The 288,358-nt window shown below is 43.3% G+C and overlaps 1 protein-coding gene and 1 long non-coding RNA gene across 8 annotated transcripts; one reads left to right on the top strand and one right to left on the bottom strand.

Moving 5' to 3' along the window:
- Window positions 1-102,786: 102,786 nt before the first annotated feature.
- Window positions 102,787-138,721, bottom strand: LOC132367947 (uncharacterized). Its single transcript, XR_009503882.1, has 3 exons — window positions 138,640-138,721; window positions 126,132-126,278; window positions 102,787-102,838 (listed from the first exon to the last, which is right to left on the bottom strand). It is a non-coding gene; the product is annotated as an uncharacterized LOC132367947 (long non-coding RNA).
- A 6,827-nt stretch (window positions 138,722-145,548) lies between these two features.
- On the top strand, window positions 145,549-237,486 carry TNC (tenascin C). Of its 7 annotated transcripts, XM_059925456.1 has the most exons (28): window positions 145,549-145,719; window positions 172,088-172,681; window positions 175,313-176,722; window positions 178,014-178,277; window positions 179,373-179,488; window positions 180,245-180,401; window positions 184,133-184,402; window positions 185,148-185,333; window positions 185,577-185,666; window positions 187,153-187,416; window positions 195,287-195,559; window positions 196,125-196,397; window positions 197,007-197,279; window positions 200,087-200,359; window positions 202,671-202,943; window positions 210,763-211,035; window positions 212,583-212,855; window positions 218,267-218,389; window positions 219,361-219,504; window positions 221,329-221,448; window positions 223,275-223,418; window positions 224,184-224,314; window positions 227,589-227,721; window positions 229,348-229,499; window positions 230,266-230,362; window positions 231,242-231,403; window positions 234,007-234,170; window positions 236,766-237,486. In XM_059925456.1, exons 2-28 carry the CDS (start codon window positions 172,225-172,227, stop codon window positions 236,874-236,876), a joined length of 6,606 nt encoding a protein of 2,201 aa, XP_059781439.1. In that variant the 5' UTR covers window positions 145,549-145,719; window positions 172,088-172,224; the 3' UTR covers window positions 236,877-237,486. The 7 variants fall into 7 exon arrangements, with proteins under 7 accessions (XP_059781439.1, XP_059781441.1, XP_059781440.1 ...); XM_059925458.1 differs by lacking the exon at window positions 196,125-196,397; XM_059925457.1 differs by lacking the exon at window positions 210,763-211,035.
- Window positions 237,487-288,358: the final 50,872 nt, after the last annotated feature.

Genomic DNA, 288,358 nt, shown 5'->3' with positions numbered 1-288,358 from the left:
AGTCCACCATTATACTGTCTCATCTTTCAGGGTCCGAGGAAAGGGAATGTTAGATCTACAAAGCTAACTTAAAACAAAGCGTTATCTAGGATGTAGAAAGTGGAGGAGCATTTTCATGAGTTAGGATTTCATATGTGACAACCATGAGGCCACTTTCTTTTAACAGTGAAAAAGAAGGACCTGGAGCCCTTATATAACTACTGCCATCCGCATGCATTAGAGTTTATAGGACTTCAGCAAGGAAGGTGCTACTTATTCCTGAGCATATCCATGCATGGAGGCACCAGGACCTGAAACCTTCATCCTTAGAACCGTCTCTTGAAAAGTTCTTTGAGAGAAAAAATAGGGAGGGCATGGGGCCGTTAGTGGAAAAGTGAAGAGCTTGGGCTTTTGTTTTTTTTGTTTTGTTTTTAAGTATTTTTATTTTTTAAGATTATTTTTATTTTTAAATTTTGGCCACACCGCACGGCATGTGGGATCTTAGTTCCCCGACCAGGGCTCAAACCTGTGCCCTCTGCAGTGGGTGCATGGAGTCTTACCCACTGGACCACCATGGAAGTCCCGAGCTTGGGCTTTTGAATTAAACAATTCTAAGCTGTGTACCCCGGCTATGGCACATATTAGTTCTCTGGCTGTGGGCAAGTGGCTTAATCTTTTAGAATCTTGATTTTCCCTTCTGTAAAATGGGTCTAAGAAGTATTTACCTTGTAGGGCTACATATTAAAACAGTGGCTAAACAGAGTGATCATTGCAAAGCAACTCCTGTGATTACTGGTGTGTTTTGCGGTTGTTGATGTTTTTCTCATTATTGTTATTTTTATTATTTCTATCCCAGGAAAGATGAGCACATAAGCATGGATTGATTTATTAGACTAACTTATAACTAATGACATAATTTTGAGCTATAGCAATAATCAAAACAATGACACATAATATTGGCTGGGTGAGCACTATGTGACAGGCATCCTTCTAGGTTCTTTCACGTGTCTTACATTGTGTCATTCCCACTGCAACCCAGTTTTTAGTAAACAAAATGTTATTCACTTAGGAGCTGAAGAAACTGAGGCACAGGGAAGTTAAGTAATGTCTTCCAAAGTCACAGAGATAGTGAAAGTTTGAGCTTGGAAGAGCCGGGATTCAAACCCAGAAAGTCTGACTCAGGCAAGTTTCCCATGGGCACTTACAAGTGGGAATTGTCTATATCATTTATTTGCAAACTAGGTTCTGCGAAACTCTAGAAGCTGTCAAAGTGTGGTGAGAAATAGTCTACGAGAGATGGGCTGCAGGGTCTTCAAATCCATTTCAGCAGAGTTGTTCTTATTAATTTTATATTTAGAATTTTCATAAAAGGTCTCATTTAAATAAAGGATTTTGTCACTGACAAGTGTTAAATCACTTGGTCTGGAAAGAGTGTGCTTCACGGAGTAGAAGTTCATGAGGTGCTGGCATGGTTGGGGCAGAGTCAGAACCCCAGAGTGATGGGGAATGACCACACTTAATACAGTGTTGGCTTTCACATAATTTGTACAAGGTCTGGCTCTGTTCCTGTTGGTACTCATGGGTGAGTCTTCTCAATTGGGAAAGAGTACAGGGTAACTCAGGTATGACAGCCTCCACCCCCTCAACTGGGCACTAAATAGCCCTAGAGTTTCAGCACTCTTTTCATGAACAGCAGCCCTGCAACTAAGTTCCTGGAGGCCTATGTCTAACCAAGGAAAAGATAGTTTGGGCTCCAGAGATGCTTGGTTGGCAGACTTTGCTTGTGTAGCCAGTTGATATGAGTTAGAATAAATCATTATTATAGTCATAAATATTTATTATTCTCTTAACACACACATAATTTAAAAGTACTTTCAGATACTTTTATACTTCTTCAAATTTCCCCCCAAAACACCCATTATTAAAAAAAAAGAGGATAAGGGTGAATTCTGAGGCAGGAATGGCTTTAAAAGAATGGAAGCATATCCCTAAAGTAGTAATTTCAAAAGTTCTTTGCTATCTCATGTTATACCTTAAAAAATCAAAATGACAATATACACATATGACTGAGATTCAGATTTTGAGAAATCCATTCTTTTTTCCTTTCATATCTAATAGTTTCCAAGTAGGCTTTAAAGATTATTGATTTTATTCTATTTGTTATTGCATGATGGATTTTTTTAGTGTTGTTGTTGTTTAATTGTTACTAATTTTATCAGTATAAAATATATGAGCAAAACACAGTAAGTCTCAAATGACCAAATGACTAAGAAGACCCCCAAAGAGCTCATCAAGGCTAGAAGCTATGCCATTTCCAACTTATTGTTCTTTTTCAAGTAGTTTTGTCAGCAAAGCTTTTCCATTGATGTCCCACATATGAATGAATTAATGAAGAGCAATTTGACTCCATGTGACATTATCTCCTGAGCACCATTAGTGAATTCAGTGCTCAGTGCTTCTTCAAGGGATGAAGTGAGGCTTTAGGCAACACACCTTGATTAGTTTATTCAGAGAAGGAAGAACTGAATTCCTTTCTCCATGGGCCCTGGGGACAAAGGATACTCTGCCTGGATGATTCTCCCTATGGGGGGGGGGGGGCCCAAGAGGAGGCAGAGGCCTGGGATCTTCTCTAAATTGTCAGTGACTTCCCCAACCACAGACCCTCTCGTATTATAGAACAAAGGGCCTCAGGTGCTGGTCATTACACATTAAATGGATGAATCATTATCACCCTAAGTCGGCTTCTTCCACTGTGTGTGCTTTCTCAATAAGTGGCCCCATTCTGATCCTCAGCTAGACGAATAAAAAATCTGTAGTAGGTGGAGCCTCCTCAATGTCTTCTCCCTTACCATCCAGATCCAACTGGTCACCTAGTCCATCCTCTTTCCCTGGCCTGTCCTAGATCACCCCTTGACTGGGTGATTGTTGCACTATCAAGGTTGTTTTCTTTGCCTATAGACTTGCTCTTCCTACTCATTCTCCAGGCTGCAGCGACTCTCCATTACCCAATAGAGTGTTTTGCAAACATTTTACACTATGGAATTTCTTCTTTGAGTGAAAGTTACAATACAGAATGTGAAAGAGATAAAATTAGAACTGCTCTGGCTTAAGAAGAGAAGCAAAGTACTAAAGTATCCCTGCAACACACACACACACACACACACACACACACACACACACACACACACCTCAGGCCTCATCCAGAAATAGCTCCTAGAATCCCTAAGGAATTAGAGGAGTTCAGTTTAAAAAACCACTGTCCTGTGGATAATATCTGAGCTCTCAACGCTCTTAAGACAACACACATGATGTAGCCGACTCCCCTAACACCCGCCTTACCCTCTCAACTCACCTGCAATCAGACCCCTCACCTTGGTAGAGCATTCCCCCTCACCTGATACTGCTAAGGCCCCTCCCTCATCAACTGCTAAAATATGTCTCTCTAAACATTGCCCAAGAGCTTTCTTTGACTCACTACAGGCTAGCTCATGGTGCAGGCAGGCCCAGCCCAGAAGTGCCTCTGGAGTTACTGCCTCTGGGACCAGCTCTCAGCTGATGAGGAAGGGAGCTCCTGGATGCGTGCTGCAGGCACCTGTCTTTCAGGTGAACATTAGGAAGGGAAGTCTGCATGCATCTCAGAGGCCCTGATGAAATGGAACCCCGTTGCTTCATGATTCCCCCTCACGTTGGCTTTTTCCCTTGTCTGTCTCCCTTCCCTAGACAAGAGTCTCACCTTTAAAACTGAAAGTCCTGCATCCCAGGAAACCCTTCAGCTGTAGACCAACCAGAATAGTTGGTCACCCTATGAATCCCTTCCAAATATTCTCACCCAAGTCTTTGTCCTTGGCTACATTTTCAGGGAAATCTTAACTAGGATATATAAGTAATGTTGAAGAGAAAGTCCTGTTGTTAAGACCACTGGAACTTGAATCAATTGAAATCTTAGGCACTTGATAGCTGTGTCCCTATAGGCAAGCTACCTTGATTCTCTAAACCTTAATTTCCTTATCTGGAAATACATCTCGTAGATATAGCAATCCATTCTTCCTTTTTCTACATTATTAGCTGAGTACATGGCTACCCAGGATAAATACCATATTTCCTAGCATCCTCTGCAGTTAGGTGTAGCCACAGGACTAACTTCTGGACCAAAAGATTGCAAGGAAAAATATTGTGAGGTAGCTTCTAGAAAGCTTTCTCAGAACACCTCCAGTATATTCTCATGACCCTATTTTCTTTCAACCCTTCCTCCTTGCTACTGACAAGAATACAGAAAAAATACCTAGAGTTAGAGTAGCCAGATTTAGGCTATGACATGGCCTGGGGCATGCAGATAGAGAAACAACAAAATAGGTGAAGCCCAAGTACCTGAGACCCTCTTGGATCACAGCCACCATTATATCCTTGAACTCCAGACTGTACATGAGAGAAAAACAAATTTGTATCTTGCTTATGTCACTGTTATCCAAGGGTGGGGATGTGCAAATATTATTCTCAGACAAATTTATCCTAGTTGAAACACAAATTCTTTCCATTTTTGTGAGGACTGAAAGATATTTAATGTGTAGACCAGTTAGCATGATGCATAGCACATTGTTGGTATTCATTACTGACACTTTTCATTTATGGTGGTGAGAGTGATTGGGTAGGTAGTGAAACACATTGAAACTACTCAACTGAAAGCAGTTTTCCATTTTCTTCCCTTCCCCAAATTTGCCCCCAACCACTCTTTCCAGTCTATTCTGACACTCCTCCGATACACTAGACTACTCACATCTCATCATTCCTCAAATATACTACAAACACTTATTCTCCCAGGTCTTTGCAATTCTCTTCTCTCTGCCCAGACAATCCTTTCTCACCTATTCCACTTGGTGACTCTGATTCAGCTTTCAGGACTCTGCCAGCCTCACTTCCCCAGCTCCCTGAGAAGCACGAACACACTGCACACCACCTACACTGAATTCCCATTAGCTGTGGGCATCCCCTGCCTGGAAGCAACTCCTTTCAACACAGGCTTCTTCGCTTCCTGGACGTCACCCCAACTTCTGTCTCTTGTCTCTGCTCTATCAGAATTCAAGTTCTGAGTATGATATGCATCTTGCAATGGTATACTTAGTCCAAACTTGACTCATACTGGAAAACGGAATGTGCCATGATCACATCGTGCTAGTTCTCTGAAAAATGTGACCTCCAAAACTTAATGAGCGATACAGTGAGATGTTTGCAAAGAACCACAGTTCTGGAAATGCCACCGTGTTCAAATGATTTGCATTTAGAATGAAACCTAATGGATGAAGATAAGTGGCTCTGAACTGATTTTTACTCACAACCTGTCTGACACCAAATGCGTAGTGTCTTTTCCAGTATGACTTCTCCAACTCTCCAACACCAGCTGGGTGTCCTACAATTCAATTCAATTCTGACACTGTCTTCCTGGACTTAGCATCAGATCCCATAACTTTAGGACTCAGGGCCACAAGGCCCTATTTAGATGCCAGTTGCAAGTCCCGGGTTGTCACCAGTACCCAGACCAACCAACTATACATTTAGGGGGTTCCCACAACAAACTCCCTACTCAGGTTTGATAATTTGCTAGAACAGTCATAGAACTCAGGAAAGTGCTTTACTTACTATTGATATTACTGGTTTACTATAAAGGATACAACTCAGGAATAGCCAAATGGAAGAGTTGGGCAAAGAATGAGGATGGGGATGCTGTTCAAGGAATGTCCGTGCCCTCTCCAGGTGAACTAACCCCCCACCCCTGCTCCTTGATGTGCTCACCAACCCCAAAACTTTTGAGGTTTTTATGGAGGTTCCATGATACAGGAATGATTGACTAGATTATTGGCCATTGGCGATTAACACGATTTCCATCCCCTCTCTCCTCCCCAGAGACAGGGAGTGGGGCTGAAAGTTCCAATCCACTAATCATATTTTGGTCTTTCTAGAGACCAGCCCCCATACTGAAGCTATTTAGGGGTCCCCAAATGCCAGTCATCTCATTAGCATACAAAGAACAGTCTTATCACTCCAGAAATTCCAACAGTTTTAGGAGCTGTTTGCCAGGAATCAGGGACAAAGACAAAATATATACTTCTTATTTCTTATTTACAGGGGCTTACGTCTCCATCTTGGTCAACTATTATACATTACTTCAGAATAGTGAAGACTGCTCAAGGACAAACAGGTAGTAAAATTCTGAGCCAAATTTATAGCCAGTGCTTTCTTCTTTTTTTTTTTTAATAGATCTTTATTAGAGTATAATTGCTTCACAATACTGTGTTAGTTTCTGTTGTACATCAAAGTGAATCAGGCATATGCATACATATGTCCCCATATCCCCTCCCTCTTGAGCCTCCCTCCTGTCCTCCCTATCCCACCCCTCTAGGTCATTGCAAAGCACAGAGCTGATCTCCTTGGGCTATGCTGCTGTTTCCCACTAGCTATCTTACATTCTGTAGTGTATATATGTCGATGCTACTCTCACTTTGCCCCAGCTTCCCCCTCCCACCCCATGTCCTCAAGTCCATACTCTATGTCAATGTCTTTATTCCTGCCCTGCCACTAGGTTCATCAGTACCTTTTTTTTTTTTTTTTTAGATTCCATATATATGCATTAGCATACAGTATTTGTTTTTCTCTTTCTGACTTACTTCACTCTGTATGACAAACTCTAGGTCCATCCACCTCACTACAAATAACTCAATTTTGTTTCTTTTCATGACTGAGTAATATTCCATTGTATATTTGTGCCACATCTTCTTTATCCATTCACCTGTCAATGGACATTTAGGTTGCTTCCGTGTCCTGGCTATTGTAAATAGTGCTGCAGTGAACATTATGGTGCATGTCGCTTTTTGAATTATGGTTTTCTCAGAGTATATGCCCAGTAGTGGGATTGCTGGGTCATATGGTAGTTCTATTTTTAGTTTTTTAAGGAACCTCCATACTGTTTTCCATAGAGGTTGTATCAATTTACATTCCCACCAACAGTGCAGGAGGGTCCCCTTTTCACCACACCCTTTCCAAAGCAATCTTGAGAAAGAAAAATGGAGCTAGAGGAATCAGGCTCCCCGACTTCAAACTATACCACAAAGCTACAGTAATCAAGACAGTATGGTACTGGCACAAAAACAGAAATATAGATCAATGGTACAGGATAGAATGCCCAGAGATAAACCCACGCACATATGGTTACCTAATTTACAACAAAGGAGGCAAGAACATACAATGGAGAAAAGACAGCCTCTTCAGTAAGTGGTACTGGGAAAACTGGACAGCTACATGTAAAAGAATGAAATTAGAACACTACCTAACACCATACACAAAAATAAACTCCAAACTGATTAAAGATCTAAATGTAAGACTAGTCAGTGCTTTCTGATGTCAATGATAATACCACATCACAAGTCTGCCTGAAAGGCAACTCACATCATCATCACATAGTAATCATAATAATATGAATGACGACCAGAGCTAATATTTATTGCCCTAACATTAGACTCCAGAAAGGACGCTAAGCACTTCATAATTATTTCATTTTGTTCTCACTTTATATAAATATATATGACATGAACTCTTTCTGCCCCCATTTTATAGATAAAGAAACAGATCTGGAACATTTAGTGACTTGCCTAAAGTCACAAAATGAGTAAGTAGTAAAGTGAGAACTTGAGCACAGATTCATCAGGCAGCCAAGCAAAAGCTCTCACCACTCTGCCAGAATGCATTTCCCTGAATGTAATGTCCAGCTCAAATGTAGCTTTCATTTTCAACCTCCTCCAGGGAGAATTAACTGCCCCTTCCTCTGTGCTCTCACAGTACTGGGTACACCCTGCTTTTGGACCACTCACCATGTTGTATCAGAGATCTTAGCATAAATATCTGTCTCCTCTACTTGTCTGAGTGCCTATTCAATCACATTGTGCATTATTTATCTTTGTATGTCCAGGGCCTGGTGGAATGGCTTATACACTACAGTCATTCATTCAATTTAACAAACAACAATGAGTACATAATAAATACTTCATGAGTTGGAATGAGGTTTGGTCTCTTCACCTGTAAAATGGGGGCTATTCTCTCCTGGCAATAGAGACAGTTCTCATTCTTTGATGCCAGGAAATGCTCAAGACTTCATGAGCCAATACATGTGTGCAACTGGCAAGAAACATCTTGGGAAAATGCTACCTTATTATTACAAGGCACTATTGAAAGGGGGCCAAAAAAAAATTTCTACTGTCCTAACATGATCCAGCTGCAAGAGACAAGTTGTGATTACACCAGTGGAAAGTTATTGCCTCTAGACTCGAAACTAGCAAATTGGCCTGAAGGCACGGGGCACAATCTTTGTTGTATATCACATAAACTCTAGTCACACTTTGCAAATACACGCTATCGCTGCATGGGGGAAGCTGTCATTGTATCTCACCGCCAGGTATGCGATCAGCGTCTGGTGGGCAGATTGCCAAGCCAGCCATCTGTGTTGTGCTTGGTTGCTAGGGCACAGGCAGGGAGCTATGTAGTGTCTTGCTTTCACCAGAGCCACAAAGGCCTGGAGTGATGACAAAGGCTGCTCGAAGTGCTGGAGATCTGAGCAAATGTACATATTTGGCTTAATTCATGAAGCTTCTATTGAAGACCTGCTCAGAAGACTGGGATTTTTGTCAAGGCTCTGCTGCGGTGAGACTCCTGGTTGGACATGTACTTCTCTGAGCAAGTAAAGTCCTCACTTGTAAATAAGGACCCAAAGCTCAGTGTTTCCCATAGAGGCTCTGTGTACCACTGGTGGTATGTGGAATGTTTGCAGGTACGACTTGGACAAACTTGTAAACATTTTAGCAGCTGTGAATTATTGTAATGTGCACTAGGAAATAATTATCATAGCAAATACTTGACATCACATAAGTAATTGATTAGATGAATGCAAAGTACATAGCTCAGTTTTTAAAAAGAATCAACATTAGACATTATGAATATGGGTAGAGGGGGTATGTGGATGTGAAAGAAACACGGAAAGTGGATCACAAATCACTGGTGTTAGATGAGTTGGCCAGGCAGGATCTGTCATTCTAGGGTTTGGCTCTGCAATTCTACAGCCAATGGCTAACTGGGAAAACCTTCTGGACAATACAGACCAAGTCTTTTGAAAATGACTCCATTTATATATTCCACGTCTATCTAAATAAACATTTTCTAACACCTCCAGGACATCAGACACTAGTCTAGGCATTGTGGATGTGAAGATGAAGAAGACAGGGTCTAACCAAGGACACACTTGGGGAAATAAATATCTTTAATTTAGCATGATATTTTTAATAGTGAGAAGTAACCTGGGAGCCAGAGAGGAAGAAACAACTCTTCCCAGGGGAGAAGAACAAACAAAGACGTCTTCCCAGGGGAGGTGAACACTGAGTTAAGCCTTGAAGCCTACGTAAACATTATCTGAGCATATGGGTAGGAGAAGACATTCCAAGCAGAAGGAAAAACATAGGGAAAAAATGCTAAATGCCAAATCAAATAGGTAAATTACATTTTCTTACTTTATTTTTATATGTAAGCAAAAGCAGCCATGTAACTATTTTGTGTACTTTATAAGTGAGAGAACCTAGTGTTGAATGGAGCTACATACAATTCCAAACACATGTTCTTTCCACTATATCATATTATATTTGCCATTCATATCTGAAACCTCACAATGTATCGCTATTAATTCTTATTTATTATCAATCCACCAAATGTGAAATACTAATCAACAGAAGAAGGAATAATGAGATCTGCTTCTTAAGGGTAAGTATCCTGAATTGCAGGCAATTTCTGGGCTTCACATTACTTTTCCTTTTTAAAAAAAATTCTCCATAAAATAACTCCCCAAGACACTCTGCGTTAGTTATTTTAGGCTAAAGCCAAAAAGTTTCAAAAGACTCTCCTGTGTTTTCCTTCCTTCCAGTTTATACACAGACACATTTCTCAAGAGCAAGGATAATGGAAAGATCCCATTCCTGCAGAAACTGTCATTAGAGACAAGGCAGGAAAGATGTTGAGCTATGGCATTGATTAATAAGGCCCTGACATTTGGGGAATCACAGTTAAGGAATGCTCCATGAGAATGTCAGTCCAGTGAGGACACTTAATCCAATCAAGTTAGAGACACACAGAACCTCCACCATCCCTTCTCCTCCTCTTTCAAGTTTTAATTTGTACAACCAAGACAAAATGCCACAAATTCTCTACATTCAACTTTTAAAACAAAAGGGCCGATTTGAAAAGAATATGGCTACAGTTGTGTTTTCACTATTTACAAACCAGCAGATATTCTAAGTCAAACCAGATATCAGCTACTGACTTTAAGTAGGTGCATTTTACCTGTGGAAATGGGAGGGAAATTGCAACAAAAGCCAAATATAAAAAATATTGACCTACATGTATGGAAAAGCCAAGGAGGGAAATAGTAGTAGTAGTCTTCCCATAAAAAGGAACATCATCAGCTTAAAGAGAGAATTCTACAACAGAGAACTCAACCTAATGTCATGTTCTGGTGAAAACAGTGACACAACTATAAATCTGGGAGTCAAACAGAGAAACAGAGAGGAATTTTAATTCCACTGTGCCACTTACCAACCGTATGACCTTGGAGCTTTCTCCTGTCTCAATTTGCTCATATGCAAAAGAGGGCTTATAGTGTGTATTATAAAGATTGCTGTGAGGATCATGGCACAAGTTGCAAGAGTACTTGGCAACAAGAGGAGACATAGCATTTGCTAAATAAATGGGGGGTCTCCACACTCAATTCCATTCAATTGATAGCGATATTTGGTTGTCTGATGGACATTCTGGATCTCTCCATCAAGGGTTAATGTTTTGGTTATTTTATTTAATGTACATCATTAAATTTTCTATCTCCTGGATGCAGATACATAAAAGATTATTAGCTTTTAGTATATTTATCCTGTATCTGGCCAAATTTCTAAACTGTCTAAAAACATGTTATTTTTTTCAAATTATCTTTGATTCTCCAGATATAAAATCCCATACTCGAAAATAATTATTATTTTGTCTTTTATCCAACACTTATCTCTTTATTTTCCATTACATCATTGTCTTTTGTTGGATTTTAATTAATTCAAGTAACACAAGGTAAATTTTCTTTGGAATGAGGCAACCAACATAGTGACTTGATTGGTGTTCAGGTTTCCAGGGTGATAGCTAATGAGGAGACCTTTCTATTGTCTTTTCCCAAAAGGTGTATCTATCAAGAGCATCATATCAAAACTGCACCAGATCTGGGCAATTGGGTGGAGACCAATTCTGGAGCAGTAGAAGGAAGCCACCAAAGAGAGATGCTGCTAGTTCAGAGCAAGGCTGAGTTTGCCCCAGGGGATTTGTTTCATAATCTCATTGAAGGAGGAGACACCTTCAAGATGGCGGAAGAGTAAGACGTGGAGATACCTTCCTCCCCACAAATACATCAGAAATACATCTACATGTGGAACAACGCCTACAGAACACCTACTGAATGCTGGCAGAAGACCTCAGACTTCCCAAAAGGCAAGAAACTCCCCATGTACCTGGGTAGGGCAAAAGAAAAAAGAAAAAACAGAGACAAAAGAATAGCAAAGGGATCGGCACCACTGGGAGGGAGCTGTGAAGGAGGAAAGGTTTCCACACACTAGGAAGGCCCTTTGCGGGTGGAGACTGCGGGTGGCGGAGGGGGGAAGCTTCAGAGCCGCGGAGGAGAGCGCAGCCACAGGGGTGTGGAGGGCAAAGTGGAGAGATTCCCGCACAGAGGATCGGTGCTGACCAGCACTCACCAGCCCGAGAGGCTTGTCTGCTCACCCACCAGGGCGGGCGGGGGCTGTGAGCTGAGGCTCGGGCTTCGGAGGTCAGACCCCAGGGAGAGGACTGGGATTGGCTGCGTGAACACAGCCTGAAGGGGGCTAGTGTGCCACGGCTAGCCGGGAGGGAGTCCGGGAAAACGTCTGGAACTGCCTAAGAGGCAAGAGACCATTGTTTCCGAGTGCGCAAAGAGAGAGGATTCAGAGTGCCACCTAAATGAGCTCCAGAGACGGGCGCCAGCTGCAGCGATCAGCGTGGACCCCAGAGACGGGCATGAGACGCTAAGGCTGCTGCTGCCACCAAGAAGCCTGTGTGCGAGCACAGGTCACTCTCCACACCTCCCCTCCCGGGAGCCTGAGCAGCCCACCACTGCCAGGGTCCCGTGATCCAGGGACAACTTCCACGGGAGAACACACAGAGCACCTCAGGCTGGTGCAACGTCATGCTGGCCTCTGCTGCCACAGGTTCACCCCGCAATCCATACCCCTCCCTTGCCCCAGCCTGAGTGAGCCAGAGCCCCCGAATCAGCTGCTCCTTTAACCCCGTCCTGTCTGAGCGAAGAACAGACACCCTCAGGCGAACTACACACAGAGGCGAAGCTAAATCCAAAGCTGAACCCCAGGAGCTGTGGGAACAAAGAAGAGAAAGGGAAATGTCTCCCAGCAGCCTCAGGAGCAGCGGATTAAATCTCCACAGTCAACTTGATGTACCCTGCATCTGTGGAACACCTAAATGGACAACGAATCACCCCAAAATTGAAGCAGTGGACTTTGGGAGCAACAATATATGTATATTTTTCCTTTTTCTCTTTTTGTGAGTGTGTATATGTATGCTTCTTTGTGTGAATTTTTCTGTATAGCTTTGTTTTTACCATTTGTCCTATGGTTCTGTCTGTCCAGTTTCTGTTTTTTTTTTTTTTTTCAGTATAGTTGTTAGCGCTTGTTATCATTGGTGGATTTGATTTTTTGGTTTGGTTGCTCTTTTCTTTCTTTTTTTCTTACTTTTTAATTTTTTTATTTTCAATAATTATTTTTTATTTTAATGACTTTCTTTTCTTTTCTTTCTTTCTTTCTTTTTTTCTCCCTTTTCTTCTGAGCCGTGTGGATGACAGCATCTTGGTGCTCTGGCCGGGTGTCAGGCCTGTGCTTCTGAGGTGGGAGAGCCGAGTTCAGGACATTGGTCCACCAGAGACCTCCCAGCTCCACATAAAATCAAATGGCAAAAGCTCTCCCAGAGATCTCCATCTCAGTGTTAAGACCCAGCTCCACTCAACGACCAGCAAGCTACAGTGCTGGACACCCTATGCCAAACAACTAGCAAGACAGGAACACAACCACACCCATTTGCAGACAGGCTGCCTAAAATTATAATAAGGTCACACACACCCCAAAATACACCACCAGATGCAGTCCTGCCCACCAGAAAGACAAGATCCAGCCTCATCCACCAGAACACAGGCACCAGTCCCCTCCACCAGGAAGCCTACACAACCCACTTAACCAAGCTTAGTCACTGAAAGCAGACACCAAAAACAATGGGAACTATGAACCTGCAGCCTGCAAAAAGGAGACCCCCAAACAGAGTAAGTTAAAGTAAAATGAGAAGACAGAGAAACACACAGCAGATGAAGGAGCAAGGTAAAAATCCACCAGACCAAATAGTTGAAGAGGAAATAAGCAGTCTACCTGAAAAAGAATTCAGAGTAATGACAGTAAAGATGATCTAAAATCTTGGAAATAGAATGGAGAAAATACAAGAAACGTTTAACAAGGACCTAGAAAAACTAAAGAGCAAACAAACAGTGATGAACAACACAATAAATGAAATTAAAAATTATCTAGAAGGAATCAGTAGCAGAATAAATGACACAGAAGAACGGATAAGTGACCTAGAAGTTAAAATAATGGAAGCAACTACTGCAGAGCAGAATAAAGAAAAAAGAATGAAAAGACTTGAGGACAGTCTCAGAGACCTCTAGGACAACATTAAACGCATCAACATTCAAATTATAGGGGTCCGAAAAGAAGAAGAGAAAAAGAAAGGGACTGAAAAAATATTTGAAGAGATTATAGTTGAAAACTTCCCTAATACAGGAAAGGAAATAATTAAGTCCAGAAGCACAGAGAGTCCCATACAGGATAAATCCAAGGAGAAACACACCAAGACACATATTAATCAAACTATCAAAAATTAAATACAAAGAAAAAATATTAAAAGCAGCAAGGGAAAAACAACAAATAACACACAAGGGAATCCCCATAAGGTTAACAGCTGATCTTTCAGCAGAAACTCTGCAAGCCAGAAGGGAGTGGCAGGATATACTTAAAGTGATGAAGGAGAAAAACCTACAACCAAGATTAATCTACCCAGCAAGGATCTCATTCAGATTCGATGGAGAAATTAAAACCTTTACAGACAAGCAAAAGCTGAGAGAGTTCAGCACCACCAAACCAGCTTTACAACAAATGCTAAAGGAACTTCTCTAGGCAAGAAACACAAGAGAAGGAAAACACCTACAATAACAAACCCAAAACATTTAAGAAAATGGGAATAGGAACATACATATCGATAATTACCTTAAATGTAAATGGATTAAATGCTCCAACCGAAAGACATAGACTGGCTGAATGGATATAAAAACAAGACCCATGTATATGCTGTCTACAAGAGACCCACTTCAGACCTAAGGACACATAAGGACTGAAAGTGAGGGGATGGAAAAAGATATTCCATGCAAATGGAAATCCAAAGAAAGCTGGAGTAGCAATACTCATATCAGACCAAATAGACTTTAAAATAAAGACTATTACAAGAGACAAAGAAGGACACTACATAATGATCAAGGGATCATTCCAAGAAGAAGATATAACAATTGTAAATATTTATGCACCCAACATAGGAGCACCTCAATACATAAGGCAAATCCTAACAGCCATAAAAGGGGAAATTGACAGTAACACAATCATAGTAGATGACTTTAACACCCCCCTTTCACTAAAGGACAGATCATCCAAAATGAAAATAAATAAGGAAACACAAGCTTTAAATGATACATTAAACAAGATGGACTTAATTGATATTTATAGGACATTCCACCCAAAAATAACAGAATACACTTTCTTCTCAAGTGCTCATGGAACATTCTCCAGGGTAGATTATATCTTGGGTCACAAGTCAAGCCTTGGTAAATTCAAGAAAATTGAAATCATATCAGGTATCTTTTCTGACTACAACGCTATGAGACTAGATATCAATTACAGGAAAAAATCTGTAAAATATACAAACACATGGAGGCTAAACAATACACTACTTAATAAACAAGAGATCACTGAACAAATCAAAGAGGAAATCAAAAAATACCTAGAAACAAATGACAATGAAAACACGACCACCCAAAACCTATAGGATGCAGCAAAAGCAGTTCTAAGAGGGAAGTTTATAGCAATACAATCCTACCTCAAGAAACAAGAAACATCTCAAATAAAAAACCTAACCTTACACCTAAAGCAATTAGAGAAAGAAGAACAAAAAACCCCAAAGTTAGCAGAAGGAAAGAAATCATAAAGATCAGATCAGAAATAAATGAAAAAGAAATGAAGGAAACAATAGCAAATATCAATAAAATTAAAAACTGGTTCTTTGAGAAGATAAACAAAATTGATAAACCATTAGCCATACTCATCAAGAAAAAAAGGGAGAAGACTCAAATCAATAGAATTAGCAATGAAAAAGGAGAAGTAACAACTGACACTGCAGAAACACAAAGGATCATGAGAGATTACTACAAGCAACTCTATGCCAATAAACTGGACAACCTGGAAGAAATGGACCAATTCTTAGAAAAGCACAACCTTCGGAGACTGAACCAGGAAGAAATAGAAAATATAAACAGACCAATCACAAGCACTGAAATTGAGGCTGTGATTAGAAATCTTCCAACAAACAAAATCCCAGGACCAATGGCTTCACTGGTGAATTCTATCAAACATTTAGAGAAGAGCTAACACCTATCTTTCTCAAACTCTTCCAAAATATAGCAGAGAGAGGAACACTCCCAAACTCATTCGACAAGACCACCATCATCCTGATACCAAAACCAGACAAAGATGTCACAAAGAAAGAAAATATACAGGCCAATATCACTGATGAACATAGACACAAAAATCCTCAACAGAATACTAGCAAACAGAATCCAACAGCACATTAAAAGGATCATACACCATGTTCAAGTGGGGTTTTTCCCAGGAATGCCAGGATTCTTAAATATATGCAAATCAATCAATGTGATACACCATATTAACAAATTGAAGGAGAAAAACCGTATGATCATCTCAATAGATGCAGAAAAAGTTTTCGACAAAATTCAACACCGAATTATGATAAAAACCATCCAGAAAGTAGGCATAGAGGGAATTTACCTCAACATAATAAAGGCCATATATAACAAACCCACAGCCAACAGCGTTCTCAGTGGTGAAAAACTGAAACTATTTCCACGAAGATCAGGAACAAGATAAGGTTGCCCACTCTCACTGCTATTATTCAACATAGTTTTGGAAGTGTTAGCCACAGCAATCAGAGAAGAAAAAGAAATAAAAGGAATCCAAATTGGAAAAGAAGAAGTAAAGCTGTCACTGTTTGTAGATGACATGATACTATACATAGAGAATCCTAAAGGCTCTACCAGAAAACTACTAGAGCTAATCAATGAATTTGGTAAAGTAGCAGGATACAAAGTTAATGCACAGAAATCTCTTGCATTCCTATACATTAATGATGAAAAATCTGAAAGAGAAATTAAGGAAACACTCCCATTTACCATTGCAATAAAAAGAATAAAATACCTAGGAATAAACCTACCTAAGGAGACAAAAGACCTTTATGCAGAAAACTATAAGACACTGATGAAAGAAATTAAAGATGATACAAACAGTTGGAGAGATATGCCATGTTCTTGGATTGGAAGAATCAACATTGTGAAAATGACTATACTACCCAAAGCAATCTACAGATTTAATGCAATCCCTATCAAACTACCAATGGCATTTTTCACAGAGCTAGGACAAAAAAATTCACAATTTGTATGGAAACACAAAAGACCCTGAATAGCCAAAGCAACCTTGAGAAAGAAAAACAGAGCTGGAGGAATCAGGCTCCCTGACTTTAGACTATACTACAAAGCTACAGTAATCAAGACAGTATGGTACTGGTACAAAAACAGAAATATAGATCAATGGAACAGGACAGAAAGCCCCGAGATAAACCCACACACATATGGTCATCTTATTTTTGATAAAGGAGGCAAGAACATACAATGGAGAAAAGACAGCCTATTCAATAAATGGTGCTGCACAAACTGGACAGCTGCATGTAAAAGAATGAAATTAGAACACTCCCTAACACCATACACAAAAATCCACTTAACATGGATTAAAGACCTAAATGTAAGGCCAGACACTATCAAACTCTTAGAGGAAAACATAGGCAGAACACTCTATGACATAAATCACAGCAAGATCCTTTTTGGCCCACCTCCTAGAGAAATGGAAATAAAAACAAAAATAAACAAATGGGACCTAATTAAACTCAAAAGCTTTTGCACAGCAAAGGAAACCATAAACAAAACAAAAAGACAACCCTCAGAAGGGGAGAAAATATTTACAAATGAAGCAACTGACAAAGGATTAATCTCCAAAATTTACAAGCAGCTCATGCAGTTCAATATCAACAAAACAAACAACCCAATCCAAAAATGGGCAGAAGACCTAAATAGACATTTCTCCAAAGAAGATATACAGATTGCCAACAAACGGATGAAAGAATGCTCAACATCACTAATCATTAGAGAAATACAAATCAAAATTACAATGAGGTATCACCTCACACCAGTCAGAATGGCCATCATAAAAAATCTACAAACAATAAAAAGAAGGGTGTGGAGAAAAGGGAACCTTCTTGCACTGTTGGTGGGAATGTAAATTGATACAACCACTATGGAGAACAGTATGGAGATTCCTTAAAAAACTAAAAATAGAACTACCATATGACCCAGCAATCCCACTACTGGGCATATACCCTGAGAAAACCATAATCCAAAAAGAGTCATGTACCACAATGTTCATTGCAGCTCTATTTACAATAGCCAGGACATGGAAGCAACCTAAGTGTCCATCGACAGATGAATGGATAGAGATGATTTGGCACATATACACAATGGAATATTACTCAGCCATCTAAAGAAACGAAATTGAGTTATTTGTAGTGAGGTGGATGGACCTAGAGTCTGTCGTACAGAGTGAAGTAAGTCAGAAAGAGAAAAACAAATACCATATGCTAACACATATATATGGAATCTGAAAAAAAAAATCATTCTGAAGAGCCTAGGGGCAGGACAGGAATAAAGACTCAGACGTAGAGAGTGGACTTGAGGACACGGGGAGGGGGAAGGGTAAGCTGGGACGAAGTGAGAGAGTGGCATGAACTTATATATACTGCCAAATGTAAAATAGATAGCTAGTGGGAAGCAACCACATAGCACAGGGAGATCAGCTCGGTGCTTTGTGACCACCTAGAGGGGTGGGATAGGGAGAGGGGAAGGGAGATGCAAGAGGGAGGGGATATGGGGATATATGTGTATGTATAGCTGATTCACTTTGTTATAAAGCAGAAACTAACTAATGTTAATGCTTTACAGCATTGTAAAGCAATTATACTCCAATAAAGATGTTTAAAAAAATAATAATCTCATTGAAGAAAATTTACATGTAGGTATATCCACCATCTTGGATTAGAGAACAGCCTCAGGTCTTGAGATGGGCAGCTTCCTGGCCTCTACTTTCAGGTCCATGAAACACAGGGTTGTCAGTAAAATTAAGAAAATTCAAGTCCTTGGATCCAGCTCAGTATACCCTTGAAAGAAGTAGGGTCCACCCCACAATATATTCTCACAAGAAGAAGCATTTCAGAGCAGTGAATTTATAACTTAGGAGTTCCTTCTGTCCTGGGAACATTTAACCTTTCATCTTTAGTTGCCCAAAACTTCTGCACATGTTTATTCCCTTTAGTCACCAGAGATACCTTTATAGCACCCATATGCTACCAACATATGTTTCTTCATTAAGTCAACAATGGCTCAAAATTTTCATTCTAATATTAGCACTCCTATCCCCAACCTCCCACCAGCATTTAGTGTTTCAAGCCTTTGTACTAAGTATTCTGTCTATGATAGTCTTTATTCCCTATGTGTCTTCTATGCACTGTAAAATCCTGGTTAGTTAAGGCAAACTTTCATCCAGACTTCCTCTGAGTGAGCTCTTATTGTGTCCTACATCTTCCTTATCATTGATGGCACATATTGATACAGTAATATGTAGTTTGATCTCATTGAAAGTAGACTTATTGTGACTTCCCTGGTGGTCCAGGGGTTAAGACTCCACGCTTCGAAGGCAGAGGATTGCCTTCGATTCCTGGTAGGGAAATTAAGATCCCACATGCCGCACGGTGTGGCCAAAAAAACAAAAGAAGAAAGTAGACTTATTTCTCTCTGTATTCTTACTGCCAAGAACTGACCCTGATATATATTATTGTTATCTGCATTTATCAGTTAGGTTGCTTTTAATAGCAAGTAACAGAAAATCCAGTTCAAATTGGTTTAGTTAATAGGAAAACATACCAATTCAAATAATTAAGGGTCAAAAGGTGGCCCTAGAGGCAGACTCTAGTTTGGATTTCCTGCTGCAGTTTTGGATTGGGTTCCTCTCCAAGTATCTCTTTCATTTCAGGCATGTAGCTAGACGGCCACAGCAATCATGAGCCTTATACTCACGCGTAGTAACTTACAGAGGAAGAGAGACTGATTGTTCCCATGGCCAAATTCACCTCTCACATCACTTACAGAATTGGCCCACATGCCCATCCCTAAGTCAATTACTGGAAAGTGAAATGAGAGGACCCTGAGATCAATCAGATCTATCCCCAGAGCTAGGGGGGGCCTTCCCATGCAGGACACAGACACTGTCCAAGTTGAGGTCAAGCTGAGAATATATTCAGCTAAAAGTAACTACTAGACCTGCAGTGGTTAAATTAATAGGGGTTTATTTTTTCACATAACTAGAGTGAGGTGCCTGCCAGAATTAATTCAGTCACCTAAATTTATTGGAGCTGGCACCTGTGTGATTCTCTTGGTCTTTCCCTCATGCATGTTTCAGTGCGTTATAAATAGGAGGGATTGAAAATATAAGTAAGTACACTGAAAATGCTACAGGTTTGGTTTTTCACTGATGGAGAAGGTATTAACAAAAATGGAGAGGGGTAAGACTAGAGTAAATCTCATGGTGTGTGGTAGATTGAAATGGAAAGTGATGAGGTAAACGTGTGGTTTTTGACTTACATACATACACAAATATAGATAGATACAGATTTTGTGTATGTGTGTCTGTCTGTTCTATCTCTGCCCATTAAAAGGACCTAGAAACAGCGGCACATCTTTCACAGTGAGTATGCCTAGTTCTTGGTTTCTATGTACTATTCTGCAGTAAAGAAACTAGAGCCCCTAAGAGTAATGGCTTATCCAGAGCTGAAGAAGGGAAAATTCAAGATAGGTCAAAAACATTTTGTTGTACCATAAAGCAAGGAATTGCTGAAAGAATGATGGGGACAGGTCAATACACTACTGAAGCTAGTTTGAGGGACTCCACTGGCCAGATCTACAACATTTGTGCATCAAAATGAATAACATTATTGACAGGTTGTAATCCTTTAAGTGAAATAGATATCTATTTGTTTATACTGATTTAAATAAATGGGGGGAGAAGGAAAAGCTCCAGTTTACAGTAGAAGACTTGAAGTTTCAATGCCCAAAATATATTTTATTAATCATGAATTGATTAATATTCAATACAAAATACTTATTAACTAACCTCACAGTAGAGAAACCTTATAGACACTTTTAGCCAAGTGATAAAAGTTAGCATCACCAGTAATGGGACAAATTGGCATTTGGTGCCTAATGATATAATCCTGTGAGAAGAATATTTGGCAGATATTACTGCTAAAGAGCTCAGAAATCATGAGGAAGCATCATACAAATTCCAACTGAGGACTGTTCTACAAAGCAACTGGCCTGGCCTGTTCAAAAATGTCAGTCATGAAAGATAAAGAACTACTAGGTATAAAATAAATAATTTATAAGGATGTAATGTACAACACAGGGAATATAGTCAATATTTTATAATAATCTTGTTTGGAGTCTAATCTATAAAAATATCAAATTACTATGTTGTACACCTGAAACTAATATAATATTGTAAGTCAACTATAATTTAAATTTTAAAAAACGACTGAGGAATTGTTTCAGATTGAACGAAATTAAAAACATATGACAACTCGTACAGAGTGAAGTAAGTCAGAAAGAGAAAAACAAACATTGTATATTAACGCATGTATGTGGAACCTAGAAAAATGGTACAGATGAACCGGTTTGCAGGGCAGAAGTTGAGACACAGATGTAGAGAACAAACGTATGGACCCCAAGGGGGGAAACCGCGGTGGGGTGGGGATGGTGGTGTGCTGAATTGGGCGATTGGGATTGACATGTATACACTGATGTGTATAAAATTGATGACTGATTAAAAAAAAAAATACATGACAACTAAGTGAACTTACATTACTGCATTTGAACCAGAATATAAACAGGACATTATTCAGACATCAGGGAAATTTCAGGTGCGTATATGTATTAGAAAGCAATATTGGGTCAATGCTAACGTTCTTATTTTGATAGTTGTACTGTCATTATATGGGAGATTATCCTTGTTTTGAAGAAATACAAACTTGCAAATGGTTCAGAAACAATGATATATATATGGATGTGTGTGCTGCGTGTGTGGGTGTGTATGTAATAGAGAAAGAATGCTAAGACAAATGAAGAAAAATGTTAATAATCAAGGAATCTGGGTGGTGGAGATATGTACTATTTTGCAACTTTTCTGAAGATTTTACATTATTTCAAAATAGAATGTTTAAAAAAAAAAGAGGAAGAATGGGAATATGCACGTTGCTTGGCAACCAAGTGTGCTTATGATAACACACATCTCAGACCTCACAAGCCAGACCCTACCAAAAAATGCTGCGCTTCCTTGTAATTCCAAATTATAGTGGCATTATCCCTCAAGCTACTCAGATATAGAAAATTCATTCTTTTACCATACTCCACCAAGTATCTCTGGGAAAGTTTCACAAATCTGTCCTAATTGTCACTTTTTGTATAAACCAGTCATTTGTCCCCAGACCACCATCTGCTCTTCTTTGGGTCACTCTTTTCTCTACTGAGATGATTTCACCCAAGTTGCAGTCGCTTCACTTCTTCATCTCCCTGGTGTGGCATCCTCACCTGCCCATGAGATCACTGATATCCTAGCTTGGCTGGGCCCAGCTCTCCTTCACTGAGATGCAATGGTCCCAGCAGTCTAAAAATCTCTTCCTTTGGCTGCCGCCTCCAAACATAGAAAGGACTTCTTTTGAAAGCCCAAACTCAGGGACAGTTCTCACCACCAAGAATCTTCAGAGATCCTTGCAACTCTCAGTGCAACTCCAACTGACTTCCAAGGGGGTGAGGGAGAAAACTTAAATTTCCCAAGAGCAGTGGATAGGTGCTTGTTTTACATCTGTAGCAGGAGTTGACAGATAATGCCCCATGGGCCAAATCAAGCCTGCTGCCCATTACATATGGCCCACAAGCCAAGAATGGTTTCTGCATTTGTAAATGGTTGAAAAAAAGTCAAAAGAAGAAGAATATTTTACGACCCATGAGAATAATATAAAATTCAAATTTTAGGATCCATACATAAAGTTTCATTGGAATGCAGTCATGCTTCTTCATTTATATATTGTCTAGGGCAACTTTCATGCTAAAATGGCAGCACTGACTTCCCGAAAATTCTAATATATTTGCTACCTGGTGCTTTACAAATAAAGTATGTCAACCCCTGACCTATATGATTGAAAGAGCCTTCTGATGTGGTCCCTCTTCAAAAAAGTACAAAAGACACAATCCCCTCGTAAAGCAAGTCCACATCTTTACCCCAGGAAAGTAGAAACGATTTATAACTACTTAAATGACAACTTTTTCATCTTCAAAATGACCTTAAGTTTCAGCTGCTGGAACTGTGATACATTCAACTCCAAGTTAACATGTATTGAGCTGAGCTGAACCTTTAGGAGTTCGCTCCCAGCTGAGTTTCCAGTGTTTCGGTAGGAGAGAAGGGTACTGAGGGGGTAGGGGTGGGGGAGTAAACGAAGTGGTACCAATCGAAGATCTGGGAATTTCTCACTGAGCTCAAGCAACACTCCTGCTGTCGGTGCAACTCGTGGACCACATACTAGAGAAAAAAAAGTCAGGTCACTATAATTCTGCTTTGATCATTATTTCCACAGGATAAATTTCTGGCATTCTTATTATTTGGGTTGAGTTCAATACTCAAGTATTCACTTCAAAATTGATGCCCATATGATTTTTTAGTGAATTTTAGTACTTTACACTTAAGGAAAATTATTTGTATTGTTTTCATTAAAATGGAAATGGAAATGAATCCAGAGAGAAGATATTTAAACCTATGCACCACCACCAAAATGTTGGCCTTAGCCATATAGCCATATGGAAATGAATTCTGCAAATAACCTGAATGAGCTTGGAAATGAATTCTTCTCCAGTCACGTGTCCAGATGTAAATACAGCTCAGTCATCACTTTGATTGTAATTTTCTGGGACCCAGTTAAGCCATGCCTGGACTCCTGGTCTACAAAAACTGTGAGATAATGTCCAAGTGCTATTTCTTAGCTGATAAGTTTGTGATGACTTGTCATACAATAGAAAACTGATACACTGGGCAACACCCCTATGATCATTTTCCCCTTCTCTAAGATGGTAATATTCTGCTGCTATGACCAAGGCTGTGCCTTCAAGAGCCAGCTGTGTAAGAAAGAGCTCAGGAACTCTTCTAGACTGACGTACAGAGATTTTTTACAGCAGCGAGGCTTAGAGGTGGCTGGAGCAGCTGGTGCCTGAGGGGGGTCAAGAATGGAGACTGCATGGCCCTCCCCCAATCCCTGCCCACCACCTATCCCTGCACAAACACTGGAGAGCAGTGGGAGATCACCCTATGGGTATGGGGGGCCAGTATGATCGGAACACATGACTTCATGTGTGTGTAAAATCTGAAAAAATTTCTGTTTGCAGGAAACATGCCACCGATATGGTAGAGAAATAAAAGTGCGGTGTTTGGTGTCTGAACATTTGGGTATTTCAAGACTTCGTTCTGCCATTTACTGTGTGATTAAGGCCTTGCTGTAGGAGGTTTCTGACTCTTCTTCTCACCTGTAAAATGTGTAGCATAATAACATCTGAAACTATGTTGCCACAATTATCTATTGCACATTATCAGTGTATACTAGACATTATGCTGGAAGCCAGGAATATAGAAATAAATGAAACGTGGCACACGCCCGCAAGACTTGAGAAAGATTGCTATGTAAAAAAATTAACTGCAGGAGGGAAATCAGAATCGTCCTTTTTTCACCTTCGTAGTCATCAGGGCCTAGGACACTACGCAGTGATATCCGCTGCGTGTCTACTGAGTGAATGTGTAGAACAGGGGGCCCCAATCCCTGCGCCGCGGACCGGTACCGGCCGGCGGCCTGTTAGGAACCGGGCCGTACAGCAGGAGGTGAGCGGCGGGCGAGTGAGCGAAGCTTCATCTGCCGTTCCCCATCGCTCCCATTACCGCCTGAACCATTCCCCCCCCAGCCCCGCCCCATCTGTGGAAAAATCGTCTTCCATGAAACCGGTCCCTGGTGCCAAAAAGACTGGGGACCACTGGTATAGAAGGTTGTGAGGTTAAGAACTGGTGATGAAATTGTATTTGAGGGAGAAGACAGCTTTTAAGTAGCAAAATCTCTTATAGGTTATTTTGTTATTAAATAGTAGCACTGGTCAGGACTAGAATAAAATAGTTAAACTGTTCTACCCAGAAAATAAACCAGAACATTGGAGGGGGAGTTTTAAGGTACTAGAAAGGGGGAGGGTTCAAGAGGAATGATAAGACCAGAGCCTGGGCTAAAACGACATCCATCCCGAGCTGCAAAGTTACACACTTACACACACGCTCACACTTAGGGTGGGTTCTCTGTAAAAGTCTGCTATCCACAGCTCCCATGTGGGAGTTTGGGAGAGATAACTTAAAAGTAGCTGTTTTCCAAGCAGTGATGAATGGCAGAGGGTGGGAATGGCTTGTGGGGAGAAGCAAAAGGATGGACAATGGGAGAGACATGAAAACCAGGGCCAGAGGGCACCGGCCTGAGTCCCCAGAGGTCACACAGGACAGTTGGGATCCCACCATCGTGGAACGGGGCTTCGAGCCAAAGTTCACCTTCATCATAACCAACAAGGTGACCCCTGCAAGCTGAAGAGCTAGGCGACATGTGGGGGGCTGACGCTGAGGAAATGAGAAAACCAACGAACAAGATGTCAGGAGCATGAGGGGAAGGGAGACGCACCCCTGTCTTGGGGAAAGGAAAGAATTTAGTTATACCTGCTGTCAGTGGTGAATTACTACAGAATAGAAAGAAAAGCTGACGAAGAGCATCTCAGTGTCATTTCTTCCCCCAGAGAACAGGCAGGCAGATACTTGGAGAAGGAGAGCCATTAGGGGAAAATGATGGGGTTAGAATTTCTGGGATCAGGTCAACAGACAGGAAGAACTCAATGGGCTCTGCATCCATGGCTCCCAGACCAGAAACAGCCTGAGGAGTGAGAGGGAGTGGGTCTGAGAGTGCCCCTCCTTCCAAACAGACCTGCCTTCTCCCCAGAGGGATGTTTGCTTCACTTCCCTATCTTGTTTCTCTTCTATTTTTACCTGATGCCTGAGACCTGACCCTTCTACTAATTCTTTTCACTGAAAGATCAGGGAAATTTTTAAAAGAGGAAAGAAAGACAGGAAAAAAGAAAAGACAAGCAGAACATTATATGAACGTGACCATGTTTGCAGGAGCGCAGACTCTGCCTGGAAAATGATTCCTTGGAAGAGGCCTTTGGCATCAAATAGTTGAGCTGCTGTAAAATGATTCCTTGGAAGAGGCATTTGGCGTCAAATAGTTGAGCTGCTGCCAGTCTTTTATGACTCCTTTATCATTTCCCCTCCAATGAGGCAGATCAAGACAAACCTGCATTCCTTCCCCTCTGTCTGGGGCCTGCTCCTAACCTTTGTCAGCTGCTGCTTTGCTGAGGCTCTTGGGTTTGAGAAAACCCACCTGGCAGCTTCAAGTCTATTTGTAGCAGCGCTTGTGGAGATGGGGTGTCATCTGGGAACCATGGCAGCAGAGACACAACAAACAAAAGCAATCACGGGCTTCCATGGTTGAAGTCCTCCTTAGCTCCCCAGCGCTGTTTATGGAGTAGCTGAGTGGTCATATATCCCTGGTCCCCCACAGCCAGATAGGGGGGAGCTGTTGGAAATTCTTCCTGAAGAGCTTATATGCTTAGACACAAAATAATTCAGTCTGGGAGTGACCATGGGACCGTGTACATCTCCTGCTGCCATTTGGTCGTGACTGTCCCACTCTCCTTATTCATCCATTTCATAATTACTTCCTCCCTCCCTCCCTTCCTTCCTTCCTTCTTCCCTTTCTTTCTCTCTCTCTCTCTCTTTCTTTCTCTCTTTCATTAGTTGAGCAACTGATAGATGCCAGATCCTAGGATTAGAACTGAGAACAAAGACATGGTCTCCATCCTCATGGAGCTCAGAGCTGAGTTGGAGAAACAGGCAGACACGTGACCTGTTGGTATATATACAACATACATAGTGTGTTTAGTGTGGTAAGTATACAACAGGGACTGTGGGAAACAGAAGAGTGACTTCCTAATCAAGTAAGGGCCTTCAGAAAAGGCCTCTAGGAGGTATTAAGGTCTGAGCTAGGCTTTGAAATACAAGTTAATTGAATGGAGAAGTGATGGACAGACATCCTCCTGGAAAATGGTACAGCCTGTGTAGGCAGGAAGGATGGAGAAATCACAAGGGTGTTGGAGGAGCCCCATGGCAGCTCAAGTATAGGGCACGTGTGGTTGAGTGTGAGAGATGGGGCTCAGGCAAGAGCAAGACCATAAAATGGTATATAAGCAAGCAGAGGACAGACGATCCAATGTGCATTTCAGAAAGAACTCACAGCCAGAAGCCTGGAAAAAGATGGAATGAAGGAGAGGAGGGCTGAAAAGAGAAAAGCCATGCACTCAGACTTCTATTAAATCACCAGCAGTAATAGGGCAATGGGATAGTTATGAGTGTTTAGCAGTGAAGGCAATAATAGCTCTTCAGCTAACTAGCACACAAATAGGGAGGGTCAGCTCCCTTCCCGGTTAAATTCTGACCCATTTTCTTATATATGAAGAGAATCCATAATGCCTGCTTCATTCAATCTTTCAGTATTGCTCAACTTAATTTAATTCCCATTTACTCATTACCCAATTTAGGCCAAGCGCAGGGATATCAAGATAAAATGGGCCATACTTTGTACTTTCATTACCTAACAATGAACAGCTATTTGCAGCATTAAAATACGGTGATCGATAACTTAGCCCATTCACTGATTGCCCCCATTTTATAATTTGTTTTTATTTGCAACCTCAGATTACAGGGAAATAAAAGAAAATTAAGAAGTTCACTGAATGCTTTGCAGATTAAGTTAGCAGTGGAAATACACATGGTTTCTGTGGAGTCCAAAGTAGCTGAGAGGGCAGTTAATGAGGACCAGGCTGAGTGCTTGGGGAGAAAGGTCGTGTGCTGGGTCTCTACGCGCTGGTGTCCTGCAGTCTGGTTTGGACAGAGTTCTGAACTGCGGGCAGATGGTGTTGCCGGCTCAGCCTGCTGCCACGTAGAGGCAGGAGAGGGGCAGCTCTACAGTAGCCCTGGAACGCCCAGGTAGGCCCCCAAAATAACTCGTAAAAAGTGGCCCCAGTGAATTTTGTTGGGATCATATATCTGAGTTTGCCTTTCAAGCTCACAGGCTCTGAGCTTTAGAGAATGTTCCATTCTAAATATGTCTCCTCTGTCTGATGAACACATGTTCATTTTCTATCCCGTTCTCTCTAGGACCTCCCCTGAAGCCAAGAAGAAAACTATACTAAAGCGTTCAGTACATTTTCCTTGTAGTATGCCATGTGGCACATATCATAGTGTGAAATGCGATGCAAAAATATATAACAAAGCAATATGTACTCTATGTATTATATTATACTGTATATATTATATATGATATAATGCCATTTACTATGATGGGCTGTAATTCTTTGTTTCCTTGACTATGTTGGCCATGAGACTGTGATCTACTTGACGGCAGGGCAGTAACTTATGCGCCATTATGTCTGTAGATCTAGCAGCATCTGACAATTAGCAGGAGTTCAGGGTGTGTTTTTGATAAAGGAAGGACAGGAATGGAAAGGAAAGGATGAAAAGGAGGAAGGAAACAAAGGAAATAATTATCTTGCCAAGAAGCAAACTCTAATCTTCTTTTAAAAATGGCTTCAGTATCTCACTAACTCAGGCTGTTTCCCTCTAAGGGTTCTGGCACTTTTTTAGTCAAATATCAAGAAAAAAAAAAGTGAGAATGCAGGTTCCCTGTCTTCATACCACCTGAAAGAAAGTCTAGATTCCCTTGTTTGTTTCCACACCCTCTAGAGGAGTGAGATAAGGAAGACAGTCATACATAAAGATAAATGTCGTTATCCAAGTGTGTACAAGGTAGGAAGTGAGAGAAAGGAATAGTTAATTTGGCCCAGGAAGATCGGGGCAGGAGGAATGTTTGAGATGAATTTTCAAGGCCAAGGAAGAGATACAGCCTGGGAGAGAAGAGTAGCTGGGGAAGATGAGGCTCACCAGAGTGACTTCTAAAGCTTCCCAGCATCTGAGTCCTGTTCCACCAGTACAGTAGTGGTGGGAAGAGTTCGAATATTTTCCGCAGTCGTGATACTTGCAAAGGTGGCATCAGTTCTTTAAAAACTGTGTCCTTGAGGATTGATGTTGTTGAAAGGTATGATTCATCGACTGAGAGCTCAAGACCAATGTGCTCATTTCACAGGTGAAAAATCTGAGAAACAAGGGGTAAACAGACTTGACAAAATGTATTCAACATAAATAGAGACGGGGCCAGAAATGAAGAATTGAATCAAGATCCTCTTAAATCATGAGGGTACCAATTGGGTCCAATAGAATAACCTAGAGGGAACCCCCTCCCCATCAACCTAGTGTGTCAGTACCTATGTCCTCTATAGATGACACTCCCTATTCTGCATGTCCTCATCCTAAAATAAATTTATTAACAACAAAAGTGACTGTAACTAAACTCTTCGAAGGAAGATCCAGAGTTGAGGAAGAACATAAACTCACTAAAAATTACTCAAGTCTGTGCACCCTGCCTCTGACACTTTCTAACTCAGCATCCTTTTCCAAACTCACTGCTGTTTCTTCACCTCCTCATCTGTAAAATGAATATTCACTCATAGCTCAAAGACCTGTGAGAAGTCTGAGCGATATTATACCCATGTAGAAAAGTTAGCACAGTTCCGGGACTTCCCTGGTGGCGCAGTGGTTAAGAATCCGCCTGCCAATGCAGGGGACATGGGTTCGGTCCGGGAAGATCCCACAGGCCGCGGAGCAGCTAAGCCCATGCGCCACAACTACTGAGCCTGCGCTCTAGAGCCTGCGAGCCATAACTACTGAGCCTGTGTGCCACAACTACTGAAGCCTGCGTGCCTAGAGCCCGTGCTCCACAACAAGAGAAGCCACCCGCAGTGAGAAGCCCACGCACTGCAACGAAGAGTAGCCCCTGCTCGCCGCAACTAGAGAAAGCCCGCACCCAGCAACGAAGACCCAATGCAGCCAAAAATAAATAAATAAACAAATAAATTTATTTTTAAAAGTTAGCACAGTTCCTAGGTGTAGTGGGCTAAATGATGGTGCCCTCAAAATACATGTGCATGTCCAAATACCTAGACCCTGTGAATGTAACCTTATTTGGAAAAAGAGTCTTTGCAGATGTAATCAAGTTAAGGATGTCGAGATAAGGAGATCATGCAGGGTTACCCAGGTGGGCCTGAAATCCAGTGACAGGTGACAGATGAGAGACACACAGAGAAGAGGAGGAAAAAGATGACCAGAGAGGTAGAGATTGGAATGATACAGCCACAAGCCGGGGAACACCTGGAACCACCAGAAGCTGGAAGAGACTACAAACATAGTCTCCCCTAGAGCCTCGGGAGAGGGTGTGACCCTGCCGACACCTTGATTTCACACTTCTGTCCTCCAGAACTGTGAGAGAATACATTTCTGTTGTTTTAAGCCACCAAGTTTGTGATAATGTGTTATGACAGCCACAGGAAACTAACATAGGAACTAGAAACTTGACTGTTCAAAAACTGTATATAACTTCTTGGGCTTCCCTGGTGGCACAGTGGTTGAGAATCTGCCTGCCAATGCAGGGGACACGGGTTCGAGCCCTGGTCTGGGAAGATCCCACATGCCTCGGAGCAACTAGGCCCGTGAGCCACAATTACTGAGCCTGCGCGTCTGGAGCCCGTGCTCCGCAATAAGAGAGGCCGCGACAGTGAGAGGCCCACGCACCACGATGAAGAGTGGCCCCCGCTTGCCACAACTAGAGAAAGCCCTCGCACAGAAACGAAGACCCAACACAGCCAAAAATAAATAAATAAATTTATAAAAAAAAACCGAAACAAACAACTGTTTATAACTTCTCATCTCTATCTGCCAGAGAGGTCATTATGAAAACACAACTGATGCCTTTATTTCCTTTTCTTTTGCTTTTTCTTCAGCTGGGCAGGGAGGGGACTGGGGCTATGAGACATTTGCTCCATGAGCTCTGTTCTGGGCCCTAGTATAAGCTCTGCTATGCCTCTAGATAGGAACAAGTGGCAAGAATAAGACTGAAATCTTTATGAAAAACCCACCCAAGAGTGCGGAGGCAGAGGAGAGGAAGACGGAAAAACCAGCATCAACTTGACTTTCTTTTCTGAACTCTAATATTAGGTGGGAAGAGGAAAGGGTGTTTCTACACTTGTTTCCCATAAGGCCTTGTCCCAGGGAGTTAACATGGTAGAAACATCACTGGGCTGGATGTTGCGAGCCCTAGAAGTGTGTCTAAACCCTGCCAATAATTCATAGTATGTCCACTGCTCATAATTCTTCCTTTATGAGCATCAGTTTTCTCATCAATAAAGTCAATATTCAGTGCCCTATAATTTTGACAAGAAAAATAAAGAGGCAACAACTATTGTCTACTCCAAATTTCATCTGGCTAAGTTCACTCTCCCATATATCTAAATTTCAAACATAAAGATGAGAAATAATTCACCCAGTTATAGAGATATGTGTTTTATTATGCATTCCACTACCTCCCACTCTGGTAATGTACCCGTTACTCTGGCGCCTAAATTTGCACAATCTCCCAATCGTTTAGCCACACTGAATGATTTTCCACTTGACACTGTTTTCCTACGCACAGATGGAATCTTGAGTGACACCCCAAAACAAAACATCAAGTAGCAGCAGAAATCCAGATGTAGGTCAGTCCTCACTTTTGCCCAGGCTCCTTATTCAAGTAACCCAATGCAATCTTCACTTCCAAGAAGCAAAAGAGATGCGTATGGGAAATTTAGGATCTTAGTCACAAAGTACTCAGTCAGTGAATTCTGTATGGTGATTTCCCATTTCATAGTTTAAATCTCATCAATTTGTATCAAACAATTTTAGGGTAACATGAAGAATTACAGGACATCTTCTCGTTTTGTCAATATGGAAAACCAAGGCCAGGATAGAAAAGAGATGCCCAGCCATACACAAGTCAGTGACAGAGGAGGGACTAGACCCCCAAATATCTTGAGTTGTATACCCTGCAGTTTTTTCTCAACAGTATGCTTGTTCAGTGCCCCAGTGGTGGGGAGCTTCAGTGTAATGGGGTGTGCGTAGAAGGGATGGCAGGGGGAGTTATAAAGTTGTAAAACCAACCCAGCATGGCAGCATTCCCTCCATCACTTGGGACTAAGGGTGAAGAATAGAGAGGTATGACTTACTACTTAGCCGGGAGCTATTAGTATAATTCTTCTCAGCCAGAGATGGGAGGAGATTTTGTTCCCCAGGGAACATTTGACAATGCCTGGAGACATTTTTGATTGTCGCAAGGTGGATGGTGCAGGGGGTTGGGTGCTACTGGCATCTGGTGGGTAGAGGTCAGGAATGCTGTAAACATCTTACACGGCACAGGACAACACCCTTCAACAAAGAATTTTCCAGCACAGATGTCAATATATGCAAGGTTGAGAACCTTGTACTAGTAGGATTTCTCCTCTACCAAGACAGTTTCTAATGGGATCAGTATCCTGGTAACCTATCTCTGCCAGGAGTTGAGAAATACTCAAGGGTTTGGGGTATAATTAATCTAGGCTTATTGTAATCATCTCTATAGAAGTCAAAGAAACTACTATTAGTAATGATAATCTATGATAGTATTGTTTTTAAAAATCTGCTCAATACCTTTTTTCCTCTTTTTTTCCTTCTTCTGGTAACATATTTATGATGGTTAATTTTATGAGTCAAATTGTCTGGGCTACAGGATGTCCAGATATTTGGTCAAATACTACCCTGGGTGTTTCTGTGAGGGCATTTTTGGATGAGATTAACATTTAGATCAGCTGAATGGGTAAAGCAAATTGCTCTCCCTATTCTGGGTGGGCCTCATCCAACCAGTTGGAGGCCTGAATAAAACAAATAAGCTGACTCTCCCCCAAATAAGGGAATTTTTGATGCCTGACTTCCTTTGAACTGGGATATTTGCTTATTTTCTGTCTTCAGACTTGAACTGAAACATTGGCTATCCTTGGTTTTGACCCTGTTGACCTTTGGATTAGAACTATGCCATCAGCTCTCCTGATTCTCAGGGTTTCAGAATTGGACTGGAATTATACTATCCACTCTCTTGGGTCTCCAGCTTGTTGACTCACTAAAGATCTTGGGACTTGCCAACTTCCATAATTGGCCATTTACTTATAATAAATCTCTCTATATATAGATGTATATCTCTTATTGGTTCTGTTTCTCTGGAGAACTCTAATACACTATCCCTCTGTCCCGTGTTAAGTGGAAAGGGCTGTGACCAAGCCTAAACAATCTTAGTTATCCACTCCCTTATATCCAATGACTGGCCCAAGGTTAGACAGGAGATTAAATCAGAGTCAATTAGAATTCTTCCTTGAAGTGAATATACAGGAGATGATTGGGAGATTTCCTCTTTTTGCTGGCTTGGAATACTGGAACAATATGAAGTTGGTCTCCTGGTTTCATCTTCCTCATCATATTAAAAAAAGTCTGTGTAGAGAGGGAGAGAATGCAGCCATCAGAGACGACATACAGATGTAAATTACATGTTCATGTTATAATGAGTATCAGTTTGGGTTCCCAAAGTTCTTCCTTTGGGACTGAAAGCTACTCTAGAATCCAGTTGCAAGAAACAATAAATCCTCTTTTCTGGCATACATCAATTTGAGTTGGGTTTTTGTCATTTGTAGTGGAAAGGGTTCCAACTAATAAACTCACATTTATGGAGCACTTGAGAGTTAGCTAAGTGTTTTCACATTTGATCTTATTTGAGCCTCACTAAAACCTATGCTATATACAGAGAGAGAAGGGATGGGGAACATTATCTCATTGGCATGTGTGGAAACTGAAACCCAAAGTGGCCAAGGTTGAATGACTGACCATCCTAACACCACCCTCAAGATGTTGAATGCTTTGGAACCTCTCTCCCTAGGGAAAAAAAGTACATTCTCAGAGTTCCAACAGCACAGTAAGAGGTAGTGTAATAAAAATAATAGAATAATAGCTAACACATACAAAGTGCTTACCATGTGCCAAGCTCTACTCAAAGTGCTTTGCATATATTAAATCGTAAATCCTCATAGCAAACTCATAACAATAGATACAATTATTTTTTTATACTTTGCAAATGAGAAAATCAAGGCATTTGACTGAACTACCAAAGTCCTCTAGATAATAAGAGACAGAACCGGATTCAAACCCAGAATCCTCAAGCTCAACCACTGCAGCCTACTGAGTTATAGAGAGGTTATGAAATTTGACCCCAATCCTCCCCACACATGGCCAGGTAGGCATGGAACCAGGACCCAAATCCTGATCTAACCAACTTAAAGGACTTTATTCTAAAGAACCCAAGACTCCCTGTCATTGTAGATAGTGGCCTACAATGCCAGGATTTAAACCTAGATCTTCATATTCTCAGGCTAGTGCTAATGCCTTCTTATATACTCATTTAATACGTATTTAATGCACGCTTACTATATGTCAAACCCTTTAGAAATTGTTTTGGGATGAGGAATGGAAATAATGCACAGCGTGACTTATTGAATTACCAGTCTATTCTTATCCTTGATGAAGATGAGATTCATACTCAAACACAGCTTTGTGGATTTAGGAGCTTGCAAAGGAGAGCCATCTGCATTTTTATTAGAGGACAAGAAAGCTTCCTTCATCAACCTCAGAAGTCAAGTTTAAAATATGCTAGTTCACAGTTCATAGCAAAAATTGGACCCATCACACCCAAATCCTTTTTGTTGTAGGAGCACATGAGGTGGGGATGGTGAGACTTGTTTATTTTATGGGTTACTAGGAGTAAATGTGGGCCGAGGGGTTTGGGTCTGTCCCTTTTTCTATCCTGCCACTAAAACATACACACACACACACACACACCATCTTTCGGTTCAAAAATGATGGCTTTTATAGAGACGAAAAATTTATGTATCATTATTTTTACAGAAAAAGACAATATTTAAGGATGAAATGAATTTCAAAATCTTTAGAAATATGATAGGAGAGAAATAAATATAAAATAAAGATTATTTCAAAGTTTTCACACACCTCAAAATTCTTTCTGGATCACCTTTACTTCTCAAGGCTTCTGAATTTTTCGATGTGGATTCTCAGCAGGAGTGTCTCCACCTCTGGGACCTTCACATTGTAATCTGTCACTTTGATATTAAGACGAAGCAGAAAGAACATCCCACATGACACACATGAAACCCAAGGGCCAGTCCTACAGGTGGGGGATTTCCCGAGGCTTAAGACGACCAACAGAAGCAGAACCTTGGCTCAGAAAGGAACATTTGTCAGCTTTCAGGATAGAAGTTTGTTCGTTTGTTTCCCTGTAGTTACTGTGAAGAAGGTACAAATGGAAAGAGTTTGATAAAAGCAACACCTTGAGTTCCTTGAGCAAATTTATCTTTCCCCGAAAACTACTCATTATTTTCCCATCCTCAAGTGAGATAGATGAGGAAGTTGAGGCTCAGGAGATTAAATCATTTACCCAAGGTCAAAGAGCTGGTAATTGATACAGCTGGGAGGATGAGTTTTCAGCCTCCTCAAGGCACGTCAAGTTCATTGCTTCTAAAGCTACGCATACCGTCTTCCTCCGAAGTGGCCACCCCTCATGTGCCCCCTGTTTTGTGGTTGGCAACCACACCTATCAGTCATGGTGGTTAAACACCTGGGATGGCTCATCTCCCCGTGTCAGTCAAGCACCAACCCCTCCCAGATCCCATTTCCATACTCGCCTTGGCACCCCCAAGAGCCCCATTCCTCCTAAGAGCCTACCTAGAATATTGCTAATACCTCCCATCTGGTCTCATCTTGTTCCCTCCTTCATGCAGTCGTGAGAGCAGATGAAATGTTAAATCTCCAGTGTCATTACCTGCTCAGAGCCCCTCCCCATCCTCACATCAGAGACTACAGGATAATTTGCAAGCTTCTTGGCCAAGCACATAAGACCCTATTCCTTCCGGCCCCACCTCACCTGCTCAGCTCCTCTCTCCCGACTCCTCTCTGCCTCGTTGGCCTCCAGGATCACAAATTGCTTGTGGTCTCCCCTCGTGAATGATGGTGTTTCTCATCTCTGCCCAGGTTGTTCCTCTACCTGGACTGCACTCCTCCAGGCTCTTCCTCCACGTGGTTGACTCCTTCTCATCCTTTAAGGCTCAGCTTAGCTATTTCTTTCCAATGTTGTGTGTGTGTTTCCGGAAAGTTCTCCTTGAAGCCCTACAAGCTCCATCTTGAGGATCCAATACTAGCCAGTACTCCTCATTACATTTACCTTATTGATTATTCTGATCTCTTTTTGCATCTGTCTTCTCAACCAGAATGTTAACTCCTTAGAGGCAGCAATGATCCAAATGCTTCTAACAGAATAAACTCATCATGAGATACTGAGAATTGCAGTTTGTCCACTGCTGAAATCTTTCCTGTGTTTGAAGCAGTGGCAAGTCATGTTCTATGTGAATGGGAAAAAGAAAAGATAAAGCAACAAGGACACCTCAGCCTCTAGCACTTACTTTAAGTATATCTTTCCTAAAGTCATTTAAGGGAAAAAAAAAAAAAGAATTGCCAAGAGAGATCTTTCTGGATTTTGCATTTTTCTGAATCTCTTTGCCTGTCATTCCTTAAGTAAGAGCTTTTGTAAATAAAATGTCAAATCCATTTTATAAGGTTCTCTGTTTTTTATTCTCTCTGGTTTTAACTTTCTATTGCCTAAGAAATAAAATGCAAAACTCCTTAGCAGGTCATTCAGGGATTGGCAGAGTGTGACTCAAAGCTTCCTTTCTAGTCCTATAATCTGCCATTCTTTCCCTAGGAATACCTCATATTGTCCCAGCCCTGTGCTTTTGCTTCCAGCCTCCTTATTCCCTGCTCTTATGCATATACAAATAACAGAGTTGTACAAATAACAAGACACCTTCCAGAAGCCAGGTAAACTCGGGGGAGGGAAGTCAGTCCACAGTCAGAACTCATCTGATGATAGTATCACTCTCATCTTCCTGTAGGAATAGATAAATAATTCTCCTCCACATAGCATTGCCCAGATTTTAAACCTTAAGTCCTTTCTTATTATAATATCTATTATATGGCTCAGGCTAGGCTTATATAATGCTTTGTCCTCCTTTCCCCATAAATGTATAAGAAAAACACCACTCTTACATGGGGAAGGAGAACCGAGATTTACCCTGTCCTACTATGTGTGGATGCAGCAAGTACCTTGTGTCATTTAATATTCCTAGCAATCTTTGGAAGTAGTTATTAGTTCTCTTAAAATAGAGGAAAGTCAGGCTCAGGGGAATTAAGTAGCTAAATTTTTTCAAGTTAAATTACAGTTAGGATTTAGATATGATTACTTGAATCCAAAAACCTGTTCTCCTCCTAACAGTGTGTCAAAGAGGTTGTAGATGAAAAATAATTGTGGCTGTATGAAATTTCACTGTCACTATTATAACAGGGTGCTCTTTACACAGTAGGATCCTAGGAGAAGAGCATAAAAGTTAGAAAGAGATTCAGGGACCTCCATCCTGCATCAGAATGAAGGGATGAGCAAAAGCAATGGAAAATGAAGAAGGAAAAAACTGAGTCCGGAGATGGGACGTGTCGAGTCATGGCGTTCTCTTCCCAAGGAAGGGGGTGATGACACGTGGGGCAGTGACACATGGAGAGAGGCAAGTCTGCAGGAACAGGGTGCGGCTGCACAGCAAGGGGTTTGGCAGGGTGGTCTGAGGAGCAGCAGACTTTGTAGTAAATGGCTATATTTCCAAGTATCTGAGCCATGGGATCATCTGTCCCAGAAGATGTTCTTGGAAGCAGGGACTGCAGAAAGAGGCAAAATAAGGAAAAGCTAGAATAAATCATGGGCTCCGTGTGTACCGGCTTGCAGGAATGCTTTGACTTTGGAGCCACTTTTCACATTGGCATCAGAATTTTCCACCGAAGTCCCATCCCAAGCTGCAATTTCTTACTCAAGAGTTATTGGGAATCAGGCTGGAAATGGGTTACAAAATAGGAAGACTGTGTTTTGCCACATTACCTTGGAGGCCAACTCTGCTTAGTCTCTCCTTACTGGAAGAGTCTATGTCAGTTATTTACCCAGTGTCTCTCAGCCTCAAGGCTCCCCACCCTCCTCTACACTCTGTGTTGCTGGAGCTGGGAACTGCTCCTGCAAACTACATTTCCCAGACTCCTTGATGGCTCACTTCCCATGAGGGTTCCTCAGCAGGAGGACTTCACAGGAGACTACAAGGTGGCAGGATGAAAGAAGACTCTTCCTGTTTCCAGATCCAGTCAGACACCTTCCAGAAGCAAGACAGCTGAGGTTCCAGCCTCAGCCTACTCCAGCACTCCCGGTACCCACCATGAGATGCCTCATTAGAGGTACCAGCGCTGAATGGCCCATCAGGTCTGAGCTCAAGCGCTGAGTTCACACTCCCAGAGTCCTGGCACTGGCCACAGTGTACCCCCCACTGAAATCTGAGTACCAGCCTGTGGGGCACCTCCCCAGACGTCTAAGCATTGACTGCAGGGTGCCCCTTCCCCAGAGGTTGAAGCACAGTTTTAAGACACTCCCCCCCCCCACCCACCCCCCCAGAAGTATGAGAATCAGCCATGCAGGTTTCCATCTCCTCCTTCCTAAGTTCTTCTAATACTGTCTTTCCATTTTTGTTCTCCCTGCCCGAGGGGTAGTAGTTACTTCCTGCAGTTACAAATGTCTGGATTATCTCATGTCCTCTGTTTGCTAGTTTGGTTTTCAAACACATGTGTAGTCAATTTCCTATATTAAATCCCTCTCTTTGAAATTCCTGATATGCTTTCCGTTTTCCTGGCTGGAACCTGATGGATACAAAGGGCATCCATAGCTTTAAATGTAGTGTTGTCAAATCTCTTACAAGGACAATTCTATAAAAAACAAAATGTTAACTGCTTGAAAAGGAAACTAGTCTGTCAAGTGGTCATCTCTGTCAATAAGAAGAATGTACTTGCCCTGTAGGTACAAGGGTTCTAATTCTTCATTCACCCTTGAACAAACTTGATCTGCATCCCAGCAGTAAACCAGATAAAGTATCCTAGGCTCTAGGGACCCACCTTTGAATGAGCTCTGATCTCTACCCCCTGGAACCCCCTCAGGGGAGGAGAGATCAGTTACAGTGCCATAGAAGAGGAATCCGCTAGAGCAACCAGAGGCCAAGGAAGGACAAAGGAGGAAGCCTGTGAACTTTGCAGGGAAGGTTACTGCTTATCTGAGTCTCCAAAGGTGTATCAACCTTGTTATTGCTGTTGCTTTTCCATTGCGAGAAGCAGAAACCCATTATGGATGAGAGTCTCAAAAAGCATATGTCAGGAGTGTAAGAGTAGACTCTGAGGTCAGGGGAGAAGGCTAAAGAAAGAGACTGGAATAGATGGAGACTGAAATCGGGACCTGGAACAGCTGCTGGAATGAGAGAATCCATACATTTCATGCATTCCCCTGGAGAGAGAGTCCAGTTGGCCTAGCGTAAGTCAATGCCCATTCCATGACTGTACCAAGTAGGTGAGATGAAGGACCCAGCAGGGCATTCCTGCCTGCAATAGGGGAGATATAATTCCCCAAAGGGAAATCAAGGTGCTCTGGGAAGAGGAAATAGAGGAAAACTAAACAAAAAAAGGGTGGGGGGAATAAGACAGAAAGAGGTCCATTACAAAGAAGAGTAGGAATTTTCTACTTGGACAAGACAAAGATGGTCACCCAGGCAGGAAGAGCAGCATGAATTAAGGTCTGATGGTGAGAAAGACACACTAAGGGAACAGAGAATCCTGAGACAGCAAAGTGGGGGTAAGACTGACAGCATAAACAGACACCAGCGAATGAAAGGTCAGGTGCATGGCACTCAAGAGCCACCTTACAGTCTGCAGGATCCAGGAGGCAACATCAGATGGACATCAGCAGCCCATTCTACCACTTGATGCTGTTGAAAATGTGCATTTTTGCCCTTCTCTTGTGGAACGAAAGACCTACAGCATTGTAACCTTGACCAGAGAATTTTCAGTGGAACGGAGGGGACAGAGCCTGGCTGAAGTGAGCTAAGGAGAGAATGGGTGGTGAGGAGGCGGAAATGGAGGAAGAAGATGCTGTATGGTTTAGTACTAAATTATTGGCACAAACGCGGGGCTGGGTAGGAGTTCAGGAATGGTGAGTCCAGTGCGAGCACTAAGGAGAGGATGTCTCACTGAAGAGAACATGAACAATACACACTTCGTCATGAGAAAAGGAGCTCCAGTGCCTTTTCCATGTATCAGATACGGAGGCAAGCCAGCCTCAATGCAGAGTAATTACTTTGTGAAAAGCTTTTAAAAATAAATCATAAGTCCTCATAAACTCCCTAGACTTCAGACCCTGCAGGACAATGATCCCGTTTTCTTTATTTCTGTATCCCAAATGTCTGATATCAAGTAGGCCCGTGCAGCCTTTGGAATGAATCGATTATTTAGTGGAACGATCAACTTACAAAAGATTACTTATAATAAGTTGTTATTTTAACTTACCAAAACAACACATGCAATGCGGACATATGTATTTAAACAAATGTGGGATACTTTGATGACAGTTTTCCATCCAAACAGTCTTCTTCTACTTAATATCTGTTGGGCACCATCCTCTGTCAGTTCAGAGTGGCTTTAAAATCACACAATTAAAAAGCCAGAGGGGGCTCTTGAGATAAGATTACACTGCATAGCACTACATAGCTGAACCATTCAGTTAATGGCTCGGTAAGCTGTTGCTCAAGGAGGTGAAATGACTTTCCCAAGGTCATGCAGCAAGTTTATAGCAAGACCGGGTCCTCCAGCTGGGTGTCCGACTTCCACTGAGGGCCTCTGATATATGTCCCATCAAGGCTGGGAAAGGAAGGGCAACTGCTTGTAACCATCCAAGGGTCAACTCTGTGGAAGATTAGGAAGGCCCTTCTAAATGGTGTGTGGAAGAGGGCTCACTAAGGCAGAGGTATCTACTCTGAGCTTTCCAGAGGAGACTGAGGAGAGACAGAGCAGCTCTTTCATGAACAGAAGTCCAGCTTGTGGAGCTTTCATTTGCCCAAATAGTTTTGGCTGTGGTTTTCCCCTAAATCCACTGCAGTGAGCTCTGAGGACGCTAAGACAGGGTAGTAAGTGACTCTGCAAAACCATAACTGCTGAGACGGGAGGTGACGGCATATGGAGATCAGTCAGCAGCCCCACCAGCTGCCTAAGTGCCAGGGTGGAAAGAACCTGGCACCAGTGCACCCAGGATTTAATCCAGTACCTTTTTATTTTTCCCCCAAAACAAATCATCACCAGCCAGTCATGGATGTCCCTCCATTTCCTTTCTTATCTAACTATCGGCAGCATCGAATTGTGTTGCCAGGAAACACTGCTCAGATCAGACATGGGTGATCTCAGGAAAGGGAGCAGATCAACATTGAGGCTTAGCCAGGTAATAACACTGGCTTCCGCCATCCGCTTCCCCAGACGATACCTGGAACCAGAGCCTCAGGGTCTCTTCCTCTTCTGCGGCTTGACTTCTGATTGTGGCCTCCTTTCTGGGAGGTCAGAAGGGAAGCTGTTAATTTGAAGATGGCCAATAAAATTCTCAGGGGATGCCAGCTGCGTGTCCTGCACCGTTGCTGTGGACAGGTGTTGAAAAGAGGAGAAAGTGTAGAGTGAGTACAGAAAACTGCTTCTGTCTTCTCAACTTGACCAAGTCACTGCTCTCTCTGAGCCTCAATTCCCACACCCAGAGAGCGGAGTCAGCACTGACTCCTATTGAGGGCTTTCTGAGAATAAGAGGAGAAAATGTAAGCAAAATATCAGCACTTAGCAGGCACTCAGCTAGTGCTTCCCATGATGTAATTTATAAGATGAAATTTATATTTGGTCTCCATCTTCACTTCTGGCACAGAGCTTCTAAAGCCTTTGGAATTTCCTAAGTGATGAGAGCATAAAGGTGTCTTTTGTTGCGTGACTGAGGTAATTATTGGAAAGCATCTAAGGTTGGAGGATGGTTGCCAGGAGGACCAACCATGGGATTAGAGTTTTAGAAGGCAGTTTCACCTCCCTGACCTCCAGGGAAGGGAGAGGAGCTGGAGATTGATCTCAATCGCCAATGGCCAATGATTCACTCAATCATGCCTACATAGTGAGGCCTCCATAAAAAACCTGAAAAGGGTGGCATCCAGTAAGCTTCCAGGTTGGTGGAGATTTGGGGAGAGTGGCGTGCTTAGAGAAGGCATAGAAGCTCTGTGCCCCTTCCCCATGCTTTGCCTGATACATCTCTTCCATCTGGCTGGTCCTGAGTTATATCTTTTTCTAACAAACTGATAATCTAGTAAGTAAAATGTTTCTCTGAGTTCTGAGATCTGCTCTAGCAAATTAATCAGACCTGAGGAGGAGGCTGTGGGAACCTCTGATTTATAGCCAGTTAGTCAGAAAAACAGGTAACAACCTGGACTTGTGACTGGTTTCTGAAATGGGGCGGGGAGCCGTCTTACAGGACTGAACTCTTAGCCTGTGGAATCTGACGCTATCTCTGGGTAGATAGTATCAGAATTGAGTTGAATTCTTGGACACCAGCAGGGTCCAAAAATTGCTTGCTATTCTGTTGGAAGCCCCCAACACATACATGTTGGAATTGGGTCCAGCAACCCCAAATAGTTCCTCATTCTCGTCCTTGAGTGAATTAACCCAGAGGACAGCAGGGCGACTACCTAGGAAGCACCACACTGTTTTAGCAAAAGAATACACAGTTTATTCTGTGTTTTTAAAGCCACTGAACTATTCACAAGTAAACTAGGTATGGCACGTGGCAATGTACAGGTTAGAGGTTTTGCCCATAAGTACATAGTCAAGGGAAGAATGACAGGTTAAGAGGCAATGAGACTTCAGCATCATACATCCTCTGTTTCTCAAAGTAGCAACTGCTAAGGGAACACAGATGAGGGCCACCTAGCTCATTTTCCAGGGTCACAGAACTCTTCCTGGAGGAAATGATGTCTAAGTGAAGTTAGACACATGAAAGAAGGGAACAGATGATGAGAGATGTTCAGGCATTCATTCATTCATTCGTTCATTCAACAAACAAGTCGTGAGTGCCTAATATATTCTGGGAACTATTCTAAAAATTAAGGGTACAGTACTGAACGTGACAGACAAGGTCTTTAATCTTATAGAGTCAACCTTTCAGCTGGTCGATCAACAATAAATAATTAACAAAACATCAGGAAGTGATCCATGACATGAAGACTGCAATGGAAAGGAGCTATTTCAGACTTGATCGACGTAGAAGACCACTCCAAGGAAGTTCCATTTCAATTGAAACCTGAGAGAGGAGAAGAGTCCAGTCATGTGACCGTGCGGACAACTAAAGTATAAACAGAGAGAAGCACTAGCACCAAGGTCTTAAATTCAGAGCAAGCCTGGCATGTTCTGGGCACATAAAGAAGGTGATCATGGCTGCCTTAGGGAGTAAAAAGAAGACAGGAAACATAAGAAAGAGGACAGGGCCAGATCTTGTAGAACCATGTAGGGAACGGTAAGCTGTTTGAATTACATTCTAAGTGTGATGGGAAGCCATTGGAGGTTTTAAGAGGGGAGGGTTGTGATCAGATTTACATATGTAAAGATCACTCTAGTTCTTGTAAAAGCAATACAGTTGACCCTTGAACAATGTGGGGTTTGGGGCTCCAGCCCTACACGCAGTCAGACATGTACTTACTGCTCTGTCTGCCTCAAAAACAAAGGAAGTGATAAAGGACTCACCCAAGGGCAGAAAGCTAAAACAGTCTGGATAGAATCCGGACTAAAACCCTAAGTTCTTTCAATTCAAATATTGTGATCTAACCAATCCACACTTACTTAATTCAAAGATCTGTAAAATGAAAATTCAGCTACTGTATCATGGAAAAAAATCTGTGTGTAAGTGGACCCGCACAGTTCAACCCCATGTTGTTCAAGGGTCAACTGTATACGCACAAGTTCCAGATGAGAGAGGACATGGTCTATAGAAGAAAAAAAGAAAAAAGGGAAAGAAAATCACCTAGTCCAGCTGAGGGACGGAGTAGCCAGGGATGATCCTGGAGAGGTTGTCTGGAACCCACGCTCCGGGGTCTTGGGGGCTGCGACAAAGATTCGGACTTTAACCCAGTGCAATGGATGTTATGGAAGGATTCACAGAGGGACGTCAGATTTCTGTTTCAGAAACACATCAGTGACAGTGATGGCTCCAGACACCGGAGTATGGCTAAAAGCCCTCCTCCCTCAGGCTCAGCATCTCGGTTGTGTAGGTAACACGTGTACTGTAGGAGAGCATGAGTGAGCAGAGGAGAAGCTCAGCATGTAGAAAGAGGGGGAAGCTGAGTGCACACAGCAGCAGGAAAAAAGTCAGAGACCCCCCAGCAGGAACCCCATGGCAGCCCTGTGGCCCTCTCCAGGCTCCCCTAGGCCCTGGGGGCCCTGGGATCCCACACCCCCCTCTGTAGGGTTTCTCAGAGAAACCACCGGGCAGAGCTGGGAAGGAGAAGAGTGATTATTATCTCATCCAGGCCTATCATTTTACAGATGAAATGAGCCTCCACATTCCCATCAGCCATATGGCTCTGAGGTTATTTTCTCCAGGGCTCAGCCACAAAGACTGGCTAGACATTTTTTTTTAAGTCTGGAGATACTGGCTAAAATGACTGTCTCTATTCCCACCACGAATAATCTGCTTTTGTCCCTCCGTCTGTGAAAGGCTACAGGCTCTATATTTGATTTCCCATGACATGACTTTCCCCTGCAGCAAACCCAGATCCTGGAAGGCTGAGTCTCTGAAAGGCCTTACCCTTGTGCAGTGGGGGGCAGGCGGAGGCAGTCTGCCTGCACGAGGTCATACGTTTTTCCAAGAAGTTAGGCTGGGAAACAGGTCTGCAAGGCACAGTTTCCTTGGATGCATCTACTCCAATTCACTGTTGCTCATATTTTTGGGGGTGAAATTTATGGAGCATTGAGTTCGCATGTTGACGCAGAGCCTAGAGATCAGTTTTGACACCTTTTTATATCAAATACTGTCTATGTAGTGATCTGCAAAACAATAATGAAGCACATTCTAAGTGCCAACCCCTCTGCTTGTCACTGAAGACACGATGATAAAGATACAGCCCTGCCTTAGGAAACCTGAGATTCAGCAATTTTTATTGAAACTGAGAAAACATGAAACAAACACTAAAATCCTAAAATACATGAGCCTCAACCTCAACCTTTCCTCAGATATCCATAAACTTTTTATAACTAATTGTATATCCAGGAGAACAAGTGTAGTTTCTTTTAATTTCAAAAGAAATGAAATTTTACTTGATACAAAGAAATGAAATTTTACTTGATACAAAGAAATTCTTGAGCAGTGAGTCCTTTACTCTTGGTTACTGCTACATTTATTAAATGCCCAGTGATTGTCTATTGTTGCAATATGTACGGCAGGCCTGACAAAGGAAGGTTGCAATGGGGAATTAAGTTTACATATAGGAATAATGATCACATCCCTGATTTCATTTTAACCATCACTATTAGCCCTGTTTTATTAACAAAGGAACTGAAATCCAGAGAGAGTCAGAAACCTAACCAAGCTCAATTAAGCAGTAATTTCCATCATCCTCAATACTGTCATCTCCATCATAATTAATGTAATAGTCAATTATTGCATATTATTATAGTATAGTAGTACTACACTATATTATAGTATGGAAGTAGTAGTCATTCATTTACTAATTGACCAAACATTCACCTAATACCCATTACGTATAAAACATCGAATAAGACACAGTTCCTGCCATCAGGGAACTCCCAGCTCCATAAATTTAAAAATCCATTCATTAATTGCACAACACTGGGTTGTTTCACCTTTTGGTTATTATGAGTAATGCTGTGCTATGAACATTTGCACACAGGTTTTTGCGTGGACTTGTTTTCATACAGTGGAAGGTCACTGAGCTATGAAAAAGTACTGAAGTACTGCTACATTCTACAACATGGAAAAACCTTGAAAATGTCATGGTAAGCTAAAGAAGCCAGACACAAAAGGGCATATATCATATGGTTCCATTTGTTTAAAACATCCACAATAGGCAAAATCTATAGAGATAGAAAACAGATTACTGGATTGTCAAGGGCTAGAAGACGACTAATGGGAGTGACCACTAGTGGGTACAGAATTCCTTTTGTGCTAATGTAAATGTTCTAGAACTGGATAGTAATAATGGTTTCACAACTTTGTGAATATATTAAAAACCACTGAATTGTGCACTTAAAAAGGAAGAATTTTATGGTCTGTTACTTGTATCTCAATGAAACATGTACATACACTTTACAAAATAAGTGTGCTATTGAGTTGAGCTCTTTACATGTTTTGGATACTAAGCGCTTGTATCAAAGACATGGTTTGTAAATATTTTCTCTCATTTCACAGGTTGTCTCTTCACTCTGTTGATTGTTTTCTTTACTGAGCAGAAGGGTTTTAGTTTGATTCAATCTTACTTGTCTATTTTTGCTTTTGTTGACAATGTGCTTTTGGGGTCATAACCAAAAAATTCATTGCCCAGACCAACGTCAAAAAGGTTTTTCCCTGTTTTCTTCTAGTAGTCTTATAGCTTTAGGTCTTACATTTAAGGTTTTAATCCATTGTGAGTTGATTTTTGTATATGGTGTGAGATAAGGATTCAATTTCACTCTTCAGCAATATGGGTACCTAGTTTTCCCAATACCATTTATTGAAGAGATTATCCTTTTCTCATTGTTTGCTCTTGGCATCCTTGTCAAAGATCAGTTGACCATAGACGTATGGATTTTTTTTTGGGCTCTCTATGCTGTTCCATTGGTTAATATGTCTATTGTTATTCCAGTATCATACTGTTTTGATGACTATAGCTTTGTAGTGTATTTTGAAATTAGGCAGTGTGATGCCTCTGGTTTTGCTCTTCTTGCCCAAGATTGTTTTTACTATTCTGGGTCTTTTGTAGTTCCATACGAATTTTAGGACAGCTTTTTCTATTTCTGTAAAGATCATCACTGAGATTTTGATAGAGATTTTATTAAATCTGAAGTACGGACATTTTAACAATGTCCATACTTGTTAACAATGTCCATACTTGTCCATAATTCTTCCAATGCATGAATGTGGGATGGCTTTTAATTTATCTGTATCTTCTTTTGTTTCTTTCATTAATGTATTAGAGTTTTCAGTGTACAAATCTCTCACCTCTTTGGTTAAGTTTGTTCCTAAACATTTTATTCTTGTTATTGCTATTGTAATTGGGAATGTTTTCATCATTTCCTTTTCAGAGCATCCATTATTTGTGCACAGAGTTACCACTGATTTTTGTATGTTGATTTTGGATCCTGCATCTTTACTGAATGTGTTTATTAGTTCCAACAGTTTTTTGTTGAATGTTTAGGGTTTTCTACATAAATAATTATGTCATCTCCAAACAGGGACACTTTTACTTCTTCCTTTCCAGTTTGGATGCCTTTTATCTCTTTTATTTTCTAATTGCTCTTTCAGTCCAATGGTGAATAGAGGCTAGCCAGAAATTATTAAATCTATTTTTATAGGTAAAGAAAATGAGATGTTCAGATGTTTAGTAAGCTCAAACATTTAGTGTAGGTTGAGACTAGAATTTACACTAGTCTCTGTCTCAAACTCCAGGGCTCGTCAAACTTAATCCACCTTCCACTTCAATCCCATTAATAGATGAGACTGCAACCCAAGCTCCAACCTGGACTGGCTTCCCAGTCTACCCACTGAGAGGATCTATTCCTGCTCTCTTCCTCCTCAAGAACATTGGGCAGTCCCCCTCTGTTGCCATGGCAAACCCCATGCGGCCCCACTAACAAAGGGCTGCTGTGCCCTCTGACTAAATCCTGCACACAAGGTCTGATTACCACATGCAAACCCAGCTTGGAAAACCTCCCTCAAAACGCAGCTGGCGGTCTTCTTTTTAGCCTTCTAATTTAACATTTTTTTCTATTACCAAAAAAAAAAGGCAGAGGGCATATTTCCATATTCTGGTTCTCATTGAAATTCTCTTAGAGAATATGCTTCCCTCAGCTCTGTTCTCACTTCCCACAATCTGCTTTCCTGGCCATGTGGTACCAGCCCCTGTCATCCTCCCTAGCCCTTTTCTGTGGCTTAGGAAAGATATAAAGATGGCATACTTAGGGAGACAGGAAAGTGACAGGAGGTTGTGAGAAATGGTCAGTGCAGGATGTAGTTTGCTGGTACAGCGGCCAGGGCCTGTTGATGGAGTGGATGTGGGTGAGGAAAGTGAGCAACCAGGCAGAAAGAGATGCCAAGTCCTGATAAAGGAAAGCTTGGGAGAAGAGCAAGTTTGGGGCTGGTAGGAATCAAGAGATCTGTTCTGTGCAGGTTAATTATGGCCTACTTATTAGACATCCAAGAAGAAACGTAGAATAGACACTCCAGGTCTATGCAGCTCAGAGTATCGTGTGAATTAAAGAACATCATCATGAAACACATGCAACTTTGAAGGATTATAAATATTTTGGTATGCCAAAAATGTAAGGTGATATATGGAATCTAAGGAAAAAAAAAAAAAAAAGTCAGGAAGAACCTAGTGGCAAGACGGGAATAAAGACACAGACCTACTAGAGAATGGACTTGAGGATATGGGGAGGGAGAGGGGTAAGATGTGACAGGGTGAGAGAGTGTCATGGACATATATACACTACCAAATGTAAAATAGATAGCTAGTGGGAAGCAGCCACATAGCACAGGGAGATCAGCTCGGTGCTCTGTGACCACCTAGAGGGGTGGGATAGGGAGGGTGGAAGGGAGGGAGACGCAAGAGGGAAGAGATATGGGAACATATGTATATGTATAACTGATTCACTTTGTTATAAAGCAGAAACTAACACACCATTGTAAAGCAATTATACTCCAATAAAGATCTTAAAAAAAAAATGTAAGGTGTATTATAGGAACCAGGGAGAGACAAGGCAGAGACCAGGTTACAAATAGTCCTCTGTGTTCAATGGAAATCTACTGAAGGTTACTTTTGAGTCAATTTGTAATTACATCTGCAATTCACAATTACATTTTCTTTGAAATGGTCTAAAACATCTCTTCTTTGTCTCCCTAGAGCAGCAGGGCTTCTCAGCCTTGGTACTATTGACATTTGGGGCTGGGCAATGCTTTGCTAGAGGCACCTGTCCTGGGCACTGGGTGATGTTTAGCAGCATCCTGACCTCCGCCTGCTACGTGCTAGTACCTTCACTTATCTCCTAAATCAGAACACACAAAACTGTCACCAGACATAGCCACATGTCCCCTAAGGGTAAGACCACTCCCAGTTGAGAACCATGGACCTAGCAGGAACCAGTGTTATCTATTTGCTGTAGAAGTTCCTGGACCTATTTCCATAGACTGACCTGTACCTATATTTACCAATAGTACATGTTCTTTTTATCTTTTTCACATACATTCTTTTATGTTATATGCATCGACTTTTAACTTATTTCACATGCCTTAGTATTTGGGATAAGCTAACTATGCTGGTACATAGGAAACTGCCAGGTTTTTTTTTTTTAATATGACATAGTATTCTGTAGTGTATGTATATATATATATATATATATATATATATATATATATATATATATATCACAGTATATCTGTATCTATGTTAGCTAACCTTGAACTTGTTTTGTATTTCAAACAAATTTGCAATAAATGTCCTGACATATATTTCCTTATGCATGTGTGTAAATTGTCTCTCAATCTCTCAATTGTAGACAAACGTGGAATTGTTGGCTCTCAGAGTATATGCATTTTTAATTTTAATAAAACTGCCTCCAATAGATTGCTTGTAAAAATAGCGGCAAAAATTCCCTCCCTGTATCCAGGCTCCTTTGCAACATGAAATCTGTGGCTCCTCCCCTTGTAAGGCAGTGTCCTTTTCTCCAGCTCTTGAGTTTGGGCAGGCTCCGTGACTCACTGATCAGTGGAATGCAGCACAGTACGTAGAGATGAGAACATGCGGCTGCCTTAGATCCAGTCTTGCCCTCAAGGTATTGGAGTCTTGACCCAAGGGATGGTCCAGAACATAGCAGAGGAAGCAGTAGAGGTTCTAAGGTACACAGGGAGACTTATTATAGAGGGGAGAGGGTAGGAGGTGCTAGGGTTTGGGAGGTATCAAGGAAGTGAGTCAGGAGGGCAAGGGGGTTAAACTATTTCCCAGGGGAAGCCAGGTCTTGAAGGATGGGAGGGAGATCACTGACCAGGCATGTCGAGGGCACATGCAGAATGGGAATCTTCAGCTTCAGCTTCTCCCAAGACAGAGCGGATTAATCCCAAAGGCTCTGGCCCTCTACCCTTCGGAGAAATTACAGGGAAGGCTATCAGATACTGAACACCCACTCATGCGGTGAGGTGAACAAGGGCAAGGCTATGAACTAACCCCCCTTGGAGGAGTCCAGCCCAGTGCCAACCTATCAGCCCCCGAAGAAAGGGGTCTATTAAAAGCACATGATATTTTTTCAGAATATAAAACATATCTCAGATAATTGGCTTAAGCAGGAATTAAAGGGACACATTTCTTTGGGATAAGGAATATGAGAGGCCTGTTGGTTTTGGCTGTGGGTCAAATCAGAGGCTGAGAGGCAAAGTCTTGTGAAGCTTTGGGAAAAATCTGGAAGCATCATCTTTCTTCCTCCCTCCTGCTGCACCAGGATGTCTCCTTTGACATTTGAAATACCCTGTCGTGCTATTCATCTTCTCACCAAAAAAAACTTTTTTTCTGAACTAATGCTCAGTTCTAATCACTGGAGTAGCCGGGAAACCCTTCTTTGTTTTCTTCGCCCTTACTCTCTCCTCCACCCTTCTCTTCTTTGCCCCCCTTTTTCTTTTCCCTTTAGGGCTGTTTCCAATAGAAAAGAATCATTTCCCTAAGAAGCACAGAGACTCTAGTTAATGGTTTAGTCATTTTGGAGATGAATAACAGCAAGTCTGCCTTGTCTTCCTGGTACAGACTTCTGTGTACATGAGGTAATATATTAGGACATTCATTGCCAAATTGTTTGAAATACAAAAAAGAAAAAAGAAAGAAAGAATAACAAACTAAAGATCCAATAACATAGATACAGATAAATAAACTGTGCTATAGCCTTACTACAGAATATTATGCTATAAAAAAAAAACCTGATAGCTTGCTATGTACCAGCATATACCTAGGTATCAAAAAACACAAAGATGTATGAAATAAGCAAGTTAAAAATTGATGCATATCACATAATAGCATTTGTGAAAAAGAAAAACAGAACACGTACTAACAAAATACTACATACGTGAAAAAGAAAAACACAACAGAACCAGAAAATGAACAGAACATGGTAAATATGTGTATAGGTGAATGTATAGAAATAAGCTTTGTATAGAAATACAGCAAACGGAGGATGCTGGTTACTTCTAGGTCATTGGTTCTCAACTGGGGGCGACTTTTTTGCCCCCAGGGCACATTTGGCAATGTCTCAAGAACACTGGTGGTGTTGGGAGGAGGGATGGTGCTACTGGCATGTAGTGGATGGCGTCCAGGGTGCACAGGACAGTCACCCCCAGCAAGGAAATTATCCAGCTCAAAATGTCAGTAGTAACAGGGTTGAGAAGCCCTAGATAAACAAAGAGGGCCTAAGGATTACACAGATGTCAAAGAAGTTTATCTTTAATGTTTAGACCTTTCGAATACAATGCAATTGTACATTGCTTATGTAATTATAAATTAATTGAAAATTAACTTTCAGTAGATTTCCATTGACAATGGAGGACCCTTTGTTACCTGATCCCTGCCTCTCTCTCCCAGCTCCCTCTCATGCATCTGACATTTTTGGCATGCCAAAATGTTTATAGTCTTTTAAAGTTTCATGTGCTTCGTAATTGCCTTTTTTTCCCCCACATGATGATCCTTCAGCTCAGAAAGCCTCTCTCCTCCTCCTTTGCCTAGTGACATCCTAGTCGTTCTCCAGAACCCAGCTCAAGTACTATTTTCTCTGCTCTTCCCAGGTGAAGCTGCTCGCCTCCTCTTCTCTGACATCTCTGCAGCACCTAGACATCTGGGATTATCATTAGATCTCAGCACCCTGACATGGGGAGGCTGGCTCTGTAAAGCCCTAACCCAGCCAGTCATGAGGGACATTCTGGCTTCCTACACACACCATCGAAACACACAAAAGAACAGGTCACATGTCACACGAACTGTATCATGTGACCCCTACAGAGAATGAGGCACACACCTCATGTTAGCAGGGGTCACACACTCAAACATCCACTGGGGTGTTAGATACTGTGAATGTGTGAGTGGGCATGGAGGGAGCTGGAAAACCAGAAAGAACAGCCCCAGCTAGAGGGGCAAATTTGGCTACCTCCTACTGATTATTTCCATGTAGGCCCCATGTTGCCAGATTTTCCAAGATAAGTTGGAAATTTGGAATTTTATTGCACAGTTTCTCAATGCTCAAAGTTTAATATCCAATTCAAAACTCCATGATTATTCTACAAGTGAAACAATAATGCATCAAAGGATTAGATCTGTCGTAATGGCTACTGATTTTTCAACTCTGAATGATAACGATTCATAAATGAAGTTACTGAACTGAATAAAAAAAGACATGGAAATTATAGTCTAGTACAGAGGACAGGCACCAAGACACATGAGAACCTAAGATAGCTCACCTATCACACAATCGTTAACATACAGACCCACTCGACAGAGAAACATCAACCCTTGCCAACACCAAAGTGACACCTTCTCCTGTGAGGTTGAGTAAGTGAAGGGGCTGGAAAGAAGAACCAATTCTTTCTCCCTGAAACTTCTCAGATGACAGAGGGTCCTATTCTGTGAACTGAGGTGGGTGGGGACAAGAGAATAAGAGAGAGAATGTTTCTCCTACAATAGTGGTAATAAACTAGATTCCCCTTGAATATGATTCGATGATCCCATGAACTGTTTGCAAACACCCAACTCTCAGGTTTTTCGAATGACTAGTAGACAGACATCACAGAGGACAATTATTCCAGGCTCATGCAAGGAGTTCTCTTTGTTACCAGCTGCCTCATGAACTGCACTCCTTGGAGCAGAATCACGATGGACAATGTCCAGATGATCTTTTCATCTCGTGGCCCTCAAAACCCAGCCAAGGCTGGGAGCCAAGTGAGAGCAGGAAAGGGGCCTGGGCCTCAATTTCTGATCTGCCACAACCTTGCCAAGTGTCTTTGGAGCCGACTCCATTCTCCTATGTCTCCAGTGGGATCCATGTTTTAGGATCTTGGACATTGGCCTCAGGCATTTGTCTCTGCATATCACATGGAAAGAGAGACTGGCTCCTGGTGGAGCCCATTCAGACAAGTAGGAAGGAAGGGACACGTGATCAGACTTCCCCGACAAGGGGAGACTATAAGGTACAGCCCCTCCACATGCAACACACCGAAACATGCACCTGTTGCCATAGAAACCCCATAATGCAGGGTGAGTAAATGCAGACTGAATAGATCCCATCCAAAATGCTTGCTGAAGCCGCTGCATTCAGCCCCTTTCATCACCAGAGCCGGAGTCCAGCTGGAGCCAGAATTAGTGATGGGTAAAGAGCTCAAAAGGCTGCTGGTCCCCTTCCAGGGAATCTCCGATTTATGTAAAGTCTCTTGGGTTTGGAAGACTTGAGTGGCCCAGCAGTCCCGTGAGAGTTGTGGTTCCCTCCTTTCTCTCATCCGGGGCCACAAACTAGCATCTCACTCTGTGCTGGGGGAGTGGTGAGGAAGCTAATCAAAGCAGCTTTTAAAAGGCTTTCAGAGTTTGCAAAGAAAGGATGTTTTGAGTAGAGACCAGAGCACAGTTTTGCCCCCAGCCTGTTTCCCCTTCTTTCTTAAACACACACAGATTGAGTTAGACTCTACAGCAATGAGGTCGGAACAAGCAAAAACTTTTAACAAAGCTATTAAACATGATTTTCTTTCCACACAATGCAGCAGCAGCTATGGGTCATATGTAAATCCTGAATGCCCAAAGTTCTATTCTGAAGAGTTCACATTAATTAGAGTAAATAAAAATATGCCCCACCCCTCTTTTCTACAGATGCGTCCAATCAAGTTACATGAAGACTTTAATAGCTAGCCAGAGCCCACCTATATAGCTGAACTATATTTCTAGGCTCCTAGGGTAAAATAAATAAATATAGAAGTGGCAGAGGCCATTTAACAGGAAATATCTCGGGAGATTTTATGGACCACGTGGAATGATCCATCCCATGGGGACAGCTAATGTGTCAGATCAACTGGATTCAGAGAAAAGTGAGTTTGTAAAAACTTTACGTCTTCAAAGCTGTAATGGTTTCCCACATCCCCTCCTTTAAATATCACTATGCTCCTCACCCAGCTTTCACTGCTCTGGCCCATCCGGATGAGGACAAACAGGGGTAACATTATCAGAAAGTCAACAATCATTTCCTTTCTCCTGAGATGTCTTACAAATCTTAAATTTATATAACAGAGAAGAGAAAGGAAAAATTCTTTGCTTTTCCCATTTAGAGTCTTAGGGAAGAGGGTATTGTTAAATTCTGGAGGGGTATTTTCTTAATGAGGCTTTCCAACTCAATTAGCTGGGAATAAAATGAGGGGAAATTCATAATAAAGCCAATACGTAGTTGTATGATTTCCCATAGGATTCTGCCTTGACAAGGGCTGTCAAGCCATTCTGGGATCATGTTGCTGGGATGCCAGAATGAGGCACAGAGGGACAGGGAGAAAATCCAGCTCGGGGCACTGGTGAAGTAGGCTAGGCTCATAAGCAGTATTTTCTGCTCTCCCTTCAAGGATAACGCTCAGCTCCTAAAGATGCTCCACCACTGTCTTTGCTGCCGGGAACAAAAAGCTCAGGGGATTCACCAAGCCCACCTACACAGCTCCTCAGCTCCTCCTACCTGGCCTGAGTCTCTCTCCTGGTCCAGACCCTGGCAGACAGGAGATGCCCAATAGATTCCAGCTTTCTTTTTCCTTTGCATAAATCGCTTATTCATATCTGGTTCAAAGTACTTTCACAGCCATTTTATTGAGAGACTTTCCCCCTAATATTTTTTTTTTTTAATTTTTTTTTTTTTTACTTAATTAATTTATTTATTTTTGGCTGTGTTGGGTCTTCGTTTCTGTGCAAGGGCTTTCTCTAGTTGCAGCAAGCGGGGGCCACTCTTCATCGCGGTGCGCGGGCCTCTCACCATCGCGGCCTCTCTTGTTGCGGAGCACAGGCTCCAGACGCGCAGGCTCAGCAGTTGTGGCTCACGGGCCTAGTCGCTCCGTGGCATGTGGGATCTTCCCAGACCAGGGCTCGAACCCGTGTTCCCTGCATCGGCAGGCAGATTCTCAACCACTGCGCCACCAGGGAAGCCCTCACCCTAATATTTTTGCCTAAGCTAGGCAGGGATTAGAATTCCCATTTTAAAAGTGGTGATATCAGTTTTTCAATGTCCCCTCAAAACTTCCAGGATAATGTTCATCTTGTTAGGATGACCTACTTATTAGCCACTTCCTGGTCTGGCCTCTGCCTCCCTCTCCAGCTTCTCTTTCCTTAACTCTATCCCCTGTGATGCATTAAAGTTATGCTGAACTACTTGTACTTCCTTGACCTATGGTATGGTTTCACACCATACCTTGACTCTTGCTTTTCCTGACCCCTTGAATGCCTCAGCCCAACCCTCTGGTCAGCAGAGGCATCCTGTCAACTTCTAGGCATGTTTCAAGATTCAGACCAGGTTTCCTGCAGGGAAGCCTTCCCTGATGCTTTTTCCTCTCCCAGGCTGATCAAAAGTCTCTGGTATTTACCTGCATCATATCAACCACTTTGTAGAGTGTTTGCCTATTCCCATGTCAACTTTTCCCCACCTGACTATGAGTTTCTAAAAATCCAGGAATATCTTGTTGCAAACGATAGTAAACACGAATCAACGTGACCTTACTTTTTTCAAAATAGGAGAGGGAACGTATTGGCCCAGTAACTCAGTGTAGTACTTAGGGCACAGCTGGACTCTGCAGCTCAAGTGATATCCCCGGAATTCTACCTCCCCTGGTATTCAAGCTCTACTTTCTTTCTTTTTTTTCTATATGGACTTTATTCTCAAGAAACATTTCCCTCCACACAGCACCTCCTAGAATAGAATAAGCAAGTGTGAAAAGGGCACAAATAAGTCTGGAGGGAAAGCCAAGGGCTAGATCAAGTAGAGCGTAGTGGTCATGTTAAGGACTTTGGGTTTTATAAATGCATCAGAAAGCCTTGGGGGATTTAAACATGAGAAATAGATATACACTAAGACAGCCACTTTTGTTTCCACTGGAGAAAATGAATGGGAGAGGCAGAGCGTGGGACAGGGTCAGCAGCTATGAGGAAATATCTCAGGAGATTTTATGGACCACGAACTAAGATGCTGTGGTTCGGACTAAGATGCTGGCAATAAAGACGGAGAAGAGTGGACAGAGCCAGGATATACTTTGGAAATGAAAATTGGAAGATTTGATCATGGATTGGATGGAGAAAGTGGTTATGGAAAGGGAGAAAGCAAGGATGACTTCTTTGTTTTGTTTTGTTTTGTTTTTTGTGGTTCAAATGAATTTTTTTTAATTAATTAATAATTTACTTTTGGCTGCGTTGGGTCTTCGTTGCTGCATGCGGGCTTTCTCTAGTTGCAGCGAACGGGGGCTACTCTTTGTTGCAGGGCGCAGGCTTCTCACTGCAGTGGCTTCTCTTGTTGCGGAGCATGGGCTCTAGGTGCACAGGTTTCTGCTCAGATGTCTGCCAGGTGACTCCAGAGACAGCAAGCAAAGCCAATCAGCAGTCTGTCTCCTAACCACTGCGCCATCTGCCTTAGTTGTTGGAATCCTTTTCGTTTTTTGAAACACAACATGCCAGGTGCTGTGCTAGATCCATTAAATGAACCAGAGCAACGGCTCTCTGAGGTAGATGTTAACCCCATCGCACAGATGATAAAACAGAGGCGCCCGGTTTGACTGACTCAAATCACACCACCAGTAACGGGCCAGACTTCCACGGTCTGCATTCCCGCATTAAGCCCTCAGCAACAGACAGCCCTCCTCCAGGAAGCCTGCCCAGCAAGGGTCCTGAAGGTTCCTCAGAGGTGCGCAGGCAAGGATGACTTCTTTACTTAGGACTTGAGCAATTGGTGACACCAGTGTCTGGATAAAGAGACACTGGTGGGAGGAGAACAGCAAAGAGAGGAGGGGCAAGTTTGGAGGGCAGAGTCGACAGTTCCATTTGGATATGTTCACTGTTCGTGGGACATTTAGGTGGACTTCAGTTTGGTTTGTGCACAGATTGTCTGCCCATACCTGCCCCAGACCTGGGTCTAAAATATGGTATCTAGCAGCTGACCAGGGAAGGAAAAATGTAGAAAAATTTAGGGAATACAGACACCGTGATTGACAAATAGAGATCACCTTTTAATTCTTGAAATTTTCACTGGAGAAATTTGCACTTACGGTAACCAGATAACCAGATCTGGGTTCTATTACCAGCTCTGTTACACTCTGGCTGTGTGATCTTGGTCAATTCACCATCCCTCTCTGAACCTTAGCTTCCTCAACTATAAATGGGGATAATTCTACATCCCTCAATTTCAGAGCTTTTTTGAAGATCTGCATGTTAAAAGGTATTGCATACAGTACGATTCCATGCAGATGTGGAATATAAAAAACAAACAACAAACAAAATGAACAAACCAAACCAAACAAAAACAAACATGTAGTTACAGAAAACAGAGTAGTGGTTACCAGAGGGGAAGGGGCAGGGGGAGGGCGAAATGAGTAAAGGGGATCAACTGTATGGTGATGGATGGAAACTAAATTTTGGGTGGTGAGCAACCTGCAGTGTATACAGAAGTCAAAATAGTAATGTTGTACACATGAAACTTACATAATGTTATAAACCAATGTTACCCCAATTAAAAAAAAATAAAACTCATGGTAACAAAAATTTGTTTGACTTAGGTTATATCTACAATGAACTATATTAAAATGTTTTTGACTAAAAAAAGGTATTGCAAACTGTAGAACAATAAATATCTATAAATCAGAATTATGATCATTTTAATATGTACACAGACATCAAAACCAAAGGACTTTTTATATGAAAGTGAGCCGTGTAAGAAAAATTGGGTACATTCTTTCTTCAGGCCCTAAACCTTTGAAACAATACCAAGAACAATCTCAGGCTTCTGGAGTCAATGAAACACTTTGCTTACTCTGTGTTTTAAACTCTCCCATCACCCCCAGTTAGTTACTCACAGCTTGTCCCCTGTGGCTGATGCTGAAATGTATTTCGCCCCCTGTATGTCCCAGTTTCTCAGGCTAAATCCATTCCATTTGGCTGAAGGAAGAGGCCAGGCAAGATCCCACATGACTTCCCTTCCCCTGGCCGCCAGAGAGCTGTGAGATGAGCTCCAGGATTTTGCCAACAAAGGACTGCGGCTGAAACAACCACCTGTGAACTGAACTTTGCAGGTTTTATTTCTTTCTTTTTGAACAGAAAAGCCTGGGAATGCCCAGGAAGGGGATGAGATCATCTGTCTGGTCTGTCTTAGGTCTTCTCATTCCACATTACATCATGCTGGAAAGAGAGAGCGTCTGGATATTCCTTACGCAATCTGCAGGGGTGTGAAGCCAAGGAGATGCTGCTTGCTGTGTCGTGATTCCCCAGCTCTGCTCACACAAGAGCACGCACTCCCGTTGCTAACTCTGCCAACAGTTACAGAATGCCCACCATGTGCCTGAGATTTTCAACGTAAAGATAATCTTGCACATTCATTAACTTAATGAACGTTTATTTTGAGTGTTTACTACGTGACAGGTACTATTATAGGTGCTGGGGATAGAGAGGTGAACAAAACACACACAAAATCCCTGCCTTCATGTGGCAGGCATTTTACTGCAAGAGATGGCCAACTAACAAATCAACATCTGACTATATAATACATGGTCAGAGAAGTGCTCCGAAGTAAAAATGAAGCAGGATGAGAAAGTAGAGCGTATAGGATGGCTATTTTGGATAAGATAATCAAGGTAAGTCCCTCTAACAAGGTGACGTTTGTGCAGAGGCCAGAATGAATTGAAGCATGTACCGACAAACGTCTCTGGAGGAAAGCAAGAGATCTCCAAGCAGAGAGAACAGCAAGGGCAAAGGTTCTGAGACTACAGAGTGTTTTAGTTAGAGAGGCTACTGTTTCTCACATCCATTATCTTGGAGCATCTCTATAATCCCATAGCTCCATGCAAACCCCAGGAGAGATTCGTCCCATCATCATACAGTCATACAGGTGATAAAACTGTATATCCAAGATGGTGTCATACACCTTCTCTGTAAACAAGTCTATATATATATATATATCTTATATATCGCAGATTCAGCCCTCACTCAGTTCTGCTCTTATTTAATTCTCACATGTGCTTTCTGTTAGACGTTCTTTCTATAGAAGGAAAATTAAAGTAAGAGTTTTGTGATTGAGATTAATAGCAAAGAAAAGCAAGAGGAAAGAATTCTCCCACTTCCTCTCTGGTTTGCATATGAATGTTGAAGGTCTTGCTACTTTTGAAGAAAAAGTTCTAGACAGTCTATCTAGCTACGTCTTTGGTCATGTGTAATGCACCAGCCAGTTGAGAGTTATTCCATTCCATTCCATTCCATCCTCGTGCCCAGGATAACAGAAAACCACCATTCTTTCCGTGGACCGAACGGACAGGCTCGCTGTTGCTATGGGCACTCGCATTCAGTGCAAAGAGTTGCTCCAGACCAACTTGTGTCAACCTTTTGCCTTAGCCCTTCACAATCATGAACAGGTATTATTACTCAAACTGTCACTGAAACCACTTTCAAAAGGTTCTTTTAGAGATAAACACCGGGGAAGCCTTCAAACTCATCCATTTTGCTAATAATGAGGACCCAGTTTCAAGATGTTTAGTGTGTGGAGGCTCTGATTGGGTCTATTTTTTTTAAAAAAAGGAAGAAATGGTAACAGAAAGCAAAGGAGAGTTAAGAATGAAGGAAATGGGGAAATGAATTAACATTAATTATGTACCAGGCACATTTAGTACTCATCAACCATATAAGGTAGATATCTTTATTCCTGTATAACGACAATGTGAAGTTCATGAAGATTCCAGAAAGAGCTAAAGATCAAATAGCTGGTGAATGCCTCAGTTGAGATTCAAACCCAGGTTTAGCTTCTCTCTACTAATCTATCTGCTAAGGCCTTCGTTTTCTCTCTGAAAAGTCAGAGATAGTCAAAAAGTCCATGATTTCTGGTGTCTACAGCTCTATTAAAATTGTTGATCGTTAAAAAGTCCAAGAGACTGAAATTTTTGCCTGGTACACCCAAATATCTAGCAGTTCCATCTTTAAACAGAGGATAATATCCCTTTAAAATTAGCATTCCAAAAAGTTCTGGCCCCCAGCTCCTGGCTCCCATTTGAGGATATTCAGTGGGGCTCCCGTAATAGACATAAATAGCACTGGGTAATCCTCAAGGCTCCTCGCCGAGTGACCACTGATGCAGTTTGAGGTTTGGATGACACTGTCACAGGAAGTACTGGAAGCAACTAGTATTGTGACGCTTAGAATGATGGCTTCTTTACAGAGGAAGCAGAACTATTCCCACTAAAATGATTTCACAAGTCACTTTGATTCATCACGTAACTTGTCAGGTGGTGATTATTTGTGTACATGGCTGACTTTCCATTGGGGATGCTGGCTGACCCTGGAGAATGGGTACCATGCCTTAGTCATGTCTATGTCCCCGTAGCATGCCACAGGGTTGGCACTCCATCAGGTTTTAGTAAATGGATGTCAGTTATCTGCTGCTGCAAAACAAACCACTCCAAAACGTGGGGCTTAAAGCAAAAACCATTTCTTTAGCTCACAATTCTGTGGGTCAGCAATTTAGGCAGGTATAGCTGGTGGCTCTTCTGCCGCCCGGCTCCCTCCTGAGAATGAGGTTAGCTGTGTACAGTGAGGCAGTTCAGTTTCTGATCGTGGCTGCGCGCACGTGCCCCTCCCCCTCCTGCACTCTGGCCCAATTCTGTTCCCACGGCATGACAGGGATGGCAAGAGCAAGCGAGAGAAACAGAAGCACGCCGAAACAGAACTTCTCACAGCCTGGACTCAGACTGGCACATTATAACTTCTGTCACATTCTATTAGGTGAATCAAGATACAAGGGCAGCCAGATTCAAAGCCTGGGGAAATAGACTACCCTTTGATGAACGGGCGGCAACGTCACATGGCAACGGATGTGGGATGAGCAGAGAATCAGGGCCCTTTTTCCAACCGACCACAAAATATTTGTCATGAATGAAAGGCACAGCATATCAAATTATAATATGAGATCTGTTTTCTCACCACAATCAATGCCCCCCTCATAAATAGTTTACTTTCTAACCCAGAAGAAGGACATAGAGGTCTCCAATCGCAAACGTGAGATAGCCCATATTCCACACGCAGCAAAGACCAGGACACGAGACACGAAAGGTTTGATGTTCCAGATTAGAAGACTGGAGTTCATGGTTTCTGTTTTGGTTTGGTTTTTCCCTTGGGAGAACAAGAGTCTCCTGACCTAATTGTCTGCATGGATTTAAGTTAATAGTGCCAATTCTCTGTTTTACCCCGAGAGGCAGTGTTGGATGAGTTGGTGAAAGAACATGCTTTGAAGTCAGGCAGACTGAGTTTCAAATTCTGGCTCCTGCATGGTCTAGTCACATGACCTGGTGTAATTTACCAGTGACCTGGTAAACTCACTCTTCCGGGTTGGTTTCTTTATAAGATGGGGATGAATAATAACCATTATGCATGTCTATTAGGATTATTAAATGAGATGGTATATGCACAGCACCTAATACGGTGCCAGACACAACATAGGTCACAAATAAATATTAGTCCCCTTCAAACCTTTCTTCCCTGAGCCTCTCTGCACTGCTGGAGGGTACCTTCCCATAAATCCAGGATAGGAAGAAGCTTCTTGACACATCGTTCTGGGAATACTCAAATCCAATAGTAAACATTGGGCATCATTTTCACTGAAAATTAGGGTAAGTTAAGTAACTTAACTGAACAGCAATTTAAACAAGTATTTCATATAAAACACATACGTGTGAATTCGTACCTGGCCAGTATTTAATTAATAAAACATGTGGCTTCAAAGAAATTTCCAATGGGCAGGAGTCCACTTTAGGCTATACTATATGCATGTCCCTATAGTTGAGCAGATTTTGGAGGTCAAAGTTTAAGAATCAAATGTAGGGTAATACCCACCCAGAGCCCATCTTGCCATTAGGGATTCTTAGAGATATTGATTTCTCTACTTCCATGCCTGCAACTGAAAAAAATCCCCTCTGCTTTTTCTTCCATTGTCGGTCCTTCATTCCTGAAAAGAAAACTGGCTGACATAAGTTTCCCCTTTGCTCTAGTTCATGTTCCATCTTCCAGCTGAACCTCCCCCCACCTCTCCACTCACACCCAATACTTACTTTTCCCCCTTTTCCCACATTCCAGAAGATTCCAGTGTGATTTGTTCAGCCTTTAGATAAGCTTTGACTACCTGAACACTGCTCATAAAAGAGCCTGGTGGGAGGGGAATCAGCCACAGTCTGTGATGACTTTTCCTGCCTAGCTCCAGCTTTCCGAAAGAGCGATATATTTCTTGCGGGTCACCTTCGTGTGTCATGGACATTCAGTCCAAACTCCCAGACATCAGTGCAGATCCATCTCAGTAACTACGATCGCCACCGACGTGGCATGCATCACGTCCGGTCCTTTCGACACAATGAGGTCACCAGAGACTAAAAGAACTGGATGAGTTATGTAGTTTTAAATGCATTCACATAGACACCTGTCCAGAGCAAAGAGGTTCTGAAATCAGACAATCGGGCAGCAGGGGGTTGGTTCCAAGCTCTGAGTCAGGAAGCAGAGCTGAACTAACTGATTCACAGTCAAGCCCCCATGCACCACTGACTGTGCGGCTTTGAGAAGTGAGTTCATTTCTCTTTGCCTCAGTTTCCTCACTTGTGCAATGCAGATGATAATGCAACTTACTTTACAAGGTTGTCGTGGGACTTGAATGAGTTAACTGGGTGTTGGCATACACAAACGTTTGATTTCTGAGATTGACATATACACACTACTATTTATACATAAAACAGATAACTAATAAGAACCTGCTGTATAGCACAGGGAACTCTACTCAATACTCTGTAATGACCTATATGGGAAAAGAATCTAAAAAAGAGTGGATATATGTGTATGTATAACTGATTCACTTTGCTGTACAGCAGAAACTAACACAACACTGTAAATCAACTGTACTGCAATAAAAATTAATTTAAAAAATATCTGCAGTTCCAATTAATTGATTGCTGTGTGACCTTGGGCAGGTTAACAAACCTTTTTGCATCTCAGTTTACAAATAGAGATAACAACATTTGCCTCCAAAGATTATTGTAAGAATTCAAGGTATGGTATGTGATTAGCAATACACTCAGAGACTAGTAGCCGATATTTTTAGTGATAGCGAGAATCACCATCACCATGAAGTCAATGAGCAGGATAATGATTGCCTGAGGCAAAAGAGGAGTTATTTTAAATATCAAATCACACTTGAAAATTAAGTCTTAGGAATATATTATGTAGAGAGACAAACATGAGAAGTGAGGGCATTGGAATTGACCAACTGGATTTGAGTTACTGAATCCACCACTTAGCAGGAGCAAAACATGTTATTTGACCTCTCTTTGTTTCTTTTTCCTCATCAGAAAGACTGGAAAAATACCACCTACCTTGCAAGACTATTGTAGGATTAAATGGGATCCTAAGTAAAGCACTTGGCAGGTTGTTAGAGCTCAATAAATGGTGTTTATTCTAAATCAAAGGTCTCAGACAGAAAAAACGACCTGTAATTTTTATTAATATGAAGTGAATTTAAAAAAAAAAAACATGATTTATCCTTGTGAACTTGGCTCAGGCTAAGTTAATGAAGACAGAAGAGAGAAGAGAAATGGGGGGTTAGAAGGACTAAGTATACAGAGCAGAGAGGGAGTTTCGCTGAGGTTAGCTATAAGGAATTTGTGGTTTGATTCAAAAGACTTTGGCTTTATGAGGTTTGAAGGCCCTTTTCAAAAGGAAAACCAGATGTATTAATGGAAAATTTATGCAAACAGTGCGATCTTCAGCAAATGCTGCTTTGAGTCTAATTCCGTTATACTGGGTAGGCGGTGCAGTGGAGAGGGATCCTGGGGTATTTTTAAAAACTCATTTGATCCTGTCTTGCAGACCTTTGGTGATGTCCTCAAACAGGGCAGGTCATGAGACCAGTACTTTGTAAGCAAAAAGTCCCAGAACCACGAACAGATGAATGATTACACTATAGCCAGAAAGCTGTAGGGTTTCCCAGCTCAGACTCCTGCTTTAAATTGTTGAAGAAAGCCAGGCTTTTCTCCCCAGGAGTCCTGCATGTTCAGGCCCAAGGCTCTCCCAGCACAGTCAACAGGGATGAGTTGCTTTTCAAAGCGCCCCTGTCACTTGCCCCTAAGCCCCAGAGGTAAAGGGGAATCATGAGATAATTAATAGTACTTAAGTTACATTTCTTCGGCACCTAAACTGCAAAGACAATAAATTTTCTACTGAGTTTCTGAGAATTAACTGGCAGGCCTCATGAAAAGGCTTGGAATGCTTGAAAATATACAAGGAAAAAATCATCTCAAGATAACGAGACAAATGTATATAGTGTGGGTGCTTACTATAAGGTGTGGTGAGTAAACTGGAGAGGCCAGGACCCTGGAAGGGAGGGGGCATAAGGACATTAGCAGAAAAAGTGAGATACAAAGTGAGTGCAGGTAGCTTGGGGATGACGAGTACTGGCTGAGCCAACATTGGGCATATGCAGGGCTCTTCCTTTTACGGGTCCCTAGACATACTTGCTGGGACAGGAGTTGATTTTTAAAGGGGCTGCATGGAGGTAGGTAGCCAGAGGAGTGCAGTCAGGAACCAACGTTAAACTCTTGGATCTTTAAGTCCATCCTGCCACCACCTTCTAGGGATACTCATCAAGGCTGCCGAGACTGTTTCTCTCACCTTACTGGAAGGAAGTTCAGGGAAGGGGCAAAAGTAAACAAAATGCCAGAGAGGAGGCAATACAGTATGGTGATTAACAAGACTGACTCCGAAATTAGACAGCCTGAGACACTGACCACAGCAGAGTTTTGAATTTATAGTTTTTTGCTTCTAAAGTACATGCTCCTAACTAATTAACTCTGTGAACATCCATAGATAAAATGTACTAACTCTGCTAACCTGAATAATATGTACAGAGACTTCCTCTTCCCTATCCTGGCTCTATAAACGATCAGAATAAGGAATCTGATATATCCATTTGAGGTCAGAAGTACAGCGAGCAGTGTTTCAAGTCAATGAAGGATGCGGTCTAAACCAGGTTCATATTATGGTCCATTCTGTGTATCCAAACAGGTTTGCCCAACCTTGAGTATGACTCATTTGCTGAAGCAGACGTATATCACCTCTGACTCAACAGTGGGGAAATAAAGGTAAGAGCAATCTCCTTAAATGGGCAAAGCCTAAGTAATTGGGAGTGGGGAGGGGAGAGCATCTCCCAATCCCACTGATGCCCACTGCCTTAGTCCCAAATCTTCGGTCATGTCCCTGTGTCTTTGTCCATCTACTACAAGGATATTGAAGTGATCTCTAAATTTCAGACCTATTTGTGGCATAGATCGGTAAAATTTCTAAATATCCATTCTCCAGTTCTAGTAGAGAAACACAAAACCTGGTTTTTATGTGGGCCCAATGGTTGTCCATGTAAAGATTACATTTTTCGATCTTCTTTGTAGCTGGATATGAACCTGTGGCTAATTTCTGATGGATGAATAAAGTCGAAATGTGCTGTGCAAGCTTCTGAGACTCTTCTTTAAGAGACTGTTGAAGACTTCCTGCTACGGTCTGAATGTTTGTGCCCACCCAAAAATCATATGTTGAAATCTTAATGCCCAATTTTATGATATTAGGAGGTGATTAGGTAATGAGAGTGGAGCCCTCATGAATGAGATCAGTCTTCTTATAAAACAGACTCCACAGAGTTCCCTAGCCCTTCCACCATGTGAGGGCACAGCGAGAGGTCGGCAGTCTGCAACCTGGAAGAGGACTTTCCCCAGAAGCCCATCATCCTGGCACCTTGATTTTGGACTTCCAGCCACCAGAACTGTTTACAAGCCACCCAGTCTCTGACATTTTGTTATAGCAGACTGGATGAACTAAGACACTTCCCATAGTTCTATTCTTATTTATCACCGTTCCCCGCTTGCCACCTGGACTAAGAATTTGGAATATGAATCTAAAGGTCAAATACAGGGATGGTTGGAAAGATTTAGGTTTCCTTAGAAGAGCCACTATAGCAGTCTTGGACCACTTAACTCCAGACTTTTGCATGAAAAACAGACTTCTGCTGCCTTAAAACCAGTATTGATTTGGAATTTTCCATTACTAGCAATCAAACCTAATCCATAAATAATAGGTCAATCACGTCACCTATCGATGGTTCCCAACTGATCTCAGAGAAAATTCCAACCCCCTTAGCAAAGCATTCAAGGTCCTAACAAACTGTATATTTTTTAAGCTACATATTTTAAGCTTCCCATTTATGTTTTAACAAAGCAGCAATACCTAATGATTTGCATGTCCCTAAGTATTCAGCTTGTCCTGTGAATGTCTCTACACATATTGTCAACTTCTGCTTTGAATGTCGTCTTCACTCGTTTGACAGAAAAGTGCCACTTTCTCTGACAAACCATCTCTTACCCCTTGGGCAAACATGTATGCTCCTTCTACCCTATTCCAGTTGTACCTAAGCAGTCATCCCTTTAACCATCACTTCAACACAAACTAAGAGGTTGTTTTTACATCTGACTCCACCACTGACTGCTTTCCCAGAGGGATGGAATGGTGTCATATGTATCTCTGAAGCCACTTACGCTGCCAGGCACAAATAGATGCTCAAAAAATTCCTTTTAACTGTGTAAATGTTGATTACCCAGCCATCTGCCAGGGCTGATCAACTGAATGCCTCAATATGACTTTATTGATTCCTTTAAAGGAAGCCTTTGGAGTCCATCTTGATGTGAATTTAGGCTGTACCACCTACAAAAGCTCTGTGACTTTGAGCAACTTTCTGTTTCTGAGTATCAGTTTCCTCTCCTTTTAAACAGGAGAGGGACAACATTCATTGCAGCTCTATTTACAATAGCCAAGACATGGAAGCAACCTAGGTGTCCATTGTCAGATGAATGGATAAAGAAGATGTGGCACATATATACAATGGGATATTACTCAGCCATAAAAAGAAATGAAATTGAGTTATTTGTAGTGAGGTGGATGGACCTAGAGCCTGTCACACAGAGTGAAGTAAGTCAGAAAGAGAAAAACAAATACTGTATGCTAACACATATATATGGAATCTAAAAAAAAAAAAAAAAAAAGGAAATGGTCATGAAGAACCTAGGGGCAAGACGGGAATAAAGATGCAGACCTACTAGAGAATGGACTTGAGGATACGGGGAGGGGGAAGGGTAAGCTGAGACAAAGTGGCATGGACATATATACACTACCAAACGTAAAATAGATAGCTAGTGGGAAGCAGCCGCATAGCACAGGGAGATCAGCTTGGTGCTTTGTGACTACCTAGAGAGGTGGCATAGGGAGGGTGGGAGGGAGGGAGACGCAAGAGGGAAGAGATATGGGGATATATGTATATGTGTAACTGATTCACTTTGTTATAAAGCAGAAATTAATACACCATTGTAAAGCAATTATACTCCAATAAAGATGTTAAAAAAAAAAAAACAACCAGGAGAGGGAAAAGCCTACTTCATGGTATTTGAGCATTTTTATGTATAACACACTACATAGAACATCTAGCCTAAAGTAATATTAACCCTCATTAAATGGCATTAATTATCATCATTCTTTAGAAAAGTTTACTCAGCTAGGAAAAGTCACCTCAAAAGCCAACGGGATTCAAAACAAAAGAGACTGCACGTGGAGGAGCCCACCACAAAGCCAATGGCACAGGCAGCCTTACATAATGAAATGAGTACTGGACTGAATATTTTGATTTTTGATCAAAAATAGATAGAGCCTTGTCTGAACCACTAGATTGCTATGAGATCATAGGAAGTCACCTCCACACCCCAAACCTTAGTTACCCCTTGAGTACAGTGTTGAAAGTGTTCAGATGGTATCACAGGACAAGTTTTTGAGTATCTATCATAACTTTGAGCAGCACTTCCTTTGGCCCGATTTCACCATTCTTATGCCTTTGACCCATACAAATTTGACTCTTAGATGGATTGCTCTGACCCCTCTCCCCATACCCCACACGCCCTACTCACCCACTGTTTTATGGGAAGCAGGATGAGTTGGGTGCATCTTCAGACTTTGGCCTGATGATGCATGTTTGTGCAGAGTGGGTGATTGGTTTCATATGGTTGCACGATCTGGCAGCTGGAGACATCTGCTTACACTTAGACACAGGCAAACTTTCCATAGTCAGGAGTCAGCGTGCTCCTGGACGAGCAGGGGTTGGCTCCTTTGGGCTGTATAAGTACGGGACTTAGACTTGTGTCCTGGATTCACGTGTCAGAAAGGATAACCTAGACATGAAATGATTGGGGTGAGAATCCGCACTCTGGCATAAACTGCCTATGGCAATGGGGCAGTTGGCCAGGGAGCAACCTATTACACTGATGAGCATGATTAAGGGAGACCCTGAAGGATGCTTTGTTCCCAGAGGGAGGTGCAGGCCTTGGGGATATTGAGCCACAAAGAAAGGGGTGATTGTCTCAGAAATAGCCTCAGCATGTGGCCCATGCTCCTTGTGGGAAGGGACGACCCCACCTTTAAGATACTTCCCCACAGACCTGGATTTTCATTCCATTGCATAGACAACACGCAGAGAGGAAGGACCACTGATCTTGGAATTATTTGATCCAGGTCTGTCTTCTGAGTCTTCCATTCACTCTGTGTATCCTTGGGCAAGTCATGCTGCTTCTCTGAGCAGCAGCTACTTCATCTCCAAAAGGAGGTCACTTGGGATCAAATAAGAAGCTCCATGTAAGTGTTATGACTAATGTGAAATATTATCCAGATGTCAGGAACTGCTGTTACTATCCGAAAAATAACTCAAGACTGCAAATATGGAAGTAAATATCTTTTATTCTACCCGCCAGAGTAGAAATTATTCTACAGATTCCCTGAGAGATGGCTGTCTACCTCTCACATCAGTGTCTCATCTCCAGGGACAGGTGGCCACAGCCTTGCAGAAAAGTCAGTTCTGTTCTCTGGGAGCCGTGGTGGTCACAAAGTCCTGCCAAAGCCCTTCACCTTCCCAGCAAGGGAGCCCCCTGATCTGCTTTCTCTCCTCTGGGGCCAGGGGTACAAATGTGCTTCCTCTTTCACAAGAAACAGCAATAGGAGAGAAAAGGCATGGACTTTGCTGCCAAGTAGACCTGGGTTCATATCCTGCCTTTCTATTCTTCATCTGTGTGACCTTGAGAGTGAACTCAGTCAACCTCAGTGTTCCCCTCTGTGAAGGGGGATAGTAATACTGAGCAGTGAGGGGAAGGGAAGGTTGTCAGATGATGTCTAGAGAGCCTGACACTGTGCCATAGTTTAGACTAGGTCCCCAGTAAGTGGTAACTATTCAGCTGTTGCTCTAGTGCTGTTAGTGACCTACTTTTGCTGTTATCACTGGTATTCCACATATTTAACACACACGGAATTCACTAAATACTCAAATGGGTCCCTCACTGCTTGGTTTGGGTCATTAGCAAACTAACGTTTTGCATATTTAACTGGGCATCTTCTCTGTCCCAGTCACTGCGCCAGGCACTGCTGAGGATTCAAAACAGAAGTGTTCCAAACAGAACAAGAAACCACATCAGACCATGGCCATGTTTCCAGGGTAACACATAGCATGGAAGTATAATAGAGAACTTTCCATTTTTGAAGGTTTTTTTCCTTTCCTTTTAAAATTATCTGCAAGATTTTAGGTTGGGATTATTTACTTGATCTAGAAAAGGTCTATGAAAGGGCTACTCACACCGTTAGGACCAACAGACAAAGAATTAAGTGGTTTCCTCACCCTCCATAACCTGTAACCATTTACTCTAGGCCTCACTCCACTGAGATAATCCTTGCAAAAAATTGCCCACATAGTAACAATTATTCCATAAGAGGCCAATGCAACCTCTAAAATGTTGGCCAGATACTTTCAATTTAAAATATGGTCATGGTTCCTTATACCTACCAGCATCAAATCCAAGTTCACTCTAGTGGTCCCCAGACTTCTCATGACCTTGTCCCTGAATGTTTCTGAGCCTCAGAGCTGACCCCTCTTCCCCCAGCCATTCCCTCCTCTCAGCACCTGACCACATATGCAGACTAGAATCCAGCTATGCCAGCTTCCTATGGTTCCCTGGGGAAGTCTTGTTCTTCTACCCCTCTGTGCCTGTACACAGGCTCACAGAATTTCCTCCCCTTGGAGAACTTCTCGCCTCCCCTGCCTGAACGATTCCCACACATTCTTCTTCAAGGATGAGCCTCATCATTGATGTTTATGAGAAACTGTCCCCACGCACCCTCATCCTGTGTAAGAGCCTTTCCCCCACTGCCAAAGCATCTGATCCCTGCCACCATCTTGCATTTCTCCACTTTTGGGGGGTAATATCCTTTTTTGCTTTTTGGTCACCAGCCTGGGAGCTTTTTGGAACAGAGGTCATGACTTATTGATCTCTGTGTCATTCATGATATTGCATAAATACCTTCTGGATGGATGGACAGAAGCGTGGATAGACGTACAGGCAATTTCCAGAACAGGTCAAAGGCACATCATTCTTCTCTGAATAATAACTGCAAAAGATCCAATAAATCACCTAGCACTCTCTGAAATATCTTGGCCATAGCCATAAAGAAACCCAAGATGGTTGGAATTGATCTGTGAATTGTCAGATTTAATCCTGAATAGATTATTCCACTTGACAACCATAAAAAAAAAAAAAAAGAATTATGCCTTTTAATTTTTCATTCACGTCTAGACAGTCCAAAAAATCAACATGACAAATGGTCCTTTGCCACTCACCTTATACTATAACAGCTAATCCTAATCATGTTCAGAATTCTGCTCTGTATTACATTTTCCAAGCAACAGTAATTCCATTTGGAAAAAGAAAAAAAAATAGAGAATACAATGGCTAGAGCGGAATATGGCTTAATCTTCAATCTTTTATGGGGATATAGTGTACTTGTCAGACCCAATGGTAATTAAACGCCAACATTAGGTCTTCCCATGGATTCTTATTGGCTGTTGATGGGCTCATTAATCCCCCTCACTCTTTTATGGAAGTCTGCTCTTGAATGAGCCAAAGGAATGTTCTACTGAAAATGCCATAATTGTCTCTCCAGGTGTAACTGATTCCCGATGTGTGGACACCAAAGGCTGCATTTCCTTATGGCCCAAACACACGTGAACTTCCATCTGGCTACGTCTTGTCTTTTTGTGAACACTGCCTCCATGATTCTCTACACCTAGCAAAATTTTATTAACATGAAGCCTCCAAATCCTCCTTGTTTATACAACCTAGGCTGACCTTTTCTTGCTGGCTCTGGTCTAGGAAAAAGTTTGACCAACACACACACACACACACACACACACACACACACACGTCATAGTGTGTGTCAAACGACTTCATGAGGACAACCATGTTTTTCTCCACTTTGAAAATGCTCATTACAAAGCTCTCTTAGCTGCAGAGTTGATGGCTGCTTCCTCATGAGTTCATGCCTCTGCTCAGAGGTATCCTTTGTGTAAGGCACCTTATCTAAAAGAGCCCCCCCTTCAGTCTACATCCATTTTCCCTGCTTTAGTTTGCATCATTGAAGTTACTGGAAAAAAGAGTCATGAGAATAGGAACTCAATCACATATCTTGAGCCTAGAATTCCTGGCACATACTTGCTGATGGAGAGAGACAGAGATAGAGAGAGAGAAAGAAGAAGAAGAAGGGGAAGTAAAAGAAGAAGGAGGAGGAGGAGGAAAAGGAGGCGAAGGAGACAGACTGATGAATATTTATATACTGATGAGAGAGAGAAAAAAATCCCCATTTGGCTCTTCTGTGCTTTAGTTCTTATAAGCTATGTGGCCAAGGAAAAGAGACTTAAGGCCTCCATGACTCAGTTCCCTCATCTCAATTTCCCCCAGAACCCACAGGATTCTATACTGGGTGCCAGGAGGAGAGGAAGGACTCAGAGAGGAGATGTGAATGTCCCTGGTCAATCTGGCCCCTCCTGACCTCATCAGCCTCACTTCTTATCACTTCCTCCACCATCACCAATCACATGGACCCTCTTTCAGCTTCCAGAACATGCCAACATCTTGCCCCCTTCAGAGTTTGGTCTGGGACTGTCTGTAAATTCACCATACAGAAAGATGCCTTCCCTCTGTATCCTATCTGAAGACTCCCATGCCCTCATTACTCTCTTTCTCATCAATTTGTAACAGAATCATTTTGTGGTTAATGTTTTCTCTCCACAAGACTGTAAGCACCACGACAGGGGGGCATATATGTATTATCTAACTTTTTTGGATCCCAAGGGCCTAGAACCACCCCTGGAACATAATAAACACTCAACAAATATCTGTTGATAATAAATGTTTCTGAAGATGATCACAACTACTTCATAAAATTGTCTGAAAGTTTAGACAAAATAGTTTAGAGTTGCAGGAACCATGGAGGCCATGACCAAGCAAAGTAAATTTCTCAGCAGTGTGGCTGGAACATAGTACAGGGTGTGCTGAATAAATGCCAGCTGTTATAAATGTATTATTTTTGTTATTATTACCACCTCTTCATAAATGTCTCTGGTTACATTTAGTTATTCAGCTCAGATATTCATATCTGAAATTGAAAATATTGCATTAAAAATGGTACTCTCAGAATTTTTGCTATTTTTGACTTGGATTGTTACTGACGAAAGCCATTTTTCCTGATATAGACTGTCTAATGGAGTAGTTGAAGAAGACCCGTACTTTAGGATTTGGCCTGAATTTAATGACTCAACTCTTTCCTCTGATCTATGTGGAGATAAGTTTGTGTCAGGCAAAATGTTATGGTCTGAACCAGCTTTTCTATTGTAAATTGTAAAAAAAAAAAAAAAAATTTCAAGGAATAGTCCCACTCTCATACCCTCCCTCTAAACCATTAACTGATTAAGCATCAGATCGAACCAGAAAGCAGAAGCAGCCTGTAAAAGATGTCCCTGGGTCTTTGTCACTGCTTTGGGTTCTGGGAAACGTGTGTTCATTTGAATTCCACATCGCAGCATGTCTGTGGTTCTCCTTGCTCACGACCATCCCTGGCTGCAGGTACGGAAGCCCTGCCCCTGCTCTCGTTCAGCCACTGCGTTTTGCTGACTCACTGGGTCTGACGCTTGACAGAGCAGACCCATGTGCTGACCCCAGAAAGTAATGAGGAGACTGATTGATAGGTTGCCAGGAATGACCTGTGCCTTTGGGTGCCAGGAGGAAAGGACGGGCTCAGAGAGATCTGCATGTCCCTCTAATTGCACCAGTTAGCATTTGACAGCATCAGCCTTTCCATCATCAGGCCAACCTGCAGAGCTATACAAGCAAGTTGTAAAAGGGATTCAAGTCTGAAGCCTGTAGCAAGTCCTTTATCACCAGATCTCTGCCTCCCTGGAATATCATTGCTTTCCATACTTGAAGGGGGGTGCAGTGGTGGGGGGAAGCCATTTAGCAGTTTAAAACTAATTTTTTAAAAAAGAGAAAGATATCAAAATGTGCTTTCTTTATAACAATGTGACTTCATTTATAAAATCAACTAGTCCCCCTTCTGCTAATGGCTCACTCACTAAGGTGCCTTGTGCCGTGCCTTCGTCCCCTCTGTGCCTTGGTCTCCCCTCTGGTAGGATGAGAAGACCAGCACCTTCCAGTGTTGCAATCCTGTGTTCCAGGACCTGTAAAATGTCTTAGGAAAATACAGTTAATTAGAAGTTCTGACAGTCAGTGTCTAAATAGGACAAAGAACACAACTGAAAAAACAGGAATATTTTTAGATCTAGAATTCGCCACCAAACTATTTCATCAAAATACTTTAAGATGTTTGCTTTCTATCTGGTTTGAATGTCTTGTCACCCCATACTCATAAAAATTCTACTCTACTGGGTAGAGAGTCACAAGACTCCAAGCACTCCTGCACATTAAAATAAACCTTTCTCTCTTTAGGACTGGACAAATCCAAGATGTACAAAGACTCAGAAGTGTTTTTTTAACAGGAATTGAATTCAAACAGCCAAGCTAGGGGGCTGGGGAGTTAGCCAAGGAGTTGAAGAGACTGGGTGTTCATTTGAGCATCTCGTGGGATCCGGAGCATTGTCTGGGGTGCATCTGATACCACGTGGGTATTAGAATGTGTGTGTGTGCCACTCTTTCTTTAGGCCCTGATGTGTTACAGCTGCTCAGGGATCCAGCTGGGGTGCAAACCACACCTGTGAAGAGGCTGGGGAAGTGAATCTGTGTGGGCAGCATAAGGTAGTACAGGGAACACAGGAGTCAGGAGACCCAGGTTCTAACCCAGCTCTGCTAACTCCTAGTTGAGTGATTAGGGATGCACTATGTCCCTTCTCTGAGCTTCCTGAACCGTCACTTTAGAGATGATAATCCTTGGACAGGTCTACTCTCTTGGTTGCTACAAGAGCCCAGTGACTGCCGCAGGGATATATAAATGGTACATCTCTCAATAATCAAAAGGTATTACATTAGTAGTAACGCTTAAATGCTGAGGAAGCCCTACAAGATGGTTTGGGGACATAAAGAGAGAGGGCATTTTGACATCAAATCTCATTGTGAGAAAGTTATTCTCTGCTTAGTTTCCTTTCAACTCTTTTGTTTACTTCCAGGAGAAAGTCTCAGTTTGAAGCCAACTTGCCTTCAACATCCCTTAAACACTTGTTCATCTCCCTTATTAACAAAGAAACAAGATGCCCTAGGGTTAAAGCTTTCTTCAGGCAATGTTATCTGGACAGGAGTTAGATGGCCTCCCCAGCCTCCAACAGGTTGCTGATGCTGCAGCCAATTACCAGCATCTCAGAATCCCCATCTGGGGCTGAATCAATGCATGTTTCCTGATTTTGAAGACAGATTGTGAATCTAGGGTCAAAGATCATTTGCCCCCGAGGTTGCAAACTGACTGTCCACACACTGTGTCCAGCCCATAGATATGTCTGTTTGACCTAAACAGGGCATTGCTAGTTTGTTCTATTTTTTTAATGAGTCGCTGATTAGATGTGAAATTAGGATATTTCACATAAAAATCTAGATCCAGGGCTTCCCTTGAAATAATCAGAAATGCTGATAATGCCTGGTCTATTTTTCTGCATGGTAACCATGTACCGAGGTTACATTGTGGTTACACATGATTCCTTGTCTGCCAGGGTTCCTGCCTCCCCTCTGCTTGCTTAAATTCCCTTCTTATTTTCCACAAGCCATTTAACTGACTACCCTTGATTTAACCCAACTTTCCCATTTATAGGTAGGCAAGCTGGGGTCTTGACAGTTGGTGGGCTGACATCTATTCAATGACTTGCCCGAGGCCAATTGACTGGTAAGTGGTAGGGCAAAGACACTGGTGGGTTACTTTCCTGTCTCAGTTGACACTCTTCCCAAAACACTCCTCAGCTTCTTTCACGAATAGGCTTCAAAATAACCTCAGGGCATTCGCTTGTTCAGCTCTTGTCTCTCCTCCCCTCAACTGCACTTTTAGCCTGAACAGCTGTCTCATGTCCCAAATCAGAACAGGGGATTTCAGGAAAGAGGAACTGGGTAGTTCAATTCCAACCCATTACCATAGTATGAAGAAGGAAATTTTAAAAATTTACACCTACCTCCATTCTAAAAGAAAGATAGCACACGAAGGGTAGCAGATAGAGAAAGTCGAAGACAAAACCGCTCAAGTCCTGGGAAAAGACTGGAAACAATCCCCCAACATCACAGATTTCAACCCATCCAAATACCAGGCTGCTCATCTTAAATCTTTCAACTTACCATTTATTATTTCTATAAATAATTTACTTTAAAGCTTTCAAGGAATTTTTTTTCTTCCCCAGTTCCTGACCGTTGTGAAGTCACCATCTTGGCCTATACATGAAAGGCGAGTGCTTTAACTAAGATTGCATATAAAAATGGTGGAGGAAAGGGGGTGAGAGAGATTTTGGCACTCTAAAGCCTCCCTGTGAGGGAGGGCCTTGAAAGCCAGGCTCAACAGCTGCTCTGACGATTAATACCAGAACTCAGATTCCCCAGCACCACCTGGTTTCAGCCAAGGTCACAAGATTGTGTCCAAATGCACAGAACCACGTCTGCTTCAGAGTGGAAAGACCTTGCTTCCCCAGGGCCCCTGAGTTCAGACCAGCTTTCACTTGTGAATCTGCAAGGATCAGCAGGTTCAAGAGGTGGGATACACCCTAATAACTACCACAGAGCCACAAGCCACAGCAGTCCTGGAAAGTCTGTGCGTCCCTCCCCAGCAACATGAAGCAGTGGTGAAAGGATGTCTTTGTCATAGAGCACTGGACATTCTGACTCACCTCCTCTGGACCCTCCCAGTTCCACATCGGAATCCCACCTCTTCCCCCTCCATCACTTCAAAAAGTTCCAGATTTCCTTGACGGAATTCAAGGCTGAATTGTCAGACAGCTGAACTTGTCAGACAGCTGGTGATGTAGATGGAATGATTCACTCCTCCACATCGCACGCAAGTCAGGTTTCCCTCTGGACAGCAAGGAAGAAATGAGGTGCATGAAAGAATTGTGCTTCCTTTCATTTATCTGTTTTCCTAACATTTACTGGGTGTCTCTGTCATGCTAGGTGCAGTGGTTTAGGACTGAATGAGAAAGACTCACAAGGAGCTTCAGTCTGGGAGGAGAGACTGATGAAACAGTAGTTACAGGAAGGAGACAGGTGTTATCATAGGGAGGTGGGGGCAGGAGAATGGAAGTATGTGGAATGAGGAATAGTGGAAGAAGTGACATTAGGGGGAGATGAGAAAGATCGGGGGGATTAAATACAAACAAGACAGAGGGTCGAATGTGTATCCGATGGAAAAACAGCCTGAGTTAAAGCCTGGTGTAAGAGGAAGCAAGGTGTATTCAGGGAATTAAAAGCAGCTCCATATAAATAGCAGGCAGAGGCCAGGTGAATAAAGATCTAAAAATGTCTGGTAATGCTTTTTCACTTATTCTACATTTGATGGGGACACAAAGAAACATTATAAACAGGGGGATGACGTGCAGAGAGTTTAGGGAATACAATTTGTCCTGCCAGCTAGGAAACAAAGGGAGAAATCCAGGCAAGATGGCATTGCTCCAAAGACACAATAATGACAAATAACAGTCGCAAAGAGAACATTCAAAACACATAGCTGGCCTCAAGCCCACCATAAACATCTCTGTGGATGAGAAACAGAATTAAAACAAGGTAAGGAATGGGGTGAAGCTACAGGCCCCTGGGCTCCCTGTCCAAAGCAGGCAGAGGCATTCAGGATTTCTGCTCCTGGGAAGAACAGGGAATAAAATTCAATTCGCTTCACATGAAACAAGGTTGAAGATTCCAGTCAGTCTCCCTGCTGAGAGTCAAGATGGAGATTGAGATCCCCTGTTAATAAGAAGAGACGGAAAATTAAATGCTGCTGTGACCACTGTTTGGGGCTACAGCCACCTGACAAAAGAGACCAGTGTATGCAGACCCATTCTTGTAGCTAGGAATCAAGCTAAACCAAGCCATATGCTCCCTGAAGTAACAGCATCAAAATATTCCCACTGTGCCCATGGAGCAGGAATCTCAAATGGTTGACATAAAACATAGTTCTGGATGGCAGACCCAGAGTCCATTGGAGGAAAATATAAATTTTCTAGAGAAGGGGGGAAATATATCAGAACAAAACAAAAGTCCTTCTATGTAAGATTATCCTGCAAAACAAAATGACAAAACACATGAAGAAGCTAATGTTAAAAAAGAAAGCCCACCATCCAAACAAACTGCAAAACCAGAACCAAAAAAAAATAACATCAAACCATATAAAAATCAGGAATCAAAACAATGATCATGAGATAAATTAACTACAAGCAGAGGAGAATTTTCTAATCTAATAAAAGTAGCAAGTAAGGTTGTAATTCTTAAGGAGATAATAAAGAACAAGAAATTGTGAGCCAGAAGTAGACAAAATGGCAGCAGGAATACTGAAGAGGAAACAGAATCTCAGAGAAAATGTGTGACTAAAAACTATAATTAAAATAATTTTTAAAAACTCAAAGGATAAATCAATATATTAGAAGAGTACAAAAAAGAAAGGAAGAGAGAAAAAAGTTATTATAAATAATGTCTTATCTAATTATCTTATCTAATACTAATTGTAGTATTTCTATACATTAACAACAAAAGATCAAAAAGAGAAATTAAAGAAACAATCCCATTTACCATCACATCAAAAAGAATAAAATACCTAGGAATAAACCTATCTAAGGAGGCAAAAGACTATACTGTACTCCAAAAACTATAAGATGCTGATGAAAGAAATTGAAGATGACACAGACAGATGGAAAGACATACCGTGTTCTTGGATTAGAAGAATCAATATTATTAAAATGACTATACTACCCACGGCAATCTACAGATTCAATGCAATCCCTATCATATTACCACTGGCATTTTTCACTGAACTAGAATGAAAAATTTTTTAATTTGTATGGAAACACAAAAGACCCCAAATAACTAAAGCAATCTCGAGAAAGAAAAACGGACCTGGGGGAATCAGGCTCCCTGACTTCAGACTATACTACAAAGCTATAGTAATCAAATCAGTGTGGTACTGGCACAAAAACAGACATATAGATCCATGGAACAGGATGGAAAGCCCAGAAATAAACCCATGCACCTATGGTCAATTAATCTATGACAAAGGAGGCAAGAATATACAATGGAGAAAAGACAGTCTCTTCAAGAAGTAGTGCTGGGGAAACTGGACAGCTACATGTTAAAGAATGAAATTAGAACCTTCTCTAATACCATATACAAAAATAAACTCAAAATGGATTAAATACCTAAATGGAAGACCAGATACTATAACACTTCTAGAGGAAAACATAGGCAGAAACCTCTTTGACATAAGTCATAGCAATATATTTTTAAATCCATCTCCTAGAGTAATGGAAATAAAAACAACACAACAAAAACCCACAAATGGGACCTAATTAAACTTAAAAGCTTTTGCACAGCAAAGGAAACCATAAACAAAACAAAAAGACAACCTACAGATTGGGAGAAAATAGTTGAAAACAATGTGACTGACAAGGGATCAATTTCCAAAATATACAAACAGCTCATACAGCTCAATATCAAAACAAACAAACAACCCAATCAAAAAATGGGCAGAAGACCTAAATAGACATTTCTTCAAAGAAGACATACAGACGAACAACAGGTACATGAAAAAATGCTCAACATTGCTAATTATTAGAGAAATGCAAATCAAAACTACAATGAGGTATCATCTCACTCTGGTCAGAATGGCCATCATCAAAAAGTCTAGAATAATAAATGCTGGAGAGGGTGTGGAGAAAAGGGAACCCTCCTACACTGTTTGCGGGAATGTAAATTGGTACAGCTACTATGGAGAACAGTATGGAAGTTCCTATATCCCAAGTCACACAGCTTTTTAGTGATAGAGTCTAACCTCAAACCCACTTGATCCCAGAGCTTACATTTTTAACCACTATGCTGCATGGCCCCTCTACAATGGAACACTAGAAATATTTCTTTGAAAAAAATCTGGAGGAAGTGAAGGAGGCCTTGTCTTATTCAATATTGTCAAAGAGCCCTGGTTAATGCAATAAGAAAAATAAGCATGTGATTTTAAAAATAGATAAAAAGAGATTAAATGGTCTCCACTTGCAGACGTCATTAGAAAATCCAAGAAAATTACAGATAAAATATTAGAAAAGATAAGAGAATTCTGCAAGTAACAAGATCAATTCACAAATCCATTAGTGCTCCCAGAAAATTGCTCCATCAATTATAAAATGTAGTGAACATTAAAGATAATTTCATAATAGCAAGAAAAACTTCAGGACTCCTAAAAATACTTCTTATAAAAGTGGAAATAAACTTTTAGGGAAAAAGTTTAAGAAATTTTTAAAGGACATAAAAGATAGCCTGAATAAATATTTATGGAAGAGAAGATTCAGTTTTAAAGCAGCCTCTGTTCTTCCACAGAGATGATCTATACATTTGTTGCACTTACAATTAAAATCTCAATAAGTTTTTCATTGAAATTCACCCGCCAGAGCACATACTTTTCATATAGAAGGATAAAGAAATAAGAAAAGTTTGAAGAAGAGTAACAAAGATTACCAAAACCAGATATCAAGGTTTATTCTAACAGAATATTCAAGACAATGTGTTATTGATAGAAGAACAAAAAAGTCAATGTAATAGAACAAAGCACCTTGAAACATACCCATGGAAACTTGGTATAATCAGATATGCCATTACAAATAAACAGAAAAAGGATGGACTATTCAATAAATGGTACAGGGACAACTGACTTTCCATATGGAAACAAAACAAAATAGAACACTACAGTAAAATAAATTTCAGGTACATTGAACATCACAATATGAGAAGTAAAGCCTTTTTAAGAAAATGATTGAAAATTAACTCTTTGATCACAGAATCAAGAATTCATTGAACCAGGTAGAAAAGCTCAAATCATAAAAAGCAAAAAGTTTGATAAATTTGACTACAGTAAGACAAAAAACTTTCTACATGATAAAGATACCATAAAAAATATAAACAATATGCCACAGACTTGAAGTTCTTAACTGACAAAGTATTAGTATGCAGAGGACACAGGGTAAACATTTCTAAAAAACAATAAAATAAACACTAAAAATGCAAGACAGAAAATAGTAAAGACATGATAGAGAAAAATACCAGGAGCCAATAAGTACATAAAGAGATAATTATTCTCACTAATAAATGCAAATTAAAATGTAATAGTGGAAAAATATTCTCACTAACAAATGCAAATTTAGGAATGAGACACTTTGTCAAATCCATCAGATTGTCGAATATCTGACAATATCAATTACTAGTAAGGGTGTAGGGAAATGGAAACTCTCCATTCTCCATAAAATGCTGTTGAGAGGGTAAATTGACACAAGAATTTTGGAGAGTGATTTGTTTGATATAACCTAGTAAATATAAATATGTGCATATTATGTGAACTGGAAATTCCATATGTAGGTATTCACTCCACAGGGACTTATGCAAATATGCACAAGGAGATGTGTGTAAGAATACCTACTGCAGTGTTGTTTGTAATTAGGTACAATTGAAACCAACTAAATTCACACAAATAGGACAGTGGAAAAAATTAAATTGTGAGATATTCCCACATGCGTGCTCCATAGAGCAATTCAAAATGAATAAATTTTATCTAACAACATGACTAATTCTCAAAACACAATGTTGCATTGAAAAAAAGCAACTTACTAAAGGATATGTGTAGTGTGATACAATTTATGCCAAGTGTAAATGCATGGAAAGCAATACCTTAGATTGCTTTTATGGATGCATATATGTAATTTTAGAAGTTGCTAATTCTAAGTGAATTATAATATAATTCATTATATTACTCAATACTTTTTCATATGTTTGTATTATTTTATAATACAAAAACCTTTTTATATCTGAAATGAATTAGAGGAAGCAAAGCTCTAGGCAGGGAGAACAATCAAGTCATTCAACATTTAGGCGAAGCACAGTGGTAGTTTGGACCATGATGGATGGATGGTGGATGGTGGGAGTGTGGGGGAGGGTGCCACATCTCAGGGGACATTGAAAGCAAAGACCAAGGGCAGAAAACCCCATCCCCAAACTTTGGGCTTGAGATCACACTGGTAGCAACAGTCAACGTCAATCAAAGTCAGATGGAAACATTTCTGTTCCTCCCTCCATCAAAACCAGGGAAAAAAATGCTCAACAAACATTACTATCAATTTAAAACCACGTCCTGGGCCTCGCCGGTACTGAGTTTTGTAAGAATTTGGTCAAAGAGGAAATTTACTCTCTAGTCAAGAGCAGGCAGACAAGTAACTTCTGACTTGGTAAAATCGATGCTATGCTTTTGAGGCGAGGCAGTGGTTACAAGGGATCCAGACTAGGAATGTAAGAGCACCTTATTTGGAAGGACTCATGAAGATGTATAACATGTCCAATTCAGAAAGAGGTAGGGAGCCTTAAACTACCAAAATCTTGGCTTTCCAAAAGATCATTTGATCCACTGCTCAGCCTTTAAGCAAGCAGATCAGTGGCTGAATCATTCATATTAGTTGTTATAAGTTCCCTTTAACAGTTTCACAAAAGTAGTCCAGCATCAAATAGACCTGTATTCAAATTCTGGATTGCATTTATGAGCTATATGGCTCTGAGAAAGTTATGGAAACTTCCTGAGCCTCAGTTTCCTCATCTGTAAAATGGGAATAATATAAAGCCATCCAGTAAATTACAATTGCTCAATAAATGTCAGTTGCCATAATTACCACTGCCTCTGTTCCAGCCAGGAAAGAGCTAAATCCAAAGAGGATCTATTTTCTGCCCTTGGCAGTTCTCTGTCCAGTATATTCTTACTGCCCCAAGCTTTCTGAATTTTTGGTTGCATCTGGAAGAGCCAAAAGTTAAGTCTACTGCTATTTGATTCTACTCTCAAGGTCAGTCTGAGCCAGAAACCAGGGCACAAGACTCACCTCTGCAGTCCCTTTTTCTGATATTCCACATAGAAGAAGTGGCTCCACAATTTTTTAGTGGGTCTGAAGCCAGAAGTCATGCCTTTATCATTTAATACCATATGTCTAAGTCCTTAATAGATCTTTTGAAGATTATAGCAGCTTGTTGGGTTCATCCTTTTAGCTTTTTAAATTAAATGTTTAACATGCATTTGGGTAGCCAACTATAAACCTCCTCTTTGCACTAATTATTTGCAGACATTGAGGCTATGAGATAGGGGGCAGAAGGCACTAGAAAAATCTGTGCCACTTGTTCTGCATCAGGACATAGTTTAATACACATATTTACAAGTGTGTGAGCTCAATATAAAACCTTGACTTTACCCAAAATATTAAAATGCTTCCTGACAACTTTGAAAATGGAATTAAATTCAAAGCATCCTAGAAATGCTAAAGAAATCCATCACACGAGAATGACACCCAAAGGGAGCAAACACTTTCCATATGCCAGACACTCTGTTAGGAACTTTACATGTATTATCCTATTAATTCTCATCCCCTGATTAAGAAGTTGCTATTATCAGGAGATTGCTTCAAGATGGCGGAGTAGAAGGACGTGCACTCACTCCCTCTTGTGAGAGCACCAGAATCACAACTAACTGCTGAACAATCATCAACAGGAAGATAGTGGAACTCATCAAAAAATACACCCCACATCCAAAGACAAAGGAGAAGCTGCAGCGAGACAGTAGGAGGGGCGCAATCACAATAAAATCAAATCCCATAACCACTGGGTGGATGACTCACAAACTGGAGAACACTTATACCACAGAAGTCCACCCACTGGAGTGAAGGTTCTGAGCCCCATGTCAGGCTTCCCAACCTGGGGGTCTGGCAATGGGAGGAGGAATTCCCAGAGAATCAGACTTTGAAGGCTAGTGGGATTTGATTGCAGGACATAGACAGGACTGGGGGAAACAGAGACTCCACTCTTGGAGGGCACACATAAAATAGTGCGCACATCAGGACCCGGGGGAAGGAGCAGTGACCCCATAGGAGACTGAACCAGACGTACCTACCAGTGTTGGAAGGTCTCCTGCAGAGGTGGAGGGTGGTTGTGTCTCACCGTGAGGACAAGGACACTGGCAGCAGAAGTTCTGGGAAGTACTCCTTGGCATGAGCTCCCCCGGAGCCTGCCATTAGCCCCACCAAAGAGCCTGTCAGCTCCAGGGCTGGGTTGCCTCAGGCCAAACAACCAACAGGGAGGGAACTCAGCCCCACCCATCAGCAGACATGCAGATTAAAGGTTTACTGAGTTCTGCCCACCAGAGCAACACCCAGCTCTACCCACCACCGGTCCTTCCCATCAGGAAGCTTGCACAAGCCTCTTACATAGCCTCATCCGCCAGAGGGCAGACCGCAGAAGCAAGAAGAACTACAATCCCGCAGCCTGTGGAACAAAAACCACATTCACAGACAGAGAGGCAAAATGAAAAGGCAGAGGACTATGTACCAGATGAAAGAACAAGATAAAACCCCAGAAAAACAACTAAATGAAATAGAGATAGGAAACCTTCCAGAAAAAGAATTCAGAATAATGATAGTGAAGATGATCCAGGACCTTGGAAAAAGAATGGAGGCAAAGATCGAGACGATGCAAGAAATGTTTAACAAAGACCTAGAAGAACTAAAGAACAAACAATCAGAGATGAACAATACAATAACGGAAATGAAAACTACACTAGAAGGAATCAATTGCAGAATAACTGAGGCAGAAGAACGGGTAAGTGACCTGGAAGACAGAATGGTGGAATTCATTGCTGTGGAAGAGACTAAAGAAAAAAGAATGAAAAGAAATGAAGAAAGCCTAAGAGACATCTAGGACAACATTAAACCCACCAACATTCACATTATAGGGGTCCCAGAGGAGAAGAGAGAGAGAAAGGACCTGAGAAAATATTTGAAGAGATTATAGTCGAAAACTTCCCTAACATGGGAAAGGAAATAGCCACCCAAGTCCAGGAAGTGCAGAGAGTCCCATACAGGATAAACCCAAGGAGAAACACGCCGAGACACATAGTAATCAAATGGGCAAAAATTAAAGACAAAGAAAAATTATTGAAAGCAGCAAGGGAAAAACGACAAATAACATACAAGGGAACTCCCATAAGGTTAACAGCTGATTTCTCAGCAGAAACTCCACAAGCCAGAAGGGAGTGGCATGATATACTTAAAGTGATGAAAGGGAAGAACCTATAACCAAGAATACTCTACCTGGAAAGGATCTCATTCAGATTTGACAGAGAAATCAAAAGCTTTACAGACAAGCAAAAGCTAAGAGAATTCAGCACCACCAAACCAGCTTTACAACAAATGCTAAAGGAACTTCTCCATCTGGGAAACACAAGAGAAGAAAATGACCTCCAAAAACAAACCCCCCAAAATTAAGAAAATGGTAATAGTAACAAACATATCAATAATTACCTTAAATGTGAATGGATTAAATGCTCCAACCAAAAGACACAGGCTCACTGAATGGATACAAAAACAAGACCCATATATATGCTGTCTACAAGAGACCCATTTCAGACCTAGGGACACATACAGACTGAAAGTGAGGGGATGGAAAAAGATATTCCATGCAAATGGAAATCAAAAGAAAGCTGGAGTAGCAATATTCATATCAGATAAAATAGACTTTAAAATAAAGAATGTTACAAGAGACAAGGAAGGACACTGCATAATGATCAAGGGATCAATCCAAGAAGAAGATATAAAAATTATAAATATATATGCACCAAACATAGGAGCACCTCAATACATAAGGCAAATGATAACAGCTATGAAAGAGGAAATTGACGGTAACACAATAATAGTGGGGGACTTTAACACCTCACTTACACCAATGGACAGATCATCCAGACAGAAAATTAATAAGGAAACACAAGCTTTAAATGACACAATAGACCAGATAGAGTTAATTGATATGGACATTCCATTCGAAAACAGCAGATTACACTTTCTTCTCAAGTGCACACAGCACATTCTCCAGGATAGATCACATCTTGGGTCACAAGTCAAGCCTCAGTAAACTTAAGAAAATTGAAATCATATCAAGCATCTTTTCCGACCACAACGCTATGAGATTAGAAATCAATTGCAGGGAAAAAACTGTAAAAAACACAAACACATGGAGGCTAAACAATATGTTACTAAATAACCAAGAGATCACTGAAGAAATCAAAGAGGAAATCAAAAAATACCTAGAGACAAATGACAACAAAAATACGATGATCCAAAACCTATGGGATGCAGCAAAAGCAGTTCTAAGAAGGAAGTTTATACCAATAGAATCCTACCTCAAGAAACAAGAAAAATCTAACTTTACACCTAAAGGAACTAGAGAAAAGAACAAACAAAACCCAAAGTTAGTAGAAGGAAAGAAATCATAAAGATCAGAGCAGGAATAAATGAAACAGAAACAAAGAAAACAGTAGCAAAGATCAGTAAAACAAAAAGGTGGTTCTTTGGGAAGATAAACAAAATTGATAAACCTTCAGCCAGACTCATCAAGAAAAAGAGGAAGAGGACTCAAATCAATAAAATTAGAAATGAAAAAGGAGAAGTTACAACAGACACCGCAGAAATACAAAGCATCCTAAGAGACGACTACAAGCAACTCTATGCCAACAAAATGGACAACCTGGAAGAAATGGACAACTTCTTAGAAAGGTATTACCTTCCAAGACTGAACCAGGAAGAAATAGAAAATATGAACAGACCAATCAAAAGTAAAGAAATTGAAACTGTGATTAAAAATCTTCCAACAAACAAAAGTCCAGGACCAGATGGCTTCATAGGTGAATTCTATCAAACATTTAGAGAAGAGATAACACCCATCCTTCTCAAATTCTTCAAAAATATTGCAGAGGTAGGAACACTCCCAAACTCATGCTATGAGGCAGCCATCACCCTGATACCAAAACCAGACAAAGATACTAAAAGACAATTACAGAGCAGTATCACTGATGAATAATAGATGCAAAAATCCTCAACAAAATACTAGCAAACAGAATCCAACAACACATTAAGAGGATCATACACCATGAACAAGAGGGATTTATCCCAGGGATGCACAGATTCTTCAGTATATGCAAATCAATCAATGTGATACACCATATTAACAAACTGAAGAATAAAAACCATATGATCATCTCAATAGATGCAGAAAAATCTTTTGACAAAATTCAACACCCATTTATGATAAAAACTCTCCAGAAAGTGGGCATAGAGGGAACCTCCTCAACTTAATAAAGGCCATATACAACAAACCCACAGCAAACATCATTCTCAATGGTGAAAGAAACTGAAAGCATTTCCTCTAAAATCAGGAACAAAACAAGGATGTCCACTCTCACCATTATTATTCAACATAGTTTTGAATGTCCTAGCCACGGCAATCAGAGAAGAAAAAGAAATAAAAGGATTACAAGTTGGAAAAGAAGAAATAAAACTGTCACTGTTTGCAGACGACATGATGCTATACATAGATAATCCTAAAGATGCCACCAGAAAACTACTAGAGCTTATCAGTGAATCTGGTAAAGTTGCAGGATACAAAATTAATTCACAGAAATCACTTACATTCTTATACACTAACAATGAAAGATCAGAAAGAGAAATTAAGGAAACAATCTCATTCACCAGTGCAACAAAAAGAATAAAATACCTAGGAATAAGCCTACCTAAGGAGGTAAAAGACCTGTACTCAGAAAACTATAAGACACTGATGAAAGAAATCAAAGATGACATAAACAGATGGAGAGATATACCATGTTCCTGGATTGGAAGAATCAATATTGTGAAAATGACTATACTACCCAAAGCAATCTACAGATTCAATGCAATCCCTATCAAACTACCAATGGCATTTTTTACAGAATTAGAACAAAAATTTTAAAATTTGTATGGAGACACAAAAGACCCCAAACAGCCAAAGGAATCTTGAGGGAAAAAAGCGAAGCTGGAGGAATCAGACTCCCTGACTTCAGACTATACTACAAAGCTACAGTAATCAAGACAATATGGTACTGGCACAAAAACAGAAATATAAATCAATGGAACAGGATAGAAAGCCCAGACATAAACCCATGCACCTATGGTCAACTATGACAAAGGAGGGAAGGATATACAATGGAGAAAAGACAGTCTCTTCGATAAGTGATGATGGGAAAACATGTAAATCAATAAAATTAGAACATTCTCTAACACCATAAACAAAAATAAACTCAAAATGGATTAAAGACCTAAATGTAAGACCAGATACTATAAAACTCCTAGAGGAAAACATAGGCAGAACACTCTCTGACATAAATCACAGCAATACCTTTTTTGACCCACCTCCTAGAGTAATGGAAATAAAAACAAAAATAAACAATTGGGACCTAATGAAACTTCAAAGCTTTTGCACAGCAAAGGAAACCATAAACAAGACGAAAAGACAACCCTCAGAATGGGAAAAAATAATTGCAAATGAATCAGTGGACAAAGGATTAATCTCCAAAATATATAAACAGCTCATGCAGCTCAATATTAAAGAAACAAACAACCCAATCAAAAATGGGCAGAAGACCTAAATAGACATTTCTCCAAAGAAGACATACAGATGGTCAAGAGGCACATGAAAAGCTGCTCAACATCACTAATTATTAGAGAAATGCAAATCAAAACTACAATGAGGTATCACCTCACACCAGTTAGAATGGGCATCATCAGAAAATCTACAAACCACAAATGTTGGAGAGAGTGTGGAGAAAAGGGAACCCTCTTGCACTGTCAGTAGGAATGTAAATTCATACAGCCACTATGGAGAACAGTATGGAGGTTCCTTAAAAAACTAAAAATAGAATTACCATATGGTCCAGCAATGCCACTCCTGGGCATATACCCAGAGAAAACCATAACTCAAAAAGACACATGCACCCCAATGTTCACTGTAGCACTATTTACAATAGCCAGGTCATGGAAGCAACCTAAGTGCCCCTCAACAGACAAATGGATAAAGAAGATGTAGTACATATATACAATGGAATATTACTCAGCCATAAAAAGTAATGAAATTGGGTCATTTGTAGAGACGTGGATGGACCTAGAGACTGTCATACAGAGTGAAGTAAGTCAGAAAGAGAAAGACAAATATCATATATTAAAGCATATATGTGGAACCTAAAAAAAAATGGTACAGATGAACAGGTTTGCAAGGCAGAAATAGAGACACAGATGTAGAGAACAAACATGTGGACACCAAGGGGTGAAAGTGAATTGGGAGATTGGGATTGATATATATGCACTAATATGTATAAAACAGATAACTAATAAGAACCTGCTGTGTAAAAAAATAAATAAAATTAAAATTTTTTAAAAAGTTGCTATTATCATTATCCTCAGTTTATAGATGAAAAGTCCCGAGGATCAGAGGGTTGAATTGAGTGGTCTACTGTCATGCAGCTGATGGCCAACAGAACTTAATAGAAAAGCCAAGTGGTTCTGACTCTAGAGCTGAAGTTCCTTTCTCTACTAGAGCTTCAATATGAGTGACAGGGAGGCATGAGATGAGCATTTGCTCAGAACTAAAGAGTTACCAGTGCTTTTCTAGCTGTTGTGCAATCCCCATAACAACCCTAGAAGGAGGGCAGTATGATTATCATCATCTCCATTTTATAAGTGAAGAAAGTGAGATTTGCCCACCATAAACCCAACCAGTAGGGGCAGAGCCGGAATTCTAATGCAGAGTCCAGGCTCTTAGGCACTCTATACTTGTTGAGAAAGAGTGCAGCACGTGGCAAAGTTATCTCCATATGCATGGTATCTTTCTGATATTGTCTGTTCCATTGAGAATGGTACCCTTTGGCTAAGCAGTGGTACTCTAAATTGCCAGGGAAGAGAAGGCTGCAGACATTTAGTCTAGGGAGGACCCAAGACTCAGAGAATGGATCAGTCAAAGGACAGGTCAGTGGTAATGCTGACACAAGATTCCAGGTGTCTGGGCTCCAGTCTGGGGCTTTTTCCAGTGCCCTGTTCACACTGCTTCTAACTCAGTCAGATGCCTGAGGCTCTATAGTCATGGGGAGGAGGATCAAAGGACGACATTGCTGTTCTCGGCAGAAATACTGTAATGGAAACTATTTCACAGGCTGGGGGAGCGGAATCCTTCCCTCCTCATCACATTTTAGCTCTGGGCAGAGTCTGTGACTCATCTGGGGCATATGGGTGTGTCTCTTCCACAAAGCCAGGGTATCCTGAGCAGAGTCTCAGAAGAAAGACAGAAGGAATCAGAGATCTCCCCTACTCCAAGGACAGAGAAAGTGGCTATCAAGATGTACCGAAAGGCCCCTTGAGTATTCCTCTGTAGCCACCAGGAGAGAATGGACATGACATTTCTCGGCATTTTTTATCTAATCATTTCAATCATGAGAAGGTAACACCTTTAGAGATGGAGTATTTGAAGTTGTAGGGAAAGAGCGACTTTTTTTTTTTTTGGCTGCGTTGGGTCTTTGTTGCTGCGCGCGGGTTTTCTCTAGTTGCGGTGAGCAAGGGCTACTCTTCGTTGCAGTGAGCGGGTTTCTCATTGCAGTGGCTTCTCTTGTTGCAGAGCACGGGCTCTAGGCGCGCGGGCTTCAGTAGTTGTGGCGCGCGGGCTCAGGAGTTGTGGCTTGAGGGCTCTAGAGTGCAGGCTCAGTAGTTGTGGCGCACGGGCTTAGTTGATCCACGGCATGTGGGATCTTCCCAGACCAGGGCTCGAACCCGTGTCCACTGCATTGGCAGGCAGATTCTCAACCACTGTGCCACCAGGGAAGTCCCAAGAGTGACTTTTTAAGCCAGACCAATTTGCACTCAAATCCTATCTCCATCTCTTACAGAAGGAACAGGTAATTTAACATATGCCACCCTCATGTCCTCATTTATAGAACGGACATAATAAATACCTCTCTTACAGTCACAGTGGGGATTCACTTTAAAAAGTATGAAAAGTTTCTAGCAGAGAAAAGGTATACAGCAGGTGCTTAATGAAGGTTGGATTTGTGTCCTCTTGATAAGGTTGAACCAAAGCCAATGAAAACTCTTTGGAGGATATAGTACGCTGAATATGTGGCAAAAGGGAGTTTGCATGCGGGATTAAGCTAAGGATCTTGAGAGGAGGATATTTTCACAAGGTCCTTATGAAAGGGTGCAGGAGTGTCAGAGTCAGGGGAAAGAGATTGAAGGATGCTACACTGCTAGCTCTGATGATGAATGAAAGGCCATGAGCCAAGGAATGTTGGTGATTGCCAGAATGTAGAAAATACAAAAAAAAAAAAAAAAAAAGAGCTTTCCTCTGGAGGCCTCAGAAGAAACATAGCCAGCCGACACCTTGATTTTAGCTCTGTAAGACTGATTTTGGACGTCTGACCTCCAGAAATAAAAGATAATAAATGTGTGTGTTTTTTAAGCCACTAAGTTTGTGCTAATTTGTTACATCAGCAATAAGAAACTAATACAGAAGGGTATATCACAAGCAAAACATTCACCCCGAAATTGAGGGCTTACCTGTAGGCGTGCCCCAATGTCTCAGGGTCCAACATCCTGGGAATATATATGAGGTCATACATTCATCAATGGATAAATGATAATGATTTTTAACTGCTCCCCAACACCACCATCAATTCTTAATAACTTAGTCTTTATCGTTTTGTTTTCTCCTGTACTTCAAATAGCCTCAGGAACAAGCTCACCGAGTCTCTCTTTGAAATCCCCTATGAGCAAACAGTTTTAGGAGGAAACTCATGAGTGCCACAGACACGTGGCACCCTTGGTGAGAGCCCTGCTTCTCTCTCTGACCCTCCTCTTGTCAACTTCGTGGTCCACAAGCCTTGCCAAATACTGTCACTGAGTTCTGGAACCAGCGGGAGGAGAAATCTTTTGAGCAAATTGTCAAATTTGGTGCCTATTCCCAAAGCTGCACTGCTTCTTCCCTGAGTCTTACAATTTTTCATAAACAGGACTCCTGCTTTAGATATCACCCCTCCACATCCCCACACACACACACTCTCTCATGCAGCCAGGCTGAGTAGAAACAAATCATGACATCTCCCCTCTCACCTTTGCCTCACCTTTCTCTCTCCACCCACCAACGCCCCCCCTACCTCCCATCTGATGCGTCCCTTTTCCTCCGGTTAAGAACTGAGGCACCCTCCAGGTATAATAGCAGATGCAAATAGATGCTGTCGGTAGGGAGAGGTGTCACTGACTCCACTTGTCAAAAACGTATGAATCCCAGGCCTGGCCTCTGCAAGGCACCCTATTAAGTAAGAATAGACGTGTTCTGCTTTTGAGCACATCCCTTCACAAGGACCCTCTGGATGCCATGTGTACTGGCCAAAATCGGTGTGAATAGTCAGGTTTCAGGATTTTTCCAGAGGGTCTGCTTTGAATGAAAAAGGACAGTGTTCACTACAGATGTCCCCCCGTGGCCATTTCCTACAGTGCTCTGATTTCTGATTGTAAACAAACCACGCTGGCCCAGGGTGAACAGAGAGTCCTTTGTAGAAGATGATCCTGGGGCAGGAAGCAACATGTTAGATACTGTGTTTCAGAATATCAGTCTTTCTTTCCCCCCTGGAGTAGTTCTTTAAGTGAGCCAATATTGACAATAGCAACACTGGAACCTCTCTTCTTGTTCCCGTGTTCCCGGGAATAAACACATCATTTCTGGAGCCTGATATTTCTGCAAACTCAGGTATTGAGGCACTAGAAGAGTCTCAAAAAATTACACCCTCTTCCTCATCCAAACTAGAAACCAACTAAGAAATAGGACAGAGGAATAACGAGCAGGAAGACCAAAACATCACCTTTGTTACATGTACACCTGATATCGGAGAATGTGGCTTCTACCAATGAATAAACGGGACTTCAGGATTAGACAGACCTACCTATCAAATCATAGAAACTCTGGACCGGAGAGTCTCTCCCCCGATTCCTGAAAGGGCAAGGTAGAAAACACACGCTCCTTATGGGCAATTCATGCCCAATAAGAAAGGTTGGGGCAGATGCCAAGCTCTGTGGGTCCAGTTCCTGGCTCCAAACCCACCAAGTGGATGAGCCCCCCTGGCACCACCCCAGGGTCAGAGTGAGTGTGGGTGCACAGAGACCCAGAGCGTCACCCCAGTAACGCTGGGGTATTACCACACATTGGAGCATTACCCCACTGTAGCAGATTATGTTGTCAAAATACCCACTGTCCCTCTCTACTGGGCCCATCCCTATGAGAGTATTATCTTTCCTGCGGCTGTAACACTTGCTTTGGTCAACAAGATGTGAGTTGAAATGATATGAGCCATTTCTCCCCAGAGCCATTGCGTGCCTCCGCCATCTTTCCTTTTCTTCTGTCGTAGACTGTCATGTCCCAGTGACTGACATCAGTCTTGGTCCCAGAATGAAGAGAGAATAAAGCAGAATTGTGATTGCCCCCCAGTGGACATGAGTTTGAATGAGAAACAAATATTTGTTGTTTAGAATCAATGAGATTTGGGAATCAATTGCTATCTCAACCTAACTTACCTTACACTTAGAGATACATGCAGGACCCTCCCTGCCACACACACCTACAATAGCCAGGAACTTCCCTTTCTACCTGGGTCTCTGTCCTGTCATCTATCCATCCATTTCCTGAGTGCTGACTGAGCACCAAGCCCTGGGAGAGGCATTGGAGCTGCAATAATAAATAAGACATGCCTAGTGGGGGAGCCGGTCATGTCAAGAAATAACTCAAATGGAAAGTGGTGCTATGCTAGAGGGATGTGCAAAGTGCCAAGAGGGCCCAGAGGAGGAGGGATGATTCAGACCAGCTGAAGGGATCAGGAAAATCCACAAGCAATCTCTGCAGGAGCCCTTCACTCCAGGGGCCTCCCCGAAAGTATGGTTGACATAATGGGCCTGTCTCCTTATTGTCCCTATTCTCTGGAACACAGACCCAGCTGAAAATGCAACCAGGACACTGGGTGAACTGCCTAACATGTCAAGATATATGCCAAATTCCAAGAAACACACATAGGAATTCAGAGGAGGGAGGGAGTCTTTTCACCCTGCACAGGAGATCTTTGGGGAGGAGGCTGGGTTTCAGCTGGTCAGTGAAAGGTGGGTTGAATTCTTCCCAGGGAGGGTTGGGGGCAGGTCACTTCAGCAGAAGGAAGAGAATGTGTGAAGAACCAAAGGCAGGAGAATAAGCTCTATTCCAGAGACAGCGTGTGGAGCAGGGTTCACGAGGGGAGCAGAGGAAAAAGAGACTTGAAGGGGACCTCAGAATCAGATCCTGAATGCGAGACCAAGGCCTACAGCCCTGAGGTGACAGGAGTCACTGAAGTTTTCTGCCTATGGACATGGCACGATAGAAAAGGCATTTTAGAATAGCAGGAAAATGACCCTGGCATTATGGAGGGGGAAATGGAAGGGCCAACTGGAGATGGGACAACTAATTAGGAGGCTGCTAAATGTCCCAGGCAAGAAGTGAGGGGTCCTGAGCTGGGGTGAAGGGAATCAGACGGAGGAGGATGGAATTAAAGGGAAAGGGTCACAAAGGAAGGACCCATAATTAATGGTGTAGGGGTGCTGAGAAGTCATGGAAGATGGCCCCAAGGAGGCCAACAAAACTCCGATAAGCTGAAGGGAAGAAGGAGGGCAGTATGAGGAAGTACAGCGCTTCAAGGTGACCAGACACATTTGATACATGGAGGTTTTCTATAGAGGTACCACTGAAGATGAGGTCAGCAAGCTGAAAACAATAGTTCTATTTAACATATACGGCTCCTTTGCCTTCCTTCTTTTCATCTTTTTAGTGCAGAGTTCTGCACTATTAACCCATTTTGCAGATGAGAAAATGGAGGCTCAGAAAGATTGTGTGCAGAATGGCTACATAATTTGTGGGGCCTGGTGCAAAATGAAAACATGGGGCTTCTTCTTCAAAAATTACTAAGAATTTCAAAACAGCAGAGCAGTGAGCCGAGCACAAGGCCCCCATGTGCACCGGGTCCTGTGTGACTGCACAGGTCACACACCCAGAAACCAACCCTCGTGCTGTGACTGTCCCAGGTTCATGGCTGGAAGTCAAACCGCTCTCGAAGCAGTGGGGGAAGGGGGTTGACAAGGAGGCTCTGGCAGCCTGTGTCCCTGAGTCACTACAGTGCATAGTGCCCCAGATGTAGATGAGAGGAAAATATCTTTTTGTATTAAGACCTCCAAGAACCCATGGTCTTTCCTCCGCATGTATATATTCCAACTGCAGGTCACGACCTCTTGGGGGTCATGAAACCGATGTATTGGTTCACAAGCTGATTTTTACAAATGAAGTAACTTAAATATAATAGAAACTGTCCTTGGGTATTACACATTGCAGTGGCATTTTCCATGAAAGCTTTTTCAGTACTTTTGTATGTTTGGAGTCACCATCTAAAATTTACCTCTTGCTATGGATCACTGTCAAAAACTATTAAAAGCCGCTGCTCTACATCATGCTTTTCAGCACAGGAAAGGAAAATAAGTCTTCGCATGTCACCCCAACGACTTGGAGACTCATCATTCCTTTTAAAATTAGCTCAATGGGAGGAAACTTGGGTCCTATTGCCAACATGGTTAATGCTTTGGATTTTACAGTCTCCCAGATAAGAAACATTCTAGATTTTATCCAGTATGAAACTCAAACTTTGTAATGTGTCCCTTTAACTCCACCAATCCCCCACCTCCTCCATCCTAACTGTTATTCTGCCTTAAAAGAACCATGAAGTCATCATGTCAGATACAGGCAACAAACCTTCATTGTCTTTTGACACAAGCCGACAAATTCCGGGCACAGATGTGCCCGCTGGGGCAAGTACGAAAAGGCGGGCATAGAAGCCAGGATGTCACCAGCACTGGGCCTGGCGCCAGGCCTCTTCCTTTCTTCAAACCCCTAACGGGGCTTGAGCCCCTCAGAAGTGAGTCATCAAGAAGTGCCAGCATCTTCCCTCAGAGAAAGGCCCACTTACTCAGGGAAAAAAAATCTGCCTGCAGTACTTGCACTTCGCTGTGCCAGAAGCTGTCAAGCTGGCTTCTCACTGCTGCAACTGTAGGACCAAACTCCCACTTAGGACCAAAAAATCATAAGAAAAGAACCAAAAATAGCTTATTTTTAATTGCTTACTGAAAACTCCCAGATATGAGCTACAATGGCTGTGTGGGGTACACATCTGGGTTTTGAGTGTAGATATTCTCCCTAGACATCTCCTGTTGTCCAGCAAACTGAGGCAGGAAGGACATTATTAATCATTGACTAATCTTTACAGGAACAAGGACAATATTTTTTCACCCTCTGCAGCCGTGTCTTAGCACAGTGCCTGGTACATAGTATCTAGTAAATAAGTAATTGTTGAATAAATGCTAAAGCTTCTTGAAAAGAATTCTCTGATACCTAAAGGCTTGCAAAAGATTTCTTTGGCCCAGGAACTGTTATTTTCCTCAGAACAAATGACTAAATCTATCTCCCTTGGAGAGATAGATATTTCTTGGGTGCTGAGAAATCCAAAGCCCCCAGTGAAGCTCAAGCATTCCAATCCTGGGGATACATGGGGTTTGCTATTTGTATTTTCTCTTCCCTTGGTCTTGATTTCCTACTTTTTTAAAACCATTTTTAAAGCCGAAGTATAGTTAGTTCACAATATTGTGTTAGTTTCAGTTGTACAGCAAAGTGATTCAGTTATACACACACACACACACACATATATCTATCTTCTTTTTCAAATTCTTTTCCATTATAGGTTATTACAAGTTATTGAATATAGTTCCCTGTGCTATACAGTAGGTCCTTGTTGTTTATCTACTGGGTTGGCCTTGTTGATTATCTATTGGGTTGGCCAAAAATTTCATTCGTAACATCTTACAGAAAAGCCCGAATGACTTTTTGGCCAACCCAATGTTTAATATATAGTAGTTTGTATATGTTCATCTCAAACTCCTAATATATCTCTCCCTCCCACCCTCTGCTATCTCCTTTGGTAACCATAAATTTGTCTGAGTCTATTTCTGCTTTGCAAATAAGATCATTTGTATTATATTTTAGATTCCACATATAAGTGATAGCATATGATATTTGTCTTTCTCTGTCTGACTTACTTCACTTAATATGATAATTTCTAGGTCCATCCATGTTGCTTCAAACGGCCTTATTTCATTCTTCTTTTATGGCTGAATAGTATTCCATTGTATATGTTGTATATACCACATCTTCTTTATCCATTCCTCTGTAGATGGACATTTAGGTTGCTTCCATGTCTTGGCTATTGTAAATAGTGCTGCTGTGAACACTGGGGTGCATGTATCTTTTTGAATTAGAGTTTTCACCTTTTCTGGAAATATGCCCAGGAATGAGATTGCTAGATCATATGGTAGTTCTATTTTTAGTTTTTTAAGGAACCTCCATACAGTTCTCCATAGTGGCTGCACCAGTTTACAATCCCACCAACAGTGTAGGAGGGTTCCCTTTTCTCCACAACCCCTCCAGAATGTATTATTTGTAGACTTTTTAATGATGGCCATTCTGACTGGTGTGAGGTGATACCTCATTGTAGTTTTGATTTGCGTTTCTCTAATAATTAGTGATACCGAGCATCTTTTCATGTGCTTGTTGGTCATCTGTATGTCTTCTTTGAAAAATGTCTATTTAGGTCTTCTGACCATTTTTTGCTTGGGTTGTTTGGGTTTTTGTTGATATTAAGCTGTATGAGCTGTTTGTATATTTTGGAAATGAATTCCTTGTCAGTAGCCTCATTTGCAAATATTTTCTCCCAGTCCATAGTTTGTCTCTTCGTTTTGTTTATTGATATCCTAATTTTAATTACATTTTCTCAGGGTGGGTTTTTGCCATCTTATTTCATGGTAAAGAATACCATATGCTACTACTATGGAATATCATTGTAAACCTTCTTGGTAAAATTCAAGACAATAAGGTGCATTGAATTCTTTGAGGAAAGAAATGGAGGCAAATATCTATCTCGTAGGTGTCTGAAGACCTTTCAGCTTCAAGGCATGAAAAGGGAATAGGCCAGCTGCCATAGAAGTCAGAAGGCCAGGGGCATAAGACCTTGCTGCCGGACTTGGGTAGGTCACTCCTTAAACCCTAGAGTCCTCATTAACAAATGAGAGGAACGCTATTGTTAATACACAAAGCTGCTGAAACACTGTGTGACAGCACTTTGTAGTCTGAAAAGCACACACACACACGCACACACACACGCATGCATTCACACACACACACATGAATATATGGCTATGATCAACACGGAAAGCTTTGATGAGATCATATTTGATTTCAGGACTGGCGCACGGACAAATTTTCAAGTGAGTCAAGTTTTTCATTGCTACATTCCTTCTCTCCAGCCTCTCCTCCTGTGTCTTACTCAGGAAGTTGTCTAATGCTATCAGGTTCAGAGACCCCCACTGGGGCACATTTCCTTTCTACTTTCTACTGCCCTCCATTAAAAGCTGTCAGTCCTGTGAAAGGTTTCTCTTAAGTCTCCGAAGTCCTATAGATGATAAACTCATCTGATAAACTAATTAAAGCTAAAGATGACTGACAATACAGAAAGATAATTGAACAATTAATCTGTAGCATGATGACGGCTAAGACGAGAAAGGCCCAAAGAGGGGATACCTGAGGGTACAAAGGCTTCCCAGTGGAAGATGTATGCTGAGCTCAAAAGGGCAGTAGGAGTTATCAAAGGAGAAGAGGAGAAGGAAAAAGAGTCTGTGAGCAAAAGAAAACAGTATATCCTGAAAACTGAAGGACAGAAGTTAACTTTGGCTTATATTTCTACCTGGTAGTTCTGAACCACACTGAAGTCCGTATCTCTGATAGCCCTAGAGAGGCTGCAGGATGCGAATATCACAAGGAGCTGTCTGGTTGCACAGGAAAACATCACGTAAGAAGCATGGCAAGGTGGGGACAATGCTCATGGTATATCCCAAGACCCGTGGCTGCAGGAGCAGGAGAAACTCACCACTACACAGAGCTGGTGGGAAAGCTCAGGACTTGTCCAATGCCTCTTTCCTCTGAGACCCAGAGCTTGTTATCCCTCTGCCAGAAAGCTGACAGGGAAACAGCTCCCAACATCACCAGACTGGATCAGGGCAATCCAGCCAGCAAAGCAGATGTTCATTCCTCACTACAAGTCTGTGGGAATAAGATTCTTGCATTTGCTATGTACCAGACAGTGTGCTATGGAGAGAGCATGGCAAAGAAGAAAGATCCAGCCTGGCTCTCAAGGAGCTCACAGCTAGCAAAGCAGCAGTCACGTAAAGTTCCAATGACAAAGCAGTGAGTGCAGAAAGGAGGGATGCAGGAAGCATGGACATGGGCATCAGGGAAGACCTCTCACAGAAGGGCCACCTGAGCTGACTCCTGGGGTTTATAGCAGCTCCGCACTACCAAGAATGGGCGACCTTCCTTCCCCTACGGCAGCTCCTGTGACTCTGCCAGAATCTCCAACAAGCTCCTCAGCCCTTCTTGGAAGCTATTTTGACCACGTGACCCAGGAATCACTGTCTGTTATGTTTGTGTCCCCCTCAAAATTCATAGGTTAAAATCTTAACCTTCGATGTGATGGTATTGGGAGGTGGGGCCTATGGGAGGTGATTAGGTCATGAGGGTGGAGCCCTCATGAATGAGATTAGTGTCTTTATAAAAGAGACCCCAGAGAGTTCCCTTGCCCCTTCCACTATGTGAGGACACAGAGAGAAGGTGGCCATCTATGAACCGGGAAGTGGGTTTTCACCAAACATGAAATCTGCCAGCTCTTCCATCTTGGGCTTTCCAGGCTCCAGAGCTGTGAGAAATAAAAGTTTGTTGTTTAAACCACACAGTCTATGGAATTCTTGTTATAGCAGCCCAAACTTTTAAGACACTGTCTGTGATCCTAGGATCCCCTGGGGTCCAGAGCACTCATGCTGTATTTTATACTCCCATCAATCTTCCTGTCTTTCATCCTCAAATAAACAATAAACTGCGACCAAGGATCAGGACATCTACTTTTCTTCATCTCTTACACCACTAGGCACATTACTAGGTCTTCTAAAAATATTTGTTTTGTCTGAAATGAATTCGTTCCATTTGATTAGTCATTCACTGTCTGTGTTTGTCAGGAAAAGTCAAGTGTCATCTGGTCAATATCTTTCTATCAGTAGAAAGATCATCATAGGCGCTGGCATCAAAGAGGCCTCAGTTTAAATTCCAGCTCTGTCACTTACCCCCGGTGACTCTAGGTGAGTTACTTGAACCCTCTAAGCCTCATTTTTCTCACATTCAACATTACGGTAATATCCCATTTGCAGAGCTGTTGTGAGGGTTGAATGTGATAATCATGCAGAGGATACTGAACATGGTAGGTTCTCAGTGAGTAACTGTTACTAATAGTAATGGAAGCAGAAGTGAACTGATTCCTTAGTATGTACCAGGCAGTCGGCTGAAGCATTTACATACATTATCTCATTTAATCCTCCCATTAAAGACTGGGATGCCCATTTAATAGGAAGGAAAACTGAGGTTCAGAGAGATCAAGTAATGCTCCTGATGTCACACACTGGTCTGTGTAGAGCTGCACTCTAAGCCTGATTCTGTCCCCTGTCAGAACCTGAGCTCTAATCATGACCTTGAGCTGCCTCATATATGGTCTCCACCCCTCCCCACAGCGGGGAACATCAAGATCATGCAGAGTTATAGACTTACGCAAGGTTGCACCGCAGGTCACTGGTCACCGTGCCACGTTGAGAAACGCATTCTGGTAAAAGGGTGTTCTGAACACTGTGGTTAGGCAACAGGGTCCAACACCTCCACTCTTTTTTTGTAACTGGAAATGATGTGTAATTGGAATTCATGGTAAGTCTTAACAATGCTGACACCATGATTTTTCTATTGCCGGTGATTTAGCTTTTCCGTTAAGACCCACAAGAGAGGGAGAACAACAAAATCCCCACATGTCCTAGCACCCGGCACAGAAAGCCCATACCCAGGAAGGTTCAGAGGTGTCAGAAAACACATTTGGGCTCTGCAGTTGGCTTGAGAATAAAGAGATGCGTGGTCTGGTTCTTGTCTCACCACATTCTGTCAGAGTATAGAATTTTCAGGTCATGCCCAGGAGGGCATCTGGACTCTGTCACTGCCCCTAAGATCTATGCCAGTCTGGGCCAGCTGTCAGAGTTAAAGAATCTCAGAGTTAAAGTGCAGCTTAGCTGTCCAAACTGATGGAATGAAGGTGGGTAATATAATATTATCGTCACCAAAAGTGACTAAGCCTTCCCTATGTGACAGCGCCTCGGGGAAGGACCTTGCATTCACTCTCTCATTTAGTAATCGTAACACCCTCATAGAAATCAAAATATCTCAATTTTATACATGCAAGCAATGAGGCTTAATAATTTGCCCAACAATTCTGAGAGTAATATGACATTTTTCCTGAGCCAGTGGTTCCAACTCCCCACCTTCTCAGTAGATAATATCCATTAACTTTTATTTTTAATCCCCCTTCTGTCTCTTTAGAGTCTTCCCCTGGCAGGGTGGGTGTTGGGTGAAGAACACAGGCACATTTTGGGAGAGTCCATTCTTTTTTTTAATAAATTTATTTATTTATTTTTTGGCTGCGTTAGGTCTTTGTTGCCGCGCGCGGGCTTTTATCTAGTTGCGGGGAGCAGGGGCTACTCTTCGTTGCGGTGCATGGGCTTTTCACTGCCGTGGCTTCTCTTTGTTGCGAAGCACGGGCTTTAGGCATGCGGGCTTCAGTAGTTGTGGCGCACGGCCTTAGTTGCTCCGCGGCATGTGGGATCTTCCTGGACCGGGGATCGAACACGTGTCCCCTGCATTGGCAGGCGGATTCTTAACCACTGTGCCACCAGGGCAGTCCCAGGAGAAGCCATTCTTTACCAAGCACTGTGTCAGGTACTTATTATACATCTTTCAAATTATTCCTCACAGGACCACATATTAGCATTTCCTTTTTATAGATAAGGACAATGATTCTCAATGAGGGTAAATGAATGTCCAGAGGACACATCCATAAGCAGGAGCACCCGAGCCCCTTGGACTCTATGCCCATGCTTTTTCCACTACACAGGAGAACAAGCTAACAAGACCATAAAACAAAATAACAAGCTAGATTAAGATTAAGGGCCTGGATGATTCACCAATTAGATGATATATCCTAGAAAAATGCGGCAGTCTATTTCTGTCTGTCAAAGGCTGAAACCAGAAAAAGAGTAACAATATGAAAAAAAAGTAAAGGTCAGAAAAACTGTTGATCTTCCTGAACCTCCACATGGCTTTAGATGGGAGAAAGGGTTGAGCCTGTTTGAACCGAACCTTTGATTAATTGGTGGGTTCATTCCATCACTCATATTTATTGCTTGCTTGCTTTGTGTCTGGCACCATATTAGGCTTAAAGATGTGAGTATCTTCAGAACACAGTGTCTGACCCAAAGTAGGAACTCGTGCACTACTTAAGGAAGGCAAGAAGTGAGGAAAAGAGAAAATAAATGAGATATCGTCCCTGTCTTCAAAGAGCTCAAAGTCAATATCAACCTGAAAAGGAAACACAATGCATAACAGTGAGTCCAATCATTAGATGTCAGTTGTGAGGCAACCTATGAAGGAAGAAGGAAAAGACAAATGTCATGCAAGGCTCCCCAGAGGAAGTTGACTTTCTTTTTTTTTGTTTAATTTATTTATTTATTTATTTATTTTTGGCTGCCTTGGGTCTTCGTTGTTGTGTGTGGGCTTTCCCTAGTTGAGGTGAGTGGGGACTACTCTTCGTTGTGGGGCGTGGGCTTCTCATTGCTGTGGCTTCTCTTGTTGCGGAGCACAGGCTCTAGGTGCGCGTGCTTCAGTAGTTGTGGTGCACGGGCTCAGGAGTTGTGGCTCACGGGCTCTAGAGCGCAGGCTCAGTAGTTGTGGCGCACAGGCTTAGTTGCTCCGCGGCATGTGGGATCTTCCCGGACCAGGGCTCGAACCCATGTCCCCTGCCTTGGCAGGCGGATTCTTAACCACTGCACCACCAGGGAAGCCCGGAAGTTGACTTTCAAGTTGAGATCTGGAAGACACATTTTAGCTGAACCTAAGTCATAATTTATGAGAAGAAAGATGGTGCAAAGGCTCAAGGTGCTGGGACCTCTTTCAAGGGTTTGAGTATCTCAGAGAAGCTGCACGCACGGTCGTGGGTCTATGTGTGGGAAGGCACAGGACAGCACTGCTGGGGCAGGAACAGGTGTGTCAAGAGGTGACCCTGCAGAGACGGACAGAGGCTAGGTTTGTAAAAATATGGAAAGAGAATCTAAGAATGTGGACGTCTTAGAAGAGATGAAAACCATGAGAATGTTCTCAGCAGGAGTGAAATGTCTTTAGATTTGTCTGCTGTACATAGAAAGGATTGGAGCAGTTGGGAGCAGAGAGACAAGAGGCTACTGTCATAAGCCAAGTGGGAAATGTTGACGACCTAAGTTAAGGCAGTTTCTGTGCCAGAAGGTTCATGTTCCAAATTGGACAACTGGAGATTGTTCAGAATATTCTGAAGGCTTAAGTAGAGATTCTGATGCCAGAATTAATGGTGTGTCTTCCATAATTATGTACCTTTTGTGGGTACAACTACAATTTTCTCAAATACAGTAAGTACAATAAAAATTCCTTACACTTACATAAATATTATAAATGACAATGTGTTCCCACTTAAACCCGGATAAGTCTGCTATCCAGTAGGTATCCAACACATGCAGGCTTTCGCTAGATTCCCCAAATAGTTCTTTGAGGTAAGCAGGAGAGCTGTAATCAGCATCTTTCTTTTACAGATGGGAAAACTGAGGCTTGGAGAAGTTAATGAGCACTTGACGGTCCAAGAAAATTCCAGAGCTAGGAATGAAACTAAATTTCATGTGGTCTTAGCTACGTATTTTATGTACCTCCATGCTGGAGCCCAAGGTCACAATTCTTGGCACCTACGGGCAGGACTCTGAGTTTGTGAGTGTCCTAATAACAATTGATCTTAAAATGTATTGTCTAGACACGTTTTTAAAGGAGGATTTGAACGCAAGGTACACAAATGCAGCTGAGAGGCAGAGGGAAGGCAAGGGAGCTTGAAACACCTTAAGGAGGCAAAAAGCCTAAGACAGTCTCTCCTCCAAAGCTGAATCTTAACCTGGCTCTTTGTGTGCTGAATCCATATTTGTGCATGTTTATCCCCACTGACAACAAGTAAGGGTCTGGTCACTGCCCCCATGCCTGGCTCGCTTCCCCTGGCCTCTGCAGACACCAAGCCCCACGCAGGCCATCAGACCATCCTCATGACTGGCACTTGCTGAGCCGGTGGAGGCAGCCAACAAAAATTCCTCAGGAGTCTGGACCACCAGCTTCTATATCCTGGGAGAACTCCCCTCCAAACAGCGACGGGAAAGACAGAGATGCTGAAATCTATCTTTCTACCTCCTGAAAAGCCACATCCTGCCAGGATCTTCTTGGCTCTGGATATAGGCTTTTTCTCTCAGTCTCCCTTTCTGGACCAGGAAGAGATGAAGTCAGCCTCCTGGCTCCCTCAGCTCATTCCTGACCACTCAGCTCAGCCCACACTCTCCCCACTAAGCAAGCTTGACGACTAGCCGCGAGGAAGAGGAGAAGTTGGGAGAGGTAGACCAGAAGGCGCAGAAGGCACATGGTGAGGCCCTGCCCTGGCCCCCTGTGGTTGACAACATTACCGTGCATCTGCCTTGTTCTTCTCAACGGAGGATCATACAACCTTACACTGTTAATTCTGGCAGAGACACGTGACTTGCTTTTGCATGAGCAGAAGTGACATGTGTCATTTCTGAGAAGAAGCTTCTAAGAGCCAATGGGGGGTTGCCCCGTTCTCTGTTCCTGCTGTTAATGCTCCAGATAGAGGCTGCTCACTTGGTTTGGGTCCCGGGCTGCAGCTGAGGTGGATCAAAAACCACAGTTGAGAATGGCGGCCATCTAGCATAATGGAGAAATAAACTCTGTGGTTGCACGCTGAGATTTACGGGGTCATCTGTTACCTGAGCATAACCTAAACTATCCTATCTCTGACTCCCTTTTTGCCTTTCTTCTCCAACTCACTAACATGGGCCAGGTGCTTCCTCTCCGGGTTCCCTGAAACAGCCCCCTATATGTTCCTATATCCTCACATGTGCGTATCTGTCCACCGGTCCCCAGGTTCTAAGTCTTGATCTGTACCTATAGAATTCCTAACATATGGACCCCACTTAATAAATGCTTATTGAAATAAACTGAATTTATTTATCCCTGCAATTGATGTTTTGGTTAACCCTTCTTTGGGTACAACACTGTGCTGTACACTTGGGAAAAATCATGTAAATACCAATGTTGCCTTCATAAAGCTCCCAGGAGAGCAGGGATGGTGCGGCAAATATTGTCAGTTAGCTAAACTAACATGCATTCCTGGTGGCATTCTCCCTTACTCATCTCCTCTGTAGTAGCTGGAAAAGCTACCAAGAATGGTCATGTAACTTGGTTCTAGGCAATGAAGTATAAGAGGAAATATTCTGGGTAGTCTAGGAAAACTTTTGCTTTTCTGATAAAAGGATTGAGTGTAGATAATGCCACCCATCTCTCTTCTTGCTGATCTGAAGGTGAATGAGACGCCTGGAGCTGTGACTGCCAACATGGTTATGGGAAAACAAACAAACAAACAAACAAAATTTAAAAAGTAGACACCAGCCTTGACATTGTTAAGGTCGGACTTCCTGATAGGCGAAAAAATAAATAAATTCCGAGTTGTTTTTCCCATTGTTAGGTTTTCTGTCACTAGCAACCAAATACACCCTAACTGATACAGGAAATGGGTTGTTTATTTTTGGAACACCTACCTTTGCCATTTGCCTTCATTGTTTAACTCCTACTGACCTTTCAAGACTCGGCTTGGTCATATAGTCCTTCTAAAGTCTAGTTTGTAGAGCAAAGCACAAACCCTAATCTATTCTGCCTGGATCAGTCAAACAAGCTCATTTCTAAGTGGATACATTTGCCACATGAATTTTCTATGAAGGAGAGCTAGTTGTATTATACCTACACTTCTTCCTAATGATAATTCTGCTCAGATCTTTGATACCTGCTAGGTGTCCCCAACTAATCCTTTCTCTCTGGATTGCACATTTTAGCTGGATATATTCAGACCTAAAGATGTCCGTGAGGATGGGTCTTAGTTGTGGTACACTACTGGTGAATTCTTGAATATTTCCCCAAGAATCATCTAATTCCAGTTCTTCTTGGCATGGGACTTGGACTAAATGTGCCCCCTGTTTGACTTCTGCAAAGGCTGTCAATTACACTGCTCTCTAGCCCAGCAAACCCTCCCCCGACTGGGTCATCCCAGAAAACCATCACATCTCATGGTGTGAAATTGTCTTGGAAACTCAAGCCCTAGGCTCAAACCCCTACCAAAGCAGAACAAAGAAAAGAGTGACACCTCAAAAAGGGGGGTTGGAGTGTAAAGACATCTTCCAGATCCTTGTGCACGGAGATCATGGTATAATCAGGGCTAAAGCACAACCTGTGGACTTGGATAACCAGGGCTCAAATGTTGGGTCCACCACTTAATAGCTGTGTGACCTTGAAAAAGTATAATAACCTCACTGTAGCTTAGTTTCTCGTCTAAAAAGTGGGCATTATAACACCACCTACCTCACAGATTGCAGTGAGGGTCAATTAAACTAACACATAGAAAATGTTTAGCACGTTGTCTGGCACATAGTAATTGCTCAGTAAATTTTAGCTGGCACACTATCAAGCTACAAAGGTAGAGGTAAACTAAATTGGTTGGTCTCCAGCACCAAAGCCAGGAGCTTCTGTGAACCTTTTGAACATGAAAATTGCATGAGAGTAGACAACCAAGGAAAGGAATCAGAGAAGTGAAAAGTATAATATCAATAAAAATTAGACTGGCCAAAACACAATTCTGAAAGCCAGATTTGTTAACTCATAGGAAATGTCTCTGGCAGGGGACCGAGTAACCCAGTTTGGAGAAATAATTAGACTGCAGACTGGACACGACAATGACTAAAAGGAAAAGAGTGTGGCAGAGTGTCGTAGCTGAGAGCACTTCCTCACCGCACTGCAGTTTTCCCGGGAATGAGCTCAGTTTAGGATTAAGAATTTGGTCCCCTCCATGGAGATGCTGAACAGCTGCAATTCATTTTCAATTCCTGTCAAGACACTTGGATGCAAGAAGCTGGGGCAGGAATGCAAGGACGTGACATCCAGAGAGGCTACGTTCACCAGGGGACCATGGAAATGAGGTAGATACAGACGCATCCATGATTCCCATGCTGAAATGTAAATTAGGAAATCTTCAACGTGGTGAGATGAACTTCTCCAGATATGAATTTCTTCTGTTTCAACTTGGAACTGGTTAAGGTGCCTCGTGGTTGTGTTGGCTTCGATGTGTGGGTCTGAGCCCTGGGCTGGGAGCCTGCCACCTCCAGCTAACTTACTAAGTGACCTTGGGTAAATGCCTTTCCCTCTCTGGGCTTCATTTACTTTAAGTGTAAAGTGAGTGAGCTGGACCACTCCAAATCTCCTTCAGCTTTAGATGGACATGACATGTGGCCATAAAGAAACATAAATAACTGACTCTTGTTGTGGTTTCAAGGGGTCCAATAAATGACACCCCATTCCTCTCCCCAAATTCAGAACCAACTGCACAATTGAATTAGAGTCATATTTAAACAAGGGAATCCAAAAGTCAGATTCATCAGATAAAAGTTTGGTCTGAGGACATAGTTTAGGTCTGTGAAATCATGGGCTTCCTAACGCTGCACCTGAAAGTCACATATGGGCGCTCCCAGTCAAGGGCAGCTCTGCATGACTACGTATCCTCCCCAGCCCCATGTGGCCAATTTTTTTTCATCACATGGCAGAAAGCAGACCAGAACATTGCCCCCCTGCAGGCAGAGAGATCCAAAAAGGGAAAGGAGAAATCAGCTAACCAGTGGCTCTCAAACTTAAGTGGGCATCACAACCACCTAGTGGGCTTAACACACAGAAGGGTGGGCCCATCCCAGGAGTTTCTGATTCAGTAGCCTGGGCTGTGGCCTGAGAATCTGCACGTCTAACATCTTCCCTAATGATATCGATGTCGCTGGTCCTGGGACCTCATTGAGAACCACTAACCTAAGCTAAGTATCCTCAACAAATTCTCTCAAACTCAGCAAGCTGATCAAGTCACTGTTCCCCTGCTGGCGGGCCGCAGGGAGCGGGGAGGACATCCAGAGGCACCAGGGACCCCATGCAGACAGCTCTCCACATGGAGGGAGGGATGAGTGCCCCCAACACCAACTATTACATCTTTAGCGATTCTTATTCACGGAGTGCTTATTGATTTACTGACAAAAAGAAAGAAAAGCAATGCTACTATAATTGGGCTTTATTACATTAACTATAAGAATTGATCATTCGTAAGAATACCAGTATAATGCTTAAGAATAGTTACATTACTCTTCTGATTAAAAATAGTTTCAGGGGCTTCCCTGGTGGCGCAGTGGTTGAGAGTCTGCCTGCCAATGCAGGGGACACAGGTTCGAGCCCTGGTCTGGGAAGATCCCCCATGCCGCGGAGCGACTGGGCCCGTGAGCCACAATTACTGAGCCTGCACGTCTGGAGCCTGTGCTCCGCAACGGGAGAGGCCGCGATGGTGGGAGCCCCGCGCATCACGATGAAGAGTGGTCCCCACTTGCCGCAACTGGAGAGAGCCCTCGTACAGAAACGAAGACTCAACACAGTCATGAATAAATAAATAAATTAATTTAAAAAAAAGAACGTGAATTTCTTTAAAAAAAATAAAAATAAAAATAAAGTTTCATAATTTTCAGTGTGTTGGCCTAAAATGAAACAGTATAACAGATGGAGCAGGAGGAGAATTCTTATAATTCTTTTCTTTGAAATTATACGCAATGTTGAATTAGATATTGCCCTAGACTTTACACTTGTGCTACTGATATAAACAGTTGGCAATCTTCATTAAGGAAACATCGAGGAGCTTAGTATCTCCTGCTACACTGCGTGCTGGCAAAAGTCGATGTACTAGGAGTTCCAAGATCAGGATTATGGTGAACCTTGGCTGTTTTTTCAGTTGGGTGACCTTCAGTGTGTCACATCCCCTTTCTGACCCTCTTTCCTCATCTGTGAAAGACAATGAAAAGGTTTGTACCCTCTTACCTTTCTCTGTTCAGCTTTGAGTACTTTCTATTTTTGCATGATACAAGTTCATCTGGTGCTTGTTGATTGAGAGCCCTTAAAATCAAGTAACTCATCTCATTCAGTAAAGCAGAAAAAAATCATGGATACTTAGAGAAGTAGAAGGCTGGTGAAATGCTGGCTGTCAACTTGGCCTTCTTTTCAGCCTGAATTGATTTGATTAAAGGAGAAGATAAGAGTCACTCTCACCTCCAGGTCTAGAGAAGAGCTCTTTATGCTAAACAGGCAGCTGGAAGGAGTTTAAACATTCCTCCAGCTTTAGAATTTCTCCCAAGGTTGAAAAAGCTAAATCAAATCAAAATGTGTCATCATCAAACATTCGAGAGGAATAATTTTCATCATGCAATTACTAGGAGAGCGTGGTCTCTGCCTTCTTAGGAAATATCTGCTAGGAGGATTTGGATACAGGTAAAGAGGAACAAGTAGATGGGTCTACTTTTATCTGATGAAGCTGACATCTGGATTCTCTTGTTTAAATATGGCTCTAATTTCAGTTATACTGTTGGTCCTGAATTTGGGGAGAAGGAAGGGGTTTCATTTATTGGGCCCCCCTTAAAACCACAATAGTTATTTATGTTTCTTTATGGCCACATATCATGCCCATCTAAAGCTGAAGGAGATTTGGAGGGGTCCAACTCACTCACTCTACACTTAAGGCAACTGAAGCCCAGAGAGGGGAACGCATTTACTCAGCTTCACTCAGCAAGCTAACTGAAGGTGGAAGGCTCTTAGCCCTGGAATAGAAATATGAAGGTACATCAGGGGTTACTTTAAAACCCATTCATCAGCTGAGAATGTGGGTTGGCTGAGATTTAGCATTCCAAGCCCACAGATGGGAGCCAGCTATTAAGTCTGGGCAGGGCACAGAGGGTTGGAAGCTATTAGAGCTGAAACCCAGGCATGGTTGAGAGTTAGAGAAAGAAGATGGCGAAGACACAACCCACGGGAAGCCAAAGATTTAAGAGACAGAGAAGGAACAGTCAGAGTTGCCCAAGCAAAAGAGTGGTGCAAACAGATGTCGAAAGAGATGTGAGCCTCAGCAAGGACCAATTAACACTATCCATGTCGGTGATGAGTTCTAGTAAAATAAGAACTAGAAAGGTGGCCACTGGGTTTAGTAATATGAAGACTGGCTTGACCTCAGTGGGAACAGACTCAGGGAAGTGGGGGCACAGGGAAAAGCCTGAACAAAATGAACTGGCAAATGACTCTGAGAAGAGGGGAGGTAGTGAATACAGACTCTGTAAGGACACGTTTAACAGACCCGGACATACAGGATATGACCAGAAACATGGGAAAAGAGAAGAAAGTGATGAAGGTAAAACAGAGGAATGTATATTCCAGGATGAGAAGAAAATGCCACGCAGGGCGCAGCAGAAGGATGAGAAGCTAAGGTTTCTGCGGAACTCTTTTAGGTAAATTGATGCTTATGTATTATTCAAAGACACGTATCCATGAATTAAATTACAAGCCTGAAGAGACAACAAAGAGGAAGGTCTCTTCTCCTCTGGACAGATTCTTTGCATCTTTGGCACATCTTCTATTCAGTCTAAATATTTATGGAGAGAGCTTTACTTGGAATTGCACCATATCCTTCAAGGGATGTTAGCAACATGACAAAGAGCCAGAGAGAGATGATGAATGCAAGATGCATGGTGAGGTGGGTGGGAGTGCCCGAGGCAGTGGTTCTGACTGCTACATTTTCCAGAGAGATGTTTTGATGGAATTTGGCCTTATGGGCAGGAATGCATTAATCATAATCTGTAGGAACATCTCAAGATGGGCAATCAGAATGATTCACTTGCTGTTAGCTCTTATCTTTCTTTGTGTTGATAGTGTGATATTGTCAGTGACGCCTCCCAGGAAGGAAAAGATGGAAAAGCCCTTCTCCGTCTGACTGCCATCCACTTATCTATGACCTACACAGCCCATGACCTGGTCCTTGCCTGCACCTTTATCCCCATCACTTCCAGCAGTAACCCTCACCAATGCCACTCCACTCACACTCGCTTTCACTGTTATTCAAATACACCCAACTGGGCCTGCCTCAAGACATCGGTCCTGTTTTTGCCTCTGTCTGGAAAGCACTTATCGAACATATTTTCAAGGTTCTTCTCCATTTCTTCTCTGATCAAAAGACATCCCCCTGAAAAGGCCTTCCCGAGCCACTCTTTTTAAAATAAATCCCAAACCCATATCATTTTCTAGACCTTTGCCTTGTTATATTCTCCCACATTACTTCTACTTTGAATACTTATTTATGTGTTCCATCTCTTCCACTAGACAGAGGAATATTTTGCCTTTCTTAGTGCTGTATCCCCTAATATCTGGAAGAGTGCCTGGCACAGAAGAAGTGCCCAATAATTATTTGGTGTATGGGTGAAATCGTGAATCAGTTTAATTCATTAATTCTCCAGTAAGGCCCTTCTGGGAGCAGGGTCGGGTAGGTGCCCTTCATCTCTGCTTCTACACCTTCCAGATGTCTGTCTAATATGATTATATAATGTATTAGAATAAGAAGTTCTCGTGTCTGGCTCTCCCAGATGTTGGTAAGTTCCCGAAGTTCCTGAGGCATGGCTGATTTATCTTTGTCTCTGGTGTCTCACACAACATCGTTGTTCACTGGACTGAAGGCGAAAGGTTTTACACACTAAATACCAATAACCAAGCAGTGGGACAAAAGGTGGACTCTTGGGATTTAGCAATGACTCGTCTAGAAGAAGGAGAGATGGTGTTGCCATAAATTACATTTAGATCAATCAACAAAATATATTAAGTAACCATTCAGAGTGACGCACCTGGTCAGCAGGCATTTTTTAAAACTTTTAATTTTATATTGGAGCATAGCCGATCAACAATGTTGTGATAGTTTCGGGTGCACAGCAAAGGGACTCAGCCATACATATACATGTATCCATTCTCCCCCCAAACTCCCCTCCCATCCAGGCTTCCACATAATATTGAGCAGAGTTCCCTGTGTAGGTTATCCATTTTAAATATAGCAGTGTATACATGTGGATCCCAAACTCCCCGACTATTCCTTCCCCCTATCGTTCCCCCCTGATAACAATAAGCTCATTCTCTAAGTCTGTGAGTCTGTTTCTGTTTTGAAAATAAGTTCATTTGTATCATTTCTTTTTAGATGCCCCATATAAGGGATAACATACGATATTTCTCTTTCTCTGTCTGACTTACATCACTCAGTATGAGAATCTCTAGGGCAGGCAGCATTTTGAACTGAGGAGCAGCCAACCTCTATTCCAGCCATGGCCTTTATGTGAGTCTGAACAAGGTCCTTCCCGCTCTGGGCCATTCCCATCTGTACAGTGAGAAGATTAGGCCACGGGATGGCTAAAGGTGCCCATGGTATTCCAGGATTCGACACACCCAGGATAGTGAATACTGCAAATGGAGTAAGAAAAATATGTAGAATGCATACCCTGCTCTCAAAAAAGGCAACCACGCAGGATTTAGAGTCAAACCCAACTGGGTTTGAACCCAGACGCTGGAACTTACAAACTCCGTGAATTTAGGAAAAATGCATTCATCGGTCTAAGCATCCATAAAACGGAAATAGTAATTCCTAGCTCAATAAACAGTACCTTGCTTTGCCCTTCTTCATATATCCCATGACTAGCCTTTTAAGTAGAGCTGACTTAAGAACCAGATGATTCTTTTATAAACACCACCCGGCAGTTTGGATATCTCAAGCGCTGTTGCAGCTTCAGCCGACCCCGACACGGGAGGAGATGGCCTCTCTCACAAGGCTAAGGTTTTCCAGGACTCCCCTTTGAGGCCTCTGGGCAGACTCCATTTGTATTACCCAGGAAGGTTCTGGAGCCGATTCTTTTGCTAGAATTCCATGGTAAACATTCTTACACGTGACTTACTGCCTGTCATATCTCTGCAGCTCCCTTTCCAGAAGGGATTCCTACCGAATGAGGTCAGTCACTCACTTTCCGTAACTCCCATTTTTTTTTCACCCCTTTTGGTCTTGGCATTAAGATGCTGAGCAACTGTCTCTGGCTACATCAAGGGGCTGCTTCCAACAGCTGTGGGAGCAAAATGTTCCAGCAGCCTAAGACAGAGCCAAGGAGATCCAGGGAGGTAAAGCCCAGACTCCAAATCCATTTGGGGAAATTCCAAGTTAGTAGATCTAGTAGTCTTGAAGTACAGTTAATGAGAAGTTCTTATATATGCTTCTAGAGGATTTGGAAATGGATAAAATGTGAAAGTACTTGTCCTCTCATAGACATCTTCATCCATCAATGGCCCCCTGATGCCACGAATGATGTTTCTTCTCACTATGCTTCCAAAATGTTGGGGACCCTTAAAAAAACAGAGTTAAGCACACTGTAGAGTGCATGTAACTCCTTACTTGACAGACTGGCAGCAGCTCCCTCCCCACAGGCATGGGGGCCTTCAGGTGACCATCCCCACTGCTCTCTTCAAGAGGACCATGAACGTCTCAGGGGACCTCAGGCATATACTCACCCTCATGATCTCATATTGCTGAATTAAGAATAAGTTTGATAAATCACTTTATCTTTCATCTCATAGAGCTAATGCTTGATGCATGATGAATGCAGAGGTAAGAGCTGAATAGATTAAAATAAAGACTCTTGGCCCACCTGACTTGGGAAACGGCTCCTATTTCTCTCTCTAGTAGATCCTAATTCGTCTGTGGCTTCTTATTAAAATAACACTTCAGAAACAGCAATAGAAGAACTCAATTTGATTCAGACCATGAATCTTCCATCAGTCACTCACCAGGCCTTCGCGGAACCCCTGGAGAAGCAAGGCTCGGAAGCCATGTTACCTGAATTTCAGTCCCAGCCTCCTGAGCAAGTTTTCTAATATCTCTGAGCCTCAGTTTTCTAAATCATAAAATGGCAATAATAAGAGAACCTATCTCCTAGGCTTGTTGGGAGGATTAAGGGTCAACACGTGTAAAGTAGTGTTCAACATTGAGTAGGATCTCAATAGGTGTCAGCCGTTATTGCTGGGAGTAGCAATAGTAGCATAGAGATAGCAGTTGGACAGCAGTACTGATAGTACTAGTAGTTAGAACTGTACGGTAATAGAGGAACATAATAGCACTAGTAGTATAGTAGTCATAGTAGCATGACAGTAATATTAGTAGTAGTCACGTTGTAGTAATGGTGCAGTAGTATATTAATAGCAATAGTTAACAGTATAGTGGTGATAGTAGTAGAATGGTAGGTATAGTTATATAGTATTAATGGTAGTAGTAGTATCATACAAGTAAAACACTAGAAATAGTGTTATAGTAGTACTAGTAGAAGTAATAGTATTGAAGGAAAGCAGTAATAGTAGTAGTATTTGCTAGGCACCAGACATGGGCCCTTGCACTCAAGGAGCTCCTACTCCCCCAGATTCCTTGACTGTCCAAGATGAAAGTGGGCTTTGGGGGTCATCTAGTGCCCAGCCCACATTATAGAGGTGAGAACACTAAGGTCAGGAAAAGTGAAGTGACCCACATGAGATCACTTGGAGTTAATGTCAGAGTTTGGGCTCAAATTCTAGTCCCCTCACTCTCCCCCCAGTACTCTTTCCAATGGACCATAGGGCCACTTGTAGGTCATTTACAATCTCCTCTTACCAACTACCCACTCACACCCACCCAAATCCACTTTCCTCCAACCCATGAGAAAGCTGAAGTCCCCCAAACAAGTCATGCTCTCCGCTACCTTTGTGCTTTTACACGTGCTGTTCCCTCTACCTTAGAGACACTACCTCTCTGCTCATCTCAGTAACTCCTATTCATCTTTGGCACCTATCTTCTCTTTAAAATGTTTCCTAAGAGCTCCTTCCATCCTGGTTCCCAGGCTGCATTAGAGCAGCCTTTTTTTTTCTTCTATAATTCCTTACAACAAGGTCTATCCTAGCATTTATTATACAGAGTTTGAATCCATTTTTTAGATACCAGCATTATTATAAGTAGTTTACAAATATTACTTCTTTTAATTTTCATAAGAACTCCTATGAAGTTCTTTAAATGTATTTGTCTTATCTGTTTTCCAGTCCACTTGCTCGTTCCATAAATAATTATGGAGCGCCCACTATGTCCATGCGTTAGGCCATAACGCATGCTATTGTTCATAGTATCTGTGAACAAGATATCATTGCTTCTGTTCTCAAGGAGCTAACAGTCTAATGGGAGAGGCAGGCAAGGAAGCAGCTAATTACAATACAATATACTAAGTCTTATAATAGGGGGGGCCCTGAGAGCATATGGAAGGGGAGCAGACCCAAGTTGGGAGGGGGTGTAGGAGAAGGCTTCCTGGGAGATGTGACATCTAGGTTTGGACTTGAAGAATGGGTTATTTGGATGGAGAAAAGTTGTAAAACTGTTCTAGGGTGGAAAGAGGTGCATGATGGAAAGACAGAAGGGAACATAGGTAGGAAAAGTTGGGGAGTGGGACGGGGAGTAGTACCAGGAGAGAAGGGCCGCCAAAGATGAACTGGACAGGTGGGGCGGTCAGCAGGGCAGGGCCAGTGTCAGAGCCCAGGAGCTCCTGAGGAAGCGATGCTAGCTCATTTACTACCAAGTTCGTCATACCCAGCACAACATCTAACACAGAGTAAGTACTTAATAAGTATTTGTCAAATGATTGCTTGAATGAACAAGCTATGGATAAAAAACAGAATGCTCTTAGGAATTTGGAGAAACTCCTTTTGTTCCTTTTTTTAAGGATTTCTACTATTTGAGACAGACAATTTCATCCCCAGATACTCTGAATACAGCCTGTTTGGTCACACTGTGTCCAAAGCACAATTCATAACACTTTTTCTAGAGTTCCCCAAAGATTTCCAGTTTCATGGAGCCAGACTGGGGACATGTGTTTGGTGTTTTATAGATGGAAGAACAAAAGGGCAGATTCCAGAGAAGCATCAAGCTGAGCCCAAGTGATAAGAGAAATGACTAGAGAAGAAACAATAGTAAAAGAAACTTTTTGAAAATACAAGTACGTAAATCATCCTATAGCTATGCTGTCCTGATTAGAAACCCAAAATAGAAAAGAATTATTTTCTTCTGTGCTAATATTTCATCATAACTGGTAGTTCAACACCCCCGGGAGCCTGGAGTTTGTAGTTCTTTGAGCTGGCAGCTGGAAGGACTGACCTCAGAGCACTACCTTGTAGCCAGATCTCGGGAAAAAACACAGCATTGAGTGTGGGCTTCCGGAATCCTACGGAAACCTCTTGTTCCAGCACAGGGTTTCAAGAAGGAGACAAGGCTCCCTTAGGGGGTTGGCTGACAGAAGAAAGAAACTATTAAAGCATAAAGTCATACCAAGCATGGTGCCAGACCCCAAGTAGCCCTGGGGGTCACTGGCTAAGGACCAGGAAGTCAGGGGTCTGCCAATCAGTCATTTACACAGCACCCTCTGTGCCTGTGACTGTACTTAGTCAGCTGAGACCGCAGTCCCTGTTCAACACTCAATGGCATGGTGGGTAGAAAGACAAGAGGCCCTACAGACATGATGATGTACCTCAAATGCTGGTCCTACAATTACGCATTGCTTACCCAAGGTAAATCTTCCAATCTTGTCTGGAAATTAAAAAAAAAAGAAAGAAAGGATGGAAGGAAGGAAGAAAGGGAGGGAGGGAGGGAGGGAAGCAGGAAGAGAGGGAAGGAGGAAGGAAAGTGAGGGAGGGAGGGAGGAAGGAGAAAGAGAAAGGAAAGAAAGAAGAAAGAAAAAGAAAGAAAGAAAGAAAAAAGAAAGAAAGAAAGAGAGAAAGAAAGAAAGAAAGAAAAAGAAAGAAAGAAAGAAAGAAAGAAAAAAGAAAGAAAGAAAAAGAAAGGAAGGAAGGAAGGAAGAAGGGAGGGAGGGAGGGAGGGAGGGAGAGAGGGAAGAAGGAAGAAAAAGAAAGGAAAGAAAGAAGGAAGAAAGGAAGGAAGGTAGAAGGGAAGGAAGAAAGGGAGAAAGAGAGAAAACAGAAAAATGCTGTTGTAAGAACTAAATGAAATCACCTATTTAAGGCACAATTCCTCGCACGCAACACGACTTTATTAAATATTAGTGCCCTTCCTTATATTTGCTCACTGTCAACATAAGGGCTTTTTAAAATCCCCTTGTTACTCAGTTCGGAGGTTCCAAAATTTGTACAAATGCACATAAATTAGCTCTACTCTTGTCCCAAATGAATAAGGATCTAATAAACAGAGCATTCAGGGACTTGCCCATGTTGGGAGGGCAAGGAGGAACATATGCTCCTGGTGGACGCACACGCTCACCTGGAAGGGTCTTAATGGCTGCACCTCGCATTGCGTGCAAAACCATTAATATTTTTCAGTTTAAACTTTGAAAAATCAGAATCAGGTCTAGAAGATAGGACTGGGGTCAGTCATGCCTAAATGAAAATCTCAGTTACCATTGTGTGGTTCTGAAAGTGTTATTTAATCTCTGAAACCCCATTTCCTTTGTCATAAATGAAGATAATATCTATACCTCATAAGGTTTAAATATTAGAACGTATCATATATATGAAATTGTCTAATACAGGAGGTGCTCAACAACTTCCTTCATTCATTCACTCATTCATGTGACAAATATGCATCAAGCACCCCCAACGTGCCCGGAGGTACCCTAGGGATCTGTGATGCAGTGGTGAGCTAAATAATACCTCTGCCCTCATGAAGACTTTACTCCAGTAGAGAAGACGGGCAATAAAAAGATAAGCAAATAGATTTCTCTCAGCCATAAAGTGTGCTATGAAGGAAAGGAGGTAGAGCAATAGGATGAACAGTGGTAAGAGTGATGGTGCTAGAAATAAGCACAAGATTTTTTTCCCCTTTGCTCACACAGTTCTTCTCCTTTTGAATTCCAAACTCTCCCACCCTCCAATCCTGGCCTCCAGGAAGCATGAATAAGAGGTTATAGTCTGTTGAACTGAGTCATCTGACATCTTTTAAATAAAGTAGTAGACACCAATAGAAGAGGGCATGGTCAACAGGATGGACAGTTTGGGTGTCTCTTTGGAGACCCTTGGAGACTCACAGCTATGCGGTCTCCAGGCTTGTCATAGCTGACTTGACAGAGGCAACTCTGGGGGAATGAGACATCCCTCCAAAGGAGGCTGTCCTCAATAATGCCATCTTTGTTGCCACAGAACATCGGTGACCTTGTTCTGAGCTGGGTCCAAGTCTGGAAAGAAGGGAACGGCCAGCTGTGAAAAGATCAATTTGTTTCCAATCCACTTTTTCTTACCGTCAGAGAGGCTGGCTCCCCACATTGACTGGGTCTGTCAGGGACAGATGCCAAGTAGGGCACAGACTGAAGAAACACCCCGTGTTCCCACTGAAGCAGGAGCATTCAGCCTTCTGAGCAGAGTCTGTGGCATTACCCACCACCCAGTTGTATTGGCTTGGGGAGACAAGGATTGGAGTAGTCAAGAGAGATGCCTCATTTCTAATTCAAAACTGTAACTATTCAAATCCTCCCCTTCTTCACGTTTGAAAATACCCAGTGTTAGCTGGAGGTGGGAGAGCCAGTGCTCCCGTATACCATGATTAGGAGTAACCTCTAAATTGAGGTAACCTCTTTAGAGACCCATTTGGCAGTATTTATGGAAACTGCAAGTTTGTTATAGCGGTCCATTTCCAGGAATTCATCCTTTAGATAAAGTCTCAGAAGTGCACCAAGATGAATGCAGGAGGATGTTTATTGCAGCACTGTTTGAACTAATAAACATCTGGAATCAACTGAATATTATGTTGTAGTTAAAAAGAACGGGGTACGTGTAGATTTGTGTGGAGAGAGGTCCAAAAGAAAAAGGAGTAAAGCAAAATGTAATTTTCTATGTATGTACAGTAAAATCCATTTGTTATCTATAAAGTTAACCCCTCTATCAATGTATACATCCTGCTGTACTTCTGCTTATACTTCTGTCTAGTCCCACCCCACTCCCAAGATGTGATGATCTCACATGGCAAAAGGACTCATGCCATAGGTGGACGGAAGAATAAGAGGTCTTGCAAACCTCTATTAATTTTACTCTGTAGGTCTGTTTTCCTGGGCCAGGGTGAAGTAGACTCAATAGCCAGATAGGTGGTAATTTGGGTTTATGATTTTTTCTGAGCTCTGTCTGAATGGGCAACTAAAATCATACTGTCAGTATTTTCAGGTTTTCAGTCTCTTCATAATGGATGACCCATTTCCTTCTTTCAACAAACAGCACAGAGAACAAATGTAAAGGAACCTAAAAACTCCCTAAACGAAAACAACAGTTCATATTGGCACAACCAGAATTTGCTCCCTTTTAGCTCTAAAACATCCAAAAGTTTTTCTAGTTGCAAATGTTACCGAGTTTATGGTGAGCACCAAATATTGAAGAAAAAATAAGTAATTCTGCCCATCCTACCCCTGGTGAGCTGTGGAATTTTGATCAAGCTTCAGCTGGGCTTCAGCTTCTCCCCGGGCTTCAGCTGTCCCTGTGGTACCTATGACAGGGACTATGTATACTCAGATCAACTCAAGGACGGCAAATACAGAGCACCAGTATCACTTCTCTCCTTGCCTCCTCCAACAGGCATGATTAATCACTCACACCATTCTTTCCTACAGATCCTCTGAATCCTTCTTGATACAGAAGGGCTATATAAGCAGTTACTCACAATTAATCCAAGTTGATACAAAAGATAAGGCTTAATCACCTTCTCCAGACTACATGGTCTCTGAAGTTTATTCCAGATTTGACATTCTGTTTCCATAATTCAAGGATTCATTTGAATCCTAGCTCATTCATGAAGTCAAGCTAGATTGCTAAAACACAAGTTAGTTTTTCCCACTTCTGAGTTATAGAATCTGGTTCATATAATTCAATATGGACTTGACTTCTGGCTGCTCTGCATTCCTGCCTTATTGTTGATACCTGTACAACTATGCTGCCTCTCTGGGGAGACTGAATATAATTACTATAATTAGAGAAAAGATATCTCATATAGCAATTTTCAAACTGCTATGCACTGTACAGCCAGAGGTACCCAAGGATTTTGCAAGGGCTCCAGTTGGCAGATAGCTTTAGGGAAATTTTCAGATTCTCAGCTTCCATTTTCACTATTTCTCAAGAATCTGAGGATTAGGAGGCTCCTTTTATAAATGCCTTTCTCCCACTTTACAAAAGGAAGCCAGGAGTCTCACTCATCCTGAGTTGCCTTAGGGTATAAGAATCTCCAGGGCACCAAATAAAGGTACAATTCACAATTCTGTTTTAACTGTTGAGAAAGAGAGTGACTAATGATCCAGTAATAAATCATTTTGCAAATCAGATGACTTCCAGTGTTTTGGTTACAACAAAACTGGAGGGGAATCTAATTAAAGCATCAGTTGAGAAATCATTTAAAAATGCTTTTTTGATGATTATCCCTACGTAATTTTGGCATACAACCTGGTAGGTGGTTATAACTCTGCTCTAACAAAAATCCTCCTTTCTCATTTATTTATTTCTGTGAATAGGTTTCTCAGTGATTACAACCAAAAAATGAAAACAAGGAGTAGAATTTATATAATACCATCTCATGTTAGCAATAATAAATATTTCTTAACAGATATATGATCTAATTGAAACAAATTCATCTCATTCAGAGAAACATTTCCAATAAAGCTTTGTGTTTCATGTCATAAGTATTTATCAAAATTTCAATAAATATATAGCGAATTGATCCGTTGAGTACTTCTAACAATTGTTATGACAATTCGATCCAGAGGAAATCATTTTGTGCTAGAACCTTATACTTACAGAACATTAAAGAAATTTTAATATCAATTTATATACATGTTTTGTTTCAGAGGAATATAATAACATGATCACTGAAAGACTTTCAAGTACAAAACACATACTAGATTAGGATAAACTCCTGTGGAGGAAACGTAATGGAAATACACATTTAAGGAGAAAAAGGAACTACATAAATTTTCAATTGTTAAGGAAGATCTTATTCATATATTTTTAATGGGTAGATGATAGTATCAAATCACCATGCAATTTAGATTTCATTAAATCTATTTAAAACAGTGATACGACAGTTTTATTTTTAAATGACTGTATTTTTAATATACTTGAAGTTATATCGTTTGCAACTATTTAAATGTACAATAAAAACATTTGTCGACTTTAAAAGGTACATAGTTTTCCAAGATTATCTTAGAGGGTACAAAAGCAAACTCTTAAAGACTACTGTATTTTACCACAGTGAATTCTCTTCAATAATTATAATAGGGCAGGTCAAATCATCAAAATGACTTGCTAATGAACTAGTCTGTGTAAAGAAGGTGAGGATGACACGTTTTCTAAGTATAAATGTTACCTGTCAAGCAGGGCTGAGATTGGACTAGATCTGAGCCTATTTTTCCATCCCAGTCCACTGTTTCCACCCATGGACCCATGCTACCCTTTGTTAACTGGGTGCCCTCACTTGCATTAGGAAAATGAAAGATTTTTAAGTCCTGGGTCTTTGTTGAGAGGTTAAAAAAAATCTCTTTAGTTACAGTAAATAATGTTGGTATCTTGGAATCAACACCTCATCTGGGGAACACAGGTAAAGCAGTAAATATTTGTATCATATCTTAGGATGTCCTTTCCTTCTGAGGTCAGTTTCAGATGCTCTTCTTCCTGGGCAGATTGCTGAGTTGGGGTGAAGGCAAGGTAAGATAGTGGGAGGAGGGGAAAAAAGCATCCTGTCTACCTATCGTTGCTTCCGTTTTTAAGCGGGGTTTATTTATCCATTGACTCACGTTCAGTAAGCCTAACCCCGACACCCACTCTGTACCAAGTTCTAGGTTAGGATCTGGGGCTTCAAGGCCAAGAAGACATAGGTTCTTCCCTTGAAGAGTTTACAGTTTACTAAGCGGAAGACAAACTCATGAACAAACTATTAAGAAACTCTGTAGTACGCATTGTATTGGAAGAATTGTCAAAATGCTAGGGATCAGAGAAGATGGGGTGATCAATTCAACAAGAGGAGGTGATATCTGAGCAGGGTCTTAATTAAAAAGTAAGAAGTAAGGGCAGTCCCAGCTGAAGGCACAGCACACACTTTGACACAGAAGCATATACGGTCATGTCATTTGAAGAGTGGAAAGTACATCGTGGCTAAAGTAGAGGGTAGAATCAGCATCCAGGGGGCAGGAGTAGGAGGTGAAGTGCAAGAAACAAGTTGAGGATAGGTCATGGCGGGCGTTGAAAGCCCTGCTGAGGCATTTGGAGTTTGAACTTGAACTTTTGAACAAGGGGAAGGAGCATGACTAGCTCAGAATTGGTGGGTGATATATAATTCTGGGTGGCCCTGGGTTAGAACATGTGAAAAACACCTAGCCCGGCACTGCATACAAACAGATTCTCCAAAAAAACCCTTAGTTGATCCCTCAACTCCTTTCCCTTTCTCAAAGAAAGCAGAGCTCTGAATCCATGAAATACAGTGCATCCAGTATAAAATAAAATAAAAATCCATGTTTTATACTGAGAAGAAGCGGAAATGAGCCAAGAATAAGGTCAGAACGATTCCTTTGTTTTATCGATATTTATCAGGTACCTACTCCTTTACATGTGGTTCTACACATTTTTTTCTCTACTACAAATCTGCCAAGTAGGAACTATGATCCCCACATTACAAATGTGGACACGGGGTTACAGATGGGTTAAGTAACTTGCCCGAGGTCACATAGCTATTCACAGGCCCAAGCAATCTGGCTTACATGCCCTTAACCACTGTACTGTCTCTCTGAGACTATCAGGATGACTGTTCTGCACTGTGAGAAGGAAAACACAGCAAACCAGTGGGGAGAGTGGGTGTCTCTAGGGATACATCTGGCCTATCCTTGGCTCCACGTCAAGTGAAGGGGTCCTACGTACACGTGCACACAGGCCTCGTCTGGAGAGGAATGGAGCGTGGGCACTGTGTCCTGCTGAGGCCAAGCTCACCAAGCAGCCCTTGTGCCACCCACTGCCTCTATTCCTGACCTGGAACTACCAGGTCCACCCAGAGGCCATCCTCACTCCTTCCCTGATCCCATTTCAGTGGATGGCATCACCACCCATGGGGCCCCCAATCCAGGACGCTGCTTCTCTCTACTTCATGCCCCACATCTGCTCAATCACCAAGCCCTGGCAAGCTTGGCTTTAACATCAATAAAATCCTCCCAGTTCCCTCCATCCCCACAGCTCCCACCCTGGTCCACACAACCATCACCTCCTGCTTACATGATTATGACGGCACTTCACTGGTCTCCCTGACTCTGATTTGCCTGCTTCATGCTGCAGCCAGGATGATATTTGTAAAGCCTGACTCTACCCTTGTCCCTGTCTTGTGGACACTCTGGAATGGTCTCTCATCATCCACCTAGAGGAGAAGAGTTCAAAATCCTTCACATGGCTCTCAAGGGCCCTGCATGAGAACCTGCCAACTGGCCTCTCTCACCAGCCCTCCCCCCAGCACTCCCTCTCTCCCCCACCTTCACTCCTCAAAGATTCCTAGAACACGTATGCTGTTTCTCAGCTCCACACCTGGTAGGGCAGATCCCTCTGCCTGTCTCTGCCTCCCTCTCTTCTTCCCCTCTCCTCCGTAACTCTAAATCATATTCAAGATTCTGTTCAGATGTAACTCTCTCTAGCAAGGTTTCCCCCGCTTGCATCTGGATCCTCTACTTGTCCTCTCATGGCCCCTGTACATGGGATTCCAACTGTTACTTATTTATCTCCTCTTCTGGGCTATATGCCTCTTAAGGCCAAGCCCCCTCATTCATCTGAATTCTTCCCTGCCTAGAACAATGCTAAACACACAGCAAGTGATCAGCAAATATGCATTAAGTAAATGGATAAATATCTTCATCGTCAAGTTCACCTCATAATGGATGCTACATGTTCTCACAGTAGATGCTATATGTTTGCATTGTTAGACATTTATTAACTCATTAGGGCCACCCCAGCTTCCCTCTCGCAGGGATGGTAAAGATGGCTTCATCACCTCTATGGGACCACGTTCCCTTCGCAGGGGAACCCCTCATCCAACTAATTGAAAACAGGGGCTGAAAAACTCCCCCTCTGCAGTTTTAAAGGTCTGAATAGGCCTTCTGACCATGGATGAGAACATGATGGATTTTTCACATCCACTTTTCCAAAAACAGAAAGGAATCTACTCCAAGCTCTGAAAAAGAAGAGCTCTTGTAACATTTCTTTTTGGGGGGGAAGTTTTCCCATGAAGTGGGCCCCAGACTACCGCGTGGAAATCATGTCCTCACTCTCCCCTCCTTTTCCCTAACACACACACACACACACACACACACACACACACACACACTTAGAAGCAGATGTTTGAGGATTTTCCAAAATCAGGGACAGGTTTTGTTTCATGAGCTGTTTCATTGAGGGAAAGACACATTGAGCTTGCTAAAGGTCGAGAAAGGAGATGATCAGGGGCAGAGCGTAAGATAGTTCAGATGTCCAAGCCCCACCCACGTTTTGACACAGAGCTGTTGGGAGAAGTTTTGCAAATCTGATTCTAAAATCTATCATGACGTCACTGAACATTCTTTCTATCATGATGAAACACAGAACAATACATGTCCTATGGGAAATGCCCTGGCAGAAGCCCAAGGTATTGAATGCTCTGACTCCTTGGTTACACCACTGTTGAGCTTTCCTTGTACCTTTCTCTAAATATAAAATGAGCCTGGATGGACCTTGTAATACTTGGGTAGGAAAAAGAATTCCAAGGGTTTCAGTAAAACATATTTTGTTCCCACCATTTTGAGGGCCTGTTATACCCAGGCTGTGGTGCCCGCAGAGCTAGACGAAGACATACATTTTTAAGCCTTTGAGGAGCTTAACATCTAGGAACTTCCATTTACTCATTTTTAATATGGATCTGGTAACATCTACCCACAGTCAATTTGAGAAGTATTCCATGAAACAGAATGTGTAAAACAATTATCCCAGTGCCTGACACATGTGGGCTCGTAATAAATGTTACCTTATTTTGTAATCTCATGAGAGAGACACATCTGGAAGCAATTACTTAAGATCCAGGCAAGGTGGGTCATCACGGAATAGAGATACAAGTAAAACAGAGAGATTCTGAGCCGAATTTTGAGGAATAGTTTACAGAGCAGGTGGCATTTGGCTTGAGCATAAGAAGATGAAATGGCATTTTAGATAAGATGAGAGAGCCGTTTTCCCAGAAGTCTGTGTAACTGAAGCCCATCACTTGAGTGTGGAAAGAAACATTTCCTGGCTCAGCTAGTTACTATTGTGTCATTTATTAACATTATCAAATCTTTTCCATGTGGCTCTGCTTCCTATCCAAAAATAGATTACAAGCGAGAAACTGATTCTAGTTCCCAGAGCATCGTCATAATCTGTCTCTCCCGTGAATGCTGATGGCTAGACGGTGTTAAGTCTCTGTAGGGGAAGGTACTCTACAGTGATTCAATCGCCTTCTCTTAAAAGTGGGAACAGCTGTCGGTTCTCCGGGGATGGAGGGAGGAAGGACATCATTTATCGGAGAGCCCGTGGGAAAACAGAGAGTCCTCCGCACGTGGGTAGAGATCAGTGCTCTCTCTGGCTCACATCGTTGCTATGAGGGTAGCAGACTGGGTAGCAGAGACTGTATGTGGACTGCAGCCAGGAGGGCACGTGATTAGGGGGTCCCTAGCCTAGTGACACACACACGGGGGTGCTGGCAGGTGCTCAAATCACCGTGGATAAGCAGCATGTTCTCATCCAGGCCAGGCACGGGCCGTTCCGTGATGTGCCGTGAAACTCCCTATTCCCAGGCGGACACGGTCGTTTTTGGAAGGTCAGAAAATCTGAATAAATGCACACTCCATAGGCGAGCACACAGTACTCCCTGTGATCCAGTCAGCCCTATCTCCCCCTCGCAGATCCCGTGCCCATCCCTCCTGAGCTACTCGCCGCAACTGAATGCTCTTTCATGCCTCCTGGCCTTTGCACACGCTGTGTCTTCTACCAGAACATTCTGCCCCAGCTGCTTTGCACTGAGGACGTTTCAAAATTCAGCGTAGAGATAAATCAGCTAATCCTCCCTCCAGCCTAGGTGAGATGACCCTCATCCCGCAGGCACCTACCTCAGTCATAGGCTTCATGTCACTGGATGGTAACAGTCCTGTTTCTCCTCTTCTTTTTTCACACTTGTCTGTAAGCTCCTCAAGAGCAGAGACTGGAAGTTTAGGTCCCAGCTGCACACACTGTACCTCGTACACTCAAATGGATGTCTGTGGAATAAACAAATCAACGAAGCAATTACAATATGGGCAGATTCACATGGAACAGAGATAAAAGGGCCCCATGGATCCTTCTTCCCAAAGAGTTCTATTTTCACCCAAATTCGTTGACCTAGTCCAGTGTCAGGAAGGAAGAAAATTTCCTCTACCCTTCTAGGTTCTTCTGGCTGGTCTAAGAATGAAATTGACATAAGACAGATTAACAGGAGAAAAACAAACAAAAGTTTAACATGTATACATGGGAGAGACCCAAGAAAACTGAGCAACTCGCCAAAATAGCTGACACCCTCACCTTAAATACCATCTTCAGCTAAATACAAAAGATGACGTTGGGGGTAGTGGTTTGGGACAGCAAAGGGGAGGAAGGCAGTTCACAGCGATGGAAAAACAAATGCCTGGTAAATGAATGTTTGCTGAGCCATGCAGAGACAATGGGACACGGAGCGGACCCTGATTTCTAGGCCTCCACCACGGTTAGCCTGTGTTCTTCGCAGATATCTCTGGTGATAGCCCTATTCTGGGAACAGGCCTTCTATGTAAATTCTTTTAGGCAGTTAGGGGGAAGGTCAGAGTTTCCCCCTGAGTCCTCTGGGCCTTGATTTTTTTCAGCTCGAAATAATCCACATGTCAAAGACACATTTCAGAATGGCACGTTTTGCTCCCTTACACCAGCCCCCAGGGGAGTTTTTCCCACCACCTTGTCCCTAGCCCATCACTGTCACCAGGACGGAAGATTATATGTAAAAAGAATTAGTCATCCATTGAAAAGTGAGATCTGAGGTGCACAGCCAAATCTGTTACCTAAATTTGGGATTACCCCAAATCCCTGACCATCCCCCAAATGCCTGATCAAATGAAACTCATTTCCTCACTTTCCTAAGACAACTACCCTGGCAGTCCAGTGGTCAGGGCTCTGCACTTCCACTGCAGGGGGCATGGGTTCGATCCCTGGTCAGGGAACTAAAATCCTGCATGCCACGTAGCATGGCCAAAAAAAACAAAACAAAACAACAACAACAACAAAAAAAAAAAACCATGAAAACCTAAGATAACCAGATAAACTATATTTCCCAGCTTTCTTTGTGGTTAAATTTGGCCGTGTGATTGGATTCTGACCAACGGAATGTCACTACTGTGTCTGGTCCATAATCCCACCTGTGAAATCTCCTTGCTCTTTCTGCTTCTGCTGGCTTACTGCAGGAAAGCACAGTCTCTGTGGAAGCCAAGCGGGTAGACCCATAAGATAGGAAGATTCTAGTAATGCTGCTTCAAAGAAAGCCAACCCCCTGTAGGGCTTTATATGAGCAAGATATAAACTTCCATCTTGTTAAGCCACTGAAAACACTTTTTCTGTGACAGCAAGTGTTCTTACCCCAATCAATATACTCTCTAACTGTACACATGTCACCCTTGAGCCCACGACACTATGAATCGGATACCCACACAAGCAAGGATTCTGAGAGGATGGGCCCCAGTGATGGCAGGTAACATCCAGAGCTTGAGACAGAAGGTGAGAGCAACACAGCCTGGGGACAAGTGCAGGCCCAGGTGAGAGATGGGAGGCCCTAGGAACTAACTTTGCCTGTTTGCTAAAGAGCAATGCCAAGAGGGGTCCTAGATCCTTCCACCACTCCACCGTGGCAGGGAGGTCTTGGGTTAGCTGTGCTCTCCGCCAAAGATTAGCTCTCTTCTCACTAGTGAGAGGCATCTAGCTAAATGGTTAAGACCCAGGTCTCGAAGGAAGTGAGGTTGGAATCTGGGCTTTGCCCCTTAGTAGCTCTTGCCCTTTGGATGAACCAGCTTTGCTCACCCTCTATTATATCAGCTCTCAGGTGGGGATGCTAATCCACACACACATCACTGTCTTAGAATGACAGGAGATGATACTTGTTAAACACATAACACAATTCGTGGAATATTATAAACGCTCAATTTTTAGTACCCATTCTTACTCTTTCATATGAAATACAAAACCTTCAAGATTTCTATCATTTATATACTTCTTTTAAAAAAGTTACTGAGTACTTACCACCTGTCATGACAAACACAAAAAAATACACAGACAGAAATATCCAGTCCCTCAAAAGAGGATACCGATATCTTTTGGCTTTTTCTATTGCTCAGCTTTCTTCCTTTTAACAGACAGAATTGCAAATGAACTCCTCTCTCCTCGCCTGTCTTGCAATAAGTTTGGGTCTTGGAAGGTGAAAGGCCAGCCCACAGAGCACCAGGCAACTGTGGGTCTCCGAGCCAGAGCTGCTGCTGATGTAATCGGATCTAGCCACAGAGACTGTGACTAAGTGAAACTCCATCCGCTGTGAGGTTTCCCTCTGGTCCCAGGAGGGACCAGAGCAGGATATGAGGCGGCAGCGCCAGCGAGGTGCGTGGTCTGCGCGGAAATGGTGAGATGCCCCCACCTGTACTGTGTCTCACCACAGGCCCGTGTGGGTCTCCCCAGCATGACATCATGCTGGAGCTCCCAGGCAGGAGGTGTGGGTGTGTGTGAGCGGTCACATGGTGGGGGGTGTGGGGGGGAGGGGCGGGGCATGGAGGGCATAAATCAGGGTTTCTCAGTCTCGCCACTGTTGACATATTTGTGTGGGATAATTCTTTGCTGTGGGGGCGGCAGCGCTGTCTGTACATTGTAAGATATTCAACAGCATCCCTGGCCTCTACCCACTAATTTCCAGTAGCACTTCCCCCCAAGTTGTGGTAGCCAAAACGTCTCCAGTCATTTACAAATGCCCCGCGGGGGGCTAAATCACCCTCTGTTGAAAAACCACTGGCACAGACCAAAGAATGAAACAAATCAGGCCTCTTCTTATTAAAGGCAGGGGTAAGAATTCAGGGGAAACATAAAATACAGTAACTCTCCAACTCCTTATCTAGTTTTAGAAGTGAAGTAAAAAGCTGGCGTTAGCTTTGTTTGATCGTTCAGATGATATTTGTTCAATAAAGAGGCAAATGTATTGATAGAAGTAATAATAATTACCAACTATTTAGCAGTTCTATAAGCTTAGCTCTTCTAAGCACTGTATCTCACTGACTCTGAATGACAGACCTGAGTGTAGGTGTTCTTATCTCCATTTTACAAATGAAGACATTGAGGCCCCGGGAGGTGAACAGTCTTGCCCAGGAGCCTACAGCTCAGGAGCAACTGAGCAACTGAGCTGGGATCTGAACCCAGGTCTGCGTGATTTAAGGTCCAAACTCAGAGCCATTGCATTGTCTTAGCCCATTATTGTGGAGTCTGTATGCAACGTTATAAAAATTCCAAAGCCGGTGATTTAAACCAATGAGTATCTAATGAGAACGTCTACCTTCAACATCAGCCTAGACAAACGGTGGGTGGATTTGAGTGAAAGAATCAGACCTCCATGCTCTTACTTAAACAAGACTAACTAAACCACATTTATAAATCAACATGAGATAGTACATAATTAACCCTTTAATTGGTGGCACACGTTAAAGGTGTATAACCAGAATGCTAAAGAGAAAGAACATGGTTTAATGCCTGTGTCCCTGAATGGGGTGGCCCATATACCGTGAGGCTCCTCAGTGAGGACTTGGAGCTGAAAGCATGTACTTGGCATTGGACGGTCCTGGGTTCTAACCCCCACTCTGACACTTACCAGCTATGTGACTTTGGGCAGAACACTTTACAACTGGGAGCCTAGCTAACTCCTCAGTAGGATGGAGATTAAAATACTGACCTCTCAGAACTGAACTGAGACCAGGTAGTGGGAACCAACGTACAGTGTCCTGGGCTTCCCTGGTGGCACAGTGGTTAAGAATCTGCCTGCCAAGGCAGGGGACACGGGTTCGAGCCCTGGTCCGGGAAGATCCCACATGCCGCGGAGCAACTAAGCCCGTGCGCCACAACTACTGAGCCCGCACACCTAGAACCCGAGCTCCGTAACAACCGCAACAAAGAGTAACCCCCCGCTCGCCGCAACTAGAGAGAGCCCGCGCGCAGCAACGAAGACCCAACGCAGCCAAAAATAAGTAAATAAATAAATAAATTTATTTTAAAAAAAAACAAACATACAGTGTCCTACAGCCACGTGGCTTTTCTTTCATCACACCCATCACTTTTGTAATTATATGCTTATTTGTATATTTACATGTTTAATGGATCTCTCACCCAGGATTTTGAAAGTTCTATAAGAGCGGGGACTGTCTCTCTTTTATTCATTGCCTCTCTAGCACCTGACATAGTACTTGGTACCTAGTAGATAGTCATTTTTAAAATGTTGAGTGAATAGTAAATGTTAATGCATTCTTTCTCCCTGAATTTTCTTCTAAGATAATGAGTTTCCTGACACTGGAAGTATTCAAGCAATGGAACAATTAGATTCTCTCTTCCTCTGTGTCCCTATCATCATCTCTTATGGGGCCTTTCACCACAGCACACATCACACTGTTTTGCAATTACCCGTTTCTGTGCCTGTCTTCCCCATGAGTCTATAAACTCCTTCAGAGCTGAATGGATCACCTTTTAATCCCTGTGCCATGGTTCCAAGTCTAATCAATAAAATTTGCAAAGTAAAGGCATTGATACCTTAGAGGGCATCCATCGACCAAATTAGAACTCAGACAAAGTTACCACTCTATTTTCTTCCAAGTCACCAATTCTAAGCCTCAGCAACTCTAACTGCTGCCAGCTCTGCTCACACAACATCCAACAATCAGGAACAAAAGATTGGGGTGTTATTTCTATTGTTTCAGACAAGCATAGACAATCAATAACTCTGTATTATATTAAATTGGCCTCTTTTACAAAGAAAAATTGTGAGCCAGATTTTCCATATCTAACTCTGCACTTCAAAGATGATTAAATTCAAGCATTCATAAAACAAATATCTATAGAGTGCCAGCCACTGTTCAAGGCTCTGGTTAAATCCTGTTGGGTCATTCAAGATGGAGAGAATGATTTTGACATTGGGCATTCTTCTCATTTCCCCAAAGGAAACCAGATGTTCCTATTGGATTGTTCGGGTTAGACAGCAAAAAAGGAGCTCAGAAATCTTGGAGATAAACTCTTCATCCTCCAGTCTCAGCACCTTTGGAGAAGGGAACATCTGATGCTCAAAGGAAATAGTTAATTAAGCCACAAATACTTCCTAGCCAGAGGGAAGTCTCCTCCAAAGCAGAATGCTTCGGCATTGGAAAGGCTGGCATACCTGTAGATCTCATCTCTCTAATCACCATGCAACTTCCCTGAAAACAGGAATAGCTATTACTTCATCTGTGATTGTTCTCCAGGGGAAGAAAGAAGAAAATAGCATTTTTGGTGTCTGGGGACATAAGCTGATAGCTTTATGTATATAACGCAGTAGCAGGTACAATACTCTACAATACTGGAGGATAAGAAACATTTCATTTCTTTCTCTTCATTTCTCTCAACCATGCCATGCTGCGCTAAGTCCCCACCAAAGGAACTGGTAAAATAAAATAAAATAAAACCCAAATAACTGGTAAAATGTAATCTCAGCTGTGTTGGAAATTGTTTCTCTTACAAACTGGCTTATTCAAGAGTCCAGGGGTCTTACGTGGGCCCAGAACATCTGGGAACCAGTTACATGCCTCGTTCCTCTCTGGCCACGGCAGTTATCCTCACTGTGCAAGCCTGCACCCCTAGAAGTGGGTGGCTTTGCTCTTTCCATACCCCACCATGGTGCTGGGATCTTAGTAAGGCCTAAGCTCATTAGTTGAACTAATATGTAAGTGCCATTTTTGTAGATCAAATGTAGTCAAATACCAGCAATTTTATATAAATCACCTATTGACTAAGTGTGCAAACAAGACTGCAACTTGCTAAAGAGCCAAAGCACTTCTACTTCTTTGGAAAACAACCATGTGCTACTAATTTCTGCTCATTAAACAGAAATTTAATCTTCTGGGATCTTCTCCCAGAAGATCCCACGTTGGCAATACTATACTAGCTTAGAAGAACTACTGGCAGAATATACTTCAAAGTTAGCACCCCTCAGCTGGTCTCCTACAATGCAGCTGTCTCACTGATTCATCCTGGCCCCCGCCCCCTCCTGTCTATGGGGATTATCAAGTCTTCACTGTAATTTCCTTATAAAGTATTTCCATGGAGGAAATCGTCTATCATCTGCCTTAAGGAATGAGTCATGTATCTATACTCTCAGAAGAGTACTCTCCCCATATCCCATTCATCTGCAAGCCGAATCCAAGCCTGGCCTGGGCAGGTGTTCCAAAGCATTTAGAAAGCCTTTGAACTTCCCCTACAGAGGCCGCTGTCTGAGACAATGTCTGAAAGACTTGCTTGACATATCACTAAGGGGATCTTTTGGTCCCCACACACCATAACTCCCTCGGATGACATCACTGAGCCAAATGGAAACCAGAGGGAAGCAGAAGAGAGAGACAGGGTTTGTAGATCGTGCACAGAAGCACAGACGGAGTGGGGAGCCTGGCATGTGTCTACTTGCCCTTCTCAGTCACCTTTTTTGTCTTTTCTAAGTAGAAAAAGCTCGATCTATGTGAAGGATTTTTTTAACCTATAAACTCCTCTGGTGTTTGTGGGTCTTACAGAAATCTCGACAAGTTGCTTCCTCCATGTGAAACATTACAGAATGAGAAGATCTGGATTTTAGCCTCAGCTAACTATGATTCATAGTGTGTGGGCAAAGCAGGCAATGCTCCGGGCCTCCTTTTCTTATCGCACATTTGAGCACGATGACCTCTTAGCTCTTTTCAACTTGACAAAGTGTGCTGTGGACGAACCCTCAGAGTTATAGATGAGCAGCTACTCAGATAAGCTTGACACTTATTAGGGTCAGGCTGACTCTGGAATGATAAGGATGCAGTGTTTTAAGTCCAGTTTCACTCCTCTCCCTGGGCTAAATCACTCAACACTACAGAGCTCCCACATCAAGAGGCCACTTCGAAACTGTCAGGCTAATGGTGGAGGTTGCAGCTCCCTCTGACTTCCCTTTCCCGGCCTGTCTTCCAGCCAACACCTAAAAAGTCATATTAAAGGAGATGGAACAAGAAGGTATTTGAGGTATCTTTGTCTGGTTTAGGTATCAGAGTGATGGTGGCCTCATAGAATGAGTCTGGGGATGTTCCTTCCTCTGCAATTTTTTGGAACAGTTTGAGAAGGATAGGTATTAACTCCTCTCTAAATGTTTGATAGAATTCACCTGTGAAGCCATCTGGTCCAGGACTTTTGTTTGTTGAAAGTTTTTAAATCACAGTTTCAATTTCATTACTTGTGTTTGGTCTGTTCATATTTTCTATTTCTTCCTGGTTCAGACTTGAACGATTGTACCTTTCTAAGAATTTGTCCATTTCTTCTAGGTTGTCCATTTTATTGGCATATAGTTGCTTGTAATAGTCTCTTCTGATCTTTTGTATTTCTGTGATGTCAGTTATAACTTCTTTTTCATTTCTCATTTTATTGATTTGAGCCTGCTCCCTTTTTTTCTTGGTGAATCTGGCTAAAGGTTCATCGATTTTGCTTATCATTTCGAAGAACCAGATTTTAGTTTCATTGATCTTTTCTATTGTTTTCTTTGTGTCTATTTCATTTATTTCTGCTCTGATGTTTATGAATTCTTTCCTTCTACTAGATTTACATTTTGTTTGTTCTTCTTTCTCTAGTTGCTTTAGGTGTAAGGTTAGGTTATTTATTTGAGATTTTTCTTGTTTCCTGAGGTAAGATCATATTGCTATAAAACTTAAAACTGCTTTTGCTGTGTCCCATAGGTTTTGGATCATTGTGTTTTCATTTTCATTTGTCTCTAGGTATTTTGTTTTATTTCCTCTTTGATTTTTTCAGTGATCTATTGGTGGTTTAGTAACATATTGTTTAGCCTCCACGTGTTTGTGTTTTTTTACAGTTTTTTTTTCTTGTACTAACAAGAAATTACAGGCCAATATCACTGATGAACATTCACACACTAGTGTCAGTATCACTGATGAACATAGACGCAAAATCCTCAACAAAATATTAGCAAACTGAATCCAACAATACGTTAAAAGGATCATACACCATGATCAAGTGGGATTTATCCCAGGGATGCAAGGATTTTTCAATATCCACAAGTCAATCAGTATGATACACCACATCAACAAATTGAACAATAAAAACCATATGATCATCTCAATAGATGCAGAAAAAGTTTTTGCCAAAATTCAACACTCACTTATGGTAAAAACTCTCCAGAAAGTGGGCATAGAGGGAAACTACCTCAACATAATTAAGCCCATAAAAGACAAACACACAGCAAACATCATTCTCAATGGTGAAAAACTGAAAGCATTTCGTCTTAGATCAGGAACAAGACAAGGATGTTCACTCTTGCCACTTTTATTCACAGTTTTGGAAGTCCTAGCTATGGCAATCAGAGAAGAAAAAGAAATAAAAGGAATCCAAATTGGAAAAGAAGTTAAACTGCCGCTGTTAAGCTGTTTGTAGATGACATGATACTATACATAGAAAATCCTAAAGATGCTACCAGAAAACTTCTAGAGGTCATCAGTGAATTTGGTAAAGTTGCAGGTTACAAAATTAATACACAGAAATCTGTTGCATTTCCATACAGTAACAACGAAACATCAGAAAGAGAAATTCAAGAAACAACTCCATTTACCATCACATCAGAAAGAATAAAATACCTAGGAGTAAACCTACCTAAGGAGACAAAAGACCTGTACTCCAAAAAATATAAGATGCTGATGAAAGAAATCGAAGGTGACATAAACAGATGGAAAGATATACCATGTTCTTGGATTGGAAGAATCAATACTGTCAAAATGACTATACTACCCAAGGCAATCTACAGATTCAATGCAATCCCTATCAAATTACCAATGGCACTTTCCGTAGAACTAGAACAAAAAACCTTAAAATTTGTATGGAGACACAAAAGATCCTGAATAGCCAAAGCAATCTTGAGAAAGAAAAACGGAGCTGGAGGAATCAAGCTCCTTGACTTCAGACTATACTACAAAGCTACAGTAATCAAAACAGTATGGTACTGGCACAAAAACAGACATATAGATCAATGGAACAGGATAGAAAGCCCAGAAATAAACCCACACCCGTATGGTCAATTAATCTACAACAAAGGAGGCCAGACTATACAATGGTGGAAAGACAGTCTCTTCAACAAATGGTGCTGGGAAAACTGGACAGTTACATGTAAAAAAATGAAATTAGAATACTCTTTAACACCATACACAAAAATAAGCTCAAAATGGATTAAAGACCTAAATGTGAGACCGGACACTATAAAACTCTTAGAGGATTACTGAGCCTGCACATCTGGAGCCTGTGCTCCGCAACAAGAGAGGCCGTGATAGTGAGAGGCCCGCGCACCGTGATGAAGAGTGGCCCCCGCTTGCCACAACTAGAGAAAGCCCTCGCACAGAAACGAAGACCCAACACAGCCATAAAATAAAAAATTAATTAATTAATTAATTTAAAAAAAAAAAAAAAAACTCTTAGAGGAAAACATAGGCCGAAAACTCTCTGACATAAATCACAGCAATATTTTTTTCAATCCATCTCCCAGAGTAATGGAAATAAAAACAAAAATAAACAAATGGGACCTAATTAAACTCAAAAGCTTTTGCACAGCAAAGGAAACCATAAACAAAATGAAAAGACAACCCACCGATTGGGAGAAAATATTTACAAATGATGTGACCGACAAGGGATTAGTCTCCAAAATTTACAAACGGCTCATGCAGCTTAATATCATTAAAACAAACAACCCAATCAAAAAATGGGCAGAAGACCTAAATAGGCATTCCACCAAAGAAGACATATAGATGGCCAAGAGGCACATGAAAAAATGTTCAACATTGCTAATTATTAGAGAAATACAAATCAAAACTACAATGAGCTATCACCTCACACCAGTCAAAATGGCTATCATCAAAAAATCCACAAACAATAAATGCTGGAGAGGGTGTGGAGAGAAGGGAACCCTCCCACACTATTTGTGGGAGTGTAAATTGGTATAGCCCCTATGGAGAACAGTATGGAGGTTCCTTAAAAAACTAAAAATAGAGCTACCATATGATCCTGCAATCCCACTCCTGGGCATATATCCAGAGAAAAACATGGTCTGAAATGACACATGCACCCCAACGTTCATTGCAGCACTGTTTACAATAGCCAAGACATGGAAGCAACCTAAATGTCCTTTGACAGAGGAATGGATAAAGAAGATGTGGCACATATATACAATGGAATATTACTCAGCCATTAAAAAGAATGAAATAATGCCATTTGCAGCAACATGGATGGACCTAGAGATTATCATACTGAGTGAAGTCAGTCAAACAGAGAAAGAGAAATATTGTATGATATCGCTTATAAGCAGAAGCTAAAAAGAAATGATACAAAAATGAACTTACTTACAAAACAGAAACAGACTCACAGACTTAGAGGACAAACTTATGATTACAGGGGGTGGGGGGAAGGGTGGGAGGAAGGGATAGTTAGGGAGTTTGGGATTGACATGTACACACTGCTATGTTTGAAATGGATAACCAACAAGGACCTACTGTATAGTACAGGGAACTCTGCTCAATATTATGTAACAACCTAAATGGGAAAAGAATTTGAAAAAGAAATGTATATGTATGAAAGAATCACTTTGCCATAGACCTGAAACTATCACAACATTGTTAATCAGCTATATGCCAATATAAAAGAAAAATTAAATTAGAAAAAAAGAAAGTATTCTAGAATCTAGTGAGATGGAGTTACTATTTTTAAGCCCCTGTTATGCACAAGGCAGGCCCATTTAGCCCTTGTTATCAGTTTCCTACGGCTGCTTTAACAAATCACCATAAACTTAGTGGCTTAAAAGAACCAAAGTTTTTTCTCTTACAGTTCTGGAAGGAAGAGTCTGAAATGAGTTTTACTCAGCTAAAATCAAGTTGTCCACAGGGCTGGGTCTTTCTGGAGGCTCCAGGGAAGAATCTGTTCCTTGCCTCTTTTAACGTCTGGTAATGGCCAGCATTCCTTGGCTTGTGGCCACATCACTTCAATTTCTGTTCCCTGGTCACTTTGCCTTTTCCTCTCCTGTAAGCAAATCTCCCTCTGTCTACTCTTATAAGGTCGCTTGTGATTGCATCCAGGATAATCTCCTCGTGTCATAATCCTTAAATGATATTTGAAAAGTCCCTTTTGCCGTATAAGGTAACATTCACTGGTTCTGGGAAATTAGGGTATGGCTATCTCGGGGGAGCCATTATTCAACCTACTACAGTCCTGTCAGCTCTATGAAGGGAGTACCCTCACTCCCATTTTACAGACAAAGACACAGATGGGGCTCATAGAAGTGAAGGAATTTGAAACATTTCACACACTAGTAAATGGCAGAGTGGGGATTAAACCTAAGTCTGTCTATTTTCCAGTCACGGGTTTCTTATTTTATACCATTGTACTGAAAATACAGTCAGGGAGGAAGAATTTTTCTCTCCCTTTCTAGGTCCTTCTGGCTGATCTAAGAATTAAATTGACATGAGGCAGATTAACAAGAGAAAATCAAACAAAAGTTTAATAACATGTATACATGGCAGAGACCCAGAGAAACTGAGTAACTCTCCAAATGGCTGACACCCTCACCTTAAATACCATCTTCCTCTAAAGACAAAAGAGCATGTTGGAGTAGCTGGGACTTGAAAGGGGAGAAAGGAAATTCATATGGAAATGGAAAAGCAAATGTTTGGTAAACAAATGTTTGCTGGGCCTCAGCAGACAATGGGACAGAGAGTAGACTCTGATCTCTAGGCCCTGCTCAAGTTTCCTTCACCACCATGCCCAACCTGTATTCTTTGCAGATACGTCTCCTGATAGCTCTATTCTAGGACAGGCCTTTTACCTAAATTCTTTAGGCAGCTAAGGCGTAGGTAAAATGAAAGAATTCTTGAGTCTTTTGGGCCTCGATTGTTTTCAGCTCAAAATAATCTCTATGACAAAGTTTGGGGATGGCAAACTTTGCTCCCCTACAAGACTGATAACACAAGACCCTTTATAAATGGTTTCCACGGTGGAAATCAAAGAGCCCAGTATTTTGCACATGGAGACTTCTGCCAAACCATGCATTGGCTCTGTGACTTTAAGCAAGTCCCTTGACCTCTTCTCACCTGTAGTATGGGGGAAGCTTAGGTGTGAGGATTGAAATAATGTCACTACTTTGTAACTGTTACTAGAAATATAAGTGAGTATATGAGTATATTTGCCATCAATCATGCCATTGGAAGGCTGTGGGGTAGGGAAGGAGTACAGGTGAGACTGCTCCGTCAGGACCAAGACCAGCCCAGGGGAACTCCCCAGGCAGGAAAGTGATTCCCATACCTCTGTGATAGCTGTACATCAACCTCTAGGCCCTGCTGGGGGAGCTTCTAGCTCTGAGGCAAGCGATACCATCCGGCCAACTCTGACTAGGGGAGGATTTTCCATCACCACCTGAAGACACAGAATGTATAAAGACTTGGAAAACGACAGGAGAACAGGACCCTTAAAGCCTGCTGTTGATTGCATGTGCACAGCAGGATGGAGGGGGACCTATGAAGGATGTTTAAGTAAACAGAGTAACCAGTACACTCAGTTTGGTCAACCTGGGAATCCCAAGGCCTGTAACAAAAGGTGCTATGTATTTTTTTACATGCTTACACATTTTTTTTTCCTTTAACCCTTTTTATTTTAGTGAGCTCATTTTTGGAACATAGCTTGAGGTTATCTTTTCCATCATTTAAAAATGAGAAAATAGGGCTTCCCTGGTGGCGCAGTGGTTGAGAGTCTGCCTGCCAATGCAGGGGACACGGGTTCGAGCCCTGGTCTGGGAAGATCCCACATGCCGCGGAGCAACTAGGCCCGTGCGCCACAATTACTGAGCCTGCGCGTCTGGATCCTGTGCTCCGCAACAAGAGAGGCCCCGATAGTGAGAGGTCCGCGCACCGCGATGAAGAGTGGCCCTCGCTTGCCGCAACTAGAGAAAGCCCTCGCACAGAAATGAAGACCCAACACAGCCATAAATAAATAAATAAATAAATAAATAAATAAATAAATAAATAAATAAAAATTAAAAAAAAAAAATGAGAAAATAAAGGCCCAGAATAGAAAAGTGACTTACCTAGAATAGCCAATAGGCATCATTTTGAGATTATTTGAGTGTAGCAAGCATAAACATTTGATTAAGTGTATTTCCTTTAACCTTGAGAATAACTCTAAGAAGTACCAGTTATTAATGTCCCCATTTTACAAATGAGGGACTGATAACAAAGAAGTAAAATAATTTGTCCAAGGCCCCACTTCTTTTCCTAACTAGTTAGTGGTTGAATTAGGACGGGAACCAAATCCACGCCAGTACTTTCACAACTCCAGCATTAGCACTGACAGACATGGACTTCTCATGGCCTCTTGCTGCCACAGTACCTGAAGAAACACAAGCAAAGCCCCTCTTGCCTCATTAGACTGTTATGCACAAACTCCATAATCACTCAGGGTGGTCCATCCGAGTCCAAGAATGTCATTTTTGCCTTTGGGTACCTGTTAAATTAAGTACATGAGGAATCACACCCAATCACAGGAGGTTGGGGATAGAGCCCACAGCCTGGGTTTGGATCTTCTTGCTGTCATTTATTACTCACGTGACTCGGACAATTTACTTAAGCTCTCTGTTCCTCACCGCTCCCATCTGCAAAATGGGAATAATGATAGTATCAACCCAATCGGCTCACTGTACAGATCGCTGAACTTCATATATGCAAACCACTTAAAAAGTGCCTAACAGGAACAACTCAGTCAATGTGAGCCACTCTTATCCATCTTTGTCCACAAAAGAAATCTAAGAAAAACCAAGAAGAGAAATAAAGAAAAGGGACAAATTAAACATCCTCACAAGTATCTAACTCAGTTGTGACAAATCAGTCAAAAAAAATTCAATCTGCCTTGGCTTCAAAGCTGTGTATTCCCTCTGCGACCTGCGTTACGTCCTGAGATCCTCTGACTACTCATATTCATCACAGCAGCCTGTGCGCACACCAGTAAACATGACCAAAACCATCCCCTCAGCTCTTCTACAACTCCAGACCTTCCAACTCAGCACTGGTCGATGCTCATCGTTTGAATCCTTCCCTCTTCCCCTTTGGCTCCAGCTAAGAGGTCATCCTTAGAAAGTGTTAGCAAACAAGACAGCACCTGGTGGTTTCAACTCCCTTCTCTCCCCTGCTAACCCCTGCAGAGCCCAGAAATACTTTAGGTGGAAGCTGGGATCATGCACAACACAGCCGTGCCAAGTGTGAGCTTTCGACTGCGATTTGGGGCAGAGGGGATCATTCATCATCAAAAAAATCTGCATAAGGCATCACAGTTTACTGAGCACTTTCTCTTCCACTCTCTTACTTGGTCTTCACACCAACTCTGGGAGGTACTCGAGGTAGGGATGTTTTATCTGTCTCACTAATGAGGAATCTGAGTTTCAGAGAAGAGATATGATTTTCTCAAGATAATTCACCTTGTAAATGGTCAAGATGATTGGAACCCAAAACTGCTTGTGCCAATCTTATGCCTTTTCCATCTTCTCCATCATTCGGCCAATCAATCACTCATTTCATGGGAACATTAATTGGCTTCCCGGTGCTTTGAGAAGGAAGGCACAGTTCTTGGCCCCAGGGGACTCTCACAGTCCCTTTGGGGAATTGGGTGAGTAAATCAGTGATAACAGTAAACACTCTAATCATCTAATAAATCATTGCAAGGAAGTTTTATGGTTTACCTAAATTCTGCCACAGATCACATGCCATTCTAAAAACCATGATATGCAGGAATGATATTAAAAATAATTAACTAGTGGCATGGCATAGGCGCCAACAATAAACAGACACTGGTTCTAAACAGATCTGTTAGTAAGCACGTGAAAAGTGACAGTGCCTACCCTCAAAGTGTTCATGGCCTAATGAGCTAAAAAGGCAATTATACAGTGTGCTAAAAATAAAAAATGGAAGTCTGGGTGAGCATGGATGAGGTGCCCTTCTCTCTGAATGTAAGGTTATGGAAACTGTCTTAGAAGTAAATCTTGAAAATAATATAGGTACTTGCCATGAGGATAAAGTCCAGGGAGGGTTATTCTAGGGCCTGGGAATGTACAAAGGCTTGGAGGCCTCTAAATTATTCTTTTGATTTTTTTACTTAGCATTTTTAAGTTGCTAAGATCCTTAGGAATCGCCCATTTTGTAACCAGTACACCAAGAGCCAGAGAAGAGAAGAGATTTGCCCAAAGTCACACAGTAAGTTATGCATCCTCAGGACTCAAACCTACTGTAAACCAAAGTTCTTTCCACTTTTCCACGCTGACCAGAGAGCCTACTTATTGGTTGATTCACCCTATTCCAGCCAGCAGGGAAGCTCTCCTCTGTCTTGCCACTCATTCAATGACCAATGACGTCTTTGAGCTTTTTCGTCCTTTGTTGTCTAAGGAGAAGGGAGAAGAAGAGCACTGAACAAAGCCTTGCAGACAGCAAGTCGGGGAAACTTGACCCTAAACAAATGCATCTAATTGAATGACTAGCCCACTGTGTTGGACCCGAGCTCCTTCATTGCTTTGGGAGAGATTTCTGGCAAATATAGAGTCACATGGGACTTTTGGACGGGAGTTAGCACACTGGATGAATCCCAAGAAGAGGAAGAGGTTGGGAGCAGTGGGTAAGTAAGGGGGGGGGGGCTAGAAATCAAGGGGTCCCGTGGGAAGTAAATGCTAGACTTCTCAAAGAAATGGACGCTCAGCTTCCTCAGAGAGTGCCCAGTCCTGGCCGATATTCTACTCCCTGGCTGATCTATCTCGGGAAAGAAAAAAAAGTATTGCATCTAACAGACCTTCAAGGTAATGAGAGTGATCTCACCTGAGGTGAACCTCCACACCCCCTCGGGCCTCCAAACCACGTCGTCCTCTGGCATCCTGTGAATGAGGATAGCAAATGAGCAACGACAAAATCAGGCTTTGGCCGAGAACTCCGTGCAGAGGTGGAGTTCACAAGCGTTCACTCTGCCCTCTCACCTTCCTGCTAAGTTGGAAGGTCTGGAGCTGTGGAAGGGCTGAGGGGCTGGTTTTGGTCATGTTTGCTGGTGTGCGCGCAGGCTGCCGTGATGAATGCAAGTGAGTCAAAGGATCTCAGGACTTAACGCAGGTTACAGAGGGAATACACAGCTTTGGGAAAAAGTGTTTACCGTTCTGAGCAGAGGGCCACCATAAGACACCGGATGCCAAGAGGTGCAGCCTCTGCCAGACAGGAGGATGAACGTGTATTGATTCCATAAGCATCCTCCTCTGTAATGTCTAATGTGGTTTGGTTGCTCAGTTCTGACCTTGACGACCATCTTCATGGAAAGCAGCCGAGGTGGCCTTGGGTAAGTCATTTCTCTTCTCTGGGCCCCCTCTCCTCACCTGTGAAATGGATGTGTTGGGGAATCTAGTTTCCCTCTTATGTTCTAAGGGTGAAAAAAGAAGAATTTAATTATAAAGCACAGCATGTCAAACATTCACTTGTTCCTCCATTACTTCTCTCATTCAATAAACATTTACTGAGCTCCTACAATACGCAAGGCTCTGTGCTAGGCAAGGAAAAGCAGGTGTGATCACTGCCCTCTGGAGGCCTAGCATGTAGGAAGAAAAACAAGACATACGTATAATTATACCATGTAGAGTCAATGAATGTCCTAACAGAGTTACAACATGCATGGAAGCATTTCTTATGGAAGACATCTAGGAAGCAACATGGTGAAGTTAGATCAGAACTGGATGCCAAGTGGATGTGAGAAGGTGGACGTGAGGATTCCAGGTAGAGTACGGTGTTAGCAAAGGTTCAGGTATTGGAGAGCACAAGGTGTATGCAGACCTATTTGCCTGGAAGGGAGGCTGAAAAAAGTCCAGAGATAGATGAAAACAAGTGCCTTATCTGGGCTCCTCTTACTTAAAAGCCAAGGTATGGCTTAAGATGCCACATAGGTTTTGGAGAAAACTCCTTTTACAAGTAGCCTCTGCTAAAAATATACAAATAAAGCTAATCATCTCTGGAATATACTTCTATGATAGTTAACTTAATGCTTAATAATATTCTTGTTTGTTTGTTCCACTGGCCTGTTTCCTGCCTTGAGGGCCAGCCTGGTCATATTTGGCTTTGTTTTCCCTGTGATTGGCTAAGCCACTTGTAGTAGGAATACTACAAGGATGGGGGGCTGGGTTTGGGAAGTTCCCAGAAGAAGCCATATGTTATCACCCAGCTTTCTAGCACGTGCTCTTATTCCATTTAAATATACATACGACTGCAAATATGTATTGATTATGCATTATATGTAAATGTAGTCTATATGCCATATGACATGTATAATATACTATTCTAATATTTCTATTCCCTAACCCAGGAGATAAACTCAGTAGATTTTGAGAAGCCAAGAGAAATGGAAGCACTCACTACTGGTAAAAAGACACGGCCTCATGCTACTACAATACGCTTTAGCTAAAACACAGAGTTAAAAACTTCCAAAACAACCAACATTTGAATCAGCCAAAATAATTCGTAAGTTCAAATGAGTTGTCTTGTGACATGACTATTTATGGGCTTTCTTGTTGTCTGGGAGGGTCACTTAAGCAGAGAATCCTAGGATACTGGAGCCAGAGAGACCACAGGGATGACCTAATCTTGTCCCACTTTTTTCAGATTGGGAAACTGAGGCCCACAGCAATAATAATAAGTATGGGGGTGATACCATTCAGTACTGAAAATAGGCAGATAGTTGAAACCTCTGTTATTCATACTTGATTTTTTTAAAAATCAAGGATCTCTGAATTAGCTCTATGGAACAAAGAAACATATCTTCCATATACAAATATGGCAGTGATTTTTATACAAGCAGTGTTACAATCTAATAGGGCATAAAACATTGTTTAAATATCATCTTACAATGTTCCTGGGCAGTAACGTGTAATAGAAAGAACTGTGAAGCCCAGTGTTGTCATTTAAATGCTCCCCAGGTGTATTCCCTCAGTGAGGTTCATTACTTCTCCGAACTTCAGTTTCTTCGTCTGTAAAAAGGGGACAGCACATGTGTCTATCTCACTTTCTGGTTCTGAGGATGTAATGAAATAACGTCTATAAAGTACCTTGGGCGGCACCTAATATAGAATTAATAAAGGAGGGTCTAGCGGTAGCTACAGGTTACATGATGCCTCATTTCCCTCCAGGATCCCAAAAAGTACTAAGTGCTGTGACAAGCTCAAGCGTGGGTGCCCTGGCCTGGCCTTTTCCCCCCCTCCCTCCCATGCCTGTGTGTGCCCTGAGGATACCCAATGCATGCTAACCACCAAACTCACCGATGACTCAGAGCTTGGAAAGAATCCACAGCAGGCTGGAGAGCAAAGGCGCAGCTTATGTTTCAAAGATTAACTTGTTACTTTTTTTTCTTATGGTGGGCACCTTTCAGCATTGAGAAGAAACCTCGGAGACCTTTGTTTAGGAGACGCAGCTTAGAAGACAGGACCAGGCACAGGGCATGTTCAGTGTCAAAAAGCTGCTCCCCTGTAGTGCACCGGGGCTGGGACAATACCGCCTCCAGGCAGCTGGACGGGACTGTGGCTGTCTCCCCAAAAGGGACTCCAGACTGATCTGTGTTCCCAGTGCTTTCCCCAGCTGCTGAGAACTAATCCCGCATCTCTCTGCTGGCCCTGAGAAACCCCAAACACTCCCAGGCTTTCGAAAGGCTTTATCTCCTCTTTCCAGGAATTCGGCTCAGCCCCTCTGCTCTCTCCGAGGTGCCACTGAGCAGCTGCTGCCCAGCGCCCGGGCGGGCTAGCCCCCGGTCTCCTTTCCATGTTTCCAGCCTGCCTGGTGAGAGAGCCAGAGCTGCTGAGTCTTCTCCCTCTCGCTCCCTGGGCTTCTGTCTCACAGTTAGAAAAACCGTCTGCGGAGCAAAGCAAAAACCACTCTTTACTAACAGCTGCTCCCAGTCAGGGGCAGGAGGCGAGGGGAGAGGGAATTCCTACTTTTGCAATAAATTGTATGCAAATAGGTTCTCTTCCTGGCAGAGAGCAGGGAGTGAGTGCGTCTTTCATGAGCTAACCCCGTTCCGCTGGGAGGGCTGTTCCTTTAATTCACCAACTGAAAAAGTGGGAAAGGATGTCTGGAGGCGAGGCATCCCATTACAGAGGAAGGAGCTCGCTATATAAGCCAGCCAAAGCTGGCTGCACTGGCCACAGCCTGCCTACTGTCAAAAGCTCTCCCGCTCGCGCAGACACACCCCCCCCGCCTGTCCGCCACACAAAGACAGCAGGCTCCGGGTGACACTGGGGCAGCGCACCGGGAGCCCCGCTCCTCACGTCCAGGTACTTATTCCATGGAGCTGGTTCACTCAAGGATCTAGGTCTTTCCTAACTCCAAAAAGGTAAGTCTGTTTCACCCCATTTCCAAAGATGTGATACACTGTTTGCATTTCCGGGAGCAAATAGGTTGTGGTGTCCTAATTATAAAACTTTTGCTTTATCTTGGCTGCTGGCAAAATGGGGTATTTGCTGTGATCGGATGCACCTTGACTTGTTTTCTACTTGCTCCCTTCCAGTCTGGTAGATTTCTGTCTGCGTGTTTTAGTTCTATGAATAGCTCCACGTGCAAGGAACTTTTTAGGAAGTTTTTATCTCTGTCCTTCTTCTGAGGGAAAGTAAGAATTTATTCTTAACTCCCTACCGGGCTGATTCACCTGTGAATATTTTTGTTTGAGGGTTAAGGAAGTAGAGTTTGAAAGTGGAGTTTGCTCATGGCCTTACTTTGGGGTGGGTTGGGGGAGATTGATAGATGATTGTAGAAGAACAATAGAATTTTACATCTCAACAGCCCTTACCTTACAGTTTACAAAGAGTTGTGTATCCATCCCCGTGTTCCACAATATCCACCTTGTAGTCAGACATGGAAAGGGATGAGGGCTGGGGGACAGAACAGAGAAGGTAACTCCTAGGGCCAGGTGGACAAGTGCAGACTAGGAGACGGGAGTGGTGGACACTGGCTTCTGTTCTGAAGGGCCGGGGGACTCCCCATGGATACCTCCTGATTCATTGATCCCTGGGCTGGGTACCTGGGCATGTCTGGGGTGCTTAGAGCCAGCAGTATCCCCTATTTTTCTAGAATCACCTCTCCGTCCTCATCTCTCATCGCAGAAAGCCCTGAGAAACAACTGCCCCTAGGGATGGGAAGCACACCTCCCCTGGCCGACTGTGGAAGGAACGCAGGGGTTTCTTGTTCCCAGCAGTGCTGTAAGGGGATTAGGAACTTGGGTTTTGAAGCCAGGGATCCTTTTAGTGTCCCCACCACCACCACCACCACCACACACGTGACCCTGATGAAAATATGTGGCCTCTTCGAGCCTCAGTTTTCACTTCTCTAAAATGGGGACAATAACTTCTGTTGTCATTATGAGAAATGAAATATAAAGAGACTGGAAGAGCGAGGGCTCAAGAACTGGAAGTTTGGGTAGTCGCTGTCATTGCCCCAAACTGCTACCACTTTGGAAGTTAAAAGAGGCACTTAGCCAATCTTGGATTGTTTCTTGTGTGTTCCTCACCCCCCTTACCCCCGCTCCCTGTCTTTTTATCTCACCAGGTCTGAGGGCATCTCACTACCTGGCAGGTCAGATTGTTGGCTATATTTTACAAGCTGGAGGTTATGTTAGCACAGGTTGGGAGAAAAGGGAGAAGCCTGGGTTGGATGTAAATGTTTGAGTTTGGGCATTTGCAGATTCTGAAGCTGTCGGCTATAAAGTACCATGCTGCCGGGGGACTCTTTGGAAATGCGTTCCATCCAGAGGGAGAGCGGGACAGGGAGCCCCATTTGAAGAATGAACGCCTCTTTTTCATGTTTTTGTGGACCCTTTCCCCCTTTTTTATGGAGTTTTCCCATATATGCTTTAGAAATAAAACCTGCTGCCCACCCCAGCCAGCTTCCTGCCTCGTCCTGCAGTGTGGCAAGGCCGACTCAGGAGCGGGGAGAGCTTTGTTCGGGGCTATTGAAACCTGTGGAATGTTTGCTAGCCTCGTGTGCATCCAGCCCTTTGCAGGAGACGGAAGTGAGTGCGCTTTGAACCTGTGCGTTGCAGGGAGGTGATGGCATTTGGGGAAAGAAAGTGAATATGAATATTCTCTGATTTGCTCAAACAATGTGAATTGGATAAGGAGTGAGAGGGGGGGTTGCCAAACTGTACAGTTGTTAAAGATTATTTTTTTCTATGCTTTGCAAAACCTAGCTTCCTTATCTCGTCTCCCACTAACTGCCTCCCCTGCCCAAAGTGACCAACTTTCCAGCTGGCAGCTTTGTCATCCATATAAAGAGGATGACCATCTATAGCTCATAGGGTGCTTGTGACGCTCAAGTGAGATAATATGTATATCAAACTTCGCACAGAACCTGGCACATAGTAGGAGCTCAATAAATGGAGATTTTCCTTGGTTTTCCTGCTTATCAATTTACTAGGACTTGTCCAAGATTAATGTTCTAAGACAGTGGCTTTCAAAGTTACTTTCAGCAGTGGAAATATTCATTAAATGAAATCGAAATGAATTGGCAAGACCCTAATATATGGCAGGTAAATGTGGGCCCGATTTGATTGAAGCAGGGGGTGGAGGGTCTAAAACTCACCCCAGCCTCTGGGACATTTCCACAGAATCCTGAACACACAAAACACAGTTAAAAATCATGAAGCCAGGTGGTGTGCATTCAGGCTGCAATTTTGCACTTTGACAAGGATTTGTGCCCCTCCATGTCCAGTGGAAGTCCGAGCAATTTCCCAAGTAGTACGGTAGACAGACATATATGTGGGGAGTTTAAAATGCTTAGCAAAGGATGATTCTTTTAATTAATTGTAATGATGGCAATAGACAAAACATACGGAGAACCCACGCTCTAAATCTTTGTATAACTCATCTCACTAAATATCCATATGTCTCTGAGAAAGGGACCGTACCTATCTGACAAAGGTTGAAAAGCAGAGAGAATGAGAAACAGAACTCAGAGGGATGGAGCCGGTTTCCAGACCCAGGTCCCCATGACCCCCAAATCAGGGCCCATTCCGCCACGTTCCTTCTGAATGCTACTGCTTCTTGAACTGCCTTTAGAAGGGAAGAAAACGTTCTTTCTGACTAAATCCGCCCCTCCAGCCAGACTGTGGCCACCCATAAATGCAGCGGTAGCCTGATCATATAACCAGAATGGAATTTGGAAAGGGAATTCAAGCTGACGGAATGAAAAACATATCCCCCTTAATCTTACCCTTTCTAATGCTCACAAGGGACTATGAACACCTATTCTCTCCTTCCCCCTGGATTTCTACAAACAGCCTTGTTTTCTTGTAGGAAAAAATATCCAGCTGGCTTCATACATAAGTCATGCTGAAGTCACGGCAGTTTGAAACACAGAGAGTAGGGAACAAACATTTAGTTGACTCAATACACAACCCCTCTGTGATGATAATACACGCACACACACACACACACACACTCAAAATAGTTAACGTGGAAGGTTAACTACGTATCACATATGTGATAGGATGGTTTGCCTATGGTTTCTCATCAAATTCTCACTCTCACACCGCAAGTTATAAATTACTAGCCCCATTTTATGGCCAGAGAAATCAAGGCCCAAGGAGGTGAAATGGTGCGTCTGAGGATTTCCATAAGAGGGAAGCAGAGTTGGCTTTGAACCCAAACTTGTGGACCAAAACCCTACTCTTCTTTCCCTTATGCTGCATTGTCTCCTGATGTCAGGCTGGGCGGACCTCTCTGGGACCTTGAATGATGTCTTTCGGTGGCCGGCCGAGATGGCAGAGAAGCCCTCAGCTGGCATTGGTGTCTATTGATTTTGCAGAATAGCCCTGTGTATATCACTTTTCATGGTGCTCAGAAAAGGTCAGCTCATGGTGGTAAAATTCTCTGCCTGGAAACAGAAACGTTCAAATTTCAAGCCCCGAGAGAGAGAAGAATGACACTAGAAGCAGCGGTCAGGTCATCACAGCTGAGTTTCATCCCACCCTTGGTCGAGCTCGACAGGTGAGAGCTCTGACTGGGAAAGCAGGGCTGTACCTGTGCCTGCATCCTCTCTGAGAGCCAGGTGAACGGAGCATCTGGTTTTAAAAGAGCTGATTGGGAGATAAATTGAAATCAGGGTGCCCAGCCTCGGGGCAGTGAATCCCAGGATGACCAGGAAATGGTTGTAAGTTCTGAGCCACAAGTCCCCCTGGGTTCAATCACTTCTCACTTTAACATCACAGGGAATCCCCTTGAATTTAATCCCAGGCTAGTACGAACACCTTCAACATGTGGGAAGCATTAGATGAAGGCTCCTTTCCAAGAAGGAAACCCCTCCAAACCCCTGCAAACGATAGGCAATCATTCCATCAGAGACAAAGAGCGGTGGCCTTACCTACCATAAGGGGTTCTACACACCCTATGACCTTCTTTGCAGAGGAGAAAAGCCTATGCGCCTACCTGATTCTAACCCTGGTGACCAGACTATTTTTTTCAGTTATGTCCTGAAGCCTTGTTCTGTTTCCTCCTCTGATGTCTCATTTTTCCCGCCTCTCCTTAACTTTAGCAACAACCTAAGTTCAACACTTCATCACTCCCTTTGACCCTCCATTATGGAAAAAAATTCAAATGCCCACACTGAAAGCAGATTGTGAATGGAAAAATCCCTTCCATGTGTATTTTTAGTCTATTTGTGAGTGAAAATGAAAAAAAATCATTTCACGCCAAGTTGTCTCAGATTTTTTTTTTTAAATATCCTGAAATTCACAGGCCCTTAATTATGCAGCCATGGTAACTCAAATAGCTTTGGTTGGTCCTTTAACTTCCCCTATCTCAACAGCTAGAGATATTTCATAAACTCTGAAAGTAGACAGCTTGTTTCAGATTTAACCACTGACCAACTCTTACCCTGGAGGAGGTGAGTTGGCTGCTACTGACTTCTACATGAACGTGTCTAAAACGTTTTTCAGGGAGGGGCTGAGGGGATGATGGCAATAACTAATATTTACTGAGTACTCTACAGGCTTTGTGCCATTTAATCAGCAACAATTGCTTCCAGCAAGGGTAACTGCCCCCCCAATTCAAACCTAGGGGACCTGGGGCTGGAAAAGTTTAAGTAGCTTCCCCGAGGCCGCTCAGAGGGTGATTGCCGGAGCCAGAACTCAAACCCACTTCCAAGTCCTGAGCAAGTGGTTATAACCGTCACGCTCCACACTGAAATTCTGTTCATCTCTGACAACAGACGGGGCTAGACAGAGCAGAGCCCAGAAAGAGTCAGAGGCGTGTCTTTCAGACCCTAGTGTTATCTTCAGCAGGTGGCCACTGCTGCTCTCTCCAACTTGCTCCTTCAGGGCCCACTTCCTGCAGAAACTGTAATTAAATAAGTAGTGTATGATTTCAAGTGGAATATGTTTCCCCTGCTGGGCTGGAAGCTGCAGGAGGGGGAAGCCCTCCTGCCAGCCTGAGACGTGAAGCATGGACGCACAGATAAGCAAGTGCTTGTCCTGCAGACGGGCTTACACACCCCTCTGACAGTTCCTGCAGAGGCTCTGTGCTTCCCCCCACTGCCCTCTGCACATCATAACTCCGCTGATGATGTCCTCCCCTGCCCCACCTGACTGCACGCCACTGAGGCCAAGATCATCAGTGAGGCAGGAACCCTGTGTGCTGGAGCTCATTCTCCCCAGAGGTTAGCTACCTGCTGGCAGGTATCAGGCCCTCAGAAAGGTATTGTTGAAGAAACTCTGCTGTCCTCACGGAAATGAACAATAGCGCAACACCGCTTGGTTTCTGAACTGTGTCCTATGGTGAATGAAGCATTTTCACGTGCCAGATAGTTTTAATAAAGCAGATTCTCAGGAATTTATAAATGTATAAAATAACTTTTCTGTGCATCACTCTCAGATTTTCCCAGCAACCAAATATTATTTCACAGTTAAGTAAACTGAGGCCACAAAAGGTTGTCACTTGCACAAAGCAGAAAGTGGTGGCATTGGGATTCCTCTCCAGGCACTCCCCAAACTGCCTAATTCCCAGAATTGCACTTCTTCCTCTGTGTCATTCGGTATGCAGGTATTATTCCCATTTTCCAGATGAGAAAAGAGGTTGGAGGTAGCAGGCTACTTGCTAGAGGAAGAGTCACATTTTTAAAGGGTGGTTCAGTAGAGAGGGTGACGCTTAATACAAATACGAGAATTGCCAGTGCTAGACATTAGGCAAGGGGATACTTTGGAGAGCTTAAATTTAATCACCCAGGGATGTGTTCCGGGTAAAATATTTGGTAGGTAGAAAAAAAAGATGGCAGACTGAATATTGAGTGCAAGTCAGTATATTTTGGTTCAAAGCTCTATGCCTACGTATGCCACCCAGGGAAAGCCCGGCTAATAGCAGTGCCCTGGGGAACTCTGCTAGGCACTTCATGCAATATGCACACACGTAACCTCACTGCAGAAGCGACACACCACAGCCAGCGCAAGAGAACCTAGAGCAGCACTGGACTCCCTGCCAGCCAGAGACCCTCAGGAACACTGCATCCAGGGTAGGCACCAAGATACAAAGCAGCAACAACAACAGTAATAAAGCCCGTGAGTACAACCAGACGAGGAAGCCATGACTTTCCACCCAGGGAAGAGACAGTCCAGTAGAGGCAAATCCCTAAGGAGCTCTGATGCAACAGAAGGAGCCCATCTGCTGGGGACGTGGCTCATGGTGGGCAGAGACACCTTTAGTGCTGCCCCCAAGGAAGTGGCCTGCTCTCCGAGGCACTTATGTCCTGGGTCCTGGGATGGTCACACAGAGGTAGCTCTATGCGGAGACGTCACAGAAGAATGCTCCAATTTATAGGTAGGCTGTTTAAAATAAATTCCCTTCAACCCATAGAATGTTGAAACTGAAAGGGCTCATTGGTAACCTCCAAGCCAGGAGCTTGGAGACTAGATTTAAAAGGCTCTTCCGAGGTATTAGGGGGCTGCTGTGGAGAGATGGGGAGGCCAAGCACTCAACCTCATTTCAACTAAAGCCCCTCCTCTTTTATCTGTTTTATGCACTGAGCCTCCTCGTGAAATGTCATTTGATGAAAGAGTTCTGTGGCCAAAAAAAAAAAACAAAAAGTTTTGGAAACTGCTGGCCTAGTTTATCTTCTCTCATTTTAAAGATGGTGAAACAGAGACACAGAGAAGGGAAAAGTCCTTCTAAGATCTCATGCCATTTGGCAACAGGGTCAGCACTGAGTCCTAGGTCTTCTCTTGTGCTCTTAGAAGATGGGGGCAATGTAAAAACTATCAGAGTTAATACATTCTTTAGAAAGGAAAAATTAGCAGAGTTTTATTCTCTGAACAGCTTTAGCACACATGAACTGAGCCAAGGAGTCCTCTGTATTAGTGATCTATCGTTGCACAACAAATTCCCACAAAACTTGATCATTTAGAACTACACACATTGATTACCCTACAGTTTCTGTAGGTCAGGATTCCAAGCACAGCTTAGATGGATGTCCTGCTTCATGTTCTCTCATGAGGCTACAATCACAAAGTTGGCCAGGATTGGGGTCTCATCTGAAGGCTCAACAGGGGAATGATTAGCTTCCAAGCTCACTTGTGTGGTTGTTGGCTGGATTCAATTCCTTGCTGGCCGTTGGCCTGAGGCCACCCTCAGTTTATTGCCACATGGTCCTCTCCAACATAGCCATTTGCTTCATCAAAGCCAGAGAGAGAGAGAGAGAGAGAGAGAGAGCTTGCAAACAAGACAGATATCACAATCTTGAGTAGCCTGATGGTGGACGTGACATCCCATTACCTTAGCCATATTCTATTGGGAAGAAGCAAGCCTCTGAGCCATCCCACACTCAAGGAGAAGGAATTACACAAAGATGTGACTATCAGGAGGTAGGATCGGTGGCGCCAATCTTAGAATTTGCCTGCTATTGCCTCCAGCACTCCACTGTCACCGATTCTGACCACTTCTTATCAATCAGTTCATCCAACCCAACTGCACTTGTATTGATTAGCAGTTGGTACTTATGGCAACCACGAGGGTGGACTGTGTCTTATTTAAGCTTCTTATCCATTTATGAGGTGGAGCCAGGTATCTTGCATTAGATGTCATAGTTCACTGGGGAGCCATGATTCCTCTTGAATATAACCCCAGAGTAGGATCTTCCAAGGCAATGACTTCAAATGTATTTTATTCAAGGGCAAGGCAATTCAAAGGGACCAAAACTGAAACTCACCCATTGTTCCCCCCTCCACAACCTATTCCTCTCTTAGCAGATATTATAATGAAGATGACGCTCTAGGATTAATTCCCTCTCCTTTTCCAACTTTTAGTTACTACCTCATCATACACCAAACCTGCGGACTCTACTGCCTTGACAAGTAAAACAGTTCACTGCCTCTCACCCTCCCCATCATCAGGCTAGTTCAGGCTGCGGCATCTCACAGATGGACCACTGCAACAGTTTCCCCACTGCTCCCCATCCGCCAGCCTTCCCTTCCAATCTGTCCCTCAACTTTGGGTTGTAGAAATCAACATTTCTAGGCGTAAAGTTTTCCAAATGGTTCTCTTTTGGCCATAGGAAGAATTCAGATCCCCAGCCTGGCATTCAGTTTTCTCCATGATCTGGCTCTGATCTCCAAACAGACCTTGTAACTTCAGCTCTCATTCATGCTTTCCACACCAACCATTTCATGCTTTTTATGCCCTTCCAAATGCCATTCCTTCCTTCCTAGAATGTCTTTCCCTGTGGTTTCACCTACTCATATCCCTCTTCAGTTCAGGATCTACCTCCTGCAGCAGAGTAGATGGCCCTTCATGTCACCCCTTCCCACCCCATGTGTCTCTCTCTCATCACTTCATCATTCTAGAATTGCCTGTCTGCTCACAGGCCAACTCCTCCTGCCAATAAAGTTTTAAAAAGGAGAATTTGTATCTAGTTTATCTAAAGTCAAGTACAAGTGGAATAAAACCCATTGTCTTCAACAACGGGCAGGAGTCCTTGCTGTGTCCTAGATTTGGACTTCCCCTTCCTCACCAGACTTTGTTCAGAAAGCCCGGAACTTGACATTGTTTTCATGCCTAGCCCTCTAGGCTCTCAGCTGTGCAAAGTGCTGTCATAACGCGTGACGGGGAAAGGCAGCCAGCCCTGAGACAGGAAACCATCTCAGGATGCAGACTTCAAGGAATGCCCTTACTTTCAGAGGTGGCCCCTAGGATCAAAGTTTGAACTGCCTGGAATTTTGAAAAACCAGTACCAAGGACAGAGGAGGCCCGTCTGGGGAATTTGAGGCTGAGTCACATGAGACCGGAAAATCTGGCAGTTATAACAAAGATCTGTCTACAACTAGTGGGAGGAAGGAGAGGGTAAAGGAGGGATGAAGATAAGGAGTTCTCTACCTTAGGGCACGGAGAAATTCACAGCCCAGGAAAAGGATTGGGTAATGGTTAAGAGTATGGCTCTGGCATCAGAAAGCTCTGGGTTTGAGAGCTTACTATTTGCTCTAAGCCTCATTTTCTTCATCTGTATTAAAGGCAAAATAGTAACACCTACTCCATAAGGTTATCGGGATGATTAAATGACATAGTGCAAGTGCATTGCTTCGCACAGAAATGCACTCAATATCAATATTCTACTGTTATTGCTGCTGTTGTTATCTGTTGTTGAAGTAGTTCTTGGCAACAAGACTCCACTAGAGAAGGAGTTCCCAAAAATGTGTCCTGTGGAACAGCCTTCCCATGAGATGCACCTAAAAAAGTGTTCTGTGGCTAAAAGAGTGGAGAACACTTGACACTGTGTCCTGTTCTTGGAGATTCATAGCTCATATGTTCACTCAATATGTAATTCTAAGGGCTAGAGATACAATGGAAAACAAGACATGCAAGGCCCTTTTACTCATGGAGCTTAACAGTGAAAGAGGTAGACAATAAAAAAGGAATCAAACTTACAATACAATCTCCGGTAGATACTTGCTAAGAAGAAATCAAAAACGAGGTAAGGGATTGGTCAATGGCTGGTGGTGAGGGGCGTGCTCTTTTAATTAGGATGAGACATGGAGATGACCTTTGAGCAGAGATCTGAATGAAATGAGGAAATGAGCTCGGTAGGGAGTGGTGAGGAGTTAGGATTTTATTCGGAGTGTGATTAGAAGCCAATGGGAGATGTGAGGTAAAAGAGTGCATGATCTGAGAAATCCTACAGCAGTTAGTGTTCAGCTTTGTTTAATCCAGTTCCCTCAAACTTATTTGAACACAAACACCCTCGTCCACAGAACATCTACCTAAGAACGTCTTGGAACATAGTCCCGTAAATTCTGCACTGGTACACAAGGCTTCATAGGTTTTAAAAGGACTGTAAATTTGCTCTCTAGATCTATGGTAAAAAGCCAAGCAAACCATTTGGGCTGAAACGGGCATGCCCAGAGTGGGAAAACCTAGCTCCAGAGGTAGAGACAAGGAGAGCGTCACCCTAATTAGCAGCTCTTTTTGGCTAAGATGATCAGTGAGCACAGCCAGTCTTCAGCAGACTCTGGAACTCCATCTCGAGCCAAATAAAACTTGCCAACATCTGCCTAGAATCCAATAAGCATTTGCAAACAATACACCTTGGCTTAAGCATGCTCCAAGGGGGGAGTGTATGAAACTTGAGGTCCAGCCAGAGGCTCTGGGAGAAAGACAGAGGTCAAATATTTCTGCGCTTACACATGGACAACCACCAGATTGCTGCCGAAGCTCTGGGAAATGGAAGCTGAAGGTGTCTGCTCTCTTTATCAAGAAGTGCTCATTTAAGTTTTCACCTTATATGAACTGCGGGAAGTTGCTTGATGAGTCACCCCAGTGCAGTAGTTGAGAGCACACGTTTTAGAGTCACAAATCAGGGTCCAAAAGCTGGCTTTGCCTCTTATGTCAGTCGCAAAACCTCCCTGAGTCTAGATTTAGCTTCCAGATAGGCATAATGATACCTGTTGTCATGACAAATGACAAGATAAATGATTACATGTATAAAAAAGCATCTGGCATAAGGCTTGGCACTAAACAGGCATGCAGTAGGCTTTCAACAAAATGTTAGTTTCCTTCCTGTCCGTTTCAATCTGTATTTGCTTTTATAATAAGGCCATCATTTACTAACTAACTGCTATATTCCAGCAAGTGTCAGCAAACTGCCATGGGGCGGCAGCCTATTTTTGTAAATAAAGTTTTATTGGAACACATCCATGCTCATTCATTTATGTCATGTTGAGGGCTACTTTATCTACTATTGTAGAATTGAATGGTTGTGACAGACCATCTGGCTGCAAAGCCAAACGTATTTACTGTCTGGTCACTTAAGAAAAAGTTTACTGACTCCCACAAGTCAGTGTGTTAAATTTATGTATGTAATTTCCAATCATCACAACCTAGCAAGTTGTATATTATTATACTTATATGTATGAAGAGATTGAAGCAGAAATAAAGGTTCATCTAGTAAGTCTTCCTCCAAAAACATGAAGCCAAACTCTATACCTAAAGGAAGCTTAGAAAAATGATAGAAAAGTTATTCATTTGTATGATTCAGCCTCGATTTGCTCCTGACTGCCTCTGACTTATCGCTCTCGGTCTAAATTTCTTGACTTTCCTGCCATATGCTGAACTAAATGATCCTGTCTAGAAGGGATTCCCTCCCCCACCCCTGCTTCCTTATTTATTTATTTGTTTGTTTGTTCATGTAAGTCCATTCTTTCAAAAATGAGAGTTGTAATTTCTAGACCCTCTAAAATGCTCTCATGTCTTAACTAATTTCTTGGAAGCCATACATTTATTTTTAGACGGCACATAGCATGATGCCCAATTTTCCATAAAGGAGAGATTTTTAAGCTCCCCTGTCTGCTACTTCTCACTTTATCTCCCTCTCACTTACTCACTTTCTTTCTCTCCAGGCCAGACTCACGGAGAATAGGCTGTTTCCAGGGGCTTTACAGATTTGCCTGACACATAGATATTGTAGCACATTTGGCTCCGTGCCTTCCCTTCAAGTTCAAAACCGTAACTAAAATGATTACGTGAACCCCAACGTCACCTTCCCAAGCGGTCCCATTTTAGGAATCCAATAACTCTCTTTATGTCAATGATGGTGGATGTCCTGCTGATGTTTATTGCATAAATATTAATTTTTTAAACTGAACAATGAATCTTGTTCCAAAAGATAACTTGGTATAGCAGAAAAAGCATAGGGTTTGGAATTAGACTGGGTTCTTAATTCTGAGTCAAATGATTACTGACTAGGTAACTAATTTAACCTTCTCAAGCCTTCAGTTCTTTTAACAGTAAAATACAAACAGTGCTTCCTAACTCGTAAGGTTGGTATCAAAGTTAAATGGCATCCCTAAAGTTCCAGGCACAGGATACATGTTCAACCATTTGCCTCCCTCTTACTTTAAATTGCTAGAGAGGCTCCGTCCTGGAGCTTCACACTTATCACAGACCAGGCATAGCTGGGTATACCACTACTCTCATCTAACATATAAGGAAGGAAACGAAAGAGGAAAGGGTCTAGGATTTCTTCCAAATCTGCACTTTCCCCATTGTGTGCCATCAGACCTAATCCTGTGACATACTTCAAACACAGAATAATCAGGTAAGTTTGGGAAACACTATAAACTCTCCCTTTCTTGGAGATTTCGGATAAACACAAACATATTAAAGACCCTAGAAAATCCTGAAGTAACGAAAGCTGGGTAATTTGTTTGGTATAAATAACATTTGGTTCAAAATATCATTTTCCAAATATGTTGAATTAGTAATCTCTTCCCCTTGCATTAATACAACATGTTGTAACTTACACCCTAGGAAAGGCTGCTTAAAGTTACCCAGCTGAATTAAGCCCAAGGCAAGGGTTGAAAATAATCTCTATTCTTCAGGCTCATGCGCAGCTTCTCCTGTTCTCTCTCTAAGTCATAAAGGTCTTGCATTGCCGGTAGTCATTCTGGACCCTGATCACTGAGTCCTTCTGAAATTCGGCCTTTTAACTCAGTCATGCAAACCACTCCTTGACATCATTAAAGGACGGCAGCAAAGCCGATGGTTAGGAATGGGGTCTCTGATTCCTGAGTCAATCCACCCGAATTAAATTCCTGCTCTTCCTTTTCAGCTCTGTGACCTTGAGCTGTGCGAGCCTCCATTTTCTCATTTGTAAACTGAGGGAAAAAAGGTAGTTACCTCAGAGGTCTTGAAGAAGATTCAATAAGATAATCCACGTTAAGATAGGTAAAGCAGTTCCTGGCACAGATGTGTTCAATCAATGTTAGTTATTATTGTAGCATTTAAATCGCCCCTTTTTGAGAAAGAAAAAGTAGACAATGAAAGTATGTTTGCCTTGCCTGGGGTCATGCACATTAATTACTGGACTAGTCTCAGCTTTCCCCGAGAGTCTAGTTTCCTGCTTCCAGTCTTAGAGGCATATTTTCATTTCAGGAGTCAGCTTTCATCAAAATGTGTCAAACTTTATTGAAGTTGATTCATACAGGCTTTTATAACCGTCAGTGACTCCATCTGGCTCCCTCAGACCCAGGCATCAGTCAAGCCGCATTCCATCCATTTAAATATCAGCACATTGGGTTGGAAAAGATTGTCAAAGCTATCTAGTCTTGCTATGCCAAATATTTGGCACACATACCAACACTTCTGTACCCATAGCAGACATTGATAATCCATCACAACACCTTTCCCCTTGAGTCCAAGCATGGCCACAGAATCTTTCTCAAAGCAGCTCCAGGCAGCCATTAGCAGCTAATTGAAGTTGACACATAAACTGAAACTTGTCATCCCAAACCAATCCAACCTCTTAACCAATACTTGAGTGACCTCTACAATATTATTGTCTATTTTTTAAAATATGTTCAGTGTTGTAGAGCTTCCTGATAGGGGAGGACAAGAAGGAAAAGGAGAGAGGAGGAGAATATATACTAACATCTGGGTAGCACTTATTATTAATATGCCAGGCATTTATAACTCCTTATCACATTCACCGTCTCCAACAAATATGGAAAGATCTCTATTTTACAGTTTAAAGAAGCCATAGTTCAGAAAACTTGCAAGACTTTGTCCAAGGCTCCCAGCAGGTAAACAGGATTTGATTTCAGGCCTTCCTGACTCTAAGGGCTATCTCTTCTCTCTCCCATCACAGTGCCCCTTCTCTGGTCTTGGGTGGCTGATAACAGCTTCACAAAGGCCACCATGTCATACGGCCTTTTTCAGAAAATCTCTTTTTTTAGGGTTGAATTATGAATCCATCTATAACCTGTCCTTCTTAGATAAATCTCTTTAATTTTTTAATCTTGGTTCAAAAGTTCAAGAATCCATGTTCCAATACTTGTGAAAGAGTCAACTAGATTTCTTAAAATTCTGGATGAAGGCCGAAACAGAGGAGGTCATTGTTTCACTGGGAAATGAATTCAAATCTATTTCTGAAACAATTTTCCAGAATTTTACAGGAACCTATATTGTTGCCACTTGGTCAGGCCCACTTTTTTATTTTCTTTTCCATCTAGGCAAAGAAACAGAAGAGAGAAAGCAAGTGCTCTGCAGAATTTTTATCTCAAAAATTGAAACCAGACCACACCAGGGCAGTTTGTGGTCTGAAGGTATCAGTGGATCTAGTCATATTTCATCTGAGCTTTTCTTAGGTATACTAAACCACAAATATGAACCTCATTACTGTGTCTGGGTGGAAATATTTTATGGATTAAGATTTGTGAGCTTAATTTGGTTGGTAATGAAACGTATGTTTGAGGGATGGGAGGGAGGAAACCATGAAGCACTACCGATGTTTAAGCCAAACACTGAAGAAAGAAACATTCGGTACCGTGCGGGGAGCGGGGGTGTTCTTAATATCGGCCACGTGACTTGGGTCTAAAATGAAATCCAAAATTAAGTTCAGCAGAAATAGTGCTGAATCAGCAATGGACCACATGTCACTAGAACGAAAGAGACTCTAGAACTGAAGCCATAAACAACTGCTTATGTTACAGGAGAATCCGAGGCCCCAAAAGTGGATGTGACTTGCCACAGTGGTTGGCAGAACTGTGGCCCACGGCTCATCTTAGAGCTCTTCAATCTATGGCATGTTGTACTACATGGCCCCGTGAGAGCCCCAAATCTCCAGGAGCTTAAAAATAAGTAATGAACATTCAGAATACAAAAGGAGAAAGAGAGTGACCTAAATTTAACAAACAAAAAACACTACAATGAAATTGGAAGGATTCCTGACTAACAACCCAGGATGCTTCCCTTGCACTGAAACCAGAGTTTTACACTGACTATCTCACAGGCCTGGTGAAGTCCACCTCCTGCCAAAGGTCCAGCTGAGTATACTTCAGTCAGACACAAAGCTTGTCTCAAAGCAGACAGTACTGGGCTCTCAGGAACTCTTGGGGTGTTGACTAGAATCTCATAGGAAGGAGTAAGTTCTGTCTTGGCCATTTTTGTAACCCCTGTGCTTATGGCATCTGGGACATAGTACAAACTCACTGAAGAGCTGAATAAGCAAAAATGAACTAATTCCAGGAGTGGGGTAATGATGAATTCCTTGATACACCTTGCCTTAGAAGAGATCACAGGAGAGCTAATTATATTAAGGCCATCATGAAAATAAGAGTATTTGTTCATTCATTAATTCCATGAATATGAGCACCAGCTATATGTAAATTCAAATAAAAAAATATATTTAGCTTTATTTTATTCAAATATAAATATATTGTGCACTTACTATGATCAGGTTAGAGTGCTTGGTATTGGGTATTAAGCGATGAATGACTCAGATATGGTTCCTGCCCTCGTGGAGCTTACAGTCTACATACAGTCTAACTGTGTGAAGATGAACTGCTTACAGTTTAACGTAAATACAAGATAGAATTTGCTTATTGCTCTCAAAGAGGAAAATATACATACCTGATAAAACCACCCCAAATCATTTTTAGAATGACATGTGATGAAAATAATATTAGATCAATACTCAGAGAATTGGGCTTCCCTGGTGGCGCAGTGGTTGAGAATCTGCCTGCTAATGCAGGGGACACGGGTTCGAGCCCTGGTCTGGGAAGATCCCACATGCCACGGAGCAGCTGGGCCCGTGAGCCACAACTACTGAGCCTGCGCGTCTGGAGCCTGTGCCCCGCAACGGGAGGGGCCGCGATAGTGAAAGGCCTGCGCACCGCGATGAAGAGCGGTCCCCGCACCGCGATGAAGAGTGGCCCCCGCTTGCCGCAACTAGAGAAAGCCCTCGCACGAACCGAAGACCCAACGCAGCCAATCAATCAATCAATCAATCAATCAATAAAGTAGCTAAAAAAAAAAAAAAAAAAAAAATCTGTCTTTAAAAAAAAAAAAAAAAATACTCAGAGAATTCAGAAGAGGGACAAAGTTACCTGAGAAAACTTCTAATATATTATTTTTTTTGAACTGTATGTTGAAGGACAGAGAGATTTGCCTGCTCAGATGGCAAAGGGGCTTTTTGAGGAGACTTCACGGCATCTGGAATCCTTCCTCAATGATAACTGAGCTTTGACAGCTTCTCCAAGGTGTCTGTCAGCATGCTTCATCTCTATAGCACTCACAGGATATCTGGCTCCTTAAGGCCCTAATTCCAGGGTACTGATAGTATTCCCTCTTGAGCCAACTGTTTGGAAGTTATATAGACAGAGCTTGGGTCTGGTCTTGAATCATAACTCCCTTCCTTGGCCCTCCAGCACAAAAGGCTTTATAAGGTGGTGACTCAGAACACTTACTTTGGACTCCGATAGACCTGCGTTCAAATCCTAACTCCACTAATTAATGGATATCTGAACTTGCACAAGCCACTTAATTATCCCATGCCTCGGTTTCCTCATCTGCAAAATAATAAAGACACCATCTCATATCACTTTGTAAGAATTTAAAATTGGAGATTTAAAATGCTTAGCACAGGCTCTGGCAATTAAGCACTAAATGAATGATAGGTAATGATGTCTTCATTACTTTCATTATCCTTGTTATTATTTCAATCTTTTCCTGATCTTCCAAGGCCTCTTCGATCAATATTTGGGGATCCTAAGCGCTTCCTCCTCCAGGAAGCTCTCCGTGAACTTCCAAGCTCAGAGTGACACTTCTCTCAAGTCCTTCATTCAGACTAGCACTGCTACTGAACCTTGCTTGTGTATGTTCTAGTTTCTGAGATTTCTGGAAACAGAGAATAGGTCCTTACTCTGCCTAGTTTTCCCAACATGCAGTACATAGTAAGTAAACAGCAGGTAGCTCTTGAAAGAACCTTAACATTTGTACGCCTGCTATTGGCTTAGAGTGTGCAGGGACACTTAAGTATACCACAAATATTCAATCCACAATACATGGATTTAAAGTCAATTCTATTTTGTGACCTTTACGGGGGAAACTGTAAGCTTTTCGATAATAAAGAACATGCTTATCCCCTTCATTTTTGTATCGCTCATGCTTAACTCAGGGCTTGGCATATGCTAGGTATTTAATAAATACGTACTGAAAAGATGCATAGTCGGATGGATGGATGGATGGATGGATGGATGGGTGGTAATTGAAGAAACCCTATAGCACAAAGAAATCTGGACATCTCTTAACACAGATGCTCTCCAAGATCCCATTGCTGATATTTCTTTCTAGGGACCATGACAATGACCACAGACTAAGAATTACTAGAAACCTTTCATACGCACTTATTGTTGAAGGCCTCGCAGTGGTTTCAGGGAAGAGATAAACCTTAATCAAATTCACTGACAAAAAACGTAGGATATCTGGGTTTTAATATTTGCTTTACCACTAATTAGCCAGTGACCCTCTCTGGGTGTTTCAGTTCAGATATTCTCTTTCATGTCATGTACTACTTTTACTCAATTCAGTGTGGCTGCCTGAAGCGATATATTCGTAATAACTCTCAGGTGGGGGCATGGAAGCATGTAGGCATCAATTAGCAATGTCTGCCATGTACACTGGAAGGATGTGTGTGGGTGCCACAGGCTTGCCACCCCTGGACTCGATCTTCTACAGTTGATTCTAAGCCTGCTCAAGTCTGATGTTGATTCTGTAATCCGATATCTGTCTGTGTCTATCCAAAGTACTGAAAAACTGAGCCAAACATTTCCCGTCAGAAGCAATGTCTTGAAAAACTAAACCACAGGCAGACTGTTCTGGAGAAAGACCTGGCTGAGCAGCGTGGACAACCATCCCAGTAGCAGCAGCGCCTCTTGGCCAGGGGACTGACCTGCCAGAAAAGAGCTCCACCCTGGGCTCACAGGCTTGCTTTTCTTGCTACTGAATGAGAATATGTAGGCTAGGAGGAAAACCAGGACTATAGACACAGCCTCCTCTTCTCCTAAGGATTTCAGAGTGTCTCTGTCACTTGACAAACTGAAACACTAAGAATTTTACACTTCTATGGAAAAAGCAACAGTGGGCAGAAGGGGGCTTCCCAAAATTCTCTTAGGAATCCCTCATCCTTCAGAGACTAGCCTTCCACGAACTGCCTTCTTCAAACAAAAGACACAAATCATCACACAATAACAATACACCAGTTACTAAGACCTCCCTCCCTCCTGTTAGGCACTGTCCTAAATATTTCCATGTGTTATCTCATTTGATCTCATTTTTTTCTCACTTGCAGTTGAAAGAACTTTATTGTGGGGTTTTTATGAGTGTTGCCATTTTACAGACAAGAAAGCTGAGGCTCAGAGAGGCAATGTTACACATCTAAGGTCAAAGCTTCTAGATGGAGCTATATGAAGTTGCCCCTATCCAACCATATTTGACCTATGAAAATGGCAACTCCATACGATTCAAACTAATAGCAAGTGGCAGGACCAGAATCCATAGTATTTGGCTGATTCTAGAGCAGATATTCACAAACATTGCACAGACTCTCCTTGGAGATTTGTCAGTTTTAGCATCTATCATTCTTCCCTATAAGTATTTGTTTACCTGTCTGTTTCCTTTACTGGACTATGAACTGATTGAGAACAGGAACTTACCATCATTGGTCTCTGAAACACCTCACTACCCCTTGATCTATCCCATAGCCTGGTCTTTTTTTTTATATATATAAATTTATTTATTTAATTTGGTTTTGAGGCTGCGTTGGGTCTTCGTTGCTGCGCGCAGGCTTTCTCTAGTTGCGGCGAGTGGGGGCTACTCTTCGTTGCGGTGCATGGACTTCTCATTGCGGTGGCTTCTCCTGTTGCGGAGCACAGGCTCTAGGCGTGCGGGCTTCAGTAGTTGCAGCACGCAGGCTCAGTAGTTGTGGCTCACGGGCTCTAGAGCACACACTCAGTAGTTGTGGTGCACAGGCTTAGATGCTCCACGGCATGTGGGATCTTCCCGGACCAGGGCTCGAACCCATGTCCCCTGCATTGGCAGGCGGATTCTCAACCACTGCACCACCAGGGAAGCCCCCATAGCCTGGTCTTAACACTCATTCAACTCATCTCTGTTGAATGCAAGAATGAATGATTTTAAAAATGACTTAATTCCCAGGACTCTGAAATGACTGCTGGCTCTACAAGTATCTGAACTGGGTGCCAGCTACGCCACCGTACTACCTAAATGGATAAGTGCTTCTCAGTGCTGCAATTCCAACAACCAGGGCTAGGAGGGGCTTTGCTTAGGCAGGCAGTGTTTGCTCAATGCTTTTAAGACACAGGTGGTGCTGGACTTAATCAAGAGTAAGGCTCAGATATCCTCGGAAAAAATCCACACTTCAGGCTGTTTCTTGGCTCCTCTCTCTTCCTGACACATTCCAACAAGGAATTTATGGATGTTGGGAAGGACAAGGGGTGAGGAATTCTAGAACCTTTAAGAACGTCCATGTAAGTAACTCCATGCTTAACTGACTGTGCACAATAAAATTCTCTTGCCTGCAGGAAGAAAAATTTAATGTGGTCTGTCTCAGGTGTTGCCAAAATGATGTGGAAAGAAATTCATCTGCATTTCTAAACAGTAGGAATCTTCCTTGGCCCCCCGTGCCAAGGCTGTTTGACGTAAATGCCTAAGTCAACAAGATAAATATATTCCGTGAGTTACTAAAAGTGAAGTCATAAGTATTCTGAAATATGATTCTAGCCAGTTGGAAATTTTATCTTAATCTAAAAATGAAACTTTATTCTCCAGCTGTGAACCGGGAAACATTCAAAGATTGTTGATTCCTTCATCTCAGCAATGGTCTTTGTCCTGTGGTGAAGTGCCTAAAAATAACCGTCAGTTTGTTTATTCCATGCTGCTTCCAAAAGGTTAGCTATCAAACAGCTCTACTGGAAGAAAAAAAAAAAAAAAAGGAAGATTTGATAATAAGCCAAGAGGCACCTCAGAGTATACAATTGTAAACCAAAAAGCTCTTGGGACACAGCTGCCATGACACTGACTTGACCGAGGTTTCCCCATCTATTAAATGAATGTTACTTCACAGTAATGTTCTGAATAAAAATCTATAATGCCCAAATCTGGAGATATCATCCTACACTGGCCACAGCTAATATCAAAGGAACTGAAACAAGAACTAATTTTTATCTTTCATCAGTGATGAAGACCTAACATTATTTAAATTTTTATTTCATATTGGAGTATAGTTGATTAACAATGTTGTGTTAGTTTCAGGTGTACAGCAAAGTGATTCAGTTAAACATATACATGTGTCTATTCTTTTTCAAATTCTTTTCCCTTTTAGGTTGTTACATAATATTGAGCAGAGTTCCCTGTGCTGTACAGTAGGTCCTTGTTGGAAGTCCTAACATTTTAACACCTCCCCCCATCAAAAAAAGAAAAACAAAAAAGGCTTCAAGACCATTGCTTTATCTTTTTCTTTCTTCCTTTTTTTATAAAGGGCAGGCAACATAAGTTTGCCAGGTATTTGCAGACCAAGGGACTAAATACAGAAACCTATGTTTTCCCTAATCTTCTCCACAGATGACACTGAGCAATTAGGCACGTAGCCTTAGAAAGACACAGCAATGCTTACTGGGCTCAGCACCAGCCCTTCACATTGACCATTCATGCTCTCCTCACTGGCTGTACCAACTCCACATGCTCTCTCCTTTCCGCTCCCCTACACACCTTATACACCCCAGTAGAACCAGGACATCAGTATTCCGTACATGTTACCCCACTTTTGCCTACATCAGGCAGCTGCAGAGGGAAGCTGCTGTTATTACTGTCTCCTTCCTCATTCTCCTCCTCACCCACACATTCCTTGCCTTTTCTCATGCTATTCCCTCTTTCTAGACGCCTAATCTAGAAGGGTAGGCGGGTAAGGTGCAAATTCAATCCACCTACTCAGTTGTAACGAACCACTTTTTAGAATCCCACCCATCCTTCAGGCTCATCTCAGGTGCCACCTCTTTCAAGGTGTCTTTCTTCAGCCCCTCAAAAGAATGTAGCCACCCTCCACTTTGAACCTTAAAAGACCTAGGTTAGCCAATCTCTTTTGTTACCTATTACATCATTGTCATAGCCATGATGTAATTCCCTAATTCTCCCATGCCTTCTGGATGCAAACTTTCCTTTCTGATCTACTCTCTATTTGACCAGTGTGGTTATTATTGTTTCTATTATCATTAGCTACCATGTTAAGTACCTACTATGTGCCAGGCACTGTGCTGGTAGCTTAAGATACATCTCATTTTATCCCATCTTCTCATAGCTTTATAAAATAAGCATATATATATAGCCATACAGGAGATGAAGCAAGTGATACTCAGAGGGGGAAGTGAATGGCCACAGGTAGCAGCTACCAAGTGGAAGAGCTGGATTCTAACACAGGTCTATTTCTCTGCAAAGACCAGGCTCTTCCTCCCATACCTAGCCACTTCATCAATAGAACTGTTCAGACTACTGAAGAAAATGGACTGAGTCCCCCTCAAAAAGTCTGCAGCAAAGTAGCACAGAGTCAACAGAAGCAGGAGAGCCATGAGTTAATTTCGACAAACCTACCAGCTCCCAAGAGAAAGGTGAGGCAGGGCAGAACAAGATGCTAGGTGTAGCCAGAGTGGCTCCTGGGCAACCTATCTTCGGTTTTATTTGAGAAGAATCTCATGGAGAACTTGGGGTTCTAAGGTATGCAGAGAGAAAAAGAAAAAGCATTTCATATCCCAAGGGTAGGATGGGGGAAAGGATGAGGACCTGGGGCAAGCTCCATGTCCCTTCATATCTGAGGAGGCCAACAGCCATAAAGACCACTCCTTGCTTGTACCTGGATATGTTTGAACATGTAAGGTATGGAAATTACACTGCACATAAATATTTGCTTATGTTAACTAAAAAGGTGTCATCTTCTCTAGTCTCCTGGCACCTGCAGGTGAGGTACTCACCAATTTTAATTAGATAGGAGACTTAACAATATCCTACCTTTCTTTTTTAGACTCCCTCTGACCTCTCTGAGCCTCAGTTTCCTCATTTGTACCATGCGCTTAACATCACCAAGCAGACTTCTAAACGTGCACTGCTAAATAGAATTTCCTGCAATGATGGAAATGTTATTTATCCACACTGTCTGAATTATAGCCACTAGCCACGTCGCTATTAAGCACTTGAAATGTGAACAGTACAATTGAGGATGGAATTTTTAATTGTATTTAATTTTAATAACCACTTGTCGCTAGTGGCTACCATATTGAATAACGCAGCTCTGGACCAAAGAATTCAAAGTTTTCTTCCTCTTCTTAAACCTTCTCTCTCATGAAGAAATCTTTAAGGTAGTTTTTTTGTTTGTTTGTTTTTTTCTCCAGATTAATTATTCTTGAGAAGTTAACAGGAATGAAGGCACCTAAAGAGTCACAAACACAATCACAGAGTTAATTTGGCTCTAAAAATTTCTTTTGATAAAAATAGAAAGTAGAGTCTGATCCACATGTGTATTTTTCTGCACTTAGCATATATGCCAAGGCAGGTTACAGAGCAAGGCAACATGCATGGCTTGGATATAGCCACTTTGTCCCGGATGTGTGACCCCAACAATCTATGTATTGAGCCAATACAAAGGCTGTGTCTCTTCCTGCTGCCCTCCTTTCACCTTTGCAAACATTGTCAAACAGATCCTTTAATCTCTTCATAAAAGATAGAAGATAGATAACTAGGTAGATAGAGTGTAGATAGATAGATAGATAGATAGATACAGGTATAGATGTAGACAGGGATATGGACATAGGTATAGGTAGAGATGTAGATAAAGATAAAGATGTAGATACAGATGTAGATGCAGAGATAGAGATAGAGATAAATATAGAGATATCTCCCAGGACATATTTGCCTGGGGGCTCTGAGACAGAGATTCCTTCACTTCACTGCAGAACTCACCCTTGCTTAGAAAAACAGAACCGCATATGCCAAGGTAGGAGTTTCAAGAGTTGGAGGGAAGAAAATTCTGGAAAAAATACTAATTGAAGTCCATATTTTTAAAACAAAAGCTCCCCTTTATTGAGCTCTTGCTGCTGCCAAAGACTGTACCATTCCCACCACACACATTATCTCATGCACTTTCCACAGTAGTCCTACGAGGACACTCGTAGCATGTTTCATTGATGAAATGACTCTGGCCTGTGGTATAGATAGTTTGCCCAAGGGAGAGGAAGTGGTTGAACAATGACTCAAGACAGTTTGTCTACAAACCTGTGCTCTTCAACACTCTTCTATTTACATTCCAGAGCCTTGGAGCTTGCCATATTCTCAAAGAAGCCCTTTCTATTGGATAATTCCAATTAGAAACATATTTCTTCTGTTGTGCTGAAATTTGCCTTCTTGTAACCAACCCTCCTCTCCACCCCTAACGTACACACATTTTGATGCTTGTTTTGTCCTTTGAGGCCAGAAGGGACAAGCCAGCTCCTGCTTTCCCAGGATCTATACATAGGAATCCTGTTCTTCTCAATCTTGGCTTTCTCAGCTACAGAATAAACATGTACAGGTCCACACTCCTTCCCCCTACAAGACATTTTCCAGACCTTCCATTGCCTGATCACTTCCTGTAAAGATAAGAATCTGCTTGTGCTTTCTAAAGAATCTCTACAGAATAAGTTGCTCATTCTCCGATTTTAAAAGCCCTACTGTCCGAACATGATCCTTCATGTCTAACCTAAATATCACAAACTGTAATCTAAAGTAATTTTCCCTAGGTCTATCCTCAAAGGAGACATTAACAAGCCAGTTGTCTGCATGAGAATATTTTACATTCTTTTTTTTTTTTTTTTTTTAATTTTACATTCTTAAAGGTTACTACTTGCTTTGTATGTTTGCTCCTCTGGTGTAAGTATTTCCAGTTCTAGTAAATTTATCTTCATAAGGTTTACCCCCTCACTCATCAGTGATTCTGCAGCTCCTCTTTGATCTAGATCCAAGTTGCTGTTGGGTTTAGTACTGGATTCAATGAAGAGGTCAAGCTTAAGCAAAAGGAGGCTATTGGCCTGGACTCATGCTAGGTTTTGTTCTTCAGAGCATAACAAAATAGCAGCTACTTTTTAATATGTGCCTATTATGGGCTTGACACTATGTTGGGTGTTTTCTGTGCAGATCTTTAATTCATAATTCCCTCTGGAAGGATTTTGACCCCATTGCAAAAGTGAGATCACGGTTTAGAGAGGATAAATATCAATAGCTTGCCCAAGTCACAGAGTTAGTGAGTGGCATTTGTACTCAGGTGTGTCTAATTCCAAAGTCTAGACATTTTCCACCACGCTGAAGGTATAATGGGTCTTTCCCAAAGTGCAAAAACATCCGCCTGCCCTCAGACCACCATGAGCCAATATGGAAAATACACAACCCTCAAGAATCACATTTCTTTCCTCCAAACAATGCAGCATTTGGCTGTGCCAGTGCAGATACAGAGTGAAAAATCCTCACTCAACCCATACTCTGGTCATTATTTCCCTAGATTTGTTGCCTTAAAGTCTCAACCGACAATTCTAACAGCCTTTTAGATGGAAATTTAAGTCATTTAACAACACACACAAAAGTGTTGGGTAAAAGTCCAAAAGCATTTCAAACTTGGCCCATGGCCCTTTCTCATAAAAAAAAAAAAAAAAAAAGAAAGAGCTAAGAATTGATGGGAAGAGGGTGAGAAAGAAGGACTTTGTGGAAGGCAAAGAGAGTTAAAACAATTGCAGTAGATTACGCAATCAATAAATATTTGTCCGGTAAACAACTAAGATAGGCTATGGTAGTTTGAAAGAAGAGAACTTGCCAAGTTCTCCTCTTCATAATAATTTTCATTCAGTGGGCTTGCCTACATCACAGATCCACAAATTCTTATTAGGAAACTAATTTGAATGATAAAGCATACAGATGGCCACCTTCTCACTGTGTCCTCATACGGCCTTTCTGCTGTGCACAAACAGACACGGAGACAGAGTCAGAGAGAGATCTGGAGTCTCTTCCTCTTCTTATAAGGACACCAATACTATCATCAGATTAGGGCCCCATCCTCATGACCTTCATTTAACCTTGATTACCTCCCTAAGAGCCCTATCTCCAAATATAGTCACACTGAGGGTTAGGACTTCAAGTATGAATTTGGGGGGGAGGGGAAGGTATGATTCAGTGTACGACACTCAGTTAGAATAGAATAAGTACTTGTTGGGACTTCCCTGGTGGTGCAGTGGTTAAGAATCCGCCTGCCAATGCAGGGGACACAGGTTCGAGTCCTGGTCCGGGAAGATCCCACATGCCGCAGAGCAACTAAGCCTGTGCGCCACAACTACTGAGCCTGCACTCTAGAGCCCACAAGCCACAATTACTGAGCCCGCGTGCCTAGAGCCCATACTCCGCAACAGGAGACGCCACTGCAGTGAGAAGCCCGTGCACCACAAGGAAGAATAGCCCCCACTCGCCGCAACTAGAGAAAAGCCTGTGCGCAGCAACGAAGACCCAACGCAGCCAAAAATAATTAATTAATTTAAAAAAAAAAAAGAATAAGTACTTGTTGATTGCAGAAGACATCAAGGGCTCATGGACATCTTTCTGAGTCATCTCTTGCCCTTGGTCATAGTTTGGATAACTGGTTCAGGAACATTCTGTCAGGCTCTTCTAAAAACTTGAACTTTTAAGGTTTTAGAAATAAATCGAAAAGAAGAGGAATTGAGGTTCACAGAGGTAGAATACTATTCCAACAGCCACATAACTAGTTAGATGTTCAGTTACAGTAAAAACTCAGTTTGCTTTCTAAAGTCTTTCATTTTCACTTCTGCCTCTCACAGCAGAGGAAAACCAGCAGATGGAGTTAATCTTAGATTGGAGGGTCAATAATAAGAGGGAAGAGTTACTGGACATCTATGGGACTACAGCCTTCATACCACTCAATGTGCTCAACCAGTAAATAGCAAAGGGCTTCATGACTATATGAATGATTTCTACTTACTGTTTTCACTTTCATCATTACTTTAACCTTGACATTATGATCTTCACTGTACAGAAGTGAAATAAGACAAATAAAAGTTATATAACTTACCCAAAGGCCCAGAACTAGAGCTGAGATCCAAACCCGCATCTGATCTGTCTTGTCCTTTCTGCTGTCTCCCTATATTTCCAAATATTGAATAGTGAGTGAAGTCATTCATTCAAGATTGCAAAATTCTTTTAGAGACCATTTTATATCCACACTGCAGTGCACATTGAAGGAATAAAAGGAGACCTTCAAACACAGGAAATATAAATCAAAATTCATTGGAATTGCAGATATCCAATAGATTCAATGAACAGTAGATACTAACAAGCTTATTGTTTTCCTTTGTTTACTTGTAGAAGAGAATTCTTTCAAGAAGATCAGGAACCACTGATTTGGATTCTACTCTCAGCTTCCAAATCCCCAGTTCTGCCTAAGAGTGAGATACCCTAGGACCATAGAACCCCGGGAACATTCAGCCAAACCCACCTCCACCATGGGGGTCGTGACTCGGCTGTTGGCAGGCATCTTCCTAGCTCTGCTTGCCCTTCCTGCCGAAGGTGGCGTCCTCAAGAAAGTCATCCGGCACAAGCGACAGAGTGGGCTGAATGTCACCCTGCCAGAGGAGAACCAGCCGGTGGTGTTTAATCATGTCTACAACATCAAGCTGCCTGTGGGGTCCCAGTGCTCGGTGGATCTGGAATCAGCCAGTGGCGAGAAAGAGTTGGTCCCACTGTCAGAGCCCAGGGAAAGCTTCCAGGAGCACACGGTAGATGGGGAAAACCAGATCGTCTTCACACACCGCATCAACATCCCCCGCCGGGCCTGCGGTTGTGCCGCCGCTCCTGATGTCAAGGAGCTTCTGAGCAGACTGGAGGAGCTGGAGAACCTGGTGTCTTCCCTGCGGGAGCAGTGCACCTTGGGAGCAGGCTGCTGTTTCCAGCCCGCTGAAGGTAGGAGCTGGTGACCGGCCCAGCCCCTCGCGGTACACGTGGGAGGAACGAGGGGCAGGCCAGGATCCATCAGTTGTTTTCCAGAGTGGGCTCCCTGGGGAACTAGCCCCACAAGGTGTTCATTCAAAAGAGATTTTATGGACAAATGATTGTGCAGAACGTAATCATCTCCGTTCTGCTCTTGGAGAGTCTTGGTAACAAATGTTTCTCAGAGGAATTTTCAGGCCTCTCAGAAGTCCTGCTTTGAAAAACCCTATTTTAGTTTAAGTACGAGTTTCTAAAACTTACTTGACGATGAAATCTACTCATTCTCTACCCTTAAAACCTATGAATTTATTTTGAAATCCCTAACCCAAAGATCGTTCTCTGAAAAGTGGTGATGTAGCCCCATCACTTCGTTGTACAAATAGGGAAACTAAGGCCTAGAAGGAAGTTGGGATTCCTCAAGGTCCTGCCATAAGTGGCCAAGTTAGGACTTAAACTACAGTATTCCACACCCCAGTGTTCCTGCAAATTTACAATGCTGCCTACTGTGATGCAAAACCTGTGGGAAATAGAAAAAATGTTCCAGTTTAATGGCAGCAACGATGATGATCACAATATGAATTGAGCCCCTTTATGTACCAGGAATTGTAATTCACTATCTCATTTCATCCTCCCAACAACCCTTTGAGATAAGGTTTAATACCCCCTTTCTACAGATCTAAGAAATGAGACTCAAAAAAGTTAAACAACTGGCACAAGATGACTCAAAGAGTGATAAGAGATAGGAGCTTTGAAGGTGCCTGTGTGTCTCCACAACTCATGCTATCCCACTGATACCCTGTCTCCAGGTGCATCTTTTTTTTAAGGAATTGTGCCACTTTGGAATTTTGTCTTCATCTTCATTCCCTAAAGTTGATAGAGCTACAGGGGCTTCAACAGCTTCAAATCAGAGATGAAAATCTCTATTTTTGCTGCTCATAAAATATACTAGAAATTATTCTGGCAGATTATTTCAAGAGTAGCCCTAATTGTTGTAAGTGGAGAGTACTATAGGACATCCTTTAGGTTTCCAAGGCAAAAGCAACAACAAAAAAGTTTTCTTTATGCACAAATTACTTTATCTTCCACTTCCGTCAACTCCCTGGCAAAACGCAGAGGCGAGTTACACAATAGGACTAATGCTAAAGAATGGGTTAAAAAAAAAAAGTGGTTAATGCAGTGCTGTCCGTTAGAACTGTAATCTGAGCCATGTATGTAATTAATCTTAACTTTTCCAATAGTCACATTAATGAAAGGAACAGGTAAAAATGATTTTAATCATCTATCCAATACAAGTAAATAATCTTTCAGCTTGGAATCAATACAAAAATTGTTAATGGATATTTTACATTCTTTTCTTTTATGCTAAGTCTTTGAAATCCAGTGTGTTATGTAGTTCCCATTTAGAGCACATCTCAATTCAGACTAGCCACAATTCAGTTGTTTTGAAGCCACGTGTGTCTGGTGGCTACCATACTAGACAACATAGGTTTAGATTCTCACTTTCCAAGCCAACTTTTTTCTTAAAATTGACTTCCCTCCTGCTGTCAGGAAGGAGATAAAGTGTATTAATTCAACTGTATTTAGATGCAGAGAAAATGGAGCGAGTTTTGTTTGTTTCTTCTCCTTGGCTCCATGGAGACCACACCAGCCACTGCCGCAAGTTAAGCCAAGACATTACAGAGACTTCAAAGAGCCAGAGTCACAGCAGCCCTGACCACGTATTCCTCATATTCACCCACCACCGCAGCTTTCAGGATAGAGAGGAAAAAAGATGGAGGCACATGAGCTTTGTGAGGGCTGAGCCAAATGGGAAGTTGTCCTAACAGAATTAGAAAGCCACTCCTTAGCTGCCTCATTTCAGTTACAAAAAATTTAGAAAGTTTTGGTCACATAAGCACATATAACAACTTGAGTCGACCCAAAACACTCTGCAAAAGGAAATCACAGTAAGCACAACAGCAGGTCCTTAATGTCCTCGTTTAACCTGATTTACCCAGGGAAGTGGGCCATTGGTCCCACCTGACTGATGAAGAAACAGCTCCAGAGTGTCTAAATTTTTTTGCAAATGCAGCACAGCTATTGAGTCGAGGCATCAGAACTGAGTTCAGTTCAACGATTATTTCTTGGTGAAACACTTATTCTCCTGTATGTCTGACCTTGGCTAGGTACGGGAAAAGTAACGACACAGGCCAGCATAATGCATTGCACAGGCAGTGATTCGTAACCTTTGGGTCACAGGAATACTTGAAAATTTGATGAAAACTATGGGAGTTCTCCCCAGGGATGGAAATACACACACACACACACACACACACACACACACACAATCTGCATATGAACCTACAATTTCAGAGAGTGCAGGTTAAGAATTCCCACCTAGTATCATTAGATGAGGCCCCAACTGATTTCACACAATAAGCAAGTGGTTTTCAAGCCGAGGCCCCAACTGATTTCACACAATAAGCAAGTGGTTTTCAAGCCAGATGGGGCCTGAGGGTGCAACCGTGCTCTGGCTGAATTTGAATCTGGGGTTTGTGGCTAGAAACCAAGAAACTGGGCTGCTGGTGCTCAGTGGAGAGCCTCTGTTCTCTTCCCTCCCTGCAGGCCGCCTGGACACCAAGCCCTTCTGCAGTGGCCGGGGCAACTTCAGCACTGAAGGTTGTGGCTGTGTGTGTGAACCGGGCTGGAAAGGCCCCAACTGCTCTGAGCCTGAATGTCCAGGCAACTGTCACCTGCAAGGCCAGTGCCTGGACGGGCAGTGCGTGTGTGACAAGGGCTTCATGGGGGACGACTGCGGCCAGCTGGCCTGTCCCAGCGACTGCAATGACCAGGGCAAGTGCATGAACGGGACCTGCGTCTGCTTCGAAGGCTACTCGGGGGTGGACTGCGGCCAGGAGCCCTGCCCGGTGCCCTGCAGCGAGGAGCACGGCCGCTGCGTGGACGGCCGCTGTGTGTGCCAGGACGGCTTCGCCGGCGAGGACTGCAACGAGCCCCTGTGTCTGCACAACTGCCACGGCCGCGGGCGCTGCGTGGAGAACGAGTGCGTGTGCGATGAGGGCTTCACGGGCGACGACTGCGGCGAGCTCATCTGCCCCAACGACTGCTTCGACCGCGGCCGCTGCGTCAACGGCACCTGCTACTGCGACGAGGGCTTCGTGGGTGAGGACTGCGGCCAGCTCGCCTGCCCCAACGCCTGCCATGGCCACGGCCGCTGCGACGAGGGCCAGTGTGTGTGTGACGAGGGCTTCGCGGGTGCGGACTGCAGCGAGAAGCGCTGTCCCTCTGACTGCCACGACCGCGGCCGCTGCCTGGACGGGCATTGCGAGTGCGACGACGGCTTCACGGGCGCGGACTGCGGCGAGCTCCGGTGTCCCCGCGACTGCAGCGGCCACGGCCGCTGCGTCAACGGGCAGTGCGTGTGCGACGAGGGTCGCACCGGGGAGGACTGCGGGCAGCTGCGGTGCCCCAACGACTGTCACGGCCGCGGGCGCTGCGAGCAGGGGCGCTGTGAGTGCGAACTCGGCTTCCAGGGCTATGACTGTGGCGAGATGAGCTGCCCCCATGACTGTCACCAGCACGGCCGCTGCGTGAACGGCATGTGTGTCTGTGACGACGCCTACATGGGTGAGGACTGCCGCGAGCTGCGCTGCCCCCGGGACTGCAGCCAGCGGGGCCGCTGCGTGGACGGGCGGTGCGTGTGCGAGGACGGCTTCGCCGGCCCCGACTGCGCAGACCTCTCCTGTCCCGGCGACTGCCACGGCCGGGGCCGCTGCGTGGACGGCCAGTGCGTGTGCCACGAGGGCTTCACGGGCAAGGACTGCGGGCAGCGCAGATGTCCCGACGACTGTCACGGCCAGGGCCGCTGCGTGGATGGCCAGTGCGTGTGCCACGAGGGCTTCACTGGGCTGGACTGCGGGCAGCGCTCCTGCCCCAACGACTGCAGCAGCTGGGGGCAGTGCGTCTCCGGCCGCTGCATCTGCAATGAGGGTTACACCGGGGAAGACTGCTCCCAGGGTGAGTACCAGCGCTCCAGCGAACTAGCGTGATGACGGCCACCATCGAGTTGGCATGTGCTGGAGAACTGTGTGTTATACCAAACACACACACACACACACACATACACACAGACTCTTTGACTCACCTGTTACAGAGCTACCGATTTGAGGGCTCAGAGGCTCAGAGAGGTTATGGAATTGTCCCAAGGACACACAGCTTATATATCACAGAGCTGGTACCTGAATCTGGGTAACTCATCTACGCTGAGTTTAACACCCAGTGCCCACGAAGAGGGTAGATGAAACGCTCACCTCCCTTTTGCTAAACATCAACCTTCTTTCCTACTCTGTATTGACATGGAACCAATAATGAACTAAATCCCTCATTTGGATGGAAGTAAAAACTCAGCTAAATTGAGTGGACAGTGAGATTACATAAAACAAACTGTTTTAAACGCACATTCAGCTAAAGATGAAGTGCTGATCACCTATGAAGCAGGCCCGTCTCTTAAATCACCTTTTTGTTGCTGTCTTTTATCCCAAGGACTGTGAGTGCCTTAAAGGAGCATTATCCCAGCAGTTAGCACAGGGCATGTATTCAGTAAGTAAATACTGGTTGAGTGAAAACACAGCAAAGACCAATAATGCTCATGTTTAATGAGGGTCTTCTTTGTACTTCCCTCATCCACCCTTATATACCTGTCATAATGGAGACTTTCTGCCTTGATTAAAGCCATTGGCACATAAAAACAAACACACGGCTCTGTGTTTGACATGGCCAAGCCAGGCAAGCCTGGTTGGAAGGAAGACCAGGCTGGCCGGGAGGAGGGGTACGTTCCAAATTTGATGAGTAAGCAAAGTTGAGCAAGTCCCTCTGCCTCACTCACCTCTAAGAAAAGGAAAGAGTTGGACCAGATGAGCCCAAAATACCCTTCCAGTGCTAAGAATGTATGACGTGAAGTTCAGAGCAGAAAGCCAAGCCCAGGCTGCACTTTCCCATGCAGATGGCCTGAATCTGAACTAAGGTCCAGGGAGTGGAGAAGTCGGAGGGGCCAGTTCACAAAGAGCCCTGAAGGCCACACTGTAGACCTGGAACTTTAGCCTGAAGGCAAGGGATGGCCACCAAAGGTTTTGAAGATGGGTCACAGCAGGAGGGTCCTTGATGAGTCTGCATTTTAGAAAATGGAAGGTGGATTTCAGGGCTCCGTGACTGGGGGAAGAGACAGGTCCAGGGAAACAAACCAAGAGAGAATTCATAGAGTGCGTTATGACACCATCTGACCCAAACTGTCCTTCCTTATTCTTGCCAGTGTCCCCTCCCAAAGACCTCATCGTGACAGAAGTGACAGAAGAGACCATAAACCTGGCCTGGGAAAATGAGATGCGGGTCACAGAGTACCTCATCGTGTACACGCCCACCCATGAAGACGGCCTAGAAATGCAGTTCCGTGTCCCTGGAGACCAGACGTCCACCACCATCCAGGAGTTGGAGCCTGGCGTGGAGTACCTTATCCGCGTGTTCGCTATCCTGGAGAACAAGAAGAGCATTCCTGTCAGCGCCAGGGTGGCCACTTGTGAGTGAGCAGAGCACCTCTCGGCAGCCTCAACTGCCCTCCTCCTGTCCAGTACATAGTCCCCCCCCATGAGTTACTGCCTCACCTTTGCCCCTGTAGCTCTACGGCTGTCTTTATGCAGTTACACTAGTTAAAACTCTGGAATCCAGTTAAGTCCACTGAATTTTTAAAAAATTTTATGGACGTATAGTTGATTTACAATGTTGTGTTAATTTTTACTGTACAGCAAAGTGATTCAGTTATACATATATATGTATTCTTTTTCCTATAACCCATTGAATATTTGTTACAGAAAGTCCTCACATACTAACTCATTTAACTCACAATAACCCTATGAGACAGGAGCTACTGTTAACCCATTTTACAGATGAGGAAACTGAGACTCTGAATGGTTAAGCATCTCATCCCATATCACACAGTTAATAAGTAGTAGAGATAGGATTTGAACCCTGGCAGTCTTAAGTACTCTATTCTACTACTACCTTTCTATGGAGCTCACTGTCTATATATTTAAAAAATTCAAAAGTGGAAACATCAAGATTCAAGTTATTCTTCCTTTAAGAGTCCAACATCAGAATAATTACCTCCACTCCTAAAAAGCAAGCTGTGGCTAGAAATTGGTTCTTTTTTGCTTAGTAATAGTAACATTGGCTGCTTTTATTAAACTTGTGCTTCAGGCCAGGGACCATGGCCAGCAGTCACTGTGGGACTCAGCAGTCTCAAAACATTCCCAAGGGGTAGGCATACTTAGCTCCTTCTCTTGGATGATGAAACTGAGGCTCAGGGCATTTTGTTAACTCAACCAAGCACACAGAAGTTGTGATGATGGAGCTGAGATTCTAGCCCATCTGTCTGATTTCAAAGTCTATTGTCATATTAGGTTTAAGCATATGAAATTGCCAGTATTCAATCATATGGTTGGTCCTTATATTGATATTAAATTCCATGATGCCTCACATTAGACGGCAATCCAGGAGAACCCTTAAATAGACTCCAGCTCTGACAGACAGCCCTGTGGGGTTTAGTGGAATCATGTCTGTCCCCTCCACCACACATGTAGTCATCTTTACCTCCTCTCTGTGCTCTTCCTGACAGACCTGCCTACACCTGAAGGTCTAAAATTCAAGTCCATCAGGGAGACATCTGTGGAAGTGGAGTGGGATCCTCTGGACATCGCTTTTGAAACGTGGGAGGTCATCTTCCGGAATATGGTAAGGAGCACAGAGGAGTGGGCACCTTCGACCACGAGCATCTGAAAGATGCTCACAGGGCTCTGTAGACTTTTCTATCAACTCACTTCCTTGGCTTTTGGTGGGGGACAAGGCTCTAAGTAGCCCCTGTGCATCTGCATCTGTTTTTAAGTGACTTAAGAAGTCAATAAGCACGGCACTTAGGGCTGAGAGCCTAAGTAAATAGATGGCAAGTCATCTCTATGTTCCGAGTACCCATTACAGTCTTACAAATCTCCACTCAGAGGCAAAGAAGATAAGAAATGGTCTCTGTCTCAGAATGCCTCCAGGCATATCTGAGATTGAGTATCCTTTCTCTCTGTGCCTAAAAGCACATGTGAGGCAGGAAAGTGGGTCCCTGAGTTCAAAGTCAGGCTCTGCCTCTTACTAGCTGTTTGGAAGATGGGACAATGACCTGAGTTCTGGGATGCTGGCTTCCTCGTCTATGAAAGGAAGGATTGATTTGGTGGCTCCAGAGTTCCTTTGGTTTTCATGCCCGTCATTTGACTTGAGTGTCAAAGGGGTGAGTAGAGAGGTCTGTGGGAGGGAGAAACCAACTTGAGAGATATATTCATCTCTCTATATCCTCAGCACCTGCCATACTGATCAGATGCTTAGTAAGTGCCTAGTGATAGATGAAAGTATGAAAGAGGAAGGCATGAATACAGAATGAATGAATCACATAAATGAAGGAGCTGGTACCTCCTTAGGTCTTACAAAGGTGCCTCTATATTTCAGAATAAAGAAGATGAGGGAGAGATCACCAAAAGCCTGCGGAGGCCGGAGACCACGTACCAGCAAACTGGCCTAGCTCCCGGGCAAGAGTATGAGATATCTCTGCACATCGTGAAAAACAATACCCGGGGCCCAGGCCTGAAGAGGGTGACAACCACCCGTGAGTATCACCTTTAATACCACTGACACAAGGATAAAGCTGATTGTACTGCAAAGCATCTCTGGTTGATAACATGCCCTCTTACAGAGCATCTGTATCAATTAGCTTTTTTTTTTTTTTACAAATTTATTTATTTTATTTATATTTATTTTTGGCCACATTGGGTCTTCGCTGCTGCGCGCGGGCTTTCGGTAGTTGTGGCGCGCGGACCCCTCATCGTGGTGGCCTCTCTTGTTGCAGAGCACGGGCTCTAGGCATGCAGGCTTCAGTAGTTGTGGCACACGGGCTTGGTAGTTGTGGCTCACGGGCCCTAGAGCATAGGCTCAGTAGTTGTGGCGCACGGGCTTAGTTGCTCCGTGGCATGTGGGATCCTCCTGGACCAGGGCTCGAACCCGCGTCCCCTGCATTGACAGGCAGATTCCCAACCACTGTGCCACCAGGGAAGCCCTCAATTAGCTTTTGCTACATAAAAAACAAGCTCCAAACTTTATGGCTTGAAACGATACTTTTGCACATTGGTGATTTGGGGTTGGACAGTTTTTCTGTTCTTGACTGGACTCACTTACGCATCTGTATGGGCTGGGGGCTGGTTGGCCTAGGATGGCCTCAGCCAGCACGGTGCCCTTCTGCCTCACATGGTCCCTCAGCCTCCGGTGGGCTAGCCTGGGCCTGATCTCACAGCGGCGGAGCAGGCTCACAAAAGACACTGGGTCACTTCCATCAAAGCAAATCTCAAGGCCAGTCCAGATTGAAGGGGTGGGGAAAAGATCCATCCCTGTATGAGAGAAGCTTCAGAGTGACATTTCAAAGGGGCACTGATACAGGAAAATAAATAATCTACCATACTATCTGATTTAATATTAGTACCCAGTCCTATGGAAAAGGTAGGGAAAATATTAATGCTATTATTTTTCAAGAATCAAAACCGAGGCTTAAAGAAGCTTAATCAGTTTAACTAACACCACGTGGTTAATACTATCAGGGCCAGAATGTTAAGCCTGGGTTTAGTTTTATGACTTTAACCCCATTACCAGTAACATTGACTAGGCTCTGGGTTATGTAGAGTGTTGATGCCGTGTCTTCAACAGGAACTTAAATAAAATGTGACTCAGAGCTAAAGATATCAGAACTTCTTGGGCGTAGAGTAGGATTTGGCACTGCTAGATCATTTGGTGGGGGGAATAAAAATCCTGAATTTGGAGTTGTTCTATCAAGAAGCAAATTTTTATAAATAAATAAACAAATAAAATTGTTTTGCACTGACATTTGGGAAAATCTCTTTATCTTCTTCAAGATAGCATACCATACGTGCCAACTATTTAAGGTATTGACTCTTCTTGGCAGGGGGTGATTGGAAAATTTAAATCTCTTTACTAATGACAAGAAAGAACATCTTGCATTTAAATATTTGCACATTTTGTTTAACTCAGATCCAATTCATAAGATTGTCTTTTTTATAAGCAAGTGTTTTCCATCATCCTGACAACATCGCACTGTGGTAGGTAGAAGGCGGGTACCAACAAGAAAAAATCATTAGATCACCAGAAAGGCATAGAAAAGATTAAGCAGATGCTTATTTGCTATAGAGACGGCCCGTTGAAAATACAAAAGACATTTCTTTCATCTGCCCTTTTCTTTTTAATCTAAATTTAGGGATTGGCTGCTTTATTTTCTTCTTCTTGAAGGACAAACATCCCAACATTTGAAGTTTCATAATCACATAAATATCAACACTGAGAGGCAGATACTTACCTGTTTATTTTGCTGATACCTGCTCTTTTTCCAGATTTAAAGGATCTTAAAAATTTCATATTTCGCTCCTTCCCTCTCAGCTCTATATAGAGATTGTATGACAACCATTTCTGATATGTAAATATTTTTGAGATGCATCATTTAAAGGAGAAAGAGCCTGGGCTTTAGATCCAAACAGTCCTGAACTTGAATTCCAGCTTCACCAATAACCATCACCTTGGGTAGATCCACTTCTTTAAGCCTTAGACCCACCATCTGGAAACCGGGTTCATATATCTTCCTACGGTATAGTCATGAGAGTTAAGACTTAAACGACAAAGCACTGTGCTTGGCACATAGTGAGCACAAGACAATGTTAATCTCCTGTATTGAAGGGTTCTGGACCTAGGGCGAGATCGGTGTCCTTGACTGAATCTCAACTTCTTTAATGAAAGGGCTGTTAAGAAAGGTAGTAGGTATGGTTCAGGTGTTTCCTAGCACCTTGAAGATCATAGGACAGGAGGCTTCACTGCTGAACTGCAGTATCATTTTCATTGTGGATTTCACGGCTTCAACATCTGTGAGCTGAGACTAATGTATCAATGCATAGAGTTCAAAAACTAGACTCTGCAGGTTTCTCACAATCAGCTATGAATTATTCCTCCTTCTCATTCCCTTTATAAAACCAAGTTCCTTTCATCTGATCTTGTTTCCTCAACCAGTGCTGAAAACACAAACTTAACTATTTTAAAAAATGAAGAAACATTGACTGAATGCTTTAATGTCTTAATTTTCAGCCTGGTATGTTTTACTGTATAATGTTTTAACGCATTAAAATTATTTATCTAATTAGAAAAAAAAAGAGTAAAGACATAAATGGCAAAGCCTGATGCTACACTCGGGATTCAAAAAGGTCAAAGACTGACTCTCTGAATGACCGTATCTAGATTGTATAAGACGGTTTGAATAAACTGTAGAGAAATCTGTTACAGAATAGTGAGAAAAGCACAATACTAGGAAGCTCTTATTTTTGACTGTCGTAAGAACACTTAACCGGAGATCTACCCTCTTAACACGTTTTTAAGTGCACAATAGAGTACTGTCAACCAGAGGCATAATGCTGTACAGCAGATCTCTAGAACTTAATCATCTTGCAAACTGAAACTTTATACCCCTAGGGGAAGGAGTATGTGTTTATCTGTTTGCAACAGGGTCAGACAATGGTTCTTGTTAGAAAGTGACATATGAGTGGGGTTTTGAAGGATGAATAGGAGATTTTTAGAGGGAGAGGAGCAATCTCAGGAAGAAGAAACAGAGGAACAGCAAGAGTAGAGGCTGGGGGTGAGAAACAACACGGGGCGCTCTTGGAGGAGAAGTATGCTGTCAGAGCAGGAAGCCCAGAGCGGGTGGGGCAGGAGGTGAGCAGCAGGGCAGGAGGAAGGCCAAGATGAGGCCTCAAAGACAGGCAAGGCTTGAGATAGCCGTGACCTTCTTGCCTGAATTACTTTCATCAAAACTAACTTTCCATACATTGTCAAGCCAGTCATTGCCTCACTTTTCTGTTTCATTATTTGGATAGAGAAGTTACCAATTAGGGAGTTTTGCCTAATTAAAAAACCATAGAGGCTAAGTCAATGTTTTTCAAGTGAAGTAGCCCCTAAGTGTGTTTCTTCAACTTATGATGATGATGATGGTGATAATAATATAGTCACAGCCATTTATCATATAACTACTACATTGCAGGCTCTGTGCTAGATGCTCCACATGCATTATTTCCTTTAATGTTTGAAAAAACAAAAACCCTACAAGGTAGCTGTCATCATCCCTACTTATAGCATATCAAACAGGAAACTGAGGTTCCGAAAGACAAAATAAGGTCAGTTGGCCAGTATGCACCTGAACGTACACTCACGGATCTGGAAGGCTACAAGCCCTCTCTCTGCTCAGCCCTTGGCACTGGCCCTGATCTCTGAAACCCCTCTGTCCTCTGTCTGTCACAGGCTTGGACGCCCCCAGCCAGATCGAAGTGAAAGACGTTACGGACACCACCGCTCTGATCACCTGGTCCAAGCCCCTGGCCGAGATCGACAGCATTGAGCTCACATACGGGATCAAAGATGTGCCAGGCGACCGAACCAGCATCGACCTCACACACGAGGAGAACCAGTACTCCATCGGGAGCCTGAAGCCAGACACAGACTACGAGGTTTCCCTCATCTCCCGCAGGGCCGACATGTCTAGCATACCCGCCAGAGAGACCTTCACGACAGGTAACGGGCCTCCCCCTGCTAACAGCCCCAGGAAAGGAAAGATTGCCAGACTCCCATCCCCACTCCATGTCGGGCTGTCTTCCAGGCTCCTTTTACAGTGGAAACAATGGAAAGGGGATTTTCATTCCTTTAAGTTTTATTTTAAAATACTGTAGCAATTGATTGATTAATATTACCCCAAATAACTTTCTAAGGCAAAAGAAAATATTTGCCTACATAGAAGATGCTGGTCTGAGATTCTCAGACATTTTGGTTAAAACAAAATTTAAATAAATATTTTAATAATAAAATGCAGTATATGGAAAACATAAATGACAAAGATGCCTTCTAACCTCTTAGCCTACAGCACTATCTTAAAAGTACCAAAGTGTCAATCATTCATTCACTAAATATTTTTTCAGAGCTCGGTAAGCTCCGTGTGAGTTATTAAAAATCCAGTGATGAATACAACAAATACAGTCACAGAGCTTATTTGCAAGTTTCTGTACAGTTTTTATTAAGCACGAAATCGGTGGAAAACGTGAATGATTGAGGTATCATGCGCTTTAATAATGAGGAAAGTGTCAAGTATGTAGTATTTGTTTAGATGTGTGCATTAGCTATTGAGCCAGAGGAGTGTGTGGGCAATTTTGTCATTTCTCTCCAATGGCAGGCACCTTTCATGTCTCACCTTGAACTGTCAAGGACTCCCTCTCTCCTGGTGCCTGGTGTTCTCAATACCAATGCCCCTTCCTCTCCCAAACAGGCCTGGATGCGCCCAGAAATCTCCGCCGCATCTCCCAGACAGAAAACAGCATCACCCTGGAGTGGAGGAACGTCAAGGCGGCCGCCGACAGTTACAGAATTAAGTATGCACCCATCTCTGGAGGTGACCATGCCGAGGTAGAAGTCCCCAGGAGCCAACAAACCACAACCAAAACTACACTCACAGGTGAGCTCCGCATCCCTGACCCAACTGGCCCTGGGGGCATGTCCCCACGTTGCAACCCTCCAGAGAGTGAAAAAAAACACTTCCCAGCTATCCATCTCACTTGGGCCTCTGTGAGTCAGGCTGTGAAACAGTCCAGACATTGAGAAATCGTAGCCTTCAGGGACTAGTTCAGGGCCATTTTTATGGCCTTCTGAAAGTCTGTCCAGTTTTGGGCCGAATCTCAACCTGCATGTTCTCTCTTAGGTCTGAGGCCAGGAACTGAATATGGTATTGGAGTGTCTGCCGTGAAGGGGGACAAGGAGAGTGACCCAACCACCATCAATGCGGCCACAGGTGAGGCCCGCCTGGATTCCCACCTCCACGGGATGAGCACCAGCAGACACAACAAGGCCCAGGAGGCAGGAAACCTACTTAAAAAGAAATAGTAGATGCCCAGAGGAAAGAGGGGCTTCTAGGATCATCCAGCCCAGATGTCCACGTTCAAAAGTAGCATAAGCACTCCCCATGTGAATGATCCTAACACTACTCTCTATGCAGGAAGGGGGACAGGGGATATTTTACAAAAAATTGGAACCAGACTTTATTAGAGATCTACAAACTTTTGAAAGTTGGCAACCGATTCCATTTTTTATAAACCACTGACTAATCAAAACACATCTGGGGGCTTTTCTCTTAGCAAACACTTGTATTTGTATTGCATACCCCCATCATATAGATTATAAGCGGCAGGAGCATAGTTTAAGGCAATCTTTGCTCTTACTCATTGCATCCTGCAGCTCCAGCCTCTGAGTGAGGATGCTGAGGGGCTACATGATTTGAGGCCGCTGATTCTTTCTGCAAGTTTGTTTGTTTTTTCTGGAAAATTTGTAAAAAAGAAAACTCGTCCCTTTACCTCTCCACCAGCCTCCTGCTTATCGCCCCCTGGGACTATGATGATAAGGGGTGGCTGGTATGGGGAGATCATTATGCAGGATCCAATGCTGAGCACTTATACATATTCTTTTTTATCTTTTTATTTGGAGGTAATTGTAGATTCACATGCGGTGTAAGAAAGAATACAGAGAGATCTGTACCCTTTGTGTAGTTCCCCCCATTGGTAACATTTGTGTAACTACAGAAAACTATCAGGACCAGGAAACTGACATTGATACGGTCTATCAACTTTATTCAGATTTCACTCAACTGTGTGTGTGTGTGTGTGTGTGTGTATGTGTGTGTATGTGTGTGTGTATTTAGTTCTATGTTATCACTTGTAGATTTTGGAAGCTACCACTCGTTATCACTTGTAGATTTTGGAATCTACCACTACAGTCAGACACCAAATAGTTCCAATCACAAGGGTTGCTCTTGCTACACTTTTCTATAGCCAAGGCAACTCCCACCCTCCCCTTCACCTTAATCCTTGGCAATCACTGATCTGGTCTTCATCCAATTTTGTTATTTCAAGAATGCTACATAAAAGGAATCATACAATATGCAACCTTTAGAGATTGGCTTTTTCGCTAAGAATAATTCTGTTGAGATCCATCCAAATTGTGTCTTGTATCAATAATCAGTTCCTTTTAAATGCATTTAATTGAGTATCATTTCATGGTATGGATATACCGCTATATTATTTTTAATCTTTCAAAAACACAGTGAGGTACCGTGCAATAACAGCATCTCACAAAGGTGAAAACTAAGACTCAGACAGCTGAGTCACCTGAAGCCACACAGCGCTACGGCAGACCTAGGACTGTAGCCCACAACCAGCTTTCAGCCCCAGAAGCAGTCCTGCCCTGAAGCCTGAAGGGTGTTCAACTCTCTGTTTTCCTCCCAGACCTGGACGCGCCCAAGGACCTTCAGGTTTCTGAACCTACGGAGACCAGCGTGACCCTGCGCTGGCAGATGCCGCTGGCCAAGTTTGACCGTTACCGCCTCAACTACAGTCTTCCCTTGGGCCAGCCAGTGGAGGTGCAGCTCCCCAGAGGCACCACCTCCTACATCCTGAAAGGCCTGGAACCTGGGCAGGAATACACCATCCTCCTCACAGCAGAGAAGGGCAGGCACAAGAGCAAGCCGGCACGGGTACACGCATCCACAGGTGAGGTCAGCCTCTGAGCTCTCGCCGCACCCTCTGTTGATTCTGAGGTTGCAGACCCATCAGCCAGATTGTCTTCAAATGAGAAGACCAGATGGGAAGACATGGGGATTTCTCTACTCATGACTGCTCTAAATCCCATTTGAAAGAGTTACCTACCTATCTTTTCCTCTTGTCAACTGACTCGTCAACAGCAAAGTTCCCTAGCTGGGCAATCAAAGTGGTTTTTAAATATTTCCTCCTAGGAGAACTTAAAGCATCAAAGTTTGTGTTTGTCTTTGGTTCTTTTTTTTTAAAATTTTGTGCATTTCACAGACTCTTTAAAATTTTTCTCATTTTCCTTCCTCTTTAGCACAATTAATTAACTTTTCATTTTATTTCTTTTCAAGATGACCAAGATGTTGGGAATAATTCCTTGGTTTTTTCCCATTAATTGTTTTTATTCCAGGTCTTTTGCTTTCCTCTCAGGTTACCTGAAACATTGCACACGGTCCTTTGAGCCTTCCACGGTGGCCTTCTCATTTTCTCTTGGTCATTAAGAGATGAACTTTGTTTTTCCATGACAGCTTAATCCTGACCTCCAGTATCCCTTCTAGCCCAAGTATCCTGTTCTTTGTACCGGCTTCCATATTTTCTCAATGGCTAAACTGAGAAAAAAAATCAGTTCTTCCTATATGAAAATATACACATTTAACTTTGGCCCCCAAATATTCAAGAGGTACAGGGGAAAAATGTTAATTCTTCAGGGTATGACAAGTAATAGTCTTTAGTTTCAATTTAATAAGTAAGTATGTATTGAGAACCCACTGAATATATTGTAGTATGCTGATATTTGAGGGGAAAAAAATGGGTTATGTACTTAGCACTGCTATTCTGACTCATGTGCACTTACTCACCGTCCCTGGGGTAAGACCAGATGGTCAGAATGTTAGACAGCACTCAAGCAAGGAAAGGGAGTGACTGGGCAGCCCTCAGCCAAGGAAAGGGAGTGAATGGGGGAGTCAGGAGCAGCCAGAGACGGTGTCTTGGCAGAGATGCTATTCCAGGTGAGTCTCCATAAGCAGAAAATGTGTGGCACTGATGCGCATATTTGGAAATGCCTTGAAGCGTCTTTGTCATTTATGGATACTTTCACATGCATATAACAGAAATCTCAAATAACAGTCACTTAAGCAAGATACAAGTTGGTTTCCTCTCTCATAAAATAAGTCTGAGGTTAGGTGGTTCAGGGATGGCACAGCAGTTCCAAATGATCAGGGATCTGGGCTCCTTCTAGCCTTCTGTTCCACTAGTCTTAGTCCTTGGCTTCCATTCTCAAAGTCACCTCCATGTCACAATATGGCTACTTCAGTACAGCCTTCGCATTTGTGTTCTGGGCAGCATGAAGGAGGAAGAACCAAAACCAAAAAAAAAAAGTACCTCCTACATGAGAGTCTTTCTGGAAACCTCACCAGTGACTTCTACTTGCATTTCACTGGCCACTTCTAGCTATAAGTAAGTCTAGGAAAGGTAGTCTTCTGGCGGACCAGGTTGCTGCCCACATAAAATTGTGGTAGTTTGTAAGGAAGAGAGAGAGAAGGGGTATTTAGTAGACAAAGAGTAGCCTCTTCAGAAAGTCTGAAGTGAGCTCAGGTGGTCAATTCTGTTGACTCTGTGCATGGACTGCTTCCCACGCAGCTATGAGATGGTCATCAAGGATGCTCGGTGGGGGATGGGGGTGTGGGGGTGGGGTAGCTCGATCATAGATGAGGGGGGAGGGGAGAATAAATTGGGAAGAAATAAATCTACGGTAGAGATTTGAATGGTTCAGCTTTATAAACATGAGCTTGTTATAAGATGCGAAGGGACCACAAATGAATCAGAGAAACAAGAGAGGGAATTTCTTCTTCTCTTCCCTCCTCCTCCTCTTCCTCCTCCTCCTCTTCTTCTTCCTATTCTTCCTCCTCCTCCTCCCTCCCTCTCTCTCTCTCTTTGCCTCTCTCTCTGCCTCTCTCTCTCTTTGCCTCTCTCTCTGCCTCTCTCTCTCTCTCTCTCCCTCTCTCTTCACTTTTCCCTGAGTTTTACAAATGCTAGATTAAAGAGGGTTTCCTATCTCCACTCAGTCATCTTACCCTCTGGATATAGCCACTTTATCTCCTATCTCCAGCAGGGAATCCCCAGGCTTTAGCTGCTCAGGGAGATGAAAGCTTTCAAGTGAATCACAGGCTGGAATTACTTTGTCTCTAACTAAGAGCCCAGTTTTGGCCTCCCAAGGGCTCAGTGGTTTCATTTCCCCAGCCGTGCCTCTTTAACACTGTTTTCAAAGAAATCACGTTGTATATTTAAAGACATTCTTCATTACAGGAAAAATGTGCAAAGTCCCTTTTATGGGCTCTTCCCCCACTGTCGCTAGAATATTTCTCTCTATGGCTTTCTCCATAGAACTATTTTATTTTATTAAAAGTGAGGTGGGCATTTCTCTCCATCTCCTGAAGTCTATCTTCCCAGTAAATATCCCCTACAATATCCTCCCAGTAAATATCTCCTTCATTTACTCAGTCAATAATGCACTACAATCATGCTCCGTGCTAAGTCCTGGGGATACTACAGCAATGAAGACAAGTCTGTGCTTCCAAGGAGGTAACTATCCAGCAAACAGACGCCTTCACTTGCTGTAACGAGGGGTGTGGGGTGCAGTGGGAGCACGGCATGCCTTCTGAGCATCAGGATAGGCTTAACGTGGGAAGAAGTTTTTGGACAGACACGGAAGAGGCAAGCAGGACTATGTTGTAGAAGACGTAAAGAAGCAGAAGTCCAGGGACCTGGCCTTGGTAAACACATGGGGAGAAAAAAGAAACAGGAAAAGTGGGAGTGCTTAGAGGAATGTACCATGTGGTTATGAGTCCTGAAATGTCAAAGGGTGTAGGTTCAAATGTCAGAAGAAAGGGATTCCCAGCTCTGCGTTACTCGATTCTTAATAGCAGAAGTCTGCAAAGTGTCGCTCATTGTCTGTGGGTTTTACAGAGAAGATGTGAAATTGGCTGCCCCAAAGCATTCTTCCCAGGGAATTCCAGGGCTCTAGCCATGGCATTGAGCCAAAGCGCAAGCCTTTTCCTTGATGCAGCACCAAGTTAAAAGTATGCCCATCACACCTGAAATACAATGCAAAGACCCTATCACAGGCTACACAGCCCTACAGAGTCTGGTCCTTCCCATCTCTCTGACCTCACTCCCACTACTTGTCCCCTTGCTCATTTCACTGTGGTCACCCTGGCCTTCTCGCTGTTCCTTAAGTATGCCAAGCCTGCTCCTACCTTAGGGCCTTTGCACATGCTACTCCTGCTGCCTAGATACCACTCTTCTCCCAGTTCTACACCCAGCACCTCCCTCATTTCATTCAGCTCAAGTCTCATCTCAAAAGACCTCTCTGTCAACCAGTCTAAAATGGTGCCCTATCCTGACTTACCCCTTCATGCTGCTCCAGAGTTCCTCATGACACTTGCCTGATATCACTCACTAGTTGGTTTACTTACCTATGGCCTGCCTCCTACTTCTAGCCAGAAGGGACTCTGTCTCCTTCACTGGCTGCAGCCCCAGTGCCTTGAACACAGCCAAACACGTGGCATATGCTTCATGAGCATCTGGGGACTCCAGCTCCTCCAGAGGCAGTATTTCCACTGAATCTTCTGGTCTTTTTCTTTCACCTCTGTATCAAAGGCCCAAATTCTCTCTCTTAAGGATTAAGGGAAGGGAAGTCATTCTCCTGGAGTCTTTAATTAAGCTTACTCTGGATAAAAGTGGAAGGAAAGAAAGAAGGAAGGATGGGGGTAAGGAGAAAGGGACGGAGGGGGGAGAAAGGAAGGAAAGAAAGAAAAAAGGTACTATCCCTGTTAGCATTGAACAAAATGAGTATGGGCCAGGCATCTCCGCCTCCGGCCCCATATCTGTATTCTAATAAACTCAACAAAACCCCGCTTGAAGTGGAGGCCATGATTTTCTTTGAGCAGTAAGGGACATAAAGCAGGGAGGACATGCAGAAACACAAGGCCGATAAAGCATCCTCCCACACCGCATAAGGCTTGACAGTGATACCCCAGTAATTCTCAAGGGTTTGGGAAGCAGAGAGGTGGAATTTTGCTTTTAGCCACAGCTGCAAGTAATAGAAGGCATTCTGCTCTGATTTTCCATTTTGATTTTCTCATGGAGCAAACTGAAATTTAGTCAAATATTTATCCATCCAACAAGTATTTATTTCTTACCTGCCATGGGTCAGGCAGCGCTGGTATAGAGAACAGAAAGACACAACCCCTCCACTCAGGAAATGATGCACATTGCAGTGAGAATGAGAGGACCAAAACCAAAATTATAGGAACGTAACTAGTCTGCTTAGAGGAAAGTGTGGGAAGCTACAGGAGCACAGAGGCAGATACCCATCCCAGACCTGAGCAAGGTGAAGGCAGCGTATCAGAGAAGGCTTTTTGGAAGAGGTGATACTTGGCTGAATCCTAAAAAAGGAAAATGAGTTGGGCAAGTGGAGAAGGGAGTAACGACATTTCCAGCTGGAGGAACAGTAGGTGAGAAGCTCAAAGGCATGAGAAACTTTATGTTAGTGAAACACCAGCTATACAGTCCTGCTGTATGATGGAGCTGGGGATAACAGGATACAAGGTTACAGACATTATCAGTACCATCTACAAAGGGCAGTGAATATCATGCTGAGGGGCTTGGGTTTCATTCTTGACAGTGTGAAGAGTCACCAGAAAGTTTTAAGGCAGGCAAGGCTTTTAATTTCAATTAACTTTACAAGATGAGATTCAAGCAATTTAATCTACCCTCAGGGGTCCTGAGGCTTGAATTTGGCCATCCCGCTGCTGTTGGAGAATCACTCTCTCTGCCATTGGTGACCACTAAAAGTGGATTCCTCATCAGTCAGCACTTGGTAATTACCATCTACAAGACGGTGGAAGTCCAAAGATTTAAAGTTGGCACAGCCAGAAATTCCCCCAGGCCAGCTGGTCAACTCACCATGAGCACAGAAATGGGATTTTGAAATTCTGATTTCCCAGGCCCACTGGCATTGTTCAGAGGGTAGATGCCAGTGCACAGCTGGAAGAAAAGGACAACAGTCTTTTCATAAAGAAAGGCCAAGAAATTCAGTATGGAACTATACAACGGAAACACGGGGCTTCTGGGGCAGTAAGCCCACAAGTGTGTCATTTGCTATTGAAATGCAGAATCCGCATTGATGTGAAGCCTCTGGTCTCAATCTCAATTGTTGTCTGCTGTATTTTTATTCACGTTTTTCCCTCTCTTTTCATAATTCTTACCCGCCTCCCTTTAATTTATCTACTGATTTTATTCATTGAAGTTACACCTTTTACTTATCTGTCTAGCATTTGTTTAGTGAAGGGTTTTGGGTCGGGCACCAAAAGCACCCACCCAGCAGTGGTCACGGTCACAGCACTAAATATAACTGATTATTTTTTTCTTGATCTGCCTAACCCCCTCCCCACAAAAAAAACAAAAAAAAACAAAAAAATGGAAGAATAGCCAAAAATTTTGGTGGAAGTATCATCACCATGACTATTACCATTTACTGAGCCACGTGACATTTTATGAAAATTACTCTATCCACTGTAAGAAGAGATGAAGCAGGATGTGAAGGACATTGTATAAAGTATCCGTGGCATATAAAAAAGCTGATTTAAAGAAAAAAATGGTTCTCATGAGGAAGAGACATTTTCTAATGTGGATCTCCTCCTCTCTCCAACCATCTTTACTACAACAGCTTAAAAGACAATCTGTAACCCCTCCATAAACCCTCCCTCCCCCAGATAGGTAATTCTCCCCACATCTCTTGCAACCTGGTACCTGAAATCTCTTTCATGGAAAAAAATATGCTTTATGTCATAATTAGAGAAAGAACTTAAAAGGCAGTTACCTGAGAGGAAACACTGACTTAATTCACACAAGGGGGGGTCAACTATCAATGTCAGCTAAGTTCTTGACAAGAAGCCTTCACAGCAGCAGGAGAAAAAAAATAAGAAAGTGGGATAAAAAGGAGAGTTTATGGGCCACAGAATTGATTTCCTTAACTTTACAGCTTGGCTTAGATTGGTTTTTGTCTGATGGCTCTTCATGCATGAGGGCTCTTGGAATATTTGAAAAGGACACACTCCTGACTTTAGCTGTGCTAAAATCCCAAGGTCAAGGAGATAATTGCTACAACTGGAGCACTGCTCCTGGCCTCACAAGGGCCACTGGGTTAAAAGATAGCTGATCTTTTTCCCTTTCTTTCCCCACAAGTATACATCACTTGGAGCTTGGGGTCCTCTTTTTCTTACCTAGACCATGTTTGTGTGGTTAGGAACTGCTATGGGGTCTTGGATAAGGGCTCCGGGACACAGATTTGGGTTGAATGAGGACTCTGTAGAATGAAGGTCAAGGTCAGGTATGGCAAACATTTTCTGAAAGGGCCAGACAGTAAATATTTTAGACTTTTCAGGCCATATGGTCTCTGTCTCAACTCCTCTACTGCGCCACTGAAGCACATAAGCAGCCATCAGCAATATGTAAATGTGCAGGCACGGCTGAGTTCCAATGAGATTTTTACTTATGACATCAAAATTTGAATTTCATATACTTTCATCTGTCATGAAGTATTCTTCTTTGGATTTTTCCAACCATTTAAAAATTTTAAAACTGTTGTCAGCTCACTTATTACCAAGAGAGGCAGCAGGCTGGATTTGACCCTCAGATCATAGTTGGCAGACCGCTGTTCTAGATCAAACAAGATTTGAAGGAGTGTCAGCTTTGCCAAAATGGAACAATTGGGAAGAACCTTCCCCAGAACGTAGAAAAGTCTGAATCAAACAGATTCTTGAAAAGAAACATTTTCCCCTCTGAAAGGATATCTTCTATCCAACTGCAAGCTAAGATTTTCAAGTGAGACGTCTGCTTTAATGGACAGATGATAGGACTGATTTGAAATGAGCAGCCAATGTGAGGCATATAGAGAGAAACAATTTGTTCACCTAAATGAGCTCAAGGCAGTTCTTACTCTGTTGTTTAGAGGATCTGTTTCCAGAGAAAATCCTTTCTTCCTAGGTGATGCAAAGTCCAGTTAGGCTCAGCCCTGGGCAAATTATCACCTTGAAGCCATACTCAGACAAGTGAGTGTTCTGTGCTTTGCTCATCCTAGAGATGAATAAAGACGGCAAGTTTTAATTGAGCTTAATAAGCTATTTCTCCCAGGGCCTCAGTCTTTCTTTCTATCCAATGAGGGGCAGCTTTGCAAAGACTCAGTGACTTCCTCAGGACAGCCTTACTTGTACTGTGTTAATTTATCTCTGATCTTTCTGAAGTGGTTTATGTAAACTGATTTGAGCCCCAGAAACTGACAAAAATCCCAACATAAAGAGACTATAAAACATGCCTTCCAGGAGAGATTGAGGAAGCACGGAAAGCAAGAGAATCTAAGAGGACCAATTTCCTCAAAATACAGAAGGCTGGACGGCTCAGACCAAGAATCCCGAGAGTAGCCGAAGGCTGTTCCTATGATCTCACCTTTAAGATGAGAGCCGCTTTCCAAAGTGGAAACTGCAGCCCAGAGCAGTACTAACCCAGACGTGTAGCATTTTCCAAATCCACAGGACACTGGTCAATAGAAAAACACCGTATTCAAAAGACAAACCCAAATACACAGCAAGGCAAAATAAGTATTCTGTTGACTTTTCTGTTGGTGTTTTGATGGCGACAGCGTGGCCCAGGGATGCAGGTGGCCCTGGGGCCCCCATGGTCTCGCAGCATTGGCAGCGGGTTTGCCATTTCTGAGTTCCCAGATGGAAAGCATTTCAGGAATGATTTAACTGACCCCGTCTCTGTCATTATTCAGACCACGCCCCTGAAATCGAAAACCTCACCGTGACCAAGTCTGGCTGGGATGGCCTCAAACTCAACTGGACCACAGCTGACCAGGCCTTTGAGCACTTTGTCATTCAGGTGCAGGAGGCCAACGGGGTGGAGGCGGCTCAGAACCTCACGGCGCCCGGCAGCCTGCGGGCTGTGGACGTCCAGGGCCTCAAGGCCGCCACCCCTTATACAGTCACCATCTACGGGGTGATCCGGGGCTATAGGACACCAGTGCTCTCTGCTGAGGCCTCCACAGGTACCTCTTACCTTTCTGTCTATAGCTTCTGTTTTTCCCAACAGGAACCTGCCCAAGGATAATCAGACGCAACTCGTTTTTGAATAGACTTGAGTACCTTAAGTTATAGCACTATGGTGCCTAATGATGGGGAGAAATCAAGCCGCACAACTCCTGGGGTAGCTTTCACACTGCACCCCATGTGCACCACAGCCTCTGGGGCTGTGCCTAGCCCAGCCTGGGGACTATACACACGGCCCCAATGGCAGGGACCTTTGGCTTCACAAACAGGCTCCCTCCTGGTGAGGGATGTTAAGGCATGATATTCAGAAGGAAAAAAATAATAATAATCTCTTTGTCTGCCAGAGGCTAGGGCAATTCCTTAATGAAATAAGATCACAAATGTTTTCCTACGCCTCACCCCCTTGGCTCTATTTCTCAAATTTAGGAAGCTGCGTGGTTATCTAAAGAAAGTCACATTTAAAAAAAAAAAAAAAAAGTAATATAAAGCCTGTTCTTTCGTTAAGGAGTCCCTGGATCTTGGTGTGTGATTTGATCATTAAACTGGTTCTTTGTCCTTCTCCAGGAGAAGCTCCCCGTTTGGGAGAGGTCACGGTGTCCGAGGTGGGCTGGGATGCCCTCAAACTCCACTGGACGGCTCCGGAAGGAGCCTACGAGCAGTTTCTCATTCAGGTGCAGGAAACTGACACAGACGAGGCAGCCCAAAACCTCACTGTCCCGGGAGGACTGAGGTCCGTGGACCTGCCTGGGCTCAAGGCAGCCACTCACTATAGCGTCACCATCCGCGGGGTGACTCGGGACTTCAGCACAACCCCTCTCTCTGTTGAAGTCTTGACAGGTATTCTAGACAACTTCATTAATTTGTTTCCTCCCACTGTCTCTGCTCAGGAGGGATCAACGCTCTTCCCTGCTCTAAACTGGGTTCAGCCCCTACCCCAGTGGGGAATACCGGTGAATCATCCCTGCTTCCTTACAAAGGTCCCGTCCCTTATTTGGCCAAGCCCTAGTCCTAGCATGCTAGCCAATTCCATGGAAAGTTCCACCTACTCCTCTTTTATATAAATTGAGGTGACTTTTCTTTTAAAGCAAGTTTCAGTCGTAATAGCTAAGAAGTTGGAAAGCGCACTCTGCGAGTGGGAAAATAAAAACGTTGATCCGAGCTCATTTTCAGAATGCATCAGAGGACTCCGCAGAGCACCATCTGTATGTCAAGAATGGAAGCTGTGAACAATTCTGAGAACTATGTCTCATTTCCAAAGGCTGACTAGGAAAGCCCTGGCTTTAGTGCCAACAATTAGAGTGTCCTCAACACCTGCTGTAAATCACGCATCTGTGATCAACACTAACCAGACAACCCACCCCAACCTCAACCAAAATGCCATCTCGCCTGAGTCCCAGCGTGCAACTGCCTTTTTTAGTAACTCAGCAACTCTGTCTTCTTATGCAGAGGAGGTTCCAGATCTGGGGAACCTCACGGTGACTGAGGTTAGCTGGGATGCCCTCAGACTGGACTGGACCAGCCCAGATGGGATCTATGAGCAGTTTGTCATTGAGATCCGGGAGGCTGACCTGGCCCAAGAAGCTCGCAGTCTCACGGTTCCTGGCAGCCTGTGCTCCGCGGAAATCCCAGGCCTCAGGGCTGGTACCCGTTATACAATCACCCTGCGTGGCAAGGTCAGGGGCCGCAGCACTCAACCCCTTGCTGTGGAGGTCATCACAGGTATACGACCCTCCTCCCAGACCAGGGACCTGATTGTGTCAGCCAATTCATTGGAACAGAGAAAATTCCCCATGTATCAGGGCCCTCTCTCAAAGCTGTTGGCAGGCAGCATGAACACAAGCTGTAACTCCGGAGGGTGTGGGTTGGAATTCCACCTGTCTGGCCGAATATTCTTGGGTATCTCATTGTACACCTCTGAGCCTTCATTTCTCACCTTCAAATCAGAGATAATACTCCTACCTCAGAACACTGTCATGAGCAGTAAATGAGATAACGAACGAAAGTACATAGCAAAGCACCCCTCCTATAGTAAATTTTGAATGCCAAATAGCTAAATTTATCAGATAGCAACATATCATAATATAAATAGCATAAACAGTAGGGCTGTGACACAAGAATAAGGTCAGAACTTTCTAGAGAAATCTTATCATGAGTGGCCTCAGAGTCACTTACTGCCATCCATCTGGTAGTCAGACCTCCACAGAATAACCTTTGAAATGATCTATCATCTTCTGCTCAAGTTAGCCAAGTCTCTCTCTCCTTAACACATCCTCAAGGCAGGGCTATTTCTAAGAAAGGAGAGTCATGTTTGACTTCAAAGTTTTTGATTCAGTTTGGAGAGGAAAAACAATTCATCTCAATTTGTCCCCTGAAGATGTGCAACCCCATCTGTTATAGAAAACTCTGTGCTGGTCATGCGGTTTCTAGAAACAACTTTAAAAAAGGCCATGGGAAAATGAGCCTGATTTGGGGGAACAGGGTTTTTATGCGGGCCCTAAGCCCATGCCCTTCTCTACACATACTGTGTTTTGAAAATGCCGCCCAAATAACCTAATCAAATGAATTGTTGTCCTTGCTCATACATACCAAATAAACCTGGTCCTTGCTAGAAACTACACACAATTCCCCAAATAAGAAAAGTAATGTTGCAATACACCTAAACTGGCCAGATTATCAATGGCCTGTGTTTCCCAGAATATTGTCAAACCAAACAAGAGCAAAAGGGGCCTTTGAGACACGTGGGATCTGGGAGCAGGGTGCTAATGATCCGCATCTGTAGTTTGTAAACTTTTTGTTTTTAGCAGCAAATTCCTTTTGCACGTGAAATCTTACAAGGAACCCCACTATATGACAGATAAATGAACAGCTATTCTTGGTGAGCTGGGAAGGAGGAGAGGGCTGCCCGCACCCATGTCCCCAACCCAGTTCTTCCATAAAAGGACCAGTACTACAGTTTGAATACAGCCCCTCTAAAAGGTCAAGTTTGCCCCGCCTCTCCTTGTGCACTGAATCCTGGAATATCTCATACTCTTTCTGGGGGAAGTCTTGCAGATATTTTCTTTTCTGACTTCAAATCCATGGCCACTTCAGCCTTAAAAAGAGAGGCTGGGAGATTGCACTTAACCCTGAGCAGAATTCCACTAAGTAGTGAGTGTTTCCATATCTGGAACCCAAACTCTCTAAATCAGCAATGACTACATTAAATTTCCTTCCTACCTTGTAGAAAAATGAATAGTGGGTCCTGCTCTGCACCATTTGCTGAGCAAAACAGAATCACTTTTAATGAAGAGTAGGCACAAACAGCCTTGTTTGTGATGCAGACATTCTTCAATCAGACACAAAGTGCTATCAGGAGAAGGGGGGAGGGAAAACATGAAGCCAAGAATCCAGTACAGTACGGAAACTTTGATCTCTGAAAGATGAGAAAAGTCCAGAGATAAAACATCAGACTTGTCCAAACCTGATTCAGCACATGCTTTATACACCCAGTCAGACAGCCTGTGGCCAGCAATGAGATGATCTCTCCAAAGTCTAGTAATGAGACGAAGCAGGTAATCCTCTCCCACGTGACCAATAAGTTCCAAGGAGAAACATCCAAACAGTGACACACAGCTCTGCATTCTCAGAGCCAACCAACTGAGGATAGAAAATACAGGGAAAAAAATTCCAGGAAGCTCCAAAAGACAAAACTTGAATTTGCCATGTGCTGGTAACTACACACATAGCATTTACATTGCATTAGGTATTATAAGTAATCTAGAGATGATTTTTTTAAAGTATACAGGAGGGTGTGCATAGGTGATATGCAAATACTACACCATTTTATATGCATCCTCAGCTTGTTATCTATGGGGGTCCTGGAACCCATCCCCCAAGGGTACCAAGGAACAGCTGTGTATCTGTTAGGCTGCCGCTTACCAGGTCCTCACTGTGTATCAGGTGTGATGTCAGGTATGTGTCAGGTATAAGCTCAGAGGTTTATAAATATTATCATCCAATCATCACACGTTCCAATGAAATGGTACTGTCAGCTCCAATTGAAGATGCGGAGCACAAGTCTCAGAGATGACCTGGGTGACATGCCCAAGATTACGCAGCTAGCGAACACCGGTGTTGGAATTCTAACCAAGGCCCCTCTGCCTCCAGAGCCTGTACTTTTCACCAACTCCTACTTCTCTTACCCTGACCCACAATCCCACATTTCCCATGGGCCTTGAGGGTGCTAGTCATGCATGACCCTCAGAGACCTCCCAGCCGTGGGTTGTCAGGGGTCGTGACGGCACTGCCATCTCAAGGATGAACAATGTAGATGTTCCCCTTTCTGACCATCTTCAACTCCTGAAGAAAGCTGTGGCCAGATTACCGCAGTTCAAACAGGAAATTCCCCGAGACCAAGAATGACCACACACACAAACACAAGAAAATCTCTTGCCCCTTTCTTTCTTCCCTAGAGCTGGGCTGTGGGACGTTTGCTTTCTCCGTTTTCCGTTTGCAGAACTGACAAATTCCTCTCTGTCCTTCTTCAGCGGAGCTCCCCAAGCTGGGACACTTAGTCGTGACCGAGGCTGGCTGGGATGGCCTCAAACTCAACTGGACCACAGCTGACCAGGCCTTTGAGCACTTTGTCATTCAGGTGCAGGAGGCCAACAGGGTGGAGGCGGCTCAGAACCTCACGGCGCCCGGCAGCCTGCGGGCTGTGGACGTCCAGGGCCTCAAGGCCGCCACCCCTTATACAGTCACCATCTACGGGGTGATCCGGGGCTATAGGACACCAGCGCTCTCTGCTGAGGCCTCCACAGGTACCTTCCTCTCCCTGTCCATGATGCTTTCTCTCCAAGAGGCGTGTGGGGAGCCGGCTTCTGTCCATATCTAAATCCTTTCCATGTGCCCATTGGCTACTGAACTTGCACGCTCACACACCTCCCTAGGGGCTGTGCCTTGGTCCAGATGCCTTTGACATCTCAAGAATGAACGTGCAGACGCTACCTTTTCTGACCTCTAGCCTCTAGCCTCTCCCAGACCTTCCCTATCCAATCCTATAACTACATCTCTTCTAAAGGATGGCTTTCCATTTCACAAGACAGCCTGATGGTCTTAACTCTTTTCTCCAGTGCTTGGATATAACTAAAAGCCGACCCTTCCGATGTGTGAGTTCTGGTGGAGCACAGATTATTTACCTTAGAGAGTCTTTTTGCTAGTTGCAAATGGTGCTTTACTATCCCAGATCCCTCAAGGGTATGGGCATGCAGTTCTTGCATTTCAAAATGTTTTAATTTAAATGTTTCTTTAAAATGCACTGAGTATAATAAGGGAAACTGAATTACCCTCCTCCTCCGGGCAATTCTCTCAGATACTCAGTCACTGTTAGAACATCAAATTAGCAAATAGCTAGACCAAAAAAGAAAAAAAACAAAAAAATCACACAATTATGACTGGAGACAGTACCAAAGAACAAGCCATTCATTAGCAGAAGTACACACAGCAGCATTTGAAGCAAAGAATGTCCCGGGCTATGAATGTCAAAGATCTGATGCCCTTTTTGTTCTTTTAGTCGAGAGTTGCTCCCTGGACTGTTGGCCTTTGAATGGCAAACTCTCAGCCCGGACCCAGGAGGGTGCATTACAGTTTACTCATCACTCTGCTCCAGTGACAGGGCATTCAGTGTTTCCCTCCCGCCTGCTGAAGAGCCCAGCCCTCCCCAGCACTGCTTTCCATGTTTCATCTTCCCATGTGCCTCCATTGGTTTGAAGTTGAGTAGAGGCTGTTAGGTTTGGTTTTGCATATGCCTGCCCCATTTTCCTATGATTATTGCAACTAAACTTTTCTGCAAACCTGTGTGTCCTAGTGGATTCTAGCAAAAACGTAGCTCTGCATTTTAGCCTCAATCATTTCAGTAACTCTCGCTGAGATAAATACACAGCACAGACAACTGCTGCATGAATGGTGACCCTGAAATGCCTAAAAATTGCAGCTGAGGCTGCCCTGGATGGACTCAGGGCTCTTTTATCTAACATCCATAAACAATCCCTTCTCAGAAGGCAAAGAAATCACCCGCCACTTTTGATCTTTCCTGCAGATCTTGCAGTTTGGGTGTTCTTAGTATTTTTATATGTTTTTTTTTTTTTTCTTTATAATGATAGCAACATTCTTGCTCCTGACAAGTCGGTCTGTGGGGAAGGAGGGCCATAATTCCATCTGACCTGCGTTTCACCAGATCTCTTGGGATGGGAAGTCTTTCTCCTGCCTTGCTAGAGAGACAATACTAGCTTTTCAAATCTTGCTTCTGCCTGCCCTCTGCATGTTTTATTCCTGTTGCTCGGAAAACCACTGGTAGGATCATCTCTGAGAAAAAATGTTACTTCTTGGCCGAACAGGGTTGCCTGACGGCCTTGTCCTGGCTCAGCTCTCTTGGTTGGCAATGCAGTACTAGCTTTCTTGGCCCACGTAGAAGCAGTTAAGAAAAGACAACCTATTTTAACAGAATATGAGAACAGCTGGCCCTTGTCAGAAGTATGATGAAAATACCAAGAATTACACTGAACAATTGCCAATTCCCTTTGAGTCACAAAATCAGAAGCCTCAAGGTACCACCTTGGGAGGGTAAAGGCATCAGAATTATTTAGTCGTCATCTGAACAGATGGGAGCTCCCTCAAAGCAAAGGATGTCTGCTGGCTGGAGCCTAGTACTCGTGGTCTCCTGAGTGCAATTTAAGAGACTAGAAGCCGCCAGCGCTCGTATCTTTTGACCGATGGCCAGCATCCCTGAGGTGTGGCTCCCAGAAGCATCTGGGTTTCGACAGAACAGGTCCTGCTGCCGTCACTGGGCATGTCTCCTCACACACGCCAGATCTTGGCCAGGCCCTGATCTTGTGTGGCAGCTCCAGAGCGGGGAAATCTAATTGCCATACCTTCCTTTTTGTATTTTTCTTTTAATAAATCCCCTTTTTCTCTCCCATTGGCACTGATTGGTAACATCGCTTCATGTCACCCTAAGCCTGAACTGTCGGATCTTTCTAGCTATGGTTCTGTTAACAACTGCAGTCTTAAAACCCAAACGCAATGATTAACTCAGATTTATTTGTTTCTTCTCTCCTACCCCTCCTTTTTCAGCCGGAGAACCTGAAATCGGAAACTTAAATGTTTCTGACATCACTCCTGAGGGCTTCAATCTCTCCTGGACAGCTACCGATGGGGCCTTCAAGACCTTTACCATTGAAATTATTGATTCCAATAGGTTCCTGGAAACGATGGAATATAACATCTCTGGTGCTGAACGAACTGCTCACATCTCAGGGCTCCGCCCTAATAATCGTTTTATTGTCTACCTCTCTGGACTCACTCCCAGCAATCGGATCAAAACCATCAGTACCACGGCCACCACAGGTACATGCACGTTCACCCGCTCCTAACACCCTCTCTCCAGAATCTTTTTTGCAGGGCAAAGCCACTCCTTCCTGCCCACTGAAGCACAGGCCACAGGGTGCTAACTGTTCCGTGACACTAGGCTGGAGCGCTATTTAACATAACTCTCTTCCAGCAGCAGCCCAGATGGTGACTTTCCTAATTTATCCCTGACCAGGACATTTGCAGCATAAAATGTAGTTTGGTCCAGAATGCCAAGTTGAATCTGGAGAAAAGAATTCTCCTCATCAGTAGCCAAAAAGCCATGATGAGAGCTGTCCTTGACTTGGAAAGACGTCTATATTGGTCAGAGAGGTCTTAAAAATTATATTGTGTGTTATCCAACTGTCTTTGTCTTCCTAGTGCCTTTGACTTCCTAATACCCAAATATTCCAATGATTTAATGAAACTGAATTGGGCAAGTGATGAGAAAGAGCAAAGATTATTCATCACATGAGTGCACGAGGAAGTCATGCCATTCAGACCACTCCAATTCCAATGCCACCTCTAGGAGAAAAGACCAGAACATGCTGGCTTGCTTCCAGAACAGTGAATGGGAGATGGGAAAAATAAAAGTAGAGTAGAGTAGAGTTTAAATAAGGAACTTGGTCAACAAAAGAGTGAACTGCTTTCACTAAATCCGCGGTATCTGTGACATACACGCTATGGGAAATGCTCTCTGGAATGCAGCAAAAGAGAATTCTATGTGAATTCAGAAAGGAGAGCCTTGTCCATTCAAAATAGCATTCTTAGCACATTTTGGACAATGCCTTCTCTCGAGAGATAAAGTTAGACATCACACACTGAAATTTAAAGTTATTTGTGGAGTAAGCACAGGAGAGTCTTTTCTTCTTGATCACAAAAAGGGGTCCCATATTCTAGGGGAATTCAGGAAAAGGGTTAACATTGTAGTATCAAAAGCATCTATCATTTAAGTTACTCACAGTTGAGGGAGAGTCTGTCCTCATAACACTACAAAGTGTTATCAGCGTGGACCACAGGAAAAGCAGTGAGCCAGCAATACCTAGTTCTCATCCCAGCCACATGAAAGTATACCAAAACCTAGGGAAATTAGTCAAACACATATATTTCTTCCTCATGGCTCAAGTTGGTTTTCAAAAAAGGGCAAGTGTCTTTACCAGAGGGTAAAGGCTAAAACTTTATGGATTTAGTCTTACATGTTTTGATTTTGACCCTCTAATAGTGTTTTTTTTTGTTTTTTTGCTTTTTGTTTTTTGGTTTTTTTGGCTGCGTTGGGTCTTCATTGCTGCGCGCGGGCTTTCTCTACTTGCGGCGAGCGGGGGCTACTCTTCGATGCAGTGCACGGGCTTCTCATTGCAGTGGCTTCTCTTGTTGAGGAGCACGGGCTCTAGGCATGCAGGCTTTAGTAGTTGTGGCACACGGTGTGGCATGTGGGATCTTCCCGGCCCAGAGCTTGAACCCTTGTCCCCTGCATTGGCAGGCGGATTCTTAAGCACTGCGCCACCAGGGAAGTCCCTCTAATAGTGTTTTGAATTGACACACTTTTGTATTTTTTTCTTCTTGCTTTAGTAGCTGAACCTCTCCTTAGCTGCCTCACTGTCTCAAATGTGACCTCGGGCAGTGTGTCCATCTCCTGGAAAGCTCACGAGTCTGCCTTTGATAGCTTTCTTATAGAAGTCAGGAATTCTGACCACCTCCAGGAAATGGTGGTACGTTCTGTGCCTGCGGCGTCTCGCAGCTTTGTCATCGCCAACCTCAAAGCTTCTTCTGATTACACTGTCCACCTTCACGGGCTGATTGGCAGGCAGTGTGCTCAGACCCTGATGGTGCAAGCGACCACAGGTATTTCCCACGATGGGTTCTTCACTCTCCCTTGAACTTCCCCTGAAGAGCCTTCCAAAAAAATCAACCTCTACCCATGTTTCACCCTCCTGGTTCCTCCAGATCCTTCTCAAATTTGAGAGAGACATCCAAATCAGAGCTTTAAAACTTCAAAAAGAAAAAGTCTCACCCCAAATTAAGGAACTTCTGTGTCAACCTCTTTTTTCTAAATACCCACTCACATCTGGAGTTGCTCTGTTTGTTTGTATAGAGTTAACCTGATGTGCTTTGGTTGAATTTCCAAACCATCCTTTCATCTGATCTTGAATAATCTTTTCCAGTTCCCATTATTGTCTGCCTGTGGTCTTTCTAATCAAAGTTTGCCCATGTCTTATTCAAAGGGGTGTGTGCATGCCATTGTTGTTTCCTCGGTCAGAACGATCTACATTCTCTTTCTCTCCACCAAGATTTTAAAAGTAGTGTCACTAGCATGCAGAGAAAAAGACTCCAAAGCACACCCCAAGTCCCACATGAGAGGACCCAGTGGTCTCATCTTGTTCTTGAGATTTTATTTGTCTGCATTCCCTACAGACTGCTCTTTTTTGACATTTACTCTATCAAGCATGTTTTGTCATTCACTAACATCTGTCACAAAGTGTCAGTCTTCCTTTCATCTATCATCTTGTTCAAATCTTGGTGCATGTGGTGAGCATTCAGAGTATTAAGTTTTTGAAAATGTCTGTCTTTCCTGGAAGCAGACAACATGTCAAGAAATTGTTTCAAAGGGTTAGAAGTGGTAAAAGAAAAACATCCCTAGCTTTCATGCAACACTGACTGGACCCTAACTACCGTTCTCTGAGTTTTCTTCTTGCATCTCGCTTTTCAGCTTGGTTGCATCCTTTGGGAGACAGCTAGAGGTTAAGGTGACCTTGAAAACCCAGGTCTTATTGGGTTTTGGCACTGCCAGTCTCTGTCTGGTAGCATGAAAAGAGTCCTAACATGCGTCCTTAATTCGGGAGAGTCCTTCCACAGCAAAATATAAGGAAAAAGCAGACAGAGTCCCATTTGAAGGATTTCACTTTTTCTGTGGTTGAGGTAATTTGCCAATGCTGTACCTGAAAATTATAGCATCATTAGCTTCTCAAACTAATTGCTAAGGAGGAAATCCCATGCCATTACTTACGGCTATCCTCTGCTTCTGAGCCAGATTCATTTGTCCTTAGAGACTTTATGGCATTGAGTTATGCTGTGCAATTGTCCACTTAAAGTTTATCCAGATGAGCTCCTTCTTTCCTCCAAATACTGGAGCTGCGGCAAAACAACACCCGAGTCCTTGGAGGAGTCTGCTTCTTCCCAACCCTAAATCCTGATCCTGGTATCTCAGTCCTCCAGGACTGTTGCCTCTCTCTAAAATACAGTCTGGGTTGAACTTATTTTAATGTTAGTATTATTTGATAAACGTGCATTTAGGTGGCCAGACCATATACATCCCAGTTGAAACTAGCAGTATAGGCCCCCTACATTAAAAATGAGTTGTTCTCATCACTGATTATCTAGATTTTAAGGGACAAGAGGAACTTAACCTCAGTGGAACCATCCATCTTTCCAAATTATCCAATAAGTGAATTTCATAATCAGAAAATGCAAAGTCTAACTTCAAGTCTTCCTTTAACTTCTACATATACCAGGAATTTTTAAATAGAGGACATTTTCATCTTTATAGTGTTTAGAGTGAGATGTAGATTTTCCTATGGTGCATACATTTGGGTTTTTGACTACTACAAAGAATTTCTCTTCTGTGGATATTAACCTTTAATTTCTACAATCCAAATAGATCATAGAAGACTAAATCGGGAAACTCCAAAGTAGCATTTTCTAAGGCATGCTCAGTGGCACACCAGCAACTTGACATGTTCAGAGAATATTCCTCAGAAAAGGTATCCATTGATAAGTTTATGAAGTGCTGGGCTAAACAAAATTAAGTAGGTTTCTTTACAGAACCAGCATTCTGAGGCCTTTAAAATGCTAGTATGCTTCGTGAATCTCTAGGATGAGATACAATATTCAATATAATGTGAAGCTATCTTTTCTTGGAACATCTTACAGAGCTAGTGTCCCATCACAAACCTTAGAAAATGTACTCTTAATACATCTTTACAATAATTCATCTACTGCTATAATGGCTTCTTCACTTTTCTTCACACATGACCAGCAAGTGGTCACGTCTCTACTTAAAAAAAAAATGCAAGTCCACACCTGCAGAGAAAGCAATATATTTTCTAACATTATAACCGGCGCAGGTGTGGACACAGCCTAATACGCTACCTTTCTGCAAATATTTGGAGGGATTGATACTTTCAGATTCTATGGCTACATTCTGTAGAAGTCCTCTGCTTCCTCTCATAATGTGTCTCTCATTCTCTCTGCCCATGTTCCTTTCCCTCAGAGCCAGAGCCACTGTTGGGCAGGCTAATCCTTAGCAATATTACCCCTGACAGCTTCAACGTGTCATGGACCACTCAAGCCAGGCCTTTCGCAAAGATTGTTATCAGTGTTAGGATTTCTCCCTCGCTGCACGAGCCCCAGCAGTTCACAGTCTCAGGAGACGCACAGCATGCTCACATCACGGGCTTGGTGGAGAGCACTGGCTATGACGTTAGTGTGGCAGGGACCACCTGGGCTGGGGACCCCACCAGACCCCTCACTGCTTTTGTCGTGACAGGTACTCATTCAAAGGTTCTCGCTTGTCTCTTCAGAATTCTAAAATGGGGAAAAGAAAGAAAGAGGATAGGCATTCTAAAGGGAAATTCAACCCCAAATATAGTCTTCATTCCATATGTAAACTTCTACATGAAAAGAAAGCAAATACTCTTGCAAAGAGAGACCTTTCACGGCCACTTTTAGGAAGTGGAGCCAGTAGACTCAACAGTTGTATAAAACTGCCAAGGAATTCTGTGCCCAGTTTTACAGGCTGTCTGATTCACGGTTTGGAGACTCTGGCTGAAGAGTGAGTTCTAAGTTAGAAATGGCCCAAGGCAGGATTTTGTCCATAAGTCATGCTAGGTAAAGCAGCCCATGAACTACCTGCCCCGGAAATAATAATTTATCTTTTTCTTCTAAAAAAGTTACTTCTTAAGATTGACATCTACAACAGATTCATGAAGGTTCAATCTAAGATAGCAAATAGATCTCAATTTCAATTAAACCTTAACCATTCATTAAACTCGACTTCTTACCTCTCTTTGAATTACAAAAACAAATGGTTTTCTATTTCCTTTCCTGAAATTATCCTAAATCAATGGCAAAGGCTGCAAATGGTGTCAATTTACCAAATCTCTAGCCTGAAAAGCCTCAGAAAATATTTAGAAGTCTCTTGCCTTCCACTAATGATAATTTTTAGGAGACCAACTTTGCTGGCTGATTTTCACTTTAAACCAGGCCTCTCTTGAGGTCTGAATTGCTATAAATTGCTATTTATCTACATAAGTAAAATACATTAATAAGTTCAATTACATATTTAACTGGAGGCGGCATGGTTTCCTAGAAGAGTGGGGATCTTGAGATCAGGCTATGTGGTTTCTAATCCTCTCCCACATCTTTTTAGCTACATAACCTTGGCCAGTTCTTAACTTCTCTGAACCCCACTCCTTTATGTATGAAGAGAAAATATTCACAGGCACCTCCGGCAGCCTTTTCTCAGGGATTAAATGGACGTGGTGCAATTTAACTGCCCGGCATCCCAGAGGCATTTTACAGTTGCTGGGTCCTTTCCTCTATCTCCCAACAATATGAGGAAAGTAGTGTTCTTAAAAATAAGCAATAGAAAAAAAAAAAATGAAAAGAAAGAAAAAAAAAAAAAAAAGCAACAGCCTAGATAGAAACAAGAGACCTCTGCAATCATGACTTTCCTATTATTTTTAAGAGAACACTACATGTTTTCATGTAAGATCAGAGAGTAGTTAATGCTTTCTGTCCAGTTAGCTAATGTGAATTCAATTGTTCAGTCTTCAGATGCAGAACAAGTAATTCCTTAGTGGGGTGAGGCGAGGAGTAGCCATGACTAAGAACTTCAGTGCCCAGAAGGGGAAGCATGGCCGGCCACGGATCCCATCAGGCCCTTATTTATAGCCTCTTGCAGGACCTCCCATAGAACAGAGAGAAGAAAGGGAGGCTGGTCTTGGGAATCCTAGATCCAGTTACAGCATTGTCTCAGCTAATCCTTGATGTGAAAAGACTCCGCATTTTAAAAGAAGCATATTTTAAAAAGAGAAAAGAAAAAAAAAAAAAAAACTGAACATAAGGGACTATAAATAACAAGCCCTTGATGGACTAATTAGCCTGAACACCCTCCTTTTCATCAGAAGTCTCTGCTTTGATGACATGGAAGTGCAAGGAGGCCAGTTATCAGAGAAGGCGCCACTTATCTAAACAAAGCTCTGCAACAGAATTTGAAACCCTTGCCTTGCAGACAAAGAGGCCTGTTTGCACAGTGTATGTGATTTCATCTTTGTCTTTGATAGAGTTATGATTTGGGGGAGATCCTTATTTGGTTAAAAAAAAAAAAAAAAAAGCTTCAAGACAAACACCAAGTGGTTCAAAATAAGTCCAGGAAATCCAAGCCACAGCAAAATTTAAATCTCTGCTTAGGGGGTTACGGCATTCATTCACTCGTTCTTTCAGTCACCAAACATCTGTTTTTAAACATTTTTCTTTACATTCCATGATTAGACTCTGGGCATTAGTGTAAGGTCATTTATCTCTTTGAATGCTTCCATTTAGCTTCAGTGAAAAAGCAGGCTCTAACCTAGATGGCAGCTAAAGCAGCCTTGGCCATGGAATTCCCATCCCCATGCCCACTTTGATGAAAAATAAACACATTCACCATGACTGTGTTTTGTTTTACTAGAGGGGAGCCACTGGACCTTCTCCACTAATGCTGCTTATGCCTCCGGTCTTGCCAGCACCCATGGGCTTGACTAATTATTAGACTTTGGCTTAGGGTGTGGAAAGAACATTGAACCCGGAGTCAGATGATCTGGGTTGGATCCCAGCTCAGCCGCCTAGTGGATATGTGACCTTGGATAAATCGTTGACCTCTCTACTTCCTTTGCTGCCATGGGGGAGAAGAGGGGGTAGTAATATCTACTTACAGTGTCATTGTGAGGACTCAATAGGATGATGGGTGTGAAGCCTTGTCAATTGGGAAGTACTGACAGAAACCAAGCTGATATAAAGTCATTCCTTTGGGGAATCCCTTGGCACCTACGAAATAAGAGTGCCTGAGACACAGATGTCTGGTGAACGAATGAACAAACAGTGACAGAACTTACTGAAGAGCCTAACTTTATCCAGGAAAGTAAACAGCAAAAGAATTAGCAAATCTTGGTATTCCTTACTGGGCCATAATCATAAGTGGTTACATTTGGACACATGAAAAATCTTACCTCGTCCCTTTGTCTCAGCTGGTGAGGATGTATGTCACTAACTGGCCTATTCAACTTAGTTCAAAATAGGAACTAGAAGTGGAATAGAAACATACGAAGTATACCGAAAAGGAAGTATACTTTAAAAAATAAAATAAAAAAGCTGATTTCCTTCAAGACTACAGGTTAGTGGGAAATAGATAAAGGAGTCCAAGCCCAGCACAAGATATTTGATTTTATTGGGAAAAATTCATGGCCTTTGGAGTCAGACCCAGCTAAAACCTTGCTCTCTCACATACTAGGCTCTGTGACTTCGGCCAAGTCAATCAACTTCTTTGAAGCTCAGTTTTCTTACCTGTATAATGGGAATAACATCTATCTCATAGGCTTGTTGAGAGATTTACACAAGACAACATCATCTGGCACCCAATAAGCTGTTACGAAATATGCACTTTCTGAGTATATAACATGTTTAATGATTGATTGGGTATCTATCAGTGTTCGTGGAGACTTGTGCTTTCCCAGCAGAGTCAGTGCTGCTAACCTGAGTTATTTTCACCCCTCCCTTCTTTCAGAGGCCTTGCCCCTTCTGGAAAACCTAACCATTTCCGACATTAATCCCTACGGGTTCACAGTTTCCTGGACGGCATCGGAGAATGCCTTTGACAGCTTCCTAGTAACGGTGGTGGATTCTGGGAAGCTGCTGGACCCCCAGGAATTCACACTTTCAGGAACCCAGAGGAAGCTGGAGCTTAGAGGCCTCATAACCGGCATTGGCTATGAGGTCATGGTCTCTGGCTTCACCCAAGGGCACCAAACCAAGCCCTTGAGGGCTGAGATTGTTACAGGTATTTTGGCTCAAGTGAGCCATTTTCTCCTCTTCCTGGTTCCCTTCCATGTAATCCATCTATGAGATCACCATGGTTTTAACACCCTTGTCCATGTTCCCTACTTAATCCATAGATGTGGCCTGTTCTTTATGTCACCCCCCCCAACACTCTCTCTTGTCTTATGTCTCTAACAAGCACTCCCCTTCTCCCACTCCAGATACGAGAAGGTCGAAATGTTTCCACTAGGCATCCCAAATCCTTTAGGCCATGTCTTGTCTGTAGCTCTTGTGTGCTTACTCCACGTCACCCTCTTCTGTGTTCATCATGGCTGGTCCCCAGCTACATTTCAGCCTTCTCAAAAGAAATATACCAATGAGTATATTTCAAAAACTTATTTACCACGTTTGTCACCTCAAAGCCTCAACTGTGATCTTGACAAACTTCCCAGGTGGGGTTGTCATTGGAAAACCAACTGTGAACTTATACTGGTAAACACTAATATCATCGAGATTCTTCAACACAGACTAAATCCATAATTTTCTCAACACTAATAATTCCTAGAGAAATATAGCGTGAACAACTTTAACAGTCAACAATCTGTATTTCCCAAAGTCTTTCTAGAGATTACTAACTCCATATTCAAAGGTACTACTTAGTGAAGAAGTTCCATGTTCAAATAAGTTTTGGAAACACTGAGTGAAACATAGTTTAACAGGATCCTTGACCACAAGGCTTTAGAGAACATTCTAATGTGCATGCTTCTCTCCAAGAGGGACTTACCCAGGCAATGTTTCCCAAACTTATTTTACAATGGATGATGATCAAACAGGAATAGTTTGCTCTGAGTATACTTTGGGAAATTCAGCTCTAAATTTACCTTGACATTGAGTTTTGTCTAGTTAAGGCAATCCAAGATAATACCTTGGGTCTGAAGTATGTAGCACAAGAGGTTCCAAGTCTTAGTTCTACCATCTGAACACTTACTGAATGGTTAACAAAAAGCAGGCCAGTCAAGAGTAGGAGCCTTCTTTAGTAAAGCAGCTCCAAGAAAAAGACCAAAAAGAACATAACATTTTAAAAGCCATTTTCCTCAGGATCAAGGGAAATATAATCAGTAGTATCATCACGGGCAGCTCTACAGATCATTAATGCTGGTTTATGTGTCTTTTCAAAAAGAAAAGAAGAAGGTCTCACAGAGCATGGGCACTCAGCCACTGGCAGACAGAGAGCAAATGTAAACAAGTTACTGACTTTGAACTTGTTTAATAATGCATGGGAGGGGCCACTGCTGAGTCCAGATGTGGATTTACAGAATTGCTTTTAGACAAAACTCACACATGCAAGCACCCACTTGGCTTGTATGGAATGTGTCAACTCCATCCTTCCCCTCTCCCAGATCTACTAGACATGTTCGTGATGGATAATTTTATTTTCGGTATCTCAGGACACGTCTACCTCTGAGAGCTGGGGCATCACTCCATATTGATACCCCCACTGGAGAGAAGATTGCACAGGCTGCTGAATGATATTCTCTCTCCTCCTTCCACCATTTTCTCCCCCTCTAGAAGCCGAGCCGGAAGTTGACAACCTTCTGGTTTCAGATGCCACCCCAGACGGTTTCCGTCTGTCCTGGACAGCTGATGAAGGGGTCTTCGACAGCTTTGTTCTCAAAATCAGAGATACCAAAAAGCAGTCTGAACCACTGGAAATAACCCTACTTGCCCCCGAACGTACCAGGGACATAACAGGTCTCAGAGAGGCCACTGAATACGAAATTGAACTCTATGGAATAAGCAGTGGAAGGCGATCCCAGCCAGTCAGTGCTATAGCAACAACAGGTACCGTATATAAATGGGAGAGAATAGAGAAAAGTTCTCTGTTCCTCTTCTCACAGGGCTGGGAAATTACAAGAGCTTCAGATGCAGACAAGCTTGTGTTTGAATCCTGACTCTTGAGTAGAGACCAGGTGACCATGGCTAAGTCTTGACGCAAAAAGTATGACGCCACTTACTTAATAGTGTTATGAGGATTAAATGAGATAATTCATGGAAAGCCCATACAGAGGCCCTGGCACACAGCAAGGGCTGAGCAAATGAGAGCTATTAACATTTTTATTATTGTCATTAAGATAGTCATTACAATCAATCATTGCTTTTTTTTTTTTTAATCCCAAAGGCCCTTCCTTCTACCTATTATCATGTTTTATCCAGAGATATACTTCCGTGTTCTTTGGTCAAATGTTCAAACTATGCAGGGAATAATGAAGAAGTGGTACCTCCACCTATAAAGATTAATAGTTATAAAATGCTATGTGTGAAATAGTCAGTACCCTGATCAAGAAGGAAAAAAGAGGAGGCTGGCAAGGTTGGCAGGTTGTTCTTCATGAGGCCCGTCATTCTATTTGATACTCACAGCAGCTCTACAGGGCACTGGAAGGAGAAATGAAAATCCTTTTCAATATGAGTTGTTTCAAGGAGAACGAAAAAAGATGGTTATAACATGACTGTTTATAATGATAATACTAAGACTCATATGACTCTTTAAAGAGAAAACGAATGACCTTAAACAGGTAGGGTGAATTCCTTCAGGAAACTGAGGCAGGTACAGAAATGGAGCATTTGCTAGAGACCACTGCTTCAGAGGAACCAGGGGAAAGAATCACAGAACCACAGGCAGAGGTAGAAGGAACCTGAGAAATGATGTAGCCCAGACTCTTCTGTTTGTGCATGAAGAATCTGTGGCCCAAAAAGGTGAAGTGATTTGCCTAAGGTCACACAGCCAGATTTGGGGTAGAACCCAAATGCCAAGTTATTTTAATATTATTAAATATAAGCGGGCTAGGTGACAGATAACCAACGAATATACACACTTGCCATCTCTGACAGGCAAAGGGCATAACATTAGCCAAAACCTTCCCCTTGTCCAGAGATGAGTATTTTTTGATGCCAAATTTCAGGACCTAATGAGCTCCGAGAAGCCACCTGTAGAAATCATACTCAGTATTTGTAGACGTGGAGCAATTCAGCCAGAAGAAATACCCTGTTTCTTATTAACACAGACCCTATCCCAGGGACGTGGGTCCTTGTCTCCTCTTCCCTGTGGCTTCCCATAAAAGAACTTCAGATCAGAGGCAGAGCCTGATTCTGACCTTGGTTTATAAACACTGCTTTTCAAAGTTTACTTCTCATCACTGGTTTTGTTTTGCTGATCTTTTTTTTCTAGAGGCTCTGCAGTTCTAAAGCAAAAATGAATAATCATGAGCTTTTTTTTTTTTTTTCTAAGAACAAGAAAAAAGAAAGGCCCTCTAGGATAGCCCTTTCTTTGATTTTTTTCTCTGGGGCCTTGTGTCTCACAGCCTAAGAGAAGTGTGTGCGTCGGTGTGTGAGTGTACGTACACACGTGTGCTCCGGTACTTGGCAAGGACGGGCGAGGTGACTCTTGATCACAGCAGACGTCCAATTTACCTCATCAGCTTCGTAAAGTTTCCCTTTTGTGTTTTCATTCTTTCTCCTTGTAAACCCTTCTCTCTGTTCCTCTTTTTCCCTGTAAAAGCCGCCGCAGGTTCTCCTCTCACTCCCTGAGCATGAGCTGGCAGCCCTGAGTGCCCCAGCGCCAGGGAGCGTGGGTAGAAGCAGTGTAGCTGAATGGTTAAGCCTGCAGCCTCTGGGCAGAGCCCCTGGAGTCGGATCCCTGCTCTACCTCTTCCCAGCTATGTGAGCGTGAGCAAGTCTCCTTTCCCCTCCGGGCCTCAGTCCCCTCATCCGGCCAATAGCATTTAACTCCAAGGTCAGCCATGAGGTTCATGTCACATCATAAATGTCAAGTATTTAGTTTCCTTGCCCACTGTAACGATATTAGCTAATATTATGTTTGGGTGATTTAACGTACATTTTATTTTTTAATGGCCCAGTTGGTTCAAAATTCAAAAGTTAAAAAAAAAGGATATACAGTGAGGTCTCTATTCTACTGTGTCCCTGACACCAGTTGTTCTATCTAGAAGCAGTCAGTATTACCACTTTCTTCTGAATCACTGCAGAAATATGCTCTACAAACAGATAAGATTAGACATAAGTCTACGTTCTCTTTTTTTTTCACCTTTTTCTTTTGGCGTGGCGGTTAACATACCCACTCTTCCACACTTTGGGGGGGGGGTGTTCCTTGCTTATTAATAGATCTCAGAGATAATCCCATACACCTTATTTATTTAACTATTCCCCTACTGACAGACCCTTAGATTATAGGTTGTTTCTTCCTCTGTCAATCTCTGCATTTGCAGTGGCTCCTCTTCCCCTCCGTGGTTTGAGCCACTTCTTCACAACAGCCTGGGCTCCGCTTTGGGAAGCCCAGAGTTGCCAGGAGCTTCTTTTGCCTCTGGGGAGTTAAATGCCAACATGCCTCTGTATACCATCGGGACGGTCCCCAGAATAGACAGAAAATAGTTCAAAATCCAAAACCAGAGTAAGATGACTTTGTCATTCTCTTCTGGAGGTTCCTATTGCTCACCTCGGGGGTAGTGAGGACCCTGAAATGCTTCTTTAACCTGCCCCATCAACACCCCGAAACATACACCTTTTCCACCCCCAAAGCCAAGGGGGCAGCCCCTCTCCCAACTCCCAGAATGTGCCCCCTCCCGCTCTACCTCACTTCTCCCAGCCAGACAGCCTCCCAGCTCCCCCGCTCAGTTGCAGCTCAGATGGACTTAAAGCCACACACCACGCAGCTGCAGTGGCATCGTGTCTGGGGACCCGGGTCAGCGGGTCTGCAGAGACACGTGCTCAGCAATCCTCCCTTCTACGTGAAACAGGCTGTTTATGCCTGGTGCCTTTGCCTCTGACGCTCATAAAGTGTAAACTATCGATTACAGAGCACGCACTTCATGTCACACACAGCAGGGCAACTGACACACTTTACCTCACTGATTCACGTGACACAGACAGCCTAAGTGCCACATTCGGCCCCATTTCACAGAGACCTGAGGGGCTAAGGTGTTTTTAGCTAGTAAAGCCAGAATGGAATTCAAACCCAGGTCAGTGTAACTCCAAAATCCTTGCTCTTAAATCACACTGGCTACAATAATCGTCCCCTGAGCTTATCACGATTCACATATTAAGTATTGAATAAAAATATGTTGGAGGGAGAATTTTTTAAATGATTGTTAATGGTCACATTATTAAAGACATTTGCTCCAGATTTGGGGAGGCAACATTTTATGCAGAGAACAGACAGAAGTACTCTTCATCCTCCTTGAGAATTTCTAGCAATTCCAAATGTTTTCCTAATGGAATTTTTATTGAAAACCAAGAGTCTTCTTGGAAAGAGAGACAGAGGCATTGCCTTTCCTGGGTCTCCCTAACTTTTCAATAGGTATGATTTAGTTGTTCTCTGAGGCTCAGCCTTCAGGTTCCTATTGACCATCTCTTCTGCTGTGGTGCTGGAGACCTGCAGGCCCTACTTATGGCAGAAGGACACACGCTAAAATAACAAATTGTCTTCCACACCTAGGAAGGTCTGTTGCCTAAAAATACCATTGACCCTGGAATTCTACCAATACTGTGCCATTCTTCAGATGACACATGGCTATCTATCTTCCTACTGTCACTTTCATCAAGCACATCCCTCAGGAGGGCATGACAGATGAGGTTACTAATTCTTACGGTTTTTCAGCCAGGGCAGATAATATTGCCATTCTGCAGATGAGAAAATTGGGATCGAGAGAGGAAAGCTGTGGCCACAAGATACACTTTCTACAATGTGCCAGGACCTGCCCCAGTGAGGTTCACAGTCAGAGTGAAGGTCAGAGTGGACTAGCCTGGCAGAAGGAGAGCCCCAGTGCCTGAGTTTACACACCCCATGGGGGTTTTTTCTCATTCTGCCTCATCTAGATCTTTCCTGGAGGCTACCACAACATTCAGGTGGCCCATGGAAAAAAGAATCACGTGGGAAAGAAAAAAAAAAAAAAGAGAGGGCAAGCATGTTTACCGAGTTCTTACTGCGTGCCAGATTCTGTGCTAAGGTTTCACATCCATTATCTCTGCTAATCCTCAAAACATTCCTGAAGGTGGGCACCACTTTTCCCACTGGAAAGATGGAGACGGAGCAACTCAGGCTCTCGGAAGTGAAGGGAACTGCCCCTGGTTGCCCAGCCTCTCCGTGGTATTCGGACAATCAAGATCTTCCAGGCTCCAGAGCCCCTGTGGCTTCCAAAGCTTTCTAAGGAGAGGGCAAAATCCCAGGCAGCCACAGAACCTGAGGGTGGGCAGCAGGTCACAGGAGAACGCCGCAGGAGGAGAGAAAAAGACAGAAATGGAGAGAAAAAAAGCTCCCCAAAGTGGGCTGTGGGTTTCAGAACTTAACGATCAATGTGGGATGCAGAGGGGAAAAGATGAGGAAATGAGTTCCCGGGAGACCTGAAAATTGTTTCCTGAATTCTATGGTTAAGTATGGTCAGCTGAAGAGGGCAAAAAGCTAAGCCAAAAAATACACAGAGAAAAGCCAAAGGAAACTGGGTTTGCGGGGGAGGCATTTACGTAGCAGGAACTGTCCCTCAGGCATGGCTTTCCCCCAGGTAGACCCAATATCCAAGGGGTGTTTGCTTTGGTGAAAGGTCTGAGGTGGCTCCTCTGGCTCTGGACCTCCATCCAGTTCTGGGAATGGGTTTGTCGAGGTCAGTTTCCACGTGAACATTATTTCCAAGATCCCAGGGCTGTGCTCAGCCCTGCTCCTGGGACTTAGGAAGGTCATATCACAAGAATGTTCACTGGAGAACTTAGCCTCAGTTTAGTCCTCTGTAAAATGGCTACAACCACACCTCAGTGGTTTCTAAATGAGGGTTAATCCTAATAAATTGCAAAGAACTGTACAATTGTCAAGTCTTGGTATCACTTAATAAAAGGAACTAAAAAGCAAAGATTTGAAAAAATGCTAAACATCAAAACTTAAAGGAGGGTGTATTCCAAGCTGTGAGACCCCTCATTCACCCTCACTTCCTTAGACGTCAGCTATGGTGCTAACGTTCTTGAATGAAACCAAATGGCAGCTCTACAGCTCTGGGCCCTGTACCTGAATGAAAGAACAATTGTTCCCATCAAGTCGTTAACTTAATCACAGATCCCCACATTCTCCATCCTAAAGCCTTGGCTGGGACATAAACTAGGGACTGAGTTTTCATGGATCCGGAATTCGGGAAGGATCACTGATGAGCAAGATAGTTAACCGTTTCTGGGTTTCTCCTGTGCTCTTTCCTCGACAGCCATGGGCTCCCCGAAGGAAATCGTTTTCTCAGACATCACTGAAAACTCAGCCACTGTCAGCTGGAAGGCACCCACTACCCAGGTGGAGAGCTTCCGGGTTACATCTGTACCCACTGCAGGAGGTAGGGCACTTGGGGAGGGGAGAGGGAGGAGGAAGGATCTGGAGGGTTTGGGTGGAATAGTGAAGAGAGCCTGATAATCCCATCCTCCCAAACATCATGGCCAAAGAAAACTACTTCTTTATATTTGAGACCATCCGGATAGACTTCATTTGTAAAGTGCTATGAGACCCTTGGAAGAAACTATTTTGTGAAGGGTCATGTTACGAAGATTGTTTCCAGGCTCATAGTCTGGGAAGCTGTGACTTAGCAGAGTTGGGAGTTCTAGTTCAGAGCACACGGGCTATAATAGAGACCAAGGGGGTGGGGGGAGCATAGTCAAATATGTCTAAAGACATTCTGAAAGGTAGTGAGCTCCCCATTAGTGGAAGTGTATACAAAGATGATAGTTGATAACCTCTTCAGAGAAATGCGGTAGCATCTCTGTGGGGAGTTTGGCCAGCTGATATACAAGCTCCTCACCAGCCCCCAATTTCTAAGAAATATAAACTTTGGACTTTTTCATAGATGTAAGAGTACAAGCTTGACCATGACCATTTTCTTCAACAGTAGAATCTCTGCTAGTAAGGGATGAGTCTATATATTCTTTAGCTAATACAATGGATTAAATATATCAGATATACATTACACAGCAAGCTTCCCATATTCTTTGTGGGAAAAATAGGTAAATAAAATTTGTGCAACATGGCCAGCTCTCTACTGAATGGAAACTTGCCATTTTTAGCACATTGTGACCTCATGTTTTTTCCTCCCCTGGCTCAGTTTTTGGCATCTTCATGGATGGAAAAAACATTATACAAAAAGTAAAACCTCTTCTCTTATGCCAGAGGGTAGGAGCAACTGAGAAGTCAAGAAAACGGTGTTGGATGAAGATATAGTTTCACTGCCAAATCGGATACACCCATTCTTGAGACAACTGTGAATAAGTTTCAGTGAGGTTCACCTTCCCCGATGTTGCTTTTACTGTGTTCTAGGTACACCCTCAGTGGTAACTGTGGATGGGACCAAGACTCAGACCAGGCTGCTGAGACTCTTACCTGGAGTGGAGTACCTCGTCAGCGTCATCGCCCTGAAGGGCTTTGAAGAAAGCGAGCCTGTCTCGGGGACGCTCACCACAGGTGTTTTTCTCACCTTCAGCATTATTTCTCATGATTCAGAAGCTAGGAAAAAAGTTTTTATTTAGGAAATTCTCGGGGAAAGTGGGCTGGATTTGGCACACCAGCGGTCTCATTTCTGGTCCGTCTGTAGCCTCTTTTGAGCTGCATCCTCAACCTCCCTGGGCCACTGTTTCCCAGGGTATTGTGGGGAAAATAGCACAAGTTGGGGAGTCATGCTGACCTGGTGGAAGTCCCACGTTCTGCCACTTCTAGATACATGAGCTGTCAGTGAATTTCTCGAGGGTCTAGTTCCCTTCTTTGTAAAATGGGTGCAATTCTGCTTCCTTTGCAGGAAGCTGTAAGAATCACGTGAAACTGTATATGTAAAGTGTCTGCAAATATAAAAAATGACTGTACACATTAATCCACTTCCTTCCCTTCCCCGATAGTGCCAGGACCAGCGTGAGGATCCTTGCAAGCAGGTGCTTCACACAGACACTATAAAGTAACTACTCTGGATCTGGCAGCTACTGTATTTCAGGCCCTGTTACTAAACCCTTCACATGTAAACCCCATAGCTATTATCCTTCCCATTTTACAGAGGAAACAACTGAGACCTGGGGAAATTAAATGCCTTGGGCAAGTCCATATAACTAGTAAATGCTGGAAGCAAATTTGAACTTAGGTCAGTCTGACTACAAACTCTGTATTCTTCTAAAATAAAGGATGATTTTCCTGTTATAACCTGATTTGTACAACACACTGTAAGGAGGGAAAAATAATGAATTGCATTGAAGGAGAATGAAGTGGAAAATTTCTCTTCAGGCAGCCATGTTCCTAAACAATTTATCCTTTGATATATGAGCAATTATCCAGCCTAATCCGTTAAGGGATCTAAAGAATGGGCCTCACAGGAAATTTTAAAAATATCCTAATAGTCTTAAAAGGGTTGCTAATATGCAATTAAAACCTCCCGTCTGAACCCAGAGTTCTGCCCACCCTGCCACACAGATCCTCGTTTCCCCCCTAGAAATCTTTCATTCATGGGTTCTCCACGGCAACTGGTTGCAAAGTCTGGATCTGTTTCCTCCAGAGGCCCCGTTGTCCTCATCCGTTAAAGGAGATTCTGTATGTGAAAGATGAGACAGGAAGGACCTCAGAGTGGACGGGGTGGGCCCCAAATCACTCTACCACCTCCTGACTCTCAGGCCAGTCATTTCATCTCTTGGGGCCCAGACACCTCATCTGTAAAATGAGCTGATGATGGCTGCCACACCCCCCATCCTCCCAGGGCTGTCGTCCTGGAGTAATTGTGTCACAAATGTGAACAAAAGCGGGAACTAGTCATATTTAGGTTGGTTTCTAAGAAAGGGATGTTGGGTTGTAGCAGTGGTGAGTTAAAAGGGCCAAGGCCCTGGGACTATCCATCCCTTCTCGGTACAAGTCATTTGGAAGTCATATTGAAAACTCCAAATAGCTTTAATAGTCATGTTAATAACAAGTGCAGTTACTGAGTGCTGCCCCCTAACACATTTCACACACATCCTCTAGTTCAGTGGTCCCCAACCTTTTTGGCACCAGGGACCGGTTTCATGGAAAACAATTTTTCCACAGATGGGGCGGGGCAGGGGGGGAATGGTTCAGGCGGTAATGGGAGCGATGGGAGCGGCAGATGAAGCTTCGCTCACTCGCCCACCGCTCGCCTCCTGCTGTACGGCCCGGTTCCTAACAGGCCGCGCACCAGTACTGGAGTCCAGGAGCAGTGTAGACAGCAGAGCAGCTGTGGTCTGATGTCCTACCCCATGACTGCCCATCTCTCCAACACATCACCATCTTTCCTTGCAGCTCTGGATGGCCCATCTGGTCTGGTGACAGCCAACATCACTGACTCAGAAGCCTTGGCCATGTGGCAGCCGGCCATCGCCCCCGTGGACAATTATGTTATCTCCTACACAGGGGAGAGAGGTAAGGTCGTGTCCAAGACCCTCCCCACCCTGAGGAGTGTCTGTCCTGCTGTAAACTCTTCCCGTTCTCCCTTCTTTGTGCCACACTTGGTCCATGGTAGCAAAAATGCATGGGTAGACTGGAGAGTCCAGCAATGTCCCTGTGGCTCTCGACTGCCACCTGAGAACAGACTCATGGGCTGGGACTGGGGCTGGGTGGGTGGGGGTGGAGGGACCAGTTCAGGAGGTGGCAAGAGAGGTCCTACCCGTATCCCCTGCTTGTTGTCAAGTGAAAGAGCATCAGCACCATGGTTGTATCAAGGGAGGCCAGCGGGCCATTTAAGGAAAAGCAGAGGGTACGTCTCCAGCCTGTTCCTCCTCTCCTGCTAGGCTCTCTGCCGTCAGAGTGAGTCACCCTCTCCAGGCAGCAGCTCTCACCTCTTACAAAGAAGGAGTCCAGAATCTGAAATCTTAAACAGACTATTTCAGGTAGCTCTGGGAAGCCCGGGCTTCTTGGATGCCACAGACGAGGCCTATTAGAGCAGACCTGATTGAGAAATCAGAAATTATTTTTCCTTGTCTTTGCAACCATCTGTGCTAATTTACTCAGTTGGAGATTAAACACTTGTTTGGGGCACCAGCAAATCAAGGCTACCAGAAGGTAAAATTAAATACAAATAAGAGAGAAGAGAAAGAAAGATTCCTTTTCAGTGAACAAATCCATACTTTTGTCATGAGCTAGACTAGAAAAAATATGTTGTTATTTTAATCTCAAAGTATATGTGAGTTTCATATTTTATGGTTCAGTATTGTTTTACCTTCAGTAACAATATGAGAGGGCACCACAAGCTGGGCACCACAAGCTGTGCTGGGGCCTCTGAAAATCTTAATTCAGCCCGGGCAACCACTTACGAGAGTTCCTTGCGAGGACAGAGCAAAGATGGGGTGGGGCTAGAGGGATGCTTGGGTTTATTCTTTCTACTTTTCTATTTTTAAATATTCCCTGTGAGCAAACTCTTCCAAGTCAGGGGAGATGATGTTGTCTCACTTAAAATAAATCAGAGTATAGTTCGTGGGAATCATGGAAATTGTGGATACAAGCGTAGAAATTTCCTAGAGCCCAGAAGTGTGCGTGAGGCTGGGGGCGTGGGCTCGTGACTGATGAACAGAGTGACCAGCTCATTCCACTCTGCCCTGGACCTTCCCAGTTTTAGCCTTATAAGTCCCATGCCCTGGGAAACCTCTTAGTCCTTGGCAAGCCAGGATAGCTGGTCACCTGTGATTGAGAAGTAAGCACATATACCTGGGCACCATGGTTTGGGGTCCACCGTTGGTCCTGACCCAGTGGGACTGAGAGCCAGTAATCAGGCTCTGGTGTGTCTATGCCACCTGATTTTTGTGATCCCCCAGCCTAATGATTTGACATTTGGCAAGTAAAAGGACATGAGAGTAAGTGAAGAAAAGGGGAGGGCAAGCAATGGGACAAATTAAATGTGAGTAGCCCAAGCCTTGGAGATGTTACCTGCAGCTCTCCTGTAACTGGGTCCTGTGCCTCAGCTGCAACGCTGTCCCAGCGGCACCCTGTGCAAAAGTCTCCTGACCCCCAGGGCCCCTTCCTTCTGACTGGGTGCCTGGAAAACTCCAGTACCATATGATAAATCCTTTGTATATGAAGTGATTGCTCAAGAGAGAGAGACAGGAGTGTGAGTCATGTCAGAAACCAAACCTGCTTTTCTGTAGGGTCACTGAAAGTTTCTATGTTAGAAGGTGTGCGCGCTCTTGGCCAAGTCCGCTGATGGCCCAGACAGCAGACTGGTAACTGCCACGGTGTGTATATTTCCTGTTTAGAGCCAGAAATTACCCGCACGGTGTCCGGGAACACAGTGGAGTATGCGCTGACCAACCTCAAGCCTGCCACGGAATACACGCTGAGGATCTTTGCAGAGAAAGGGCCCCAGAAGAGCTCAATTATCACCACCAAGTTCATGACAGGTACAAAGACATCGAGAGCTGGAAGATGCCCACCCACAGCCTCTATCTTTAACAGTATCCCTCTCCAACTCTTATTTCCCCAGTCAGCTCCCTGCAATGTGATGACATCAGCATCAGCTAAAGTCACCGGTGCCCACTCAGTCAAGACCTTAAGAAACACACCATTTCCTTTTGCACTGAAATGACCTTGCTCTCCCCACGGACTAGGAAACGATTTTAAGAGGAGGGCTTTTTAAGTGGAAAACCAGTCCCCGCTGACCCTAAACCCAGTATTTAATGATCCATGTTCTAGGCAGGGAAATATTTTTAAGAGAAAGATTTTAAAGGCAAGTTTTCCTAGATGTCCATTGGGTTTTTATACATTGAGATCTTTTTACAAACTGCAGCAAGCAGAGAAACAGAGGCAATGTCCTCTGAGTAGGGGTGAGCGCCAATACCATCATTCATCTGTCCTCTTCTTCAGAAACAAGGGGGGTTCTAATTACGTTCACGGCTGTGTCTTTCTTCCCAAATCCAACTAAAGCCGGTCAATATCCTGTTGGGCTCAGGAAAACATGGCCCTTGGGATGAGATGAACCACAGAGAATGTACGCCTTTGGAGGTCATCTGGCTCAACCTTTTCATTTACAGATGGTGAAGGTTTTGGCCAAGGTCATATAAGTCAATGGTAGGGAAAGGACTTGAACCCAGGCCTCCTGATACCCAGCTGGGGACTTTGTCCTACACCTGCTGACTTATTTGATATTAAATTCTTATCTTCTCCAGACCTCGATTCTCCAAGAGACTTCACTGCTACTGATGTTCAGTCGGAAACTGCCGTTCTCACCTGGAGACCTCCCCGGGCATCTGTCACTGGTTACCTATTGGTGTTTGAATCCGTGGACGGTACAATCAAGGTATCTTGAAGTATATAAACAACTCCCCACTGCTGGTTGAAACATTTACGTGATCCTCCAAGTAGGGAAGAATTATCTGGATGTTGTTTCTCCTATCCCAGTGCAACTGGGGAGCTGGGAAAAAATTAGTAGGAACTGGACACCATGCCAGACCTTCTGAATCATAAGCCCCAGCCTCCCTGTCTCATTTTAACCAGACTCCAGTTTTGACAGCCAGCCAAGGTCAAGAACCACTGCTCACAAGACTTGAGGACATTTTAGGAGCTGGACTCTTTGTCCTTAAATGTTTTATTGAGCAAAGGCCAAAAGCTTCTTCTGCATCTTTGCCATATATCTCACAGATGGCATCATTCCATTATATAATGAAACATATATCACCATGTTCTTATGACATCAACTGTTTACAGCAATTTTTATTTATATTCCCTACCCATGATTTTTTTTCTTCTACTTTTTAATTTGAAATAACTTTAGACCATCACACAAGCAAAAGAAATTTTCTAACCTTTACCTTCTAAACTTGTTTTTGACTTTTTAATTTTGGTCACCATCCTTTACATTTCCAAGATCTTTTACTTATTTTCTGCACATTGATCTTTTGCTAGCATATCGTTTGCATCTCCTGTTATCTTCTTCTCTTTATCTCTAAGAATATATGTTCTTGGTATTTTCTTCCACAGCCTACATAGTGTTTCCTCCAAGGTCTCTTTTCTGGTTTGCTGCTGTTTGGTTTGGTTTGGTTTGGGTCTCCATCTTTCATGTTGGAGACTTCCACCTAATGCCTGTTGGTCTTTTTGTACTGGAGCCAAGAATGAAATAGCCGATTGGGAGGTCTAATTGCACAGACAGGTCTTGTCAACTATGGCGCTCGCTGTAGAGTGACTGGGCAAGTACCCAGCAATTTTCTTGGGGGACTCCCAAGCATCAGGACTGTAAACTATTTCTCTCGAGCTCATCAGTCTCCTTGGAGGATCCTCCACCTCCTTCGAACCAGGCTGCCAGGAGCCTTGCTGGAGAAGGAGCCTGGGCTCCCACTGTGTACACACCTTCACTTCTCCTGTTTCCAGTGCAGCACCCGAGCCTCCCTTGCAGCTGGGCCTGATGGACTTGAATCCAGAGTCTCCTCTCTGGCTCAGGCTCTCCAGGGAGGAAACCTCAGCCTTTCATCTGGGCCGGGAAGGACAGTCACCCAGACTGTTGGGGGATGGAGAGAGCTGGGGATCTGTTTATTATGCAAAGTTTTAAACAAACCTTTGTTCAGCCATGCCTCACACTGGCCTTCAAAGGCATCTCTGCTTTTGCATACATTTCATTCCTGAACTTGCTGGGGCTCTGCAGCATTGTGGCTGCACCCACTAGTTAGTTAGCTCCTGGCTTTCTCCATTCTGTCACTTCAGCTGTCACTCCACCACTCCACACTTTCCACTGATCAAGATTCTGGTGACATCAAGTACCTGCTACTGTCTCCTCTGCCATTTCCCTCATCCTTGTGAGTTTATACTTTATATCTCTTTTACTTTCATTTTAGTGGGTATCAGAAGCAAGTAGAGATAAGCTGGCTTGTTCAATACGCCATGTTTAACCAGGAGTGGACACACATCTCTAGTTACCATTACGGTCCTTCTTGGAGTCGCTATAACAATGAACTAACTCACTGTGTGAAGAGAGGCAAGTCCCTCGCCTTCTCTGGGTGTCAGGGTTCACATCTGTAAAATGAGTGCACTGAACTCCCCGGTCTCTAAGGGCCCTTCCTGGTCAGGCATCCTAGGATTCACTGTTTACCTGAAGTCATCAGTCTCATTTTGATCTACCCTGATTGCCTAGAAAATAACTTTGAAGAGCAGCTTAGAAAGCTGATAGGTAACTTTATCCCCAAGTAATTCAAGGAACCCAGCTTTGTACCTGATTCTTCCCCAAGGACCAGACCTGGGGGCCACACAAAGGTCACTGGGTCACTGGTATCAAATAGGCACTCACCCGGGTTTACTTCCCTGCATGTCCAGCCCCCAGCTTAATCTGTTTCACTCGAGAAAGTCAACCTGGTAGAGGAGGAAAGAGTCCTGGACAGTATGTTAGGAGACAGGATGCAAGACCATCCTCTGCCACCAACAAATTATGGAGCGAGTGCAAGTCTTTTAGCTTCTTTGAAACTACTTACACCTCCAACACCCCACCCCCTCAAACCCTGCCACATTGGAAAAATCAGGATAACTTCACCTTCCCAGTTGTGAGGATGCCAAACAACCTTCCAGGGGCCTCCACACTGATTCATTACTGCCTAAACCCAGTGGGCTGTGTTTGAAGGTGGTAGAAAGCACTGTTGTGTTTGGTTTGCTAGCACTGCAGGTTGAATTCCAATCCCTGACACCAAGGTCACCTGCTAAAAAGGTGATTTCACAGGCACTGGAAGGTCAAAAGAGGATTTGAAAAGAAAGAGGATCTCCTGCAGAACTGAAACCGATCCCCCTCGTCTGGACAAGCAGCACAGGGACCAGTCACAAACAGCAGGTGTAGTTAGAATAGGTCTACAGCAGCTGTGCACATCTGCCTCTCCTGGACATCTCTGTTCTAGAAAAGAGACATGCTGGGTCATCACGCCGTGCCTCCTGAGCAGTTGTAATCATCTCCTGACTCAAGAGATCCCCTGAGTGACTATGCATCAGAATCATCCAGGGAGCTTCTTAAAGAGACACCTGGTCAGGCCCCACTTCTGGCTCTCATGATGCAGTCACTCTAGGATGAAGCCCAGGCATTGTTTTATTTTAAAGCTGCCCAGAGATCTATGCAAAAGGGCCATATTAGGGACCACTGACTTAACTGGTCTCAAAGTCTAAACCTTTGCCCTTTGTGTGATTCATCTTCCTACCAGATTAAGCTGAGATCATGGCATTCCCTTTTTCAAAAAACTTTCAGGAACCTCCATTCCTTATCGTGATAAACTTCAAATTCCATAGCTTGGCACTTAAGGCCCTTTGTAATCTGGTCTTTGGCCACCTCTTCCACTGCTCCCCTAACTGAAGTGTGGCTGAGGTAGGTCGTTGCCTCCTCATATTACTTGAATTTGCTCTGCCCCTTCTGGCCCCAGGAGCTTTGCTCAGGCTGCACTCTCCCCATGTCTGCAGCCCTGAAGTGAGCACGGAGCCTGGCACAGAGTGGGACTCAGCGGATTCTTGTTGAATGAAGAAATTAATGGATGGGTGAATAAGTGAATGCATCATCTGTACTCTGAGGACTTATGTGGCCAAAAGCTATTATATTTTTCTTCTGCCCTTAGGAAGTTGTTGTGGATCCAGACACCACCTCTTATAGCCTGGCAGAGCTGAGTCCATCCACCCACTACATGGCCAAGATCCAGGCACTGAATGGGCCCCTGAGAAGCAAGATCATCAAGACCACCTTCACCACAAGTAAGGGGCTCGGGAGGAGACTGAACCAACCCTCCACTTCTCCTCTAACTGCTACTTTAAATGTTTCCATCAAATTTCTGAAAAGAATCAATTCCCTGCTACTACCGGAAAAGCCAGAGGAATGTGGATGCAGGAGGTTACAGGCCTCGTGGTGAAAGGGAAGGAGGGCCAGCAGTGAGAATAGCTGGATTCATTCCCCATCTCCACCACTTGCTCTGTGTGACTAAGGAAAGTTACTGCCATTCTACGAGCCTCAGTTTCTTCCTCTGTATAACGGGGTTAATAACCATCCCTTCTTCATAAGGACCTTGTGAGAATCGTTGTATTGTATTTGAACTCCCAGCCCAGTGGGTAGCCATTGTCGAGGCTCATTATAAGCTCAGTGTTCTCCTTCAGGCATTTACAAAGCCTGTTCATATTCAAAATCACAAACAGTCCTCCCACGAAGCTGGTACGTTGGGCCAGGATTATCATGCCCAGTTTTCTGGTGGGAAAACAGAGGCTCCCAGAAACTAAATGACCTGCTCAGGGTTATACCATGAGTTAGAGTCAGATCTGGGTTCAGGTGTCCCAGGATCAGGGAACCACCTCCACACCCGGCCACTAGATCTCCTCTGCAGGTGGCAAATGGGCAAGCTGCACAATTGGTGAAGAGGAAGCATCATTCTCTGAGGAAGGGAGGAGGGGGTCTTTGCAGAGCCCTGAACCTGGGTAAATGGAGTGTATCCCAGGGCTGTCTCCTGCCCTTCGCACTTCACTCTGGTCACTCTACACACACCTGCTGAGGGAGGGGCAGAGGCAAAAGCACCTCTTTGCCAGATCTCACAGCACGTGCTAGGAGCACAAAAAATATGAATGTGCCCTAAAGACGCTCTCAGACTAGGGCTGTGAAACAGACAAGAAAACAGCTAATGATACAACCTCAGGTGAAGGTAAAGTACAGTGAGGAGGTCGGATCAGAACAAAGAGCTGCTACTACCCGTCAGTTCTCAAGCCCACCTGCTAAGCATAGCCCCAAGATCATTCATTGCTATCAAGTTTTTAATTTTTGCACCACATTATTACACGTGGAGGTTCCCCAGGCATTCTTGGGTTAGCCCTGTAAGATCCCCAGGCTCAGAAGGCAAGGCAGTGGCAAGTTCCGGACTAGAACCCTTGTCTTTGGCTTCAGAATCCTCTGAAGAGCCTGAGATGCATCCAGCCTGACAGGGTGTCCTCACCCACAGTGAGCCGCCCCCCGGGTGCTAGAGACCCAGCCGTCCTGGCCAGTACTGGGTGTTCACCTGGTGCTCCCATTAGGTGCTGCCGCCTGGCTGCTCCCGGTCGATCGCGGTCAACCTGACACGTGGCCCTCCCAGCGGTTCAGCTCTCCTCCCGCTGATATCACTGGGGGCTTCCATCAGTGTAAGAGACTGAACTGGGTCCCCTTCATCCATAACCTCTAAGCCTCACCGCACTCCCCGCAAAATAGCTTTAGTCCCCATCTTGCGCATGAGAGAACAGAGCCTCAAGAGAGGTTGAGTTGCTCGCCCATAGGCGTCTAGTCAGTAAGCACTTGAGCTGCAGCCTGAAAGCTCCTGCTCCAGTCCTGCTCTGAGAGAGCCACTCCCTCTCCTTATCCCGCAGCTGGAGTCCTGTACCCATTCCCCAGGGACTGCTCCCAAACCATGCTGAATGGAGACACGACCTCTGGCGTCTACACCATTTATCTGAACAACGACAAGACCCAGAAGCAGGAAGTCTTCTGTGACATGACCTCTGACGGGGGTGGATGGATCGTGAGTATCATGGAGACAGACTCCAGAGCTCTCCAGCAGGGGGGTGGGGGCAGAGGAGAGGCCGAGGTCCTCCCCGTGCCCTCTGACACTAACGGGCATGAGGTTCTCCAAGATAGTGCCTGTCACATGGAGACACTCAGGAATTCTCTCTTAAACAAAGCAATGGGAAAGAAGCTGAGGATAAAAACCAGTTCCCCTGTTTTCCCGTAACTTATCTCATTTGATCCTCAAAAAACTCTGTGATCTATAAATGACCGTGGTCATCGAGCCCTTTATGTTTACTAATTAACATTGGCCATCTTGTGCGAAGAGTTTTACACGAACTATTTCCATCCCATTACCATATGAGCTGGGTAGTATTTTTTTTAATTATTAAACTTCCTTTCTTAGAGCAGTTTTAGATGGGCAGCAAAGTTGAGCCGAAGGTTCGCTGAGTTCCCGTGTACCTCCTGTCCCCACAGGCACTGCCTCCTCCGCTGTCAGCACCCCACACCACAGGGGCGCATGTGTTACACGTGACCAACCTACACTGGCACATCACAGTCACCCAAAGCTGGGTGGTAGTCTTACTAATCTGTATTTTTCGGGTGAGAACACTGAGACTCAGAGAGGGGAGGTGACGTGCCCTGAGTCACATGGCAAATTAGTGAGGACAGAGGTGGGGACGGGTGCTTTTCCTGCAGTGGCGGTTTCTTCCTCTCAGAAAGAGGTCTTCTCTTTCCTTCAATAGCTTAAGCGCACCCAGATTCATTGGTTATGTTTATAGGTGTTCCTGAGACGCAAAAATGGACGTGAGGATTTCTATCGAAACTGGAAGGCCTACACTGCTGGATTTGGGGACCTAAAAGAAGAATTCTGGCTTGGTAATACAGCCTGCGTGTTTGTGTCCCAAATGTCCATTTCTGTCCTCCTTGTCATCTGTCCTAACCCACAGCAAACTGTGGGAGAGGAAATGGGTTAGGAGGAAACAATAGCTCTGGTGGTTGACACAGGATATCAAATTCTCTATGGAAAGACTTTAAATTCTCTGGGTCATTAAAAATAAAAATCCAGTCAAAGGAGAGCCAACAGCCAGGCCTTAAGAATAAGCCTAGCCTCAAGTCAATCACTGGGCCATTTAGAGAATTATCCTCACTGATGTCATTCACTGCTTCCGTCCTATGCTAAGTCCCTCAGGGCCACAACCTCTAAGTCTCATAGCACCCCACAAGGTACAAAATTCCTATCTTGCACCTGGGAAAACAGAGCCTCAGAGAGGTTACGCTGCTGGCCGTAGGAATCTAGCCAAGAAAGAGTTGAGCTGCAATGTGAACTCTCCCAAGCCAACACGACAATGCCATCATCCATCCATCCATGCAGCCCACACTGCCACAACCGACCGGCACAGGGCACTGTCCTACGTTCCAGCACCCAGGCCGGGGAATGTCCGTCCCTATCACCCATTGCCTTTCCTTTGTAAGGAGCTTTAGAGTTTAAAAGGTACGCGCTCCACCTTATCTCCTGTATCTTCACAATACATTAGGAGGTTGGCAGGGCAAAGATGTCAACACAATTTTAGCTGAGGCTCAGAAACCGTATATATCTCACCTGGTGTTGCAGCAGCAAAGAGCAAACCGAGCTGCAAGCCCAGGCGTGACGCAAACCTCTTTAGATCACACGCAGCCGCTGCTCTTACGGGGTGAGTAGGAATAGGGGTCTCGGTCACTGCGCTTCTTAGGCAACCCCTTGCCTGTCGTCCACAGGGCTGGACACCCTGAGCAAAATCACAGCCCAAGGGCAGTACGAGCTCCGGGTGGACCTGCGGGACCACGGGCAGTCAGCCTACGCCGTCTACGACAAGTTCAGCGTGGGAGACGCCCGGACTCGCTACCGGCTGAAGGTGGAGGGGTACAGCGGGACAGCAGGTACGGACAGCCATGCTCAGAGCCCAGGGAATGCAAAACCTTCTCGGGTTTTCAGCCAATTCCTCCACTCCTCATTCCTTCCTTCATGGGTCCATCTATTTATCGACAAATATTTGAATCCCTACTAGGTGCCAATCAGCAGAACTACAGTTGAACAAGGTTGGGTAGATATTTTGGTCACCAGAACATAGAGTAGGTTGGGAATTAGGACAATCAGGATGGACTTGTAGCTACCATCACTCAAAATATGTCTTTTTCTTATCCATGTTTAGATATCCGTTTCAGACTGAGAAAAAAGCAGTCTCTTGGGAGCCTTAATACTCATCTACTCCTGTGCTTCTCAATTTATTACATATATATGACCCACTGGGGGATCCTATTCGTGTGCTGACACAGTATGTCTGGGGTGAAATCAAGATGCTGCATTTCTGATAAGTGCCCACATGATGCCACTGTTGGTGGCTTTGCTGGTCTGTGGCCTGTACTCTGAGTAGCAGACGACAGTCCACTCCATCACCCAGCTGGATGAATCCCTTCTAAGACATTCCTGCCACGTGGCCGTCCAGCCTCAGCCCGCACACCCCCATGACCAGAAGCTCACTACCTCTCCAGCAGTCCTTCACTCCTTGACTGGTACATAACCTAGTTTGGGTTTTGAAGATTTCTTTGACTTGAAATGGCCTTTGTGTGGTTTTCTGGCACCACATTATAGGAGAAACGAATAAGGAAACAATATGCATTCAGGCCCACTAGGTAGCAGCTTCTTTTGCAGATACTTCATATGCATTACCCTCTTTTAGTTCTCACCAAAAAATATATATATACATATATATATATATATATATCTCCAGGAGATATTGCTATTATACAGATGAGGAAACTGAGGCTCAGAGAAGTTTGGCGATTTGCCCAAGATGCAACAGCTTGTGGATGGTGGGCTCACGGTACAAGCCTGGCTGCTGACGAGTATTCTTGGTAACAAGGCGGATCAGGTGTAAGACCGTGACCACCCCATGTCACCCCCTGCCCACTTTGGGGTGGTTTTCAGTTACGTTTATTGAAACAGAAGAGACAGATGCTATAGCACATTCCCAACCTCTCAGCCCTGAAAGAATACATCCATAATGGGAAAAGCTTCCACATAAGATTTGCCAAAAGCCAGGCTCAACCTAATGAAAGACTGAGCTCTTTAGAGATCAGTCTGGTGGAAAAGAAGAGAGAGACCCAGGGGCGAAAATTGTTTTCATTCTTGCATCCCTCAAAGAATTCTGACATTTTATTACCTGGCCATAAATACCTCTTTTGTTGAGATGGCTTCAGGCAAGGAGGATATTGTTACAGGGCAAGCAAAGGCACCGAGGGGCAGGAATGTGGCCTCCACCCATCTCTCTCTGTATTTCCAACAGAAAATGAGCCATGATATGCCCCTTCACTGAGCTAACCCTTGGAGCTACACCCTCCTGTGTGTATTGATGGCAACCAGCCCCTCCACAGGAAAGCATCTTATTTCATCAATATCTAGCTGCCATCCTCACGCTCTCGATAGCTTCATCAGTTACCAAGGCACCCAAGTCCCTCTGACAACTTGCTCCAAAATATCAGGATAAAAATGCCTTGATGTCTTGAAATTTTTCTGCACTGCATTGACCAGGGTTGGGAGTGAGGGGACACAGAAAGAAATGGCACTTAAATGCTCCTAAAATTCAATATATTCAATTACAAACTAGATTCCCATATAGCACTATATATACATGGACTTTTTGTCTAAGAATCAGGGAAAACGGGTCCCATAAACACTTTGAAAAATAACTGTACGATATACAAGCTATTCGGTGACACCTAAAACCCGAAAGGTTTGATTATAAGTATGGCTCTGTAGGCTGAGACTCAAGATAGACTGTCTCAGGATAGCTCTGGAAAACCAGCATGGCAGAGTGGAAGACTAAACTCATGCTAGAACTTGATAAATATTAGATGGGTGAGTGAATAAGTGAGTGAATGTGAGTTAATGAATAAATAGACAATAAATAAATAAATACCTGAAAAAAATTGTTTTAAAGTATGGCTCTCAATACTTGCATTTGAGGGGAAAGCACACCATTATTAAATACAAATTTTCCACCTGACTCTCTGATTTCCTTTACGTAAAGTGAATGCAAAAACAATCATAAAAATAGCAACAATCATGACCGTTTGCACACCATACTACCTGTTTAGTGTACACCTTCATATCCATTGCTCCAAAAGCCCTCTGAGGTGGATCAAATCAACGTGTAGTTCCATTCTACAGATGGGAAAACTGAGGTTCAGCAAGAGGCTTGACCTGTTTCAGGGTCACAGCTAAGAGTGAAAGAGATGGGACTGGAGCTGGACCCTCCAAAGCCACCTGTAGCCCTCCTTCTACCACTTTATGCTGCTTCTATCAGAAACGAGGCTCGGGAATGACACCCATGTCCTATCCAGGCCCACGCTGGATCCTAATTCGGGGTCCAGTGTTCAAGGCGGGCCCACCCCAGGGCCCTTCAGTCATCACCCTGGCGCTGCCCTTCACAGCCCACAAGGAGCTCCAGCTGGGCTCTCAGTCTGTGCTTTCTCTCTCCCAGGTGACTCCATGGCCTACCACAACGGCAGATCCTTCTCCACCTTTGACAAGGACACAGACTCGGCCATCACCAACTGTGCCCTGTCCTACAAGGGGGCTTTCTGGTACAAGAACTGCCACCGCGTCAACCTGATGGGGAGATACGGGGACAGGAGCCACAGCCAGGTGAGCAGACTGCGAGGCCCCGGGCGGGGCTGAGGCCAGGAGGCAGGGAGGACCTCAGGTCTAAGACAACAGGGTTCTTCACAGCAGGGAGAAATCTCCATGGCACCGCAGGCCAGGAAAGACCACAGAGACAGCATGTCTTAACCCACAAAGATCCCAAGGAGAACCACTGGTCAGGGAGACACCACACATAGCAAGCTTTCCTCACATTAAGTCTTTGTCTGAACCCCAGAAGGAAACAGGTGAAAGTGGAGGCCGTCTAGGTGAACCAGGGGTGATGCAGGCCCAGGGTGCTGCCTCCCCACCCTGGCCTAGAGGCACCTCCAGCACCCCAAGAACATCTCAGAGCAAAGACCACAGACTTTAAGTCCCTTCCTTTTCTGATTCCTAAGATCGAGGTCCAGAAAAAGGTGACTTCCCTGAGGTCACAGAGCAAAGCTGGAGGCAGAGCCAAATCTTCCAGCCCTCCAAATTTCCCTGCACCACACAGGATGCTGTGACACAATTTCTGCAATCATAGAAACGGATTTTTTAGATTCCCCGTGGAAATAAGTGAGCAAAACCAAATTCAACCACTATCTCACACTGAGTCCTGCCCGAACTAGCAGGTACCTGGAAAGTGGGCAAAGTCTAGCGGGCCCAGCTACTTAACCACGATGGTTCTTCTCAGCGGCCATCCCTGCTCCAGGGAGGAAGGATGGGTATTCACCCAGACCGATCACCCTGGGCTGGGCCTCGGCCAGTCTTACCCAGTCTGCACCCTGGGATCCCTTTGTAAAAAGGCAAAGGTACAAATCACACCAAACAGCCCCAGGAATTCTGATGGGTGGTCCCGGGTGGGATGCAGCATCTCGTCATCTTGCTTATTTACACTTTTGTTGTTGGGTTTTTTTTGTTTTTTGTTTTTACCTGCTGCTCTCTGCTATTAATGATTTTGATACATGTGTTTATGTTGATTTAACTACCAGCAAATGATTGTCGTGACCTTAAATGTAGACCTTACCTTGACATAATTTCTGACATTTTTCAAAGCATTCTCGCCTTGTCTCCCATGTGCATCACTTTTACTCTGCACGGGGACCAGGACATGACTTTTCATGCCTACTTTACAGAGGAGGGAATACTTGAAGGACACCTCTGGACACCCGTCCTGTGTTTTCTCCATCTTATCATGTGGCCTCAATAACACATCCACTCTGAGAGCTACTGTATTGCCTTTATCTCCTTGTTCCCTAACACCAGTGTAACACAGAGTCCTTTGGGAGGGGGAGAAAAAGCTACATGCCAAAAGGAAACTTCTTTTTCCATCCAGTTTTGGAAGAAGGAGATGACATAAAAGGCCACAGAACAATTATGGGAGTTCAGTCCCAGCTCTGGCTCTGTGTGGCCTCTGTGAAGTCACTTTCCCTCTCTGCCTTCAGTCTCCACCACAGTACAAGGAGGGCTTGCTTCCAGCTCTGAACCTCTATCAGAGGGGAGAATGAGGGCAGAGGAAGGCAGCACAAGGACCAAGCTGAGTAATTACAAACACATTTGCCCATAAAATGAGTCAGCTCTTCTCAAATCCCATGCCCCTGTCAGATACAGAGACTGTCCAATATCAATGTCAAAAAATTAGAATCAAACAAAACATCTATATTTTCCCTCATTTCACCAGCCATTATCTTCTCTGTGGACATGTTCCCTCCCAGCCCTATGAAGCTTAAAGAGAAGAAGTGTCAGTGTGCAGGGTGGAGGCCTTATAGGAGAACTCTCTGAAGCTGACCCCCCACCCCCAGTAAAACAAGGGGTCTGTGGGATTCCATGGGCAGATTCTACCATCTGTAGACTTTGCTAAAGAGTCAGACCTGGAACTAGGAGGCCCGGAAGCAAATACAGTCTTTTCTTGAGGAAAATCTTTGGCCAAAATTCCGAGAATATCTCTCCCTTCTTGAGACTGGGGAAGAATATTTACTGAGCACCTATGATGTTTCCAGCACTGTGGCAGCTCCTTTACCGGCTCATTTAATCTTCACAGCATCCTTCCAAGGTTAGCATTATTGGGCCTTAAGAAAAAAATAATGAAACTGAGGCCCAGAATGTTTTGATAACTTGTTCATTTATCTCTCAAGTAAGAGCACTAAGATTTAACCTTATATGTCAGGTTGCAAAACTTGTGTCCATGTATGCTCTTTGTGCCGTGCCATAGGAACCCCTATTAAAACACTCCATAGGAATCCTGTGAAGTATAGACACCCCTGCATATAGCTACTCAATTCTGTAAGCTCCAATCATGATCCAAATTCCTGCAGCACCTAATCCTAATGATGGCAAGTTTCATCAGCCACCACTTTATTTCAAGATGGCAGATCAAAGCTCAGTGCAAACTCAGGTGACTTCTGCCTAAAGTAAAAAAACTGACTGATTCAGCCAGCCCCTTTGAAAGTTTTCACTACACAGATCAATAAACAGATCGGCAAGAGACAGCTGTGAACTACCAAACGGTCAAGTTGAAACGGAACTCATCTTGTTCCGTCAACTCAACAGCAGTGGTCGGTGAACACCCTGCCTGATGGAAACCAATCTGAAGGTCTTGTCTTTTTCTCTTTTTCACAGGGTGTTAACTGGTTCCACTGGAAGGGCCACGAGTATTCAATCCAGTTTGCTGAGATGAAGCTGAGACCCAGCAACTTCCGAAACCTTGAAGGCAGGCGCAAACGGGCATAAATTCTGGGGACAACTGGGGGAGAGAAGAGTAGGGCCCAGAGAACGAAAATAATATTACCAAAGCATCAATGTGAGCAGTCTGACCATTAAGCCACACCTGGGCACCTGGCAGGAGCTAAAGTTGACCACGGATCACCCAGGCCGGCGGCAGCAGCGCTGGCCTCACCCACTCTGCAATGACTTCCTTCACACCAAAGACCACAGTGTCCAACAGGTTTCCATTTCATTGTTTGATTCAGCAAAAGTCTTCCAGTGACAGCATGACAATGATTTTCCTTCTCTTGGGTGGCTCTGGGAATGAGAGCGGGGTAGGCTGTACAGTGGTAGTTTGTTTTAGAACCAGCTGTATTTTACACAAAGCTGTATAATTAATTATCATTATTTTTGTTAGCAGTGATTCAATGTGTGTCTTGAAGCCGTCCCTTTTTTTACATTTCAGAAAAGCAATACTGTTTCGATTTTTAAGGATATGATTAATATTATTAATATAATAATGATGATGATGATGTAAACTAAGGATTTTTAAAGAGCTCTTCCTTTCCAAAACACATCTGGACAGTACCTGATTGTATTATTTTTTTTGTTTAATAAAAGCACAAGTACTTTTAAATTTGGCCATTGGTTTTCCTTTCATTGTCGAGCCTGAATTCCACCAAAGCCACCAAATTCCACCAATATGTTTGAGCAAAGGAGGGATGTTGGAAGGGAGAGGAAAGGAGGGATGATGGCCAAGCAGGAGGGGAAGAAGGAAAGGGAGACTACAGGCTGGGAGAGAGGAAAACATTTTTGAACAAAGCTGAATAAGTTTGGGAAAAGCTTATAACTTAAGATACAGCTTCCTGCTCAACACTTCCAAGACTAACAGTTAATCGTTTTAAAAGACACTTTTATACCCATTTTCTAATGCAGTCTCCTAAAAGTTCTATGACATAGATGAGGTGACAATTGTTATCGTGCAAGGGTTAAGGTCCCCAGAGGCAGACTGCCTTTGTTCAAGCCTTGGCTCCACCATTCCTTAGCTCCCTAACCTCTCTGTGCCTCAGTTTTCTCATCAGAAAAGTGGGGATACACGGACTTCTTAATTTCATAGCATTTTTGTGGAAAATAAATAGTATCATCCCCATGAGGCCCTTCGCATGGTGCCTGGCAGATATCAAGCGCTCATAAGCATGGGCTATCGCTACTATCACTTGATATATGGTGGACTCGGGGGCGTCATAGGATGGAATGACTTGCCCGTGGCTATTTACCCAGTTAATAATAGAACTAGGATTTAAACTCAGGCCTTCTGGCCCCAGTGTTCTTTCTCTCCCCCAAGCCTCTGGTGAAAATCTCTCCTTCCCTGAGCGTACGTGTGCCGCGGTGCAGAATGAGGGGTGTGGGAAGCTACCTGAATCCTTCATCAGGCTCCTACAACCCCGAAATCTTAGAGAGAAAGTCTGTTAGGAATGTCTCCTTCTCCCCTGCTCAACGTCCCCCAAAAGGAAGAAAGCCTGGGTCACCCAGTCTGGTCCGCCTACATCTAGCGATGGAGGGAACTCACTGCCCAGAAAAGCAGACCGGTTTGTACTCAGAGAATGTGAGTCAGGGCCGCACATTATACATTTGTCTTTTAAAACAAGGATGGTGGTGGGCGTTGCAATTCTCAGTTCATTCTCTTGGGGATTTTCAACAAATCGACTTATTTAATGAAAATGTTTGGGCTGATAGGCCTCACTCAAATGGAATGTGATGGCTCCGAAACGAGGATCAGAGGAATTTATGGCTCCAGCCAGATCCTTTGCTGCTGAGTTCATCTTGCTTTAATAAATGCTGTCATGTTATATACACAATTTGCTGTTCCAGATCATAAGACTTGTTGCCTACAATCCAGCCATAGCAACACTGGCCTTGCTGTGCAAACGCAAACAAACTGGCTCCTTGTAACAACCAAGCCTTAAGCGAGGGGCTTAACCCCCTACTGGCTGCTGACTTGGGAGCCCCCGAGCCCCAACTTAACCCCTCCCGAGAGAGAGAGATGTAACTAAGCTGGTAAGGTATTCCCCAGAAGCCACACAAGAATCGAAGTCTCTTGGTGAAGACGCCGCATCAAACAAGAGTCCTTAATCATGGCCTTCAGAAGATCGCAGACGCCTCCACATGGAGACTGGGTAGGCAGAAGGCCCGAGGCCATGGCATTCAAAACCACCACAGTGGGTTTCAGACTGTCTACACTCCACAAGTTCTGGTCAGAAGTGTGGGCTCGGTATTCCTCAAACACATCTTTCAGTGGCTGGCTCTGTGGCTTTGTTCAAGCACCCTCCTCCATCTTGAAAGGTCTTGTGAAATTCTACTCCCCCTCAAAGTCCAAGCCCACTTCCACCTCCATGAGGCACTCTGTAGCTCTCCACTGAAAGTGCGTTTCCAGGGTGTTTGGTCCCCCCTTTGCCCCTCCCCTATCCGCTCTGCTCCCCTCTCCGTGCTCTGTATCCTTAAGACCACCCTTTATGAATTAGACCAATGGACTCCCACGCCCCCAGGCTTCCAGCGGGCAGCGCAGGGACGTGGAAGGGAAGAGACTGATGGAGACGGAGCGGGGGTGAGTCGGGGAGCTCCTTTTCCAGCTCCACCTCTACAGCATCATGGCGGGCGGGCCATCATGGTGGGAGAGTTTCCCTCAGAGGAGTTACGGTGCCTGTCAATTGACTGTCTCCACACAACTGCTCCCCCCCACCACTTGCCCCTTCAGGCCAGGGGTGGTCTCTGCACATCAGCTGCTACTAGACCCGGGGAACCGCGCTGGCCTTTGTGGTTCTCCTCCAGCCTGCCCACCCCTTTGGAAACAGGCCCTCTAGTTAAACTTTTCTCAGGGACCCTGACGGGCGTGCCCATTCTCGGGGATACCCAGGCACTAGGTACCACTGTCACAGTTGCCTGCTGGCCTTATCCCATCATTTCCGCTCATGCCTCTCTCCCTGTAGTGCACGCCGGTCGTTTATTGGCTTCTCTGCATCCCAGCTCCTTTCTGGTTTTGGAGAATTTCCCATTGGGTGAGGGCCCTTCCTCCCACCATGGAAGCCACAAGGGAAAATACTCTTTCCTCTTCCCCATGGTAGCCGGGCTTGGGCACACAACTTGAGCTTGGCCCGCTGGATACCTGCGGAGGGACTTCTAAACTTCAGCAAGGAAGGCAGACCAAAGAGCCTCTGAGGCTGCTTCCCCACACCCACCATCACAGCATCTACCCACACAGCCCCGTCCTTTGGGACTACAATCCATCCCACCTGCTCCCTTTCTCGGCTTGCCCCTCCCAAGCCTTTCTCCTTCCCACCGCACCTCGCCAACTCCAGAGTATCCAGGGGGCTCCCTGTGGGCTGTGCCGAGCGGCTCTCTTCTCCCAATATTCTCATTCCCCTTTTCATTTGAAAGTCAGTACTGAGTAACCCCCATGTGCCCAGCACTAAGTGAACAAACCTGCCCTCATGCAGCCTCCGCGCCAGGGAGAGGATGGCAGTGTGAGTTATACATTCACAGCAGACAAGCGGGTGTATAACTGCAGACTGAAGGCATGCTTTGGAAGCAAATACGAGACGCTAGGAGAACATCTAATGAGGATCTGACCAGGATAGCTTCCCTGAGGAACAACACATGAATTGGGATCTAAATGGTCGATAGGAGTTAACCAGTGAGCGAGGCAGGGGAGGCAGAGGGCAGAACATTTTTAGAGGCCCTGAGGCTGCCAGCCTGCTCAGAAAGAAAGTCAGAGGCTCAGGAGAAAGAGAGGCTGCAGCGGCAACAGGAACCCTATTCTGCAGGTTCTTGTGGTCCAGAATGAGGATTTTAATCTTTCTCCTAAATGCAATGGGAAGCAACTAAGGAATTTTGAGCAGAGAAGTATTATGCTCATGTCTGTTTTTTTTTTTTTTTTAATCTTTTTGAGAATGAAATAATGCCATTTGCAGCAACATGGATGGACTTAGAGGTTATCATACTAAGTGAAGTAAACCAGACAGAGAAAGACAAATGTCATATGATATCGCTTATATGTGGAATCTAAACTAAATAAATAAATAAATAAAGAGACAAATGAACTTATTTTCAAAACAGAAAGAGACTCACAGACATAGAAAACAAACTTATGGTTACAAAAGTGGAAAGGGGAGGATGGAGGGAGGGATAAATTAGGAGGTTGGGATTATCATATACATTCTACTATATATAAAATAGGTAACCAACAAGGACCTACTGTATAGCACAGGGAACTCTACTCAATATTTTATAATAACCTATAAGGTAAAAGAAACTGAAAAAGAATATAAATGTAAATGGATGAATACAGGAATGAATCGCTGTGCTGTCCACCTGAAACTAACACAATATTGTAACTCAACTCTACTTCAATTAAAAACAAAAACACCTTTTTGTTGCAATTTGTCTTTGGGCCGGGAGGTACAGATGGGAAAGAGCCGTAAGGAGGTCACTGCAGGAGTCCAGTTGAAAGGTGACAAAGTTTACATCTGTGGTCCTGGAGATGCAGCATATAGCTCTGAGAGACGTTTAGAAGGTAAAACCCATAGGGCTTGAGGTCTCAGAGAGCTTCTCCATGTTTACACCCCATTTTTGAGCTGCTCTCAATTCCTACAGGAGATTTTCCCTGTCGTCTCAATTAAGCCAGACTAATTAGGGATGTGGGGAGCTGAAGTCAAGGCTGCATTAGCCTCCGGAACAGGGGGGCTACAGGGTGCCGAGGAGCACTAAGGCATTGCTCTTCAGAATTTGGGTAGGGCTACAGGGTGCCGAGGAGCACTAAGGCATTGCTCTTCAGAATTTGGGTAGGGTGAGCAGGAGAATCGGGGTGGGGGGGGGGCCTGGAGGTTACTGTGGCGATGCCAGGGGAAGCCGTGGCTGGACACCAAGGGTGAAGGCGGTGCAGGGCCTGGCCTTGCAGGCTTTGCATCCTCTGAGCGCAGCTGAGAGCTGGAGATATTTAGGCCAGGAGACACCAGCGTTGCCCTTGAGAAAGCTCACTCCTGCACTAGAAAGGCATCTGCCTGTGCACCTGTGTCCTCCGGCCCGTGGGGTGCTGTACTCCTCACACATGCGTCTTGCCAGGATTTGGGCTGGTGTGGTATCTTAGTGGCCAGCACAGGGCTCACTCCCTCGTCCTCCTCCCTCCCCAGAGAGCCCTGCAAAAGAATTTAGAGCTTGGAAGGGAAGCAGGGAAAAGCTGTCCTCTTGAGAATCGCTCCAACCCCACCAAGACTGGAAAATAGATTTCAAGACGTTTCAGAAAGAAAACACACACACACAGTCAAAAGTTTGCAGTTACAGGCAAAAAAGTTGCGTATCAGAGCGATGAGATGACTTCCCCAAGTTCACCGGCCCTGAAGTGCCAGAGCTGGGACAAAAACCTAGGTCGGCTGACCCCTCGGGCTGCAGCGCCTTGAGGAGCAGCCATCCATCCGCAGATCTATTCCTGTATCCACTTTTCTGTTCAGCACACACGGAACACCTGCCATTTGCTGGTTCCCTCACAACACTCACAGTCTGCAAAGCTGATGTGATCATACCAGCTTCTTTAAGTAATTGTGTTTGTAGTCAGAGCCAAGCTCGAATTCCAAGTTTTCCAATTACTGAATGATCTGGGTCTAGTCACTTAATTTTTCCGAGCATCCCTAAAAATGAGAATGAAGAGGACCTATGCTGATGAGAATCTGTGATGATTTAAAAGAGAATATGGGCAGCGCCTGGCCTTGAGAAAATGCCAGCGCAGATCTGTCTTTGACGTTGAAAGACCTTTGTCCAAAGCCGAGCATCTGGGAGAAATACTGAAGTCAACCAGCAGATGGCAGCCTACCCCAGCTTTAGGAGAGCACATCCTTGCGGATGTGTTGACGGAACGAGGGGCTCCCAGGCTCACAGACGCTTTCAGGAAAACACCTTCTCTACTGTCACTCTAATCCCTCTTTCGAGGAGGGGCTGACACCCAGCCCAGAGCAGCAGGGCATGGCAAGCACCTCTTCTGCTCTTTCCTCCCCCTCTGCTACACAAAGCCTCCTGTCAACAGCCACAAACCCTCTTGCTTATCACCTCTTACAAATGTACGCTGTGTGGGGAGGGGAGAGGAGCACAGGGTGGGGACAGGGAAGGAGGGTTTCTGGCCCACGTATCCAGTCCCCACTCAGATTCTGCAAGGACCCCTGGCGAGGACCCCCCTTGCTCCACTGTATTGATGTCCCATCACCAATTCACTTTCACCTGTTAACCCCGATTGCTGCTTGTGAAGGCCAAGCTCACACATTTTCTCCTGTCCTATGGCTGTTCCTTTGGCTTGCCCCTGGCCCCGCAGCAACAAGACCTCTGTCCTCCTTCCCAATTGCTTCTCTCTGCAGACAGAGTGAGGCACGTCTAGAATTGGGGGCTAGCTCCTATTGCCGTTGGTCGCTGTCGTTTTACTTTCCCTTCACCTCTAAAGCCTGGTTTAGATGCCGATCCCTCCAGATTATCCTGAGCAGCTTGGACAGCATTGAAAATGAAGCCAAGGACCCTCTGTCCCCCCAGAGCCATCCTCCTGAAATGCTGAATTGTGTCATCTCATTCCGCTGCTTAAAGGCCTCCAAAGCTCACCTTCCGGATTAGAGCAAAGCCAAGGTGTCACAGTGGCCTTTGACGCCCTGAGTGATCTGTGCCCTGGTGCTTCCCTGACCTCAACCCCTCTCTCATGATGCGCTAACACACTGGCCTCCTGCCGTTCTCCAAACCCAGCAAGCACTCTCCCACTGCAGACCCTTGGCCTGGGGCACTCTGCCACGCCAACCTCCCCCCCATGCATGGCTCACTTGTTCATGTTCTTCAGGTGTCCTCCCAGTGTCACCTTCTCAATGAGCCTTTCCCTCACCTCCTACATAAACACACACTTGCATACTCACATGTGCAAAAATACATGCACACATGCCCTCCCATCCCCAGTACTCTTCTTTATTTTTTTCCATAGCACATAACTTCACCGGACAGACATACTACTGGTTTACTTAATTGCGTGTATGTTTTCCAGAAATCAAGCTCCGTGACAACAGGGACTTTAAATGCGTTTCCCCTCTGCTGTATCCCCACACCTAGAATGGAGCCTGTTCTGTTTTTCTCAATCATTACGTGTTTACAGAATACATGATCAGACCTGGGAGGAGAGGTCTATTAGCCTCACCTTATTTTTCTATTCAATTCACTGAGTATTGACTTTGTTCCCAGATCATCATTGTAAGTGGAAACAAACAAACTCAGAAAAGAAGTGACTTCTCCAAAGTGGCCATGCAGTCAATATGGATTCACACTCAGTTCCCGTTCACCCACCTCATTGCCTCAACAGGTCAAAAGCTAATGGTGGGATTTAAAGAAACAGGAAAGCAATTGCTCTATCAAGAGCCCCAGACAGCAGCCTCTCCTAGGGAGGGACAGGCTATGGGCTGAGATTGTCTCACAGCCAAGGAGGGAGAAATCCAATAGGACATTTAGAGGAAAAAAACACCATAAGTATCAGTCATTTCAAAGACAGAGGATAATACGTGGCCAGTGAAAATTACTTCTGCAGGGACTTTCCACACATGTGGGCTCTTGGAGAGCATCCTCCAGTTTTGGACAGAGGTCCTACCACCCCACCCCACAGAGAACCTTCATTTCTCAAGGACTGATGGGAAGTAAGCAAAAGCAGCTGACTGCGCAAGCCTTTTATTTGCAAGCGTTAACTTTGAAAGGTTACTAAAATAATAGAGAAAAAGAAAGAGAGAAAGGGAATTTTCCAGGTATGGTAGGAACATCACTAAACTGGATTCACCTAGTTGTGGGTTCAAAAGCTTCTCCAAAAAGTGCCTCTGTTTTCCGGTGCAAAATGAGGCCTGGATTATCCCCAGAGGCATTTAGCTTCTCCGTGTATATATTTCTCCACAATCAAGGTCTTCTAAGCAATTAGCAAAAGACAGAGTAGACCAGGCCCCAGGTGTGCAAATGAAATCTGGGAGAGAGGGACATAGTAGACCCAGCTCAGTAGGGGCAGAAGACCACACTCCACCGGGGCACCTTTCAGGTGAGCATCAGAGTCAGGTATGAAAAGGCATCTACCTCCACCCAAAAGCCCAGTTCAGGGTAGCAAAGAGCTTCCAACTCAGTGCAACACAGGGTTAGCTTCAGAGTGGGCTACAAATTCCATGAGGGCATGGACTGTTCTGCTGTGTTCACATCCACAGGACATGGAGCTTGAACACAGTAGCTGCACAATTAATGTTTATTTATTAAGAAATCAATTTATAATAGTTGCCTGGAAGTTATTGGGAAGGACAGTGAGGTCACAACCAGGCCCATTCGAAAAGAAGGTTGCACTCAATTAATAGACGTTTCATTAATATATTTGTCATTCTTTGAACGGTGCATATTAGACAATCAGGATAGTGGGAAGACTAGAATCCCCAGCTCTTTAGAGAGAGAAAAATGGAATAATAAGCAGGTACATAACCTCTGTCTCAAAATCTCTGAAGGTCTGTCATGGAAAGGAAAGAGCAGACATTCTGTTAGGCGACAGAGGGAAGAACGAGGGTCCAATGGTTAAATCTACACGGCGACAAATGGCACTCAAATAAGAAAAGAAATTGTAGCGACCAAAGCCATCCAGAGAACAGGCAGTCACAGAAGCAGTGAGCCCCTGATACTGCAGGGATCCCAGGTCTTGGTAGTGGTTAGACATTAAACAGAGTGGTGTAAGGTCCCTTCCAGCCCCAAAATGGACTTACTCTGTACCTCTGGTTCAGTCAGTTGTTTCATACAAGGCGTCCAGAATGTAGCTCTACTCCAGGCTTTCAGGCTCCATCCTGAGTCTGTAATACAACACGAGGAAGGGCTGTCAAGAAAGAGTTAAGACAGTGAAGTAAGTCAGAAAGAGAAAAACAAATATCGTATACTAACGCATATATGTGGAATCTAGAACAATGGTACAGATGAACCGGTTTGCAAGGCAGAAATAGAGACACAGATGTAGAGAACAAACGAATGGACACCAAGGGGGGAAAAGCAGCTGGGGGGGGGAATGAATTGGGAGAGTGGGATTGACATATATACACTAATACATATAAAATAGATTACTAGTAAGAACCTGCTGTATAAAAACTAAATAAAATTGAAAAAAAGAAAGAAAGAGTTAAGACACTACGAAACACAGATGTTGTTCTTAAGAAGAAAGTGGCCGTCTGGGAAGACAGGAGAGGTGAAGGAAAACCAGACTGTTGCCTGTCTCTCTGCTCAGACAGAGCCCTTCCTCCGGGGAACACCCTGGGGAGGAGCCATATTTGCAAGCTGGCAGCACCATGGACCTCCTAAGATTTCTGGGTTTAATTAGTTTCTCCGAAGCAAGCTCCTTACAGAAAAAGAAATATGCAGCCTCAACCATGACTTATTGCCAGAGACTCTCACTGCCTTGCCTCCCTGGGCCAGGATTTGCTACAAGAGACTGCTCAAGGTCAAATTTCACTTTCTAAACTTCTCTTAGGAAATTATAGGAGGTTTGCTCAAAGACACAGTCTCCATAAAGGAGATCTTAAGTGTAAAACATATATAATATTATCATTCAGCTCCCTAACTCAGTCACCACTTCATCCTTTCTTCCCCACTTAAGCTAAATACCACGAGCATTCAAATGGAATTTAAATGGCTTCATGTACAGCATATAATACACGTTTTTAATACTAAGTCTTGAGATGGATCATAACAAGACCACTGGGCAAGGAGCTAGAAGAGTGCCTCTCCAACCAGATTGCAGGTGTGGAGAGGGCAGGAATCATTCCTTGGCAAACTCTGGCAAGGAAGATAGAGATATGCTCAACCAATGAATGATGGCTTCAAGCTCTGGCTCTGCTGCAGAACTAGCCGTGTGACCTTGGTTAAGTTCTATAACTTCTCTGAGCCACAAATGCTTTCATCTATAAATCAGAAATAATGGGCTTCCCTGGCGGCGCAGTGGTTGAGAATCTGCCTGCCAATGCAGGGGACACGGGTTCGAGCCCTGGTCTGGGAAGATCCCACATGCCGCGGAGCGACTGGGCCCGTGAGCCACAATTGCTGAGCCTGCGCGTCTGGAGCCTGTGCTCCGCAACAAGAGAGGCCCGCGCACCGCGATGAAGAGTGGCCCCCGCTTGCCACAACTAGAGAAAGCCCTCGCACAGAAACGAAGACCCAACACAGCCATAAATAAATAAATAAATAAATAAATAAATAAATAAATAAATAAATAAAATTTTAAAAATAATAATAATAAAAAAAAATAAAGCAAATAATTTTTAAAAAAATTTAAAAAGAAATAATAATAGCTACCTCGAATGATTACAACAAATGCAATGATGTGTTTGCAATAATGCGTATGCAGTAAAGTGTCCCAGAAAGCATCTCGCATAGACTTAGGGCTCAGCAAATGGTATCCTCCTCCTACTCCCTAGATCCACACCGCACACAGTGAGTGACCGGTGGACCTTTGCCTGGCTGATGTATAGACGGAGCTGATATGAATGCTTGCAGTTAATTTAGGAAGAGCAGACAGGTGAGTTCATGTGCCTTGGGTTCAGGTAGCTGCTCCACGGAAGAGTTTGGGGCAGAGGGAGAGAAGGAAATCTAAAATTTAAGTATACCTCTGCTAACTGTGAGAGGCAGCTAACACTCATAATGTGATTTTCGTCTACAGGATGATTTTTAATTTAGTGTTTCAGCTCCAAAAAGCAAAGTCCCTGGATCTGCCAGAGGATTCACATAAGATTCACACATCTGACAGCTTTTCATTAGTAAAACTGGGTACACAGCCACAGGAAATTCCACTCAGAGTCACTTATACTTAAAGGAACCACATAATAAATTCCTATTGTGTCTGGTCCGCCCTCCCTGCCCCCGCTGAGTTTATTTCTCCAAATGAATGTGTATCTGATGCTGTGATCAGGAGGAGAAACATATGTCATCCAGGATGTTCCCTCACTGCCTTAACTGCAAGGAAATTAAAGACAAATTCATTGGCCACTATTCCAGTCATCACAGCTCAGGTCTGGGGCATAAACTATTCCTTCTAGATCCTTCTAAGGGTCTCTGTTCTCTTTTTCATCCCAGTGATTTGATTTTGCTTCTGTTTAATCCATAAACCATCGCAAATCTTTCTGCAAAAAGGTAAGATAGATCTTTAAAATAAGAAAGTGTACACAGGTTCCCAGTGTGGGTTCCTCTAGTTTGAAAACAATATCTGATTTCTCGGGCTTCCCTGGTGGCGCAGTGGTTGGGAGTCTGCCTGCCGGTGCAGGGGACACGGGTTCGAGCCCTGGTCTGGGAAGATCCCACATGCCGCGGAGCGACTGGGCCCGTGAGCCACAATTACTGAGCCTGCGCGTCTGGAGCCTGTGCTCCACAACAAGAGAGGCCGCGATAGTGAGAGGCCCGCGCACTGCGATGAAGAATGGCCCCCACTTGCTGCAACTGGAGAAGGCCCTCACACAGAAACGAAGACCCAACACAGCCATAAATACATAAATAAATAAATAAAATATTTAAAAAAAAAAAAAAAATCTGATTTCTCTCCCTCAGAGTCACCATCTTTAAATGAGTGATGATACTACAAAATAATAACATCAAACACTTAAAACAGCTCCAGATACATGCCAAGTACTGTTATAAGTGCTTCCCATGTAGAAACTCATGTAATTTTCACAAAAATCCTAGGAGGTAAAAAATGCCATTATGTCCATTATACAAAGGAGGAAACTGAGGCACAGAAAGGTGAGATAACTTCAAAACTACACTCTTGAGGAGGTGCTTTAGTTAATGCAATTAGGATTAAATGGAACACTTTAATTTAGAACCTCATGATCTGGGAACCATGAAGACAGCTGTGGATACAGTCAGGCTGCCCTCCATATCCACGGTTCCACATCTGCAGCTCCAGCCAACCACAGATCCAATAGTACATATTTACCGAAAAATATCCGTGTATTCATGGACCCGCACAGTTCAAACTCGTGTTGTTCAAGGGTCAACTGGACACTGAATACACTGCAAAGGCTGGCAGTGGAGGCTGCCCACGCAGTACAGACACTGATTATACGGGTAAGGAATAAGTCTTTCCTCTACCACTCAAGTTTCACTCTCAGGAACTGCAGAACCTCACTGTACAAACAGCAAAAGCCAAGAGGTTGTGTGCTGTAACTGAGTCAGAAGGGAAGACGATGCATACACATAAGGGCATGCAACCTACTGTTTTCTCTGTCTACAAGGCAGACACATCGTTCTCCAGGCTCTTCCTGACTTGATGCTTCTCCCCCAGTGTGGAGAATTGAGACAGGGTTCTCGAGGTCATTGTGAAAGGAACACCTGCATCCCCAGCTTCTGACCACAGTCTGTGACTCACACTGTATTCAGGCAAGCTGGTCCTGCTGAGCTGGTCTGTAGAGAAGTGGCTGCTGTCACCTGCGGCTCGGAAAACTATGGTCAGTGGAAGGCAGTGTCCTGCTGGTCTGCATTCCAGAGTCTCCAGAATTCTAGGGGTCGCTTCAGGCTGCTTCCCCTTTGGACCAAGACTCAAAAAGAGATTCTTTCGTGGTCTTAAAATCCCATCACCTTCAGGGTTTCAAAATGACCTACAGGATAGAAATGCATCTTCACTGAGGTGTGTACACAAGTTGTCACTTCTCCCAACCTTTAGTGACATCATTGGTGTGGCCACACTGAGGGAGAGAAAGCCAGAGACAGGAAAGTGCTCTTTAAATGACAAAGCAGGACCAGGAAGTGCATCTTGTCCATTCCCAAGAGACTCCTACTAGCCTGACATTGTCTGCAGAAATAACACTGGACCTTCCTTCTGGTCTCCTCCTAAGTCCCCACTTCCTACTGCCTGGTTAGTTTCTGCTGGGTGCTTACCTTGCCTGCTGTACCTGACTCCTCTGACATTTTCGACCCCAATATCTGATCATCAACCAAAGTTTTAGCATTCCTTTGGCACCTGCTCCCTGGACCAGCATTGGCATTTGACCCCTAGTCTTCTGTAATGACCCCAACCCAAGCCTGGTGCAGGTCTTGTTTGAACCTATCCCAACACCCAGACACATGTAACGGCTGGTAGGTTTTAAGCTACATTGTCCGGGCTGCCAGAGAAGAGTCATGGCAAGAAAAATATTGGGATGGAGTAATCACAGGTAGGTGTCTACAGATGGGACGCCAGGAAAGCCCCTTTGGAGAAGGCGGCATTTGAACCTAGACCACTAGCGTGGGGGGAAGAGCGAAAGGCCCCGAGTGAGAAGCAGCCTGCAGCCTGCTGAGTATGGGTCCAGCAGACACTTCCTGTATCCGACATCGTCTCTGCCCTCAGTGTGGCTGCAGTAGACAGGTCACCCTTCAAGCACGTGCCTCTAAGTCTCTCCATCCTCTGCCTCAGGGCTTTCTTCAGAGCCTGGGAAGCCCACTCAGATCTAACTCAGGAACGTTTCCAAAGTGGGAGGTGGGACATCCCTGGGACCCCTCAACTAGTGAGGGATGGGAGGCCTGGATGAAGGCCCGGGCTCCTCTCCTTCCATGGGGCAACTCCGAGGCACGTTCCGCAGGCCTTCTCGCAGGAACTCCAGTGGGATGGAGCCATGGCTGCCCACGGCAAGAACTGCATACCAAAGCACACACTGGTCCTGCCCTCCTCCCTGCCTCACCCCGGCCACGCCCTCACTCCTGCATCCTAGGAATACCTGCCAAGCTCTTGTCTCAGGCTGTGCTTTAGGCCTGATAAGCTGAGGTGGAAGCTCATTGTGGCTATAGCGAGAAACAGGAGGGCTATATAAGACCAGGTCCGTGAGGTCAGTATGAGCCAAACCATGAGCGGGCCATGGAGAAACTTTAGATTTTAGACTGCACTACCCAGTGGTCAAGATGGTGGAGCCCAGCCTGGGAATCCAGCCCTTGGACCTTCAGGTGGCAGTGGTGGCCGGGGATCTGGCCTGACTGGATCTGGCCTCCGTGAAGCCCGCAAAGATTCAGGGAAGAGGCAGGGAGGGGACACTGAGGCAAAAGTCCGCTTATTGAAATGGGGCCACCTGGGAAGCCGCAAGGTAACGTTCTGACTCAACCCTTATACAAGTGCCCAGAATTCATCTATCTAGCACATTGGACATGGCATGAAAATAACCGCAGCTTTCCTGACTGCTGTCTCTTTTCAATCTGCTCAGCAGTTTTCATAATGAGCTCTTTCGTTCTCAAAACGACCGTGTAAGGTATTCTCCCTCTTGTATAGATGAGGAAAGTGAGCCCACTGAGCACTAGAACCAAGACTCGAACCAGACGTACTAGATTCCAAATTCCATGCTCTGGCCAGCCAACTACGCTGCCAGGCTCCAGTGGTGCTGCAGCCCGGGTTCAATGTCAACCATTGACCCTGCGGCTATAAGCTTGATAGCTGCAGGTGGGAGGGGTTGGGAGAGGTGGGAACTGATTCCCAGTGTCAACACATACACACAGCACATGTTCACCACACCACCTGGGGAGAGATGCTCCCTGTGTCTTAAATCACAGCGGCAGTGACCGTGTCCTAGGCGGTCACACTGCAGCTGTCTTTCCATCCTTGAGGAAGGGTCCTCAGATTTGTCATCTACTTTTAGGGCCTTAAAGAAAAGGATTCCAGGTCGGGGTGGGCAGGCTGCTTAATTCTTTGTCACTTAGAGAAGAAACCACCGCCACGCTTGTATCTGCAGGGCACACGCCCATTTATAAAACATATTCCAGGGTGTGAAGTCTCAGTGCTGAGCATGGGCAGAACAGGCTGCATGATTCCCACTCCTGAGAGGAGAAAACAGGATCAGAGACGTTGAGAGGCAGGACAGTGTGGTAGAAATGCCAGCCCCCGGCCATAGAGCGAGGAATGCCCGCTCTAGCCCAGGCTATGCCCCTGACTGGCCCTGACTCACAGCTCCCTACTCGCCTTGGACACTGACTTTGCAGGCTGCGGGTTGAAGAGGGAAGAGTCTGCAGATGGAAGGAGGCTGACTCCCCCAAACAAGCCCAGAGAGCAGAGATCAAACCCAAGAGCACTGGGCCGTGACGTGAGCAAGCAATCAATTGGTATAGTGCTCTGCCACAGAGTGTATGGGGTTGTCTGTCGCGGCAGTTAGCCAACCCTGGCCAGTACAGTCCCAAGCAGCCAAGACGGCTTTCTCCTCTGACCTGAGTCCAGCGGATTCAGCATCTCCATCTGGTACTTACCAAGCTGGACTTCACTGAATGCGCGTTCCTTGGCTTCTGGGATGTTCGTTCCTGCCCCCAGTCCTTGCCCCATGCCCTTCTGCATTGCCCCTGAAATCAGTTAGACAGCAAAGCCACACCCCACCCAGCTCTCCTCCCTGTCAGAGAAGAGCCAAAAGCCAGATGAAAGGGCTCCAGACACAGGCACAGGAGACCTGGTACTGAACTTAGCTTGGCTTCCAATTCACTATGTCACTCTGAGCACGTTTCCTCGGCTCCTTGGTCTAGCTTTCCCATTATTATGAGAATTACAGGGTCAGCCTCACTGATAACAAAGCATCTCGCTCACATTTTAAAATCCTAAGTAGATCTCTCAAGGCCCAAGAGAGAAGGATGTAGGTTAATTAGTCAAAGCTGTGGGATAATTAATGAAGGTGATTTCCCCAGACTCTGAAGGAAAAAAGATTTCATTGAAGTGGAGAGAACTGTCGAGCTGATGTCATGTTTATGAAGGCAAAAGATCAGACCAGTTCCATATTAGCAAGTCCCAGTGTTGGAGAGGTAGCGGAAGAGAATGGAGAGGCCGCAGGCTGTGGATCTGGACAGACCTGGGTTCAAATCTTGCCTTCACTCCTGACTGTGATGGCAGGAATTCACTTCACGTTTCTAAGCCTCTGTTTCATCACCTATAAAACGGTGTATCTCAGAAAGTCATGGTAATTAAATGAGCTAGTTTGAGTGACACATATTGTTAAGTCGTGGCAGGGACTTCCCTTTACTCTTATGCTAGGGTGAGGGAAGAAGCTAGTTTGGGAAAGCAGGGGGAGCATTTCATTCATTCATGTATCTATTCACTTATCTCAACATTATGTGTCAGGAGCTGGCAATACAGAGATAAACAAAGCACAGACCCCAACCTCAAGGAATTCAGCTTCTAGGTGGAAAGACAGACACACACATAGGTTATTGATCCCCTAGTGTGAGAATTACTGCATACAAGTACAAGAAATACAGCAGTCTGCTTCTAGAAGCATGCCATAGAGAGATAAACATGTGTGTCCATGAAAAACACGGACAGCGGTTCCCCCCTTATTTTCGGGGGATACATTCCAAGACTCCCAGTGCATGCCTGAAACCGTGGGTCATACCGAACTCTCTATACACTATGTCTTGTCCAGCATCATTACTCTTGCACTTTGGGGCCATAAGGGTGACTTGAACACAAGCACTGAGGTACCACAACAGTCAGTCTGATAACTGAGACAGCTACTAAGTGACTAATGGGTAAGAAGCGCTGGACAAATGTATGATTCACATCCTGGCTGGGACGGAGCAGAACGGCATGAGATTTCATCAGAACAGTAAGCAATTTAAAACTTACAAATTGTTTATTTCTGGAATTTTTCCATTTAATAGTTTTTGGACTGTCATTGACCACAGGTAACTGAAAGTGCAGAAAGTGAAACCATGGAGAGCAAGACCACAGATAAAGGGGGACTACCATTCAGAGATGTCCACTGAAATCTGGCTATAAATTTAAAAGTTAGGGAAAAAATACTAAATGCCTATCAACAGGAGAGTAAATAAAATGTAGCAGATGAATAGCTAGAATCATTAGCATGTAGTCTCACGAAGACTGAATGAAAAATGCAGTTATTGGATTCTATATACAGTTGGGTACCACCTGATTAGATTTTAAAACACACACAAAATATTTTGTATTTTTCACGGATGTGTGCATTTGTATATATAAAGGTATTTTTCCAATGGACTAGAACACACATCAAACTCATGAACCTGGTTGCTTCTGGGGAAGGTAGGAAGAAAACGGGTCTGGGGATAATGGTCAAAGGGGACTGTAATTTCATCTGTAGTGTTTCACTCGTGTCTAAAAAACTAGAAACAAATATGACAAAGCCTTAGCATTTGTTAATCTGGATAGTGGTAATGTGCATGATATTATTCTTTATACCTTTCTATATTTTTTTTATTTCTCAAAATAAAAGTAATGAAAGCATAGCAATGCATTGTACAAAGAAGAAGGTTAGAAGCGCCCGTCCTTCAGTTAGCCTAAGCTGACCGTGGAGTGAATGTTAGAAGGCCATGGCCAGAGGGCGGGATCAAGGCTGGTAGGGGTCAGTCAGTGGTAGCGGAGGACCATGGAGAGTTTTGGTGCATCACGTTAACACTTTCTGGAAGTCAGCAGAAAACTTTGAAGAAATGAAGACCTAGTTTTCACTCCTTACCACTTACTAATATAACAAGGTCACAAATGCAATCACACATCAACTTTGAAGTGTATTACTTTCTCTAATGAATCTAGAGACCTAATCTTCATGCCAGTTAGCAGATAAAGTGTGGACTTTAAATTTTATATAATTTATACTTAACTTACGCCAATAATCTAAATAAACCCTTTAGAAACTTCTCAGTTTCTCTAGGAGAATAAGGTCCAATCTCTAAAGCAATGGTTTTCACCTGCGCCCCCCACCCCACCCCACCCCCACCCCCCGCCACCGCAACTCCTCTTCGAGATGGCACCTGGGTGTGGCTTATGGAACCTTAGGATGGAAGGGAAATGCTGGAGCCCTGAGGCACAAAGCCAGTTGGAGGCTGCTGTCAGAAGTAACAACCTTGATCTATCTAATTGCAGACTGACCCGCTAGTGCTTGCAACTGAAGTCTGCAACAGGTGAAATTTGAGGTCTGCTGTGTTTCTCTCTCTTTCTCTCTCTGCTTGGGCAAAGTCTGGGTGCTCCCTGGCTTACTCAGCCCTGCCACTTCTACACCTTTCTGAGGTCTGGCTCTGAGTCCATTTGACCTCAGACCAACTGGTTTGTTATCTCTGCAGCCTTCTCCACAGAACTACCTTGGTCTTGCTATGAAGGATCTTCTAACCAGTACCCCACCCCAGCACTCGGCTGTGCACAGCACATGGGAACCAAAGGCAACTTGAAAGGACTAAAGCTCTTGGCCTCACAGATGCTTCTCTGCCATGTTTACTTTTAGATAGCTGCCCTTACATTTGTATGATAGCTTGTGAAGCAGTTCTGCCTGGCAGCTCCGCAACCACAGAGTGGAAATAAGAACCACCTTCTGTTCTAGATGTTTCCTTCATTTATCTAAACTACTTCTCTTTTCTTGGTCAAATGCCCACACAGGATGTTTCAATCCCCTCTCCTTCCCACCCAGTCTCCTTTCCATAAAAGCCTTAGCTGATGTGATGGTTGATTTTATGTGTCAATTTGGCTAGGCCATGGTACCCAGATATTTGATCGGGCATGTCTGGATGTTGCTGTGGAGGTATTTTTTAGATGAGGTTAACATTTAAATCAATAGACTCTGAGTAAAGCAGATTGCCCTCCATAATGTGGGTGGGCCCCATCCGATCATTTGAAGGTCTTAAGGAAAAGACTCACTCCCCCTCAAGGAAGAGGGAGTTCTGCCAACAGTCTGCCTTCAGACTCAAGCTGCAACACCAACTGTTCCTTGGGTCTCCAGCCTGCTGATCACCTTTTTTTTTCTCTAGTTTTCAAGGCTATGGTCTTACTAAGGAAGACAAGTACCTGTAATCTGAGATAATGAACTTGAAGGAGGTAGGAGACTACAAGGAAACCATGGTTAAAGGAGAAACATGTGAACTTGCTATTACAAATTTTCATCGCTGTTACACTATGTGACCTTGGACAAGTCATTTCACATCTCTGAGCTTCTATTAGTCTCACAAAGTTCCTCAACTAATCAAGATATTATCATCCTTAGTGTTAGTACTTGTTTTTGGAGGTTCTACCAAGCACCAGTCACAATGCAAAATTTAACTGGGATCCTGGGATTGTGAGTGTTGGAGTTTGAGGTTTTGCAGAGGTGGGGATCAGATGATGAAGTTGGCACTCAAGGGTCACAGTTAGGGTTGTAAAGGCCAGATGTACACAGGGTAAGTGTTAGATGACCAAGTCATGGCTGGATTATAAGATCCAGGTGGAGCGTAGAGCTGAGACCAGCACGTGGTCAGCTGTGATAGGACCAGTGATGTGGAAGCAGTGGGATCACAGCTGAGAGACAGAGAGTAACAATGGCTATTTCTTCCCACATCTCTTGTCCTAGAAGATGGGATCCTAGTAAGTTTGTCTTTGATCCCAAAAACACCATCTGTGCTCGAGCCAGATTTACCTTCTGCCCTGCCAGGTAAGGAGCGAATGTTCTAGCAAATTCACCCATGGAGTCTGAGGATGGGAAATTCCCCTGGAAGCCCAGAATGAACCTGGGCCAAACTCTGGGCTTTTTCTGAGCAAACATTTTGAGAGAAACCAAAGTGATGATGATGTGGAAGAGCGACCGGGGCTGTCCCCTCTCACAGAAGCAAGGCTGATGAAAACACAGGGATTAGTACAGATGAATCATTGCCAGTCCTCTCCCTGAGAGCGTTTGCTAGTGGCAACCCAATAAATACCGGATCTCCGAAAGCGCTGACGAGTCACCCACCGGGCCTGGGACTTAGAGAGCTCGCTTCCGAAATTGGTGGGAGGAGAAAGCGGGAGTGGAGACATGGGGGCGTATCCCCCTTCCAGAATTCATGTTCTTCCTTTTGGTAAGATAATTTCCTACTCTTTCAGAAGTGTGGGTGATTCTAGAATCTAGATGAATGGTGCCTGCAATCCCAACCTTCCGTCCCTCCGGTGTGGGTGGGAATTCATGCTCCTCTATGACTTCTGCCCTTTGATGGCAAGAAGGAGTATGCTTGGAGGCAAGGGGGCATCTGCTCTGCTTTGGGTTATTAACAGTGAGGACAAACTAAAGGTCTTTAGAGCACGTCTCAGACAGAATCTAAGGTGAGCAGAGCTTTAAAAGAGGCAATGTTCCGTTTGGTGTCTTGACTACAGTGGTGGATACACAAAGTGACATTCGTGGTAAAATGTATAGAACAATACACATAATACACACATGCACAGAGGCAGAGGGAATGAGAAAAAGAGACAGAGACAGAGACAGAGAGAGAAGTACAAGTAAACTTGGGGAAATCTAAATAACATAGTGGGTTGTATCAATCTCAACATCCTGGTGTCAATATTCTATCATACCATAGTTTTGCAAAATATTACCATTGGGGGAAACTGGGTAAAGGATACACAGAATCTCTCCATACTATTTCCTTAAAAAAAAAACAAGTTTATAGAGATATGATTCATGTAACATACAATTCACTCATGTAACGTGTACAGTTCAACAGCTTTTAGTATATTCACAGAGTTGTATATCCATCACCACAGTTTTAGAACATTTTAATTATCCCCAAAAAAGAAACCCTGCCTCTGTTATCTATCATTCTCCAACACCCCCATACCCCTAAGCCATAGGAAACTGCTTATCTACTTTTTGTCTCTATAGATTTGTCTGTTTTGGATATTTCATATAATTGAAATCATACAATAGGTGGTCCTTTGTGACTGGCTTCTTTCACTTAGCATTTATTGTAGCATGTATCAATATTTCATTTCTTTTTATTGATGAACAATATCCCATTGTATGGATATACCACATTTTATCATCTATTCATTAGTTGATGGACATAGGGTTGTTTCCACTTTTCGGCTATTATGGATACTTTTACTATAAATACTCTCTTAAATGTATACCTAGCAATGGAATTGCTGAATTATATGTTTACATTTAACCTTTTGACAAACTGCCAGACTGTTTTTCAAAACAGCTACACCATTTTACATTCCCATCAGCAGTGTGTGAAGGTTCAAGTTTCTCCATATCCTCACCAACACTTGTCATTTTCTCTCTCTTTTTATTATAATCATTCTAGTGGGTGTGAAATGGTATCTCACTGTAATTTTCATTTGTATTTCCCTAATGGCTAATGAGGTTGCCCATCTTTTCATGTGCTTATTGGGCATTGCATATTTTCTCTGGAGAAATGTCTTTTCAAATCTCTTGCCCACTTTTTGAGTTCTTCATATTATTATTATTGATCTCTGTATTATTTCTAACAATGGCATATGAATTTACAATCTACAAAATTAAATTTTTTGAAAGAAAGAATATTGGGGAAAATGGAAGGGTATTTAGGGGAAAAAAAAAGCAGCAAAGTTTCAACAAAGAGGATATACAGATGGTAATCAAGCACATAAAAGACGTTCAACATCATTAGCCATTAGGGAAAAGTAAATTAAAACTACAATGGTATATAACTACACACCTGTCAAATTGGCCAAAACAAAAATTAATGACAAAACCAAATGTTAGTGAAGATGCAGAGAAACTGGGTCACATACCTTGTTGGTGAGAGATGTAAAACAGCATAGGCACTCTGGAAAACAGTCTGGCAGTTTCTTGTAAAAAAAAACATGCAACTGCCCTAAAACCCAGTAATCACATTCTTGGGCATTTATTCCAGAGAAAGGAACATTTTTGTTCACGCAAAAACCTGTGCAAGGTTATTCACAGAAGCCTTATTTGTAATAGCTGAAAACTGAAAACAACCCATTCAAAAGCTGAATGGACAAAGCATAGAACACTAGTCAGTGGTAAGAGGAACAAACTATTGATACACTGAACGACTTGACTTGTGTGAATCTCCAGAGGATTAAGCTGAGTGAAAAAACAACCTCAAAAGGTTATATACTGTATAACGACATTTATGTAACATTTTTGAAATGGCAAAATTATAGAAATGGAGAACAGATTAGCGGTTGCCAGGAGTCAGAAATGGGATGGGGTGCAGGAGAGGGAGGTGGATGTGACTATAAAAGGGCAACACCAGGGGACAGACCCGTGGAAACGCTCTACATCTTGATTATATCAACGTCTGCACCCTGGTTGTGACATGGTGCTACAATTTTGTGAGATGTTACCAATGGGGAAAAGTGATAAATCCAGTAATACACCAGATCTCTTGGACTGGTCTACCTTATCTCTAATAGTAGTGAATCTACAACTATCTCAAAATAACAGTTTAATTAAAAAAAGAGAGAAAGGCAGTTCCTTCACAGATCTACTTACAGTTCTACCAGTTATTAATTGTGAGATTTTTGGGCAAATTAACATTGTCAGTTTTTCCACCTGTAAAATGGGGATAATATCTACTCATGATGGTGGTAAGAATCAAATAAAAATAAAGGTGAAAAAAACTCGTAACTAACGAAGCATTACTACTACTACTACTGCTACTACTACTACCTCCGCTATTACTAGAATATTCTCTGTCCTCAGTATACATCCCTTAGTGGATGCCTCAATATCAGAAACGTCCACTCATCATCATCTGACTTCCCTGTTGATAATGTAGCCATTGTGAGAAAGGTACCAGAACACACTAATTCATACTCAGGCAGGAGTGATTGTGGTTGCCAACATGAAAGCATTCAGGTGCTTTGAAGGACTCAAGATTGGGAGGAAATGGCCAAGATCTAGGCACTCCTCAAGGCCTCTCAAAAAGGAGGAGCAGGAGAGAGCCACCCTGGAATCAGGTCACAAGTTTGATGGACTCTTAGGACCTGGAGGCTGGGACCTTTGACGTACCTGCCTGAAGATAAGTTTACTCTTAACCTTGTGGCCTGGGGAAGACCACTTCTCCTCCCTGCCTGCTAAGCAGGAATAACCATGCCTGCCTTACAAAGCTGGTCTGAGGACCACCCACGTGAGATCATTCAGTGTTTCCCAAACTTCAGTCATTCCTGCACCACCATCCTCATTTCTACCAAATTCACTTAACTCCAGAATTGTCAATTATTTACTGTTCTTTTTTTTTCATTAAATCAACCTTCCTGTTTACCCAACTACCCTTGTTTGTTAAAGAAAACAAAAACAGATGCATGTTTGTTCACATTTTAACATCTTTGAAAGCTGCATGCTTATAGTCAATGGTGTATGATGGTCAATTAGCAGAATGATATTTCTTTCTTAATGGAATATACAATAATGATGTTTATATAACCAGCAACATTTAGATTCTATTATATATGGAATGTCACTTCTTTAAGTAAAAAACTAGGTTGCTTATTAAAAATAGAAGGAACAATTTAAATGAATAGATTTTATTAAATTACGCTTTAAATGAATTTCCAACAGAATTAAATTTCAGCTAAAGCGTGCTGCCTGCAAATATGTTGGCCTGAGGCCTGCTCCTAATCTATTTAAAAAGAGAAATTTAGTGAGCAAAGAGGGTTAGCAATGACTACTAGCACTAAACTGATGGGAGCTTCATGATGAAATATAGTATATAAGTCCATGTTGCTGATAGTTATGCTATGCAGCACCTAAAGCCGTCTCCGTTAGCAGCAAGTATCTGCCTTTAAAAAGCACCTGGGAAAAAGCAATGAGTACCCTAGCAGACAAGACTTGCCTCACTGCTTCTGGGAATTGGAGGCGATACACTTAGCACCCCTAGCAGAATAGAAGAGTACAGTGTAGTGGGTCCACAGAGATACTATGTAGCAGTTAGAAAAGTCAACTACAAGTACATCCATGGAGATGGATAGAGTCTTGAAATAAAATATTGAGTGAAGGGAGAAGAAACTGAATAAAATATATATCATGGCACCATATATGTATAAATTAAAAGCTTACACATTCACCATGAATACCACACACTTTAAAAAATATACGCATATCCTTATGATGGGGTGGGGGGAGGATAAGGGAGGGGACCAAGGGTGCAAGGAAGAAACTAATATTAATAAAATAAAAATGCAACAAGAGGCTGTTGTTCCAATGATGATACTATGCTCTGAGACAGAGTATATAACTCAACTATCCCTCTAAAAATATAACTCTAAATGTAAAACTCCTATCAGTATCATACGTGTATACAGTAGGTATGCAATGAATGCTAATTGCTTGACTTTAGGATAATCTACAAAGACTGTCTAGCGTGCCTTCAAGAATTCCAAGTGGTAATGAATTCCAAGTGGTACTGAATTCTCAGTGGCTGTTTCTAGGTTGATGTCACACATCCTCTGAGTAGCCCCCTGGATTGGTCCTAGTCCCCCTACTCCTACATACATCACACACACACACACACACACACACACACACACACACACACACATCCTGGACTCCTCTAGTTCAGGATGACCCACGACCAACAATTACCCCTCCCCAGCACCAAGGGGTATCTGAAGCCAAGCTGACTTCCCTGAAACAGACTTCCAGACCTAAGAGTTGAGCCAGGTGGACCCTGCTTAGGGACTGATTCCCACTATCAAATTTTACAGGTGGGAAACTGAGGCCAGAGAGGGGCAGAGACTTGAGGCAATCACACAATGAGTAAGAGGCAGTTCCATGACTAGAACCAGGCTGTTTTCCTTCCATACGTGCACACATCCTCCCCCTTCCACACACGGCCTGCAATGCCCTTTATCTGACCTACCAATATAAACCAGCGGCAAGGCTGTTGAGGTAGAATTTCCATGTTGATGGGGCAGATATTCATGTCTAGGGTGCTACTCACCAGCCCCTGGGGAACTCAGACATCAGGAGGCCAGGAAATTGCTATGGGGGCCATGAGTACCCCTGCAGACTAGACAGAAGTGCTAACCGCCAAGGGTGTCATTTCTTAATGCATAATCACTAAGATGATCACTAAGAGTGATAGAAAGTCAGGCCCGTAGGTTGCCTAGCATCTTTGCCTCAGAGAGAGGGTGGGTGGTAGATGTAATAAAAGTGGTGGTCGGGGGCGGGGCAGGGGCGTAAGTCATTTTATGAGAGTTGTCTCATATTCCCGAAGTGTATACTACTATCTCCTTCTTACAGACACTAAGAGACTTCAAAAGGCTAAGTAACTTGCCAAAATTATTCATAAAGCTAGTGAGAGGCTCAAAAGTGATTTCACAGAGTGTGTCTGTCTCCAAAGTCTTAGTTTCCCACTCCCCACCACCCCTACCCCCACTCCTTAGACCCCAAGAAGACAATACGAGGTTCCATGGAGGTTTAGAGAAGAAGGAGCTAAGGTTTGAAAAGGCGGGTAGATCCAGGAGGATTTCATGTGCCTCCACCACTTGACACAGGTCTTAAATGAAGAATATGATTGGTACAGGTGGACCGGGGAAGGGCGTTTCAGCTGGAGAGAACACAGGGATGGGAAAGCACAGTGCATGCTTGGTCCACCAAGCGGTGGTAGGATTAGAACCTCACGTGAGGGAAGTGGAGCAGAGACAGATCGGTGTGAAGGACGGCTCCCTGCAGATGGAGGGAAGCACCGCCAGCAGGATGAGGGTCAGTGTGCATCACAGGGGGCCCTGCAGAGTTCGGTTCATGGAGGGATTTTAAGGTGGAGAATGGCTGGGGCAGTTCCCCATCCTCCCCAGAGCCATTGTGGCTGAGAGAGGGAAGGGTCAAGAACACAGCTTTTGGGTCAAACTGACTTGAGTTTGAGTCCTAACCTTGCCAGGAAGTTAGCTATAATCTTGGGTGAGAGGCTTATCCTCTTATATAACACTTAGAACAGGTCTAGCACATAGTAAATACTCAATAGGAGTTAACAATGATGAGGGTAATGATGATGATGAAGAAGAAAAAGGTAATGATGACAACAAAGAAGGAGGAGGAAGGAGAGGAGGAGGAGGAGGGTGCAGTAAAAATGCATTGTGATGTAGAAGGGGGGGGGCTCCGTGAGCCAGGACTTACTGAAGAGTGGGGACTCACTACGTCTGTCCAGCTGGTAGGATTCTGAGAAACAGTCTGGAGACATGGTCAGGAATCTCTCCATGCCAAGACTCTCGTCTTCTGCTTTGCCTGTTCCGTGATAGTTCCCAGCACCTTGCTGGATCTATATACAACCACAACAATAACCAGGCATTGAGAAACCCCACGTGCTATCCACTATGCTGGGTGCTAGAAATCAAAGCCTAAAATGAACTAGACCCCATTCCTGCTCTCAAGGAGTTTGCAGTCTAGACGGTGGGGTTGGGGAGAGGCACATACACACAGGCAACCACCTGGAGCAGAAAAGCCGAGCACTTGACTGCTAGGTTGAGCTTCACGTGAAGAGCTGGGTGCTGGGGCAGGGGGTGGGGGGTGCGAAGAGGGGGTAGGGGCAGGGGAGAAGAGAGCACTAAATAAAAGGCGCTCAGGAAGAAAGAACAGAGGCTCCATGAGTTCAGCTCCCTGAATCTGAGAGAAGACTAGAAAACCAAGTGTGAAAAGAACAGAAATTGGGCAGTTCCAGGGTCCTAGGTAGCAGGAAGTAACCAGTAGTTTTGACCATACCTTGCAATGAATGTACTCCAACTGTTTTTCCATTTTTGTCTCTTTTGCTCAGGATTCAAAGTCCTGAAGGTCCATTGTTTGGTTTCAGGAAGGCAGGACATGAGGAACTTTCATCATAGAAGCAGGTTCATTTCCAGAAAGAAAACCCAGTGGGTGTTGCCAAAAGTGAGGAAAAGATATAGATGACCAGAGAGAAATAAATATTGACTATATCTTGGGCAGACACAGCTAGTTTACCAACCAGTGTCCTCTGATTTGGTTCAATGAGGCAAAGCGCCCAGTTCAAACTCCCCCCGCCCCCTCCCAGACATTCTTGCAACTAGAAGTAGTTGTAAGATCCAGTTCTGACCCATGAAACATGGGCAGGATCCAATGGCTGGAGCTTGTGGCTAACCTCTTTGAAAGGAAATGCCCCCTTTGGCATTTGGTCTTTCCTTTCTTGGCACCTGAAAACAGTTGTGACGCCTACAGGAGCAGCAGCCATCCTGTCACCTGAAATTGAAAGCAATATTCTAGAGCTGCAGATGGGAGGGCAGAAGGAAGGAGCCTGGGTCCTCGATGACTTTGTAAAACTACGTACTTTATAGTGGAGACAGATGGAAACTCAAGTAGTCTGACTCCAGAACCCACTTTACAATTAATTTGACCAGTGTCTGGGGTAGGGGGTTGGGGGAGGGTGGTCTCCTTTCATTGGAGCTCAACTCTCAAATGACTCTACGTAGGAAGCCTTGCCTGAGCCCCAGAAGAAGTCAAGAGGCCCCTATTTTGTAGGTTTGTGGCTCACCAGTCTTTTCCCCCAAGCAGTTACCACAATTATTGGTGCCACTGTTTGCATATCGCCTGTGTCCATTACCAGATTCTGAGCTTTGCAAGGGTCTAGTCAATATCTCTATCTCTATTTCTCTATATCCGTATCCACATCCCTATCTATATCCATATCAATATCCACATATCTATCACCTATCTATCTATCTAAAACCATTGTGTCCCTGGTGCCAGCACAGTGCCACGTATGGCATAAGTCCTCAAATCTTTGCTAAGTAAGTGAATAAATGAATGAATGCATTGAATGAAAGCCATGAGTAGAAACCATATCTTCAGGCTCCTCCATCTCCTTTATTTCTACTGAGAAGACATGGATAAACAAATTGGGGAGTCCTCGGTTCTTTATAAGAGCACAGAGAGCTCTGAAGATTCGGGGGCTGATTATTCAATGTGTTGTCTCTCCAGGGACTTCTTTTGAGTATCACCTGGCTTCTTAGGGTGCAAACTGATTCTAAGGGCATGTCTGTTTCCCTCTTTAGGAGAGCTTTGGTGGAAAAAAGGCTGGTCCCACCTAAAGTCTGGGGATCAGGTGGGTGAGATTACTGAGATTCATGCTCTCTGCCATTGCCCTGACTGTCCCCCCACCACTGTTCGATCCCTGGGGTTGGTGGCAGAAAGCAGCAAGCCTTTCTGCAGCTCTGAATCAGGGCTGCTTTTGTATCATGCCCTGTCAAAGCCACATCAAAGGCTCGAGGTGGGTTGCCGGGTCTACACTGAAAGTCCTTGGGAGCCACAGCTCATGGAGGCTCGGGGTTCCTGAGGCGGCCGCTGGCTACCTGGGGGACCAGGTACTTTCCTGAAGAGAACACATCATTTAGCTCTTCCTGTGATTTTACTGTAAACTCTTGGTTTATTACGCATCTAAGAGGAAGGACGGGGAAAAGAAAGAGACACAGAGATACAGGGGAGGTTTGATCTGAAAGAAGCACAGCAAATAACACCGGGTTCTTACATGTTCAGCACAGTGAGACACAGCCCCCTTCTGAGAAGCGGAGACCAAGGCCCAGAGAGGGAAAGCGACTGCCCGTGGCCCGGGAGGCTGAGAGGGCAGGAAGAAAAATCCAAGCCTCGTGATGCTTTGCCCACTGCTCTTTCCACACATCTGGACAGCCGCTTTTCCTGAGACCCCCCAAAAGGAGGAGGGGAGGCAGCTTCATGCACTGAGGGCCACGTAGCTCATGGCTAAGTGCACCTAGATGTCCTCCATTCTACCAGGTGCCAGTCACTGCATCGGGCATCTTAGAAAACACAGAAATGAAAAAGCCAAGGGCTCTACCCTCACAGAGCTCCCAATCCAGTGCGGGAGACAGCTACATGCACAGCTCAAGCCAATGCCAGGCCCACTGGGAGAAGGGTTAGAGGTACACAGAGGAAGCATGCAGGGTGAGGATGGGAGAGGTGCGGTGGACTGGGAATCAAAAGAGGCTTCGTGGCCTTTGGGGTGAGCGTGTGTTCACTGGAGGAAGAAAGGTCGCTGCAAGCAGAGGGATACGCACGGCCAAGGCCTCAAGGCGGGGAAGTACGCGGTTACATCCTGGTGAGTCAGCGCTCTGATGACTCTTAGCTTGTTTGCGGGGGACAGTTGCAGAGAACTAACTAGGAAGGTAACTCCAACCAGCCCTGAAACCCCCAAAGCCAGGAACCTGGCCTTGCGCATGTCCGAGTGCCCAGTACAGGGCTGGGCACAGAAGAACCAGGCACTGAATGAATGGCATCAGGGCCTGATTGTGGAACCTTTGGGCCTTAATGAAATGTAAAAGAGTGTTAACAATGTCATCTACTACTACCTTGGAGTTTGTGTAGAAAACCCCGCCAAAGACCACTTACAAAGCAGTACCTATCAAATACCTTATATTCTGAAGCACGAACATTCTATGTCAAGACTTGAGGGCAGGTGGCCAGACTGACCCCGTCACTCACCTGCAGGCTTTATGAAAAGGCTTGCAATTCATTCTTCCAGAGGATGACGAGATCAAAGAACTGGGGCCTTTATAGAGAAAGAATTTGCCGGGGTGCTTTGGTTTCCTTCATCCTCATCCCATCACAGGGGAGGGGAGGGGAACGCACTTCCCCCAACCTCAATCCACGTGAAGGGTCTTTCCAGAGGCTACACAGAACTCTCCACCTGAGGCCCCTGGAGTGTGAGGGGTTTGAACTCTGGTAGGGAAGGGAAAACTACCTACTGGATCGTTCAAATCTCAACTTATTTTATACTTCGTATGTCTGAAATGGAACATAAATAGAACATATTTACATTCAGAACGTATTTGCAACATGGTTTTTTCACTCGTTTGAGTGATTTGTAGATTTGCCTTTGCTGTGGTACTTAGATCTAGTTCATTCAGTTTTAATTGCTATATGGTATGCCATCATGTTTCATTTATGCATTCCTTGCTTTATTTTTTTTTTTTTCTAAACTACAAAAGGAATGGATGATCAATACAGAGAACTTGGAATATAAAAGAGGGGATTTTTTAAAACCTATTACACACAGCGGTGATTTAGACGAATCAATCCTAGAATCAGTCTGCAGCCTGGAGGCTGGATTGGTGAGGCAGAAACAGGAGGCAAGAGAGACAATTCTGGTTTGAGTTAACAATAACCTTGTCACACAAGTGATGACTGGGAGCCAGGCTTCAAAGCCCAATTTTGCTCAGACTGCAAACCTCAAGCTCTTTTTCAGGATGTCATGTAATATATCAGCAATAGGGTGCCTGTCAAGACACCAAACAGGGTATCTGTTGAAGGGATGGATTTTAAAGTTATGCTAGTCATTCTTCTATTTAGATATGGAAAAAGAAATTGCTTAGAAAAAACACCTTCTGGGATCCCTGAGTTACATAAATGTAGGTGACACTCAGGGGCAAGGAGAGTCAGGAACTGAATCTTGTAATATTGCGCCAGAGCTGTTACTTCCGCAGACCAATTGCATACAAGGCAGCTTGCTGAGAAAGAGGGGTCAAGTTATATAAGGGGTACAGGGTGAGTCTCCTGGGAGAGAAGTGACAAGAGGACTCCACTGCTGCTCACTGAGATTTGATCAGAGGTCCAGGGAAAGGCAACAGACACCAGCAATAAAATTACCTTTAGGAAAAGGAAACACAAGCTAGCGTGCAACACAGGGAAAGCTGGTTCAAGTGCAGTACTCAGGCAGAGTGAAGTGAGGTGGGCAAAAATGCCTGGGCTTAAGAATGTAATTAAAAAGAACCATTACTCTGGAGACCAAGTAAGATTTTCAGCCTGGACAAGGACCTGGGACCAGCAAGCACATTACTGCAGACAGGAAAACCAGCCACAGGGCTCTGCAGGACTGATCTACAACAGCTCCACTGTGTGGCAGGAAGAAGCAGGTGCTCAGAACCCAGTTTGCTCTCTGGGCTTGAAATTTAGAAAAGAACCGATTCTCATCAAACTGAGTAAGAATCTAAGGTTCCTAGAAAATCTGGAGAAGCGGCAAGAGTCTTAAAATGAAAAGGAAATACTTCCTTTCCTTCTAGTGGGAATGTAGGCTAACAAGCAATAATGAGTGTGACCTTATTCATATCCATCACAGGTTGTAGGGATTTTAGAAAAACCTTTTCTCCAATCTATCAAACTCTGTTATCACGTACTTTCCCCAGTTCATATTTCAAAAGTCAAAAAAAGTGGGAAGCCATTGCCTAAAGCCATCCTCACCCACCACCCAAAGACAGCCTTAAAAAAGAAAAAAAAAAAAAAGAATATTTACCTATTTTTGTGAATTTCATGCATGTCTCATTGAGTTAACATTGGATTACGACATTCTTAGATTATTTGATCCTTGGAATCAAAATATGGAAGTGGCAGAGGAAAAAAAAAAACTGAAAGCATTTAGGTCTAGGAACTGTCTGATACTAATGGAACTCACTTCTAGTATTGATGCTGTCCTACCCCGATGGGGCTAATCTACAAATCCCAGAAGTCTTTCCTTGCTCAGATGGAGTAAGGCAGAATGGAATTTATGCAGCTGAATGTGAATTCTTGCTCTGCTATTGACGAGCTCTGTGACCTGGGGCAAAATACATAAACTCTTGAAGCTTGTCATGGGTACAATCACACACTTTATACTAATAGTATCAGTTCTGGGTATTTTACGACATAACACTTCCTAGAAGGTGGTCGGAACACAGTAAATAGTGGATGCAGGAGATGGGTTTATCCATCTGTTCCTCCCTCATTCCTCGCATTCCTCTGACTCCACCCTGGAAAATCCAATTTGTGGATTACAGGCTAGGCATGAGGGATGGTGAGCTGTGGCAAGCATTCCTACACATTCCCCCAAGGGATGCTCTCAGCGAGTGTTAACTATCACCCACGCAGCCCTGGGGGAACTAGGCTGCAAGTTGGGGTCCCCAGCCAGGTCTCTGGTGCTGTGCGAGGCCACGGTACTCTAAGATAAGGTGGAGATCCCCAAACGCCTATATCTCTGCTGCAGGCAATCCCATCGAGCTGAATAGTTGCAGCATTCTAATTGGGTGTGGGAGTTTATGTTAATAGAGGCTAATATCAATCTGAAAACTTGAGAGGTATTCTCAGAATACCATGTATTTGAACTGTTTCCTAAACATGCATATATCCATTATCTCTTTTGGTCTTTACAACAAACTCATGAGGTTCACTGGGCAGGTACAGGTATCTCACCTTAGCAGGTAAAGAAACCGTAGCTAAAAAGTGAAGCATTTTGCTCACGGTTACAAAATTAGTAAGTAGTAGAAGTGAAGCCAAACCCAGAGGGTTCATCTTTATAGAGACATATTGGGTCAAGGGTATCCTCAGTTTTTATATCCATCCATGTCTCTGGGTATCAGCAATATGACTTATTTTAGTGCCTGGTCATTATGTCCTGTCATATGCCCCACAGGTTACCCATCCCACCTCACTGCTAAGTGCATTTATTAGTAGCCATGAGATTGTTAAAGAAATGCAAAGGGAAAAAAAAGGAGAAGTAATCACAATTCTTTTCATTCATACTTCATGTTAACACTTGCTACAAATGATACACTCCCAACTCTGTAGCAGTTTTTGAAGCCAAGATCCTGGATGTCCCAGTATATGCTAGGAGAGAATTATATTAACTTATGATTTCATCTAAAATTATAACAGCAAGTATTCTGATGAACAGGAAGACATCTTCATTAAGAAAAACATGTTAAATATGGAAAAGTATAAAAATGAAATATTCCATAATTCCAAAGTATGTATGTGTGTTTGTGTGTATGTGTGTTTCTGTGCTTTCCTTCTTTTCTCTGCTTATGAAACTTGTGACCCTGACTCTATTCCGCTTACACTCACACTCTGTGGCCAGGAGAATCATAAATCCTCCCGTTACCTCCTTTCTACTTATAGAGTGCAGTGTGGGGACACCATGACTACGAATCTCATCTGGCCAAAGATGCAGAAAAGCTGCTGTTTCAAAATTTCCTCCTGGTCTTTTCGTAAGCATCACTGCGTCCATGCTTTATGATGGTACCCCTTTCTTTAAAAGTAGACAGGCTCTGGGGGACTGCCAGTTCCCCAAAGAGACCTCCATTTATCAGGCAAAGTTGAGTTTTTACTCGTCACATAAGGGAGAACATCACCTTGAGAGGGTTTTAGTGTATCTCAGAAAGGGGAGGTCAAGGGTGTAGTCAACAGTACAGGATTGGAAAATCCTGAAGGGTGTGTTCATGAGTAAACAGTTGTTTGATGAGCAAGAGGGTTTGTACTGTTGAGTAATCTACTGTCCTGAGAAAGGTGATATTTGCCCAGGTGAGCATTCAATCATCCTGAGCAGGATAAATGGTTTTTATGTGCTGCCTGAGGTTAAGAATGAGGTTATTTACTGGTTTGCAGCTTTATCTTTCTGGGGAAAAATTTTCTGGAACAAATTGTAAAGTCACGTTGGGCCTCAGCTTCAAGTCCTGATCACGGAGCTCTCGAAGTGCCGGTATCTCCATCCACCCCGGAAACCAGAGGATGAACCAAGAGAGGAAAGACCGCTCTCCATCCGCACCGAGCCCTGCTCCCGTGATGGGAATGCTCCCACAGTGGGCTGCCTTAGAGAATTAATATCTGTATTAATATGAGAGGATGAAGATGTGTTTGAGTGGTGCGTGCGTGTGTGTGTGTGTGTGTGGTGTGTGTGTGTGTGTGAGAAAGGAGGGGGGTGGAAATCAGGAAGAATCCTCGATTTCTACTTCTCACTGGCAACAATAATTTAATAATCATCAAACTTGGATATTCACCAGACTGGAGGAGGGGGTGTATGGTTTAGCTCCCAGAGGGACATTTGGCAATGTCTGGAGACATTTTTGGCCATCTCAAGGGGGAGAATAGTGCCACTGGCGTCTAATGAGGAGAGCACAAGAATGATGCTCAGCATCTTGCAAAGCCCAGGACAGCCCAGCCCCTGCCTGCAACAAAGGACTGTCCAACCCACGATATCAAGTGTGTAGAGGTTAAGGAACCCTGAACTATAAAAAATAAAGGTTCACTCAGGACATATGAAGAAGGAGGGCAGAAGCAGGGACCAGAAGACAGGAAAGCAAAGACAGGGAATGAGGACCCTCTGGAAAGCAGTCAACTTAAAAAGTGGGTTAGAACAATAGCGTACATATTGTTAGTAATCTTTTATTAGGGTTCAGCATTGTAGTGAAGCACCATTTCTGTTTAACATTCTAATATTACGGGACAATTATATATCAGAGAGGACTGGGGGTACCCAAACTCACACAGCAGTGTAGCATGAGAGCTGGGTCTTGAACTTAGGACATCTAATTATTTACTCTTCCATACCATGCACTGCACTCAGCTAGCTCATCCAATTACAGTCTATAAAAATACATTCCAGGGGCTTCCCTGGTGGCGCAGTGGTTGAGAATCTGCCTGCCAATGCAGGGGACATGGGTTCGAGCCCTGGTCTGGGAGGATCCCACATGCCGCGGAGCAACTAGGCCCATGAGCCACAACTACTGAGCCTGCGCGTCTGGAGCCTGTGCTCCGCAACAAGAGAGGCCGCGATAGTGAGAGGCCTGCGCACCGTGATGAAGAGTGGCCCCCGCTTGCCGCAACTAGAGAAAGCCCTCGCACAGAAACGAAGACCCAACACAGCCATAAATAAATAAATAAATAAATAAATAAATAAATAAATAAGTAAATAAACCCAAAGTTTAAGGAAAAAAAAAAATACATTCCAGAAGATCTATCGCATAAATTAACTACTTTCCTTTGAATCCTGGAGATCAGAATCTCCATTTGCCCACATAATTGGTGTTTTAAACAGGTTCCATAAAACTCCAGTGATTCGTGTAAACTACCCATGATGCAACAGCAGTTTACTTGAGCAAGAGACAGACAGTCATAAAATAAACGTATCAATGACATCTTGCTGGTGGCACCAAAGCAATAAAATATAATCCTAATGTCACTTGCTTCCTCCAGCCCTTTAAAAATCCAGATAAAGTTGACTCAAATCACTAACTTCATGCTCCATGGAAAAGCAAAGCCTGTAAGATTTCTGCAGATTTCCAGGGAGGGATTGCATTCTGATGTCTCCAAATCTGGGTTCCTGATTCTTCAAGTGCTGTTTATTCCACATTGCTACAAACCAGACAAAAAATCCAGCCCTTCCTCAGTTCCTACATACACATTCACACACATGTGTGGCATCTTGCACAAAGAGCTGATAAGTATAGTATACTTACTTGAAGATTTACGTAGGAGATAGGAAAGGGGTTGCATACCAACAACTTCAAATTGAACATTAAAGATCTTCCTTGTGAAACCTTCCTTTGGCCACCCTGCCACAAGGGAATTCCCATGGGATGTTTTTCCCAGGGTCACCTGGAAGCGGTAGAGGCACTCCCTCCATGTACTCATAGACCAAGGGACTTGGAGAGCAAAGCACTGATTCCATTGCAGCCCTAACCTGGCCCCTCAGCCAGCCAGCCTGAGCAATGGCAACTTTCAGAACCTGCATACAGTGGCTCTGGCTTTACCCCATGTAGTCCTCAGTCACAGACCATCTCTCTAGTCCCTCCTTCCCCGTCCCCCACCCCCCCGACTCCCTTATATATCCCTGATTTCTCCTTTTCCTCACTGATACAGAGATAGAGACATATCTCTAAATTCCTCTTAGGTTCCCAAGTTCGACAGCTTAGCCAGTTTTTCTTTTGCTTGAGCTCTTACCAACCCTCTTGGAGTCTTACCTGCCACTCAGAGTGACTTGACATGTGAGCTTTACAAATAAGAAGAATCCCTTGATAGATGAATTCTGGCACCAGCTATTAAGACAATAAAAAGTTTACTGAGTTAGAAAACAAAAATATACAATACCTCCAAGACATTTTTTTCACAGAGGAAGATACATAAATATACCTCCCTGAAAAGCTAAGGCCAGGGGTGGAAGAGATCATAAAGTCCTGTCAAATGCCCCATTCAGTAGTTGTCACTCTTTGATCCACCTCCAAAAAGGGCCTGACCAGCCTCTGCCTAATGGAGAGTCATTCTTTGCCAAGGCAATTCTGACCCACTGTACCTGCCATCACTGGATCTGGTTCCATCACAGGATGAGGGAGAGGTGACATTTTTTATGGCTCCCACAGCACAGGTTCAGATATTTTAGCATAGAATTTGAGATTCTTCACTTTTTGGAAGCCACCTAAATCTCCAGCCTTCCCTCTCTCTTCTCTCCCCTACACACTCTGGTTTTCATGCCTCTGGCCTTTGTATATGTTGTTTTTCCTGCCTGGAATTCTCTTTGTCATGTTCCTAAACCTGGAAAAGTTCTGTTCATCTCTAAAATCCACTGCAACTTCCCCAGGTAGAGTAGTTCAATTGCTCCTCTGTTTTCCTGGAGCTCTCCTACATATCTTTATCCTATAGCACATAGCAGACCATATTGGAATGTTTTGTTAAATCCTCAACCTTCCCCTACTACATAAAAGAAACTTCATCATCTATTTCTCCAGCTTTTAGCACAAGGCCTAGGCCACTGTGCATAATATACATTGGTCTGAATTACTGTACAAAAACTGTATCCCCTCTTTGACAGCCTTCAAATGCATGAAGACAATGACCTTGCCCATCCTATTCATCTCTTCTCCACCTAGACTCCTAGAATCTTTCACTAATCCTTCCTTCACATGGACCCTAGCTCCCTCTCCATCTTTGTCCCCCTCCCTTGTATACGCTCCCAGTTCCCGAGGTCACTCTGACAACTGGGACACAATGTCATACTTTCAGGAGAGTCCTGCAGGTTCTCAAGAACTGGCACCTGGAGGAAGAAGTAACTGTGCTCATGTAAATATTCAGGACTGCACTTCCCTACAAGAGCAGGGATAGGGTCCCTCAGATCAGGCAGGGCCAGGCTCGTAGATCTACCTCAACATTAGATGGGGCCCCTGGGTACCTTTGCCACACACCTGGCCAACTCCAGAGTCCTCACAGCTCTGAGCTCTATCCTGTGCACTCTACTTGCACAACTGCCAACTTCCAGAATTTTTTCTGCATAGCTGGAGGGATATTTACATTTTTTTAATAAAATTTTGTCATCTCACACATGCCACTTTGTAAACTGTTTTTTCATGCAAAAATTATGCTGTGCACAAATACCTTTCCAGGTTATTAAAGATACATCTAACATAGGGATTCTTAACATAATGTTCCATGGACTGACTTTAGGAAAATTGAGATTTCTAAAATTGAAAGTTGACGTTTATGTGTATGCGCATATATGGCTTTTTATGGGGAGAAGATCTTTGGTTCTTGGAGACTCAAAAGCGTCTATGAGCCAAAAATTAAGAACAACCCATCATCACTTTTATTGGACACACAATATTCCATTATATGATTGTGCCATGCTTTATTTTTAAAATTCCCTATTGTTGGACATTTAGGCTGTTTCCACTGCATTGATACTACAAGGAATTCTCCTCTGGCTATTCTTGTGGATACAGGTGCTCATTCATTCATTCCTTCAGATGAATCCCAAGAAGAGAATTGTTTGCCTAAAGCACATGAACCTTTTTAAGGCAATTCTCTGGTTCTTATCTGATTCCTATTTGAAGGTTCTAGCCCTTGGTTTTTCAAGTCCAACTCTGGACCATCTCAAGCTCTGCTCTGAAGCTCCCCGCAATGCAGCATCATCTCACGTCTGCCTTCATCCAACCACCCTTCGCTCCAGTCAAGTGACTTCACAGAGAGCTCTTTTGGCTTCTCTCAGCTACAGGCAGCCTCCTTGAATGGATCTGAGACAGAGCATTGGACTTAGTCTCAACAGACTTTTGCTCAAGCTACATCTCTGTCACATACTATCTGTGTAATCTTTGCCAATTCACTCAACTCCTCTGTGTGACTGGAGAAGATCATTTTTGCCCTGCCTAAGAATAAGTGTCTCATTTTACAAGTGAAAAATTTGACCCTGACTTGATGTGACTTATTCAAATAATGACCTTCTTTGCACTCCAGGCTCTAGAAGGACAGGTGAGGATTTAGAAACCGAGGCATCCCTTGGAATTTCCTTAAGAACTATCTTGCCATTTCCCTACTTTCCACCAGAGGCGTAATGAAAAGTTTCAAATTTCCAAAGAGGCATTTAATGATGTGAAATTAATTATGTGAGTCACACACTCACAAAGCAATTCAATTCTGGATTAACTGATTGAGAGATTATTTCAAACCTTCTCAAAAAGGGGCGGGGGGGGGGGGGTGGGTGGCGGGAAGACTAATCATTTTCAAACTGAAACCTGAAACCTTTAGGGAAAAATCTCCATGTGCTCTTTTCCACCTTCTTCTCCACAGTGACTTATGTCTGCCAAAGCACTAGGTGAAAACTATGGGGTGAGCCCTGAGCCACAGGAATGCATCTGCAGAGACAGGTAGCTGGGGAGACAGAGGAGAAGTTATGAGTCTCTAGGCAGAGCTTCACTCATAATGGCAAAGCTCTAGCCTCACAGCCTGGTCTCCTCTAAACAACCCTACGTGTCCCAACATGACAATGGTATTACCTGCTTTAGGACTGAACTAGATAGATAGACTATAGGTTTGGCCGATGTAACATAGACCCAAATTGGCAATGGTACAAGCAAGGTTATGTTAGTTCTCTTTCCAGGGCTGGGATGGTGCCTCCATAATTATCAGGGCAGCATATCACAGCATCCACTGGAGTCCACTGCCTGTACTGCTTGGACCCACTTCTTCATATTAGTTCTGGAAACATTCCTTCAGGATTCTAAAAGGTTTATAGGGAAACTACAGCCCCGACCATACTGCTATTTGTCTTGGGGATTTAAGTCAGTCATCATTCACTGCTCCACTATGCATTCTAGATTTTCCCTCACCCTCAGCTAGAAGTTAATGCCATGACCCATTCACCCATTCATCCTGGAAGAGTCTGAGGCCATGGTCACCTGCCCTCCTTAGACTGTGACTGCTGCATTTGTCCATTTACTATCAAGATGGGGTAGAAGAACACCAACAGAATGCCAAAGTGGATCACCTGGAGACCAAACATTACTTCTTACCGTAATTGAGCACTTTCTCCTCCTTATCAGAAATAATTATCTTCATCATGATGGTGACACCTCTTCTTGCATGATGTTCCCTTGGGACAAGGAGCCCAAAGCTCCCTGGAAACAGTAATAAACTATATTTCAATGGTCTCTCTCCATGTTCCCTTGAAAGTATTCCCTTTTGTTAACCAAGACCTCCAAACACTCAGCGTTCAGATTTTCCACAAAGGATGCATAAATTCTCCAAGTGAGGACACTCCCACTGCTACCTCTCTTGGTTACCAGTCCGTATAGTCTACCTTTTGAGGGCACAGTGACATACAAAGATCATTGATTTAGAATACACACTTCATCCTGGAAGATGACACATCATTCTAACACTAGTGCCTCAGCTGTGTCTTCAACAAGCCATTCCATCACTCTATTAGGTTGGCAATTTCTGGATGAGTGGAATGTGATATGATAAGTGAATCTCCAAAGTCTCTTTAACTGTAAAGTGGGTCCCCCCTCCCAATCTGACACAATGTTACATGGGATCCACTGGCAGTGAATGGTACAGTCTTAAAGCTCCCAGATAGTGATACCAGGTGAGGCCCTGCAGGCAAGAAAGGCAAAGCCACACCTCACCTATGTACCTATTCCTGTCAAAAGGAATCACTGCCCCTTCAAAGTGAATCTTCCTAGAGTTTATCTCCTACCCCCTAGGAAGGGTATGTATGTGTTGTTAACACCTCTAACGTACTTGACTGTTCTTACACATATGGTCCAATTATCACGACATCATGAATATAAGTGTGACATTCTTCCTAATGTTCAGACAGTTCAGGTTTCCTCGGAATATATTATGACAGAGGGAAAGAGAGCTAACATAGCCCTGGGGCATGACTAATGTATACTGTTGTATGTTCTAAGTGAATACAAACTATATCTCACTCCCTTTTCTGATAGGGATGGAAAGAACACATTTGTCATACAAGTGGCCACATTCCGTGTATCTAAGACCCTGTTAATGACCCTATTAAAGGTACCACGTCTTGTATAGCAGCTGCAAGTAGAGTTCCATCTAGGTTGAGTTTGCAGTAGACTCGATCATCCTCCAGGAACCATCTGACCTTTGTAGGGGCCACACTGATGAATTAATGGCGATAAGGACAACCAACCCTATGTCCTAGGTCTTTAAGGTGACACTGATCTCTGTCACTTCCCACAGCATGCAATATTGTGCTGACAATACAAGGGAAACTAGAAAACATTTTGAATGGAATGACAATAGTACAACATACAAAAATTTGTAAGAAACAGCTGACACAGTGCTTAGAAGTGAAAGATTACAGCATTAATTTTTAATCCTTTTAATTTTCTAATGTAAATATGTAAAGGTAAAATTTCCCTCTAGGTTCCAGTTCAAATGCTGTCTAGTTTACTTTGTATTATCTTTTTGGACCTATGGATTATTTAGAAGTATGTTGTTTAATTTCCAAATATTCAGGAATTACCATTTTGTTTCTAATTTCTAATTTAGTTCTGCTATTGTCAAATAATGTACTCTGCATGATTTCAGTACTTTTAAATTTATTGAGAACTGCTTCGTGGTTCAGCATACAGTCAAGTCTATCTTGGTGAACGTGTCGTGAGTTCTGAAAAGAATGTGTATTCTGCTGTCGTGGATAGAGTGTGCTAGAAATGCCATTTAGGTCAATTTTGTTGATGCTGCTCAATTCTTCTACACCTTTAGTAATTTTCTGTCTAATTTCATAGGAAGAGCATGAAGAACTCTTTGTAGGAAGAGCAATGTTGAAGTCTCCAAATATAATTGTGGATTTATCTAATTCTTCTTTCTGTTCTGTCCATTTTTGAGTCATGTATTTTAAAGCTCTCTTAATTGGGTAGTTTAGGATTATGTCTTCTTGATGAATTACCCTCCTGTTCCTATAAAACGTCCCTCGTTAGTCTTGATAATATTCTTTGTTTTGAATTCTACTTTGTCTGATATTAATATAGCCAATTCTTCTTTCTTAGGATTAGTATGTGCACATTACATCTTTTTTCAATACTTTGAATTCTAGCTTATCCGTGTCTTTGTGTTTAAAGTGATTTCCTTATAAGCAGCACACAGTCGGTCTTGCATTTTTATCCAGTCTGGACTGATTTCTGCCTTTTAATGGGAATGTTTACCATTTATAGTCAATATAATTAATAATATAATTAGGTAAATTTACCTTCTTGTTATTTGTTTTGAATTTGGCCCAAATGTTCTTTGTTCCCTCTTTTCTCTTTCCCTGTCTTCTTTTGGATTAACTGAATATTTTTTATCATTCTAGTTTAATTCCACTATTGGGTTATAAGCAATACTTCTTTGTTTGTTCACTAGGGTTCACAATATGCATCTCTAACTTATCACAATCTACCTTCAATTAATATTATACTACTTCACATATAAATTAAAAACCTTGTAATAGTATACTTCCATTCACCTCCTCATGTACTTTGTGCTATTTTATCATAAAATTTATTCTCACATAGATTAAAATCCACAATATATTGGTTTGATTTTGCTTTCAGTAATCAATCATTTTTACAGAAATGTAATATACTTAAATTAAAAAATTACGTTACATTTACCATTTCTGGAGCTTTTCATTTCTCTCTGTAGATCCAAATTTTCATCATTTATTTTCCTTCCATGTGAAGAACTTCTTTTATAACATTTCTTGTAATCCAGGTCTGTTAACCAAAACTTCTCAGTTTTTTTTTCTGAAGAAGTCTTTGTTTTGCTTTCAATATTGAAGAATATTTTTGTCAGATATATAAATCTAGTTTTACAGTTTCTTTTTTTCTTTCAGCACCTTGAAGACGTTTTTCCATTCTTCTGGCATGCATAGTCTTTTTTTTTTTTTTTTTTTTAATTTACTTTTGGCTGCATTGTGTCTTCGTGGTTTGGTCTTAGTTGCTCTGCGGGCTTTCTCTAGTTGCCGCCAGCGGGGGCTACTCTTCGTTGCGGTGCACGGGCTTCTCATTGTGGTGGCTTCTCTTGTTGCAGAGCTTGGGCTCTAGGCGCGCGGGCTTCAGTAGTTGTGGCATGCAGGCTCAGTAGTTGTGGCGCACGGGCTTAGCTGCTCCGAGGAATGTTCCCGGACCAGAGATCAAACCCGTGTCCCCTGCAATGGCAGGCAGATTCTTAACCACTGCGCCACCAGGGAAGTCCTTGGCATGCATAGTCTTTGATGAGAAATTGGATTAATATATTTATTCTTCTATACATAATTTTTTCTGGCTGTTTTTAAGATTTTTCTCTTCATCTCTTGTTTTCAGAAATTTAATTAATATGCTTTTTTTGTGTTTTTCCAGCTTGAGATTTGATGAACATCTTGGATCTGTGGATTTATATTTTTAAATCAAATTTGTAAAATTCCTTGTCATTATCCTTCAAATGTTTCTGTATACATATGAATTTAATATATGACAAATGTGTTTTTTAAGTCAGTGGCAAACATACATCCTGTGAAATAAATGGTTTGGAACCTTTATTTTTTTCTACTTCACTCCATTCACAAAAATAAAATTGCTTTTATATTAACAACCTCACGTAAAGAACAGAAATATAAAAGTTTTCCTTGAAAATAAAAGGATTAGTTTAAGAACTTAGTGTCAAATATTCAAGTTATTGCCCTAGCAAAACCTGTATGTATTTATACAAAAATTACTGGCCCTGATAACACTTAAATATTGGCCAGCTGGGTAGGCACCCCCCAGCCATCCCCCAAATCAGATCTGCCATATGTGATTGCGTGGTTTATGGCAACCATGTTCCAAATATTTTTTTATCAGCTGTTCTTTGAAATAAAAATGATGAAAATCATGTGTTTCTTTTAAAAACATGTTCCCTGTATCTGGTTCAACTGCAACATATAGTAAAACAATAACAATAATGTTTTAAACAAAATAGAAATCTATTTCTCTCTCATGTTAACATAGCAGTTCAAGGTTTATATAGAGGCTTGAATATCATCAGGTACGCAGACTCCATCCCTCTTATTGCTTTGTGGCTTCCAGCTTGTGATCCAAGCTCCATGTATCTTACCCATTTATCTATTTTATCTTAGCCAGCCAGGAGGAGAAACAGAGGAGAAAATCACGCCCCTCCCTTTAAAAATATTTCCTGAAAAAATGTCAACACTAATTCCATTTATACCCTACGGTCAGAATTTAATAACATGGCCATGTCTAACTACAAGGAAGTCTGGGGAATGAGGTTTTGTCCCGGGCTACGGTTTCCAGGTAATTTTCAGGTGCTGCATTATTGAAGGAGAAGGTGGAGGACAGATATTAGGGGACAAATAGCCTTTCCGTATTGCTCATTCTTTCCTTCAACAAAACTGTCTGGCCACCAATATATAAGGCACTAGTAACAGACTCTAAGAATGAACTTACAGTCCCTCCCACATGAACTAAGAACATGTATCTTTTATTCCCTGCCTACAGCCTATTTTCAACCAGTTTTGTGTGTAATTATATTTTGTTGGTTTAGTTCCTACTAATCACCATTACTAAGCTCCACATAGAACTCAGCACTACATTACGCACCATGAGAGATCCTTGAGTGTTAGAACGAAAGAAAACTTCAGAGATCATTTAATCCTTTGTGGTTAAGAAAACTGAGGTCCAGAGAGAAGGGACTTACCCAAGATGCCTGCTTCAATCTCTTTGTTGGCAGGGACTCAGATCTCTATCTGCAATCACCACAGAGTTTGTCAGGACTCTGAAATTCAAGAAGTAGAGGCTGAGCTTCCCTCAGGATTCCCCTGCTGTATGAGTCATAGAGAAAAACCCCTGGGGACAGCCAGCAATTCACAAAGCTGCTGTTGTAAGAAAGTAGCTTGCTAGGCACTTGAACTTCTCACTATTTAATGGGAATTGATCCCACCTAGACTGCTAAAATATCTTTCATACCAGCATCTGTACCTGGAAAGAAACCAGTTAGCTGAACGTGCTGGATTTAACACCCTAATCCAACACCAGCTGTGTGTCCTTGAGCACACTGCTTAACCCCACTGAGTTTCAAATTTCTTACCTCTAACTTGGAGGTGATCATCCCTATACTATTGTACTAAAAGGATCTAGTGAAATACCATAGATGATACCTTGAACACAATACCCGGTACTCGATAAATGTAACTTTTATTCAATAACATTCATGTATCATTGCTTCCAGGAAGAACTTCCTTTACCAAAACCATTTTGGATGATTCACTACCTCAAATCCTTCAATGGCTCCCAATCACTTACAGAAGAAAGTCCAAACCCCCAGCCTGATGTTCAAGGTCTTTTCTTAAAAAAGGGAAGCTTTGATAAATCCAAGATGGAGTTAAAACATAAGTCAACTGACTCTTGTTCTAATAATCCCTGAACAAATAACTATAGTAAGATGTAGAAGGTTCTACAAGAGAGATTAATATAGAGCCCTGGGGTGGAAGGGAGGACCATTTGTCATAATAATGCTTACATCTTCACAACCATTCCCGTCCAGGGATTGGAACACATCCTAAAAGAATAACTGTAGTCATTTCTAGGTGGCAGAGTTGTGGGTAGTTTTTAATAATTTTGTTATCAGTTTGAGTATTTTATATCAGCAGCAAAACATTTTTCATCGGTGTAATAAAAGTAATACGAAAATGATACTAATATACAGTGCCTATAACTGAAGGAAGTAATGAAGGGGGAAGTTTGTGAATGAAGTCCGATATTAGGACATTTAATGACAAGATAACCCCAGTAGTCCTTGGGGTCATAAGAAAGTATATGTCACACAAAGGATCACTGCCAGTTTATTCTATCTCAAGTCCCAAGGTCATTTTTCTCTTTCTGAGACTCTATGGCTACATCTTGAGGCTAGACTTGCAAATGAAGGGCACTCCTCAGCTCTAAGATAATCAGCCAACAAGAGATTCAGATCTAAAATATAACAGAAAATCATGCAAATCAATAACAAACAGAAAGCCACCCCAATAGAAATATGGTAACAGGATACAAACAGTCAATTTCCGAAGAGGAAGCCTCAAAAGCTAACAAGCTTTAAAGAGATGTTCAAAATCATCAGCAATTAGAGAAATGCAAATGACATTTTGAACCTAGGAAAAATTATAAGCATTTTGCACTAGCAAAAACAATTTAAAAAAAAGAAAAAAACTGTGTCATAAACTTGGTTGGTGAGGTTGTGGAGAAATTGGAACCCTATACATTGTTGGTGGGAATGCAAAATGGTGCAGCCGCTATGGAAAACAAGATGGAGGTTCCTTAAAAAATTAAAAATATAGCTACCATATGATCCAGGAATCCCACTTCTGGGTATATATCCAAAAGAATTGAAATCAGAATCTTGAAGAAGTATCTGCACTCCCATGTTCAATGCAACACTATTCACAATAACTAAGGTATGGAAACAACCTGAAAGTCCATTGACACATGAATAGATAAAGAAAACATGGTATATACATACAATAGAATATTATTCAGCCTTAAAAAAGAAGGAAATCCTGCCATATATGATAACATGGATGAACCTGGAGGACATTATGCTAAATGACATAAGCCAGTCAAAGAAGAACAAATACTGCATGATCCTACTTATATGAGGTACCTAAAATAGTCAAACTCAGGGAATTCCCTGGTGGTCCAGTGGTTAGGACTCCACGCTTTCACTGTCAAGGGTGTGGGTTCAATCCCTGGTTGGTGAACTAAGATCTCACAAGCCACGCAGTGTAGCCAAAAAAAAAAAAAGTCCAGCTCATGGAAGTAGAGAATAGAATGATGGTTGCCAGAGGCTAGGGAGAGGGGAAAATGGGGAGTTGCTAAGTGGGGATAAAGTTTCAGTTATGCAAGATGAATACGTTCTGGAGCTTTGCTATACAGCATAGTGCCTATAATCAACAATACAGTATTGTATATTTAAAGATTTGTTAGGAAAGTAGGTCCCATGTTAACTGTTCTTGCAAAACAATCAATAATAATATTAATAATTACCCAAAGAGGCTCAAGGAAACTTTTGCAGGTGAAAGAAAAAGAAAAAACAAAACGGAACTAGTAGTGATGTGGGAACTAATGGCCCAGTGGGAGGATATCCTGGAAGGCAAACTAGCAACACTTACTCCCACTCCTTACTCTATGTGTAGATTGTTGGGTATATCTACACATACCCGACAATCTCCCTCCAGGGTGTAAAGCACAAGAAATTCTCACAAAGCTTCATCAGAGGACACGCCTGGAGATGTTTATTGTTGTATTTCTTTCTTGAGGCAAATGGGAAGATGGGGTGGAAAATAATTCTGATGCTCATTCCTGGGAAAGTGAGTAGGTAAAAGTAGGTAGAGACACAGCATAAAACACCATGAAATGTCAGACAGGAGTTCATAGGAATGGTTTAGGTTATTGTTATAGCAACACTGATGGATCTTGAAAACATTGCCCTTGATGAAAAAAAAGGGAAAACCAGAATGGATACATTGATGAAGATTCAAAATACATGCATATAAAATAATATGCATTTTGAGAGAACTCATGCAAACAGAGAGAGAGACATAAACCCAATAGCATCTCTTTGGCCTCTCCTCCTCCCACGCTCCCTGTGTGTCTACACATTCCATGCCAACAATACTGAACTGCTTGTAGTTCCATGAACTCAGCATGCTGTTTCACTATTGTCGGCCTCTGTACATGCTGTTCCTTCCCCCAACGCTCCTGTCTGGTTCACTAAGGGACGGGCACAGTGAATCTTACTCACTACTGAATCATTGGAGCTTACAGCTTGCTATTTGGCACAGAATAGCTGCTCAGTAAATATTGTTGACTTAAACTCAGTTTAGACAGTTTCATCAGGCCTCCCCTGCACCACAAGCCCCCTCCTCTCCTTTCCCAATCTTTTTGTGTAATAACTACCTGTTATTGAGTACCTTCTAAATCCCAACACCATACTAATATGTGGAAGGCACACACGTGAAGGTCAAGATTCTGGGAGCTCAGTATGGAAAGAAGACTGGGGTATAAAGTTCCATGTGTTCATTCTCATTTAATCCCCACCACCACACATTTTCTGTAAGATAATCCTTACCACTGTACCTGGCATCCACTAGACCAGAGCCCCTCTGGTTCATTCCCATCAAGAGTAAACTTCCAGCCATATACCAGGGCATAGGAGAAGATGTCACATGATGCAGTTGCTTGGGGCGATCTAGAAGACCCTTTGCTTCTACAGATATTCAACCAGTCCTCCTCTTGGAAGGCCCAACTTTGCCCTGTTCAGAAGTTCCAGAATCCAGAACCTTTCTAAGGCTCTAGGCTATACATTTCTTTGCTCTCTTTGTTCTCCAGAACTTCTCAGGTCTGCTAATACCAATTGGACCAGTTGTCCATCTGCTTTCCAGCTTTCAGTATCCTTATCATCCCTTCTTCCCTTCTTTTTGTCCTTGAGTTTATGCCATGCATTATGCTAAATTTCAGTTACTGTCATTTTATTGGTGTTTCGGGAGAGAACAGGGATAAATGAGTATGTTCAATTTATCATCTTTAACCGAAGTCTGCCCATTCTCAGACAATGTAAATAGTTTAAAATGTTTTACTTAGTTTGAGGCAAAACAGGCAACTTGGTAAGATCCATTTCGCATTCTTGTTTTGACACAGTAAATCTTCAGATATTAGAGAACACCTTCATTTCCCCTTTACACTTTGATTCCTCTCTTCTCCAGGATAAAGACAAACCCCCCTCCGGTATTCATTAAAATTATTTTATTTGTGTGTATAGAAACTACACCCAGCAAACATACAAAAAATGTTGAGGGGAGACGGGTGCGCTGAAAGGAAGAACACTGAGCTAGCTCACAGTTGCCTACGCCATAGATCACTGGTTTTCAACATGCGCTCCCAGAGCAGCAGCAGCGTACTTGGGAACTTTCTGAATTGCAAGTTCTCATGCCCCACCCTAGACCTACTGGACCAAAAAGTCTGGGGCTGGCACCTAGCAATCCATATGTTAACAAGGAGACTCTGATGCACACTCAAGTCTGGGAGCAACTGCCTTAGGATCAGCTATGGCCAAGGACACAGGGACCTCAAGAACAAATCTGGCCACTGTGTTACCTGAGAAAGAGCGATTATAAACTGGAGAGCCACTCATTTGATAACGAATTACACTCCAACCTCCCAGTAATTAATAGTACTCCTACGGAAGAGACAGTTAACTTCCAGACAGTCGGTGTTGAAAACGACGCCCAGGACTTCCCTGGTGGCGCAGTGGTTAAGAATCTGCTTGCCAATGCAGGGGACACAGGTTCGATCCCTGGTTGGGAAGATCCCACATGCCGCAGAGTAACTAAGCCCGAGAGCCACAACTACTGAAGGCGGCGCGCCTAGAGCCCGTGCTCCGCAACAAAGAGAAGCCACCGCAATGAGAAGCCCACGCACCGCAACAAACAGTAGGCCCACTTGCCGCAACTAGAGAAAGCCCGCGCGCAGCAACGAAGACCCAACACAGCCATAAATAAATAAATAAATAAATAAATTTTTTTTAAAAAAAGAAAATGACTCCCATCCATTCACACTTTAGTCTCATGCTTTCACTTGCTCTATTGTACGTGAGTGTGTCTATTCTAAGAGAGCTGACCCAGGTCTACAGCATCCTCTCCACTGGGTATTCATGGTGCTACTCATACTACAGGCTTGAAAACAGCTTTGTGCTGAAGGCTGATAGCCTTCTGGAGAGCTTTGCTCTCAGGAGCTAATGGTTTAAGGTTTTTTCACCAAGAGGTAATCTACAACAAAGACAGTGACTCTCCTATCCTTGGTTTGGTTTCATTCCAGCCTTAGAAAACATAGAGGGAGATGCACCCCAAAGAAACAATTTGATTTTGATCGATACTTGAGTTATTATGATTCAGAAAAGTTTCTGAGAAGTTTCAAGAAGAGAGTTAAAGAATCATAAATTTAAAAAAAAATAATAAAAAATTTTAAAAAAGAGTCATAAATAAAACAATCTATTTTTTTTATTAATTAATTAATTTATTTATTTATTTTTGGCTGTGTTGGGTCTTCGTTTCTGTGCCAGGGCTTTCTCTAGTTGTGGCAAGTGGGGGCCACTCTTCATCGCGGTGCGCGGGCCTCTCACTATGGCGGCCTCTCTTGTTGCGGAGCACAGGCTCCAGACGCGCAGGCTCAGTAATTGTGGCTCACGGGCCCAGCTGCTCCGCGGCATGTGGGATCTTCCCAGACCAGGGCTCGAACCCGTGTCCCCTGCATTGGCAGGCAGATTCTCAACCACTGCGCCACCAGGGAAGCCCCAAAACAATCTATTTTTTTTGTCACAGGGGCATTGTTTCTCATCTCTGACCCAACTTGCTCAGAGAGCCACTAAGATTCTAATATACCAAGGATCCAATATATTGAAAGGAAAATAATGGTTTCAATTTGAGGGTCTATTGTATGCCCAACAAGGTGCAAAGCTTTTATATGTAGTACATCAATTCACTTAAAGTTTAAAGCATTCATGAGTTTTATCCTCCTTTTAAATATGATGAAGCTAGGGCTCAGAAAGGCTGAACAGCTTGACCAAAGGCACACAGCTAGTAAATCAAGATTAAACTCCTATCTATCTGCCTGCAGCATCCTTGATCTTAACCACCTGCCACACTGGCTCCATGAACACACAGAGCTATGTTTCAAATAAAGCAGTTCCCAGTTTGGACAGAACTGGGTCAGTCCAAAAGGTATTCAGGGTTTTACTCTGCCCAGAACACATCTTAATCTCCACCACCACCAAACAGTCTTATCTGCCTAACAAATGATTGCATTTTCTTCAAGACCCAGTAATGGATCACCTCCTTTATGAAGCTTTCCTACCACCCCAAAACTGAGTCAGTCACTTATTTTATCCTGCTGCTATTTGTTTACCTGTATGTCTCTCCCACAAAACTGTGAGCTCTTAGAAAACAAGATTGGCTTGATCTGTTGCATCACTACCACCTAGGGCAGGGCTAAACACATAGGGTGTATTTAGTAGTTGCTTGTTGATTCAAAAAATAAATTAAAGAATGATGGATAGATAGATGGATGGATGGATGGATGGATGGGTCTCAAAGGGAAATGATAGTAGCAAATACATGACTTTAGTATGGATAGCTCAAGTGTCAGTTAGGGCAAAACCAAAGCTATTTATCTAAAAACACTGGTGCTTCAGTCCAGTGAGTCTTGCCCTTGGTATTTCTTTTATATCTCTACCAATTTCGCATGTCTCCTATCTTCCCCCTTTCCCCCTTTCCTTTACTTCCGTTGTCTTCCTTCTCTCTCTCTCCCTCTTTCCCTCTCTGTCTCTCTCTCTTAAATGCCTATAATATAGAACTTAAGTCATTCATATAATATTTTCATTTGTTATAATATATGATTCAGATATAAATAACGTTCCCCATTCTTAATTTCAAAATACAATGGATGGAACATTTTTATAATGTCTAAAAATAAGATCCAAAACAAAAACACCCACAACTCTCTCCCTTGAGTTAACAGAATACAGTAAATTGATTTTTTCTTTTTTTTTGGTGAGTCAGTGACTATCAATAGGGAAAAAATTATCCAACTCTGTTCAATGGTAAGAATTAACACAGTTTCAGCACCTACTAAGTGCCAGCAATGCATTAATCATAAATATACAATAATTAATCATATATAATATATATGATTAATTATATATTAATAATTAAGCAAATAACCTCCATCTTATTATCTGCATTTATAGGGAGACAACTGAGGCTCAGAGAGGTTAAGTGACTCTTCCAGTACTACCCAGTAAGGAAGAGGAGGTGAGATTCAAATTCAAGACACATACTTTCTCACTCGATTAAACATTTTCTCACGTGAAATCAAAGAAGCCATATTGGTAGGAGAAAGGAAGAGGAAATTCCCCTAGCTAAAAACAAAAAGGATTAAGGAACACTTTTTCAAGGAGAATACCAAGGTTACTCGGCCATGGTTTTGTAATCACGGGTGTAGAGCTTGCATGCTGACACTTCCTATGATTCAGCTCTGCCGTCTTACTCGGCTCTTTACAGAATTAAACCACATTTTAGAAAAGGAAACAATATCAGACTGATAATAATTTCTGTTTAAAATCTGATAATTTAAAACAAAGGTGAAAGCCAGTGGAATGACAGAGATTTTTATCTCACCTTCTAGTCACAGAAATGTTGACTGTGAAAAAAGTTTGAATTCCAAATTCCAGAAACAAAACTTTCTTTGCTAACTCTGGAGGTTTGTCATATTATTTCACAACCTACACTCCCCACGCCCCCACTCTCATGAGTCTGCTTCCCCTTCCTCCCTCAGTCCATGCCATGAACCCAAAGACAGGCTACAGGAAGGGGGCTGTTAGGGAGGAGCCCAGGAGTCATTCCCTGCATGTGGCACTTCTGAGAATCTCTAAATACCACCTCCCCATGATCCTCTCAAGCGGCTCAGGGCTGAGCGAGAAGGAGGAGGAAACCGGGCAGTATGTTAGCCCCGCTTGGGTTCTGAGAATTGCTACTTGGCCATAGTTTTCTCTGGCTTGAACCATAGCAGCAGGCAAGGTGGAAAGTGCAAGAAAAGAAAGTGTAACTGATGTCCTCGGGGAAGTCATCAGAGTGAAACCAGTGGGGTCTGCAGGAGACCTCAGTTCTGGCCAAGGCCAAGGTGGCCTGCCAAGTGTGGTTGC

The sequence above is a fragment of the Balaenoptera ricei genome, chromosome 6 (genome assembly GCF_028023285.1).
Source record: "Balaenoptera ricei isolate mBalRic1 chromosome 6, mBalRic1.hap2, whole genome shotgun sequence".
Classification (NCBI taxonomy): domain Eukaryota; kingdom Metazoa; phylum Chordata; class Mammalia; order Artiodactyla; family Balaenopteridae; genus Balaenoptera; species Balaenoptera ricei.
Note: the sequence above shows the minus strand (reverse complement) of the source record. Positions and strands in the feature narration are given on the sequence as shown.

What these genes read in the sequence shown, in the direction of transcription:
- TNC (XM_059925456.1), top strand. Translation starts at nt 172,225, where the DNA reads ATGGGGGTCGTGACTCGGCTGTTGGCAGGCATCTTCCTAGCTCTGCTT. An exon ending in CACCACCAAGTTCATGACAG is followed by an intron (nt 223,419 to 224,183) that starts GTACAAAGACAT and finishes TATCTTCTCCAG; the next exon opens with ACCTCGATTCTCCAAGAGAC. An exon ending in CCGTGGACGGTACAATCAAG is followed by an intron (nt 224,315 to 227,588) that starts GTATCTTGAAGT and finishes TTCTGCCCTTAG; the next exon opens with GAAGTTGTTGTGGATCCAGA.